Source organism: Calypte anna, chromosome 10 (genome assembly GCF_003957555.1).
Source record: "Calypte anna isolate BGI_N300 chromosome 10, bCalAnn1_v1.p, whole genome shotgun sequence".
Lineage (NCBI taxonomy): Eukaryota > Metazoa > Chordata > Aves > Apodiformes > Trochilidae > Calypte > Calypte anna.
In genome coordinates this window covers 11,458,403-11,746,760 of record NC_044256.1, presented here as the reverse complement: position 1 = coordinate 11,746,760, position 288,358 = coordinate 11,458,403, and the positions used below count along the sequence as shown (strand labels likewise).

Sequence of the window (288,358 nt, the reverse complement as noted above, 5' to 3'; positions counted from 1 at the left end):
TGGACACCACTAGCATGTGGTTTTCTGCACAGTCCAAGCAGTGTGCTCTGCCCATCTTCAATAAGCATGAGATGAGCTCTGCCCTGTACCCTGCCTGGGAACCACTGTCAAAGACAGCAAAGATGCAGTCCCTGAGGTATAATTCCATGGGCAATGCCATGTCAGGGGGATAGAGGCCAGTACAGTGAAAGAGAAACATTTAATACTAAGAATTTAAATATTTTTGTTTATTGAATATAGGTTTCCCAGGCTGAGGGTAAATGTCTACTGATACTTGAGAAAACCGAAAAAGAGGTTCTTGGCATTCCCAGCACTTCTAAGTAAAGACCTTTGTCTCCAATAAGTGAAGGAAGACTGAGGACATATTCAAGATGTCTTTAAAAAAAAATACAAGGAAATTTACAGTAGTACATCCTTTTTTTCACCCTAAGGTTTAAGATTAATTTTGCTTCTTCACACCAATGAGCAACCCAGCAGGTTGACTCCAGGTTTCATCATACAGAAGAGACAAATGGCTTTAAGAGTGCTGGGGATCCCTTTTGTCTTTTGACCACTAGGAACTTCACTGGCTGGGGGAATGAGTGACTGATTTCCTCTGATAACAGATGCCTCTTCATTTCTGAGGATCTACAAGGTAGTTTGAAATCTGACACTGGTTTTCAGCTTGCATCTGTGTTCAGTACCACACATTGCTCCTGCCGGCCCACAGGGCTCATTAAGTATTACATGCTCAGTAGATGGGATCACTTGTTTTTTTCCTTAAGTACAGCAGGAGCTTTTTACAGTTATGCAAAGCTGGTTTTTTTTTTTGTTATAATCAGCATCACAATTAAGTAGAATTTGATGCAGCAAAGCAACTTCTCATTCTAGTTCTCTTGTAAAGAGAATTTCACTCTGCCTGGATTTGTGGTAGGCACAGTCCATTTTATTTAATCTAAGTGACAAAAAAATCTTTTTAAAACAATTAACTATGCTATTATTTTTAATATAAAGCAATTTTTCACATTCTGCCTAAAACCAGAATTTCCTTTACAAAAGGACACAACAAAGATGACACTACTGGTATAAAATGATAGTAAAAACAGTAAAACGGCTTCTCAAATATTGGGATCACCAGATACCAAAATCTAAATCTATACCTAAATCCATCTGGCTCATCTAAAAAAGGTCTGATACTGTAGCCAAGGCTTGAACAATTGTCCTGTGATAGAAAACAGTGCTGAAGCTGTGTACATATGAGGACCCTGAGCTGTTCTGTCACATGCCACAGAGCATCATTTAGTCTGGCAGCAACATCCTCGTTTCACTTGGATAACAATGATGAATTAGAAGAAGGACCTCTGAGAGAGAAGTTCCACTTAGTCATTATATAATTAAATGGTGTCAACCTATGCAAAAAAAAGCTCATATTAGCTGCAAGGAAAACTGGCATCTATCCAAAATTCATCTTCTTGTGACAGAAATTTTGGCATCTGAGAAGATGGAAATTAGTTCAATCTATTTTGCAACTATCCAAAATATGTTTCCACCCTGAACATTTTTGCTTTCTTACTCTGCTATTTTTTCTAAGAAAGGATGCAATGGGCATAGGCCTTCTGCTGCAAGCATGAAAGCTTCATGCTAAAGAACAAACAAGAGAAAATAGACATTAAAGTCCTGTCTGGCAACACCATTAATAAGTTCACAGTCACCATTTCCTCCTTCCTCCCCTGCACCAAGTGTTTCTTCCCAGACAGTGATCCAGACTGCTGATAGCTCTGGCAGAGAGCTTTTACCAGAAATTTTAGCAGGAAATGTTAATTTGCAAGCCTCAGTGTCCTCCCTCAAGGAAGACGGATGCTGTATCTGCACAGGCATTCTGTGGGGACTCATTGCTCCTCAGACCTGCCTGCAACATGCAAAAGAGAAACTCCTCTGTACTACTGGCAAAGCTGAGTAAGAAAACAACTGCACTCATTTATTTTCTTTTGCCTTTTCCCCCCGAGCAATGAAAAACTAGAAGAATGTCCAAAACAAACACAAAAATTGTATTAATGAAATACTGATTTTAGTGTAGTTTCATGGCATAACTGAGCTCAGTCTGGTTTCACACAAAAAAATCTAACTGGAAAGTTGTAGGACTAGAATAAAACAAAACAATTGGTTTGTGTAAAAATCCTACTGCATTTCTCTAAACCAGTTTAATGGTACAGATGGCCAGCATGAAACAGTAAATATAACACATGTATTACAAATAAATGAGATACTGGGCATAAATAGTTTTCCAGTATAAAGGCTAGTGTCTCATGTAAGAGACAAAAGAAAAGCCAAACACTTTATAAACAGTTCCAAACAAGGTCCAGTAAAATACAAGTCACTCTAGAATTAAAATATACAAATAAACTCAGACAGATCACTTAATCTCTTTTTCTTCCTCTATGAACCTTGACCACAAAGCTGTGATTGCCTACTATAGATTCAGGAGAGGACACTGTTCTTGATTAGGAAAGCTTTCATTAATCATGGGAAGTTTCATTTGACTTGTTTTATGTGTTTGCATGTTCCTTTACCAGGACAAATGTTCTTACCACATTCATATTTGTGTGGTTTACAGATTTTTCTGCATCTGTTTTGTTCTTATCCTCTGAAGACAAAACAAATGGTGAGCTGCTAAATGTTGAACTTTTCAATTTTAGTACTACCTTGCAACAGGAATATATTTTGACTAAACTGTAAACTGTATCAGCCACTACCCTCTATGGTCTAGGCAACTACCAAAGTTGTACTTCTTTTCTTCACTACTTAATTTGAACCCATATGTCCTACTTTGGATGACTTTAGAATATACTATGAAGTGCATAATTTAATCTAGTTATATTTTGTAATCTGATTTTGCTAAGATCATTTAAATATATTCCAAGACAACAAACCTTCTGTGAAACAGCAGGAAAATATTAGAGGTAGCATCAAACCACTACTCCATGAGACATAAATTACTCACAGCATATTCCCCACAAAACAGAGTAACAAATTTGCAGGCCACAATATGATCTTGTACCCAGAAATAGTTTCCAGATGAAGCAGGCAAGATTTTCAGTGGTTTTGTGACACAATTTCCTGCTATTGGAAGAGGAATTATCCAGTGCATTCAGTGCATGGATTCTGTCTCCTTGCACACCTCCTTTTCTGAGTTCTTTGAGAAATCAGAGCTATAAAGGACATTTGTACAAAGGTAAAGTCCTTCACTGTGTCCTTCCTTCTCCTTCCCCTGAATGCTGAATAGCTGATCACCTGTGAACTATTTTGTCAAACAAATTAATAAACACATTGCCTACCAAACGTGTGTCATATTTCAGCTTCACATCCCTTCTTTATTCTTAATTAATACAGACCCACCATTGCTACCCAGATACTCTTTGGAAAGCAAGGCATGGCTTGTTTGAACCATGAGCTTCAAAGCTTTTATGATTGATTTGGTTTGTCTGTCTGTTTTTTACAAAAGAACCATGCCAATGTTGGGAATAATATTTGCTGGTACGATAAACATGGAACTGTGGGTGTCTTGACTCATATCCCACATCCTACATTTCTGCTTCAGAATGAGTTTTAAGACAGAATTTCACAGTATTTATGACAACTTCATAGCTTCACTGATTATTTTACTTTGCAATTCTACTTTGTATTTTTAGCCTAGTTTAATTTTTTTCAAATCTGCACAGCATATAAAATTACCAGGACTACAATTTGACTGAGTTGCTATTTCTTTCTAGAGTAAGAAGACTCTTCTGGCTTTGCCAGTCAAGAAAAAAACCTTCTTCCCCGAAGTTCAACTTTGAGAATTTAGTTGCAGCACCTATAAGCAGCACTGTGCAAATTCATGTTTTCCACGTAAGAAACTTTTCACAGAGTCTGCAGCAAGAAATTATTTGTGCCAAGTATACACCTTTTTTTTTTTACAGTACATGAAAGCATATTTTATTCCTGAAATGTTTCATTATTTCCAGTATTTCTGTCATACAAGATAATTTTAATTTTCTTTTTAATCTGCTTATTTGTGCACTGTCACTGCAGCACCTATTGGTTACTTCCTTGACACAACTCTCCCAGTGCCATCTGGTTGGAAAAACTGTCCCCTCTGATTGCAAGCCACAGGCAGTGGTTGGGGCATTAATTTCACTCTCTGCTCTGTCATCTAACACAAGACTCAAAAACTGGAGTGTCAAACTGATTATATCAGCTCTCCAGGAGGCAGAAGCAAACATCTGGAATTTATTTGTTAGAAATAAAATGAATGACATCTTTTCAGGAGTTTTAGCTTGCACCTGTATTTATAAATCCCCATGAGGACAAGTTATGAATAAATTTAATCAGGAGCAGAAGGCAGAAGGTTCTGATTTTGAGCCCTTCGGCTCAACCCCTGTCAAGGGCCTCAGGAAGACAGTGGGTACTGAGGTGCCCTGGAGGTACAATTTGTTCAGAGCTCTCCTCTTCCACCCGAGGATAAGGAATACACCACACCAGGCCCACCATGCTCTCAGGACACAGGTCCAGCCTGCAGATCAGTAGCTTGGGTGGCAGTGTGTGCTTGTGGTTATCCAGCACCAATGATAGGTTATCCAGCCTTACACTCCACATGGAGGGCTGGGAGTTTGATCCAGCTTTGCCAATGGGGAAATGTATCCCAAAGGTTGTTTTTGTTGTCTGTAACACTATGAGTGGTTCAAACTTCAGCAGAAAACATGAAGAGGACAAGAGGACTTTAGGAGAACAATACTGCAGAGTAGTGATGGGTACAGAGGTCAAAAGAAGCGACCACCACCAGTTATCTGATGGAATGGCACAAAAGTACAGGATGGACCTCTGAAAATATGTGGAGGAGGGAACAGGGAATACACAGAGAGGAAGAAGGGCAGGAGAGAAACAAAGAAAGAGAAGCCCCTGCCAATTGTTTGGATGAAGTGTTACCTTTGCCTAGGCACTGAACTCATTGTCTGCAGCCGTCTCCTTTCCTGCTTCTTTCCTGAGCCTCCCTCAGCACAGACAGGGATCATTCCAAATCGGAAGGTGACTGATGTGGGTCCTGTGCTATGGGGGGGTCTATGCTAGGACTGGATCAACTTCTTTATTTTCATTTGTGCAAAGTTTTCACTGCAGGGGTTTAACAGACTGAAGTGCAAAGCTGAGCACATCTGATCCAACTCAGCCTGGCAGCCTGTCTCAGATAATGTTTCTATTTAGGGATTGGTATGATCTTATTGAGAAAATCCAATTGCAAATGAAACCAAACTGTTGGAAATGCAAAGCAAATTCACACAGTTACTCATGGCTGGATATTGCATCCAGTTAATTTCTCTATATGCAGACTATGGGTCCCATTAAGGATGCTGGATGCTGGAAGAACAGGAACTCTGGATTGGGTAGGCACACATTATAATCCTTTCTGACCATAAAGAATGATACTCTGAGGGAAACAGCATTTTTTTTCTCTGCACAGACCCAAACAAGAGGAAGTCAGAAAAGACAAAGAGAACTCAGCATTGCAATGAAGTGACACAGCCCACATGCTCCACACTCAGTACCTCAAACACTCAGACTATTTCCAGTTACTAAAACCATTCCTAAGACAGTGCACAAAATTGAATTTAGTAGAGAAAAGTACTAGGCAAAAATGTTCTGGCTGTACCATAATGAAAACCTTGAAAAAATAAAGAAAAACTCAACCCCTGAATGTTGTGCCTGTTCCTATGCACCACTCCAGCACACCCTGTTGGGCTGCCTGTCATCAGATGTACCCTGACATTTCACTGCTGTGGAGGGCAACTCCCAATATTCTCAGTTGTGGGTTGTTTGGGTTTTTGTTTGTGGTTTTGTGTTGTTTTTTTTACTTTTCTGTTTGGTTTGGGTTTTTTGTGGAGTTTGTTGATTTGGCTGGTTTGATTTTTTTGAAGGGGGTTGGTAGCTGCTTTAACAAAGCCATCAACTGCTCTATGCCATATACACAAGTTCTTTGGGTAAAGGGAAAAAAAAAGGCTTTGGAGACAAAATAACACTAAGCTGGGGGAAACCTTTTAGAGCAGGACAGACCCACAGAAGAGATAGGGAAGCACAAAACTCAAGTACCAGAAGACACAGAGCATGCCCTATTTTTACAAACTTCTGAACTAAGGTCTGCTCAGTGCATCACTGGTTCTTGTTCAAGTGGAAGTTAATAACCCTGCAGCACTGCCCAAAAGCCAAGAAACCTAAAATGGCAGAGGATCAGACCCCTAGCAGAGTTTCAGTACTCCTGATCTCAGCAACCAGACACTGCTGCACTGGCCAGTAGAGGATTTACTGATGAATTCATTGTTGGTAGTTCCTCCATCCAGAGAATTACACAGCATGAGCAGCTTCACAGTCAACAGCTTGCAGAATGTTTTGCAATATCTGGATGGAGGTGTTTTCACACATACATCATACAGCACCACACTATAAACCAGTCTGTACTGCTTCAGGAAGCTACTAACACAGTTCTACTAGAATATGCATTCATGGGGGAGGGAGAGGGGGGGAAATCTCACAGCCTGAAAAAAATGTGGGGTTTTATTGCTACTTGATAATTAAACTGTGAGCTTTATCCTCCTGGTAAGTAAGCAGCTCTAGTTCACAACTGAACACCTACTTTATTTATTTAGCTATGCTGCATTTAACCTTACATCCTGTCTGCTGGGTGCATCCGGCTCCACAGATCTCAATGCAGCAAAGCTTTAACATAAGGTGGGGGAGCTACTTTCCACAAGCCAAAAAACAGGAAATTTGATGACATTGTTCAGTGAGCAGACGTCAGCAGAGAGTGATACAAAAGAGTAAACAACTTCCTAGCAGAAGCAGACAAATGGGACAGAACTGGTGGAATCCTGTGATGTCTGATGTGCTTTGCATGAAAATTACTGTCTCAATGAAACAGGGAAAGCCCTTCAGCTGATGCAAATTGGAGCTGCTCCCTGGAAATCTAGGAACTACACCAATTATGTCTGCTTAAGATCTGACTCCAGATATTTACCTTTGTGATCCTGAAAACATCATATTTGAGAATTGATATTGTTGATATTCTAAAATATTTTGTAAATGTTCTCATTATTGTAAAACACACAAAAAATATTTGAATAAAAAGGATAAATGAATGTATGGAAAGCAGAGTCAGAAATGCAGGTACCATTTCATTATGATCATACTGCTATCAGTCCTATATATACCTATGTATAGCATACACATACATATGTAATATAATGTTCTTGTTAAAATACTTTGGTCTGAAGGAAGCTCAGTGCTCTGCCAGTGTAACCAAACAGCAGGGGCAGTATCTCCTCTCTGGATTTCAGTGTTTGCTTTGTGGAATCTGCTTCCATAGTTTCCAGCTACAGGCAAATGTCAAATGTAATCTGAAAACATAAGCTCTCAGCTAGGTGTGTGATGACTCAAAGCCAGGTTGTAGCATGCAAAAGGAAACGTAGGGGAAAACATTTTTTAATTAATTGAATGTCATTCTTCCCGTTTCTGTCCAATTTAAAGATCTTTTAACTGCAGGAAGCAATAATGGACCCATTCACCACAAATTCAGAGCTTCAGTATCACCTGCCAATCAGTTGTACCAAGAAAAAGGGGTTCATCTGAAAAAAACTCTCTTCTCTACTCATCTGCTTATAAAGAGATCCCTAATAATATATAATTTTGCAGGCCCTTAATATTGCCTTTTGAACTATCCCTTTCAAAAGGATGTAGAGAACTAATTCCTACCCTAAATGCATTAGTTCTCAAGAGAAGCTCTTGATGATTTGTCAGACCAGAACCTTGCTGGGTTTTTATGATCTGGGAAAATTCTCCAGAGGGATGCAAACCAGTGGGTACAATCACAGGACTCTCCTCTCACCCAGGCATCCCTCCTAGCCAAAATCTAAGCAGAACAGACTCCTAAGATGAAAATTTGAAGCTAAATTTAGAGCTGTTCACAAGACTGCCTGAGTCTCAGGAACAGAGGGAGCAAACAACAGGAAAGAGCGAGATGCTTCTCAGATCTTCTCACCAGATTCTCCTTTCCTCAGAGACAAAAAATGCAGTATGTAATCCTGGGGAGGAAGACACACCAATAACCATGTCAACACTGCAGTCAAATGACCAGGCAAACACTGAGCTATCTGCAATATAACTCCAGTGACTTGAGCAGAATTTGTTCTTCCTAAATATTGGTAAGCAGCCATAAACTAATAAATGGCTAGACAAAAATAAATAAATAAAAACACACACCCAAAGAGCAACAAATGCCTATACAAAACAGCAGGTCTGTTAAAAACAAAACCAAAACAAAAAACAACAACAAAAACCCACAAAGGCAAACAACAACAAAAGGAAACAAAAAACCAAACACCAACCAAACAAAAAATCAACAACAAAAACCTAACTGCTTCTTACTCCTCACTCTACCTACATCAGAATATTCCTGGTTTCAATTAATTTGTCATTGCAGCAGACATTCAGCAGAATTTGGAACAGTTCTGTCATTCTTCCCTGACTCCTCAGTTTGAATGCAAGAACAAGGACTGAGAAAAACAAACTCTTGCCTGAAGTTAACCATTGTCAGTCTTCCTTTATCTTTGGTTACATGACAAAACTAAAAGCATATACATCACTACCAAAAACTTCCAAGAATAAGCAAATAATTCTTGAGGAACTCCAAAGTATTTATCAGCAAAATATTCACCTGGGTCTGCCAGCAATGTCAAGGAGTTAATCTCAGCAGAAGACAGGTTTTCAGCAAAAGCTCCATGGCTTCAGGATGAAAACTTTATTTTACTATAAATCTCTTTCCAAATCTTGATGCCACTGAGGCTTATGGCTAACAGATGGACAGGGAACTAGTCCATGCTCTGACCTGCAGCAAAAGTGACAATGGTGTTGTGACATGACCTGAGGGGAGATACATGGCTATCCAAGTCTGTCATCTCCACACTGCACTTATTTAGGGCCTTCCATTGTTAAGTTCTGATTTATGTCAATGTGGTGACCAAAGGCAGACAGCTCGTGGTTTTAAATATAAATGAAATTATGGAATCCTATTGTGTGCAAGCACAGAAGTGGGGAGAGCATAGGAAGGGTGGGTGGCTGTGCTGAGCAGTCTGCTGATAGAGGTTACAGTCTCATCTGGATGGGGTCTGGCAGAAAGGAAAGTAACTTCTACAGGATTTCCCTGCCCTTTTTCAATGGCCTGAGGCCCCAGACTAGCAGGTATGACACAGTGCAAAATATTTTCAGTTATCTCTACAATGCCATAACACTGAGTTTGATTTTGCAAGCCAGGCCACCACTTCCTTCTCTTCCCCTTGCAACTAAACAGAGAAATCTTTAACTTTGTGTCTGGAATATCTGTTGTTATCACCTATGTTCAATTAAATTTTTAAGTATGATTTTGCTTCATGGAAGCTTGTTTTGAAATTATACTTGCACATGTGAAAACACATTAAATCAGATTAAATAAATAACAGAAACATAAGCCTGGGATTTCTGGGGAGCTAACTTGGGGGCCATGAACTTCTTCCTATAATTCCTATATTTTAGACTATTTTGGGCCACTTTACATTAGCATATAGAATAAACTGAAATGTTTTCTGATATAAAAAGAGTGCTTGTCAGGAAAAATGAGAGCTCCAAGGGTTAGATGCACCTACCACTCACCCATCCACAAAGGGGAATGTGTTACTTACAGGATCACTGCACAGTGGTAAGCTTTGTTTCTGTAGAGATTTTGACATATGGCTGAAGTTAGACCTTAAATTAGAATATTCCTCTTTGAATTGAGGAATGATCTTTCTCTGCAAATGAATAGTGTATTCAGTGTGAATAAAGCTTCTGCTATTGCACAGTTCATCTTCTCTACTGATGTAATTTCCTCTGAATTGCTTCTGTAATATTAATAATCACCATATAGCCAAAGAGGTCATATACTAGGAATGTATACTTTAAAATTCTTCAACATCACCAAAGAGTTGGAACAAGAAAATCTATGTTTCTGACTAGATGGGCACACTGAATGACTTGCAAGGAGATGACCTTATGTCATTTAAAGGTGGGGTAGAGAAATCTGAAAAATTAGTTGGAAAAGCCTCCAGATTGCAGAAGTGCAGAAGTTAAACATAGAAAAGAAAATCACTAAGCAAATAATAAAAAAATAATAATAAAAAGCATTAATAAGCAAAATAATAACAAATAATCACACTGATATAACCAAAGGATCACAAAAAAACCCATGGAGACTTGATTTATGGGTTCTGGACATTTCTGCTATAATTCCTGACAATTCTTGTTTAAAATGACTTTCAAGCAGCAGCTTCTCTTTTCCTGAACACATCAGAAGCAACTTTGTGAACATGACATTTTCAGCAGTCAGTTCCTAACAGGCAGACACCTCAAGAATCCTCACTTAGCTCCCCAGCTGAAGAGCAGAAGAAAAAAAAGCAGGTACAGAAAATTGAAGTTTCTTAGGAGACTGGTACCTTTTAAGATAAACGTTTGGTACGAATTTCTCAGAAGACCTCAGACTTCTGGAAGCTGCACCTCAGGAAGCTGCAGGTTCATTTTTGTGATGAGTGCTCTGCTTGGTTGGACTGTGCTAGCTCCAGGTGTTGTGAAGTTCAGCTCTTTGCACGTAAGTGGTAGCAAAAGGGTAAAGTTATCATCTACCACATAGGGCAAGGGAAATAAAGGCCCAGGTCCATCCTACCTCATCCTAGTCACATCACCAAGAGGCCAGCTGGAAATCCTTGTCACCTCTGTAACTCATGGAGAAATACAGGGACCAATGTTTCAGACAAGAGCCCAGAGGACTGTCTGACAGATCAGAGCTGCTAGCAGTGGAATGGGATTTGGGAGGGTCTGCCCCTTCTTGAATGATTCAAGACTCACCTCTTGAGCTTTAATAGGATACCCATGCTGACATACCAAGGGAAATAAATAAGTGTATTTGAAAAATTAAGTTAATGTTTAAAAAGGAGAACTAACACATTCTTTAATATTTTTGACTTATAAAAGCCCTTCATATCACCATATAAAAGAATGAATGAAGCATTTTTGTCCTTGAAAAAAAAAACCTACTTTTTAGTAAAAAGCAACATTATATACACAGACAATTTAGAAACCAGATAAAATACTAAGTAAAAAAAAAAAAAAAAAAAGTAAATTTAATGAGACAAGTTCTAGGGCACATCAGAGTAAAGAGAAAGTAGGAGCTGAGAAATTAGCTTTCAAGAAATGGTGTCAGAACAGAGTAGCTGGGAGCTTTCAAGATGGGCTGACATCTAGTAAGTTCTAGCTAAAGATAGCAGTGGTTCCTCAGAATATTACAGAAGCAATATCTCACCAATACATTCTGGTTTTCTGTCCTCAGGGTAAATACAGGTTGATGACAGAGACACTGGTATTTTATGTACTGGAAATCAGTCTTTTAAAAAAACTGTTCTGGAAAAGATCCAAATACTGATTTAAACCAAATAATTTTGGATATAATTTTCTTCCTTGTAGTCATTTGGTTTCAAGTTCACTCCAGCTTTATTCACACTGAATACACTATTCATTTGCAGAGAAAGATCATTTCTCAATTCAAAGAGAAATATTCTAATTTAAGGCCTAACTTAGGGTTTTTTTCATTGCTTGTAAGTACCAATGTTACCAGGTCTAGAATCAATTTAAGGGAGCTCAAAATACTTCATCTTTCCCTCATAGCCAGAGTTCCAGTTCCTGGAGTCACATGAGTGCATGAGATCCTGGGTTTTCCTGGCAAAAAGGTTATTTCTGCCTTTTACAGTTCCAGAAAAAAAGCTTGAATCCTAAATGTTTGAATACTAGACTGTCAGAAGAAAGAACCAAAATGAATAAAACAAAAACAAACCCCACATATTATAAAATTCTCAAGCTTACTGCATTTTTTTAGCTGGAATACTGACTTTTAATCCCCTGGAGCTGGCAGTACTGCATCAGTGCAGCAGAAGTGGGTTGCAGCTGCTGCAGGACTTTGCTCTGAGCAAGAAAGGCATTAAGTGCAAAGCAAAACAGGGTGAAAGGACAAGAATCAGCCTGATAACGACCGGTGCCCAAACTCAAATCCCTGATTAATATTCAAACATCTTTCTTCAGCACCCTATTCTCAAATACAGGACTGCCAGTTCTCAAAGGAGACATGCAATAGGAAAACCAGCGTTTGGATCATCCCAGGTGGACAGATGTAACCTGGGCTACCATATATCACAAAGGCCAAAGGTGGAAAGAGCTGTTTCCACTGCATGCCCTAGCAGAGCAGCACACACAGGAACAGGTAAACCAGAACAAAATGTAGTGAGAGATGAGAGATCACCCTGCAGAGGGCAAAGAAGTCAGTCAATAATTTACACGACAAGAAAAGGTTATAATTTCACAAGGCAGAACATCAGATCACACAGCTAGAAGGCATCTGCAGAGGTCATTTTGACCATTCTCTCTCCCAAGGATTAATCCAAGGATTAATATAGTTATGTAGCCCTTAACACACATTTGCCTGAGCTCCATGATGCTCTCAGCAGCTGACTGAATTGCTTCACTGTCTGCTCTGTTTAGAGGTTTTTCCAACTTATCAGATTTCAATATTCCCTATAGTGAAGGCTTAATATAATATTTCTTGCCCTATTCACCATGGAAATGAAAAATTTATTACTCCCTCCCCCTCTGTGGCAGCCTTTTCTAGATTTGAAGGGTGGTTAGTATTAGGAAGCAATGTCATTTTTCTTTAACTTAAAGCATTTAAAATCAATTTAAAGAACAAACCAAAAACAAACAAACAAAAAGCATTGTAAACATTGTAACGGTAGCTGGATAAGATGCAACTTGTGAGCAACAGCTCAAAATAGTTTGAGCATAAGCTATGGGAGGGATGCAGGCACACACAGCAAGCAGTTGGACACAGAGTGTATCTGACTGTCCCTACCAGCTCAATCTCCATTTCTAGGAAATGCCTAGAGAGAGTACAGGCACTGACTGCCATGGAAACTATTCTGTGAAAACCAAGGCTCTGCATCTCTGCTAAGAAAGGACCCTGCTTAGAGCAACACACAAGCATATTTTATTAAAATGAAGAGAATTTTAAACTAAGCTTGTGCTTAAGTGCCAGCTGAATCATAGCTTGGTGTGGTAGACAAGAAAGTTTATAATACATTTTCACTCTCAATCAGACAACCTAGATATTAAAGGAATTACTTGTTGCTTTCAGGATTGCACTTGGAGTGATTTTGTCAGTCCCTAAAAAGAGAATTTCACTGTTCATGACAACAGCTGGATTTAACTATGTATTCTGGTAAAGACACTAGAAATCCTAGCAGAAGGTAACTCTATAATTACATTTCTCATAGATGTTTCAGAATGAAATGCAAATCTCAGTGCTAACTGACATCTCCAGAGCATATAAACTCATTAAAGAAGTTTTTATAGATTTATAAAAGGAAAGAAAAAAGATTACTGGGAAACAACTGATTGCCACACTTATCTTACTTAATTTGAACGAGGCTCTGACAAACCAGAAAGTCCAAAGAAAATAGTTGTGTAATGCCTAATGACTGCTTAGAATGGAAAAATGTTTTTTCTTCTGTCTTGGCTTGTTTTTAAGGGGATGGGTCATAGCACAACACAGCCTAAATAGGAAATTATGCCTACAATCAATTGAAGTTTGTAAAAGCTTTGCACACATATTGTGCAGTATCAGGTTAGCTTTGAACCATACTGAAAATAGAATATTTGACTTTCTTGCAATTAAACCAAGACTAAGCATTCTCATGAGACTAGGAAAGAAATGCAGCTCTATCTATCTGATACTGATAAATCTCTATCAAATCTTTGTTCTCTGACTCTCCATGCATTAACCAACTATTGCCAATTACCAGGGAAGTGTCATTACTGAATACTTCCAAAGCCTCCCATTTTTATAAACCTCAGCCTCTGACAGGTACTAGCATTGGCACATCCCATGCAGTCTGTATTTCACCAAATAGAATAGTGAAGAATGCCCAGCTCTCTTTACAGTCACTCCAGCAAGTTCATCCAAAATGAACTCGGATCAAGGCACTTGGGGATATTTCTGAGCTTTGCCTGTAGAGGTCTTGGCCCCACTCAGGAGATGTGAGAGCTACACTGTTCCTCAGCACAGCTTGTCCTGTGCTGCACTGGAGGTGTTCCATTCATCCACCCATCTGCTTAAGCCATATCTGAGAAGATTAATTCTGAGTGCAACTGTAGTAAAAATCCCTCACACATAACACTACCCTCCCCCCAGCATTTCTAACAGACAGGATGAGCAGTCAGCAAATAACCCAGATGACAGCCAGATCTTCAGGCAAGTGTAATCAGCTTTCACTGCAGCAGATTCCCAGGAGCTGCATGGATTTCCACCAGCAAGAGGCCACACTTTGAACAAAGCATCCCATAACGTGAGAATGAACTGGTTGGGTTTTTTTTTCTTTTTAAACTCCACACATGACTTAGCAATTACATTTTCTGAAGTGCCCCCTGACCAGCAAGCTGCAGTTTCAGTGGGTTAGCACTGGGTACAACTACAGCAAAGGCTGTGTTGCAAAGTGCTCACTCACCAAGGTGCCTGCGGACCTGGGAGTCCCCCAGTGCCATCTGAACATCCAACCAGGCAGTTGGTGATCCTGCCCTTCCTGCTGGGAGGAAGGGAGCAGCTCAGGAGATGAGTGGGAAGGAGCTGCTGAGAACTTGAATCTCTCAGGGAGGTGAAAAAATGTGAGGAGTTCAGTCCAACTAACATTTTACAGATAGCAATTAATTCTTACAGAAAGAGTGTTGTGGGCCAGAAGAGTTCACACTGCAGGACAAAATAATAGCAGACAAGTCTGGGTCTTCATTCCAACATTTTTTGGACATCTTTTTGGGGGCCGGACCCTTCTTTGTCACTGGTACCAAAGTTCTAAGGCTGCCCTGAGGTTAATGCATCTCTTACCAATTCAGTATATCCTCCACCTGGATAATGTTCCTGTGACAGATTAAATTAATTCTTTTTTGTTGTTGTTGTTGTTTGTCCTCAGACAACAAAGAAATCTCAGAAAGGGTCAAAATGTATCATCTCTCTTGCCAGCTAACAATTCTTTATCGCAATTACTCACTTAGACTGTTTATGTTTTCCTATTGCCATAGTAACATCACAGACAGCTAAAAAAGAGCTTGCATGAAATCAATCAATGGAGTCTGCAGACCTGAATGCTCAATTTAACAAAGGTTCATAGCGAAGGCAGAAGGTGAGGGACAAAGCCTGCAACACATTAATATAGGACAAGCCAGTAACTGGCAAACATTGTATTTAAACAAAACTGACTAGTATAAAACCTAATAGGGAATATAACACAAGAGAACTTGAACAAGATGGTACCTCGTTGTTGTATTGTTAATATCATCTGAAAATGTCGGAAATTTGGCCTCTACTCCAATGTTTATGAGCCACAACCCTCAGTTCTTCTTAACAAAAGTGTCCTTTTTTAATGTGATCACTGCAGGAGATGAAAGACTTGCACAATAAAAACTTTACATGACAGACAACACATATTCAGAAAAAAGTTCTATTAACAATGATCTGAAAAATGCTTTAAGAAGAGCATGGAGGTAGGTTATTGTATAAAGGACACACAGGCAAGTTCTCCTCAATTTGGTTTAGACTTTTTAACCTCCTGCTCTCCCTGGTTTTCCCTTCCCAAAGCAGCACGTGTTACAAGTGCTAAAATTCTCAAAATAGATTTATTCTTAGTCTCTGTACTTTAAGTACATCAGGATTCTGAACAACAAACCAACCAAAACCCCAAAACTTTTAAAATCCACAGATGTTTTACTCTAAATACAAGTTTGTTGTGCCATTTGAATTGCCCTGGTATCTCCTACGTGGCCTTCCCTGCTGGTCCAAAAGGTTGTTTATAGGTGGTGTGATTGCAATAGTGTCTCAAGTGCCTTTTCAGCTTTGCTGTCCCATCAGCTTCACTATTCACATCTCTTTGTACCTCTGGTGTATCCAAGAGCCCTTTTCATAAACTGAGATGCTGTTGGGCTGTATCAACAAAAACACAATGATGGGCACACCTTAGAGATCAAGTATGTGACATGGAGGGAATGACAGAGATGGATGTATGGGGTGTAACACAAGGAAACAACACTGCCATAGTGGAAGGCAACACTTTCAACAGGTAAGAGATACTGCCATAGTTAACCAGGCTTAGCAGGGCTACTTCTGACACTAAATCTGCCAGCATTACAGGCAAGCTTTTCAGGACAGTAAATAAGCAAAAAAAACCCCCATCCACTGACAGAAGAACCTGTTTGTCTAACAGGAAACGTGTCCTTCATGAACAAATTTACAAAATGAAGACTGGAAGGATACAGGACTGCTCTCTATGAAAATGCTGGACCAGGAAAAGTGCAAGCAGAGAAAAGACAGGCTGAAGCTAAGGGAAAACCTTGGCACAAGAAGAAGTCGGTATCAACTGCCCGTAAGTAAGTTTAGGCTTGAAATAAAGAGGATTAGAAACCCCCAGAAGAGGAAGGATATGGAACAACCTTCTAATAGCAACAGGGAAGGCTGAAAAGTAATTTGTTTTGAGACAGTACAGTATGCATTTATGAAAGACATTTAATGCTGTGGCTGCCCATAATAACAGAGGTCTGACCTTCATGACCCAGGTCATCCCTCCTACTCCAGTAACTGCACATGTCCCCAGGATACACAAAAGGCCAACCCCCTCTTTGTTCAAAGCCCCATTGCCTGTGTGCTTGTTTTGTCCTTAAGCCATTGCTACAGTAGCCAATGGAACAGTGAACAAGTGGTATGTAAAAAAACCTGTTGGTCCAATAAAATTCATTAAGCAAAAATACAGTAAGTCAGGATATCAAAAAGCCAAATCTGTTGATTTTGAAATTCAACTTTTTAAATCCTCCACCCTTAACTCCAAAGCAGAAAAATGCAAAAGTGTTTGGGCAATCAAAGCTTCAGGTTTTACATTCAATATTTAACAGGTCATAAAAGTTACTAACTTTAGCTCTTTATGCCTTTAACAAATTAAAACCAATTACAACCATGCACCAACTGAAAAGTAATCTCAGAATTCAGCGTGTGAATTAAGGGTTTTAAAGAAAAGTAACCCATAAGCAGCATGCAGAGCTCTTCCCAGAGAAGAATAGATGTGATTGCCAGTGCATAATATGCCACAGGCTTGTGTAGTCCTCTGGCCAGGGCTAACAGCCTTCATTACTATCATTGTCTACATAGTTACTTAAACCTAAAAACTAAAAGAGAATTGTTTAAATACTAAAGAAAAAGAGAAGAAAGACGTGGTTGTTTTTCAACCAGCTGGGAGGAAAAGCAGTCCTAGAGACATCACATGTAAAGAAAAGCTGAATTCCCTTTAAAAAGTACATTTACAGCATGCTGTAAATGCTTCATAACTGTTTCATATAGAGTTCCCAAATGTACTGAAGGGGTAATGGGAATGAGTCAAGGACCCAGACAAAATTTCAGAAATTACCTCCAGTCCTGGGCCTCCCATTTTGAGAGCCTCAGATGACACTCCTAGAGGTGATATATCAAAGGGCTGGAAATTCACAGTTTATTTTCTTACCTGGCCAGGCAATGTGACTCTCAGTTTTTCTGCTCCTCACACATGGCATTACACATGCAGGGAGCCTGTTAGACCTGCCCTGGCAAAGCAAATCAAGACTCAGAGACCTTGAGTTTTCTACATGCTGATGTAGAAAAGGCTGCCTTGCTTTTCATCTGCTCTCTTTAACCTTAATGAAAGATTCGACAGAAACAAAAATATTTGGCATCAGTCTTCAGCATAAGCTTAACTTCTTTTTCTGTTTACAAGTTCTGTAATGCCCAATTGAAAGTCAGCTTCTGAATTAATGTAAAGGCAACCAAATTCTATTTCAAAGCTAAACAAGACACACAGTCTTTGGTGTAGTCAGCATGCTCAGTGAGTATGGGATTATCCAGCACTTACATAAACCTTAAAGTACTTCCAGGTTAAAAAATAATCGTTAATGTTTAAGTGCCACTTCAAAATCTACCCTGGACCTAGTGCTACATGAAAATCTTACTCTTAATATTTCATTCAAACTGCACAACTGCAGGTTTAGAAGCTTTTCCATCAGCACTCTGTTTTGAAAATTGTAGTAATTATTTTCAACTGAGATTGTACACAGTAATCTGCTTGTTACCTCTTTGTTACAGTGTCCCACTGTGAACATAACAGCTGCATGAGGTATTGCAGCTCTCCCTCCCATTTCAGGCATTTACAATTTTATCAGCTTTTGATAGAGAAGTTGGGCTGGGGCTTGGCAGTGAAGCAAAAGAGAAATTAACTTTCAAGGACTCCCAGTGTGAAAACATTTGCAGCCTGTCAGTAAAAGTGTAGTCAGAGTTCTGGCCATTTGAGGTCTTCAGAAGATGTAGTTACAAAACCTCTCTGTTCACTTTTAGGGTTCTAGTGTTATTTTCCAATAATTACTTGGATGGTTCAGCATCTGGACCATAAAGCAGATAAGGAATAATATATTTGGCAAGAATACCTACCCATCAATGCTGTTACTTTTCTGAAAGTACATTGACCTTATGTAAGTACATCAACCTTATGAGACAGCATTACCAATCAAAAGCACTAAACTGCTTCTACTCATTTTACTATAGAACAAAGATGGCAGCATTACTAAGTATTAGAAACATTCTTCATCATTTGTAAAGCAAGGTTCAAGGGTAATCCTCATGGCATTGCATTGCTTAGACCACAGTCAATGAAGAGAGGACTTTTCTGTTCCTCACCTTTAGTTCTGGCTGCAGGAGCTTTGAAGCCTCTGGGTGCCCAGAAGCAGCATCCATGCCCTGCTGTGGTGTCTCCGGGCCACTTTCAGCCCTGCAGTTCAATAGCCCTGGACTACACTCCACTAGAGCCTCAGCACCTTCTTCTCCCCCATTCTTCTGGACAGATGAAAGTCCTTCTGATGGGCTCACTCAGGCTCCAACTACATAGATGGGAACTTCCCTCAGCTCTTTAAACCTCCTCAGCATCCCCAAGCTACTTGCATTGACTCATTCTTTTGTCCTTCTCTGAAAAATGATTGCCTACAAACCCCTGTGACCAGGTCACAACTTCCCATCTGGCAGAAAAGCACAGCAGCTTTCTGGCACAGGTATAGGCAGAGCTGCTCTTTCTGTCTGCCTCAAGTTTTGAGTGGCTGCCCCAGAGGCTTCGTTCAAAGTAAGTGCCTGATTAGCTTCAGTCTCTCCCATCCCAATTTACAAGAGATTCACCCCAGCCTAAAGCAGTGTGCCATCCAAATGGCAAGTCCCTTCAGAAGAAAAAACAGGTTTTCCAGTGGAAGGCTGAAAACCAATTTAGAGAAAAATATAAAAATTCTTTCTTTTGCAGCAAAAGGATCAAACCACACTCTGTAGGGTTCAAGAAAAGCTTCACAGGGTTCACAGCTCTTCTTTTCTAGCCATGAACATGCATCCTGTTAATGATCTCTGGCAAAACATAGCTTGAACACCGTGATGCAGTTTTACAAAGATCGTTAGATTATTGTTCGGCAAAGCTTTAAATGGACTACTAGAATATTTTTAACAAGTAAGAAGTAAAAGGGATTTTGCTACTGAGTTTTATTTGGAAAGATATTTTTCTTAACACTTTGGCATGTTTAATTGGCACACAGCACTCAGTGCAAATGCATGCACACAGCAAGGTACATCTTTCCCACTTGTGCAGTCATCCCCGTGCCTATGGTCATAAATTTCAAGAAAAAAAAGGACACAAAGAGGACAGGAAGGAGACAGTCATTAGATGTAGCGCCCAGCTCTCAGACTAGGCAGTAAGATCCATAGCCTAGTGAGGTCTGCCAGGAACAGGAAAGCAGTAAGTAATGGATAACAAATTAGTGCAGGAAGGGAAGGAAAATATAAATAAAGCTTTTTACAGGTTCCTTTCTAACCCAGTCATAATCAAAGTGAAGTCCATATTGCTAGGCCAGGGGAGCAATGGGAGGAGTCTGACACTACCGCAAAGCAAGTCAGGAGCTCAAACATCCATGGACTTTGGAACTACTTACAAAATTCTTTAGTGCTATGAACCCCTTTTACCATATTGAGAAGCATGGTCTTTGAACCCATTCACATCTTCTCTAGCCTGGCTGCAATCAGTGCCAGGACTGACTTGCCACCTGAGGTGTGTGCCAGTGTCGGCAGTGTGGATCCATCCATGTGCTCCCCCTGCCTGGGCTTTTTCAACTAAGTTTTGAATTGTCCACACTGGGAAACAACAAAAACACAAACCCAAACTTTCCCTTGAAGGACATGACCATTTCCTCATTCTAAGGAGATGCAAGGGTACAAAATAGAAGGAATCAATGCTGTGAAGGATCAATCCTTTCAGAAAGTTGGCAGAAGCAAGCAGACCTGGAGGGCTCCTGTCCCTGCTCCCAGGCACCTTGAGCTTCACAGGGCAGGTCCACTGAAGAGGGGAGAAGTCAGGCACTGTGTGTGTCCTGGGGTAGGACAGTTCACAGGGAGATAGGGACGAGATACTTTGGAAAAGCTCTGTCAGCAGGGCAGGGGCAGTAGAAGAAGCAAGCACTCCTGCTCACCCCTGCTTTTGTTTCCTCTTTTCCTCCCCATCTGCCTTTCCTCTCCTCACTGCCTCATATTTCAGTGTTTTTCCTGCCTCACATTTCAGTGTTTTTCCTGCCTCACCCTCCACCATCCTATGTCCCCCTGGACTTCCATTCTCCTTCTCAAACACCCATTTGTTCCATGTTTCTATTAAGCAGAGAAGTACAGAGGCCCCAACCCAACCAGGAGGGCAAAGAAGGCTACCAGCCTTTCCCATGCCCTGGAGCCACCCAAGTCCCCATCACAGGGTGCAGCCAGCCATGCCACAGGTAAGCCACTGCTCCCCCTAAACATATTGCATTTCCCTAATTTAACCTTTTGCATTCCTTTTTTTTCCTCAGCTCCATCGCTACAATCCGGGATCACCCTCAGTCCTTCCCTGGGGATTTTTTGGTAAACAGGCCTGGCTGAGCCCAGACAGCAGATCTACCATGGTCACCTTGGGATTTCCCTCCCTTTTTGCTGGAGCCTGCTCCCCTTTCCCTTTCATGGCCAGTGATGCTGGGGAACATGTCAGAGACCTGTAATGCCCTCCAGCACAGCTGCCCTGCAGCTTGTAATCCCTGTCCCTGACAGCAGACACAACCCCCACCCATGGCAGCAGCCCCCAGGACAGTTCACCTGTGGGTACAGACCAGTGCAAAACATCAGTAGCCACAGTGGACAGCAAATCCTTTAACCTACAAAAGAACATGATATTTGCCATCTCTTTAAGCTCAAAATGGAAATCTTCCTCCATGAATGCTTCACAGCTTGTTATCAACATTGTGGAAAAGACAATTTTTTACTTTTTCTCAGATAACATTAAAATCCTGAAAGATTTTACTCTGAAGAAGTCTCTCTCTGGGAAACACAACCTCCGGATATGGCAGAACACAAACTTTTCCAGTTTCCTCTATAGGTACAAGGCATCTGTCCCACTGGACATCAAAGAAAGCCACTGGCATAAGAGGAATCTTTACTTTGGCAGAAAATGGCCCATAGCATGGAACAACATGCAGACTAAGATGGGAGCCGGCTGGCTGGGGCTATCTGCAAATTTCTCTGTGCTACCTGAAAATCCCATAGAGGGCTGTGTGCTATCTTGATTTTGATTTAGTTACCTTTGCCTCATTTCTGTGGATTTACTCAGAAAATTCTATCATGCAATAAATAACTAAATTTAGTTCAGGGGGCCTGAAGAAAACTGCACACAAAATGCCTCATTTACATACATATTTAGGTTCTTTCTTATGTCTACTATATATGATTTGTTGTTAGACCATCAAGATCCTGGAAACTGGAGCTCTGATATTTAATTTGTCTGACAGTGCCTGTTTTGTTGACCTCTGGGGCTCCCTGCAAGCCCTGTTTTCCCAGACTCTTGGAAGGGTGAACTGAGCTGGCTTGAATGAGAAGTGTCACATTTACTGCAGACTGAGAAAAGATGGGGGCTTTGTTTACTGCTGACATCTGTCAACTATAAACCTGTAATAAGTGCATTTTTAGAAACAGAAATGTATGCATGCTTCTGTCTGGAGCTGACTGCATTGTGTCACCTGGATGGAAGAGGCACAAGAGGATTATGAGGTCACATAAAACTGGATTATGACAGTGAATTGATGGTCATTAGGAATGAGCTAATAAGAAAGGAAGAATCTGCATATACACACACATCTTGCTCATTATTGACTATAGGAAAGAAAGGAAAGAGAAAATATATGGCAGCTAAACAGGGGTTTAACAAGATACTAAAGAGACAGAAAGATCCTTCCCAGATACGGTTGATAATGGCAGCCCTGTCCCACTTTCCTGCAGATATCCTTCACATGAAAAGCATGGCTGGGCTCATCTGAAGTTCAAGAGAGATGATGGACCTGAGTCACATCAGACTCCAAGAACAGCCAGTGGCTGAGGGCAAGAGCCCTCCTAAATCTGTGATTTGAGATGCAGTCCCCAAAAGAGGACACTGCCCCATTAAGCTGATGTGACTTCAGCTTCATAAGGGTTAACTCTCGGAGAGAGCTAGGAATATGCCACAAGTTCCACAGAGCCACTGGCACTCTGAATTCATAAACAGACCATGCCAACACACTAAAGACAAAGAGAAGAAGGATTATATCTCTGCAAAAATATCCCAGTCAGGGAGTTCCTCCTAGATTTCCCTGCAAGTTCTCTGACATCCATGGTGTTTATAAAATACCGCCTTTGGCTTTTTCCACAAGGCTACCAAGTACTCCCGTCAGGCAGACAATGTCAAAGTGGTGTACAATAAACTGTGTAAAATTGTCCTTTATTTTCATTTTTTATGAGGGACAATGGCAACTCCTTTAAGCTCAGTAGTAGACCTTTAAAAAATTATTCCATGCTACAAAAGGAGGCTTTTTAGCATGCAGAGCAGCTCTAATAGGATGGTCCTCAACACAACAAAAGCTGCAATTAAGCAAAAGTAAAAATTAGCATTGGTGAAAGCAGTAAAAACTTTTAAACTGACATCTAAGACTGAGTAGCTGGAGTTACCTCCCTAAGCTACAGTTGAATCATACAGCTGCAGGGCTCATGTTGCAATAACAAGAATTGTCCCAAGAGAAGATGCATACTCCTGGCTTTCTACCATCCACAACCCATTTGTGCAGTGTTCTTACAGCTTATAGCATCAGCTGAGACTCTGGAGTATACTCACTCCAGGGGCTCCTATCCTCTGCACAACAACCACTATTAACTCATTGTCACCAGGAAATCATTTACTTAATACTACATTGAGTTAGTTGTTCTTTCTGCAGAAGAAAGTTGTTCCATAAACACAAGGACATTATTTCCAAACTTCAGCATTCAATGCTTGCTTCCCTGCCTATTCCAGATACTTCATTTTTTTAATCTTGCATGTGATTTAGATTTTTACAAAGAAACACTTTCTTCTATGGTTTGCTTGCGGTCTTGAATAGCCCTGATTAATAAAAAGACTAAATTAGTGTTTCCCAAACTACTTGTCACAGTGGGGGAGGAAAATAAAGATGTTCTCATGCTATGCCAGTGACTGAGTAGAACAGCCTTCATTTTAATGGCAGAGATTTACTCCTCACCCCTCTTTCTATGAGGTTATATACTCACAATATGTTTTTTACAGATTAGGACCCTTGATCCTGTAAGCACTTGTGCACTGAGTAGCACATTTTATCTTGATAGGACTCAGTCAGATAGAAGTCTGCAGAAATCAGGGACATAGCTGTATTTCTTCTGAATGTTGTTGGGAGTACAAAGACAGCAAAAACAAAAAGACACAGTGTCAACAAAACCTCAAGGCAAAGCAGCACCCAGCTGTTGACTGAACTGTGTATCTCTAAAGAATTATAAATGATGCAATCATGGCATTTTCATTACTTTGCAGCAGCACATAAATGGAAGGAGATGGTGGCAAAACCAGATTTAACATGAGCCATGTTCCTCAGCATCCCTTTAAAAAACAAAGCAAAGCCAAATAAACAATTTGAGACAACATAATACTCTGAGCTGACTTTGCAGTATTTGACTTGCTTTCAAAACCATTTTGTGTTTTTAGAAAATACTGTGGGTTCTGTACTCTCTGTGGTATTTCCAGAGGACACAGTTCTTCCTGTGGTATTAGACCTGGCACTGCCACAAGAACTTTACCCCTGATTATTTCAATGAAAACACCACAAAAAGGAACACTTTCCATAACTGTCTGAGAACATCTAAAATATACATATGTACAGGGATACATTTTTATAGATATATCCAGGAAGGGGAAAGAGAAAAATCTGGAAAACAGATTAAAATGCAATTAATAATTTTACCAAAAGAAGGAAAAAAGACAACAAGGATTTAGGGAAGGATTTTTGTTTGTTTGTTTGTTTTTTTGGGAGATTCCAGTCAAGCTCAAAAGCCTTGCTCATTTTTAGCTGGTGGATTTGGGCCAGAGCCTTTCCTTGGCTCTGACTCAACTCTGCTCTATAGCTCTGATTCACTAAAATCTCAGCCTCAGCTGGGGGAAGGGAGATGTGTCCGTGCTGCTCCTGCAAGGGTCAGGCAGGAATCAGTGGTGCCAATTCTCCTACCTCCATCCCTCTTTCTCCTGCAGCAGCCTGGGGTCCCTTGGTCCTGGAACCCACTCAACTATCCTTCCTTCCAGTCAGAGCTCCTGGATCATCCAGGCCCATCAAGCATTTTTTGGTGCCTGAAAATGGAGTCAAAGGGAAGGCACCTGATTATATATAGATTATTACATGGGTTTCAAATGGATTCTGGTAACATCACACTCCTCTGGGTGCTGGTGAGGGTGCCCTGCAGCCATGAGACAGATACATTCCATACTCTGGCAAGGAGCAGGGTACTCACACCCACCTCCAGACTAGAGCTTTGCTCTTCCTTGTGAAGTTCAAAATAGTGCTTGGCAGCACCAGGTTCCCAGCACAGCCCTGGCAAAGTGCCCCAGCCCTCCCCAGGAAGGCACAGCACCACAGGGGAGGGAGTGATGTCTTCACCACACGTGTTCACATATTCAGCCATGGCCAGAGGCTCCCAGCACACAACCAGCATGGACATGGTGGGTGGGTGGGTGACCCGACTTCTAGGAACTGCTCTGAGTCCACTGACTTATTACACATTACTTTAATGAGCCAGGAGATGACAGTGACTTTGCAGCACAGTTGGATCTAAGCTGATGATCTAAAGTCTGCAGCTTCATTCAATTGTTTAGTTATCCAAGGCACATAATTTCCTCTGTGAGCTGAAAAAAATACATTATAGAAAAGGAAAACTGTAAAGGGAAGTCAGGCTTAGACATGTAACCTCTGGGGCACATGGCAGGGAGACAAGGACAGACACAGCTAATTGCAAATTGATGCCACTGCCATATTAGTCATGCAACATAAATGCTGTCAAGTAACAACCTTTATGGGAAAAGACTGATTTTTCTAACAATGCCTGAAAGTGGCATTGTCACTAAAGGCTGTAAATTAAGCATTGTCAGGGTTGATAGAAACGTGCCAAAATCTGTCAGCTGTCCCTAGCAGAGGAAAAGAGCTGTCTTTAAGAGGAACAGGTTATATATCCAAGTATGGTAGACCACTGCTTGGAGGAAAGAAAGCAAGAGACAAACAAATACAGCTCGATGGGCAAAGTACATATATGCAGTCTCAGACCAACTCTGCTTGCAGGAGCCATGGAGAGCTCTTTTTTCAGCTCAGAGTAACCAAAATGTAACACTGCTTGGTGTATTTTCCTCATTTTCATGCAAACAGGGTCCACAGCCTTTAACCACATTCAGATTTTTTTCTTCAATAATATTCTTCATTAAGGAAACTTCTTTTCTTCCCTTATGCCCCAGAGCTGCATAAAAAGGGTGAAAGCACAAGCTGTGGGCATTAAGCATGCCTTGCTTACGCCCAACAGAAATAATTTTGAGATGTTTTTCAGACTTGTTACTGACTGCATAAATGGTTGAGCTAGCTTCATTTTGCTGTGCTCTGCTATAATTAGCATCATGACTCCAAAATGCCAATTGAAAGCTTCTCAATAAAAAAGTCTTCAAGAAGATGGGAGTCAGATACCCTGCTTTCTGGTATTCATTCTCATTCAAAATGAATCTATTCTTAACATGGAGCCATGTGGTAACAGCAAAAAGACACAGACTGTCTCACCCCAAGCAAGGGATTTCATCAGAGAAAGTATTATCCCTATACTCATTTTTGCCTTGCTGTAGGGCTCCTGGTGTGAGTCCTTTCCCAGAGCCCCTAGCCAGACTCCTCCCATTTTAAGCAAGCCATATCACTCCAACAGATGAAAAAGTTCCAGAAGTGTCTGTGTAAAACACCAGCCAGTAAAAATAGATACTAACAATCAAAAAATGCAATATTGAGATTAGAGAGCTGCAAAATTGTGAGAGACATTGCTCCAGAGGGGTAGCTAAGCAACAACTGCTTTGTTTTGTTTTGAAATCTATATGAGGAACAAAAATACCACCATGCATAAAGTCAGCCCAGAAAAAATATTCTCTCCTCTGAAGAAGAGCTGAGGCAGTGGCAACTGCCTGCAATGCATGAAAAAATGTCACTTTGTTTAAACCTGCCACCTCAAAGCTCCTTTTGACATCCTTGCAAATGTTTGTTGGGTGTCTCAGATAATGACAGAACAGCTTTACAGAGGTTTTCACTGGTTTTATCTGGAAACAATGTATTTAAGGTAGGCAAGCGATTCTTGATTGACCTGACAGTAAGGCTGAAAGCCTGGAGTTTGCTTGCTCACAGAAATAAGGACTCCCTTGGAAGTGATAGGAGCTTATATGCACTGAGTGGTTTAGCCAAGGCAGAGGGTCAATTAACTGAATAAGCACTACATTAAACTCTGTTGAAACAGGAAGTTCCAAATATTTCTCAAAGGAAACATTGTCTTTTCCAAAGTCAATCTACTCTTAAACTCATGAAAAGCCAAAAGAAAAAAGAGAAATCATTCCCAAGGTAAATACTTCTAGAAAAACTCTAAATCTCAGGCTGAGATAGGATAAGATGCTTAAAAGATAATAAAAGAAAGAAATTAAAAGTGCTGTAAAGCTGTTTAAGACAATACTGAGAACTTAAAACCATTTTAAAGAAAGAGACTCTTCCCTAGCAGTTAGCAAGCCCAAGATAAGGCATTGGGCACCATCAGAGCAACACTCCTTGCTCTGTGAGCCTTCACCTCTTTAAATGCTGGTTAGAATGATAAGAGGCATGGGGAAAGTCCGCAGCTCTAAGCAATAGCATAGTACATTCTCACCAGTCCAAGCAGGACTCATTTCTACCAGTGAAACCAAATAACAACAACGCAAAGGAAGATGAATCCCAAGAGATGATTATTCTTTATGGTTAGGAATTAGAAATGACCAAGCAGCATGCAAAGGCTGCTGGGGTTGTCCTAACCCCATGGGACTCCTCTGTTGTGCACAGGGCAAGCCATAGGGCTCATGGCAGTGACCAAGCTGCCACCTGGGCCATGTGGCAGCAAGATGTCTCACAGAAGAGAAGAACACTCAGCAAAAGGTAGAAGAAAGTATGTTTAGCCCACTTAACCAAAATTTGTGGATCTCTAGAGATGTTGAGTTAGGTAACCAACTGAATTGATTTCAAGGTAGCTTCATAATCAAATAATTACTAAACTCAAGTTTTCTAACTGAACCAATATAGGGATAATATTCATGGGTGTTTAAGCACATAAAGACAGAGAGGTCTTCACTTCCAAAACATCCAAACAAATTGCTCCTGCATAGTATGAGGATCAGTGAAAATCTTAGTTGGTACTCATATGCATTTTGGAAACTTGTCTTTTAACCCCTCAAAGAGCAATATTTGTGTTCAAGGATTACTGAAAGCCTTTTTATCACAGGAACTTTTCGAATATCCTGATGTAGTGTCAGGATATCTGAAATCTGAATGAGCTTACTTTTCCTCCCACTTTCTTTTCTTTTTACATGGATGTAAATTTATCAGTATCAACAGAAGAAAATAACCTGTCCCAGCATTTTCAAATAGTACTCTCCCTTTGTCATATGAGCATAAAAATGTCATAGCATACTTTGTTAACAATGATAAACACATTTTAACCAAATGACAGAATACAGTTCCAGCAGACTGACAAAGAAAACTGCCTTCCACACCAATGCTGCATGTAATGTGATGTCATCCTTATCCCAATGAAGCAACACCATAAGGTTGGAGGTGGGACTTCTCCTGACAGGCAGAGAGGACATGCAGGCACTGCAGAGAGTTGCCTGATTCCTGTTGACTCCTGCAATGTCCCTGGCATGACACCTGGCATGAGAGAGGTGGAGGTAGAGAACTCTTCAGTGAATGAGCTCAGGGCCACGAGGGGAATGTTTCTTGAGGAGGCAAAATCTGAACAAGCAGCTTCTTAACAGAGCTCCCAGGGCAGGTTATGTACCTCTCTATTCCCACTCAAGCCCCTGGTGGAATTGTACAGCATGTAACTTGGTTAAAGTAGGATAGAAATGTTGCCTGTTTCTTACTGAGGTCAGGCAGGGATCCCTCTGATTTTGAAAGCCTTTGGACTGGATCCTAGGTAATCTGTATCACGTGTATTTCTAAGTACTTCAGCCTGTCTTTAAGGAAGCAGAATTTATGGCTGAGCACCTTAAAAAGTCTCACCATAAACTGTTATTTTACACTGAAGACAAACTCTCAGGCCCCTATGGCACAGCGGATTATCAAGTTGCTGCTAATGTTGGCTAGACTGAAAGTAGTGGAAGAAGACAGTTAAAATGAAATTACAATTTCATTGGGGTGAGTCCAAACAAGCAGCCATTGGGGCTATGCCTTCCTCATTCCAACAGATGGAGACAGAGACCTTTGGGTTTAAGCATCATGCCTCAATCTCAAAATCTACAAATTTAGATAATACACAAGCTTATCCATGCACATTCCCAAAAGCTTTAGACTCTCATGTAACTTTCTACCAGAGGAACTACAGGAACAAGGGAAGCAGATCAGTTTGCGAGATTATATAGAAAGAAAATGGAGGAGCAAACCTAACAAAGAAAATCTCTTCCTCTCCTATACTAGGGTTGCATCCAGTCATAGTCCAAAAACAAGTGTTAGTATAAGAAGCAATAGGTTTTCCTAAATTGTATTTAACCAACTTCAGCAGTAATTCTCTCTAGAGTTCTGGGAAACTGATGGTAGGAGGAAAAAACACAGCTCACACAATTTCACTGTTTATCGTACTTTAAAGGTTTGGATGCTCTTTGTGCTTCCTTACTGCTGACTAAGCAACTGAAGCCAGTGAGGGTTCTGAGCTGTTCTGTACTTCTGAAGAGTGTGCCACATCCTCAGAATACGCTGGATTCTCAAAATAACCTTGAAAAGTTGTCTCTTCACATGTCAGCTAACCATAGAAATGTTGCAGTAGGTATTGCTGATGTTGACTTCCTATGGACTCCGAGGAGACTGTCTGTCTCAGCAATGCAGAATTCAGAAGAAACTGTCAGGGCCATGTAAGGTGAATGAACTCAAGATAACCTTCAAAATATATTTAATGATATATTTGTTTAATATAGCCTGCTCTGTTTTTTCTGGGAATATATAGCAAATGTCCTACCATTTGAACCATGACACCTCACCATCCTACCTCCATTCTAAAATCATCTGTCTAAGCATTTTCTGAGGAGCTGCAATTTGCTGTTACTATAACATGCACTTTTTTCCCCCCAGTATGCTCATTACAGTTCCAGCTCATGACATTCACTGCAGCAGTTGGCATTCTCTCCTGCCTCTCCTTAAGTATTTCACCTTCAGGAAACGTCCCATCTCCTCTGGCCAACAGGATAAGAAACTTGAGTTGGTTTCTGTACTTGGTTTTACTGAAACAACAGGCAACACTACCAGGTTTTTAGGTTGACTGAATCTCAAACCTAGTACTTTACATACTACACACTTAGGACCTATACAGCAACCCGTACCATAAAAGAGCAAACAATAAAATCCTTTCTCATTTGAGACAATGTGTTACTTTACTGTCTGAACATTTGCTGGATTTCATCTGAAAATTGCAGTGTTAATTAAAACAACAACAAAAAAAACCACCTTATCATTACGTAAAGGAGAAGGGCCCCACTTAAAAGCTGTTTACCTTGAAATAAAAGCAAAACGTATAGGTGTTTACCATATCAGTTTACAAACAACTTGCAAAACCAGAGAACTAATTCAGGGTCTGTGTATGTCCTGTCTCTCTTCTTTTTTCACTAGCTCCATGCTCTGCACTTCCCTTCCTGCCAAAACTCTTTACTACAGGTTCACCATATCTTGATCATTCCAGCTTTAATTTGTGCAGCTTCCTTACCTTCAGACTTCTCCTCCACTCTGCTCTAAACTGAGCTGCTAAAATCTCCTCTGGATTTCCTGTTATAACCACAAACTCAAAAAGCTTTTTCCTCACTTACAGTACTCCATATGTTTCTCACACCATCTACATTTTTGGTCCCCTCCAGCTCCTCCCATACCATTATCCTCACTTTTTTTTCCTCAGCTTTCTATCTTTGCCTCCCATTCAGAAGAGCTTCCCACCTCTCTTCAGCCACCTTTGCCTTGGAGCCCCATTGGCAGGTCAGTTTATGCAAGACCTCTTTTTTTTCTTTTTGTCCTTTACTCATTAACCACCAATACCCCAGAAGTATTTCTTCATAGCTTGATTTTGCCTCTCTCTACATTGACTTCTAACCTGTATGACACAAGAATCCTATCTTGCTATTTGCTTTCTGAGCATAATTTCCACATTTCTTCACAAGGAAGAAAAGGTTGGAATAAATGACCCAAATGCTGTAGGAGTTTCTTGAAGAGAAATTAATTTAATCCCATGGGCAGTTCAAGTTTTACATTAGAATGTACAAGCAGCTCAAAAGAAAAAACAGAAGCTATTCTGTAAAGGCAATTACTAATGTAGTTATGGGTTAAAAAAAATGTGTGTACAGAAGATTTTATTTAATTGCAAGCAAATCAAAGATGGGCATCTCATATACTTATCAGTCAGCATGACTGATGTGGTTTTTTTTTGCTCAGGTGGAGATGGAATAGCTCTAGATGGGCCCATAAGACAGCTCCACCCAAATGAGTGTTGCCACCCTTGAAGCTGACCATATTACTGGGAAAGAAAAACATACTTTAATAGCATAAAGGCAGTTCCTTTTTTCAATTTCTAACACTAAAATGTTGATTCATTTGGCAAATGTTATCCAGTTTGATGCTTCTTTTTATGGAGTGACCACAGAAAGCCAAAACAATGGAAAATGACCTGAGCACAATTCATCACTGTCATGATGAAGAATACTTAGGGCTGGCAGCTCATGTTACTGTCTTTCTCCAGCAACTGTTTAGTTGTTAACCATACTATGATTTGACCTGCAAGTCTTACTGGCTTCTGAAGGAACAGATGAAAACTGAAGTTGCAGAGGTCAATAAAATCCAAGCTCTGCACTTCACTAGGAACAGCTGCAGCTGCTCTAAACCTGCACGTGTTCTACAGCAGTCGAGGAAGCGATGGCAATTGACCAGGGCTGAGGCTTTGCCTCCAAAGATGTACAGGGGCTATTTTCTGCACTTTATCACCTTCCAGAAGAAGTATTGATTTGGGCAAATCACCCAAAGTGCAGTTTTCCCCTTTTAAAACTAATGTAAGCTGCTGAAGGGACAGATCCAACAGGAAAACAATCAAAGCTGAGACTAAAACCGTAAGACCAACTACCCTGCCCAACAGAACCAGCAAAGATTATGTACAGCAACACTGTAAAATGTGCAAAATAATAAGAGTGATGCAGAATTAACTGAAGAATTGTTGCTGAAGAATTAACAGCAACACATGAATAGGATGTAATGTGCTGACTTCAAAAACCCCTCTAGAAGAACGAATCATAACTGATGTCATGCAATCATTCCTGTACAGAGACTACAGCAATATTTAGCTTTAATAAACCCTTTGAAAATACCTAGAAAACAATTCAATGACTATTTGAGTGAAGCCATGAAGTGCAGAATCAGTGAGTAGTATCAAGCTGTCAAACACACTCAGTAAAGACTCTGACAATATGCTCACTGACAACCTTCAAAAAAGGTAACAACAATAACAACTAACACTTTCTATTTTGTTCTAGTGAAGGATAAATAGAGATCAACTTGTATATGTTAGGAACACAGATGTCCAAATTCACCACTTTTTCCTAGTCATAAAACACCACACAGTTTCTACACAGAGGAAATAGATAGAAACAGCAGGACACATGTTTGGAGGCCAAATGGCTTTATGTTGAGGCAGGAAAGATGAAGGAGCATCCTCCATCCCACCACAACAAACTGTCAGCCCCTGGTTTTGTGACAAACTCCAAAATGACAGCAAAATACAGACACAGACTGTCCCCCAACGGGCTGGAAGATGCTCTGCAGTTTCCCCTCTAACCCCAATGGACTCCAAGGGCACCAGGGAAAGCCTGGGCTCCTGGCACTGTGCCAGCCAGCTCAGTCCTGAGCTCCACTGCACCTTCAGCTGCCAAACCCCCCTGTGATACCCACCTGTCCCACCCAGAGCAGGGTGCAGGACATGCCCTCAGCTCCTCCTGTAACACATGCACCAGGTCAATGACCAAGCAAGCATGCAGTGAAGCACATTTGGTTTTTGCAGTAAGAAAAGTGAGCTTTAAAAAGTAAGACAAAGAGGAGTCGGGGAGCTGAGGAAGCCAGGGTTCAAGTTCTTGGTCTGCCACAGAGCTTTGGTGTGACCTCAGTGGAGCTGCTTACTCCCCACAAGCCTGAGCAGCAGGAATGTGGGTGGCACAGAGGAGGAACAGGGTAAAGGCTGGGAGGTATTTGGATACAGGAATACACAAGAGCTCCAGGACTGGCAGATTTACACACACTCAGAGACAATAACTCAGAAAGCAGTAAGTCACAAAATAATAAAAGTATTACTCTTGACAGCAAATGCTACAGTAAGCATAAACGGAGAAGTATTTTGGGACACAAGAACTGTGATGATTTCCCTCAGCTAATTACATGGTCCTAGAACTGAAGAGATTTTCTTATAAATGTAGCTTTGCTGGGGGTTTTCGTGAGGTATTAGAGCTGCCCATAAACCCAAGGAGCAGACACAGGTCTGTGTGTTGTGTCCTGTCTGACGTGTAACATCTGGAAGCAGCTGAAGAACTCCAGGGTAAATCATGGCCACTTCTGCAGATGCAGCCACCTTCATGCAGACTGTCAAAAGCTGCTGTGAAACTACAGAACATAAGTTTAACTCACTTCCTAATGGAAATACGAGCTGGCTTGTACAACCTCTGCCCAGCAATTAACAAGAAATCATCGTTAATCAGACAGAATACAGCTCTCATCCCAGAGCTGAAAATAAAGACAAAATATTTTACAAATACATACCAAGGGGTTTAACTTTCCACAGCTTTTCTTTTAAATGACAAAAATACTTATATGACAATTACTTTTAAATGTGAGAGAGATTTGGAGTTTAAATACTGTAACTTGCCATAGCACAAACAGATCATAAATAACTTGTTTTAAAAGTAAATTCTAACTGAAAAGGGGAACATTCATTCTTTGAAGTGCATTTCCTTTCACCCATTCAATTAGGCTGATAGGGCAGTTTTAAAAGAAAAATCACAACAGAGAAAAAGAGTGTGTGACTAACTTCTGCACCTTGCAAAACTGTCAGAGGTTTTTCTGTTAAAATGTATACCATGGTGCTAAAGGAAAGGATATTTTCCTTGGTATCTTCATCTTTGCTTGTAAGCCAAAGGAACATAATGTTAATTCTGTGCAAATATAGCACAAACCACAGTCCTTTGTACATGTTCTTGAACTGTTTCAAGAAGCCCAAGAGATATCACACATTATCCCATGATTCAAAGCTTTAACCTTGAGGGAAAATACACAAAACAGCTTCAGATTTTTTCCAACTCAGTACAGCATTGTAAATACTATAACAGCAATTTGATAAACACAATTGAGGGACCTTTAAAGTGAATACGTCTCACTTGCCATGTTTATAGTAAATGTCTCAGTAAATACTGTTTTAAAGTGCAAACTATTAACTACTCCAATATTTTTACTGTTTCTACTTCTCTGTTGTCTGATGTCATTTGCTGGAAGAGAAATCTAGACATGTCTCCATTTTGAGTAACACAGTATCCCTCTTGTTCACTGAAAAGGTGATCAACAGTTTCTAAAACTAAAGTTTAGGTTTGATAATAAAAATTATATTTTAAACAAAATATATGGAAAAAAAAAGTGGAAAGTCTCCTGTAGCACAAAGAAAGTGGGGCACACATAAACACACTCACTCTGTGCTCATGCAACTTGTACACCAGGGTATGGATTTATGTTAGAAGCAAACATTCCCCAGCATAACATCTTACCAATATTTAGTTTGCATTTAGCAAAATATTTAGTAACAAAGCTTCCAGTGTAAAAGTATACCAAGATACCTGCAAATAGAATATTTCTAGTCATGGTGCCTCATTCTTTATAACTAAAAAAGTCTTAAAGAATTTAAAAGACCAAGTTATCCCCCCTTTCATTGTACTGCCTTCCAACTCAGTCTTGTTGGTTAGAAAATATATCTGATTCTTCAGAAGTGTTAAGGAACTCAGAGTTCTCAATTTTCATGTCATCATTCTTCACTCAAAAACAGCAAAATAGCAAATTCCCTTTTCCTGTCTTATTACCTTTCAAAAAAAGACAACATCCCTTGTTCATTAAAAAAAAACAATTCTAACAAATAATCTGACATCATCATTGCCATCATATTTCCATGGAACTGTGAATTCTATGAGACCACTGACACAGTGTAGAATTTTTTTTAGACATCTGTCATTCCTGTAAATGTTGAAAATCAATCTGAAGTTTTAAGCTCCTTTCTGGCAGGAGATATGGAAGCCAAAATAAGGTAGCGTGACAATAAGTGTCAAGAAACTCTTACTTCTGCCTAATTTTTTCACTAGACCAAATAAACCCCTATACTTCACATGAAGAGAAGGTGGTGATCTCAAAGAAAAGACTTTTCCACTAACCCAAAGGCTGTCACAAGCAGTGGGAAATAACAGATTTCTGAGGCCTTGGTGCTGCAGAGCACACCCTCTGGCCATGGTTATCCTTGTTCAGGCTGGGACAAGAGCAAAGCCATTTGTTTTCTTTCAAGTTTTCACCAGATAGGAGATTCTGCTCTATTAGATACAGACCTCCCAGCACTGGCAAGGAAGTATGGTTGCCTACAATTTTTTTTTTGTCCTGCAAGACCAGTCTCCCACACCAGCTACATTCCAGGTAACAAGGAAACTGCCAACCCATTTGTCAGCAGGCTGGTGAGCTCAAGGGAAGAAAAGGTAACTCAGGAGCAAAGATCTGGTACAGTAACTTTGGCTCAACAGGATGAGGGAAGAAGCCTGCATAAATACATTACATTTCAGAGCAAGCCAGAACCACTACCGTATAAATTTCCTCATAGAAGTATTAATAATTTACCATCTTTTGTAAAAGCAGCACTGGAGCTGCATCATTGCATTCTGACCAAATTCTAGGTATTCACACAGTTGTTTGTTTTCCTTTGTCTCTTAGTTCAGATCTGTGTTACAGCTCCACTGGCCTTCTGTAAATCCCCAAAGATAGCAAGATGAAATGAATCCAAAGATTTTATTAAGCTACAAAAGAAAATAAATTACACTGAAGCTTATGTGAATATTTAGAAATTTTTCCAAACAAAAGGATAAATGTGCAGCTCTTGTGATGAGATACAGGAAAAAACAATTCCATTGAAGGGCCACTTTTGCCCAGAACGAACATTCAGAAAACGATGGGAAAAAAAATAAAGGGGATAACTTAATGTCAGGGCCTTAAATACCGCCTTGCCTGCAGAGCAGGGACATGACAGAACTTTCCTGGGAAGCACTGTCACCTTTTGCACAAACTAAAGTATTTCTGTCTCCCTTGGCTCCAGGCTGTCTCCCTCTTCTACAGCTGACACAATCTCCAGTCAGGAACAGTCGCAGATGCAGTGCTGGTTCTAAGCCTGCAGAGAAGCAGCCCTTGTGCAAGCTGCCAGAACCATCCTCACCATGCCCCACAGCTGCCTGGAAAGACTCTTTGGAGCAGGAGAAGCACCTTCCCACAGCCAAGCAAAGGAGGGAGAGAGGTAGGAGGGACCTGCACCATGGGGAAGCAGAGAGACACAGAACAACACAACTTTCTGTCCTGCTGCAGCTCAGGAAACTGGAAGAAAAATGCAGGCAGGAGAGAGAGAAGAGCTTGAAGAATTTTACAGTCCTGAAGTGTTTTTTTAAAAAGGTGCTGCTAGGAGAATGCTCTCATTGCCTTAGTAGTTATCTAAACAACTTTCTCCCATGAAGTAATGACCAAAAAAAGCCAGCCAAGGCTCTTCTTGCACCTCACCAAGCTGCTTCTTCTACCCACCCTAGGAGGCACTAATACACCCCTTGTGATTAAATACCATGAGATCTGGTCTGTAGTTTTATACTCCTGATATTTCCTCTCCACTGCTTTACAAGGAATCCTGATCTTACTGAAGAAATTGGCAAAGATCCCATTAGGTTTTAACAGGGGCAGAACTGGGCTCCTACAGCCCTGTGTACTCAGGGTTGCAGTCCTGCTAACAGCAAGAGGAAATGCAGGCATCTGGGTGCTGCCCTCACTGCTAAATCCTGCAGAGAAAAGCTGGTGCTTGCAAGGCTGGGAAGGTGGTATTAAGTGCAGACACCAGTTAGAAGTCTCAGTTGTGGAGAAGAGATTCATCCAAATGAATTCTTTCCTGTTGCGAGATATTTATTTTTTTTACTTCACAGACATCAGAGCTATCTCATTTGCAAATGCATGTACAAGTCTCTAGAGGAAAGCTTGAACTTATCCTTAAATTACTGAAGGTTTATTATTATTTTCTCATGGAAAAAGTCATGGATGTCTTGTAGTTCCTCATGTTCCCATCTTCTAATGCTGAATGCATCCTGACCTAGAGAAAAGCTTGGGAGCCCACTAAAATAGGAGGTAAAAGACAATTCTGAAACAATTTACAAGATGTTCTTTCCTTCCAGACTCCAATGCTATGACTCACAATTGGGTGCTGAAAGTCCTTGGAGAGTAGTAAGAAATCTATATATTCCCTTGATGAACTTCCCAGAGCAAGAATAGACTGTTTTCTGTGTTTTGTAAAGTGATGCAAAATCTGTTGTGTCAAGAGAGTTAACATGCTCGAGATCCTGGTATGGCAGCCTAGTCTGGGAGATGGACCCTCACAGGATCTTCATATTTTGGAATCAAAATACCCCTGTATTTTTAGATAATAAAAAGGGTAGAGGCTGGAAGGCACAATTTTAGTCTGTTCTGTGAAGCATCTTGAGTGCTTTCTTGGGGCTTTATCCAAAGCCTGTTGAAACCAATGGGAATCCCTCCAGGCCTGGGCTTAGTTTTTACACTAGTGATACATTTTCATCACTAACTACAGTCACCTCCTTGTAACATCTGTGGGCAGAATGGACATGAGATGCTCTGATGCATAAGACATACGCACAATAATTTTGCTCTAGGAGTCTTCTAAGTTTGTTTTCCTGACGTCCATGCAGTTTTCTAACACCTTGGTTAAGAAAGCAATTCTTGCTTTCTGTCTCTTAAAATTATTTGAGAGAGACATTAAAAAGCAGTGGCTGACAGAGTAAGAGTTAATCACTGAACTCAGTCATTCTAACTGTATTCTGTACCTGGATGGCAAATGGTTTTGCCCACCCAACCACAACACAGCTCATTAGTCCCATCAGCTGCACTGGTGTCCTGGAGCTACTGCATTGCTCTAGAATGTAAGGGTCACGTTACATCACCCTGCAGAGGAGGTGTCTCCTGCTTATGTGCTTGTGAGATGGCTAGCAGCAGGTATCACAAAGCAGTTCAAAGACCACATAGATCCTTACAGAAAACAGGCAAGGACACCCAAGAATCCAGGCTGTTGTTCTACTTCTGCATTCAAATAATGCCTTCCTCTTCGGCCAATCCACAGACCAGGGTACAAGCCAGAACTGCATGCTAAGAAAGATTACTTCAGTCTGTGCATTGTTTTTAAGGAAAAGCATGATTTCATTATTTTGGCAATTTACAGCAGACTCAGGTAAGCTGTGTTTGTAGGATCTCAGCTAGGACAGCCTGTAGGAGAGCTGCATATTGGGCTACCACTGGCCAAGTTCCAGTGCAATTCTAGGAGTACAAAGGCAAACATTACTGCATTTGTTTTGGGTTTGCTGTGGTTAAAGAAGCCTGTTTAGAGGCTCAGAATTAGCATCAGAGATTATGGGTACTATGTAGGTGAGATCTTATCTTAGTGATATTACATCTTGTGGAAAATATGTAAATATATCAAGTTACATGTGCATACAAAAGCATTTCACAATTACACTAGATATCTCGACAGTTGATCCCTCATACAACAAATATAAGTGATATAAGCTCTTAAAACTGCTTAAAACAAGGCTCTGCTTTTTTTGCCAAACTAGCTGGTAAACTAACTCAACAAGCTTTATCTTGTTCTTATCAGCCCACCTGTCTTTGCCCTTTAAATGTCAGACTTACAAGAGGAAATGAGCACTTAACTGATAGTGCATCTTCAAAGGAAATATTTGCTTCAGTTACCTTGGGTTTTTAATGAGATTTGTTTAGTCACAGTTTGGCATCAGCTAATAGCATGCACCCTGTCAAAGCTTTCAGGTCTTCAAAGCACAAAAACCCATGAAGTAACTTAAGCCAGCAAAAGTGAAATTGTTCCTAGTTGACATAAAATCACGGAGAAGATGCTTACCTCCATTCCTTGGTCAGAACAGAGACAGTATTAACAAGAGAAAATCATTCCTTTAATTGCAATCTCTTGGTGCCTGTTCACAGAAGATTCTTTGCAATTCAGATTCAGCTACAGGAGGAAGCACCCAAGGAACTGCCATTTGCTGATGTGCAAAATGAGGGTAGAAGCTGCTGAAGTGGCCTCAGCACACTGATGATCCCTAAGTTACTATTATGTCATGATACTGAAAACTTAATAATATGGTACCTCTATGACTGTGTGGCCTCTTTTGTTGAAGGGGAAGATAAAAGACACTATAATATATTTTTATTGGCTCTTTGTTTTCTTATAGGCTCCAGATCAAACATTTTACCTCGTGTGGCTTTGACTCAGCACACAATAGATGCATTTTAGACAAAAAGGGCATCTCTCATGCATGCAGACTGAAGCCCTGAGAGTACTTAAATGAGAAGTATGGCTCCCACCACCACCTCAAACCTTCTTACAGTGCACAAGATAAGCAAGTGACCTGCAACACAAGTGTGATGTCTTGCACTCAAACTCTTTTTTTCTTTAAAAAAAAAAAAAAAAAAAGAAACTACACAATAATATTTTATATCAATACTGAGGTTCAAAATAGATTTCTTCTAAGTTTTGCCCTTCAGTAAACACCAGAATGTGTTTATAAGACAAATGGCAAAAACCACTGGAAGCCACATAGCATGCTAAAATCACATCCCTGCATTTATACCTTGCTGTTCTAAGGACAAAAGCCACACCATCAGCTGAAAGGGGACTCTTGTTAATAACACACATTTTCACATCTTTTTTGTTCGTTTCTCACCTCTACCCTAATCTTTTTTTAAAAGATTGTGCCGTTGGGGACAGCACTTAAATTCTAATTTATAATTGCATTTGATTTAAAAAAAAAAAAAACAACAAAAAACCCCAACCAACCAAAAACAAACACATAAAACTTTCAGTGAACCCCAGCTCTGCAGCACATCCTGCCTTCCACTGCTGCAGCACAAAAGCAGAAATTTTCTCCTAGTCCCTAACCTTCAGCCTCTCAGGGAGCTGGTCTGAGGCTTCTTTTGTTTGCCCCTTCTCAGCAACAGAAAACATTCAAATGCTGGATGGCACCTTTATGTTGTTACTGCTCATCCAAAACATAAGAGTGGGTAAAAAGAGGAGAAATAAAAAGAGAAAACAGACATCTAGGATGAGACATTTCGCTTTGCTTCAATCAGTGTAGCTTCTTTGGTGCTGTGCAGCTGTCTGGAAGGACAGCAAACAGGACAAAAATCACAACTGCTGCAGATGGAACAAGGAAAAGTTCCTGCAATGGGATGCTGGGCACCTCTTTAACCATCTGGAGTCACAGATACACAGCACCCACCGGAAAGTATCCAGCCATATGCAGAATAGGGCACTTGACAAGAAGAGATTTCTCAGACTCAAAATAGATTTGACCTTAGGATTCTCTTCTGAACATCCAGAACAAATGAAGTCACCATATATAAATTCTTCTGTCTTGTGAATGCCTCTTGAACTCTACATTGGTGCAAGGCTTACAAAGTACGTGGAGCAAACACTTTGCCTCCCTCATCCTAAAATGTAGCTTAGAAATCAGACCCAAAGACTTCTATCAAAAGACTGAAGCACTATTCAACTCTGACAGCTGTTGGCCACCCAAGCACCCAGGCACTGCCTGGGGCAGGGGCTCTGTGCCCTGCCTGCTGAGGTCCCAGCCAGGGGCCGGCTGCCCGCCCAGCAGCAGCTGAGCACCCACACTGATCAGAGAGCGTGGGGAACAAGGGCTCCAACCAGAAATCTTAAAGAAGGGGGGAAAGCTGCAACACAATTTGGTACTACCAAGGGTTGTACTAGTGCTGTGAAAGAGTACTGCCACCACACACAATGAAACCAGTGGGGAATTTATCAAGGGGAATTTATCAGGATTCTTCCAGTATAGCGTTGGCCCAAGGTTTTCTGTAACAGCACCTGCTCCCAGGTGGTATCTTCAGCCATGCTTCAAAACAATCTAATTCCACAAATGATCACAAGCAAAAGTAATATTTTTAAATTTCTCAACCTGTTTTAATTATCAAGCCATGATCCAGCTGGCTGGCTGGGTTTTTTTCCAAATACTGATATAAACTAATGAAGAAATAAACTAATAAAGAAAAAAAAGTCTTTAAACCCAACCAAATGTTCCCCTCCTCATATTGTTTGTCTTACGTTTTATCCAGGCATCCCATTTTGGAAATGGTGGAAGTAGATTTTACTCTTAAAGAAAAACAAACTTAACTAACTGTTGTATATAGATGCTTTGGCAAACACTTAGCTTGAAGAACCACCCCCAGCCTCAATTCCTCCTGAGCTATAAATGCTTCACAGTATTCTTCTTCCAGTGACCGAATGTCTCATTCATCCAAATGGGATGTGGATCAAGCAATATTTACGAGGGAACAGCAAAAGGAGGTTTTAAAGACAAAAAAAGGTAGGAAAGCAATCAGGACTCCTTTAAGACAGAGAAAGAAACTGGAGGCTCTACAGTGCCACACCAGCTTACTGCAGCCACTGCAGACCTGAGGAACTTCTGAGAAGCTCCATTTCGCTCACTGCTGCAAGCACTGGGAGGAAATGTATCCTGACTTCCACTTTACTCATAGGGAAGACAATATTCCCAGCAACTGATGTGTTAGAAAGAGTGAAAGAATAAATAATAAATAAACCACTTGCATACAAATAAGCAAGCTGCTGAAAGAACAGTTATGTCTTTAAATTCTACATAGTGACCAAACTGTTAAAAGAAGGCAGAACTGCAAACAAAAATAAGCAGTTTCTCAGGTTAAAAAGCCACAATCTGGGGGGACTACAGCATAATAATTATGGTGAACATACACTTTTTAAAGATCTATGGGCAATCAAGGAAATGTAGACCAATGAGCCATTCAGTTATGCCCAGCAAAGAGGTTGAAATAGTAAAACCAAAATAGCACGAGGCCTGTAAAAAGATGACATAAAAAATATGGAAATGTTCTGTCGTGGATCCATGTCACTACTCTATTCAATTTCTTTGAGCAGATCAGAAACTTAGTCTATTTAAAACAAAACAAAACAAAAAGCCCTGAATACACCCAGTCTAAACTTCCAAAATAGCAATATCTCAAACAGAAAAGATAAACTATAAAGTAACTGTGGGCTAAGTGGAAGTGTTGTGTCTCATTTCATGCCACTATTTTTTTCCAAAATTCCATTTACCAGAGGCATCATCAACACAGCTCTAACAGCAAAGCAGTGTTGCCTACCCCAGCACATGGAGCATCTCCTCTCCCATCCTCTGCCCACGTATCACCAGGACCAGGGGAAGATGGATGCAGGCAGGACACAGGTCAAGGCAATTTCAATAACCTCTCAAAGATTAGCATTAAACTCCTAAATCTCCTTCAATTTGTCTAATGGCATGCAATGCAACCAGGAAAAACAGTCATTAGGGATTCTCATTAAATGAGATACAACTTGGCCTGCAGGTGAGTCAGGCTCAGCCACGTGTTTATATCTAAATTGGTTGAAAAATAATTTCAACCCCCTAACTGTTGTGTAACCTTATTTTTTTTTTTTTTAAGCCTGAACCAAATAAAACTTTATTTTTCATCGTACAAGTTATGCTAAAAAGCAAAGGCAAACAGCCTTGGGGTTTATTTTATCACTTGTTTTTGTAGATGCATGAAATTAAATGTACTAATAAGTGGACAATACTAAAGATCCTGGAGAAAAATCAAAAGCAAACAAAATAAGGTACATAAAATATTTTGGTACTAATTTGTAAATCTAGGCTTAGATTTCTAATCAGTTTAGTGGTAATCTCAACATTGTTAACTTCCAAATCCAACTCCTACAAACAGTCTCTTGCTCGCGTGTAGCCTCTGAAGGATCTCAGCCCTGCAAGGAACTGAAGCAGAACTCCTTCAGGCAAACAGAAGTACTTCATTTTTAGGCTGATGCCAAAGAAATTCCAGCATATATGTCCATAAAAGTGGAGTTAAGATCTTCCAGGGCAGCCGACCAATACAACTGCCACTTACTTATTATTCATTACTTGTACTGAGATAGAGCCCAAGGATTCCAATCATATCCCAGAGCTCATTCTTCCAGATGCTGTACAAACACATAAGAAAGAATCTTTAGTAACCAGAGGAGTTCACAATCTGATCTTTAGTTAGTGAAATCACTCAGCCAGAGACGCTGCTGTATAATCTTCCTTGACCATAAATTCACCTTTTATCTCACTCTAACAGCACTACCCATGTAACAACTAAAACAAGGGACTCCTGGATTGCAATTTGGAAAAAAAAGATCAAGAGAAACTGAAAGCATTGCCAAGTGACCTACAAACACAAATGTATACCTGTAAGCACAGAAGTACCACCTCAAAAAGCACTTTCACAGACTGGTCCCTGCAAATGCCTGTTCCCTGTTCTCTGTCTGTCTTTGGGCTACCCTCATTTTAAAAATTGCAAATAAGTTAGCATCCATCAGCATGATAAGGAGCAGGAGACAGGAGGCTTTACTCAGGCCTCTAACTCTTGGTGACATTCTTAAGGAATGATATATCAGGTGGCTATAATTCTGCTCCCATGAAATCATTCAGCAATCATATTTTTGCAAGGCTATGGCATTTCTAGTAACAGATTCATGAGCACACTATATTCACCTCAGTCCACCCACGTTAGACCTACCCACCACCATCTAAGCACATTTATTTGAAGTTTTCTTTAAAAAGTTTTCTCATCAAATAACTTATCTCTTCAGCTTACAAAAGCGTTTTCATCTCTTATCAAACAGAACCTTTTTTATCCCCACATAGAAGAGTTTATGCCATTGTTTTTCCACACAAACAGATTTATAATTTAAAAAAAAAAAAGCAGCCACATTTCCTGAAGTTTTGATCTCTTTTGAAATGAGTCTCCATAGCTGCCAGTCCACAAAGAGGAAAAAAAAAAGTTACCCATAGCTAATAAAAAAAAAAAAAAAAAAAAAAAAGTGTGTGTGCAATTTTCAAAGGAGACAGAGCTTGAGGTTTCCCCCAACCGAAGTTGAGACAGAATGTTCAGATTTTTTTTTTTCTTTCAGAAACTAGCAAATCCCTAGCTCAGTGCTTTTCATTGTGTATTGCATATACAATATAGTCCAGTTTGCTCCTTCCTCTCTATCCATTTCTATTCATTTTCTGGTGTCCATTTTCTGCAGCCTCGCTTTCCCATTTTCATCTCCTGTTCCCATAGATTCCTTCCCATCCTTCAAAATACTTTGCTTTTGGGTTTCTTGCCTTTTTATAACCACAGAGTTCTTTCTTCACTCTCCCTGTCCACATTACCAAGCTCTTCTCTCCAATTATACCTACATTTTACCTGGTCAACCTGGTCCAGGAACCCTGGGAGATCCAAGCATCTTCCAAAGGGAAGTGATGACAGTGTTTTGGCAGCTGACCTGCTGATGGAACAAGCTTGAGACTGTCACTCTCCAGACAGAAGATGACAACGATAGAAGTGCTGGCTTCTCATTTCCACAGCGGGCCAGTTCCCCCTTACACTGGTCGGCCTCCTGCAAAGCTGAAATCTGCATCTTTTAGGGTTGTATGGACTGAAAAACCTCAAATATTTTCTGTGGGATAGAGCCCTAACTAAGGAGTCTATTCACCTGAAATGTGCTGCCATGGGCTTCTACAACCCAGCATGAAGGCAGACTGCACTTGATAAATGTCTGTTTATCCTAATGGCACAAGTCAGCTCTGCTTTTCCAACCTCTTTCTCCCTAAAGATTAGGAAGGTAAAGCTCACACTTCAAAAAGACAGGCCTTTGAAATTATTTTTTTAAGTGCTAGAAACTAAACTCTGTGTGAAAAAATCCCATCCTGTTCCGTAAAATTAGGCTGCACTAATTAAACGTTTTCTTCTTTAAAGAGCTGGTACACTACTGACTATGGCTTAGGAACTGTTTAGTTACATTAATAACCAGAGGGACAAAAAATCCCTCTGCTTCTGAGAAAGGAAGTCCCAAAATACTGAACTTCAAATTCCAGCATGGGAATGCATTCAGATCATATTCCAACCAAAATTCTTACACTAATTAGAGACTGAATTTTACAAGGCTTCAAATCCTCTGTGAGTCAGGGCAAGGTTACAGAACTACTACTTTTATCACTCTTAAGACACAGTTTCATTTTCTGCTCAAATCAGCAAAAGCCTCCCACTGAAGTAGAATGGTGCTCCAGCCACTACTACACCCTTAAAAGACACAGCCACGCTCTCTTTTAGAGAGATCCAGAAGCCTATAAGCACACCCTTTCTCCTCTCACCAGTGACAGCACTTTGGTGTGGCATAGAGGAAAAGCCATCCTCAGCCTCAGGGGATGGTGCAGAACTTGTTCTTTCCCCAGTCATCTCCTAAAAGGAGGATCTGGTTTATTTTCACCATCTGTCCCGCACCTTTTACCAACCTAGAGTGTGTTTCTTCTTAGCATTTTAGATATGCTCACAGATATCCTTTATTTTCTACTTATTCCAAAATGTTGAAGTCTAACAATGCTGTTGTTCGTCAAGAGGCAATTTTTTAGTTTCTCAAGAGCATCTTTGCACAGTTAAAATACCATCCTAATCTGTTATCACTACTTTCCAGGCAAGGAACACACAGCCAGTAACTCCATCCCCCTGTCTACGCCTTGGGCTCTGGCAAAGAGCAGCTGAGAAGAAAGACATTTTACATATTTATGATTAAAGGATAACCGATAACCAGGATCCAGATGTTGGTCTCTGCTGGCCAGCACACAGTGCAATTATTATTCCATTTATAGAAAGAGATGTTGTCCTCCCTTTTCCATCCAACCAAAAGGTCTTCCATAAAATGCTCAAATACTCTGAAGAGAGGCATTCAAAACAAGGAACAAGAAGGGAATGAATCGTATTAACTCCATAATTATTGCATTATATAAATTTAACATAGGCTTAATCCTACAGCATCATCCATTCCCACAAACTCCTGGGCTTGTTCTGTCAGGGTGAGCTCAGACCTCCCTCTGCAGCCTGGCACTGGCACCCACAGGGTGCCTACAGACAGAGGCAAGAGGAGAGGTGAGATCAGCCTCTTCACACCCTCAGCTCAGGGCTGATTCTAATGGGGTCAGTGAGAACAGGCACAAAGTGTCCAGGCCAAATGAAGCCAAATAGGGTTAATCAAGCTCTTCTCTCTCTTAAATTGATCTCACGAAACCTTCTGAATTTGTTTAAAGAACCAAATAGGATTCTAATTCCCTGTCCTCCTGGCAAAGAGCAATCCAGCTAAAGCACAGGCTTTCTTTTGAGGTTTCTTAGTTGGTGAGACTTTGGGCTGGGGGAAAGGGACAGAATACAAATAATTAGGGCTGAAAAGCAGAAGGTTTGCAAAGCACTGGATGTACAAAAACTATAGGTACCATGCTGAGGAATAGCCCACAGCTTCAACAAATATATTAAGACCATTTTAACTGCTCACCATCTCACCATAATATTTTAATGACTTATCTTAATAAAGTGTCAGCTTAATAAATCCAGTCACCATTCCCATAAGCAATATGTTTTGGCAAAAAGCATCCACAATTCCATAAAGGAAACCCAGGTTAAAAACACTGGAAACATGGGGAGATGATATTACAATCACCAGAGATGAACCTCTGTGAAATGTTTAACTTTACACTCAGAGTTCATTCAGATTCAACGTGCCAATACATTATTGATTTAATTTTTTTAGCTGTGGACAGGAAAATATATAAACTGTTAATCCATTATATACAGCCATTTCCTGTGAGCATTTCTAAACAATGGAAAAACAGAACTTACTGAAGTTTAAAAATAACTATGCGTCTACCAGTTTACTTTTAAAATATGCTTCTTGCAGCCTTAGAATCAGTGTATTTGTTTGCTAATTGTCATAAAAAATAATAAAGCTTAGGTTATGTGTTTCCTATTAACATCACATTTTTATAATTATACCCTGCATGTGATCCTCAAGCATTAGTGGAACTTGACACAAATGTGACTTCTTCCAGTTATTTTGCATTTTCTCCCTTTTCCATGAACAGCTTCCTATTTCCTGAAATGTACAATATGCAGTAATGTCTGCCTTAATTAAATAACCTGATTGTAATTTTCTCTTCCCACTGTAAGCACTGGGTGTTCCCATACAACATCAACATAATTTCTATGACAAAAATATTTACAATCAGATAATTAAAAGGAACAAAGCTAATAAAGAGAGCTACCCTTCAAGATGTTGTTCCTTCTCAAATAATTCATTTCTTCCACAAAGCTTCACATCAGATTTGGCTCTTAAGGGTAGTACAGATCCACCAAACTCCTAATAATCATCAAGTTCATGATCCCAAGCTATTAAAATTTTTAAGAGGAAACACTTCAGTGTTTTAGCGTGCCCCAAAACCATATTTTTAATCGTTCCACACTTAGAAACAATGGCACCATTTCAGTTGAAGATTTCACACACAACCAGACACAAACACACATCACCGCCGAGGCAGACCCCTGAGTGACAAATTAAAGTCAGTGCTAGAAGTCTGATGAAATACCAATAAAACAAAACAACAGAGAGAGCTTGCTAGCACAGTGTCAGGAAACACTTAGAGCAAGTGACTCTACAAACCTCACCACAAAATAAATTCCTACAATATTACGTCTGCTTTGGCCTCAGTTAATTTAATGAAATTTCAGTTGAATCTTACTGGTTTCAGCTTTGTAAGCTCTATCAAGCTTTCACAGAGGGCAGAAACCAGGCGGACTTGTGTGAGCAGTCCTGGGAAAAGCACTGCCTGCTGACCCAGCACTGCCACTGCCTCACTGCACTGCCCACCTGCACCCAGCATGAGATAAATCCTCCTGGTTCAGAGAAAACCCTAAACCGAGAAGAACGTGCTATATAGAAAGGCTATCTGACAAAAAGCAAGGAGGTCACCCTTCTATTGATTTAATTTTAAAAGAATAAAAGAAGTAAAAAGCACAAAAGGACAAACACCATTACCCACATCACAGTTCCATAACAGAGAACCAGAAGCTTCTGGTAAGAAGTAAGCAAGAGTATCTCAGATAATACAGTTTAAGAAAGCAAGCTCACTCATTAACTCATTTCCTAAAGGCAGTATTTTCTGAGTATCTCCCTCTTCCCCTCTTTAACAACACCACATTATATAACTACTTTATTACTGTTTTTATTTAAGACCTAGAAAGGACAGTTCTGGACAGCAATGCAGGCACTATTAGCTCATTTAATGGCAAACTGTTCCAGGAACAGTAATCTCATTTCAGCTCTTTTGGACATTCACAGCTTTGTTATTGTCTGTATTTGAAGAATTACAATTTTAAAAATCATTTTTGACTTTCACAATATTGATATGGCTGAGATTATGTAATATCTGCTATTTCAAAAATCTGGATTTTTTTTTTTTTAAATCAGAAAATTCATCCAGCTATCCAAGCCACTGAGATTATTATTTTAATGGTGTAATGCTGAATAGCTCTGAAGTCTCTACAATAAACAGAATGGTTAAAAACATCAGAAGGGAAAATTTAATAACACCCTAAGTAGCACTACTAGTCTGGATGTCTACATAAGACTTCTAAGGTAACTAAAGAATATCACAAACTACTATAAATCTCATCGTATTGTATATTAAAATGTTACAGTGCCGTTCTCAAAAATGCTCTGTTAATATTAAAAAGAGGGAAATAAGCAGTCTGGGATTTTGTTACAAAGTACCAGTGAATCTACATTTACATACACAACTGGATAGCTGCAACATTTATGGAAAGTCAGTCATTTAAACCTCCTCTGAAAGTTCTTAAATCTTTGTTGTTGACAGTTCAGAAGACGCATAAGAAAAGATCTGTGCCAAAATCCACTGTTTTAAGAAAGCAAGACATTCAACTGGTCCAATTTTTGCTAAAACACTGCCTGAATTTGTGTAGAAATATTTACGATTATACAACATGCACAGGAAGGTGGAGAGTGATTACAGAAACATCCAGAAAATTAATTCAGAAATGGTTTTCTCAGCCAGGTAGCCTTAGCTCCTGTTTCTGATTTCATACTCCTTAAAGAAACACTCCTCTTTCTCTAGGGAAAACAACTCTGGTTTTATGGATATACCTCAGACAAGTTTTTCTAGGCTCCCGCTAAACTGCAGAAAGTTCACCAATTCGTACTCTCCTGAGGACTTAATCTTTTTTAATGTTCTGTGCAATCATTGCGGCACAGATTAAAATTACCTTTAACCTATTGCTCATCTGCAGTGAGCTACTGTTTCTCAGGAGCTGCTTGTCTTTTACTTTAAAAAATGAACAAGTAGCTTTGCTATAACTCCAGCCTGACTTCACCAGTTGCTGGTGGCCGCAGTGTCTGGGAGCAGCTTCAGCCCCTGCACTGCACTGGGCTCCCTCCTCACACCCAGGCCAAGGCACCCACAGAGGCTGCTGGCAGGAGGGAGGTTGGGAGCAGCACCCAAGACACACACAAGGCCATTCCACACTTACCCACCCCGAGTGGGAGCATCTGTGACAGCCAGGGAGGCTCAGGCAGCCGAGGGGGGGGGCAGAGCTGGCCCCCAGCACACCCAGCATCATCACCTCACATGTTGCCCCCCGGCCATGTCCCTCACCCCACAGCCTCTCCCTCCTCCCTCACTTGACCCACTCCTGCTGCTCTTCTCCTGAAGGTTATCAAAACACAAGGATTGCCTAGAGACCTTTTTTACTGTTACATATATTTTATATATATTTTAATATATTTATATAATGAGTAGTTTTCAAATTCAAGTTATCTGCAGTGCATGTTATATACCTGCAGACTGACATACTAGGGTTTGAAATCCTCATTTCGAGATGCATTAGGAAGCAAGTGCAAATTCATACAAGGAAATGAAACCAGTTTCACTTAAACCTTACCAACACTGAAGTGATAATGAAAAAAATTATGGTTTTTTTATGCATGAGAATTATATCCTTACAAAACTATTTTGGTTCAAAACTGTTTTGTTTCAAGCCAGCCCTGAGATATAAATAAATTTCCTCTCTGCTTGGTTAGCTTACCATTTCTTCTTCTGGGTACAATAATTTCAGCACACAGTTTGGTTTATGTTAAGAGCAAGGCCTGAATGACTTTAAGACAAGAAAAGGGACGCTTTTCACAGCCTCATATAATCTTTTTTCCTACTAGTCAAAAAAATTTTTAAAACCATTTCTTATTGAACAACACACTGACATTTTGCATCTCTTCTTTGTGTAGGTAAGAACTTGACCAAAATAACTACCATTGCGAATCACTTTATTTTTATTAGTGACATTTCTTTAACGTGGTATTTTCTCATGGCATGCTCTTAAAAAGCAAGCTTATTATCTAGAAAATATGCCATATTTGCAAACTCTTTTGCTCCACTTGCTTTATGGAAGGGAAAAGAGCCCTATTTTCCACAAACGGCTGTGGTTTTCATGTCACTGAAGGGCACATAGCTTGGCTGTACACCCTGCCCACTGAGTCATCAGAAACTGGACTTGGCTGCAGAATGCCCTTTTTCGTTAGATACACATGTGATTGACACAGCCCAACAATCTTGGGTAGAGGGCTCATGCTAACCAGCCACACACACAAACAAGAGCACTCAACCCACACAAGTTTATCCAGTTTGCATGGGCCACAAAATAGCTTTTCATGTCCAGAATGTTGATTTTAGGACTACTAACTATTCCTTCTTTCTTTTTTTCCAAATTGCCCAAAAGCCATGTTTGTGTCCCTGACAAGAAACACCAAGGAAGCTTTTATTTAACAAACCATCTTCTTTTAATACCTAGACTCTGACACCATTTGAGCAAGGAGAGTTTGTTCTCAGGGATATTTAAGACACCAGCTACTTTCTTCCACCCTGCTGCAGATGATCCGAATTCTGACAGAAAAACACCTGAAGTTACCAAAGACTGCACAGCAAAATTTTCAAATTTTATCTGCTATTCATCTCCTTAACTTCTCCATACTTGAAGAATAGTGAAAGCAGCAAGGTAGTAATATCAGAGGATTTGTACACTGGTAGGGATCATCAGAAGCAGCACTTTCCTGCTGTTTTATCACCTAAAGCAGCACCGAGTATTCATGTTTTAGTTCACTAAGGGAAAAAAAAAATAGGTGACTTTGAATAGCAAAGATACATACCACCATACCCATTAAAAAGAACTTTTTAAGTTCTTTTGACAGAAAGTTATGGGAGCCTGCAAAGCTTCTCCAGAAGGGTTTTATAATGATTTAGAATGTGGGTAAGAGGTACCCACCCTTGCAGATACTTCCAAGTAGTGTTCATTATCCAAGAGAAGGGTATCAGTAAACTGAGCATCATGAAGGGACAGTTTGCACAGAAGCACAAAGCAGTCCGAGCCAGAAAGTTCCACTGAACTCTCAGCTTTAGTTAAACCATGCCAGAAATATAAGGGAATAAACAAATAGATTAGGAAAAGAAGGCAGAAGAAAGTAATAACCTTCACAGTGAGGAATGGGGCAAATGTAAACTGAAAGGGCTTCTGTTAGTAACAAACAGAGACTATAAAAGGAAGATTGTTTAGTGCTAAAACTGTTTTGTATTAAAAAAAAATATATATAGAGAGAGATACCACACTAGCCATTCAAAAATTTCACACCTGGCACATGAACATGTTTGGTGCAAGGAAGAAGAAAAAGAAACAAACCACCTAAATCTCCTCTAGAGCTGGGAAACCAGGGCCTTTTGAGATGGTAACTTTGCAGGAAAACCAAGCAATGCTAGAAGGCTCAGAGCAAAGGCCGTTCCTCTGCCAGCCTCTCAGCAATGGCCATGCAGAGCCTCAGGAACTCAACCTCTGCCATGGGATAAGTGATCCCTGTGGCAGCACAGTTGCCTCCTTTCACAGCTTGAGCCCAGGAGCCACAAGGGCCCCGCAGAGGGGGAAACCTCAAACTGGCAGTGTCTAATTTGGTTTTTGTTTATGTTCCTGTGTTCTGTATTGATCTGCATAAGGCCTAGAATCAACAGCAAAAGCCAGTAACCTCCCCAGCACAAACTTCAGAGGGAAATAATCTCGGAGTGACGCTTCCTGCTCCAAATCAGAGGAGACAGTCGGATCCAGCGCCAGCAGCTGGGACATGGCCTCACTGTCCCCTCAGTACAAGGCTCCTCACACAGATCTCTGTCCCTTTCAGTTTATCTTGGTGCTGCAAGCTGGGATTTCTCCTGGACACGGTAGTCTTTCCAATAAAGCAGAATGAGCAGTGTCCATGGAAGCAGGACACAAACCCCATAATAAGGTGAAACAGATTCTCAGCAGAATAAATATAATGGGGAGGAGAAAGAGCAGAGGAAACACAGTGGGAAATAATCCTTTGGAAATGTTTTAACTCTCGAGTGATTATTATCAGAATCTCTAATGGATACACTGACTCCAAAGAGAGACACAGGAGTCTATCCTCTAACGAGGATAGAGACTGAATAGCTCGGACACATAATAAATACTTGAGAGTCTCCAGAATATGCCCCACTGCAGAAGCTTTCACAAGCATCTCGGGAGACTACAATGTGTGCAGCCAGGAGACATCTCTGTCTGTAGCTGAAAAAATACCACCACACATAACTGCTCTCAAATAAAAGGTAACTATCAAAGAGGGACCACATCACTATACAGCAGCAACAGCCTTTTCCACAATTGAGGTTTCTTCCAGACCTCCAAAAGAGAGTATCTCAAATAAGAAATTTTATTTTTCTATAAAATACTTACCTTGTTTAGATCTAAAAGTTAAGAGAGAAAAGAAAGAGAATAGATTCTTATTAATAGGATGGATGCACATGAGATTTTGGAATTATATTCCTAATTCAAAGGGCCATTTGTTTGTTGATAACAATGTCTGTAGCAGCAAAAAACCTACAAACAGCAGGAAGCTGGGAAGACAGATAATTCTGCCAACAGACTGAATAGCAAACAAATAATAATTAAGCAGATATATTTTGAATACTTTTTAAACCAAAGATTCATCATTTCTTTTTCAAAATGTAATTGTCACTTCTATGAAGGCTTAATCATAACTGAAATTGTATGACAACACTGAAGTAAGGAAATAATAGTAAACAGAGGACATACAAGAGGAATGGAGCCCATCAGAATTTGAACAGAGCTTTAAAAATTCTGAGAAAAAAGTTGTGGTTGATAATATGAGGTAGAACTTCAGAGATTCAAATATTGGTACTAAAACCAAGAATGGAGTAGAAATATGTACTGTAACATGGAATATTTTTATTGGAATAGTCAGTAATCCACAGCAAGTTGCTTAAGCTTCATTAGAGCTTCCAAAGTGAGATCTCTTCTCCCTTACCTAGGCAAGGGAATGCACAATGGCTGCTGATGGTAAAACAAGCACTTAGTTGTTTCAGTAAAGTTTGGTCCAAGCTATGTCACCAATAAAAAAAAGAACACCTTCTTACACATCTGTTGTCTAGGGAACATTTCTTTAAGACCTAATCTGCTAACTTTTTGGACAAAACAACCTTTTACTACTGTTAGCTCTGCAAAACCAATATAACCATGGCTGAGGAAGCTGGAATTTTTATTACTGGCAATGAAGTAAGATTCAGACAGAAAACAGCTTGATCGTCAAACCCAAATGTGAGAGCTTGAAATATTGGCTGTTAGAAAAATCACCTTTTGACTCATAAACTAAGCAAAGTTTTATCTGAAAGTGATTGAGAGAGAACAAGTGCAGAACCTCCTGCTGTCAGTTTTACAGAGTCACTTCTGGAAAAATTCTACTGTTGGGTAACAGTCCCCTACCCTCCTCCTTTCTGCCAGCCCACACCTTCACATGCAACTGGAGGAGCAAGCTAAAGAGTGCTGCAAAGCTCCAAGTGTCATGGAGGTATGTCAGAATCATAGGGAATGATCAAAGAGGTAAGAGATGTGGAAAGAAGGCACACAGCTAAAGTTCTGCCCTGCTATTCTCTGGGCTCTGGCACAGCCCTGCTGTGACACAGTTTTCCCATCTTCTCAAGACCAAAAAGTGCAAGCATATTAAAATCCCTTATTGACTTGCTGACCTCCCTGTAGGGCTCCTGCCCATTAGACTCTGCAAGCCCTGAGATTTAGTCTGCTCGCACCAGGAGCTGTACAGGCAGTCCCTGTGGCACTGCTGAGAAACCTGCTGTCCTGCTTTGGCCAGAGTCCCCTGCTCTGCCTTGTCCAGGCTGCACTGAATGAAAAGGGTGCCTCTGGGCCCTTTCTCATCAAAGGCTTGATCTCCTCAGCTTTCTTTGTGAGGAGGTCTGCGTAACAGGATGCAGGGTGGTACGCACCAAAGCTACCCCCTTAGTTTGCACAGAGACTGGAAACACTATAGCTGTAGCACCACTCTTCACGCATCAGCCCTGATGTTTATACAGCTCTACTGTTGCTGCTCGTGCTGACCTGAGCATCCTTCAGATCACTGAGAGGTTTTTTTTACGGGTTCAGATGTATAAGAATCAAACTGGAAAAAGCAGATCCTCTACACCTGGATATGATATGATATGATATGATATGATATGATGGTCTTTCCTGATTCCCTGCAACCAAATGAATACTGATGCTTGGCCCCCACTAAGACTTCTGTCTGCATCCCAGGAAACAGTTATTTAATCTCTGTGCAGTATCAGATTGAGTCAGGAGCATGAATTACATGGTGGTCTCTTACATATCCTACTTAATCCCAATTTAATAATTTAAAATCTAAATAAATAACTTTTTTTTTCCCAGGGCACTAGACCATTCTAAGGTCAGTGCTCTGTTCCAGAAGGGGCTGCCAGCCACCATACCCATCCTTTGGGGACTGCTTTCTCAGAATACATTTGACCTTACTCATTAAGGCAGAAAAGAAAAAAAATGTTACATGCAGTTGAAGTCCCAACTTAGCCCATATTGCTCAAGACCACACTTTTGGATAACTTACTAATCAAGAACTATTTCAGGTGATTCCAGCAGCTCATTTAGGGGCCAAGAGCTTAACAAAGCAAGCCCAAGTACTTTAATTATTTTCTAACCACTGTTTATTTTCTGAATTCTAGACCATCTCAAGTACCAAATCTGCCCTGGGAAGCAACCATGCCAGGGCTCCTGTCCCACATACCCTGGCCAGCAGGTCCTCAAGGAGAAGGAAGGAAGTACAGAGGACTGCTCCAGCCAACATCAGACAGGAGCACTGTTGTTAACTGCTCCCCTGGTTTTGTTTCTGAAGGATTATTAGCCAGTGGGTTTTATCTAGTTTGGGTTTAGCATACTCCCAAGAGACACCCAGTTCAGGAATCACCAAACACAAATGCTTTGGTTTAAAATGTCAGAACACATTTTACTCTGATAGACCCATTCAAATGCCCCCAGGCTTAATGCAACAGTTTAGGAAAATAACTTTCTATGAAGAGATAAATTAATCTGCCTGGGTAGCTTTCAGTTACCCATAGAACCTCGTGTCCTTCCAGGGGAGGGTTCCACCTCTGTCCTCCCCATCTGCAGCAGCACAGCTGACGTCAGCCGGGGCAACCACAGGCAGAACATCGCCGCTTGCCAGAGGCTGTGGTTGCAAAATCAGACGCAGAATACAGCTCAGCACAGCAAGCTTGGCTCATCTTGATGCTTTTATCTCTCTCTCTTCTTTTTTCTTTTTAAATTTTTTTTTATTTTTTTACTTTAAGACATCGGGGATTAAAACAAATTCCAAATACATTTAATTATAAAAACATAAGCCATGCAAATCTATGGAAATGTGCTGTATTTTCTTTTGATAGAATAAGATTTTTTCCCTCCTGCTGATAACTCGAGTCTGATAGATTTATTATTAATTTTCTTTTTTTACTGTAAATAACTGGGACACTGGATACCAGAGCTATCATTAATTATGCCAGCAGACAAAGAAGTAATCTATTGCTTAGCTAAATTACTTCTAATGGCACATGAAACACTTGCACTCTCCATATGCATAAATAAGAATGAGTTTATGTCTTTTTAAAAAAATATATGTCATTAGAGAGAGTGAATTGACAGGATTCACTTCCTAACATTATAACTGTTTTTATTTTACTTTTTACATTTGTATGATGCAAGAACTTAAGTGTAAACCAGCTCTAAAACCACAGAAACGTAGGATCCCTGTTCCAGTGAATTCACATTCTCAGGTGGGATTTCTTGCTAGCACTAATTCTTTCCACTTTTTCAGACTGATTATCAGAAACAGTTACACAGACCTGTACAAACTAGGTGTGCCTGCATAAGGTGGGACTTAGGCAGCATAACTGCTTTGTTTTATTTCCTAAACCTTTTCTCCTCAATGCAGCATGACCCTCTCCTCTCTGCCCTGCCCAGCAATGCACTCCCAAGAACACAAGTTACCCAACAGAGCCAAATGTATTGAACTCAAAAGTACATCCAGTCATTGCCAATGACACCTGAAATCCTCAAGCTATTGGAATGAAAAGTAGTTTTCAGAAATTTTACGTGTATTTCCACTTTTTTACCTGCCAAATATCACACTTATTAAGCCTTTGATTAACAGGTTGCTTCAGCAAATTGGCAATTGTTTGCATCCAGAAAAACAAAAACAAAAACCACACAGAAAATTAAATAACCGCAGCTCCAGTCACACAAAGAAAAGCTCTAATTTAAGCAAAGCTAAATGAAAATTTCTAAACTAACAACCATGTGTAGTCCTTGCACCACAGTTCTTACCTGTCACAGAGCAGATATGATGCAGAGTGGCCTTGACTGCCACTACACATCACTCAAAATTAACTTTTTTTGTATTTGAGCATCTTCCTACCTGAGTGATGAAAGCTGCGAGTCACTAAGTGAAACAGCATTCTAGATCCCAAAAGTCTTTGTCAAGGCACAAGGTGATCAGCCTCAAGGATTTTTAAAAGAGGATTCTAGTGGTTTTAAAATGACTGCTGAAAATACTGGGAGTCTTTCCCAGGCAACTCTCCCAGTTTATCTGTGTTGCATTTGCTGCTGCTAAGTTTCTTTCAGCAATTGCTAATTCTGTGATGTTAGCCTTCTCTTGGAAAGGAGTTGTAAAGTTTAGAAATAACTACTTATTAGCCCTAAAAAGCTGCTATTGTACTAAGAACAGTTAGAATCAAGCAATTGCTTTCTCTAAAAAGAGAAGTATTTTCGTAAAGCAAGGAAGTGCTGACCCAAAGATGTACTCCAAGTATGAAACAACATCATGTGAGGGACATGAAAACAGGCTGGGGACTCCTGATCCCAGGGCACATGAGGACTGAGCGTACCACAGAGACTGAGCTTGCTCAGTTTCTGGTTGGAGGGTGTTTACCCGGCAGAAGCCAGCGAATGTGTGATCTATGGAATAACATTGTCATGAGCCTCAAAAATTTAGGAGTCTAATGTTTATAGAGGCAAGACATTTTGGAAAGATGCTATTAAAAAATACATTTAAAGAACAAAAAATAAAATATGCACAATAATTAGGTTTTAGTTTTATTTTCCATGGACTGAACTGGAAGATCATAAAATGTAAAAGAAATGACTGCTGAGATTCAATGAAGAGCTGAGAGTCAATAAAGAGCTTTCCCACAACGTGCAAACCTACCTCCAGCCTAGATAAAAACACTACCAATACAAACCAGCCTATTTTTACACTAAGACAAACTTTATAGACTTTGTTATGGTAGCATTACAAATTTACATTAATTATCTCCTTTCATTATATTAATTTTCAGTCATTTTTGCACTTGGCTGTTGGGCATATTAATGCTGACCATTACAATTCCAGCCACTTTACACATAGTTGACATTGAATATCCTGGAAAGTTTTGTTGGGCACAGAGTTCTCCGAGTCAGCAGCATTCACTCACCTGTGCTGTGACGTGGCACAAGAGACCTCACTGGGCTACAGCCAGTATGGACCCTCCTCCAGTTTTGGTAGTGATGTGTTAGATAGGAAAAGAGGAGACAAAACCAACTAATAACATAATGGCTCTAAGAAAACCAGCTTGTTAACCCTATGGGCTTAAAGCCGAAGCTTGGCTCCAGAACATGGGCACACAGACAGAAGTGAGAGGCTTCATCTTAGAGTCCAGCACATGGTTCTGGTTTACTTGCATAATACCACTTGAATGAAATTTCACCCCAGTCCCAATGCAATCAAGATCTGCCTCAGCCTACTCACACTACCCTCAAGAAAACAAAAGGAAGGGTTGGAGGCCCAAACCCAGACTGTGGAGCAGGGATGCAGCCCCGTAAGCAAGGTGGCACTCATGGACCACTTTTCAGTCATCTCTGTAATGGTCACCAACTCTGCAAGTGCAAAAGAGAATGGGAAGCTCTGAAGGTTATTGAAACATGTAAAACAGCATTTAATTACATTAGAGACACAATAAACCTGACTCTTCAAAAAAAATGGAAATTATGTCTGCTGTTGTTAGGGTATCTGGAGGAAAAGTAACAACTTCTTCCACTCAGCCCTTGTCAAAAAGAAAGCTATGACAAAACTAGTTTGAACTTAAATAATTTGGACAGCCATGTCAAGATCCCTAGTAATGGGAAAAAACAAATTTCAGTTTGATCACAACAATTTTTGCAGATATTCTCTTTTCACAGCAAGTATCTGAATTGACATGGTTACAGAAATAGATGAAAAAAAGCTAATGTTTATTATGAAATTGTGACAGCACCAGCTGAATCATACAAGACTAGGAGTCCATGCTTAATGTCATTTATGACAGTCTATTCATAATCAGTAACTAAAATTAATATCCACAAGCTATAATTAATTTACACATCAACTAATTATCGATGTTTCATGCTATGAAAAACTGTTCCTTTACAATGTTACCTCTTTTGGTTCAGCAACACAAGAACATATGTAGAACTTAAAATGTCATTGAAGAAAATATTTTAAACATAGAACAGCTTTGCAATTTTGAAAGCTAATTAAAAAAACCTTATTCTAGTAGGCTAGATTGAAATAATTTTACTGCCTTTTAGCTGAAGTTAGAGAAAAAACATTTGAGTTTATGTTATCTACAAAAATACTCCTCTAATATCAGACTGATTTATAATAATGACATTCTACGGGCTATTGACCTTGGTGCAAATGATTAAGAGTACACTGTGTGTACTAACGGTTTTCAGAAAGATCTGTTTACCAGCTAAGTTTCTTTGTAAACAAAAAGATTCTATCATTCTAGCTTTGAGTTGTATGCCAGTGGGTGGTGGGAAGGAGCCAGACCTTCCTATAACCTTCACAAATACACTGTATTTTAAAATTAAAAAAAAAAACAAAAACCAAAAACCAGTACTGTGCTGATATGAGTTTCATCAATGAGAGGACATATACCCTAAAATGACCCTAAAAAATTATAGATCCATGCATATGAGAATTAGAAACATGAAAATGGCAGTTGAAGGTAGAACATAATGGCAAAATGAAGAAAAGGGGCTGTAAAAAGGAACCTCCACTATGTATAACTGAACAAGTTAAAGAAAAACTACAGACCACCGTGGATGCCAAAGTAACAAAGTCAAGCAGAAATAGGCAGTAAAGTGGCACTTGTGCTGCAGAAGCAGCTGTCGGGTGCCAGCATTTGGATCACACATTTCCTTTTTGCATTACTATCACATTGTCACCAAACCACACCTGGTAATTCTGTATCTATCAGAAATTAGTTAACTGAGAGTTCAACTTTTCCTAAACCCGTAAGCTGCAGAATGCAGAGCCACATACTTGCAGCTCATTCTGAAGAGCAATGTCCCACAGTGAAAGGCACACAAACAGCAACAGAGGACAAAGGCCATTAACAATCACTTATTTGTCCTAATTCAAGGACTGTTACCCCTCTGTTTGTTCTTCTGGCTGGTCTAGCCTACAAAGCCTTACTGACAAAAAAATGTCTTTTCTTACCAAAGGTTTGCAAATACCCACATTATAATTTTCTACCTTGGCCAAACTATTTCCTCTTAAATCTATCAGTGCAAAAGAGGAAAAATCCCCAAACAGTGCCAGTGTTGTGACAGCATTCAGTGTGGTAGCAGAGTTCCTTAGACCACTCACTGCTACAGTTTCTTACAGCAAAGGCAACATCAGCTGCCAGAAGGTACCACAGTCCAAAGACTTAACAAGAGGAAAAGGGCTCCATGTGCTGACTTCGTACCAGATTCTCACTTCACATCCATTTCACTTCCACAGTCCTTAAATCCTGGCATAGGTATAAAATGAGCATCCTGGGAAGCCTTCTCACTGCAAATGGAGCTAGAATTAGGCAAAACTGGTTTTGCTGGTGTACTTCATACCAGTTCCTCAAATGAAACAAGCTTTTCAAACAAAAGCTTTTTTCCCCACACCTCCATCCTGTATCTCTATATGCACAACAGGGATTTTCCCAGTATAAAATATTATTAAAAATCCAAATCCCTCACTAATATGTCCAAGTTAGGTAGCATTCCTCAGACAGTCTGGCCTTGGCTGTTTTAAGACTTCCTAAATAAGAAATGTGTCCCAAGTATAATTCCACAAGTCAAGAAATACAAGAAAACTTTATATTGTGAAAGAATTTATACCACTGTATTTGTACTCTCAAATGGCATAAACTGTGCTATCATAAGCACAACAGTATCAGTATTGCTGCAATTAGAGCAGGGCTTTACCCTTACGTCAGTAAGAAATCACCAACGTAAAGAGCAGACTATTGCAATATTTACATACGAGGTGAGAGGAGGATACCTCATCACCTAAGACAGTTGTTGCTGTAACATATGATGGGATCTTTCAGGGTCATGGGCAGCAGAGGTTTGCAAACTTCTTTGAAACAGTATTTACTATTTGTTCAGGGCTGAGTTGAAGATACCCAGTCAGGTAAACTGCAGTCAGAAAGCCCAAGTCTCTGTTACTTTCAGCAGGTGTTTTAACAGCTCTCAGAGAGGCTAAATTTTCTACACTATCAGAATAGAAAAGGGGGAAGATCAAGGCAGAAAAATAAACCAGATCCATTAGCTTATGAAGAAACAAATAACAATGAACTATTCTGTATTTTTAAGTGGGCTGAGTGGTGTGAACAAGGAATTGCATTGGTTTGACCATTAAAAAAAAAAAAAAAAAAAAAAAGTGTAAAAAAATCACTGTAGGTCTTCAGCCAGTATCATACAGGAGCTGCAACCCATGCAGCTCAGCCACAGCCACCTCCCCTCACCCCAACACCTCCATCAGCTTGACAGCACATGTCAAGCCAACACTGGCTTTAACATGCAAAGCGCTACGCAGGACCATACTACATATAGAAGTATTTTCATTATCTGTTAAAGAAGGCCTTAATTGGTTTTAAAAGAAGCAGGACTGCAGTAATAAATCTGATCTCTTGAAGCATAAGTTGGAAGTTCTCTCCTCCTGTCAGCAGGTTCACTGTGTGATGTATTGTGGAGGTTTGGCTGCGAAGAAGCTGCAGCCTGCAGTTTAACGAGCTGTTCAGAGTAGCTGTGAAATTGTCAGCTTCATTAAGCCAAGTTTAGTTAATATTCATCCTTTACGAATTTTGTGTGAAGAAGCAGGCTCTGGAAGTGCACAGCTTTCTCACTGTGAGAAAATTCTGTGTACTTTTCTGAACAAAGAAATTAAAAGAGCATGTGATAAAAGATACTGCTATTTCACAAAGTATTTAAAGAAAGCCTCCTACCTGTCCCATGTTGAGAAGATTCATAATTTTTTCCTATTTTTAGATAGTTAAGAAGCATAAGCACTTAAGAACAGTCAGAGATGGTTCCTTAGGAAGCCTGTCCTCTAGAAAGACATGTACATCTTGGAGAGAGGAAGGAAAGCTTCCCTTGGAAACCTTGTGAAGCTCCAAGTTCTCAGCACACAGTATGGAGTTCTGCAGATGGCACTGACAAGGCACCCATGGTGGGGCAGATTTGTCCTACTCAGATGAAGGCAGACAACTTCAGACAGTGTCAGGAAAACCAAGTTCCTCTATACTCCCCAGATGTATTTCCAGCCTTGTTCTTCATGGTCTTGATAAAGCACCTCAACATGGACCACTGTATCATAACCAGGTTAACATGTTACAGACCCTGTGCAGGCTAGATTAAAAAAATAAGGTGTTAGGATATATCGCAATTCAAGGGTTTGTTTTCTATTTAAACTAACCGCAAGCTGCTTGGCAAACACCCTGTCCATACATATTCCTCTGGACAGTCTCCTCATGTATATTCTAGAACAAAAATATCTGTAGTGACCAAACTGACTTCTAATAATCAAGTATTCTGGGTTTAAGAGCTTCTGTTTAAATAAACCATTACTGACGGCCCCAGCTTATTCCTCAGAACAGAGATTGAGGTTTCCCAGACCTAACTCAAACTACTGAAGGTAGGAAGACCCCACAACAGCAGACCCCATTCTTGGCAATCCTGTAATGCTTTTCCTTCTAACATTGATTTGTTTGTTTACCTTAAAAATCATTAAACTATTTTACAGCAGGCTGTGGGGATCCCTCCTCCTTTAGGATCTCCTAGAAATTCTACCTGCTGCAGCGGTACCTCCCAAGGTTGGGAAAGATGATGGAACAAAGTAACAAGCACTTCACCCACATCCAGATCTGTAGAAGGGAGGAGGACTGAAAGCAACAACGAGGTACTACAGGTCCTTGTAACTCTTACAAAGTAACATAAAACTAGTAGTAGCCAAGCATTAAAAGATTCCCTGGTAATATTTCACATGTATTTACTGTTAGTGAGTGTATTGTTACAGAAGTGAGAGGAAATTAGATCCTAAATCAGTCAAAGTGACTGATCTCAGCCAGAGAAGTGCTGCTTTCAGTTGTGCTCACCAGAACACTTCCTTGGTACCTTTATCCTGAAATGGAATAGCACTGGCACAATGAATCCGAACAAGTGGATGCAACTGGTACTTCTCTAATCAGTCAGCTAAGTAAAAAATGTAAAGGGCTATTGACCAAAAGTATCAGGTTCCTGATGGGGGGATGACAGTTCTTTGCAGGTCCTCTGTGGAGAAAGGGCAAGAGACCACATGGCCTCATGGCTAAACACACACTTTAGGAAACAACTGAGGGAGACAGTGTCCTTGCTCCAACAGATTATGGCAAAAATCAGATCTTTCAACCTTTTAGGATTCTACTTATTTATGGAAGAGTGGTAAGATCCCTGTGGAGACAACTGAGACTTGTAAACCTGCAAACAAACCCATCTCCCATAGTGAAGCACTGGACACTACCACTTACATTCTTCACTGGCCTCTAGTCTTGACTTCATGATTAAATTTAGGAAGCCATGACAGTGGGCAACATATAAGGAAGGCACCTTTTAAGCCATATAACTCTTGTCTATAGAATTAAGGGTTGAACAACTACCTTTTAACAATCACAGTCTGTGCAATCACACCTCCTAGCACAGCTCAAAGTATGCCAGAAGCAACAGAAGACAAGGTTTCCATTCCGTGAACCTGCACCAGGTGTGTTTCACCTCCTCAGGCCTTGAAATTCTCTCATTTGCTTAGACTTTGTATACCAACAAAGCAAGGGTACCCCACAAAGAAGAATTCACACCACTGTTTGAGGACTTTGGACAAGATGAATTCTCTTCTGCTGTGCTCTAAGGATGTTCCAGTTCATATTGCCCAAAGAGCACAAGAGAGCCTTGTAAGAGCTCTTAGCAATCAGAACAGCCAGGAGAGACTTTGAAGAAAACTTCAGAGCTATGTAACCTCCAAAAATCAGTTCTTTTTAGTTTAGTTGGCAAAATTGGAGATGTTCGTTTCAGCTCACTTTGACAGTCCAGTTATGAAACTCAGTATAAACAATTCACAAGAGAGCTCAGCTTTTTAGAAAATCTGAACTTCAATTGAGCTCCTCTGAAAATGTGGTTCCTGGCAATTTTCCCATGGTGACACTGTGATTGGGGGCTAAGTCTGGGGATCAGAAAATCTCTCCAATTTCCCATACCTTCTGCCAACCACTAGTAGGGCTTGCTCCCTCTGCCCCACTCCCACTCAAATTTCAAGGCTTAGCATTGACATTAAAAAAAAAAAAAAAAAAAAAAAAAAAAAAGAAAAAAGGTAAGCTTCCAAATGTTGTAACGTACAGACAGTGACAGCAGCTATTTGGTATGACTGCCAGAGGCAGGATGCTGTGAAAAGGCTATGTAAGCTCCTTTTTGGAGAAAACTTGGTTCCCTACAAGCTACTGCTCTAACATATTCTTTTTAAAGAGATGTAACTTGCAGTAATATTTCAGAAAACATAAACTCCTTCTAAAAAGTAAGCAGTGGCTCCAAAGTAAAATATTCCATATTTAGGTAAAGATAAAACATTATACTATTCACCAAGGGAAACAGTACTGTCACTTGGTTTAGGGGCTGTGACTGACAGCACCACCCCTGAACTTGACCTGACTGCTCTTGTGACAGAGCTCAGCTCCATGGCATTAAGCAGCAAAGAACAAGACTCATCATATCCAGAAATGAGGATGTGTGATAGCATAATTTATTGACAGGAGAAGCAGAACAGCCCTTTCATCTGAAATTCTGCAGAAAGCAGATGATTTTCATGGCAAAAGACAAAAAGAAAACAAATCCCAAGTAAATAAAAAGTTAAAGTAGAATCAATGAGGGATGAGGGAGCATCTGAGTTCATAGGACTTACTCTTTCCCTCAGAACAGTTGTTAACAAAACAAAAGATATTTAGGTTTGCAGAACCTTCTTTGCCTGGTTTTGAAATATTTCATTCCTCTACTATATCCATGTTTATTCTCAGCTTCTTTTTACCACCAGGAAACTTTGCCTTATGTATGAAAAAAAGCACTAGCTTTTCTGGTCATGAATGCAAAATGCAAACCCCTATTTCATTACAATTTATTCCTCTCATCTTCTTCTAGACACATGCACCCGCTGTTCTTGGTCCCTGTCACAATATTTGAAGAAATATACACAGAAACATTCACACTGATGTTGTTTCAGTGCTAAGTATGAGCTAACACTGGTTTGGATATTAATGCTTCATTCATAAATACCACTCAAGAGTACAATTTCTTTATTGTATTTATCAACTTAGCAACTAAGTTTTAAGGAACAACAACAACAAAATAATAATTACCATATTCCATGCCAGCATTGTGAAAAACAAAACCACAGAATCATAGAATTTTTAGGGTTGGAAGTGACATTTAAGATCATCTAATTCCAACCCCCCTGCCATGGGCAGGGCCAGAAGAGGAACATGAAAGACTCTTCCCACTTCTGTACCTTTAAATAGATTCCCTGAATCTTTCTCCAAAGCACACTCTGCTGACTGCTGTTGGAGACAAAGCACTGCATTACATGAAGACAGTTTCATCTCAGAGCAGCTCTTATGTTCCTGGGAACATGATGGCCCTGGTACTGCATGACACACAAGGAAGATCAAGGTTGCAAGCAGAGACAAACATGCAGTGAGTTGGCTGAATTGTCACATACTGACCAGTGGCAGTTTGGTTCCTCTGATTTCAGCTCAGTATCTCTGGCCTTGGCCACACCACAGCATCATTACCCACACAATGATCACCTGCAACCACAAAGCACCAGGCAACCTAACACATCCCAACACACTTCAGATGCAAGTGGAGAACTGAACAGGTACAGGTATGTTGAAAAGAAGTCCTTTCGGATGCCTAGAAATTCAAAGTTTTAACTTTGAGGGTCACCACTCTCAAGAACAGTGACAGTCACAGGTCTCAGTTATGACCTGGAGCCACAGCAATTTATAGTTTTATGCAACTACTGCTTTAGAACAGCCCCCACTGCTATATGCTATAAGCTGAGAAAAAGATTTAAAAAAAAAAAAAAAAAAGACAAATCTATTTACTACCCCATTACTGCTGTCAATGGACAGTTAATAATATCAGCTATTGATAACTTTTTGCATTAGTTATGGATTAAGCAGTCACAAACCCAAGCATAAGGGCTGATATCTTAGCTGCACTTCAGAGCAGCCAGGTAAGCTTTGCTTACAGACAAAAATCAAATTCTGTCTGTTCTCAAAATTGTAAGAACTTTGCCAACAGTTTCAGTACAGCCAGGAACTTGCCTACTGGGGCTATACTGATGTTTTTCTGGAATGGCAGAAAATAACTGAGCTCTTAATACAAATATTTTTGCCACTATTTTTATTTCAAATCATATATTCAACAGGGAGCTATTTTCTACTATAGTGAGAGGTAAACAGAGTCGAAGTTCTGCCTCAGATATACCCTCAAGCCCACAGCTTGTAATGGGGCTGAAGGACTGTCATTTTAGTCAGAACTGGGCAATCAATAAACCCGTTCAGCATTTGAAAATAATTCTTAGCTTTGTTTTAAAAATATCAAATGCATGTATCTTGCCAGCTATCCCAGAGCCATCCACAGTGTAAAGCAGAGCTCTGGATTCCAGTGCTTGTAGACTTACATCCCAATACTTGTCCTATAATGAGATACTCATCACTGAGTTCCAGCTCAGAGAAAGGTACAGTTTTACCAAGCAATTAAACTGCAAACAGTGTGCAGAGCAAGTAATTTCTTCTTCAAGATACCAATGTTGTAGGTGTGGTTGTCCTCAACCATTTGTGGAATTTCTCACCAAACTTCTATAGAAAAAAAACAAACCCACACCAAAAAAACTCAGGCATCTTAGCCAAATGCTGATCTTTACTTATTTATCTATTACACAGGTATATTTGTGCACTTAAAAACTTGGAATTAAAACCACTGTTGTAAAATAAAGTTAGAGTTGTACAGTTCAGTGTCAGAAGAGACACAATACTGATAATGCCATATGAATAAAAAACATAATATGATCATGCAAAAGTGAAAATGCTCCTAAACACAGGAAGTCTGAATTCAATGTGGAACCAGGTTCTTTTGCTGTGCTTAAATTAAAATACTAGCACAGTTGTTTTCAAACAAGATCCTTATAAAGAAGGTTTACTTTGCTGTTCGTGAGGTTATTTGTCTGATTAAATTTTATTGGAGATAACAGAACTTCAATCTGAAAGACAGAAAGCAATGGTAAATGTGTAACTTCAAAAATACGTTGTCTTTTAGTGGCAAATAAGATGGGGCCTCATGAAGTTTCCACTGAATCCCAGTAGGGAACTAAAGGTCACATCTAACTTAGAGTTAAAAACAGTGGGAAGTAGACGCTGTCATTCTTTCATATTTGCCTATTGATTCTGTGGGGTTTTTCATATGGATTTACTTAGGAAACCGGGAAATTCATGAACAGTGAAAAGATTTCAAGGTTACCATCGTTCCCTTAACGATATCAGAAATCTGTTCATGTCACTATGTAAAATGTTTGATATATAAAGGAAAACTCCTCTTACTAGAGAGTGTTTGATCTTTCGCATTTTTGAAGTTTCCTGTACAACTTAATTTATTAATGTGTTGCACTAATGTGCAAAAGAATTCTGCTTTTGCAAAAAGGGTGAGCTCTCTGTTCCTGAAACAACTCAATTTTTAAAAAATACATTATTTAACAAACTTATTAAATGAAATTTACAGATTGGTTAAAAAAAATTTTTTTTGCACTTCCTATTTATTTCACTCAGGAATGAAAGACATCTGGCCCACAACGAGACTGTCTTTACACCAACAAACATATATCACTATAGATCAACATATTATTCTAATTCCCAGAGAAATTAGGCTTAAGAGTACTCAAAAATTGTCTATGATTTAATAAAGTATCAAAACCTTTTCCAAGCAAAGAAGGGGAATCCTAATACAACTCCCTTATACTGGAAGTCTTTTTCACTAGAAACAGTATTTTACTCCCAAAAATGCTTTAAAATCCTGAGTATTCTTTTTTATTATTCCAAGTTCTTTTATTTTGCAAGAACATTAACTATTGACATACATATGCTTTTAAAAATTTAAAACAGTATCAAAACCTATATCAAATTACCTTGTCAACCACATTGAAAATGGATTGTCAATGTATTTCCCTGTCAAAAAGTAGATTCTAGCCCTCATCCTTTCTCCTGAAACAAAGCCATGCATGTGGGAGCTGGTTTACAGAATGCCAACCTTTTTACTTTATGCAGACTGACAGCCTTACAGATTTTTACAAGGAAAAGGAGAAAAGGGCCTGGGAGTTCGATGTGAGGCCAACAGGTCAGCCCATAGGAAAGGGATGGTCTGGAAGAATGCACAAATTAGAGACCCTGCTATTTCATTTCACAGTGTGTACCAACACCATTGATCATGTTTTGGCCTTAACAGGGACTTTAAGAACCTAAAAGGGGATGGATGCCAAAATCATTTTGAAAAGCAGAGGGCTTTAACAACTACACTTCCTTGATGCCTTTGAAAACTTCAAAATCTGACTCTGGGCAATAAAACTATTGAGTATGTCATGCACATTAAAACTGCTCCATTTGCATCTTGACATCCTGTGTCAATTTAAATTATGGTTAAATCAAGATACCTCATTATTTAACCCAATGGATGGATAGCAAAGCATAGAATGCCAAGAAAATTCCTAGTAAAGTCCATTGAATGAGTGGGTTTGACATAGGGAAACACTGCAATTCACATGGAAAAATGCACTTTGGTCATAAAATCACACTCTACGTGCAAGCTAAGAAACATTGCTAACAATGTTTTTATTCCATCCATGGCTGGTAAAGCAGTTTACAGTCTGGACATATTATATCCATACACACCACCAAAATAGAACACAATGCTAAATTGTTCTTCTATGTGTGCAGGTGCCCCTGTGTTCCCCTGACAAAATGACAACTTACATAAAACTTGTACTGAAACAATTTCACCTTGGGGCCAGCCTGCTCACTGCCATATTTTCTTTAGGTTTCTTTCACTTTTTGCTTTAGCTGTCCATATCTCTAATTTTTTTTTTTCTATTTGAAGACTTGTTTGAAGATCAGTCAAATCTGGCATTCCAGGTGCTCAAAAAGTGGGATACTTTCAGTGCATCATTACTATTGCTTAAGAAATCGAGTTCTAGAGTCCCTTCTCAAGATGGAAGCCAAGAGAGATTTACAAAAGTTCACATAATAACCAAAGTAGAACAGCAATTTATCACTGTAGGTAATGGCAGCTCTTGGATATCACAATTTCAATGGATGTTAAAAATAATTCTCTTTCAAATATGTCTCAATTTCTTGAACATGAGGAACAGATATTAAAGCATGCATTAAAGTAAGTTTCTAAACAGTATTTTTTCTAAGTCTCATTTGAACTATGAGCAAGTTTCTCAATGAGACATTTTTCATTCTTCATCTTCTTCTACATAAATTGTAACCCTCTTCTAATATAAAATTCACTGAACATGATGCATCTGCAAATGGGTGCAACCATTCCATGATTTCATATTTGTAATTTATATTTAGATTTAGCATTATAGATGTAAAATCTGAATTGCTGGCAACTTAAATAGCAAGGCAATGCTAGTATCTTGCTCTGGAATTCCACACCACATGTGATACTGGGAACAGTAAAAAGGGAGAGATAACTATTGAGTCTATCACCTCCTGTTCTGCCTGGCTTATAAGTACATTCTACAACTAAGCAATTTCTCACTGTGGATGCACTTACACTTCAATCTGAGCCATACAATTAAGAATAAAAAGGGTATAACACGGTTAAGATAAATATCTAGAACAGTAAAAATAAAGGCTTGTTTTTAATATTTCCTCTATTGACACATCCAGGTGGCAGAAAAGGAAAGGCTTAGAAATTAACTACCTAAAATGGCCAGGGAAGAGATACAAAGCAAGTTCAGACCAGGAGCAGTGAAGATTCCAGGGACAGAATTGATTCTATGATTTTATGAGCAATATAAAGAGCAGAGAGAAGTCAGTGCTTTGTGCCTGGCAGATTAATTTGTAGCTGAAAAGTTTTGGTGAAGTTTTTACCAAGAGTCAGTATTCCAAAAATACAGGGTCTAACTTAGCTCATCTCAGGTACACATGGAATTGCCCTCAGATGTAGTGACAAATTTTGCATGAGTTGGTTTGCATGATCAGAAGAGTTACCAATAATAATGCTGTAAAAATTGAAACCACATCTTACACTACCTTAGTGGTCCAGCGATGGATATGCAGTGAGTTACAGATTGTTATTTTCCAGTTTACATTACAAACAACAGTAAATTAAAAGGTAAAGTTAGAAAAAAAACCAACAAACTTTAATATGAACCCAGTTTCATGGTTACTTTATCAGTTTGCTTCATGCCATTAAAAAAATTGTATTCCCATACGTTGGAGAAAAACAGCTCATGCCTTGCAACAACAGCATAAAAAGCATCAGCCTGGAAGTCTGGAGCCACCGGGATTGAGAAAAGTTTGTGTATCTCAGTGTGGGAAGGATCCTCTCAGTAGGAGCAAGAACTGGATAAAGGAGGGCTGATGTTAGGGGGTGGGAGGGAATGGGCAATGGGAGGTTTGTCAGGAAAATGATTGAGGAGAGGTTCAGTGGGAACAGGGAGAATCAAGAGAGGGTGGATGGCCTGAGTGAAGCATGGACAGTACACGTGGGAGTTTCAAAGGGAGAGAGAGCTCGCCTGTTCCAAGGGGAAGGGATTACCAGACAGACAGGAAAAGAGCAGACAGCTTAACTGACTAAATAATGTGCTGTTAAACGCTGAAATGAGACCCATTTCAGTGCTGCAGGTACAAGTTTAGCATACAGCCTCTTGTAGGCAGAATTATGCAACCACTGGTTTGCTGCCACTAAATTCTCAGGCAATTTCAGAGGGTTTGAATTAAGAAAACTTACTGGCTGTGGGGCCATGGATTTAAACTGGCTGTCCCATACCAGCTGACAAATCAAAAGGCTATTTCACATTTAGACCTGCTGGCTTAGGATTACTTTAAATTTACTACAAAGGAGGCTTGGTTTTACTCTCTGATCCCCTTGCAAGCAAACACACATATCCTGGTGTTAAATATACATGACAGAGTTACACAAAAGAAGAGGAAGGAAATCTCAGGTACGTAAAAGAATGACAGGGCAAAATATACTTGCAACGTATGTGCTACAGTGTATGTTTGTGCACTACAAAAGAGTGACACACACACCTGGTGTTGGGACAGTATTCACTTATGAATACCCAAGACAATTTTAACTGAAAGCCCAAGAATTCCTTAAACCATTCCAACATTTACTCCACTGACACTATAGACTAAACAGAGGTATTGCTCTAAAGGTGTTTAGGCAGGTTTTCATAAAGCCAAGTACCTCTACCACAAATCCAACACAAATGTCTGAAAAATAAAAACATAACTAGTACACATGAAAATTATAGACTACCACAATTTCAAGACCACTTTCTTGATATTTTTAGTTGCTAAAAAAAAAAACAAACAATCAGGACAACTCTCCTCTGCAACAGTAACAGATGTCACTTGATATTCCTAATGTAGAACTGGATAATCAACCCCCAATCACTGTTACTGCCTCTAAATCTTGCTCTTCTTTCTCTGTAAAAAGTACAGAGTTTAAGCTGTGGAGCTGACACATTGAAAATTAAGGGAAGAATTTTCATGGCTGGTTCACTTTTTTAGACACTACATTTATTCCAAGTTCAGAAGTTTTCCATTGAAAGCCACTATAAAAATACTAATTAAGGAGGAAGATACAGGTTCCATGGTCAAATATAATACATGAAAAGGGCGCCTCTATTTCTCATGCACTATCACCATACTCATATATAGCAGAAATATATATTATGGCCTGAATCTCTGCGTGCACACACACACACACACACACACACTTTCAGGACTGCAAATTTGTTATGGGTAAACTTAATTTTTTCCATGTTAGGGAATAACAGGTAACTTTTAGCTACAGTTTGTAAATTGATCACAAAATCACAAAATAAACTATGCTCACACCACACACCCAGAAAATGATTCTATGCTATTAGACCAGAAGAAAGATATAATAAGACATACACATAAAGCCAGAATAAGTCTAGGGGTTAATGAGCAATATATATAATGCCATTTTACAGTAGAATGGTCCCTTCTACACCTCCAGAAACGTGTCTGTTCTCCTTGTCCTCCAGGAGGTGGGTCCTTTAATCTCAATCTTAGAATGGTTACTTCTTTTTATGACACTTTCTGACCTGAAAAATGTGCATTATAGCTAAAAAACTGATTGAATAAATGTTATTGCACTACCTACTATACTTACTTCAATAAACTCAATGCCAATGCCAGACAAAGTGAAAATATGAGATACATACATGGGCCAAGTTTTGTACTTAGCTCTCACATAGGAGTTTCTCAGCTTTAGTCTGTGCCTATGCAACAACAGAATGTGAATGAATTTCAATTAAAATACCCTGAAACCAAGTGAAAATACCATTCAGACAAGTTACTGGCTATTCACACAAATTCTGATGACACCCTCCTCAGCCAAAGCACAGAAAGTTTGCAACATCTTTTGTTCATGTGAAAGTATCTCAGGGACCAGAAAGAGTGTACTGCACACTCTCAAGAATAGCAATAGCTGCTGGTATCACACTAATTCTTACTTCTCTTCCATGAATAAAAATCCTTTTAACTCCAAAACAGCACAACGTCCTGCTCAATACTCCTTTTGGCTTCAGGGATTGATTTCAGGCTCCTGTCCCTTATCTTCACTGTTCTCACTTTGTTTCTTCCCAAACAACTCCACTGTACCGTGAAAACTGCTCCCCAGTGATAGTGTGGCCCTCTCTCCAGCACAATCTCTGAGACAACACGGGTTTCTAGCACACTAACAACTGTAAATCTGATCACGCTACACACACAGATTATAAAAGCAGAAAGTGAAATACTGGTTCACAGCTCTATGGAGTACAATGGGATTCTGCACATTAAAATCAAGCAGATGTGATGTGACCAACAGATTTTTGCATTCAGCTGATCACAAACAGAATTCCATTCTCATTTCTCAAAACCCATCATTTTGCAGCAATGTGCTGAGAGTGATGACAAGGGCAGAAATTATGAGCGAGTGATAAAAATCAGAATGACTGCCAATGAGATTACAGTATGCATATGAACCACCAACAACCACATAGCATCTGGCTGAATTATCCAGACCTAGTAACAAGGTTTTTGGAAAGTTCTTGAAATAAAATGACAAAATTTAACAAAACTAAGACTGCTTTCCATGCATGCTTCCAGAAACAGGTTTTGGAGTTGTTTTTTTCCCCATGAGCAAGCACACAGAAGACAAATTCACAGAATAAAAACTTTAGGAATATTTTGTGTTTATATTTTGTAATGGGCAGTTATAATCACCATTTAAAATTGAGCTAGTAAAATAATTCTGATGACAACTTAAGCTTCCTTAATATGGTTACTGTGTTAAATATGCCATAAGCATGTCTGTATGTGTGCACAGGGCCACAAAGTTCAGTTTCCTGCATAGCGTTATTAACACAAAAATTTTGTTTAGAGTAAAACCCTGCAGCTTCATGTTTTGCCTTAGATTTTGTTAATTTCTCCTCCAACTCACAACTTCCAAAGTATCTGCTCATATTATGGACTTTTTATAAACTCCGATGAACTCTGAAACCCAAATCTGGAGGAAAACAATTGAAGAAAATCACCCACAGTACTGAGGAAAATTATTACGAGTCAATACTCAAGAAGCCGTCTTAATGAGCACACTAAAATCTTAAGAGAAATACAAATAATTATATTTATTGTGAGTCTGCAAGATGCTTGACATTTAGCTAGTTCTTGTCTGCATCTCAAGTCTGTATCTTGTATTTACAACACGTCTTATCTCAGTTCTTATCACAGTAACCCAAAGCAGATCAGACGTGTTATATAATATCCTCTGGGCTGCTACAATTTGATTGTTTTTATATTTACAATTCCTTATTTTTTACAGACCAAGAGATAGTTCCTCCAAAAAAAAGCAAAGGTATGAAATAATCAAACCCTACAGCATTAGGAACTAAAGTATAACCCATAAACAAACAGGCCATTAACAGTATGTAAATAGACCAGCAAGCACTCCACACTACTCTCACTTAAAAAAAAAAAAAAAAAAAAATCACACATTACTATCTTTTTCAGTATGTGTCGGTCAACTTAATACAACCTTGTGTTGTATCTCTACACAGAAGTATGCATGCTAACACACATTTAAAAAAAAAAACCTCACAAAAATACCCGATTTGCAGCTAAAGACAAGGTCAACAAGTTTTTGATGTAAATCAGTACCCAGAGCAAAAACCGCTGTCACTCTCCTTTCAACCTTCTGAATGGAAGAGGTATGCAAATCGATCACCCAGCTAGCAGATCGCTTCACCCTGCGTTCTGCTTCCATACCAGACAAGCACAAACAGCAGCACTGGACGACCCGGCACAAACAACCACGTAGATGAGAGGAGTTAGTGCAGTGCAGCTCCCACGCACGGCGCATCCCACCACGGGCGGACGGGCCCTCCACGAGACCCATACCCCTGGCCCTAAGGACTGAGGGGGTCAAGCACACCGCGCTCCTTCCCACCGTTAGGAAAACCCGTTTTGCGGAATGAAGAAAAAGGCTTGGCTACATCTATAAAGTCATTTCATGAGACGGATTAGTTTATAAACAAAAAGTAGCTCAAGCCGGGAAAAGCTCTCCCGCAAGCGAATCGCTTCGGCGGGGAGACTCCCTGGTTAAACTGCTGCAGCCAACTCCTGTTCTGAGAGAAACAGTGTCTATGTTTCGCACCCTTTTTACCTTAACACTGGATCTGCTGGTCTGGGTCTCTGCCTCCATGCTCTGGCTGTTCTCCCTCTTGTCTTTCTTAGAGGAATTAGTCCTCACCTTATAAGTGTTGGAGGATTTAATGAATAATCCTGGGACGGGGTTGCCTTGCTGCTGTTGAGACATGGTTGTGTTGGTCTGGTGAGGGGAATTGCACTCCTCAGACTCTTTGCTACTGTGATAGACCACTCTGCTGTCAGAGATATGGATGCTTGGAGCACAGCCCATGCTTTGTGGCCACCTGGGGAATACTTCTAAATTGTATATATATATATGTGTGTGTATATATATATATATATATTTCCGTTGGTATTTTCCCCCTGTTTAAATTTTTGTTAACAGGTTGAATCTCTTCCCTGCGTCTCCGCTACCATCTGAAGCATTGCCATCCGTCCCTTCTACACCTCCAGAAACGTGTCTGTTCTCCTTGTCCTCCAGGAGGTGGGTCCTTTAATCTCAATCTTAGCAGTGGGCTTGGGAGCTGGAGGGGAGGGAAGGGGGCAAATCAAGAACCGGTCGACTTCATATTTTCACAGATTGTTATTAATTTTTCTAAGCCATCTGAAAATCTTGGTAGGGTTTTCTTTCCTTCGGAAAAAAAATTAAAGAATAAAAAGAAAAGAAATTAAAAAAAAAAAAAGGAAAAAAAAAAAAGGAGGGGATTGGAAAAAGCAAAAATAACAAGAAGCTCCCAAGCCCCAGACCACACGCACACACACCCGAGTGTCCTCTCGGCCGGACGCTCAGAGCGGCCGGGGGCACTGCACCATCGCCTCCCTCCTAGTCCGGAGCACGGAGCATTTTCCACCGGGATTTGCACAGCGTTACCGATTAACCCGGGTACGGGCCGGGGCCGGGGGGGCCGCTCCCCACCTCCTCTTCCGCGCTCCCGCTAAGCAGCGCCCACTCCTCGCGGTCCCGCTCGGAGCCGTGCCGGGGGTGCGCTTGTGGTGTGTTTTGGGGCCGAAATAAATAATTTTAAAAAATATAATAATAATAATCGAAGATTGCCCCTCACGCCGCGCTGGGCATCTCCCGCGCCGCCTCGGTCGCGGGCGGCCACCGCGGGGCTGACATGCAGGTTCCCGTCGTCGGAAGGAAGAGCCCCTCGTCAGGCGGCACCGGGGCTCCCTGCCCGTCGCAGCGGCATCCCGGCCGGCGGGGCGCGGGCTACCGGCTCAGCGCCGCGGGACCGGAGAGGGCCGGGCCGCGGGGAGCCCCCCTCAGCGCCGGGGGCGGCCCTCGGAAAATGGGGGCACGGCCCGGAGGGGCTTCCCAGAGGCGCGGGAGGAGCCGGCATCAAAGGGCCTCCATGTTGGGGGGGATTTTTTTTTTTTTTTTTTTTGTGGTAAGAGAAATGATGCGAAAAGGCGAGCGGGGGGGATAAAAATTTAAAAAAAAATAAAGAGCGAGAAGTAGCAGCAAAATGGTCCTAGCGTCCCATCCCGGCGGAAAGGATTGCAGCGGCGAGAGCTCTAATTCCCAGGGCCGTGGTGTCCGCGTCCCTTGCAGCAGGGGAAATGCCTCTCCTCGCAGCCGCGTTCCCTCGCTCTGCGCCCGCCTTGTTATTACCGATGTTCCTCGGCGGCGGCCACGGCCCCCCCGCCCGCCCTTCCCTTCCCCCCGCCAGCGCTGCCCGGCGCTTGACAGCGGCGGAGCCAATAAGAGCGCCCGCCGGGGCTGACCTCCGGCCCGCGATGGCGTCAATGCAAATCAGACAACGAGGCCCAATGGCGCCCCGCGCCGCGGCTCCGCCCGAGAGAGCCAACTTCAAACCGACGGGACGCGTGCGGACACCGGTGGCGGCTTCACCTGACACGGGAGGAGCGAGCGCCCGCACTCCTGGGCCCCCGCCGCACCCCCTCGGGCCCCCGCCGCACCCCCTCGGGCCCCCGCCGCACCCCCTCGGGTCCCCGCGGCCCGGCAGGGCAGTAGTGAGAAACACGGAGCCAGAGCCGCTTTTCCAGCTTCCGTGTGCTGGCATGACTCCAGCCATTTCGGGCCCAGTCATCTTATTTCTCTTAAGAAATAAATAATAAAAAAACAAGACTACAACGAAATGCACCGGTAGAGTTCTTAACCCAGCATCGTCTGTCAGGACCAGACCCTTGCCTGGATACAAGGGATGGGCAGCCCCAGTCAGCCTGCCGAGGAAAGCTGTCAAGTTGTTCTGTGCAGACACCAGGGGCCGTTCCTCAGGAACAGGCAAACAGCCAGAGCACAAACCCTGTTGCTGCTCCTCTTCCTTTGCAGCTCCAGCTACACCACTTGCTCTGAAAATATTTCTTAAAGCAAAGATGTGAAAAGGGAAGATGATACTATATGGGTAGAGCCAGACCCTAGGGCTGGGAAAGTAAATAGCAGACAGACTACTTCTGGAATATTTATGTAAAAAAAAGGACTTTTCCTGTTTCTACATCATATGGAAATAACCATACTTCTATATCCTTTAGGTGTATTGTGACACTAGATGTCTGTATATACTTTAAGAGAGAAAACAGTATTTAAGGTCCTCTGAAACATCGCACCAGTGCAAGAAACGTTTTTGCTATGGTTAACACATGTTTCAGAAGTACCAGCTGAAGTGCAGTCAGGGTTCAACAACAGATACACAACACCTTACTTGACCACAGACCACACACAACCTGATGGGCTCATAAAACTCTGTTCATGTTCCATACACTCCTTTCTCTTTCCTCACTTTTCCATTTGTAGTTCTGCCAATCCTTAATCTAGATGACTTGCAGAGGTGCCACTCCATGGTACTGCCTGCTTGCACTAGCTGAGGAACTGCTGAGAGGTGACAGGAGTTCAGAGAGGGCCAGAACAAACTTTAGATTTACAATCATGGTGAAAAACCATATATCAGAGGCACGACTTTTGTCAATAAGCTCCAGCATCTGAGGAGGTGAAGTGATGTATCACTGGAGGAAATTATTTAAATTACTCCAAATTTGTATTGTGAACACTTTTGTGTTCCCCTGTCAGAATCACTCCGTTCCAATTCATCAGGAGCACTTCTGTGCATCCAGAATATTCAGCCTTTGAAACACACGTGAACTACAACAGGAACGTCATGAGGTTGTAATTAAATGAAAAATATGCAGATAAGTTGTGACTATGACAGCAAGAATGGCAAAAAGAAGCTCTTCATTCATATATATAACAGCATCACTTGCTGCAGATGAGAGCACCTTATAAGGTTAGGAGATGCAAAGCCAAAAGTTAGTGCTTTTGAGAAATGTGGTTTTTCAGGATAACCACAGTACTTGCACTGTCAAAACGCTTTTATTTACTTCTCGTAATTGCTAGCATTAAAGGCTGGAAAATCAAATCTTTCCTTCCCAGATCTCTCTGCTACTGTGCAGTTTCAAGTATAAGCAATAGTCACATAAACTTCATCCACCTCATTAACTCAGCTGATCTATGCCTCCTGTTACAAGCAGAGACTCCGGCTTCTTGTCCTCTCTCATCATTTTGGATGCCCACTTAAGATAAGCACTTAACAGTAAATGAAAGGAAAGGCTTGCCATACCTGGTTTTAACAGTGGGCACTGTGTGGAGAGGGATCTTGCCCTCATTCTTTCCTTTATGTTAAACATTATTTACTAGACCCCATTGATAAGAACACACTTCATTGCAGCTGGAAGGACACTGAAAGAAAAGAATTCTGCTCTTTCTACTTGTACCCTTAACCACAAGTGTGGGCTTTCTTCCTCAGCCTTAAGGGATCTGTCAGCAAACCTGGTACCACACGTTATTTCTGGTGGCACTGGAGAAGTCAGAGACAGCAAAATTTAATTTTCAGAGCTCCACATTCAGTTTGCAGTGCTGACACCTAGAGTTAAGCTTTCTACTTTGTAAAATAAACAAGTTTGATTTGCAGCTACACAAAGATGAAATGTACATTTCATGATGTAATTTCAAAAAATATCCATACTAAAAACATCTTTGCTTTCCATTTTGGAGCCAAACTCCCATTCAACAAATACTTTTACAGTTTACCCAAATGACAGGCAAACAAATATTGGAAGGAGGGGGGGAAATGCTTCGTTCAACATTACATAATAATAGCATGACAAAACAACAAAGTGTACATGCAGGTATGAAGTGCATGACCTCTTTGCTCTTTTTCAACACTAACCCTTTGCAGTTTATTTCTGATTATATCTATCTGCAGCCAAACTTCAAGCAAAAAGTCATTAGCCTCCTTTTGTGAGTTTTTCTGATGAAAACTCACTGCCTTGAATGGGAGAATGAGGTGAGTGCAAAATGTCTGAACAATCTCCTAGCAGTCAAATAAAAGCCATCAAGAAATCAGAGTTGTTGCTGCACTGATGAAAATCCAACTAAAGACACAAATTTCTATCTGAACAAGACCCTGGCATAGACATTTTTTTGTTTCTCTCCGATTTGAAACCTTTGAGGCAATCTTTTTATTGCCAATAAAAAAATACAGTTAAAATATAAATTTACCCACAGCCTGGATTCAAAGAGAATGGATGAAAAGATCAAAATCTTTGCCAATAGTTGTAATTTGTCACAACACTACACAAACCCTGTTGATAAAGGGGCTTGTTCAAGTTTATTTGCTGAAGTGCAGACCAGGAAATGGTGGGCTCTATTATTCAAAGAAATGAAATAGTGCAAAAGAGCAGAGGAAGAATAGGCGCGTAGACACTGGCTGATGAGAGCTGTGGGGGAAGTGCAAGGTCAGTAGAGAGTCAGTATGTGAGAGGTCAGAAGAGAGCTAGCTCTAGGAGACAGCTGGGGAATGAGAAAGGTTATTTATGGAGAATAAGGTTGAATTTCATTCAGGACTGCAGAATAAGAAAGAAGGCTAAAAAAGCTTGGAATGATTGTTATCAGATTGGTCTCTAGACAAGCGGGTGCTGTGGAAGATCAAAGTGTTTAAAGAACAAATAGATAAGCTTAAAATTTTGAAAAGATTGAAAGTTATGGCATTCAGCTGCTTCTCTATCCATCTCAAATTATATTGAGTCCCGCATTTTCTGACAAAAGACTGAACAGCACATTGAGTCTCAGATTTTCCCCACTGCTCCCCATGCCTGTATTCTCCCTCCAAATTTCCATAAGCAAAAGCATTTCTCCTTGATGTACCAGCAGTTTGCATCTATTTCACACAGCCCTTGACCATTTCCCATTGTGCATGAGCATTGGGACAATTGACTCCTGTCCAGCTACACAGAAATGCAGATGAAGGCCCAAAGAGTTTGGTGCCAAAATCCAATTCTGACAATATTTCACTGCCCAAGACACTGACAGGTAGAACTAAGGAGAAGAAATGATGGACTAACGCCCACACTAACAACAAATACAAATGTGCTTTGGAATAAAGTTTGTTCAGCGATGGCAGAGCAAGGATGCCTGCAATCCTATGAGCACAAAGCAGCAATCTCAACAGATTATTGTATGTTGCTTTAATTGCTTCTCCCCCAAAGTTAGCTGTATGTTCCAACTGTGTCTTCTGGCCTTCTGAAAAGTTAGGCAATTCTGCTGGTCCCAAGGCCAGCAAAGGAAGCAGGGGGGAGGAGGAGGAGGAACTGGAAAATGTGCCAGGATACAAACAGCTGAATGGACTCTCCACTGCTAACTACTGACACACAGGAGCTGTGACAGCTCTTCTCTCCAGCCCCAAGATATTCTAGAAGGGAAAACAAGGACCATATACTGCCCTAGCCACAAGTTAGTATCAGTGTTGCCAGAGTACCTCTGCTTGTTTGTGTATAATCAACAGGTATCCTGGAACGGGGCATTTTCAGGTGTCACAAGAAAAGTATAAATTTTGTCCCAGGACAGGTCATCCCCAGCTCCTAGGATGTACAAAAGTACAATGAGTTTGTTTTCTGCATCACTTTTCCCGATGTCCTGAAAAAACCCAAAGCAATCAACAGCAGCACCAGTCTGAAGGCCTGGCAGGCTGTCTGCCTTGCTGCTGTTGCATAATTCCAATTGCAGAACACAAACAATTGTCTGTACCACTTGGAAATCAGGACCTTCAAGACAGATTAACTCAGCAACTTTTTCAACTCTAGCACCAAAGACATTTGAGTTTAAATTTCAGAATCTAAATAGAGCACAGATGAGCTTCATCGTCATTATTGATATAAAAATTATTTTTGCAGCTGTAACTAACATATCACACTCACTGCTGCTCAGTGATGAACAGAATAGACACACCATTTCTGAGAGAAAACGTACCCCTCTTCACCACTGCACCTCCTTTATGCTTTGATGACCCTCTTTACTGTCCCACAATGTCTACCAGCTCCCACCTCCTGACTTCAACCCCAGTCATCAAAGAAATTGTGGGGAAAGGAGGAGCAAAGCACTGTAGTTCCCACACACTCCCCTGTAACTATCCTGTGCTTCAAAAGTGGATATCTGGATACACAGCACCATGCAACCAGCTGTGACCTTAATGAATTAGTTGTTCTCCTATTGGAGAATCTTCCCTTCTCACTTAAAAATATTTTTAAGTATTTTTAAGCTAACTTACCGTAATTTAATTTGTAAATCTTTCATTCTGTGGTTTACTAACCCAAGGACAAGAACTGGTTCTTCTACTGGAAGAATGATCTCACTTAGGGGGAGTGATACATCCCATTCTTCCAGCCTACAGGACCTTGCTGCCTCTTATCCCATTGCTTCCCAAGGATATTGGATGCCCTCTCTTAGCTAGGCCAGCCTCTGGCCCAGCCCCAGAGTGACTACATCTTCATGATGCTTCAGACTCATAAATTGGTTCTTGATGCAATAAAACGTATCACATTGTAGCCTGCCTGGATCCAGCAAAATAAAGCAAAACGAAATCAGTAATAGAAAGAAACAGCCTGTTTTTTCCACCAGTAGGTCAGTTTTCTTTGGTCAAAGTTAGAATGATGAGCTCTCAGTCTTTGCCAGCCTAACCCAAGCAGCTAAAATATCAGTTTAGGCTAATGAAGGAAGACCATCAGACAGACTATCAAAATCACAGGCCTGAAGACTCTTTTCCCATCTCCTCTCTCCCAGGTTGTCACTGCCTCCTGCCAAGCAGCCACTTTCTCACATGCTCCTGGTTCAACAGCAGTGGTAGTTGCCAGCAGCCTTCCTTCCCAAGCCAGCATCCCTAACCATTTCCAGAGACAGATGGGGTAAGAGTGGAAAGAGAACAACAAAATACAGCTAGAAACTAGCTAGATTCCTGCAGCAAGCAGGAGCTGAAGAACTCTCTAAAATTACTCTTTAAGACAGGCTGTCCACCTGCAAAACAGACGGCTTTCATGATTGCTGAATTTATTATTTAGGGAACAGATCCATCATTCATAGTTATACTGAGCAGTAATTTATTATATATTCACAATAGCAAAAAATCCCATGTACTGATTGTGAGATTTATGTTCCTAGATCACTCAAATATCTGAAAAATTCCTCCTACAAACATGTTTGAATATAAGGCAAGGAACTGGGGTTCATCTGAATACTTTACAACTATCAGATGTTTTCTCCAGCTTTTCTTTGGGCCAAACCAATACCTTTAAATACCCTCAGTCACATCTGACTATCTGCAATTCTTCCCTAATGTTAGGTCTTTCTGTGGAGCAAGGCAGTATCCTTACACATGCAAAAAGCTGAACCCTTAATTAACCAATCTTAGCATATTCCATCAAACAGATAACCCAGAGATGGCTGTGCAATTTCATATCCTCTCCAAATGTACCCCATTTTCTAAAAATGCTTCACATCCAGTTCTTACATTGTAATCAGGCTCTGTGAGTAATGTTTCATTCATGATTCACACTATTTTTCCAACTGTATTCTTGTTTCTGTAAGCTCCCATCAGGGAAGTTGAGTTCCCTGCCACTTGCTTGCATGCAGCTCTGCGTGCAGACAGCTGTAAGGAGGAATGTACAAGAATCCGACCTCTGCTGTGCCATGGCAGAGCACTCATAGATCATGAGTCTTGTAAACTCCATTTTACAGCTGTCTGCACATGCAGCTGAGCAGCAGGAAGAGCAACACCACAAGAATTGCAAGAGGAGATGACAGCTTGGAGAAGAGATAAGGACAAACCACACTGAGGGCAGGTGGTGAAACCAGCCAATGTAAGTTTTCTGGGAATAGCTATTAAGAAAATAAATAAATTTTTTAAAAATTTAAAAAAAATAGAGAGACTCTCTCCGGATGTGTCAGGAAGATAAATCTGAGTTTTTGAAAAGGGGAAGGCAGTGCTTGCAGGCTCTTTCACCACAGCCATAACAAGCATAAATCTTACCCACATGGGCACCATCCTTCCCAACAGGCTCAGCAGGGCTGGCTGCAGCGCAGCTATCACGGAAGGATCTGTCATATTAAGCAGAACAGCACTTGGCAGTTTCTGTGAATTATGGTTACAGCCAGCACAGCTGGGTGCTGCAGGGGTTGACAGACTCTGTAACATGGTCACAATAGCAAGCATTAAAAAAAAATAAAAATAAATAAATAATCACCAAACTGGTTTGGAAACAGAACTGGAAATTAGTTTTAAAACATGTGCTTTTAACTCCCAAGAGGCTTCCAAACAGGAGAAGGGGCAGGGGATGATCTGATGAACTGAGGAAGGCTGATCTCATGGCTTATACCTGCCTTGGCAAGACCTCCTTGGCCTGCACTTACTGTCCCCAAGTGAAGGGGTTCCTCATGCTCAGTCCAGAGGCTTGTCAAGTCCTCCTCACTTGAATTGTGATGCCATCTCTTTGTCTCCCTGATGGACCTTCAGGGCACAATTCTCTACTTCCTATCCATTTGCAGAAAGGCACCTCACACTTGAGTGGCTGTAAGCAACCAGGAGCAGTACTGCTCCTCCCTTTCCCTCCCACATACCCCAGGTGCTAAACACACCATTCCCCCAACCCAAATCTGGTTGAGTCTCCTGGTTTCGAGGAGTTTCAGAGTAAACCAGTGCAGGCATTTTTACAAAGAAGTGGAATAACCAAGTCAGAACAATTACTCTTAAATTCACTACCTCAACAGTTATGTCATCTGGTCAAAAGAACTGAGGATTTCTTTATCTCCTTGCACTCTTGGAAGTTCATTAGACAAACATCAGAGTCATTTGAGAAGGTCAGGATTATCCCATGCACATGACATCTCAGAGCCCCATGCAGATTGCTTTCCTCTTTCTCAGCTGGTATAAACACCTAAAAATCACATCTTTCTTTTGACAGTCTTAGGCATCAAAAGAAATAACTGTTTTTTCCAAAAAAAAAATCTCTCGAGTCTTGAGGACTTCAAAATCTGATCTAAAATGACTATCCCTTTGAAAGGAAATTAAATAACTGTCCATTCCACAGATTCCCATGGCAAAAGCTGTGTGGCCTCTTGAGAGGGGTAAGGTGGGAAGAAAAAAAAATAAGGGATATCTGCTACATAAGTTGCTTGCTGAAACACTTGAAATTACCTCACTACAAAAGCTTTTCCAAACACAACCATTCTTGTTTCCATCAAGTACAGCAAATCCCTGCAAAATCAGTTTTCCACTGGGGAGAAATACAGGTATTCAAGAAATATAAGACACAGCAGTATAAATTCAGCTTACCCACAGCAGGTTGAGCATGCATACAGGTTTGTGCTACCCAGGGGCAGGCAGTGATTGCAGCTATCCCATACTCAGCTGTCACTGGTTATCCATGGACTCATTTATGGTTAGTATTGGGTGCTATTCCTCACTTATTGGACCCAGAGTTGCCATCTTGCTTACTTGCTTTTCACTCAGTACCCTGACCAGCCCATACATCACACACAGGTGGGAAAACCTTGCTGGGGCCTCCTCCACCCTAGCTTGCTCTCCCTCATTTAGGGGGGAATTCCAAGAAGCTTTGGGAGAGGGACATCAAAGAACATTTGCCTTCTCTTTCAGATTTCCCCACAAAACAGCAGCAGCAAACCCTGAACTCATACCTGCCCCTGACTCAGCCAGGCACCATTCAGCTCTCACTCCCCAGAGAGATGGAGAGGGGAGGGACATAACAGGTCTCTTACAGTTACAATTTAGTGTCTGTGTAGAAGCCCAGTCCCAATTCTCCCCCTACCTCGTATCAACAGCAGTGAGAGGATTCGCAGGCCCTGTACCCAAACAGTATTTTGCTTTTGATTTTTAAACTGCTTACCAAAAAAAAAAAAAAAAAAAAAAAAAAAAAAAAAAAAAAAAAAATGGAGGCATCTCACAGCTGAAACTATGCATCCAGCTGCAAGGTATTTCACTGATTATGTAACAGATGATAGAGAAAAAACAAATTAAAAAAGAAAAAGCAATATAGCAAATTCCATCCCTCAACATTTCCATCTTTATTAATATTATAAACTAAGTAACAGAGAAAAGTTCATATACAAGGGCTGTTTGAAAGTGCTGTTCTTGAAGAGAAGACTGTAGATATACATGTTAAGTATAACACATCAACTTCTTTCAGGCAGATGCTGCTTTTCCTAAACAAACAAGAAATGCAAACTTTTCCCTACTGACAGTGCAAATTGTTGCACATTTAAGAATGGAAAAAAGGCACTAAGCCATAGTGATAGTTACAGCTAACCCATCATTGTACAAATTCCCTGTAACATTAGATACTCAGATAGAAATCACTGACACACAGGTTCAGATAAGAGGAAGAAGATCCTTTGAGTACATGTGCTTTGTAAAACACATGGTTGTTTATTCCTTTGCTGGTGAGATCTTTTGGCTGTTCCTTAAAGTGTAGAGGAGGAAAATGAAGTATCACCAAAAGGTGACTCTCTGAGACTCAAATGACCCTGTGAAACATCCAGGGCTGTCAGAGCATCCTGGGCAGGGTGGGTAGCTACACCCAAAGGAGCTCCCAAGACCTCGTGATAGTAGCACAATGGCATCACCTCCTACAGCCCTTATTATCTTGCTGATTCAAGCCTCAGGCTCTCAGTGCTGGTCAAACAGAGGAAGGCATTTTTTCACCACAAGATTGTTTTCCAAGAAAACCCAGACTTTTTCATACCTGCTGATTTCATATCTCCAATGCAGTGAGGCTGGTAACCCAGAATCCTTCTTAAGTGCCTCCCTCATGGTCATGACATGACACATGGACAAACTGAGATAATTTAAAATCAGACTTGCTTTTCTTTGTTTGCCTGTCTGTTGTAGTTTTCATGTGTACCAGGAACTCCATTAGATCAGCCATCTTCCCTTTTGCTCACTGCCTTAGTTTCAGTTTCTTGTACATTAGCACAATGCTGCAACACTCATCTTAACACAGCATTAGCCCCATTTTTAAAACCTTCCTATTTGTCCTAAAACTTCTGGCCATTAGAGGAAAAGATGGATGTGCTAAATGTCCCAGAACTGTTTAGGACAATCTGCTAGGGACACGTTCTTGGAAATTGCACTTCAATATCATTGCAGATAATAGTGTAGTTTAGCTATTACTAAGCAACAAGGCTGCCTTTAGATGTGCTCATTAGGTGTGTGGACATCATTACAACCTCCAGCCTGCAGCAGAAGCATTCTTTGAATTTCCCTTCCTCTCTGTCAAACACTCTTCATTTCTGCTTTACAATGGACTTTTTGTGGCTGCCACTAAATCATAGTTACTGTTGATTACAGCAAGACCTGGTTGGACTGCAGGGCTGTACCACTCTGGTACACACCAACATAGTTTGCACAATGTCACAGCAACTTGGAGGGGATGCTTGAACACACCAAGCCCTCCCCAAGCATGGCAAGTAACTAACTCTCCACCTCATGCCTCAGTAGTGTTATACTATTTATGAAAAATATTTTTAAGCACTTTCCCACATGTACCTAAATATTACCCCTTATAAGGAATATATAAACAATCATAAGGGATGCAGATTTTCTCCCTTTTCAGAATTCCTACTTTTATCTTTTTTAAAAAAAAACTTTTCTTAACAGTTGCCCCATGACATTTTTTTATTATCTAAATGTAGTGAGCTACTGATAACATAAACACATTAAGAATTGTACTTTCCTATCTGAGGCATTTATCTCATGCTGCTATCTGAGCTGCCTTAATTTGGAGAGATTGATTCCACATTTCTCCCAGCACAGCATCTTGTGTTAGATCCTTGTGCTCACACAGGGTTGCTCTGGCAGTGCCTGGGCTAGCCAGAAGCTCTGTGGACAAAGTATATCAACCTTGGTCTCCTTTCCAACTGGATTTTCTGAATTTTCTGTGTCTGCTCCCACCCAATGAACCTCACAAATAACCAAAGTAGAGATGAAGACTCAAAATTTTAGGAGGAAGAGAAAGGAAATTAAGCAGGGGCCTTGCAAGACAGAAACTGAAGTAGGAATAAAAAATCTTTGTAGGAATAAAAAACCTTTGTAGATTTCAGACAAAACCTAAGTACCCAGACCAGCTTCCTGTCAGAGCATAAACTGCATGTACTTTGGCCATTTTCTCATCAGTTTAAAGCCAGCATCATGTTTGTTACAATGACAGCATACTTAATAATGAAAGCACTCTGAAAGACATTTTGGGAAGGGAAACAATTTTATCAGACTGAATTCACACTGCATAAACACTGGTCTTTGAATACAGTTGTGTCCAGTGCATTATGAAAACAAAGCTGAGGTAGCTACAATGTTACAAAAGAAGAAGAAGAAAAAAATGAAACAACACTACAGGAATTACCCAGCTCATCCTCCACTTGAGAAGAATGTGAACTACTGATAAGTTTACTTTTATTCCTCTGCCAAGTGCTAGAACTTGGGAGGATTAATAACAGGAATGGGCTGGAGCCACGTGATTTAGTTAGCCCTGTTTGCAGTTCATCTCCTCAGCAAGGTACAGCCTGACCTTAGGTGACTGTGGCTAGGAGGAACAATTATGGAGCTGAGCAGTGGAAAAAAAAAGTAAAACAAAAACAGACAGACGGAGCCATATAACTAAAAGAATTTAAAGTGTTTGGCTAAATTATGCACATTAGAATACACTTCATCCAAGCTTCTTTAACCACTTCAGTGAAAAAAGAACTTCAGATGAGTTTACAGGAACCTTGCATTTCTCCTAGAACAGATGCTACACTTCTTTTTTTCCTTTCCTGAGCAGCAAATAGAAGTAAAATAATTTATGTAAAGTTATATGGCCCTATCACAGACATACTGGAACACATCATAAATATTAGTTGATTTATAATTCTAATTCCTTACAGACAGGAAAATATAAATCAAGTGATTTGCCATAAATCACCTAGGAAGTGTTTGTCATTGCCTGGAAATAAGGCTGTAATCTGACCCCTTTGCCACAGAATCCACCTTTTGAAACTTCAGTGGTTTCTGGGAAATCATGTGTTTAAGATAGTAAATATAGCCAAGTAAAATTCTATATTTTTAAAGTACTTCTAACACAGCCTACAGTGCTGCAGTAAAGCCCTGGCTCTCCTAGAGTTAGCACATTTTGGTCAGCAGCAGTGAAAAACTGCTTGGTGTTAGCCATGGGCTTGAATTGTCTAATGATCACCTAAAAGGTGTTAAACACAACAACTTTCTGATACTTACTTAAGAGTGCACTTCTCTGAAGGTCAGTTTACCATGAAAGTGTTAGCAAATGTTGAGTGAGATGATATTTAGTCTAGCAGCTTTGCCCCTACAAAGGACTGTCTCCTAGCTTTGTTACAAATGGGAACCACTGCAGAAAAAGGAGCTGGTGCCTTGGGAAGACATATAGTAGGTTTACTCAGTATCTAACTTGTATATGGGAATAACCCTCCCCACAGATGTACTTGGAAACAGTTCTCCATATATTTTCTTAGCTTGGCCCATTTAAAAGACTTCCTAGTTCTTTTTTGAGCATGGAACTGCTGGTATCTTCTGCATAACAGTTGGATTCCTGTTCAAGAAGGACTCTGAGAGCAGCACCTCTGCCAAGATGAGCAGCAGGCACAGAGGTGTGCTGGGGAGCTGGGGTGCTCCTCCAGCCTGCTCATGGCTCTCTGCAGCCAAATTGCCTGGAGTGCTTGGGTGCTGGTAATCAGACAAGGAGCTCTAGGATTAGAAACAGCTTCACTGAAGACATTGGAGATGATTTTGGTCTTCTGTATGATGCCTTTCAAGTGTTGTTTGTGGGCACAGAAAAACACCAGAGGCGTGTCTTTGGGATAGAGTCATCAAAATGCAGGCATCTTGGCACACTCACAAATGCCCGCTGCAAGCCACAGAACATAGGCCTGCTGCCTGCTGATCTGCTTTGGAGAAAATTGCTGGGGTTGAGGGAATTTATTTTTTTCTATACTTCAAGGGCCTCCTGTGGCCAGAGAGAGGGGCCCGGATGCAGCTGGAGCACTCCCTCCCCTTCCTGGTGCAAAGTGGAGCCAGAAGAGCCGAGCACAGTTCCTTCTCTCCAGCGCCCTGGACTGCCTCACTGCACTGCTCTGGGCAAAGCCTTCAGGGGTAGAATCCCCAACCCATCCACATCTTGCCCAGTCAGCCAGGCAACTGGTGACTGGCATCCACAGCCATCAAGCCCCCGACTAATCCCTCCTATTGAAAGCATCTGTTTAGTCCTCTTCATGACTATTGGGATGTAGGAATTTAAAATTGGGCTTATCTAGCCAAGGTGGACGGACCCTGACACAAAGATGTGTAAACATCTGGTGTTTTGGGGGAAATATGTTAGAACATAACAGTAGCTTCTTGCACTGGTACAGAGTTACTGACTGAAATTCTCAACAAAGACAATAGTTTTGTGTAACCACAAGATTTGACACATTTATAAGAAGATTCAGTGTTACCTAAAAAAGATGAGACAATGCTGTGCATTAGCTCAGGCTGGGAACCTGATTTCACTGGCTCGTGGCTCCCTCCTCACATAACTGGCTGTGGTGGAGATCACCTCATCCTCTCAGATATCACTGCTGTCTCAGACAAGTGAATACTGCGACCTGGTCCATCCCATCAAGCACTGATGCCAAAAAGGAGATAAAAAGCAAAGGACTTCCTTATAAGGGGAGAAGGAGTCAGGAGAATTTAGAAGAAAAAGAAGGATCAAAAAGAAAAAATTTGTAGTGCAATTCAACCTCTCATCAACACAGCATGCACAGTGTCGCCTTTGGCTCAGTATTCCACACTATTAAGAGCACAGCTAGATCCAAAAAGACAATTAAAAGGAAACCATACTATCTGGACAGAACATCTCTTCTGCAGAGCACTTATGATTAACCTTTCGAAACCACAATAATTTATCATCAAAGTAAAAAGCACAGTGAAATCCCAAAGAGCATTCACATGGACCAGGAGTAGTCTCTTCTCTGACAGATGTATTTGCTACAGGAAAGCATTTGAGCTACAGGGAGTATATTATCAGTGTCTGGACATATTATTGTTTTTTGAAAGAAAAAGGAAAACCATATGAGGTGATGTGTGAATGCCCCTTGGAGTATGCATTGAGAAAGTTCTGTGAACCATACAATGAAGGAATCACCACAGTACAATTTTAGGGAGTCCATTAGTAAACAGAACAAGCTAGAAGCTTGGGATATCTTTTCAGAAAACATGAGGATTTTTTAAAAGTAAACAGCCTACTGCTTGTTTGAGCAGTGGCTTACTGCAGAGCACTGTCTCATTAGCTCACATAACAGGTAGTTGTTGCTTGCATGAAAATGAAAACAGAACCTAATGAATTAATTAAATCACTCAGTGTTTAAAAAAAATCCCTCCTTCCTATCCATCCCTGACCATGACTTCTGCCCCTGAATCTACATAGTGCTCCCTCTTCACACAGCTATCACTGATGTAAAACAACTGTGTGCCAGCTATTGACTCTACCCAAAATCCATCATAGGTACCCCTTGTAAAATATGCACCTTGCTGTAGTGTGCAAGACATTCAGTTCACAAAAACACAATAGGATGGCTTAGAGTAACCACTAACCAGACATGCTGGAATGCCTAAAAGTGTCCAAGATTAGTCATTTGGCAGCAATCCTGAGGAAATGTAGCTTTACATATCCCACTCAGGACAGAAAATTTTAGTGCCTGGGGCCTTCTGGCAGGCCTGAACCCAAATCCTGCCCCAGCATAGCTTAGATCAGCCATGGCTACAAGAGCTAGAGCTAGGATGCAATTGCCACGAAATCCTAGATCTTTCACTTTGTCAAATCTGTCTCTTGCATATTCATTTATTCACCAAAAAGAAAGAAAACCAAACAAAACCAAACCCTTTCCTATGCTGATTTTTTTTCCCCTCGATAACTTCAGCTTACGTGTCTGTCAACTGAAAGCAAAATGCATGTGTTGCATACACATCGATCAAAAAACCAGTGGGTGTTTGTATGTTGTACAAGAGATCAAAGGTTGGAGAAATTTCATTCTAATTTGAGGGCAACAAAAGAAGGTTACTGAAGAGCAGTATTCATGCTTGTCAGCTATGCAAACCAAGGCAAATGCAAGATTTAGGTGCTGCCTGAGAAGCAGCAACACTTCTTTGGTCACTGGAGCTCAATAGGACTTGCATTACAAGCAGGGCTGGTACCTGCACCTCACTGCACTTTTAAAATGGATCCAGTCACGTCCATGTAAAATAATGCAACCTATTTCTTATGCCACATCCACACCATGCAAGAGAGCACAATGCAGAGCCCGTGCCATCGTTGTGAGGAAGCCAGCACATCCAAACTGCCAGCTGGGGGCTGCACAGAGACAGCCCAAGAGTAACTTACAAGCAGCACAGCTGGAGCAGCACGGCCTGGCCCTTGGGCTTGGCCTGACTGACTCTCAAAAGGAACAGTCTGCTTGAGCTTAGTGCTGGGCTGACACAGAATCAGTGCCACAGGTTCAGGACCTGGTGTGCTTACCATGAGGCCATGGACCTGGGCATCACCCTGTTGTGCTGAGCTGCCACAGCCTCAGCCTTTCTGCTCAGAGCTGCAGAAAATAAACCAGTTAAAACATGCAGAAACTGTCCTCATGTTTTTCACTTATTAAACCACAGAACTGGTGCCAAGTACTCCTGCACTCAGGACTGCACACATGATATTGCCCCTTCAATGTATGACATTCATGTAGCATTCCAAAGGGGAAGGAACCCAGCACAACCAAATGGATGAATGGAAAAACAAATTGCTTTAAGTTGATTTAAAGAAGATATTTAGTCACGCACAGGAAAGAAATAAAGAAAGCAGGTGACCAAAATAGAATGCAGCAATTGGAAAGAGCTGATGTTTGATTAAAAGAGAGATATTTTCTGGGATGAGAAATTTAAAAGCCTTGAGTCAAAAGTCAAATTATGTATGATTTTTTTTTAATCCCTTCTGTGGTGTCAGGCTATCCAGAATCCACTCTAGAAAGGTTTCTGAAACACTTTATTCTAGAACTAAGTCAAAACCTTCATCCAACTCAGAAAATCTTATTTAGAGTCAAGCTAACATTTTGTGAGCTCATGTCAATGTTGGAAAATTGCTTCAGCTGAAAACATGAGGTAACAGTTTTGAAAAGGAACCCCTGAGTTCTAGCTTGTTTTTATGATTTTCAATACGAAAAGGCAAATAGAAAACTAAAATCCTTGATAGAAGGGAAAAAAAAAAAAAAAAAGAAAAAAAAACCCAGAAGGGCTGGATTGCATTTTCTGGCAGAGCCATAATTTTCTTTTCATTTCACAAAGAATGGATGAGTTTCATACTGTACTGGAAGCGAGAGTAGTTTCTTTTACATGGAATTTACACTAGCACACAACATGCAGCTAGAGAAGCTGGTTCCTCAGTCCTGCCCACAGTTCATTATTACAAATGTAACAGAAGTAATTTTATTGCACCAGTCAGTGTCCAAATCACACCAATTACCATTCAAAATCTCTGCCAAAATGGCATCCCAGACAGCTCATCCACCCCAAATTCAGGTGTCACACGATACAGGGTAAATGGAAGACAATGTGTGTTGTGGGCACACATTACTTTTCCAAATCAACATTTTTGTAGGCTTTGTGTAAACTTTTGCAGAATCACAGGATTACTGAGACTGGAAAAGACTTCTCAGATTATCAAGTGCAGGATATGACCTAACACTACCACACTGGCTAGACCATGGCACTAAGTGCCACATCAGCCTTTCCTTAAACACCTCCAGGGATGGTCACTCCGCCACTTCCCTGGGCAGTCCCTTCCAATGCCTGATCAGCTTCTCCATGAGGAAGTGCTTCCTGATATCCAACCTTAACTTCTCCTGGTGCTGCTTCAGGCCAGGCCCTCTTGTCCTGTCACTGGTGGTTTTGGGAGAAGAACCTGACCCTTTCCTGACTACAACCTCCCTTCAGGTAGTTGTAGGGATAAGGTTCCCTCTGAATCCCCTCTAGCCCCAGCTCCCTTTGCCTCTCTATACAACTTTTCCCCTAGTCCCTTCACCACCTTTGTTGGGCACACATAAGTCTGAGACACCCTGGTCATTCATGTTTCTGGGTCATCAGCTGCTCTTTATGTGATAACAGTCCCTCTTTCTTTTTTCTTTTTTTTTTTTTTAACTTTATCTTTTTTTCTAATTCTGTCCAAAACTTTTAGTGGCTAAAAGACAGGTATTACTTTGCCCCTTTAGTGAATCATTGACAGACATGGATTAACATTTTGAGATTTATGGACATAGGTAGGAAGCCAACTAGACAGTGAACTACTACTTTTTATAACAACCACTGATGTTTTACTTCCACAACTGCCCATATCATTTTAAGTCATAAGAAAGAAGTGTGCTGCAATAAGCAAATATAAAGCCATATAGAAGCAGAAAAGAGGAGCCATGTGTAATTTGCCTGTCAGAAAAGATATAGATGTCCCAAGAAAAGCCTCAGAAAATAGAAAATTTTAGAAAATAGTATTAAGTTAACCCACAAAATACCTTTTCTGGGGGACTAGATCTGTTTGGAAATTCAAGCCAAATTTGGGAATGAATTGTGAACGTGGACAAAAATTCAAAATAGAAATGTATAGCATATTCAAATATGCTTTGAGCAGAGGGGTTGGACTAGATGATCTCCAGAGAACTTCCAACCACAACTATTCTATGATTCTGTGAAATGTTTTGCTTTGGTATTTTCTAAATGAAATGGTTTGAGTTTCATTTTTTTTTTCTTTTCCAAAATGAAAGGGGACAAAAATAAACAGCTTATAAAGCAACACCAGGCATTCTGTTTGGGACTGAACAAAAATATTTTGAAAAATTTAAGAATTTTCCTCCTAAGGCCCTCGTTTTTCTCCAAAGGAACCCCTGCTTTTAGTTTCATTTGACCTATGCTTAGTTTTCATATTTGGGTGGAGAGGTCAGAGGGCAAACCAAAAAACTCTGCTCACCATTCATTCATCTCTGCTCCCGACCCGTATTTTCTCATTAACAGGTGAAAACAGCAAAGATGATAAACCTCTTCAGATGTACCCCTGTTTCTTCAGGATTGAAAGTGCACAGCAGGCATCTCTGCAGCCAACAACAGCCACTGGCACAAACCTTGTGCATTTCCATGGTGCCCCTGAGGCCTGCTCTTTCATCTAAATGCTCCTCCTCTCCAAAGCCACCTTGTCACCCTCTCTCAGGGGTTGGGGAAGCAGGTACAATTCAGTACATTTTGCAATTAAAAAAAAAATAAATTCTGCTCTTTTCCTGAGTTTATTTACGTATCCAGTGTGGTTACTGGTGGAGGAGAAACTGTTTGCTTCAAAAGCAAAGAACCATTACACAACTACTAGCATGCCATCAGGATCAAGCTAGTGTTTGCAGGGCTGTATGGGCAAAGCAGAGCACTATTTTCCTATGAACACTAAACCCACTTGCTGTTCACCCTTGTGCTTGGGCAGGCACAGGAGTACATGACACTGGGAGATCACCTACACCACAGACTGACTCGAGTCCATTTTGTGTTGATGACAGCTTTGTCAGACTGCATGTGCACAGCCAGTACTGCAAAAGGTGCTACAGAGGTTGGTGGGACTGACAGAGGGTTGTAGGGGCATCCCAGGAACACACCTGGGGGACAGGGAAGCAGGGTCTGATCCTCTCCATGCCATGTGCCCACCTAAGGAAAAGCAAGTGTGTAGAGGGGCAAATGGATCCCAGAGTCACCTTCTGTACTCAAAACAGGCTGTTCTTGGCATTGCAACACTTTACTGTGCCACTAGAGAGAAATTGTTTTGCTTTGCATTCTGCAAAAGATCCTTATTATAGTCTTGTAAGAATTAGCCCATTCAGCTCTGAGGCTATCATCACAAGTTTTCTTCAGGCCCATCTAGGCTACAAAGAAAATAAAGTGAAGGCCTGGCTGTATGTTTTGAGAAGAGGTATCTGGAGAACTTCTTTCATCTGACTATGTGGTCAGCTCAAATTCTCTGTCTGTCTAATTTATTTTAAGGAATCAATGGCTTGTCTGTAATCAGTACCTGCTACAAGCTATGGGAGTTGGTTTGCAGCTTGATTCTCAGGACAAGGCTTGTACATGCATCTGGGGGAAATGTCAAAACCCCATCACACTTAGATACCTGCTGTGCATTTGCACAATACCACTGTTTTACCTCTTTTATCAAAAAATCTCAGACCTCCACTGTAAACACAAAGGAGCTTCACCATAACTAGCAGGGAGGTCAGGATTGGTAAAAATAAGGTAGGAGTAAGAAAAATACCAGCTTTAAGTAGGGGAGGCAGTGGAGCTCAGCTCATCATATTAAGACTTGTTTTCTCACACAGCAACACTTCAGTACAAAGAAAACCAAATCTCCATTATAATTTCACATTTTTGGACTAAGCTCCTGTGTATTAATTCCTATTGATTGACACGTGGAACAGCACACTTTGATCATCTTGTTAATCAGGTATTCTTGCAGCAATATGTGACGCAGTTTAAATAAGCCAGGTTAAGTCCTTGTGTACACAAGGAAGCTATTAATAAGAAAAGGCAATGATGAAACTACTTTTTGCAAGAAGTAACCAGAGACTAAGTGCCTTATATGCTTTGGAAAACTTCACGTCATTTACATCATTTTCCATGACTTTCTGCTTTGCATGACACGGTGGTGTCCCCGAAGCCATGACCGGTTTGGCTCGAAAATCAGGATTTTGCAAACCGGACACGTGAGGCTCAAAGTTTGCAGGGAACATGGTACCTCAGTTTCAAAGGGGCATCTGCTTTATATAGCGTGTCCTTTGGTCATTCAAAATACTGACCATTCTTGATAGTATTGCTTAGATGCACATCAGTTCTTGGCAGACAGGACTGCTGAGTTAGTGTGGTCTTGTAGCAGGCTTCAGAGAAAAAGGTCCTTCCTCCCCTGGGCACCAAAGGAGAAGACCCCAGCACTGCCATGAGGAAGAAGCACTGGTACCAAAGAGGCTGCCCAACCCCAGACAGGCACCTCACTGCATGGCTGACCCTGTGGCCTCCACCTCCCAACAGAAATGCATTTGCAAAAGCATCTGATTTGCAGAAATATTGATCATTTCCAGCTCCTACTGGTATCAGCAGGGACTACAAGCACTGTGATGCTGAAAATCAGAGCAGTATCACCAGCCCATGCCTCTCTCCTCCCCATTTACAAGTGTGGCTCAGCCTCTTAGGGACCATAAGAGAGTCTTTATGAAGCCCTTGGATGGGTTTTACTGCAAAACAAAGCTAAGAATGAACATGCACAATTACACCAGGACAATAGCCTAAACTTAACAATCACTTCCTGTAATTGTCTGAGGCAGTCAGTAGAACCAGGAATTATCTCGTGATAAATTTTTGTTGGTCATTTACCATCATTAATCTATACTGTCAGAATGAATTAGGTGCAGGGGAGCATGTTAATTACAATGCAGATGACACTCTAGCTTTAATTATCATGACATCAAAGTAAACAGTGTCAGTTAATTGACCTCAATCATCATAAATGTTGGTTGGAGGAAAGCACTGTTCAGTTGACAGTAGTAACATCCAGCTAGCAGGGTCTGCAGTTACAAGGCTGGCATTATATCATTACTTTTCCAAATTGCTCTCTATTTCTGTCCACATTAGTCCCATCTATGGGACACTTTTTCCACTGCCTGTGACATGCCTTAAATTAGGGGTGACCAATCTTGTGAATATGTAGCAACCTAGCTTTATTTATAGAACACTTCAGATTAAACAGCAAAAGCTCCCACTGTCCTTTTATGCCTTTTCGTTTTGCATTTAACAGCTACTTATTCATTTTACTTACCAACTAGGACTATGTTTTTATGGTTTGTGGTTCCCATTTCAATATTATTTTATGCCATTTTCTGGAGGGCTAGGATTATGGAATAGACCTAAATACCTGGTCAGTTTGTAAGGCACTGGGAGAGCAGCAAGCAATGTCAGAAAGGCCCCCAATCCCATCTGACAACTGTAGCTGTTTTGTTACTGTAGGACCTAAGATAAAAAACTCTCAAACCCCAACAGATGGCTCAAACGCCAACAGAATCCCTGCAGGCAGGTTGACTGCTTGCTCTGGCTGGTACCATCATTAGACTCCTGCAGAGAAGAACAGATAAAACTGTCCTCTGTATCTCCTGCAGACAGGGCAAGAGTAGGTGGGCTCACATAGCATAGTGGGAAGAAACACTTGAATATTAAAGCTATCAAAGCTTTGGAGCAGGCTGTCCCATGAGGATACAGGTTCTGCAGTAGCAGAGACTTTATGAATGCCAGGGTATCCACTGCAGAACCCAGGGCTCACAGAGCCTCTGCAGTGCCAGGCATCACACTCCAGTGTGTTTTCTGCTATTTGATACACCTTGTGAAAAAACACCTTCAACTTTCCCCAAAACTGGCGTGCAAAATGCAAAATCTCAAGGAGATACAAGTAGCCTATGGAATGTCCTGCTTTGCTTTCTCATGACAAGCAAACCAAGGCAATAAGGAGTTACAGAAATAAACCAATAAAGTTAAATTAAGGTGGGAAATTTAATCACTCAGGAGATGGGAAATTCAAGGCTATGGTACCCATGGCAACTTCTATTTGTCCACAGTGTATGGAACATTAACCCCAACTCCACATGTGGAAACAGAAAAAAATTATGGGGCGTGTCACATATGAATGCATATTTCATGCAGCGGGTACTCTGTGAGGGCTACTGTGGAGGCAATAATTAAATTTCCTGACTGCAAAGCAGGTAGGTTCATGCACAAGCAGCTCTTCTGAGACACAAGCTAACATCAGCAGGCAGAGCTCCCAGCTCTCCCCTGCAGTTTAAGCAAGGAAGATTCAAGGTCTTGGTTTGGCCATAGTATCATATCCTGCCTTATAAGCTTCTGGCTGCTGTTCAGATTTTGTTTTGAAAATTGCCATCTGTTGATTTAGGGAATGTTGTGATGTGTCCTTCAGTTGTTTGGGTCAACAAGATTTCTGCATGTCTTGTATGTTTTCCTTTTAAGCAATTGAAACAACATTCATTGTTCAACAAGGCAAAAATCTAGTTCCTGCTGGGTGATCAGTTTGTTTGAATGTGAGAACCACATTATTGCTGAGTTAGACAGCAAAAAAGTTACCAAAACCTGAGAGAGTTTTGCGCTTGTCTTGAGCTGAATTTTAACTGATTTCTGGGTGCTGAGGAGTCAGATTACTTATAGAAAGAGCCAAACCCAAAGCCAGCCACATAGAGGGTAAGCCTGTGGATGGAACTGCTGTTCATAAAGTTTCAATTTTTACATGATCTTGGACAATTGCTGACTGGTATATCTATTTTTGCTGAAATTCATACAAGAATTTATCAATAGAGACACCACCCGCAAGAAATTTAGCACCTGAGAAGACTAATCACAATTTAAAGAAGAATTGGTTTAATAAAAATTGAATCTATCTTTTGTCACCACCATAGGACATGGAAAGCAGGCAGTCTGCTTTGTTAGGAATTCCTCCCTCAGCCTGACTGTGGAGGTGCCAAATGCTATCTCCTCCCATGGTAAGAGGCAGAGACCCCTCGTGCCCATAGGGAAAAGAGGTTTCTCTTTGCTGGTGCTTCTCTGCTTCCCAGCACAGCCTCACTACACACCTTCCCTGGGTGAAAAAACTTGCTTTGAGGCAGATATGGGCAGATATCTGCCAGATATGGGCAGATATGAGTAGGGATCTCAGGCCCTGGTGCCTTTCAAAAAACCCATGTGAGAGGCAGTATTCTGAGTACCAGTTCTTGCAGGCAGCCAGTGCACAGCATCCCTCACATGGAATTTTTCAGCAGGAGCAGGGCCAGATTCTAACCCAGCCCATCACTCTTAATAAAGAGATTTAACACATCCATCACACCAGTGTAGCTCAGGCCCGACCTCTGTCATCACTTCATAGGCTGACAGGGTGAGGCCAAAATTCAGCCATGCTCAGGGAAGGGCCGATGAACTCCACAGAGCAGCAGCAGGCTGCTGGCCAGGCTCAGACACTGGGTGCCATGGGGTGGTGGGTGCCTTCACAGGTCCCCCCATCCCTGCTCAGTGCCTCACTGCATGGTAGGTTTGGGCAGCTCTGCAACTACAGCTGGAGGGATGTTTGCTCAGATGGAGCTCTCTGCAGATGCAAGGAGGGCAGCAGTATGAAACACAATAAAACACTCTCCCTGAGCAGCAGCATCCTCATGCAGTACGTGCCAGAGGGCTTCCATCCAGTAGTTTTGGACATATTTTAGCAAGTCAAGGCCATATTTATCTAGCAATGATTCAAAGCGAGCAGATCTCCCACTGCAGAGAAGATTGGTGTTTCTTTCTCCTGCACTTCAAAATAAGAGTGCTCACATCCACTCCCTCTGCCAGAAAACCATCTCACAGCCATCCCAGACCACAGGCAATGAGCAAAGGCAAGCTGAAGGCACGGCTGAGAGGCAGCCCAAGGACACACCATACCGCCTGCTTCACATCTGTAACCTGGAGATGCAGTGAGCAAAAAGCAGTGCTGCCTCCCCAAGGCTGAATTTAGAGGTCAGTCTTGCCCACTGGGCTTGCACTGTGCTCTGTGGACCACCTAACATTCAGACATGCACTAGTTCACATTCTGCCCGCCCTGCTTCTTCTTAGTGAAGTCTCTGAAAATCTCAAAGTCAGCTCTAAAACAGTGGCAGTCACCAGCAAGAGTGCTTGAAACACCCACCACAGGAGCAGAAAAGCCAGAAAGAAATACTTCTACATGAAAGAAAAAAGTATAAGGAAGGCTCCTTCCAAATATCCCTTGAGGACAGTACAAGAGGGGTGCCAGGGTCAGATCAGCTGATTAAGAGCCATGTCATAATGCCAGCATCCTTCACATGACATCCTTCTCCAGGGAAGGGGAGGGCTCCAAACAGCAGTGTTGCCCTTTGCTCCTAGAGACACAAGCACTCTCCTCCAGCCCAGTTTGCCATCACTACTGCAAACCCCAGACAAGGCTCACAAAGGCTGGGCTGAAATTACCAACCTCATTTCTAGAGAGCTTTTAGTAATCTTGGATTCTTGTCACTGTAAGAGTCTTTAAGTATGGGCTAGTTCTTACGAGGGAGAAATAAGGATTTGCTACTGCAAAGCAATGAAGAGCTGAACAAGCCAAATCTTGAAAAATTGCTTTTGCATATGTTTTCACATAAGTCATGGCAGGTTCAGGAATGAATGTGGCCAGATAGCACCTCAATATCTATATATTAACCTGAGTTAGGGTACTTTTGAACACTGCTGAAAAATCCCATCCTTCAAGTGATTTCCATTTCTGAATCTCTGACCTGCTGTTTACGGAAAGAAGCACAGTGATGAGGTAAATGTGTTTACAAATGCATTACTGTTACCTTTCTACTCTAACAGCTTACAGTAATGACTTTACCACCCATATTTATTGCTAATCAAGATCAGCACTGGGGGAGGAGGAGGAATAATTTCTTCCACAAAGTTTGTGCTAAGTCAAGACATTGGTTTTTTTTCTCATCACATGACAGACATAACCCAGGCAGACTTGCTTGTAGCCTATTTGAGGCTGGAAGTATCCCTTTTCTAGGAGTTTGATCTTATTTCTTACAAGTGGTCAGATTTTACATCTTCTGCAGAGCAGCAAGAGCAGCCTGAGGTGAAACAAAGCAGCAAAGTCGAAGCATTCAGACAAGCTCTGCTGAACTCATGTTTGAAGACTTTCCTCAAAAGCAGCACAAACTACTTTGCCAGCTAAGCCTTCCAGCCTGCAGCTACGGAGCAAAGCGGAGCTGTGGACCTATGTCAAAGGTACTTTGTTAACACATTTCCCCCGGAGTGCTAATTAACATTTACATCAAGTACTATGAGAGTGAAAAATCTTCAACACAAACACACTGCAGGGAAATAAAAGGAGCAAATTCTTTCTCGCCCCAGATGCAGTGCACTGTTTGCCCTTCAGGAGCTGGTGAAAATCCAATTTGTTTTGTAATCTGTTCTCTAAAATCAGATATTTCTGCAAGTTAATAGCTAACCAGCTTAGTTTCATTTAAAAACCTACAAAGTGCATTTAAAATCCCTGCTGACACTGGTGTGAGCCAGCCCAGGTCCGCATCTCCACACTAAGTCCCAGGACAGGCACTCCCCCGCCTCATTACAGAAAATGGCAATATTTTATATTTCATAAAAAAACAGATAAAAGAACATCAGCACACTTTCCATCACATCTTGAAACAAGATTGCACCCTCTTAAACTAAACACTCAGGGGGGGAACACAAACACAAATATTTGCAGCTGGGTCTTAAACTGATACATTGGGGGATGCTAAAAAGAGACTCTGAAGAGTAACATTTGTACCCACCAGAAGTTGCCCAAAGTTATTTGCAAACACAAAGCTGCGCTTGAAAAAATGTGAAGGCAGTCACTGAACATCTGGTTAATGAACTATTCTCAATGTTATTTCTCAATACTCAGTGACAAAAATGTGCTATCACAATGAAGTAAATTTTTTCAAGATTGAAATAAATATAACTAAAGTATGGTTGAAAACATCCTCTAGGTTTTTCCTGGGGAGAGATTTGTGTGTGTGTGTGTGTGTGTGTGTGTGTTTTTAAAAGAAAAAAACTGGAAAATTCCAGGTTTACAGAAGGACAATAATGTTCTCTGAGACATGAAACAGTAGTATGGGAAACTTCACCTACCCTTTGAACTTTCAAGCCATGAGAGAGTGCATATTATTCAATATAAACTCTCCTTCCACAATCATACATCCTGCCCAGGCTTCCAAGAACTCAAAACTCAGTGTCTACAAAAGTGGAAAGACTCTTGAAACAAGGCACACTTGCAGACATAGAAAAATTTGATGAGCAAGGGGTACAGCTGCATGATGCTTCCAGAAATCACTTTCTAACTCTCCTCCTCCACAGAAATCAGGATCTGAGACGAATGATACATACTATGAAAACAGAGACATTTTAATTGCAAACTGGTCTAGAATTCTGTGAACATATTTTACTATTGTTGCCCACTTGCCAAATACTTGAGGTGAATAAATTTCAGCCTCAATGTTTATAAACTGCTTCCATTGTTTTGCCCCTGACCCCCATGTCGTCCCGTCCCCCCCCCCTTTTTTTTTTAGGTGGGGGGGTTGATTCTGTCTTTTAACTGAATATCCAACTTCGTCAACAAGAAAATGAAAATAGCAAACAGCAAATGAAAGAGTGGTGCATATTTTTGTTGGAGACACTCAAGTGAAGGACTCCATGCACTAACAAGACAATTGTCTAGGCAGTACCACAGGAGATGCTCCAAGCAATCAATGCTGAGCAGCTGTTCCAACAGGACAAGGTGATTGTTTTTCTTTCGCTTGACCAGCTCTTGAAACCAAGTACATTTTCATTATACACACATATTTCTGTATTCACTAGGAATACTTTTTAATAAGTATCAGACACTCAGATAGTTTGTAGATTGCCATTTTCCTATTACTGTCCTCATTTTCAGTATCTCCTATCAAAAAACAGCAATTTGGAGCTAAAATCTAAATTGGCACATTACTGTCATGATCTCCCAGACAGTCTTTCTCCAGTGCACGAATGTCTGGACTGAAATCCTGACCTCAACACAGACAAAAGCAAAACTTCCACCAATCCCCTCCAAATTTGTAAAGACAAAAAACTCCCAGTATTTTGGGGAAAAGCAAAATGGAGCCCAGCTCTCAAAATACATGAGTTTGATCTCATGTAGCAGGATGAGATTAATATAAACATTCTAACCTGTCCAAATTGGAAATCTTTCAAATTTCAAGCACAGGAAACAACAATGTTGGGGTTTTTTTCAGACAGGATGTCAGAGTTACCCCTGTGGTTATACGTGAGCTGAGGACAATGTTGTTACATGAGATCAAATTACAAACACAAGCAAACAGAAAACAATCTCCTAATGTCAATGTTCAAGATTTGACAAGAAGCACAGCTGACCCATCAGGAAGGTTAAATGCTCTCAAGTGAGCTCGGGGAGAATATGAAGAGTTTGCTGCTGGACATCGAGTTCCGCACAGTTAAACTGTCAATTTGTTTGCCCAGGTTAATGCTTATCTTACCCCATGACTGCTGCAGTTTTACTAAACACATCTGACCTGCAAATCTTAAAGCAGTGGCTTTGCTAAAATTGTAAGAAGCTTCTGGATTTTCCAAGCACCTAAGAGAACTATTTTGGTAGTTTCCACAGCACAGAGACCTGTAGTTACTTGGATATTTGAAACTTCCAGTGAGGTGGATGACAGTCACTTAACCACACACATTACCATTTCATTTCTATTTCAAATGTTTAGCACAACCTTCCTCTAAGGAATTTCTGAAGTTGTTTACAAAGGCTGATGCAGAGGCTGTGTGCAGTCTGGCCCAAGGGCAATGGTTTACTGAAGTCATTTGTAAACAGCAGAAAGTGATGTTTTCTGTAACTGGGGGGAAAAAAAAACCAAAACAAAAACACACACACTCACAAAAAAAAAAAAAAACCAAAACCAAAACCCACACCAAAAAACCCCCACCAAAACAAAAATACACCACAAAAAAACCCAAAACCAAAATAAACCCTCCCCCCAACAAAACAAAAATGAACAAAAAAAACCCCAACACAAACAAACAAACAAAAACCCAAAAAGTCCTCACCTTGCACCAAGGACCATTTGAGACAGAGCTCATTTCCAAAGTATCTGCTCCTTCATTTTCTTCCATGTCTGATTCGTTGAAAAACTTTGTTTTCCAATGAAAAACATTAAATCACCCTCTGGACAAAACCAAACCAAACCATGCAGGCTCTAATATCCCAGTTTGAAAAATCCCTTTAGTAACCCACACACCAGTTTTATGGCTATTGGTCTAATCCGAGGTTGCAGATCCTAGCTTCTCACTGGATTTTCACAGAACCTGGCTTTTCTTTTAAAACTTGATAGCTCCTCTTGTGTAGGAAGTTGCCTCACTCAGACCCTCCTTGTGGAACCAGGTTTTCACATAACAAATAGTAAAGGTTTCAGCTTCCCAGGCACTACAGAAGAACTGACACTGAACCTCTGATCATCTCAGGAGAAGCCCGACAATGGAGTGCAATACCTGGCCACACCTCTCTGCTGCCAGAGCTGGCCTAGACCATAAAATTCAGAAGCAAGGTCACCCAGCAACCAATCATTCCACGTCACTAATAGCAATAAAGCCAACTTACATTCAACTTATTGCCTGGGGAGATAAATATTTTTATTAAATGAAAGAAATCCAGAGAAGATTGTGGGGAGCTGATGGTTTTGAGACAAGATACAGTCATTTTGATCAATGCAAAACTCTCAGCATATGTTTGTGGGCAACAAACAACCACAAAACTGTTTGAACCCCTGTCAAACCCCTAAGCACATCTCTCTAAGGATAAGCAGACCCTGCAGGCTGTGTGGGTAACACGAGCAGGGTCCCCTGCTCCAGACACCATGAGCTCCCACCCAGGTGCCAGCAAGACTTCCATCTGCAACATGCTCACCTTTAAAAAGTCTCATTCTTGAAAGTCTATATTAAACAGGGACAAATTTACAGAACAGCCCTCGGTTCCCTGCCAGAGCCTGTAAAAATCAGGCTCTCAGGAAAGGTATCTCTAAGAATCCCCAGACAGAAGACTCCAGGGCCACTGTCTGCACTGGAAAAGTACAGCCACTTTTTCCTGTCTTCTAACATGGGACACCTTTCTTGATAAAAAATTCTTCATAAATATCTATGTGTCAGGAGACAACTTTCTGTGTGTGTGGCAACTGTGTGGTGAATTCTGGCAAAATATAAAATAATCAGAGATTATATATATTATTATTATTATTATTATTATATATATATAATATATATATATTATTATATATATTATTATTATATACTGGCAGCGTCATTAAAAGCTAGTGGTAAAGGGATCTGATTTTCAGACCTCTTTCTACCACTGAAGCATGAAATGCATAAGTGATTTGATCAAGATCACATGCTTGATTATATATTCATCTTTTCATTAATCAAATTGGGTTTCACAAGGTATTTCTCAGTAGTTTAATTAAAATTGGTTTTTAAGGAGATGGAGATTACATTTTACAAAATTTCCAGTAACTAAAAGTATCTATCTCAGCTATGACATGCATAGTTACAGGTCCTCAAACACTGTAATTTATATCTAACTGTGAGCCAGGTGTACACACTGTTGATTACATATTTATTTCAAAGGGAAATTAAATGTGACAAACAAAATAGGCAAGTATTAGGGCACAGATGTTTCTTTAGAGAGACACAGCAAAGCAGAGGATAAGAGTATGGATTTGGAAACTAGCAACCTAGTCTGTCTTTGCCACCAATTCTGTGATTTTTAGAGACAAATCAAAAGCTCTGTGCCTCAGTTTCCCCACCTGTGCTGCAAGAGTAACAATACTCATTGCTGCTATCTCACAAGAGCAGCTGGCTGTGCACTGAAGATGCTCAATGTCTTTATCAAATTGGCATCTCTGCCTACTGACATGCAGACTCTTTCTCCTATCATTTGCCCACACAAGGCCAAGGAAAAGCAAAGCCAAGTTGTCCACACAGGGTGTTCACACAAGTCTAGCACCATCCCAGCCATCTCCCAGCATCCAACACAAGCCTAAAGTCCTTGAGGTCCCAAGCACATGCTCATGCCACTGCCACAGTCTAGTTGAGTAAGTTTTGCCAAGATTGAAATAAATGAAGGCTCACATGAAGTCATTATCCAAACCATACCTCCCATCCCAGCTGGAGGATCCTACTGCACACAGGCTACAAATATTCACCAGGTTTAAATCTCATTTTCTGTGATTTCATATGCTGTGGCTTATTTTCTGAGAGCCAAAGAGCTTTCACAGCACAGAACTCAACAGTCTCTCATGAGCTGACCCTGGTTCACTGTTGCAGTGGTGAGGCTGCATGGGGCACTTTTAGCCAGCCCTCGTTGCCCAGCAGGGAGACAGCTCAGCCTCAAGCAGGATATAGAACAAGGAAGGGAGTGGAAATGAATTGTATCAATCTTTGCCCAATTATTCACAAAGGCTTTTTGATACAGCAACTTCAAGGACTCTGTTTCCCTCCATTCCTTTAATTCTCTTGGGCAAAAAACTCTGATCAGTAACTGGCTGGTGAATTTTAAAAGAGCAGGCAAGGGGCCTGCCTGAAATATCAAATTGCTTTGCATTTTTTTTTTCTGGTTTCTCTTTACAGGTAACCCATTTAGTCACACATTAGCTATGTTCTAGAGTAGGCGAAACTAACTTTCTGAAGTTGGCTTGAATTAAACAGCAAGCAAAATGCTGTATCTCATTATCCACGTAGGTGTCCCTGTTACATCTTCTGCTTTGATCACATTGTGTGGTAGTCATTTTCACAGTTTTTCTGGTTTTGAATTGGCCATTTCCTAATTTAAAACAGAGCAATCAAAGGAAACACTTTCCCTGTACACAGCATAACGTAAGATAAACTTTCCTATGGTTGCTGTGGAGAAGCAAAGTCACAAGGTTTTCAGCTTCAACTTTTAGTGTAAACCAGACATCTGTTCTGAGTTGTGTCTGATCACAGGAAGGATAGCCCACAGCTTGGTTTACTCGAGACTAATTTAGGAAATCAGGACTCTCCCCATGGATTAGTCACTCACTTCTTGGGCAATGACCGGCCAGACACATTTGTCTCTGCAGCTCAGTGGTTTTCCCCTGTAAAACAAGGGCAACAGCTCTTCCCCACGTCAGGAGGTGACTTGTGGCTGGAGGATCCAGCCCCAACACCAAACCAGAAACAAAATTTTTCAGTCAATTTCTGCATCTTCAGTCCTGATATCAAAGTCCACCAGGAACAGAAAGAAGAGGGAAAAGGGAAAGTGCGGATGGGTCTAAAGATGGCTTTGAAGTACTGCCCAGGAGTGGAGATCAGGAAGTGAGAGCTGTAATTGCAGCTGGGTATCAGTTTCCCTTTTTATTTCAGGAGAGCCCACAGCCACGGCGCACTTTTTCTGTCTCCTTCAGAAAACAGTCAGGAACAACACTTACCTCTGCAGGAGAACAGAGGGAGCTGTTAAATGGAAAGGGCCATAGAGACACAACTAGTTTCTCATGCAGAGACAAGTAGAAAGCATAATGAACATGTCTGAAATTCTTGTAATGTCTTCTGGACCAGCAGGGAAAGCTAAAAACTATTTCTCTTTTTGTTTCCTAAGGAAGTTACACTGTATTACTTGTGGGCTTGCAATAGGGTCAGCTTCAAACAAATACAATTGAGAGGCAACGTCAGGGTTCACAAAAATAGGTGGTCCAGCAGACTGAAGTTTTGCCAGTGCCACGGTGAGCAAAAGGCTCCTAGATGAGTCCACACCGTCAAAATGACCCACACAAGAAGGTACACCAAAGGGAAGATGACAGTGCTATTTATATGGTACATTTGATTTCAAGGCCAGGAGCAGGTTTATTCCAAGCTGCCCCAAACCTGGCAATGCTGGGCTGTTTTTACACTGACACTGTTCATACCTCACCCAGCTGGATGTTCAACCAGATATAAGGTGGGTGCATGCATAAAACTCAGATCTCAGGTCTTTCAGGCCTTTGATTTAAAAAGGCTGCCTGTGGCAGTCTGCCCTGGCCTGCCTAACAAGCTGCTGCCACATGCAAATGTGTCAGAACAGGTTAATTGACATCCTGCTGTAACTTTAATGCCTTTATTCAACACTCAAACAAACAACATTCAACATTCAAACAACGGCTTGCATTTTTTGCCTTCTTGAGACATGATGCAAGGCAGGGATTGGGGCTGCTGTGAGAAAACACAGATTCCCAGAATAGTGAAATAAACCTGTTTGCTCCAGTTAGAAAAGGCCAATGAGCTGAACTCAGGGGCCAAATTATCACAGAAATGACTGCATCTTGAAGACCACTGCAAAAGGTTCAGGTCCTTGTATCTGCTAGGCATACCTTCAGTGTTTGGCCGTTAGAAAACTCTTCTTGTTCAGGGAAGAAATCTCTTTTTGCATCATACTGTCCTTATCTTTTAGCAAAAGTGGGGGCAGTATCTGAATATGCTGGTTTGCAGACACCAGTAGTGAAGTACAGTCTGTCTCTTAGCTTCATAATGAAGAAAATGAGCTACAATTGTGAAATCATTGCCTAACAATTGATAAGGACAACCATTGCAATACTATTCCCTGCCTCTTCTTGGTCAGTGTCCCACTTACCACACATTACAGGATATGTAGAAAAGAGAATGACAATGTGGTTAAAGTACAAGCCATACATGAGACAGATTCTGTATCTCCACATCTTGTCTGATTTCCTCTTTCACCATGGCAAAGTACGTCAGTCTTTGCAATTCATTTGTTTCTCCTTTTTGTGACCATATTTACCATCCTTCTGACAGCACTTGAGCTCTCCTAAGGAATAGGGCTTTGCAAGTAGAGTTTCAAAAAACGAAATCATGGCAGGTACATTAAACAAGGTGTTGCAGGGGAATCTTTTAACAATCTTTTGCTTTGCTGAAGTAAGAGGTTTCTCCTTGCCTTGTTTCAAATCAAGGCAGCCACTCCATTTCACCCTTCTTTTCAGGGACAGCTTATGGCACCACAAACATCTTGCAATGTGAGATGTCAGCTTGTAGTGTCAGACACCCCAAGAAAAGTCCAGCCAGCCACAAGCCCAAAAGAAATTTGTTTCAGACTATCTTGTAAAGAAAGGAAGGGCAAATCTATACAATTCTTCAGGCTTCAAAATTCATGACTCTTGAGAACAAGCCCACGCAGCCACAAGTCACTGTTGCCACTACCATAACGAAGGGCACAATGACCATTTTTTCCATATGAGATGAAAAGCCTGTGGTAAACCTAATACCTTCACATTTTAAGTATTCATCTAAAATACTGATATCATAATCTGTTAAGAAATTGTACTTCTATAGATATTTTTTTAAGTGTTATTACTTCCTATTCTACATGACTGTCATGCACTCAGTGGCACTCATACTGCTCCCCAGTCAGCAGCAGAAACAACTAATAGTTCAGGTATGATTTTTTTCATGAGCTCTGCAATAGAGCCCAGTTGCTGTACTGTAGCTACCTTGAACACAGTTCAGAATTACAGGTAGCTAGGGCCAAACTCTACACAACTTCCCTATAAACATCAATCAAGTCACCTAACAGTTATTTCAGTGCCTTGCTGACTCAGAATTAATACAGAGAAAAGAGTAAAGAGGATGGGTTGTGCTTGAATTTGAATTTGCTGTTCAAAATTGCATCATTGGTATTACAAGGGATATTTCAATTTGCAGAAGAAATACTGTGCAATTCACAAGCAATTGCTGCTTCTGTAGAAACTTAAATTGTATCTTGTCCAAATGACTTGTAATATCTTATTGTTAATGTGAACAGCTTCCAGTTCCTCTTAACTCCTGGTTCTTCCAAATGCATTTTATATTTCTAAGACCAAGCAATACATTTTCATTAACGGAAAGAAATATTCTGAACACTAATCTGGGGGAACAGGAGCTGCAGAGATAAACCACATCACCCACAGAAATCTCACCTATATGACAGATCAATAAAATACCAACATTTGCTCTTAATTTCCTGTAGAGACGGAGGCATAACTGAATCTCAACAAGAATGGACGATGACCCCATAAATGTTTAGGTTTGGGGACATAGTTTTAAAATTAATGGCTATTTCAGTATCTCTTTTGTGGTGCTCAGCCCACATGAGGGAGGTTTCAAAAGGCAAAGATCCATCCTCACTTAATCCTAATGTAATTTCTGACATTCTGTGCAAGCCTAAACAATACAGCTGCCCTTAAGGAAACGTCTGATTTTGTCCTTGAACTCCACAGCAATTGCTTTTACATACATAGATATGTACTTTTTGATGTTGAAAAGTAGTACTTTATGTATGATCCAACAAATGATACCTCCAGGTGAAAAACATTCTGAGGTGCTTTCACTTTCATCAAAACGTCAACAGGAACAAAAATGAATAAACAAAAAATTGTTCTAAAACATCCTTTAGGATAGACTGTAGGAAAGCTACTAGCACCACAGCAGCACCCTCTAGTGCTCTGCTCATTCATTATTTGGTGTCAGGATGCAGCTTCATTTGTCCTGCAGTGCATTGTCCCCTGAGGCCTTCACGCCGGCCAAAATATAGCATACAGGGCTCTGGCTGTGGTGACCACCACATCCCATCTGCTGAAGGGTGCCAGACCCTGGCACGGGTGGAAGTCACCATGAACCCATGAGTGGGAATTAGTCCCCATTAGTCAGTTCAAACCACAAAACAGGCATTTAAGCTCATTGCAGGACTGTGGTTTTGGGAAAGGGTTTCCACAAGGGTTTCCTTTCCTACACCTCTGTTACTTCATGGGGATAAGGTTTATTCAGTAAATTCTTGATGGGTCTTTGAGGGTCTCACACAGGGGGTGCTAAAGGTTATCTAATGGTGAACTCTTTCGTAGGTGCATCCCTCAATGCAAGTTTCATTGACACAAAAGCTCACAGTAAGGGTAGACTACCAACACCATCTTGTGGACAAAATGAGGCATAAATGACTAAGGAAATGGGTGTCCATACTAACAAAAGTGTGAACGCAGAGCTGCAATTACTTGTTCTTGTGCTGTTTAACAGCAAGTACAGCACAGTATCTCCCAGATGATGGGGATAAATAGTAGTGCATTGTCCAGTTCAGCAATAGTACTGATTGTTCAGAAAAGAAACTGAACTACTCCCACAGATTTCAAATAATGTGGGGATGCAACCTCAAAAGTAACTACTGTCAGTAACAATAGGTTGTCCAGGTTCATAAATTCACACTCAGTCACACTGAGTTTATCTCTTTAGTATCTGACACCCCAAAAACTTAAGACAAAGATCAAAAATTTCATAAAATCAAGCACTGGAACTTAAACAAACAAGCAAATAAATAAATCTTACTTAGCCCTGCCCTAAGGAAATAGGACAGTTATATTACACATCAGGCAACCACACCAATGCAGATGCCAACACAGAAACATAAAATAGTATTTCTACACCTTCTTCTGCATGGGAACCCACAGAAGCACACTCTATGATGTCCCTAAACTATAATGCACATAGATAGCAAATAGATCACCATACCTGAGGGAGTAACCTTAGTGCCTGCCAGTTTCTCCTCCTGAATACCCCCTGCCAGCTGGAATCACATTCATGTTATGCTGCCTGGGTCCTAGCCAAATAGTTTCCCCCTCATTCTTGTCCTACAAGACACAGGGGGAGAGCATGGAGATGGTGCAGACTGTTACAGAGCAAGCATTAGATTTGCTAGTCTATTTTTTGTGGGGCTTCCCAATTCATCATAGTGCCAACTTTATGAAAATAACATAGCAGTAAGAACCTGTTTGGAAGGGTCTGTTTCTCATTCACAAAGCTGACTTAATTAACTCAAAAATCATGACAATTTGCCATCAATTAATGGATGAACCATGAACTTAGGACATCATTCATTATCATAAAACTATTTCCTGCCTGCTTAATTAAACTCTGAGAATGCCCTAGCAGAAGAAAAGCAGAAGCAGACCCTCTTGGGAAAAAAATGCCAGAGGCTGTGGCACCCTGATAGTTTCAGCATGGCTCAACACACAGGGTTCTCTCCCTAGCAGGAAAAAAGAGTCTCAGCCTGTCTGGGAGCCTGGAACCGGGAATTCAGCTCTAGCTACATCTTTGATTTGTAGAAGTGTTTGTAGAAGCTAATTTCCACAAGCACTGCTATTTCCCAGCAGGCCTAATTTTACATGAGGCCATGTAGACATCAGTGTACCCTTCTTAAGCATTTAACATAGTAGTTGCAGAACTGTCTGCTTTGCTTTGCAGTTTGTGTTGTTATTTATTATATTTGCAAAAAAGAAAATAAAGCCAAAAGAGAGTATTTTAAGGTAGACAACTGAAACATGCAGGAGGTACCAAAACAAGAAACAACCATTTTCTGCTAGCACAGGCACAGACCAAAGCAACCTACTGGAGAAAACCATTCTTTCCCTTCTGCCCACTAAGTAGGGGAAAAAACCCACCACCTTTCCCAGTTTTGTATCATATCAGCACTTCATGTTCCCAATTACAAACTACAAACACACAGCAGGAGGCTAACTCTGCTCTGTTACTTTACCTTCTTTCCACATCTTCTTTGGTTTGGTGCTTCTACTTTAAGAATTTTATCTTATCTGAAAAAAAACAGACATGAAGAATCTGTATTACAGGCATCTATGCAAATACACATGGATTCTCATAGCCACTGAGGTCCCTACAGCCAAGACTCAGCAGCAAAATGGATGGAAAATCCTAGATGCCAAAGGCCCCAGCCCAGGGAATGCTTAGCTAATTCCCTGCAGCTGAGTTGAGCCCACCCTGAACAACACTCCATAGATTAGGCAGCTGGTTTATCTTGGGGCTCTAACTGATCCAGAGTTTTAGGCCTCCCAGTCAGGTTTGTTTCTGCCTCTTCTTTTGATGGTGCTGTGCATTTTGAAAACTGAAGGTGACCTTCTGCCAAGCAATAACAAGTATGTAAGGTTCTTCTCAGCCAGTGAAAAACAAATTAGGGAGAATCGAAGTTCAGCCCATGTTTAATTTGGTTTGACCAAATCTGGAACAGAGATGGTCAAACACCATCAGGTCTGCATCCTCCAGCCAATAATATTCTGTTGCCCATATGCGATTCAGCCTCCAAATACTGCCTGGAACTAGATATCAAAGTAGAAACCAAACCCTTCTCTTTCTCACTGTAGATCCCTATTTCCAGGGTCTTGTCTAACCAAAACCAACTGTGACACAGGCTGACCTCCCTTTCTGCAAAAGTGAAAATAACTCAGATATAATTATATGTATCAGTATTGTGTGGCGGCACACACCATAACAATATTACATATCATGTTCTCTTGATTGCTCCTTAGGTTTTGCTGTCTCTGTATCACTCCCTCTTGAATGGAATACATTTTCCCCAATGTTTCTCAAGTTCTTCCACTATGAAGAAAGCTTTAGAACTTTAAAATTTACCTTTGAACTTCTTTATCATTGCATCGTCCACGTCCCAAATTCTCTCCTATAGTGGCACAATTGTATATCCAACTAACACTGATAGGACAGAAGAAATTGTGAGAGACAACAATTTTATATTTGGTAATACAGACTTGTGTATCCACCCAGGGACATTTGTATATGTACTTAAGAAAAAATTCTCATACTGCCCCACTGATGGGAAAAATGCAGTTCCAGAAAACAACCAAACTTTATTCCCCAGAGTCTTGTGCTGTAAGAAGCTTAGACAGGATCCCACAGGGTTCAGCACTGTTGGAGGCTGGAGCAGTTTCCAAGTATTTATTGTTTAACCATCACTGCACCTCATGGAGTACCCAAGTAAGGTTCCCTTTTAACTTATGTGGAAACAGACTGGCTAACTGGCCAATTTTAGGTCAGTGAAGGAATCAGGTCTGAAGTCTCAAAAATATTTACAGCACCAGATCTTCTGTCCCAAGATGATGGTAACGATGCTTCCTCATGTCATTGCATTTCTGCCAGTGTGCCTCTCCCAGCTGTATTCTGACACTACTGCTGAAATTGAACAGAAATCACCTGCTAATATGGAACAGCTCCTCGGCCTTCCTTGTTGAAGGAAAGATGATTTCAGAGACAAGTTTATTCCCAAGCCAACCAAAACCTCTGCGGACTAGGTAAAGAGCTTGTATTCTGGCAGAAAGAAAAACAATTTCAGAAGTATACGGGTATTTTCCAGGCTGAAAGACTCCATACTATACTGTGTGCCTAGTTTAAGATTTAAAAAATAAAAATAAATAATTCTTTGATAAGAGATAAGCAAAAAAGATGGAAAAGGATGGGATGTTTACAATGTCAAAGTGTAAGCACCTAACGTGAGTTCTGAATATCTTTTTCTAACTTGAATTTCCTTTTGAAGGGCAAAAGAAAAAGTCTGATGATTGAGACTGTACTGGGATTTTTTTTAAAATGCAATTCAGTTTGCTCAAAAGGGTGCAGAAAAAGAAGCAGTACAGCTAATCTGTGTATTAACTTCACTTATGTAAAACAACAAAATTCCAAGTTACAAAAGTGGTGTTAATTCTTGAAGCTGCTTTTCAAATCATTATAAAAAAGGTTAAAGCTATACTTTGGCATTAGAAACTCTGAAATCTATTTTTTTCAGGGTCTATATAGGAAAGCATAGAAACAATATTGCTTTCCTGGTAGAGGCCCAAACTTTCTAGTCAGCACTTTGGATGAGATGGTTATAAAATATTTTGTTATAAAAGAATTACTATATTTTCTTTAAAACCCTTGGAAAATACATGTGTCAAGTACATTGAAAAACCACATGGTTCCATGGAAATTCATCACATGCCTAAAAATAAAAACAGCCCACAAGCAACAGAGTCTGAGGATCAGAGGTGAGATTCCATGAGAGACAGAAAAGGCTAAAAAAAGAATTCTAGTATTTTTCCACTCAAAGTGAAAAAAAAAACTACAAAGTTTAAATTATAGTACTCATTGGATTTTTTGCCATCTGCACTCTGCATTTCTCACATAAATTTTTAATTTTTAAAGTCATGTTAATGACTCTTTAATTTTTAAGTCATGTTAATCATTGAACACCTATGCCTTAATTCAACATTACAGATCAGAATAGCCCATTAATGGTGGTAACTGACATACCTTAGAGTTCAAGCTTTTTTGGGGAACTAAACTTAAACTATCAGTCCAATGCTGAAGATAAACATGCCTTGAGTGTTTTCCTGCGACATCAAGAACTTCGGTCTACAATACTTTTGAAGAAGCAACAGCTTAATTATCAGAACAGGAAGACATCCCCAACAGCTCTTCCTCTTTGACTGAAGAACAAGAATGAATTGATCATATCAGAGCAGACAGTGCTGAGTTTGGTGTGAAAGGGAACATTAAGATCATTGCACACATAGTACTTTCGTCACCAGGTGTCAGTCGTGTTCATTTATGAGGAGAAAAACTTCTGAAGGTCTTCTATCACAATTGCCCCAGAAGAGTACACCAAGATGAAGTCAAAGAATTTGTAACGTTGATAAAAAGCACAACTGCCTTGTCAAGTAGGGATCATGTGTATCATGATATTAAAATACAGCCTCTTTAATCCTGGAGGTGTGTCCTGTTACTCACCCACATTTCACCTGAGTTTTTTAATGGTTTCAGCCATACCTTACAGCATTTTACACAACGCACAGACACACAGGCATCACAGCAACACTTCAGCATGTAGAACAATGGGAAGGATGCCCTGCTGTGCATGCCCCTCCGTGCAGCTGTCCAGTTCCCTTGCCAGCGTTGGAAAGCAAGGTTTGGTTAAAGGAAGACTCATGAATTTTCATTGTTGAAAAGACCTTGATGTTAAAAGGAAAAGAAGTACCATCTCCACGTGGTCAGCAGCTGTCTCATTGACTCTTCCAGTCTGGCATAACTTAATGCATTTTATACTGTTGATAGAGCCTGTTTAGTCCTACCCAACTCTCGGTAAAATATTGCCATATGGCTTATATGTGAGCATCTTGAGCCTGACATCCTTTCTGATAAAGTGCACTGCATTAGTTAATTCCTTCATGCTCTGGTAAGAAACACTAAGTGTTACTTTCCCCCACCAGTCTTACTTCTGTGGAAAACAGAAACGTAGCACATAAACACACGTTGTTGCACATTTTTGTTGCAGAAAGAAAAGGGTTTTCTCCATTATACAAGTGCCAAAGATGGTACATGTTTTATAACAGCAAGAAAAAAAAATCCAGGTATATTTCAACTTCCTGCAAATATGCACCCATCCAGACATTGCATGTTTATTCCTTTTCAGAAGGGCAACAAATTGAGAACAAAAAAAAAACTTTATTAAGCATAAAAAGTACATATTCTGTCATCAATACTCAAACTCTTTCTCAGCATCTGGGACATTTGATGCATCTTCCTGTATCTGCTATAGCTCGAGGAAGAAGGGGTTGTAAAATGTCAGATGTCTAGAGTTAGAGCAGGGCTCTTGGTGGGTTATTTTCCTTTAAGCTTTTTTTTTTTTTTTAAAGTTATGTAAACAATTCAGAGTGAAACCTGTACAAGCAGAGTATTATCTATCATTTGTACACCTAAAGTTAAATAAAAACCAATTTCAGCAATACAAAAAGCTATATAAAAAAAGTATTCAGATGCATGATACATCAGAAAAAATGCAGGACACCATAAGTCAGTATGTCTTAAAAATTAGATCATACTGGAAATTCTCTGTAAATATCTTTAGGGCTCAACATGAACAACATTTAAAATTACTTGGTTCCACTAAAGAACTGTACAGTTGCATCTATTTTAACTTCATTAAAAATGAATATATTAGAGCAATAGATGGATAAAAAGGAATAAGAAAAAGTTTACTCAAGTTTAACATTTCAAGCTGCCTATTTGATAGAGTAACTAGATAGAGGTAGATGTCCAAGCTATTCTAGCAAGACCATTTAGCTATCTTGACAAGCTTTTACATTCAATGCCAATGCAAAAAGGCTTCACAGATGAAAGATGTCATTCAAAAAGCCATGTCTTTCAGCAAACCTATGTTACTGATGGATCTAGTTTCAATTATACTGCTATAGACTATGCTATAGAAGACTATGTAAGAAGAAATCATTTACCAAGCCACTGTAAGGACACTACTGACCAAGCACTAGAGCTCATGAAGTTATTTTAACAAAAGTGAAATTAATGTATTAATTTCTTATGCCTATTTCAGAAGCTGAACCATTGCTACCTATCTAGCCCATAACTAGTCAAAATAAGATTGCAGGGTACCACGACGGCGGATATCACATGTCCAGCAATGGAAACCACCTCCCAGGGAGTTGGCATGACGAATATTCACTTTAATTGTAGAAATGCCTGCAAGAAACATAGGTTGCATACTTTAAAAATCTCAAATTCATGTGGTAAAGCTTAGATCAGTACATTAGATAATCCTTTATCTGATCACATGACTACATGCAAGTACAGAAAGCATCCTATTCATTTAAGAATTTACTTTCCCAGCTCTAGGCAAAGAACAAGTTAGGAGCATAGATGGCTTATTTATTCCAGCAAAACCCTCAGGAATATACAGATCCTGGACCACAACTGGTGTTTGATGTGTTAAGATGTGCTAGTAATAAAATAAAAATTAAAAAAAAAAAAATAGTTATCAGTTGTTAGGGGTATATGAAGAATTAGCTGAAATTCTGCTACAGAATTTCAGGGCACATTTACATAAACCTGTGTAAGCATTTACGGTTCAGAAGACACAATGTGCTCTTTCAAGTGCATTTCAAGAAAAGAAGCATTCAAAGTACAGAGCTCTGAGTCCCTCTTTTTCTGAAGGGGAAAGAGGCTGTTATACTTACTACCTAGGTTAAGCTGCCTCCCACTTCTTTTCAGCTCTGATGTTTCAGCTGTGGCTCAAACTTATACTTAGTCCTGACACATGGACTAGGATCAGAAGACTTTTATGTTATGAAGTTTGCCTTTTAGCTTGCTTCTGGGTACTTTCAGGAGCTCAGAAACAGCTCAGTAGAACTGATCATCTAGGTCAATAATAGGTTTGTTCCCAGTGGATCCATATCAGTCCTAGGAACTTACAGACTACAGTTTATTTAGTTTATTTAAACTGTGAATATGTCAAGATTAGCATCAATAGCCTTATTTTTAAGAGTTTTCAAGCATTTATAAATTCTCAGCTCCTTGCTCATGCAAAGAATTAAAAAAACCTAAAAATGAAAAGTTAAGTGATTCACCAGAGGCTGTACAGCCACTCTTTAGAAGTGGATCAAGCATGAGATTGCATGGTTCTCACCTGCAATCACCTCAGATTTGATGGAAGTTTCACTAAGTGCACTCACATCCATGGCACCAACCCTTCTAAGTTCACAGTTGCTATCTTCCACCTTTGGATCATTCTCCATAATCTTTCCTTCCTTTAAAGGAGGTTTGTTTTTTTTTTTTATCCTGGTTAGCATTATCTTTCACTCTGCAATAGAATGATCCCTTCACTTCCCTTGACTTCTCATCTATCCACCCATTTTCTTTCTACTCTGTCAACGTTTGCATCATCAGTCAGCTGGCTGTAGCACAAAGCAATCTGGCCACTACAGATTAATCAGCTACAAGACAAGTAGATCTACCTACATCTTCCCCACTCAGCATGATGGAAGCAGTTAGACTAATTGCATGAGTTCAGATTTTTAATTTTTCTTTTTTTTTTTTTCAGTGAGCTGTGCATAGTATGACTTTCAGATTTTATTTTAAATTACAGTTCTCCAGCCACTGCATATCTAAAGGAATTCAACCCAATAATGATGTCACATCTAACAGGACTAAAACTCTCCATAAATGAGCAGAAATACTGGATTAAGTGGTCTTAATTTGATCGCTTAGAGTACAATTAGTTTGGAACTAAAAATCTGAAAGCATTTTGACAATGAAAGATAGCCAGCCTTACATCACTCAGCCATATGCACACTCAACCTCCTCAAGACAGATTTTGACCTCCAAAATGAACAGAGAGTTTGGCAGTTAAAAAGGTCATTCAAAAGCATGCTAGCAGTAACTTCAATTGCTGCTCACACATTTAATTGCTGCAGGTTGAACATGGCGTAAGCTATAAGAAGCCCATATTCGTATGACTGAAGTAGTCAAGAGAGGAACCACTGAATGATTCTTACTTGCTAATCCAATTGTTTGAGTACCTTCTCCAGTGCTGCCTTTGTTGACTAATCTAAGTGAAACCTCCCTTCATCCTGATGTGTATGGCTGGTATTACAATCATTTCATTTTAAATGTATGTTGAAAATACATTAAGACATACCCAGATTTTCAAACATCTTCTGAGTCGAAGTCTCATTGGCATCCACCATCACACGTTTCTCATCCAGCATTAAGACATTCATGGAGAGCCATTTAGAAGACATCCAGAGGGGGTGATCTAAACACAGGAGAATGAACTGTACCAGTGTTGCCCCATATTAACTCTCTTAAGTGTACTCTTGGAATTCTTAGAAAAGAAAGTGGATATACCATCTGGAATGAGTGGCACTGGGGGACGAACCACAGTCCAGCCTGCTTTCTTGAAGAGCTCAATCTGAAAGAGCAATTTGATTAAATTCTAAACAGGGTTCTTAAAACAGCACATTATGTCCCTCAATGTATGCCACATTTTCTCAGATTACTTCAATATACATGACATCCCCTTCCTTCTGTTCAGTATTCTTCCCCTCATTCAAGTTCCATTTGCAAGCCCAGTTTTCATACAAGCATCTTCTGAAAGCCTTTCTAAACTTTGTGTACAACTAATTTTTTTCTACTGATTTGATATAAGCTAGGTGTCCTAAGTTATGTTAAAGAGAAAAGGCAACACATGCAGTTTGGGGTCTGCTAAGTAAAGGTATTAGTAGCAGTACATATTAAATTCTGTATTTTTTAAAATTATATTTTCCCCTGTGACTGTAAAAGCCATTGACATTAACTACACAGCCATTTACAGAAACAAACCACCAACAGTAGCACATAAAATTACATTTTCATCATGCTTCATAAGAAACTTAATATGTAGTTTATTTAACAAAGGGAACAAATAAAAGTATCTTTGGCAATATTTTATGTCCCCAACAATAACACAAGTTAAAAATAAAAGGAAGATAATTTGGCTAAGGAGAATCAACTTTTCAACCTCATTGTCCAAATACCTGGAAGAGCTCTTTATTCAAGTTTCACCATGAGATAGAGCTCCAGTTCTAGAAACTCAGTAACGAGCCTGGCCTGCCAGGATATTAGAGAAAAGACTTCTTTCACTTGTGCCTCCTCCTCCTCCATTTCCTAGTCATACAGGACTGCCAAATAAGTCTTCTATGAAAGCAAGCAGCATCTGCATCTATCTTTCCATCTACACAGGCAGCAGTTTTCCATGAAAAAGTACCAGAATGTGGGTTTAACACAAGGAGACCGAGAGCCTCTTTTTTTCAGGTAAACTAAAGAAAAACAGGTGAAGGGAAAAGGAGGGGAAAATTAATTTCTGAAATTATTCTCATAATAGATATTACAAGAGGCAGTAATTCAATGGCACCAATTTGCATTGAAGCCAGTTCCTGCAAAGAGAGTAATGTTGCCTCTAAGAGCTATGTGGTGCCATGGTTCCATAATTTCTGCTGCACACAGCTCACTTTGTATTGGCTCAGCTACTCCCACGTAGCTGTAGCTTCTGAAATCATGGGAATCCTCACACCTAATCCAGCTGAGTGCTTTTTAAACACAAAACACTTCCACCCCTTCTACATTCTTACCTGATGGCAGGGACGGTCTGGGTTAGAGAGCACAAGACCAGGTCCAATGATATTAAAAGTGGCATCAATGTGCATAGGGTTAGGATCCTTAAAGGATATTGTATGCACTCTATAGTCTGGTGCAAGATGTCGCCTCATCCATTCAATGCCCATGTAATTTGTAACCTGAAAATAGGACAAAGTTTCACCAGAATAGACTATAAACTGCATCCAGGCTTAGTTTGTTTAAGGTTTTACTTAAATAAATAGTTAAAGTAAAAATACTAGAAGTTTGTGGCTTAGCTGTAAGACTGTCTCAGCCTGTATGTAGCATCCTGTGAATAGCAACTTCTCTTGTCACCATTCTTATTCCAATGCTATTCAGGAATTTAAAAATACAAGGATTAATGATTAAGGTAAATACCAAAACTGTTGGAAGAAACCTCCATTTACCTGGCTCCTTTGTACAAAGATATCTCTTCCAGCTCTAATGAAGTCAGCAGCATCAAAGCATGGCTCAAATTCAGTAGTTACAAATTTTCCCTGAGCAGCCAGCTTATGCCTATCTTCAACAGAGCGAATTGGATAATCCTAGTTATTAAAATTTAAAAATAAAATTAAAAAATATTAATAACTTCATATTGGAGATGGTAAGGAAAACTTTTCAAACTATTTGCTACTGATGTGTATTTTGAAATAAAAATGTTTAGATTGATAGCTAATATGTTCCTTGGAACTGGTTTGGTTTACTTGTTACTAGAACATAAAAAGCATAAATGTGTAAGCTTAAGTAAAGGTTTTAAGTACATTCAAGAACAAGCAACAAGGTAAGAAACAACAGCTATACCAAGAAGTTAATCACTCTTTAGAGCCACTGTCTCTAATATTTCAGCTTCTGAATCAAAATTTTTCATTATCAGTGCTGTTTAACTAGCAGCACAACAGATCACTCAGCAACAGAAATACTGGCATGCAAGCAATTTGCAAGTATGCAAGTCCACAAAAGTGGACTCCCTACTTCTTCCACCTTTAAAAATAGAACAATACTTCAAACTAGAAAGTACATCTTCAGGAATTTAAATAGATTTTAGAATGAAACAATGTAAATAATAACAAGTGTGATATCAAAAAAATAGTGCAAACAAAAACTACTGCAGTAAGGAGATTCTATGGTTCAAAACAGGCTCTGGAAGTTTTCTAGTCCTGACAGATTACTCTAAGGTGACTGCTTAAGGAAGTCTTCTTTGCATCATTAATAAGATGTCACTGTTCCCAGAAAAATACAATCATTCCGCAACCAGTTTTACTGCACTTTCAGAGATGATTTTACCAAGGTCCTAATGCATTTGAGAGCCCATAGGAAACCACAAATATTGTCTGAGTCAAAATTATTACAGAAAACAAAAAAAAAAGGAAGTGTTCATCTAAATATTTGGAAAGTAAATACTAAAGACTTAAGATCCTCCACTGTTTATACAACTTTCCAAACATTAATCATAATGCAAAACAAAGCTTACAAGTTTTTTTTCTGTGAAAAAATATACATTTCTTTCCCACCTTCTTGATACACTCAGGACATATGGACATTCTCAGGGAATCTTACTTCTTGAAAGTCATCTTCATAATGTCTTTCTAGCATTCCTTCCTCTTTAGTAATGCTGAGTTACAGCCAGTAATCAAAACAAGTCAAAGCAGACTTGAATTCAATAGACACCACTTCCTGTTTCTTATTCCCTAATTGCATACACTTAGATTTATCTGGAAAGACTACAGCATAACTAGAAAGCCCACAAGTTTCCAGAGCTGTTCTGTTGTTTTTCACCCAGTTTTGTGAAACCTAGATATCAGGTTTGTCCTGGTTTGGGCCAGGATAAAGGTGATTTTCTGTCTTGTACTTTTGCTTTTAGCTAAGTCTCTTGTAAGTAGTGGCACTTGCTGAAATTTACAGCAAGTTTCTCAGACAGTGTGTGCTTCTAGGACTGATAACACTTGATGTTTATAGTTACTGCTAGAGACTGGTGTGCAGAACCAAGGACACTGCTCAGCTCTGAGGAAAACTTTTACCCTCCAGAAGGAAGAAAGAGGTCCCACCTGCAGCCCTCCTTTGAAGAGGAACGGACAAGATAGATGCCAGAATTGACCAAACAGAGTGTTCCATCCCATATACGTCATACTCAGTATAAATTTGAGGCATCACGAGGGCCAAGCCATGATTTCCTGCTTCCAGTTTCTGGCTGCCTGTCCTTCCTGCCTTTCCTGCTTCCCTTCCTTCACCCGGCATCCTGGAAGGATTCTGTCCGTTCTTCTGCCTGTGGTCCTGATCTGTGCAAGCCCATATCTGTGTGTTCCTCCCTCCAGTTCCCGACTGCTGCCGACTCCAGGAGTCCAGCCTGGACTTTCCCAGGGCTGCCCTGCAGCCGCGGTGGTGACGTGACAGTTATTGGGGGGAGAGGGGGGAGGAATGTGGTATCCATTTTCCTGTATATTTGTATATATTTAGTAATTTTTCCTATTTATCATTACTGTTTCATTAAAGTTGTGTAGTTTAGTTTCCAACCCATAAGTCTCTCTCCCTTATTCTCTCTCCTTTCTTTATCAGGGAGGAGAGAGAGATTAGTAGAGAGTGTCTGTTACTTGGTTTAATTGCCAGGCCAGTGTTAAACCGTGACGAGGTTGAAGCTATCAACAAAATTCTGTATAATCCAAACTTGAAGTTCTGAAGCAAAATGAAAGCAATACCTGATCATAGAGGTCATCTGCCATTGTGGGTTTGGGGGCAGTTGTCCATTTAGCACCAGAGTTGAAATAATCTTTGATTAGTCGTCTGTATGCTCTGTACTCAAAGAACCGAGCACGCCAGGCCATAGGCGCTTCAATAATCTCATTGCCCACCACCAGCAGGATGTCTCTAGGCATGGCAGCATACATACCTGAAAGGAAAAACACCCCTCATCTGTGAGAAAAATCTGCTTTTCTCAGCTCTTTAGCTTATTAATTGTTTCACGCTCCTTTTTACCATTTCTTCTATCCAAAAGAATGACAAAAAGCGTCTTTAGTGAAGTTGGGAAACTAGTGCATAATTTGAGGTCATTACATTCTTCAGTAATGTTTTTAAACTGACATTTTTTTGAAATATTTTCAGCTTTTGCTACAAAGTCTCATCATAACAAGTTAATGCCTAAAAAAAAACCATCCACAAACCAAGTGTTCACTTTGTAATCTGGTTAAAGCTAATTAACTAGACAAATGCTTAGGAATTACTCTGACCACTTTAAAAGGTTATGATGGACAGAAAGTTTTCCAAGGGGATCTAATTTCTTTATTTGCCAGTCTTTTAAAAAATAACAGCACTGAAGAGAAATTTGATGGAACACAGAACTAGTAGAGAAAGTTGTCCCATTAGACTTTACATTAATATTATCTGCACCTTAATGAATCTGAATTCCACTAGAACAGCTTAGGAACACATTTGACATGAAATGAGCCTGGAAACTATACTTGATGCAAAGCTTAGTGTGAGTCTGTGCTCTCACTGCAAATAACCAAAGCCACAAGATGATGTACAAAGAGGAATATAGTCAGTAGGTAAAAAGACATTCACACTTCCATGACACTAGTGAGGATCCTTCAGGCAAACTGCTTCCAGTTTTTGCCTCCACAATTTAAGACAGATCCAGCTATAGGACCCCACAAAGGGCTATCAAGACAGGCAGGGCAGCCTTGCAGTACATGACCTGGGAAAAGAAGTGGAGGGCTCTCAGCTTATTTCAAGTGACAGTAGAAGACAAAGCAGCAACAGCTTACAGCTACTTTCAGGGCCATTAAACATAACAGATGAACACTTTCTGGTAGTGGCAGTGATAACAGCAAGGAAATCTGGCAATCCATGCTGGTGTGGAAAGTTCAAGTTAGGTATTAGGAACTAAAGATCTCTCTTTAAAGAATCCATGCAGCACTGAAAGAGGTCAGCAAACCAGGTAGTAGAATCTCCATCCCTGGGGATTTTTCAAGTCATACCTACACAAAGCCATCACTGAATTCATATAGCACTGGCAATAGTCCTGCTCCAAGCAAGAGGGTTGACTAGATGACATCCAGAATGCTTCAGAAAAGACATGAACAGACAAAGCTTTCAGCAATGGAAGATCATTTACCTGTAGATTCAAAATCAGGTGTTTTATACTTCACAGACCAGTCAATTGGATCAGGTCTCTTGACAGTCACACCTTCTCTTTTCAAAATATTGCACATCTCTTCAATTTCAGCAATAGCTTTTTTCAAGTGGTCTTTAGGGAAACTCTGGCCTCCAAATTTCTGATAAAAACTCCAATACTTTTCATATGTGTTGGCCTAAAAGGAAAGAACACATGACAAGAAATAAGCATTGGTTATTTTTTAAGAGTGAAATAGATGCACAAGACAGTTCTCAATGTTCAAAGTTTCTTGTTTTTCTTTCACTGACTTCCCATGGTTTTGTGTTAATGACCCTAACGTTGTAGTGTGTCTTATATTTGATTCCTGCGATATTTTGAAGAGTTACTAAGAATTGTTATTGTCCTGCTGATTCTTCTCAAATAAAGGGGCGGGAGGTGCAAAGGAGGGGGGAGAAAAGAGAAGAAAAAGCAGAAATGCTTCAGATAAATCATTTATATCTGGCTGAGAATCCCTATCCTGGTAGCACTCTGCGATCTTAATTTTTTATCTTTACTACTTTTCTTTATCCACTTCATTGGCAAAGTTTCACTCAAATGTTTTATGATGTGCATGGGTTCAATCATTAAACTTATCTAAGTGTAGGTGTTAGACTAGTTGTGAATGGTTGATATCTTCACAAACACATTCAGTAACAAAGTGAAGTTTCAGGTGTATGTGCTAAGCAGATTCATTGAGCTAGCATGTAGCTTCAGCACTGATAGTAGAATATACATGTGGCACGATGCCCATGCAAAAAGTTTCCTGAGGAAGAGAGAAAAAAAAGGGAAAAACATTCTGGAACATGGAGAACTATGTACATATTTCATTCCCAATTCTAAGTTTAGCTTAACTTTTAGATGGGATTTTCAGGATTTTTCATTTCCTCCTATTTTTGGTTACAGATGGATTAGTATTTTATATTATTTGTTTCTACTGACGGAGGTATTATAAATAACAGTAATTATTTCTAGAAATCTTTTCCTCTCTTTAGCCATAACCCCACAGAAAGACTGATTTATCAAATCACAGATGAAAACTAAGAGACTGCATTACACTTCAGTATTTAGTAGTTTGTATTGCCAATTAGCAATGAAAGGTTTGGTCCTTATTACACTAGACCAGTGCAAACACACCAAACACAATAGACTCTGGTAATTCATAAGGCTAAGAGACATCTTTAAATGAAAACAACCTTGAGCTCATCTCCAAAACACATACATCTGTAGTCACCTTGTTAAAACTTCATTTTATACTGTCACAGAGGTGACATCAGGAATTCTAAAGCCATCTGAAGTACAGGTAACATCCTTTGCTGGTGAGAAGGTACAGCAGCACAGCAGCAGTGCAGAAATGCAACAGATACTCAATACACCTGTCAGGCTTGGACTAAAGCAGGTACATTTACAGGCCTAAATCCTCTGCTCCTGAAATCCTGTGATCATCTGCTAAAGAATTAATTCAAAATTATATCCTAGTTCTCACGGGTAAGAAAATCCAGACATACAATCATACAAAACAAATTACACATCTTCTGTTCAGTGTATCTCTGAAAGTACTCCATTCAAATGTGTAAGCTGTGAAACCCGCAGTTTTGATGGCCCTCTGCTAATACTAACGTGACAGAGCAACAAGGTCACATGCAGCTCTTCTGACACAACAGCAGGAGGGGTCAGGAGCTGGTGAGCAAGTGGTCAGGTCTTCCTGCTATCAGAGTCCTGCTCATTAAGGCATCACGAGTAACAGCCATGGGTTGCAGGAGAACCCGCCCTAACACACTTGAGGTTAACTCCGGGCACTGCAGTCCTGACCACCTCCTGAAAAAGCCATGTTCTGGACAAAACTAATGCAGTTATATTCTTTTTGTGCTAGAACTGTCAGTGAGCCCTAAGCATGCAAGGCTATTCATCTCTAGGTATGTGTGTTCTCCTTTAAGAATCTCCATGCTATCTACCCTGTGCTCTACTATTTCTGGACACTTGGCCTCATGCTAGAAAAGCAAGACAGAAAGAAGAGAAAATTTAACTTTTTTTACATGCTTAACATTTAGAGAGAGAGAAGAGGCAAAGGTGTTAGCATGCTGCTCCTCTAGTACTCAAGCTTCTTCCCACCCTTCCTGAAGGGAAGATCATCTGGTAAAGTTACTGTTGCAGTGTCTACAGCAAAATTTGAGACAAAGGCAGAGAAAACTAGAGGAAACCACATCTCAGCTGGCATGCTCTACTACTATTACCTGTCATGGCCTAGTACCCTTTAGACTTCTCAGTTTACATAAAGCTACAGCTTGCTTTAACCCCAAGTTGTAGATTTTTGAATTGCAGAGGTGATGCTTGGACATTCCTGATTGAGCTTCTGGTATCACATATAACAAAGTGAACCTCCGACCCATTTGACTGGTTATGGCTTAATAGGCAGAAGAACCAGGCTAGATGTATAGCCAAAATGTCAAAATTCAGCAAGTTAGAGATTTGAAAGAACAATTTTTCTAACCTTAAAGCAAGCCCTTGGTAATTAGAGAGCAGAATCTTGCCTCATTTAATGTTGCAATGTAAAAAAGTTAAACATTTTTTCCCCTTACTCTTCCTGTACATTTATTATGGCAGTACATAAATGCACATATATAGACCTGTATAGTAGACATGCCAGTCATCATTCAGTTCTTATTCTGCAGTTGCTAGAATACCTTTGGAGTGTCTGAAACAGCATTCTGGAGGCTGGCAACTGAGCTTCAGCTTTCAAGGAGTAACTACAAATCACAATTAAGCCAGTGGAAAAGTTTTCATTGGAGTCACTGGAGCCAAGATACCATGTCAAATGTCAAATGACTACTCTTCTACCTGGGGATTAGAACTACCAAGCTGCAATAATTTATTCACAATCCTCCAACAATTTTACCCAAAATTATAACCCAGATTCCGAAGAAAAATACACAAACGTACAAGGGCCTAGGGAAAGAGAAGTCTTCTTTACAAGTACATCCTATATGGCCTCTAAACTACAGATTTCAGTATTTCAAACATGGTTTTGTTTGCCATTTGTTTCCCATTCCTTCAAAATCAGATCAGAATAATTCCCTTTTCCTTTTTAACAGAGGTCTTCTAAACATTTTTGTCAAAATATCCTTTAAAATTTTCCTAAGGTCTCTTCAGCAGAAGTAGTGTCCAGATCACTTTGCTGTGATAGCCACATATTAAGTGCTGCCTTGGAGGTAGTACTGTACTGTGACACTGGAAGAGAACAACTGAAGCTCATCCCCAGCAACATGGGTAACAACAGATACTGAGTAACTATAAAGTCCAGGTGAATTATGCAATAAAAATTTGGAGCAAATCCACTGTTTGACTGTTCCTGTTCTAAAATACAACATTTCAGAGAACCAAGAAATGTGAATTCGTTTATATTCTTGCCATTTTAGGCAAAAAAAAACGCTGAATAACAGGAGTATATTTCTGGATAATACTCCCTGTGGTACATATACATTCCAATAAACTATTTAAAAGCTATTTAAACAAAATGGTCCTGATAGTCTACAGCTACAGTACTCGTCTTTCTCAGACTCCTAAGTAGAAAACTACACTTTTTTTTTCAGGTAGTAACCCTACTTAGTTCTGAGTTCAATTAAACTTTTATCTGCTAAAGCTGCTAATTCAGTTTAAAACATAAAAAAAAACATATTAAAATGTGTATATATGAAGGGCATAGATATATAGCAGTGTATATATAAAACATGCACTATTTCCTATTTAAGGTTGGGGTTTTATTGTTTACCTTAACCTCCACAGAAAAAGGTGGGACACAAGCATTTTCAGCTCTTCCCACAATGACCTCTTCCAGTGGGTCCCATTCATTGTATGAGCAAACAGGACAGTCCTTCGGCACAGGGCTAGTGGCCTTGTCATCAGCAGCACAGGTGTTCTGGGAAGCTGTAGCTGCCTGGGTGCTCTGGAAAGATCGCTGCACCCACCCGGTAAAGACTCTTCCAAGCTTAAAATAAAAATAAGAACGAAAATTAGGCTTCCCTTACAAAATGCAAAAAGCAATGGTTCAGACCACAAGTGCCTTATCTGTAGTCCCAAAGCAAAGCATGTCGGAGCATTAATAGAAACACAGTTTGTTACAGCCATTCTAATGTATTCACTGCCTACGAGATGCTTAAAGAACAATCTGCCTTGCAAAATACATAGAAGGGTAACGACATAGGGGCTCAGCACTGACAGTGGCGGAGTCACTGAACTTCGTGCTGCTGAACTGGGAGCATGCCTGGGTGAGCCTCAGCCTAGGCAGCCTGTAGCCGCCCCTCACCCGCTCGTCACCTCTCGGAGAGCCCCCCCAACGCCTGCGCCCGTTCAGTGGCCGCAGACCGGACCTTCTCTTGCCGGCGCAGTCTCAGCCCCAGCCCCCCGAGCCCGGCGGCGGTTCTGCGCGGCACCAACCCGGGAGCCGATGTAATGTGCCGCTTCGGCTCCCCGACTTCCCCCACGCAAGCATCGAACTCGCAGCATCTCCGCTGACAGAACCTCGTACAACAGCTCAACTCAGCTCCGCACCACTCCGCGCATACCCCCCGGCAGCGCCACTACGCCCTTCCCCCGGCCCCCGCGTTTATAGCGTCCCGCCACGCCCATTGACGGAGGGCGTGGAGCGGCACGGAGCCCAGGCTGGGGGCTGCTGCACGTCTGCGTCTCGCCTTTATTATTTTTGGTTCTGCCTTTATCAGCCGTACAGTGCCCGTACATTCCTTCAGGCTATGCTTCACTAGCCAGCGCTAAGAGAGGGGGACGTGGCTGTGCACAGGAGTTATACTTAACACCACCTCTGTTAGATGGCAGGAAGACAGACCTAGCTAGAGGAGGAAAAAGGTAAACATCACGAGTATTAACATGTATTAAAACACAAGCTAGAATGTAACAGCTACAGCTTAAAAATGCCTTAGATCCAGAAGTAAGCAAGGTTGATTCTACCAGGTATTTAAACATGCTTTATCCTCTTTCACATGACTGCAGAACTTTCTTTTAATTCACTCATGGTAGTTTTTTAGGACTTATTTCTAACACAATTGCCCCAAACACTATTCTTGCACCTAAAAGGATACAAGCATATTTTTTTTTAGTTTCAAAAAGGGCTTTCTTGATGTTATTTAATTCCCCTTATTCCTCTTAATTCCACCATTTTTTTCATTTATTTAATTAAAAAAACAAACAAAACAAACACACACCCCCATAAACCTAAACTTATTCTAGTTCTGCTCAAATGCTTGTTATTTGATTCAGTTTATTTTGCTAAGGTCACTCTACTCACACTGGCCTTCCAAAAAAATTAATGATTGGCTCATAGCTAAATCCAAAGGTCTTGCTTTTTTCTGTCCTTCTCAACTTATCAACTAGTTTTGGACCTTTGGATTATTCTTTATCAACTCAGTTTACATACTTCTGACTGCACAGTATTTCTCTCCCTACTTACTGCATATGTTTGATGCTTTATAGGGTCCCTAAAATTGTCCTCAACATCATTATAATGAGCTTTGTGCTGAGTGCTCTACCAATTTTATTTTTCCAATGGACTATATTTTTGGGGGGGAAAACATTCTTTCCCATATCTTACAGGTCTGTTTCTTCCTTTCTTAGAGGTAGTTCCTCCTGGACATAAGCCAATTTTGGCAATTACAATCAAAGCAGAAATTCTTCCCAGTCTTAACAGGCACATTTATGGTCTGGCCTTGAAACCTTTACTCATTGTAAATAGCATTTTTATTCCAGCCTTCCTTAAGTACCAGTCATCTGAACCCCAGATTTCCTTCATGCAATGCTATCAACGCACTAAGGATCTAAAATGCACTCTAGTGGTACCCCTGTGCTTCTTTTTTCACTTGACCATCTTCTGGGTCATTTGAAAAAAAATCTCATTTGTCTTCCTAAAGCAGTCACTTACTCACATTTCTCTGCTTACATCACTTCATTCCTTAACACCCAATACATACTTCATATGCTTCACGTTCATGGGGTATGGAAGTATCTCTCTGGCATCAAAATGAGTCTCTTGCTCTTTGTATACTGGGTAGCTTTTCATATCTTCTTCTACAGGAAGGGTTTAATCCACCAATGTAACACTGATATAAATCATGGAGTACAACACCAGTAAGGATTATTCAAATGTTACAAAAAGCTAAGTTCACTCATTCAACTGCAAGAACGTTACTTAAATAGCTGTTAACTGTGCAGGTGCTGAGCTCTTTGAATCAGAAAGTCTTATAATAAAGATCACAGCACTAACATTACACACAATTGCTAGAAATATTTTAACACCTTGAAATTCAAGTTCACTTCCCAAAAACTTGCCAATTGTTTTCAAAAATATGTACTTCACTTTTCTTTGGCTGCAAGCCTCACCTCAGTATGGAATTTTAACTTGAAACAGGGACACACTGGAATGTTGCTATTGCTGAGATAGCAAGTTGCTTGTTGTTGCTTTTTTAATGGAGCTCTATGGATTTTTTGTAATATTGTATCCGTCATTTTTTTAATGACATAATATGCCTTGCAGTCTTATATAAAACCATCTCGTTCTAATAACTAGGTAATTTAAAGCAATGTTTTGGTTAACAAAGAACAACATTCTGGATCAATAGTCAGAAATTAGGCAGTAAAATTCTAGTTTAAAACCACAGAAGTAGAAAAAGCAAGAGGAGACATGCAGCAGAGAAAAGTTATTCTTGGCAACAAGACCAGTGTTTGTGAAGATCAAAGTATGAGCTCAGCTATGTCTTAGGCCAGTAGCCAGTCTCAGTCTCTGTTCTCTTTCTATCACAAATACATGAGAGAAACAGAAGCCTCAAAGGATTATACTGCTGTTTATTTGTGAATTTCTATCTCTCCAGGACTCCAGGGCTTGCCTGTCAGAGCAGAAGTTGTTCAGATTTGTAATGCAATACAGCAACACGAGGGACGTGATGCTTAAGGTTACAGAAGAGCTCACCCTTTCCTACCAGTATTTCTTCTGTATTATCAATTAAAGTAATTTAGTATAAGGTAGCTGCTATCAGCTGGTATGAACATTTACATACATTCAACAGTTTTTACCTATTACTTCCCTTACAGAAACTGTTCAGCTCTGTTCAACAATACAGTTATGAGAGACTTCAGTTCCTTCTAAGTGTCAAGGATACTGCTTGCTAAATTCCAACAGTCTACACCCACAAGAAGAGAATTTGGCACAGCAAATCTTATCTGTTAGCTATCAGGAACAACACAGAACAATCCAGTTTCCTTCTTAGAAAGCAAGTTTCAAACTCCCTGAAGTTCAGAAGCCTGGCTGTTCCAGCTGGGAGGCATAAATGCATTTCAGATTATTAAAATTACTTGTTTTAAACTCTGAACTGTAAAAACAGTCACAATTTGTTACACATAATTAAAACAATTTTTAAAATATCATATATTTTACTTTAACTTGCTACATAATAATGTATTATTTTCAAAGTCCTTTGAAATATATTTCCAGATTAATATTAGATCTTGCTTTATCATTCTTCACACTCAAAACAAAAATAGAATTAGATTTAACTCTCCATCCAACCAAACAAGCTACATATGTAAAATGGCAAGAAATTCTCACTAATCCCATCTTCACCAGACCAAATTTAATCTTCAAACGTGTTAGCAAATGATACATGGCTTCTTCCTATTTTATCTTTAATAGTTATTGAAGGACAGATTCTGTAGTTGTCCCAAAATGCCAATTATAGTTACTTTTTGGATGATTTTGTTCTCTCATGTTAGGACATCTTCACTGCATGATATGCTGCAGTGCCAAATTCTCCATCAGACTGAATGCAATCTGCTCCAATGGAGAATTAGACTAGAGAATGAAATATGAGAAGAACTTAGGAAGACTTATTTCCTCTCTCTCTTTTTTTTTTTTTTTGTAATTCATATCATAAATGACAAATGGATGGTATTTACCATAATCAGAGATCAGAATGTATAAGGAATCTTCATTATGTGGATACACTGGTATCAATAGCTCTGCAACCTTTCCGATAGTTGGGTCACTTAAGGGCCCTTTTTATTTCTATCCAGCTTGCTATTACCATGAAACTTGGAGGAACTTAAAACCATTGAGACCTATGACCCTTTCTCAAATTTGAAAGTAGCCATCTGGTTCATGTTACAGGGAGGGGAAGGAGAGAACAGATACAAACATTATATACATACACAACCCACAGACATATAACCTCATAGTCTTAAAAGCATGACTTGTCTTTAAGAAATTAAAAGACATTTTAAAAAATCTCCTGTTTGAAGTTAGATGACTTTTTTTTCTATATGAGCTTAGGTAGCAATAGATCAAAATTTTGTAAGTTTGTTAGCACCCTGTTGTGATTCAATTCTCAAAACACTATGAAATCACATATGCAATCAAAATGCATTTCAATATATGTAATTCAAAGGAATGTGAACATCAATATTCACATGTATTGCACTAAATCTCAAGCATGTCTGATAATTTACTCTTTTTTGGGGGAACCAGGTAGGTGGGATACTAAACAGATGTAGCAAAACAGTTATGTATCCCCACGCAAAACAAGGCTCACTAGCTGAGGAAAAGAAGCAGTACAGGTAGTAGAGGGGTATGAATGTGAGGGGCAGGACACTGACCAGGCAAGGAGATACAAGTTCTAATTGAAATAACAAACACAATGGCAGAGTTCTGCTAAGGTAATTTTTAAACAAAACTTTTGGCTTACAAGTAGTAAAAAAAAAAAAAAAAAAAAAAAAAAAAAAAAGTTTGGAATTTTGAGCCTACAAAATAGTCCTTATTGACTGAATTCAACATCGTTTCAGGAAGACAGGACTTTCCATTGTCCTTCTGGCTGGCTACTCACTAGTCACATTACATCATACAAATGACTGATATAATAATTGATTTCTTTTCCTGGGAGAGTTTGCAGAAATCCACAAGCTGACTAGCTGCAGTGTATGGGCACATAAACATCAATACCAACATACACATAAATATCTGTTTTAATTTTAGATGTCACATTTCTATTACAGAAAGGTGACAGAGCTGAAGTAAAATTCTATGAAGGCAAAGGATTTAGTGGATCATAATCCATGACATTTTACACTCTGTCATTTCCAGAGGCAGTGCAGTGCTGACTACTGAAAAATGCTGGAGGTTCATGCAGCAAAAAGCACATCCCTTGGTAGGATAGATTTCATTCAGACCACTATTTCCATGTATACAGTAACGTGATCTGCCAACATATTCTAGGGTCAGTACTGTGACAATACTTTCTGTCAAGGCTGCCAAGTGAAATTCATGGCTCTAAGGACATTTGAAAACTCCTGCATCTTGTGACATAGCTTGTTGTATATGAGCACTTAAAATTTGGAAACTGCTTCACCTCTTTCTTGAAGAATATTTATAGAAATTATTAATAAAAGTCTGCTCTGGCCCTGAAACAATAAATGCATCCAGTTTTCTTCTCACTCTCACTGGAGTTGCAGCCAAATCACATTACACATCCTGAAAAACTGTTTCAAAAACACTAGTTTCTTTAATCATTGTGTTAGTGGCAACTACAGGTGCATCCTAATGTGAAGGGGGATACCATGATCTTTGTGGCAGTACTTAGTATTGGTTCCACCTATTTTCTTTCTCGGAAGAGACAGGAAGCCTTGACTCTCCAGTAACCTTTTATGCATCCCAAGCTTCCTGAAGAGGAGAGCCCAATGCACCAAAGTTATTAGATTCCTGTTTACTTTAGGGAGAATGTTACCAAAAAACCCTTTCTTCTCCTCCTTTCTTCACTAAACTACAGAATCCTTGAAGACACTCCTTGACAAGAGGAATAAGCCACAAAACCTCAGTCACTCTGTGTAGTTTCTTGAGCTTTTGGATATTCCCTTTGACAGATAAGCAATGACTCAGTTATTATTTCCTAGTATATGCATGCAGTTTATTGCTGTGTGAGAGGCTGGAGTATCCTTAGACTAAGTTAGATGGCAGATCTCTGTTAAGTTTGCTACGATTGTCTCCTTCAAAGGATTTTATAAATTCATTGTGAGTTTTATGCTGAATCCTATTCAAGCCTAAAGTTAACGGTTAAAAAAAAAACAAAAACAAAAAACAAAACACTGAACACTGGATTTGGACACAAAGAATTATCTCTTCCACCGCAAATAACAATAATAATTAAAAAAAAAAAAAAAAAAAAAAAAAAAAGGAAAAAAGAAAAAAATTACAAAGTCAAAACTTGGTGGAAAGGAATAATTTTAAATTCTCCTGAGGTCATGGCTCTGCTAAGGTTTCTGCTTAACCCTACCCTTTCATCTCCCCTTGGCCACTTAAGTTCTCGACAGATAAGAGGCCCTCAGCAGAGAGGACAGAGCAAGTAGCTTGCTTACAGTGACTGACCTTTACTAACCTACCTGTCCAAACCAACTTCTGCTGGCATAGCTTTGGAATGAGTATGGCTGTTTAACTGTAATCAACTAACAGAATCCAAAATCTAGTTATGAGATGGAAACTTTTTCTCAGCTCCGTGAATGTAAATTATGCAAGGCTCCCTTTGGAGTTTCTGTATTAGGAAATTAAGTAATTCCTGAGCTTTGACACCTCCCTTCCCTGATCTCGAAGAGCACATCTGTTCTGATGAATCCCAACCATGCCCATCCAAGGAAGATGAGGATGGGCTCAATGCCAGGAATCTAGTTACCATCCAACACCAGGAATCTCTCACATGTCACTGTAGAATATTAAAATTTTGTTCCTAGAATTTCAAAGCAGTTGCTTCTAACACTTCTGCAACAGAAAGATGAGGCTCACTATGATCCAGTCAGCTTCACCTAGAATTTCTTCAGCCATTTCAAAAATGAGCAGAGAGCTAAGTCTAAGGTCACCACTCAATAGAAAGTAGTTTAAGATTTTTATCTTCAATAGCCTAGAACAAATGTGGTATTATAAGGAGATCTGGTAGGCAACTTCCTAGCAGATCAAGTTCTTAACTGCAAAATGCCAATTTGTTGAAATAGAAGGGAATCATCAAGAGGTTTTAGATCAAATAAACTTAGGCAGAACAGAAGAAAGGTTCCCTTTCCTTCTTCCACTTTCTGTTCCAGTTCTCCATGCAGGCTGCTGGGAAGACAGACACTCACAGGACAAGCTTTCCTCTCAAGATACCACATGTGCTTCCAGTCACAGGCTAAACTACTAAATCATGATGTGCAGGATAGAGTGGCTAAGATCTATAGTTATTAATTGCATACAGAGTAAATAGTACTGGCATTTCATGATGCCCTACTAATATACCCCATCTTCTCCAGTGTAGCAGATCTCCTGTATGCCTACACAATTAGGTATCTGTATGTGCAGCATAGAAACAGGACTATCTGTGCAGTTCTGTCTAGCAAGTCATGTCTTGTTTATTCACAGCCAGATTGCACATTTTTTTTTAAATTGTTATTAAGATAAAGGTACACAAAAGAGCTTGTGACAAAGTACTGCAAAGTAAAGGCTCCCTGTAACATCTGCATTTCTTGCTTTTTGGAGAGAAAATCCATTAGACAAAACTCTGTTGAAAATTCTAGGGTCTCAGGAATTGTTCACTCACTTTGAGACAGACTTCTGGAAGTTGATGATTTCAAAGTATTTCAGTGAACAGAGTTGTCAAATCAGCTGCAGATTGGACCAGCAAGTCCTAGCTGGTCCTCACCTAACTGACCTATGAAGAATCCTGATATATGACAAATTTGTAGGCATCATCCCTCAGAACTGAGGATAGATACGGAAAAATACCAATAAAATGCTGATGTTAGCACAGCTTAAGTGGTGCCAGAGCATGTATTTCACTGACCTTCATCTCCTGAACCTCTGCCAGATAGGGAGGACAAACATGGCATGGCTTGAACTCTGCCATGAGTAGGTTAAGTGATTTCTCTTTCCATAGACTATAAGATTGGTTCTTCTATTTACAAAAATTATTTTGCCTGGTTAATAGGCACCTTGCACCCTTTCCCAAGTGGGAAGGGAACAGAAGGAGAATATAAGACATGTAGAGAAGGGAAATAAAACCATTGCTTATTATCTGCTCATTCCTTCCTTTGCATTAGTCTTAATACTAATACTAAAATGACTCCTTGATAAGCCAGGACTACTTAGCCAGTTAGAAGATAACACCCAGCAAAACAGTTTTCTGCTGGGTTAGTGAACTGAATCTGTCACTGAAGTGTCAGAAGAGCACTAGAATTGGAGCAAGAGAGGCAGTGTAACTAGGAGACCACATGAGGAGAGGGAATCAGAATCACCCCTTTTGGCAACACCAATGAATCAGATCAAGTCAACCTGTCTCATCTGATTACAGCTTTATGGAAACCCTGTGGCAATACTGCAAATAAACTCTTAATAGCGATGGTAATGGCTGTGAATTAGAAAATGTGGCAGAAAAGCATTTGAAACAGAAAACTGAAGACTGAAGGCTTTAGCTTAGGAATCCTGAAAATTCCCAGCTGGGCCTTTCAGTGGGAAGGGTTGGGTGAAACAGGTAAAAAAAGAACAAACACAGATTATCTGTTACACAGGTTCACTGAAGCCGTAAGTCACCTGCTCTGAATCCCATCCCTCTGCCATTTGTCAGTAATTAGGTAAATAGTACCTTTTGGTAGGATTATTGTCACTTAAGCTCACTAGAATGAAGCATACCACCTTGTACCATCACAGTGAGATCTCCCACCAAATCATAAAAAAACAAAAAACAAAGAAACAAAAAACCACTACCAAACACTAGAAAATGGAGGAGAAAAGACAGGAGGCTGTCGGCACAGAAAATGATGCAGCCTGAAGAATCCTATGGTTAGCCAGCATAAGGATGCTGGGTTTTTCCACACTCCCTTCCCATGTACCTTCCCCTTAGCTAACACTACAGGGAGCTTTAATCCCAATTTAATAGAAACGTCCGGTTACTTATTACCCTCTAGTGACATCTCGTGGATCAAAGCAAGGTATCTTTGCCTGCAGCAAACCCTGCAGAGCCTCGAAAGTCTGAACCTGCAAAGAAGTATCCCTAGCCTAAGCAGCTTGATAACAACCTACAAAGTTTAGCTTCTCTTTTCGCATCCTTTCCTGCTCTGTGGATAGTGCAAATGAGCACTGTAGCAACAAGCCCCCTACAAAGAACTGAAAACAGAGGTAAGAAGGAAAAAGGTGAATGAGAATAGAGCACAGAAAGTGAAAAGAGAAAATTGAAAACATTTCATGAAGTATATTTTCTATCAGTGAAACAGATTCTAATGTTTAAAGCAAGTATAAGTGAGTGTTGAGCAATTAGGATTTCACAGCTGAAGTCAAGGGGAACTGATGCAGTGCTTGCCACAGTGGCAGCAGTAAGTAAACAGTGAGCACCACATAATCATAGCTCATTGTACCCTGACAGTGTTAAGTAACCAACCCCTCCCAGGATGCCTTTGCATCATTTACAGGAGCTGGAACTAAAGACTCAAGTTGTCACAGAAAGTAATGGAAAAGTTGGGAGTACTTTGGTAAAAATACTAATTTTGCATGGATGATTTTGGAGCCTCCAATTCAAAATACTTTGCATTCATTATGTAAGTTAAACTTTTATAAGTTTATTATATAAACTTATTATATAAATTAATTCTATAACTTTAAATTATAGCTTCATAATGTGGTAAAGAAGCTACTTGCACATAACAAGAAATACAGTCCCCTGTGACTCTGCAGGCACCTTGCATTCAATCCACTCCTTATGGAGGATACTTATGCAGAGAACAGAAAGAATTCCATGAGTGTCCATGAGTGTCAGCTACCATGGAGCTATAGCAGAAAGTGCTTTTCAAGTGCTTTCACAAAGCAATAGGAGAATAAAAAATGGGCACGAAGAGAGTATGGAAATGGACCACATGCGGGAAGTCAAACTCTTTCATTAAGCACCCACTGAACCTGCAGTGAGCAGCTGTAAGCAACACCTCTTTGCCACAAAGCCTGTGCAGGCTCTGTGCAGTGCCAAACCTGCATTTAGAGTAGTTGATTTGGGGGGGGCCGGGGGGGGGGGAAAAAAAAAAAAAAAAAAAGGAAAAAAAAAAAAAAAAAAAGGAAAAAGAAAAAAGGAAGATAGGGTATTAAGTAGTGTTTACTGAACTATGAAACCTAACAAACAAGTAAGTAAATAAAAAAGCACTCCTAATCACTTGGCTAACAGTATTTAAATAGATACTTTGTTCAGAAAAATACAGAAACATAATACGAATTAAAAGCCAAAGTGACAGTTGTTGAGCAACAATATCAATATACACTATGGCAGTCCATAACATTAGTCAAGCACAAAACAGCCTGCCTGGATTAGTGATTTCCTCACAAAAAAATAACTTAAAAAGCAGAAAAGCACCTGTGACTTCAGAGTCACGCCACATCATATGTGACACATTTCATAATATATTCACCTCAAAAAAACAGTAGCGGTTAATTGCCTATTAAAACTGCTACAGTAATGAGAAATACTTGAATAAACAAAACTGTATCTAGCCTCAGATCAGCACACCTTCACCCCTAGGGGTTACTGAAGAAAAACAGATTGTCTCACTTATACAGCACTGACTAATTCCTAACAGGGTTTTGCTTTGTATTGTTTAAGGTAACAAAACAAAAAAATTGATAAATCAAAAGTATAAGAAAGACATTATATAGATCTAGGGCTTACTAAATGTTAAGTAACAGGAACTGAGGGAGTGGTGTTTGTTTCAATTTTGGAGGCTAGCCAAATGCCTAGTACTGGTGACACAATTACTCTTTACAATGTTTCGTTTTGGTTGCCATTGCTAAGTTGAGAATCAGTAAATACTGCCTCTAAAAATTTGTGTGAGCAACCTAGCCAGCTCATGACTGAAATCTTTGAAAAGCTTAAAACTTATACAGGGAATGTGAATTGAAGGACAGTGGAAAACATTTATCTCAAGGAATAGCTTAGAAGAACATTGTATTGTGAAAAAGCTGGCCAGCCAACCAAGTATTTGTTGTGTGAAAATTTATGATTTTTTTTCACAATTAATTCTGAATAGCAAGGCAGCCAAAGGTCTTTCAAAATTTCACTGGGGCATATTCATGATCAATTGATCTGAGGACTTTAGATCTCTAGGATGCTAATTACAATTTCCTGCCATAGTTACAGAACTAGTGCCACTGCCCTCATAACGCAAGAAGGAAAGGAAAACTCTTCTTCAGAAAGCCCATTGTAGGACCACAGCACAATATTGCTTCACACTTGTCTGAGCAAGAAGCTGGAATTAGTTAAGGTAGCTCAGCAATGTTTTGGAAAGACTGGCCATGAACTTCACCAATAGGATGTAATGATTTCTCATACTTCTCACAGGCAGAAAAGCAGAAGCTTTCAAAAAAATTCTGTAGCTCTTACCATGAGGCACCAGTTTGAAACAGTAGCTCTGCCTCAGAACTGTAAAAAACCTCTAGCTTATCCCAATGCTTAAGCCTAATTATAGTCAAAATGTACTGTAAACATAAACTAGTTAATTTTCACCTGCACTAGCCCCCTGAACTACCTCCTCACTCAGGCCCATGAGTTCTAAACACTGCTTCATGGGGCAGAGTATGGGAGGGGGAAAGTTAACACTGGCTGTAGGCCACTTGCAATCCACTGGGTCCAGTTTCAACTGCAGAAGCTGCCTGGGAGGTCTGACCACATCTAAACTAAGTGGGAGGCTCTGGTCCTTCCCACCCTGCTTGAACATCCAGTACTTGTGTTGCAGGAGAGCTAGCCACAGCTCACCTAGCAGCAAAGCATATTTCTCTGCCAGGGGAAACAAAGTCTGCAGTGAGGACAAAAAGTTTCCTGGCAGAATCAACTCACCTTGTGGTAAAAAGTATCAGAAACCTCTCCCTTTACTGGCACTTAGCAAAATACAAGATATTAAAAAAAAAAAAAAAATTTAAAAAGCAAAAGCAGTCCTTATTTGCAGTAAAGGCTGCTTAAACTTTACCAAGAAAAGCACTGGGTCTCTGGGTCCAGTCAGAAGGGTGAAATGCCTTGAGTTTGCTTCAAGGTTGTCTGAGCAACTAATTTGTCTCAGCTTTAGACAAGAGCAAGACGGACAGACTGAGGCTGTAAATTCCTTTTGTGCATCTAGAATACTAATAAACATGCTAGTTTTTTAATTAAGAAAAATTAAGTCACACCCCAAATCTTCAGTTGGCTGAGCTACTATTTACCTATTAGACTAGTGACCACCCAGTGAGGAACAGCACCAGGGCTGGTATAAAGGAAGGGTAGGAACGTGTTTCCTCGGGCAGCTCATCACTTAATCTGCCAGGAAGATTTCATCCTGAATTTGTCCCGAAGTGAACTTTGCCTAGGCTTGCCTGTCTTTGACATTGGTGACTGCAGCTTCAAAAAACACCCCGTATCCTATGCATTATTCATCCTCCAAGAGCGCCACCGGTCCTGATCACAATGAAAGCCTCAAACTTTCCTGAATCTGCGTGTCTCTTCTTCTGTACCCATGGGTGCAGCTTCTGAGACGGGAGGGAGGGAGGGAGGGAGGGAGGGAGGGGGGGAGGGAGGAGGGAGGGAGGGAGGGAGGGAGGGAGGGAGGGAGGGAGGGAGGGAGGGAGGGAGGACCCGCGAGGCTGCGCCCTTGGCACACACCACCTGCTGCGCTCAAGCGGACCCTCTAATTAAGGCGGGGAGCGGCAGCCACCGAACCGAGACAGCTCTTCTAGGGGCCGGACCGAACCGACGGCGGGGCTCGGTCGGTCGGCCGTTCCGCCGGCACTGGATGCCCTCTCGGTGTTCGCTGCCCCGGGGGCTGTGAGGAGACGGTCGCGAGGCGCGGCCGTTGGTCGTTCCGCCTCCCCGACGCGGCGCGAGGCGCAGCGGTGCGGTGCCCAAGCGCGCGGCTCGGCGGGAAGGAAAAGGGGAAAGAAGGGGAGGGGGCGGCATGGTGCCCGCACTCTGCTCCGGGCTGGCCGGGCTCCTGCTCCTGCCCCTGTTGCTATGCCGCGCCTGGCCCTACTTCTTCCAGGACCTCCGCTTCGCCCTGACGATGGCGCGGGTGGCGTGGAGGGTCCGCAGAGCCGGTGCCCGGCACCCCGCCAGCACGTTCCTGGACGCCTTCGAGCGGCGGGCGCGGCACACGCCGCACAAGCCGCTGCTGCTCTTCGGCGACCAGGTGTCCACCTACGAGCAGGTGGAGCGGAGGAGCAGACAGGCGGCGCGGGCGCTGCGCGACGCCGCGGGGCTGCGGGCGGGCGGCTGCCTGGCTCTCTTCATGGGCAACCAGCCCGCCTACGTCTGGGTCTGGCTGGGATGCGCCAAGCTGGGCTGCGCCATGGCCTGCCTCAACTCCAACATCAGGGCCGGGTCCTTGCTGCGCTGCTTCCAGAGCAGCGCGGCCACCGTGCTGCTGGCGGCTCCAGGTGAGGAAAGCACCAGCCCCGGCTGGCAGGGAGCGCAGCGGGGTCGTGGGGGGCTCCTGCGAGCCCTGAGGGGGCGGACGGGCAGCGCCCACCTGGCCCCCCCTCGGGCCTCTCCGGTGCCGGGGATCCGGGGCATAAGGACACTGCAGCTTTGCGACCCGTCCTCAAACGGGGATTTGAGAAGTTGCTTCGAAACAGCTGAATTGATTAGGTTTCCAAATAATTCACACCGTGTTTTCATTTCCAGCTCATGTACAAGGTGCTCTTGAGCTGTTTAGCTTTTTGAGAAGGTAAGGAAGACTTAGAAATAAAATAGCCCTCAATCGTAAACATCATTCGTTCATAGTTAGATTCATACAAATGTCCAAATTAGAAACGGACTAAGTAACGCAGAAGAATGCTTTTGCTGCAGACGTACAGCGACTTTCACACATGAAGGAGGTTGCTGTTGATATAAAAGCTGCCAGGTTTCAGTTCAAAGAAGAATTGTTGCACCCAGAGAGACAAACCATATTCCTTTTCTACAGAAGAGACTTTGAAATATTGGTATGTTTCTAATATAGAGCTGCACTCCGTTCCATATAGACCAGAGGCTTTCATGTCCAGTCTTTTCTGTATATTTGTATATTTATCCATTCATATAGTATGACTGACTTGCCTTACGAGACATCAAAGGTACTCTTTATCTGCCAAGAATTAACAACTTCTGCACAAATATATACCCTGTCTTGGCCTACGCAGTTGAACTCATCAATCTATTGTATGTAACTCAAGTATTTTATATGCCCTAAAACTTCAGAAGTTCAAAATAAATTTTCTCTCTTTTATTGTAAGTTTATGCCTCACTGAGAACATGTTCTGTGCAATCTCTGAATTTTCAATGCAATGGCAGTATAGTTCACAGAGTAATACAGAATTTTCTTTAATTTTTTCTTTTTTTCTCCTCTTTAAGAATTGAAGGAAGCTGTTGAAGAAATTCTGCCATCCCTAAAGAAAGAAAATGTTAAAGTTTATTACTTAAGCAAGACATCTACTACAGAAGGAGTTGATAGCTTTCTTGATAAAGTAGACACTGCTTCAGATGAACCTACTCCATTGTCTTGGAGAGCAGATATAACCTTTAAAACCCCTGCCATGTACATTTATACTTCTGGTACTACAGGTAACAAATTCACAAAAACTATGTGGATGGAGAGACACAAATTCTCCCTGACGTGTTTGGTTTTTTTTTAGTAGGGAAAGGTAATCTGTTGGTTTATATTAATTCATGCTGAATTTAAATACTGAATCTGTGGGAGAGGGACTGAATTAAAAGCCAATTAAACATACAGGTTTTATGCCTCTAAGATCACTAGGCATCTGCTCTCTCTCACTCCTGGAGAAACTGCTGGCCTCAGTATGTGTTTTGGGACCCACCTTATACACAGTGGCTTTGGATCATGAACTCTAAATGCTGGCCATTAGCACTATTTTGGGTGTCACAGTACCAAAAATAGTGAGGGCAGTAGAAAATAGAGCTAGTCATGGCCACTGTGCAAGACTGCAGCATGTATAGGAACTGCAGCTTGTCTTATATAAAGGCACATCTAGCATTAAGAGCACTTAACCACAGCAGGAAGTGGGTGACAAAGATGAAGACAGTGCCTGAAGGCCATCGGACCTATTAGAAGACCAGGATACACCTCCACACTAGCTCATTTGTGGAGCCTTTTAGGGCAGGAACTCCCCTGGAAGTGAGGAATTACAAATCTGAATCCTATTTGGTCTATAGAAGGCAAATACATGTTCAGCAAGTACCCATTTCAGCCATATCTAATAAGAAACCAAAAAGAGGTTTTGTACTATGAACCCAATTTCATCTAGGATGATTCAGAGCTGTAAGGAGATCCCTGACTCCAGGAGAGATGCAAGATTTGAGATAACTTCTGTTTTATGTTACCATTCCCTTTGCTTAACATGCTAGATTGTTCAAATCCCATTTCCTCTTTCTCTAGGTGCTTCTTACTTCTCAGTAGCACAGCACTGGGACTGTAGGCCCTTACCAGGGCATGGGGAGAGGGGTGGTAATCACCTCATTAAGGCTAAACTCCATAGCAGCTGCTTTCCTCTCTGAACTCTGGAACTATCACTTGCATCAGTGAATGAGAGAAAATCTTGTCTTAAGCCAATGTGAAACTGAGCAGTTGTACTGTTTATTGTCCAAGTGAAGGTTCACACTTTTGTGCTTGACTTTAAACAGGTCTTCCCAAGGCTGCAGTGATTAACCATGAGCGCATAATGCTGGCCTGCGGGTTGTTTGATGCTGGCAAGGTTACCTCAGAAGATATTGTGTATACTGCACTACCACTGTATCATAGCTCTGCCCTTCTCATTGGAGTCCATGGATGTATCATGAAAGGTACAGTGCACCTAACTAGCATGAATGAACATGTCACTGTGCAGGACCCATACACAGGTTTGATCACAGGTACAGTAAGCTTTTCCTTACCTACCCAACTCTGAACTGAAACATTTGGCTGTACAGGTTTTATTTACTAGAAACTAAGTTGAGACAGTCACTGCAGTCTTTATGCCACTTGCACAGATATTCACCCTGCACACACCTCATCACCTGGACAAACACGATATATCCTGTGCTACAGAACAGCTTTTTGCACAGTTTTAGGATAAACTAATACACAGTTTATTCCACAATAATAGCCTTTAACTTCTCAAATAGAAATAAAGGTTAAACCAATTATTCAACATGGATTATATTTCAGTATGATTTAGGAAAAGAACTTACAAAAGTTGTATAACCCTAATATTACAAGTTTTTTACAATGTTGTGCTAAGAAATTCTACACAGCCTTACAATATAATAAGAATTGTTCTTTCCATTATTTTTGTTTATTTTCTTTTTTCTTCTTTCTGCACAGGTGCAACTATTGTTTTGCGTGCCAGATTTTCAGCAAGCCAGTTCTGGGATGATTGCAGGAAATACAATGTAACAGTGATACAGTATATTGGGGAAGTGCTTCGGTATCTATGCAGTGTGCCACAGGTAAGGTTAGCTGCCTTTTTTTTTCTTTTCCTAATTAAACTACTGGGAATATTGGTAGTAATATGCTTAAAATCTAATGGTAAGGGAAGAATGGGGCAAAAAACAAGCAAACAACAAAAACCTTCCCTAACAAGGACTGTAATCTCATTGCATAGTAGCACAAACACTTTCAAGGACAAAAAAAAGAGGAGCTTTTGGCTTGAATTTATCCTTCTTTTCAATAGTGGAACAATTAACTGTCCATTAATTGAGTTTCTGGTAAAATGGGTAGAGAAAACACTTACCTTACAGAAGCACACCAGCTGCAAACTAAGGAATTCTCTAGGAACCAGTGGAGCTGAGCCATTTCATTATTTGGGCAATGTGAGTTTTGAGGCTTTTGTAGCTTAAGTTGTCCTAACCCAAAAGAGTCAGGTGATCCCCAGGTGAAAGTGTTAATGTGAGTGCCCCCTCTGAAGGTGCACTTAATGTACTGTCTTCCCACGCTACCTATTAATTGGCACTTTCCTGCTGAGATCCCTGCAATCACATTACTTAAACCTTATTTCAAACATGTGTTTGCATAAAGTGCCTTTCACAGAGGTAGCCCTAGCTAACAGCAGTTGTAAATCAGTAAGAACAAAGGTGGTATCATTTGATAACCACAAGCCACAGGAGAGAATCAGGTCCACAATTTCTTTGTAATTTATGTATGTATGCAAAATATCAAATATTCAGAGGTTTACATTTTGATGTCAGTTGCAGAGGCATGAAATAACTTCACTGAGAATCAGTAGAATTCCTCAGAAATCAGGTATCTAAGCAAGACACTGCTACACTTTGTATTATTTCTTCATGAGCTGTTGGCTCAAAATGAGCGATTAATCAAATAGTTTTATAATAATCAGAAGAGCTGACCTCCAGATTGGGTCATTAAAAATGTTGGTGGGGAAGATTCAAACTGAGTTAAAGAAACTGTGGACTTGAAACATAATTATGGGCAGTGGTAAATTCTCTCTCAGTCCTGCAGTTCATGGAAAATCCCAATTAGCAAAGCAGTCATAATTAGCCAATACTCAACTGGTATAAATAAAACAGGAGAACATGAAAAAAATTTATTCTTTACTTTCATATAGAATGTTTTTTTAGAAAAATAAGCATAAAGAATGAGCTAAGATACTAATTACTTAACAGAGTTGTTTTTCTTGATAACATGCAGGCACCTGCAAGTATAACTTAGTCACAGGGCATACTCTCTAAATGCCTAAATTCAACCAGTATTTCAGAGATGTGTACAGTTGCCAGACAAGTATAAACTATTTTCCAAACTGTGTGAATTTGCTAATGTTAGTCACACAGAGACATTTAGCTTAACCATTTAAGTGACTTTGTAATAAAAAATAGGAGATTTATGACAAAAATGAGGAACATGTATGGCTGAACCTGAAGCCCACTGAATGGAATAGTTGAGTGGTGTGTGAGGCAGTCTTACAGATTCACTCATCATTGGTGGCTGCTTACCTACAAAGGTCAGATTTTAAGGTAGTTCATGGATAGTTTAGCTTTCATTATTTAACAGAAGGATTTTTGTTTACTCAATAGATTGAATTTAACACCAGTAGAGAAAACACTTTTACATAAGCAAGTTTTATAAGGTTAATATCTGATCTGAGGTACCCATATGCATGCTACTTCGAGTGCACAAGTCTCCCAGAAAGATAGGATTAACATTTTAAGAATGTAAGAATTTGACTAAATGGGTATTGTTACTTAAAGTGCTTTGGTGCCAAGAGTGTTTGGCTTGTTCCTGCCAATATAACAGACACACTCTTTTCCATGAGAGACCTACAGTATTCAGGGTGAATTATATTCTTCTGCAGACAGTCACCACAAGGCTTACAAAAATATTTAGTGCTTGAGTTTCATTCTGTCTTTGTGTAGAATTACTAGACCCTGTCTTCATCCAAATCAAGTTAACTGCTATTTACAGCTAGACATATGCCCTAATTTGGCAAGCAATTCCTTTTCCTTTTCTACACTCAATACTTTTAGATTGAAGTTTTCTTCAGAGTTTTGCAGCAGTAAAAGTTTTCACACAGCAGAAATATGAATTTATGACTATTTCTCATTTCTAGAGGAACAATGATCAGGATCACAAAGTCAGACTTGCCATAGGAAATGGAATAAGGGCTGATGTTTGGAGGGAATTTATCCGAAGATTTGGAAACATTAATATTTTGGAGTTTTATGCATCAACTGAAGGAAACATTTCTTTTGTTAATTACACTGGAAAAATTGGTGCAGTAGGAAGAGTAAACTGCCTGCACAAGGTAAAAATAATAACAAAACCTGGCATTTTGTCCTTGATGAACTTTGATCTAGTGCCAAGGGTATATTCCAGACCACTTGAATGACAAGTTGGGAAGAACCCAGGGCCCAGGTATGAATATGTTCAGGGAGAAAATTCTCCCCAAGTACAGTATAAAGCTGCCCATGCTGGATCTCACGGGGATCTTGTGCTAGTTCTGGCAAAAGGACATTTAGACTCAGCACATCTGTTGAAAATGTGATTAATTTGGCTCCTTTTCAATAGAAAGCTGACTCTGTAATATAATTCTGAAAATATTTTTCAAGGGTTGAATATTCACATGTCTATACATTTTGCAAATTTTCACTAGAGAATCGTACGCTATGAACTGATTAAATATGACACTGAGAAAGGTGAACCAGCCCGAGATGAAAACGGATACTGCATAAGAGTTGCTAAAGGTAAAAACTTAACTCCTTTAAAAAGTTTCAGAAAGGTATTTACTTCCTAAATTACATCTATTTTCATTACTTCTTTCTGTAAAGATGCTAAGAACTGCCATGGAGTAAGCCAGGTTTTAAAATGCAAGTCAGCAAATATCTAACAAATCACATGCTACTGTAACACAGCTTAACAGAAAAGTGAAGTACAGAGGGGAGTGCAGCATCTGTATACTCAGGTTTTTAATAACTATTCTAGTTTTACTCATGGATACACTGACATTTTTTAGTACAAATCCTGACTTTCAGCAGGAGCTATTTCATTCTTCTCAGACTTCTTCCTTAACATGCCACAAAGAAACATTTGCAAAATAGAAAGCAGTTCTCTTTTTCCAGCTGTAGCTGAAACATTTTGTCATTGGCAATAGAGAAAGCACTCATGAAAATACTTTTTTAATAACATAACTTAGTAACAGTTTTCATAGGAAGGGTTGATAAATTGGCACAGGCAAGCTTGTGTTTAAATCAGATACTTGTGGTAGTTTGTTACTGTGTTGCTTTCTGTTACATGTGTAGCCATTACTGTGGCTGAGGACAGAAATCTTGGCCTTTTCTGTAATAAGGAAACAGGTGGACAGGTTACCAGCTGTGTTAATTTGCTGAGGAATATACCATTTATGCTGACAGTCTGCCTCACAGGCTACACTCCTATGCCAGCTCTCCTTACACAATCTCTTGAGTTGGGATGAGGAGGGATACATACATATATAATCCATGTTTATGTAAACACACAATTTTTAAGTTGCTAAACTGCAGAAACACGGAAATATTTGCAATGTAAGACCAATGAAAAAATTCAGAGTCCCAGGCTGGATGGGGACAGGCTGTACTTTATTTGTAGAGTGATAAAATTCCCTCCAGTGGGTAACATCCATGGCAGAACTCTGTACAATGTAGGGTTGAGTTTCAACTTAAAAAAACATAAAGGTGTTCCTCCTCCCTTCATAAATTACTCCAGCTCTAGCACATAAAAGACTAAAGAACAGATGATCAGCCTTTTGCTATATTTTGTGTTCAAAGTAAGCAAGCTGAACCCCAATATTTGGTTCCTAAATCCAACCACACCCTTTGGTAAGACTGCCCCACACCAACTGAGTTACATGGAAGTAGCCTGTGCCAATGGTCACCTGATGCTAGGTATAGGTTTGCTTTGTGGACACAGCTCCTTTTGAGTCAGGTGTTGTAAGCTGAGGTTTATGAAGCTATCTAGGAAACTGAGCAACTGTTTTCCATTTACCAGACAAGACCTTAGAGATTCTATTTTGCTGCACTAGAACAAGTAGGTGATACATTGTAATAATCTGATGGCATTTTTGAGGTCTAGGGAACTGGCAGGTCAAAGAGAAACTCTTATCTGTACCTTGGAACTGATTTTAAAAGATCATCTTGACAGAATTCACAAATAACGCTAATAAATGCAAACTGCACTGTTGTAACAAAAAAACAAAAAAACAAAAAAACAAAAAAACCCCACAAAACCAAACCAAACAAAAAAAAAACCAACAACAAACAAAAAACAACAACAACAACAAAACCCAACCAACCAACCCTCACAATTTGCACCGTGTTTGTTAAACACATTTTTCCTCTTCCTAGGTAAACCTGGACTACTGATCTGCAAAATAAGCCAATATGCACCATTTAGTGGCTACGCAGGAGCAAAACAACAAACTGAGAGGAAGAAATTAAGAGATGTTTTCCAAAAAGGGGATTTATATTTTAATACTGGTGATCTTTTAGTGATTGACAATGATAACTTCATTTATTTCCATGATCGAACTGGAGACACATTCCGGTCAGTTTATTTTGTTAAGTGCCAGTCACAAGAAAAAATTCTGACTTATTCTCAAGTTTGAATTCATACCCAGTATTTCCTAGTAACTGACATAGAGAAATTTATCTGACTTCAGAGAGAGAGAGAGGATTCCAAGTCCCTTCCACTGTTATATTTTATCAGTAGTTTTCCTAGTTACATGCAGAACAAGAGGTTCAGTTTAGGATGACAAATGAATGCTATTTTGAACACTAAGAAACTAGTCACAATCACTGAACAAAACCATAGTGGTTTCACATGCACAATAGGTAAAAAACTGAGAAAACAGAGCTTGGGACAGAATCTAAGGTTAGGAATATTTTGGGGGTTTCTTTGTTTAGAGGCATTTTAAACTTCAGTAATTCTAGTATGTTAAAGTCTTGTGAAAAGATGTGAAAATCTGGAAAACACTGCTTAATTCTGCAGCATACTTATCTCTACTTTTCATATTAAGTTCTTTGTGCTTTCTGATCTCAAGCTAAGCTTACTGTGAAATCAGACATTAAAACACTGGAGATCACAATATGAAATACACATAGAAATCATTACTTCTACTGAGTGCTTATTTTCCAGATGGAAAGGGGAAAATGTTTCTACAATGGAAGTTGCAGATGTTTTAGGACTGATTGACTGCATTGAAGAAGTTATTGTATATGGAGTATCTGTTCCAGGTATGAGTGAAATACTTTCAGCAAAACGATCTTTAAATATATTAACAAAATATCAGCTGCAGAGTATACATAGAAGTTAAGCTTATTTTTTGTATGCTACATTTGATCCTATTATTCAAATGTATGCAATATTAATTAGCTAAAAAAACCATAGCCAAAGCTTATAATAATGTAGTATGACATAAATACTAACAGCAGAATGGAAGAACATATCTTGGAAAAGTGTTGTATCTTTTACAGGAATACAGCTCTGCAATTACTGCAGAGTGAGACAAAACAGATCTGAATTTCTAGAACAGAAACATAATTTTAAAATTTTCTCCCTTTTTCAACTTTCTTTAACAATCTGCAGTAGTTCTTAACATCATAAAGATGTCAAGTAATGTAAATGCCTTTTTTCTACTCCTCAAAGATCTGTGAAATCTGCACTTTTATAAACTCTAGGTTCTTATGGCAACTTTTGTTTCTTCTTTGTTTGATTTTTATTTGTATTTTTTGTTGTTGTTGGGTTTTTGTTTGGTTTTATTTTTAGGTTACCTATCCCTGTATCTCACTTACCCAGATCCATAGGACTCCCATCTAGCTACCTGCTGCGTTTGGGTTGTGATGGACAGTTAAAATGGAACCCATGCTTACAGTGTAGGGACCTGAAATCAAACAAACCAGGTTAGATTTGATTGGAATCCTGAGTATTGCATTGTGCAAGTCGTCTGGCTTAGGTGGTGTAATATGTTGCACTCCCTTAGGGGAGGGGTTTTTATTAACTGTATAACAGATTAATTATTAAACCATCAGCAACATTATTAAGCTAACAGGTATCACACTTTTCCAGAAGGGCTTCCAGGCTATATGTCATAACATAGGTTACACCAGTGACAATTAAGCATTTTCAAATTGAAATGTCTTTCAGGGACACCACTCTTTCCACACCCACCAATTCCTTTCACTGTTTATTCATGTGAAAGACTCTGTTATAAACCACTGGCTATTTCCTCTCCTATAAAGTGGAAGACATAAGAATAGAAATACCCAGTGTTTCTGAGGCTGGAATAACAAGGCTGTTTATAAACTAAGATGACCTGTTAGATTAGAGAATTCACTTCCAATAAAGACACTTTTAAGTAATCATAAATGTTTCAGCTATAACTATTGATCTAAATTAAAATGTCTCTTAAATTATTTTTGTTCTCAACTACCTTGTGGTAGGAATAAATACACAGCTGCTCTAGGAGGCATTTCTAAAGGAAGATAAATGGTTTAGAGTTCTTCACACATTTCTCAGATTACACTCTGTGTTGAGGAAGATATTATTCTCAATGCTCGCCTCACAGAAGAGGTGTTAATAAACAACTATGGAACAACCTTATGGGAAAAAAATATTGTTGAAACTGGTTCTTACTTTACTGTAAGAACCGAATGGATTATGGCAGCGGTTTCCTTTTCTGGATTTACATGCCACAGAAACCTTTGTACTGTAGCAATGTAGCTGTGGGTGACAGTATACATAACCTGAGAACTCTTAAATTCAATGCTCTCCATTTTGGATAAGCAAAAAGATATGCCAGGTGTTATCAGTACATGGTGTTAAAGGCAAACAAAAACAGGACTCAAAAGAAACTGAAGAACAATTAATCGTACGTTAGCACATGCTTTTGTCCTATTTTTCTTTAAGCAGTAGATGCTACTTTCCATTTTCACATCCTCCTTTCACAAGCATTCATATGGTTCTAATGTAAAACTTCATATAAAAAGTTACCTATTTCTTCTTGCATTATCTGTATTCCAGAAAACTGAAGGAATACCAAAAAGTTTGTGTTTAAATATGTCCCATCCCTCAGCCACAGAAAGGGAAGAGAAGCAGCTCTCTCAGTATGTAAACCAAGTAAAAAATCTGAAGCACTTGGATTTTTGTGGTGCCTAATTAACCATTTGTATGGTAATAAACAATGGTTCACTGGGCCTTATTCCTTTCTGTCCTCTTTCTGCATGGATGAGCTTGTCAGCACAAGTACAAGCAAATTGACCGTGATTTATTGTAAATTAACCCAGCTAAATGCTGCTGCAAACAGACTTGTCCTCAGAGTACTCACTCCTGGTTTTCCAAAGACTTTCAAAAGAAGGCTGATTTTCAAAGTATCTGCCATCCATAATTCTGATATTAGGCTTTCAAAAGAGTTTGGCATCTTGCATGCTGAAGTCTTTAAAAAAATCTAATTACTTAGATGTCTAAAGGAAAATACATTAGTATGTTTTGTAAAGAGGCTTAGAAGGAGGGAAAGAAAAAAACAGATTAGCCTGAAGATCATATTTAGATAAAAAATAGTTATTTGCTGTCATTATTCCTTCAGGTTATGAAGGCAGAACAGGAATGGCATGTATTCGACTAAAGGAAAACTGTGAATTTAATGGAAAAAGTACTTACAGACATGTTAACACTCACCTTCCGTACTACGCAAGACCTCGTTTTATAAGGATTAAGGTAAACAAGTGTTCCTAAGTAGCTTTTGTGTGATTGTGTTTTCTCTATTTTCTGTGAGGACTACAGACTTTGTAGTTATACTACCAATTCTCATAAAGGCTTCTTTTGTCTCTCACTTGCTCTAGTCATTTACTGGTATGAAAGTAAAACTGTGCCCAGATGTTTCAGATCAGCCTGAAAAAAAAAAAAAAGCTGCACGAGCAGGTGTAGGTTACCTGGCACATTTTGAAATACAAAATCAGGAAGATCTCTTGGTCAAAAATGCATTTCCTGTTGGACTTGGCACAGTAACACGGCTGTTTTCTCAGTTTAGTGCAGCTCCAGATTGTTCTGTGCAAAATAAAAGATCCACACACAAATAAAAACTTGCAAGAGAGCTCTCTTTTGGCCTTAGATTTTTATCCAACCAGTGAATAAGCAGACAAATTCTAAACTGGAATTTACCTTAAACTGGAAAATGCTGCAAGAAAGATACTTCCTTCATAATTCAAGTTATTTCAAATAAATACTGCTCCTTTGAGAAATGTCGTTTATTCACTGAGATGATTCAAGAGGACTAACAGAAAGGTACCAGCACATCTAATTATTTAATCACTCTTTTAACTTTTGGGTTATACAAACAAAACAGCTGGCCAGTCAAGGCAGTTTTTCTTGACATCCTAAGTAAAGTACAGAGTCTTCCCCAGTCTCCAACAGCCATTTCCTTTGCTTTTCTGATCCAAGAACATAATGAAATTGATTTCTGGATAAAACCCTTGAATGTCTTGGACTACAAGAATAAAACTAGTGTTTTCCTGCCTCATTTAAATAGAATAGTAAGCTAAGCCTTTCAGTTATGTTTCTGTAGACCCATTACACTTCTTACAGTAGTAAGAATTCATTCTTACAGTTGTAAGAATATGTTAGTTTTATCTTCAGAGTAATTACTGGCCCACATATTGCACAGAGCAGTTATTATCTGATGAATGCAGGTAGTTTAGATTACTGTTGGCAAGGCTTCAGCTATGCTGTATGGATTTTCTGTAAATATAGTTCCCTTTGAATTTAGGAAATCTAATCTAATTCCCACAATTATATACTGACTTTGGTAAGTAGAGATGTAATTTTGTTTTGTAGAGTGGCATTGAACTAACATCAACTTTCAAGTACCGTAAAGTACAACTTGTGGAAGAGGGTTTCAATCCAGCAGTTGTCAAAGATCGCCTGTATTTCCTGAATGACAAAGAAAACTTGTATGTACAAATGACCCAGGACATTTATAACTCACTAAAAACACATTACTTCAAATTGTAAGCATGTAAAAAAAACAAAAAAAAAAAGCATTTGTTACTCTAACCTGGCTGGGAAATCCTACTTATTAATATTAGCAAATATCAGCATCTGAAATAAACTGTGAATGTGAGATTGGTTTAATAAAGCAGAACTTCTCCAACTGTACCTCTATGTCAGCCTAGCTTTGCTTCTCCTAAATACTTTGTCTTATCTACCATCCTTCTATATGTGGTATTATTGTTAATGCTGTGCTAGTACTGTGCACCCAAGCATGCAGAAGTGTGCACAGTGTAAGACCTCTTTATAAAAACACCTGCATATTCATATTAAATGGTGATCCACTGCATTAGTAAAATTTACATCCCTAAGTCAAAACACAAACTCATTACAAAAGACCACAAATGAAGCTTACAGTTGTCTAAATTACCTAATCAAAAAAGTCTGTATTAGATGTTTACATTAACTTTTATCCATTGCAGCAAAGATGCCCTCTTATTCTCTGCCCACCAAACAGTACATACACATAATGAGAATAATTTTTAAGAACTAAGCTGTATTTTCCTTTGGCTGCCAACAGAGTAATGCCAGGCCAGATGATTCATAATAAAGTGGGGCTTAGATTTACCTAGGATTTAGAAAAGACTAATAGTAAAATAGAATGGAGTAAAATAAATCTGTTCTTACTGGAAAGGCCTAGCAAGCCAAATTTTACTGCTTTTTGTACCACATGCTTCACTATACCCCAATGTGAGTTTAACTGATACTGTATAAAGGCATGGGAATTTTCTTGATTAATCAGACCCATTCTTGATAACAGTTGATCTGGGTCAGAGTGAAGATCCATCTGGCCAAGTGTGATGCCTTTAAGATGGGATGATTGCAGGTGTCTGGAAACACCTTGTGAAGGCAGCAAGCAGCTAGCAATGCCTTCCCAGCTTAATCTCCTGGTAATTATAATGCTTGCTGACTCAACAGTAGTACCTCTTAATTAAAAACTTCTCTCAATAGATTTTTTTCTCCTACAATTTTTTTTTTAAACCTTGAAAAAAAAGTAAATCATTGGCTCTTGTAGCATTGTTTGCTGTATTGAGACCCTTTCGTCTGTAATGCCCATTTTTTTTTCTGTAATGAGGAAGGGTGATATACTACCCTAATCTCTTTCCTCCTTCACTTGTGATTTACAGACCTTAGGTAATGCTGAGATAGACCACAGGTGCTTAGCAAGGACAACTGATCTTGCATCATGGTTAAATAAAGTCTCCCGTGCACTGTAACTGGTCAGCACAGATGGAATGACAGGACTGCTGTGTGTTTAAATTAAGGGAGTTTTAAAATTGCCCTAATGCAGCAAAATGTCTTAGAGAAGTTACATCCTTCCCTTTTGCATTGTTCAGAGCTGATGCTCGTATTGTCCACACAGACAGATCCTGAGAACAGTTTAGTGCATTCAAGTCAAGGTATAAAAAAACAATGGTGCAAACAGAGAGCAGAACTGTTTACACAGTACTGAGGTTGGCATATTTTGTCAAAATGATCCTAGCCCATCATATATAACCCCTCCACTACCAGGATACAGCAGAAATTGGCATTTTCTTTACTACAGTCTGAAAACCAGAGAGTTTCATGTTATTTGCCTATAAGGTTTATTTGACATTTTAATGTGTAAATACATGTAAAAGCACAGGACTTTTCTCAGTGGTCATTCCCACTGCTTACATATTGATCAAAATAACATGTAGTATTGTGTATGAATAAGCAAACTTTGGTTCTCTTTCTACCTGAAGAGGTCTTAGGGCCTAATAATCTCTTACTCATTAAACAATGGCTTGCAGAGGACAACAAGGCAGCTGAAGGCCACACTGAATACTACATTCTGGAAAGCTTGGGACACTATAGAACTTAATTAGTTTTTTGAAGGCACTTTTTTTGAGCATCATCACCTCTTCAGGCAGCCTGGAAAGAATTCTGGCATTTGCATGAGGCTCCTTCTTGTCAGTAGCTGCTGCTTTGGGTTTATATTGCTCAAGACTACCAGTCATTGGCACACTGTTGCAGCTAAGGGAGCGTGCTGTCTTTTTCTTGCCTTGAACAGATAAATAACTGAATAAAAAAGAGGTTAACTTATGTTTGGTAACATCCTGAACATCTTCTGGAAAACAGTCATCTAGAGGATCCCCTTGACCTTTCACTTGTTGACTAATCACACATGTACTGGGACTCACTAACTTCTTAGGCTGAGCTACTATTTTTCCAGAAGGTGTTTTGTATTTTCCTCCATCCAGATAAAGCTGAGAAGCATTACTAATGGCATCAGAACTAGACTTAACTGTCATACTAGGGATTCTTGCACCATCAGCAGAACTGATGCAGTGCAACCCATAATTCTGGCTAACGATTTGGGCTGCAGTGTGTTGAATGATGTTCCAGTCTTGCAGAATATCTTCCCTGGTTGTGAACTGAGATGTTACAGTAAAGCGAATTATGAACTTGTCCTGAATGGTTGCTGGGATAAGGAAGAGCCTGCCAGAACTGCTAAGTTCTTTCAGAAGTTTTTCTGTCAGCCAGTTGGGACCCTGTTTTAAATATGAATAAGAAAAAAACCCTTGTTAGAATTTCCAGTGACATCCAAACATTTCTCTAAGAATTCCAGCATTACATATTCTTACATGAAAGTTTATTCACAGTTCTTAATGTCTGGGGAGAGATGAACTATTGTAAATTCATTCCAAAGGGGCATGCAAAAGGCCAAGTCTTTACCTTTAAACGAAATACAACCAATCCAAGATGTCTCTTGGCAGGAATTTCAAAGAGTGGATCACTTCTAACCAATGATTCAAAGTATTTTGCTGTTTCAGTACCCTTGAAATAAGGGAAAAAAGTGCAAAGTATTTGTGACACACCACTCGAAGACACTAAATTAAGTACTTAAAAAGAATTCTTTTCCTTCTTAAAACACATCATTCCAATGCATCAGTGGTAGCAAACAAAAGAATGACAAAGCAGTTAGTGATTCTAAAGTCTGCCTCAATTTGCCTGAGCCCTTGAGAAGGAACAAGAGTAACTGGACTACACATAGGAATTTTCCAGAAGGTAGTTTGAAAACAGAACGTGCTTTCTTGGATTAGAGTCCTTTTGCAGCAACCACTGATCCACAACATGACCTGGGGTATTTACACCATCAAAACCAGCCTGTGAATTCTGATAGCAATGGGCTCAGCCATCCCTCACAGCCTGCCTCCCAAAAAGCTGCCACTTTGCCTCAAAGAAAGATTCTACAGATTAGTGCTCAGTAATGTGCAGAGTGCATTGACTTACTGAGTGGCTTTCTATTGACTATTGCTTCCAAGAAGAGGACAGGAAGCATTTTGTCTACACAGTCAATCTTGACAGATTACCTCGGAGTAAAATCAGCACGCACTTAGCGTTCACATGCAAGCTCTCAGTGTGAGAGGATTTCTGGTTTTCATCTTTGCATTACTAAACTCAGATATCAATAAATGAGCATAAAAAACTTCTGATTCAAAATACAATTCTGAATCTGATGAATTCACATACATGTCGGACATGGGCTTGTAGCTTTTTCACCCCAAATGAACGAATCACAAACCACAACTTCAAAGAACGAAATCGACGACTGAGAGGAATTTGCCAGTGCTGTGAAAACACAAGTGTTTCAGTGAGTGCAAAAACAACAGGCAGGAGCAGCCCCTTATACTGCTATCTCTGTTGATTCAGACTCAGCTCAGAAATCTCTGTTGGCTCAAGTCAGTTCATATTACTAAAAATCTGCTAAGCCTAGGAAATAGCCATAAAAGAAACTCTGTGTCTACGTATTTTTCAGCTATTTGCAAAGATAAGATTTTGGCAATTACCCTTAAGCCATGGACAGCTGATAACAAAACCTTTTTGTATTTAAAGAGCATTATCAATTTAAGATGGGTCCATTTACACTTGAAGACTGAGTGCTCACTTCAGATCCTGTAATTTGCATAAAGTGCCATCCTGAGCTTTTTCCCAAATCACCTATAAACAGAGTTGAAACAGAGGTAGACCCTTCCAGAAAAGTAACACCTACTGCATGAAAGAGAGAGACAAAACATGCAAAATAATACTTCTAGGGAGCCACACAATTCCATGCAGGGTCCTATTTACCACAAGAGGGACCCATTGATACATTTTTCCCCTCCTTTCTACACTCACATTCTGTAGTGAAAAGCACTATTGATTTCAAGAAACAATTATCTTTTCAGGACTAAGGGTGAGATCATAGCAGAAACAATTGGCAGTGAATATTCTTTTGTTTTACTGGACTGAAATCTTCTGTAAGATGAATCTAAAGTGAAATGCCTCTCAGCTCTCCTATGAATACCTTCATCTGGGGACAAATGTAATTCTATTGCTGTTTCAAAGCATGGTGTTCCCATTGCTTACTCATTTCTTTTTAATTACATATCAGAGATACAAGAAAACTACCCAAAATGCCATAAGTATGAATTATTTCAGCATTACAATACACAGAAATGACCCTTCTAACTAAAAAGGCAAGGCTGGATCCCCATCTGTGTAAAAATCTTAAGTACTTTCATCTCTACACCTGAATGCAATTTTAAAATTAATTCTCATAACTAGGGTTCACTTTAAAGTTTTACTATTTAACCTGCATTAGGATCTCAGTATAATTTGTTTTATGCTTTTACACAAGACCTGCCATAAAATGAGTACAGTCTAGAGTATGAGGGATTTCCCATTCTAATTATTTCATGCACAATTGAAAATATCAAATAACAACTTACCATGAAATCAACAGCAGCTCCTGAATTGGGATGCCTGAGGTAGACAGGGTTAACACTGAAGGTCTGATGTAACTTGTATTTATCTTTAACCCTATCAATTGCAGAATGAACTGTATTTAGCAAAGAACTGTGCAGAGAAACTTCGCAGTTTGCATGTCTTTCAGTGTTGTGTTTTCCCTTTACTCACCAAAATCCAGTGCAGTCAAAATGAACCATCATCCATTTAGAAGGGTTAAAAGTAAAGGAATCTGCATATTCAATCCCATCCAAGAACAACCGAAATTCAGGGCATACAAATGCTGTTCCTGCATATGCAGCATCAATATGAAGCCAGAGTCCCTCAGCATCACCTGATGGAATTTAAATTGTGGTTACATGAGGAAGCAAAGCACATGCATTTAACTTCTCCTCACTGAAAACTAGGTGCATGTTTTTGCAGGAGGTAGACAGGTGAACAACGAATTTGCAAGCAAGACAAACAACTGACAACATAGTTTTATTCTAAAGCTGTGGATCCAGAACCGTAAAACACAGGATAATACTTAAATCAGATGGACTTTGTAAGAAAATTCACTATTCTGAACTTAATAGGTGTGAGACTTTTTAACATTTGATTTCACCAAGTGAAATTCCCTAGTTGCACTAAGTCAGAATAAAGACATTGTGGCAAGCGAAAAGGACACAGAGATACAAGCCACATGGACCCATAAGAGAAAGTGCCACTGGTCTTCAGCAGCTACTTGTCAGAATTTATGCTGGAACAGAATCTGCAACCATCTCAATCTATTGAACTGGTGGCTACAAAGGATATCCTACAAAAAACTTCCTTGCAAACTCCTTTGCCAGGTTAAATATTTTATGTATCTATCCTACAACAGTACTGCACTCTGTCCTTTACAGTCTGTGTGCTCCCTGAATAACCACATGAAAGATTTAACAGTCGAAAAATTTAATCCATCTTGAATAGAATGTATTTTTGCATCCTAATCTAAGAGAAATCACTGCAAAGAACTGCTCTGTCTTCACTGATCTTCGAGCCACTCAAAAAATGTGGAAAAACTCAGCTGAGCAGTGTTTCTATTCTCCTCGGTTTTGGCATTAAAAGCTCTCATACTGTCTTTTCTGACATACCATAGTTTGAAATCAGGAAGAAAGGACACTTACAAATTGGACCCAGTTCTGAGAGATTGTCAAAAGCACAGACACCAGTTGTACCCAAAGTTGCACAAACCTGGAAAAAACGAAACCAGTAAAGATGGCATTTTTCACTTTAAAAGTGAAAATTATAATAAAATTTTTTTGTTGTTTGATAAGCTAACATATTTTAACATAGTAAGAAACATTTCAGGTATAACTTTACATTGACATTAAGAATACAACACAATGCCAATACTCCCAGCCAGAAAGCTGAACATACAAAGACTGGCACTAGGCCTTTCTTTCTGTCTTCTGCAATGGCTTTCTTCAAAGTTTCACCTCTGAGGGAAAAGTTCTCATCCACAGGCAGAAATTTCATCTTCACAAGAGAAATCAAGCCAGCCTTTTCTACAGAAGAATGTGCCTTTAAAAAAAATAAAAAAGAGACAGAAAGAAAGCAAGACCTGAGGCTGAACAGTTGTAATAAATTAAATAAATTATGGCCTTACAAATAAACTGTGGTTGCAAGAAAAGCAGTGATAAGGTCCTTATGATAATTCATATTAATACAAGTCTGAAAGTTTCTCCTTCACAAATAACTAAAAGAAATAATACACTGTAATTCTAAGGAATGCATCTGTTCCATTTATTTGCATACAGGTCTCTAAAATATACTAATAGGCAACCTCACCTTGTGTTTGGAAGGCCATTTATCAAAATTCAGATTCAGGGCCCTCTAAAAGTAGACCAACTTCAGTTTATTCCATTCTCCCTGCCATAAGAAGATTAAAACCCCTGAAGTGTGCCTACTTCTGGGCTGGGGTAGACCAAAAACCCCCTTAAGGAAAAGCCCTTTTTAGTTCTACTAAGAGAGAAGCAGCATCAATGTCTCTCCCATTGCAGCTTCCATAGGGAAATAAGATTACTCAGTTCAGGAGCCAAAGGACAGAACAGATTTTAAGGCAGAGTCACAGTACTTTGTAGATGCTTCCTCCACCAATAAGCACAGTAGCCTGGAGATGACAAGCAGAAGCATCACTGAGGTAATGCCCTGTGTGCCTGTCTCTGAGGGGAATGGGAGGCCGTGAGAAAGCAAGAGCTTAAGCAGCATGAGATCAGCACCTAGTTAAGACCTTGTAAAAAAGTGAAAGGAAGTAGAGAAATGAGTGGTGTGAAACAGTCTCTTGACAACTGCCAGCACACTACAAAACCTCATCTCACACTGACTTCATTTACCCATCTGCAGAAAGCAACATCAGAGGGATTTGTGCATGCTTGTGAGGCAGTCATGTTTGTGTTTTTCCCTGGGTACAGAAATGCAAGTTCACATTGTAGGGTCTGGGTGACACAGAAGTGAATTTGTTTTCTTTGTAACCACAAGAACCTACTTGATCAGACGCATAAGCGATGAGGCGAGAATTAAGTGAGGACTCATCAGTGTCTGGTTCAGAAAGCTTCATCTCCAGGATTTTGTTTTTTCTTGCTGCCAGCAGTGCAACCAAGGTTGATTCACTTACAGTGCTCTGCAATGACATCACTCATTTAATGGAACATATTATTACTTTACTGCTATTTTGTCAGGTATTTACTGAAGTTACTGAAGTATTCAGCTGCCCACCCTCTCTTTCATTTCTATTCCCACTATCCTGGGGTGCAATGGAAAATCACTGATCAGCTCTCTGGGCCAGCAACACAAACCAAAGCCTTTTAACACGCAGGCTTTGAATGGAGTAAATAAAATACTGGGTTTTTTCTTCTACAGCTAAAATGCAGTATTTCCCATGAAAACTACAAAACTGAGCAATGTTCCCTACAACATCACAGAGCCTCAGCACTGATTCCAGGGGTACTTGCTCAGGCCTTTCGAAAGGGGGTAAAGCTCCAGGCCTTGGTCTTGCAACTCTCAGAGACACAAAACACACATGAGAAAAAGGAAAAACATTATCTTGTGTGGACTGCTAGCAGAAGGATAGTGATGAGGATTCCTTCTTTAATTATGCAAGAATCACTTCAGTGGATAATTTGGTCATACAAAACAGACTAAAGAAACCAAATCTGACTCATATATCCTCAGAAAAGCTGCAAGTGTACCTGTTTCTCTTCCATAACACAATCAGGACTAAAAGCAATAGCAATTCCTATTCTATAATCTGCTATCCTTAATACTAGAATTTGGGAAAGTAATGTTAAATTGGGATTTGTCTCAATTCAAACCCATAAAGCAAATTTTGTTGGTTTTGCCTCCAAGAAAACTACCACCCAGAGTTAGATTACTAGTAGCAGATTATTAGTAGTTGTGTTAGATTCATGTGAGTGAAAACAAAATATTGATGAGGCAACGTTTGATGTCCTCTACCTGTAATACTCCTCCACCCACACTGTTGGGATGGTGGTGCAGGAATTTGTCTGGAAGACCCAGCATTTTAGCCAACCAATCCATCACATTCATCTCCAGTTCTGTACAGGCTGGACTAGAGGCCTAGAAAAATTTTTAAAATGAGAATAAAAAAAAGATAATTCACCTAGAAAACAAAGAAGCAATATAACCCTTAGAGTAAACCACATTTTAATGAATAGCTTTTACCACTTTTTAATTGCCTTGGGAGAAATCTCACCTACGTGCAACAAAGGCAAATGAGTAACTTTTTAGCACTGGATATAAAAGCAGCTAAATATAATACTATAGCCTGTACCTAGCAGAACATAATGCTAGTGAAATAAAAATTATGTTGTTTGGTGAGTTCTGTAATACAGTCCTCTGTGTTAAGGCTGCAGTTGAAGGTGAGCTCCAGATACATTGCTCATTGCCAGCTGCTCTCTTGGAATATCAATAACAGAGACTCCCATCAGACTCCCTAAAAAGCTGTCTCTAGATTACCTGCATCAGTGTTGATACCTGCTCAGTGTTGAGCTTCTACACTATAAATAATTTTAGAGTCATTAAAAGAGAAATCACAATGAGCCAAAACCATGGAACTGCAATCCACCACACAAAGATAGGCTCTTGGACCCTAAAGAAAGGGCACTGAGTCATCTTCCAGCTGAGGAGAGTTTAAGGAAAGTTTTTGGAAGAGACACAAAGAAAAGAGAAAAGCTGTTTTGCAGTGTCCAGCTTTCTTCTTGGGACAGAATTACCACAGAAATCTATCAAAACTAGATTGAGGGCATGGAAATTGATATTTCTGTTTAAGCACTCAGCTTATCTAACATAACCACATGGAGACCATAACCATCAGGTCTATGAGATCCTACTGCTTTCTCACATGGAGACATATACCTAAATATCTGGGCTTTTTCATCACTCAGGGAAATCACTGGCTTCAGAATGCTACTGAGATATGTAGAATCATAGCCAAGTAGCACTGCCCAGCTGCTACAAAATACTCAGATTATTTAGGGACAGGCCACTGAGCAATTATTTTCAGAACAGGAAAAATAGGAAACATGTTCTCTTCAAAGGAGTAGGAAAACTTGGAACATAGCCCAAGCTAGCCTGCAGTCATGGATGGTGGCAGCTCTATTGCCTTCAATGCTTGTGTAACTGCCTTGGCACTGAGGCTACAACAAGGAACAATGCTCACCGTGGGATATGCAAAGAATCAGGAAGACTTTCCTAGTAGTATGTTTTCTTCATTCACCTCTTACAGCTACATAATGATTGAATTGATATATTCTAACTTTTTTTTCAGGTGACATTTTTCATTTATGCAAACAACATGCAATTGGTTAAAATAAATAATTATCATGACTCACAGAACACGAAAGAATGGCTATGACCTGCTCCTCTGTAATACACACAGAAGAATAATATCTCAAATAACAACAACATAGAAAAAAAATTTACCCAAGTGAATCCCAAGCAGTTAATTGCATCAGCCAACATATCTCCAAGAAGCGAAGGCCAGGAAGTAAGAGCTGGAAAGTAGGCATGCATGTGTGGGCTTTGCCAATGGACTACCTAGAAAAAAATTATCTAGATGTTAAGTCTGAAAAGGTCACAAAATTCTGTATGAGACATAGTGATTAACATCTGTTTGAGATGATGGAAAAGGATCACAGTAACACGTACACTTACACATCTGCTAACAGAAAGCTACAGAGATAGTATCAACAAGAGCGCAGCATTAGCAAATGATAATGCTGTGTCTTTATTAGATAAATTCCATTTTATAGCAGAAGCATTTATCTGAATTCAACAGCCTTTCAAAGATCCTGAACAGGAAAGAATGGTCTTTTGAGCATTGCACAACAGAGTCAGAAATATTTATCATAATACTTATCTTTATAGGGCGAATCCTTGCAAACAAAGCCACTCTTGTTCATTGGCAAACAGCAGCTTGCCTTTAGCTACACACAGCAACTTACAATTATATAGCTTTATACTCTTGAAAGAGCTTGTGTGTGGGACACCAGAGTAAGAATGTTTAATGTTAATAGCTCTCCTACATCATTCAGACCAAGTTTCTGAAAAAATCTTTACAAAAATTTTAAAATAGACTTTGAACAACTACTTACATAAAATACTTCATTAGATAATATGAACACCTTCAGCAGCATCTGCAGTATTTATGTATAAGAGGTAGGAGACCTATATATTCAAGACCTGAAGAGCAGGAGACAAGTCTTATAGGTACATGACCTGAGGCAAGAGATGTTTCCACATCTCTGAAATCGAGATGATGCAATTCAGCAGGTAGGGGTCTTGTGAATTTACAGTGTCAGAAAATAACTGTTTCCCTCTAAGGAAACATATTCTCAGTATATAAAATACTTCAAAAATACATTGTCTACTCCCCAAAATTGTAATTATAAACAGCACAGTAATATCCATAATCCTTCTGCAGACTTAATGTCTACAAGACTTATTCTACATTTTGGTTGCTTAATCATTTAGATAAATGTTCTCCAGAACCTGTGCATTCCAATGATTTGGTTCTCACTCCAGACAGTAATCACTTTCTCCTGTCATTATTATACTTTAATTCTTACCCCAGGCATAATAATCTTCTCTATATCTCCAAAGATGCTGTCCCAGCTGTCTGGGTCCATTGGGGCAGAATCTGGCAACTGGGATCTCATGTAACCTGGCTGGACATCAGGAGTCACCCGTCTCTCTCTCACATTGCTCAGGTACTGGAAAATGTAATCCACCATCTCTTTCCCTGAAAGAGGCAAACCAGTGCTTTGAGTTTCAGTTGTGGGAAAACCAGCAGCACATCATACAGTCTGACATTTGCAATGGACAGGGCTTGAAATACTGCTCCTAGAAGAAACACGGGAACCAATCCTGCTCCTGCATCCTACTTGTCCCACCTGATTATATAGGGATACAGCTTCTAAAAGAGGCTTCATGGGGACAGAATGGATTCACAGGGTTATTTTGGTGTTGGCACTGAAAAGTTCAAATGTACTTTAAAATACAACCATGGAACAAGTACAGTTAGTTTGATTACTGATAAAGAGATTTTCTTGCCTACAAATTAACTGAAATTGCATTTCATAGAAATTAGGTTGTCATAATGCCCCATGCGTCCCTTTCATGGCACATCTTTTTTTTTTTTTGCATTCTCTGAAAATTTCTCCACATTTCAGGCAATCTCCTCCAGCTTCAGGACCAAAGTTTTCTTCCAACTCCATAATTGTGCCAAAATCACAGGTTTCATGGTGTCAGCTGGGGATGAGTCACTGTGCATAACCCCTCATCACAAGTTTATTCAGAATTACAGTTTGGCATCTTTCCCATAGTATTTTAAATAAGACCAAAAAGCTTAAGTCATCCACTGACTCCAAATTCATTAATTTATACTCAACCCTGGGACACATTTTTGTCTCAGCCCCAGATCTAGGTCTCAAGGACAGGTGTGAAACTAAAAAGTATACATCCCATCCTCATACAAAGAGTATACATCCTCATCCCAGCACTACAGCAGTTGATACCCATGAACAAATGCTACCCATTTCCAAGAGCAGAGGATCACTCACCTCTCTGTCTGTACTCCTCAGGCTCCATTTTAGATGGCTTCTAAAAGCACCTCTTCCAACTTGGGCCTCGACCTTTCAAGAGCTGTGGGCTGTGTGGTCTGATGCCCTGCAAGCTGCTTCACCCTTTATAGCCCCCTTTATCTCCCAGACTCACACACTCTGGAAAAGGTTGAACGTAGGCAGGTTACTGGTGTTTATCTAACTCCTCCCAACTGAGGGCTTTTACAATCTCTCATATGTTCTCATCTCTGCTCTTTTGATCTGTAAGACTGCATATTTCCAAGAGGAGCTGCTGCTGCACTCACCCTTTCCCATTTTCAAACAATCTTTCAGAAGTCTCATAGTAATCCAGGTCATTGATTTAAGAGACATTAATATCAGACTTGTGGGAGACAAAAAGCTCAAGAGCTTCCAAAACATAATAAAAGCAGCCATTTCAACCACAGCACACCAAACTACTGTGCTAGCAGCAGTCATTAAAACAAGGCACCAACACATAAAAGATTTGACACTGTGGGTAGGAATTTTTTTCCCAGAAAACTGAAAATTGCAGGACTCGGTTTTCCCAAGCAGAGAGTATCTCTGCACCCCCATAAAGCTTCAGCCCCTATGCTTACAGTCCCTTGCAGCTAGAAGGAAAAGCATTACAATTATTGCCAGTTCCAGAACTGCAACACAAAGCAGCAATAATCCTCTTCTTTGTGGATTTCCTGCTCTTTCAGATCAAACCATGTTACACTGAAGGGTAATGTTCCTCCACTCACATCACTCTGGATTGCTGAGCTGGGAAAATGTGTATTTTTCCCCACACTGTGGTTGGTTTTCCATGTATGATATGCATAAGCACTGGGATTTGGCCTTGTATCTCCAGAATCCCTCCAAGTCCTCCACCTGGATTGCTCTGTGTGGAAGAACAGCCTCCCCCTCATTCCAGCTTTAGGATCTGAAAACACATCCTGACCTGTCTGTGGCAGCACAACCTTTGAGAGTGTACTCAATGTTCAGTGCTTTTCATCTTCATCAGAAGGAACTCACTTGCTCTACACTGATACCAGGCAGCCCTGGGAAAAAGAGAGAGGTAGGACTTAGGAACTAAGCACCAGAAGGAGAAATCATTACATAGCTCAATATATGCTTGCCTTTTTTTTGCTATACTCCAGGCTGCTGCTGAGGGCTGTTCCTGTTGGAGACAGGACACCAGGCTGGGCAGACCCTATGCCCAATCCATGACAGCAGTTTCTCTGATCACATCACTAAGGAGGGAACTGAGGAGGGAAGCTTTAATTTTCTGCCTCATAGACTACACTGCAGCCTAATGCAAGCAGTTGCTAAGTCTGCCTCCACAGCATGCTTTCTACAGAACAGAGTGCAAATCTTTCCTAGCTTCTGCTGAGATTAGATACTTGAGAAAAAAAACTGTTTCATAGATATGACAAAGATGCTCTGATACACACACATAAGATTAATATACAGATTTTTTAAAAAAAAAGCGATAAAGGAATTAAAAGAAGTGCAAGAAGTGCACAAAAGCCCCATACCATATACATACTCATCTGCTTTATCTCAGTTCTCCAGAAACATTAGAAAAAACCAAGCTGCCCACACACTTAGTATCAATTTAGGAACTTCTCCTGGCTTTACTGTAAATGCTACTGAAAAGGGGAACAAAAAAGGTGAGAAGGGGCCAACATTAAGCCCAGAACCAACTCAGAAAGAGCTCAGACTTCCCCACAAAACTGTGATTGTATCTTATTACAAATAACTAATACATTATTTTAATATCTGGATGCCTGCTCAAAGAAAGCTGGCACCTAATCACATATGATTTCAATTTGGAACAGCAAATAAGGAGCAATATTTCTGACAATGTTTTCAGAGCTGATACTACACAATAAATATTCCACATGACATACACCCCAAGCCTTTTGCTCACAGCTAATAGTTTGATCAAGCTGCTTTCTCGTTCTGCACAGATAAGAACAAACAGCAGGTCCTATTCAGAACTACAGTAAGATAGGTGATAATGAGCTACGGGCAGTGTAAATATAGCTGGTGATAAATAATTTTTTTCTATAGCTACCCTGCACTTGGAAGGATTTTGTCACAGACAATGAGGAACACAATATTTGCTCACAGGAAGCAGAATTAATAGAAAACGTTCTTTTCATTGCTTGCAACAAAGGTCTGTTCCATCAAAACCATGGGAAATTCTCCACTTGGACACGAACATGACTGCTGTCATAACTCAGACTGACGCTGCAGTTCTTATCATTATTAGGAGTTCACAGAGATTAAACTGAAGTTTGTGGGATGCAAGGACACAAACATTATTTTCATCACAGAATAATTAAGTTGGAGCAATTCCTAATTTAAACACATTTAGCTTGCATTCACTAGTAACATCATGGGGAGTTTCTGAGAAAAAAAACCAAAAAAACCCTAAAATATAGTAATTCCCAGTTAGTTACTGCACAAAGCTTGCTGCATGCCCTAGTACCAGAATGAGCATGATTATATCCTTGAAAATCATTCTTCTAAAATCCACCATGATAGCTTTCCCATTTTTTATTATATTTTTATTTCTTTGGGGGGGTCGAATTAGCTGGCTGGAATCCTATTCTATACCAATACCAGGATAGTTAGAATATTTTCTTAACTGCCAATTCTATAAATTCCAGTCAAAGTTGGAAGAAGGAAGATTTCTGCTTCTCATTGTGTAATGTATTTCTTCTCCCATGCCACCCTCCTACCTTTGAAGGCCATTCTAAGACAAGAACTGTTTTTTTCTTTTTCCATATTTTTCTAAATGCCTAACACAGCACAGCTTTGACCTTCTAATGCACAAACAAAATTATTGAAATGGAATTGATTCTACACTATATGTGGAAAAGATATTTAATTGTAAAATAGAAAAAGTAGGCCAAAGTACAGTTTTAAGGGTAATTCTTCAGTGTACAGTATAGGTAAACTAGACTTTTTGCTTAAGTTTATATAAACAATTCCATAAAAGCAGTGAAACATGAAACATCAAAGCAAAGCACAAAGAGCTTTTATCTTACAAAAAAGGAATCCGCACAGTAGTTCAAAATTTAATGTAACATAGCACTGAACAATCTTAAGGCAGCTCAGTCTAAGCACAGGACTAGAAGCCAGGAACTCCTGAGATCTCTTCCCAGGTCTACCACAGATTCACGTGGTCTTGGGCCACTCATTTAACACTCCTTGTGTTGCATTTATACCAGTTATAAAAACGAGACAGTAACACTCACTTACCTGCCTCAGGCAGTACAGTAAGGGTTCTCTGAAAGGTTTTATAATGCTCTGAAGATGTAACGTGCTATATAAATCCTAAGCATAATAGATCACTGCACAGACACACACAGATACAGTATCACAGTGAAGAACAATGATGCTAGGAAAGGAAAGCATCACTACAACTTAAAAATAATTACTTGTCCAATTGCATAATTAAAATGCAAAAGTCTGTTTAGAAAAAATGTATCACTGAAATAATTTCAAGGCTATTGGGGAAAAGAGATCAACAGGAATAGTCTAAAAAAACTACTATTTGTGTTTCAGTGGAGACATTCTTTTCTGTTCCTTACTGAACTTCAAAATATTTGTACAGGAAAACTGTAAGACAGAAAGTGAACTTTCAGTGTCTCCACTACCACATTTTAAATTGTCTCTAATATGTTAATTGAGATTTTTTCTTCTTTTTAGTTACAAATTACATTCTTCCAGCAAATATACCATCTACAGTAAAACTGGCTGCTAGCTTACTTTAAGTGACCTATAAGCTAAACATTTTTCTCATCTTTGCTGAAAAATACCTATGCAAGATGTATGAGTAGAAATTATAAAAACATGCAGCATATGTACAAACTGAAAGTTTAAAAAATATTAGCTTCATATACATGTAAATCTACTTGGGTATATCTGAAATTAAATATAAAAATTTCACCGCCTAAAATAAAAAAAAACCAAAAATGGTTTTCAGAGAATCTGAGACAACTACTTAAAGCTGTACAAAGATTTCCACCAGGAAATGTCTTATTCAGAGAATTTTAAGTTGTTATCATGTAGAAATAGCTGTTAATTAATTTTGTCACATAATTAATTTTCAAGTTGTCAGCTTAAATCAACAACATCACCCTTAAAACTGTTCTGTTTTTCAGAAGTTAGATTCATACTAAAATCAAAAATTTCACAAAAACATTGGCTTCTCATGTTTCTGGATCCCTTCAAAAAGATTTATCAACTCATTTTGAAACTGTAAAAAAAACAACTATTTACAGTATTTCATTTTAAATACTTTGCACAATTTCTAAATTCAGAGTTTTTTATGTTACAAGAAATCCACCAGAGCTCACGGCTTAAAGTCCAGTTATCAACTTGTAGCATCTTCTATACCATGTAATCCTGGGTCTGTACCTATACAGTGTACAGTTCAAGATTGTACTGCAGGTTTTTGAAATTAACAGGCTTTGCAGTATGTTCATGCTTTATTAAACAGCTTCTTTATTAGTCTGGAGGCGGTTCATTGCCTCTAACTTCTGCCGATAGGCTTCTGCTTCTTGTTCCTTCTTTAGAAGCTGCTGACGATACTTTTGTGCTTCTCTGTTTGCCTCATCCAGCTGTTTCTGAAGAGTTTCTCTTTCCTATTAGAAACAGAACCAGCAATATTTTGTCAAACATGCATTAAGTACAAATTAAAATGGCAAATACTTTTTCTTAACGAGTATCACGTAGAAACTTGAGTTCTTACTCTGGCAAATCTATAAGAATGCTGCTGTGCAAATTAAACATCAACTATCACAGCAGATAACTCCCCACAATAAGGCTTCAAGGGTAAATATAGCAAACCCAAGTTTCTTTAGCTGCAAAGATACCAAGCACATCTTCATGGAAAAAGAGGGAAATAAAAAAGTAAAAACATGGTAATTAAACACTAGCTTAGTACATGAACATTTATCCAATGATTCAATTCCATTTGTCACCTTTTTATTTTTTTGTTCAATTCAGCTTCTAATAGGACTGGAATCCAATCTATCAGCATTGCCCCTTTCTGTTGTATTTTTAAATCTGACAGTATAACCCAAACCTGTTACCTAACAGCTGCCTATTAACTGAAAATACACAGAACTTGTTTCTAAGGAAAGTGAACTGAAATGTTGACATCACACAAACCAGACACATTTGTATTAATTAACATCCATTTAGCTAGATAAGCTTTTTCAGTTCAAAACGAGTAACTTATGGCTGCATCCTGCACACAGGTTTATACAAAATGGTTTCCAAGCAAAATAGTATGGGAAATGCCACTTTGTATGAAGCTGCCACAGGAACTAAGGAGAATGTATTCTGCCTCCAGTGACGCAGGTACTCTAATTTTATTTGATGCTGCACTGAGCCCAATTGAAAAAGCAATTTGCTTGGAAAATATTTTTGGTTTGATCTTCAATCAAATACTATTTCATTAGAGTGCATCATAAGTAAGGTAGTACTTCATTTCAATTCATTCTGCCTTAGTTCTTAAGCAGCCACAGGAAGGAGGTTCTCAGAGAAGCAAGCTAACTCCTGGAAAACCAAAAATCTTTATGTAAAAATTGAAGCCCAGTGAAAATAAGTTGCCTTTTCATCTTACTCCCACCCCAGCAGTTCAGTATCAAATTGTTGTTTAACACCTCAAACAGTTGTTAAAACTTTCTCCCTCCACACCCTCCATAACAGCATCCCTATTCTTCACCTCCTTGATGCACTCACATATTTTCATGGTCAGAGCCTGAAAATACAAAATACTCTGCCTCCCTGCTACTTGGTACTGTTTTCAATACTTTTCACAGTCACATTAGCAGTCACATGCTGTGCTGAATGTGCTGGAATATAATGACATAGGTGATCAGATCATTGCTAACAGCAGCATCTGCACAGCAAAAACAACAGGTGAGAGAGAGATGTTATTAACAAGTTACAAGGATGAGCTGTAATACAGAACAGAACAAACTCCAGTGAGTGCAACCTGATTTTACATAAGGCTTTTAGGGCTGAAGGAAGCCAGCTAGGCTGGGGTTTTGCTTCCTTTGGAGCATATGCTAATAACATGATCTGGTATTACTTACTTATTTGAAAAGGAAATTCAGATTTCACCTCTGAAAATCTGGATTCTGCTTTTTTAGTAACATCATGAATGTCACACAGTTCTAGGTTATATGGAGCTGGACATTATCCATCTCATGAATTTGTCACATTAAAAACTTAGGAAATATACTGCTGGCACAAAGCTGCTCTATCTACTGGGCTGCAGAAGAGTAAGAACCACCAGCAGCTCACTGGCCAGTGGTTCTGCAGTGTGCTACAAAAAGTAAGAAACTGCCACCATTACAGAGAGCGTGGAGACTACAAACACTTGGAGGTGCAGAGGTTCTAACATCACATCTTGTGAGTATTTCCCACAAAAGACAGAAATGGAGCCACATATCCATAAGGAGTATTACACACGAGGGAAGGAATAGGAAAAAAATAAAAGTCTTGGTGCAGAGACAAGAAAACAAAACCAGTATTTAGCTGACAGCAATTCAAAGCATGTAGATTAGTCCAGCAACTAATAGGTGTGGTTGTTAGATAGTCACAGTCCTAATGTAAACAGAATGAGTTAAGAAACAGAGGTTAAGTAAACTAAATTAGAGAGTGGAAAGAAACCAAGGCTTTGGGAGGAGCAACACAGATCTACAGTGGACTGAACAGTGAAAACTGGCTCCTTAACTTTGATATCTAGGATAGGGAGGTCTATTCATTTCATCAAGTCCAGAAGGTTTTAGAGCACAACTGAAAGTTGCTCTACTTATCTGAAGTCCTTTTGTATCAGTATAAAAACTTACCCAAACAAAAAATAGAAAAAATTTAAGAATCAAAGTGGGCAATCATAAGTTCTCTTGAGAAATCTCCTATTTTATCAGGGAATTTTCACCATTACATGTAACTTTTCTTAACAGTCTATGTACTTACAATAAGAACAGCCAAGCATTCTTATTCAACAACAGAAAAAGCACATTAAGTTAATAATAATTAATTTACAATTTTAAATTTTTTTTTAGTTTAATGGAATCAATGTCCTGGTTATAACAAAAAAAAGCAACATGGGAAAGACAGTCGAATTCAAGAATGAAAATAAAAATCATGGTATGTTAATGAATTATGCATGAAAGTGAAAACAGTACATGTGTGACAGGGGTTTTCTGCTGCCATCCTATGTTTAAAATATCAGAGTGTTTAGGAAAACTGCTACCACTCTTCAAAATGAGCTAAAGCATCTGAACCTAACAGACTCAAGAGAAATTTAAAGCAACACCACTGCAGTTTTAGTCATTTACAATACTATCACAGGAAAGTTTGTCACTTCACATGAATGAGATGATGTCCAACTCAGATTTGTTCATACACAATATGAATTTAAAAGAGCTGAGGAAAGCACTCAGCCTTGAATCAAGTTGTTATAATGACACAGATGCATGAAACACCAGTGAGGCAAAGAAGCCAAACAATCAAGCTTTTCTACCTTAAAAAGTAATTTAATGAGGAGGGGTCCCACTCCCTCCAAGTTCAAGCATTGACACGACTTCCTATGATGACAAAGTTTGAAGTGAATTGACTTGAATGCAACTTCTTTAATGTCCCTCTTTACCAAATTGTGGGAGCAGCATTTCCAGCTGCACAGGCAGGGACAAAGTCGATCATCCAAACTTACACTGAACAGTAATAAAAAATTACTCATTTTTACCATCTAATTTCAATATTTGATAAGTGTCTTTAAAATACATTGAAACTGGTAACCCCCTTCAAATAATTATTTGTACTGCTATACCAGCTATCTCCAATTACAAACAGGTTGATTTACTCCTTAACTAACCTAGATCTTTTTTTCCTGCATCTAGCAGAATTATTAAAATACTTAAGGAAATGTAATTTCCTTTAGGAATAATTCAGGCAGATGTTCAGAAGTGTGAACAAAAGAAATGCTTTTATTGCAACAGTCATACATTCTTTAAAAAAATGCAGCAAGAAAATTTCAACTGTCATGCTAAGCTTTAATGACCACAAAGCTGCCAAGGCCAAAGTATTTGAAGTGACAACTTAGGGACAGGGAAAACAAGTGATGGTGGTAATTATTGTTATTAGACATGGATCACATGTAACACAATGTACAATAAAAAGAACTCAGGCACATTTCAATAATATGAACAGAAGTTGGAAAATACAATATTTGATAAAAGAAATACCATGGCGTTGACAAAATGAGAACTAGTCAAGGCAGACAGTAATTTTCATAAACTTTTGATCAAAATTGGTCAGCAAAGAAGGATGTAAATAATATTTAAAAAGCTACAAGTTTAAGTTGAACACCTACACCTATTTGTCATATACAAAAAAAAAAAAACAAAACAACTGTCTCAATGTTGTTAGGTCTTTTGTACTACAACTTAAAAAGCAAACAGGATGATGTGAAGATGTCTAACAGTAAACTGCTCCAGAATTTAAAAAAAATAGTAAAAAAAGGGGATGGGGCAGATAAAAATTGACAAACACAGAATCTTACTGTTTCACATTTCCAGCTCACAGTTATCTAGGTATCATGAATGGAAAGGAAACTGCTAAAAATATGATCTTACAATCAGTACAAGCATATGGTCATAGCAGAAAGATGAGGGTACAGTCCTCTCATTCACTGCTAATGGAAGACTCGAGTTACTCGATAATGTATCAGCACCTAGTATTAAAATCTAGCTAGAGATCTTAAAGGAAAAAAAAAATTAAGTTACCATATAGTTAAACAAGTGTTACTGTTACATGCATGACCAGAAGATAAAGGAAACAGCCCTCCTACATTATTTTTACAACAACGTTGTAAAAGATAAATTCCAGTAACAGGGGAGATGGAACAAGTTATTATTTCACACACTTCATCCTGTAGTAACACAGAAATTAAACTATAGGAACACTATAAAAACACACAACCAGATATTCAGTGCTGAACACTCTGATTAGCACATATGACGTAATATACTCCTTACTTCTATTTCTGCAGACTCCACACGATTTTCAACAATCTCAATGCACTGTCTCTTCACTGGTGGTTCTTCACTTATCACAGTTTCTTCAGCAATGTCTGTTGCTGGGACTGTTAATACTGAAAACATATTTGTACATATAAATACATTCACTTCAAACAGTTTTTTACCATGTAATATTAATATAATGATGTTACTTTGTTAGCAGCAATAAATCAAGTAATTATCCCTTATTAAAACACAATCTAATAAAATGCACTATAAAGCCAGCACAGTGAAAATTAACTGAAAACTCTAGATGCTTGTATATTACCAGAGAATCTTAAAATTCTTTGTTGTCAAGGTCTACAATAGATAGCATACATAGATATGCTTTCTGAACTGCCAGTCTGGAGTATAGTTGCAGTTTTTTCACAGAATAAACAGATAAAGAAGTAAACAGAAACAGATAAAGAATTGCACCCCTTACCTGTTGATCAATTTTGTAACTTATGTAGCAGACCTCATTGTTTATAAGACTGCTTAAGCAAATACTAAATAAAAAATACTAAAATACTAAAAAAAAAATTAGGTTTCATTTTGATTAATTAAAACTTCTTAGGTAATCTAAATATCCAGTAATTATTAACACTGGAGGGGAAAAAATAAGGGTCTAAAGAAATTTCCTAATTTACTAATGCAACCATTTGGCAAATAAATTCTGTAAATGGCTCTTCATTTATTACCTACACCCATTCATGGTTTCTGATAACTAGCTGCACTTCTTCAAACAAACAGTGAATCAAATTATTTGTCTCCAATGTACAAGTATTTAAGCTCCACACTGGGAATCTTCCAGGAATCTCTTCTGTGGCAGAGCATCTTTAAAAGAAACTGCTGGGAATACGTGTCACAAAGTAGCAGGACACACGCAGCTTCCACAAAGTACATAAGGCCCGACAGGACAATTTGTGTCACCCTGGCCTCACTGGTTCTGCCACTGCTACTCTAAAACCTCAAGCATGTAAGACTGGGATTTTGTTCTGATAAAAACACACTCCATGGGGCTTGCACCTGATTTCTAAGCCCAAGCTTCACCTCCCCACAGTATTTCCAGTAAGAGCAACAGCATAAGCATTGGAAGAAGGCTTTTGTTTTACTCTGCCTTCTAAGTTTTCATAACAAGTGTGCAAGATTTGAGCTTACTGAAGGCAAATCAAGTAGTTACCACTTTTCCCTTATACATCCCATTTCTTCTCCATATAGTTCAGTAGCTCTTTCATTCTTCCTCCCAATGTAGTCAGCTGACTTGTGGGCAATCCAGTGAACTGCAGTAGCTCATGCGTCTGAGCCTTTTGCAGTATAAGCATTCAAAGAAGTATTTAAACTGATAATTACACATAATTGTCCAAGCTATTTGCACCTAACAATTTCTTATTATTAATATAACTGAAATAGTTCCTCAAACTTGAACTGTACAAGTTTTCACTCACCTTGCTGTCCATCTGGCATGGTCACAATGATTGGTTGCCCTATTCCACTGGTTGGAATTGAATGCAGATTACCAAGCTGAATGCCATCTGTAACTATAGTAATCACTTGCTGGCCTCCAGAACTCACTACTTGCTGAATAGCACCATCCACAGATTCTGCAGTCACAACCTCTTCTGTGGCCACAACTATCAACAGATTAGGTAAAGGAATTAAATCAATTTATAAATAAAGGTTTATTATCTCAAATGCATCTTGGTAGAGCTGAGAAAAAAGTTTCTTTCACATCTTTCAAATTCCACATATATAGTTCTATATTCTATCTATAAATAAAGGTAAGTCAATGGAAAACTACATTCAGAACTACAACACATACCACAGCTTGCACTATGCACTGTAACTGGGGCCTCACACTCCCAATCTTATTTTTAAAACAAGAGCAAAGAGCAAGATCAATAGTAGCACAATCAAAGAATTTCAAGTAGACTAACTCTATTTTATTTTCAATTTGTCAGAGTAAAAGCAAAGCCTTTGATTTAAATAGCAGTAGAGTGCAATCTATCTACAGAGAAGAAATTAAACCCCTATAGACTGTGTTGTGATGCTCGAGATGAGAGAAGATAGATAAAACCCTGAAGCTTTCATCTTTTAAGTTAATTACAATATAACACACAAATAATGACTAGACTCATTGCTTTATGAAGATCTTTATGTTCAGAGATCAATATACTATAGCACTGCTTAAATATTCAGAGAGTGTTTATTCAGTAAGCCAAAACAGTAAGTCCTACATGAGTAAGTGCTGCTGAATTGAACTTGATTTGGCTTCCAATTACAGGCTCAGCAGTAAGAGAGATCACTTTCACACACATACAAAAAAATCAAAGTTAAAAGTGCCAATACTAGCTGCTGTGGCAAAGAGCTCCAACCTTTGACTTTCAAACTTATTGTTGGGCTTCTGGAAAGAAACATTAGGACTTGTGCAGACCTCGAAAGAAAAACAGAATTTTTTTCTAAAAAGAAGTTATTCTACAGAAAAGAAAAATAGCCCCATAAATATAGTGCTTATTCCTTCCTTGCTCTCCTTCCATATCTAAATCCATATAATCACTAGTTACCACACTACTTCTTATGCTGAAGGGAAACTGAATTTAAAACAGCAGTACTACTATTGTCAAGAATCTCTGTATTAATGTGCTTCCCCTTCTTCTGCAGTGTGTGTAGGGGGAGAACACATGCAGTAAGACACATGCCTAATTCCAACACAAATACTGCATTCCAAATGCACATCTCAAGTAAGATTTTTCTCTAATCCAGCTCCGAGTTCCATACATTCATTATGCACCACATTTTTATCTAACATCCATGGCTTCATATATACTTCATTTGAGTAGCAATTTTAATATGTCTGACTCCATTCAGTGCCACTAAGAAGCACTTTCTTTCTTTAGAAAAATTGTGGTTTTAACTGTAAAAATTTACTAACTTTACCTTGATCTCTTCTGCCTAGTTAACTTGGAAAAAGAAAAAACAAAACCAAACAAGACAGAAACAACATAAAAGGCAGAACCTAAGTGCTTTGTCCAACTTTATACAGTCTTAAAATACAAGAGCCTTATAAGGTAAGAGACAAAACCAGAATTCTCTGTCCTACAGTTTTTGAGACTATTTATGAATGGATCTTTTCTACAAGCTGGGTACAAAGTGAATGAGGGAGCTTTGGTGGTGATATTTTGGTTTGTTGTTTTTTCTTTTCTTGAAGACACTACTGATTAGGAGGTGACAGAAAGCTGATTTTGTATTCATTACACTTTACAAACTACTTAAGGAACATGAACCTAGGAATTAAATTGCAGATAGTAACATGCTGAAAGGCTGCCTACACATCTACATAGTAACCAAAGCAGAACAACTAAACTGAACAGGAGGTTTAGATATGATGCAAACTGCATTATTGAAGGTTGGAAGCTATTGCATCAAGACTTCAAGCTCATTCCTTTCTGTCTGTCATCTCCTGCCTCCTCTCTAATAGTTTTTATCTTCCCACCATGCAATGTAGGTTACACTGCAAAGGTAGTGCTATGAATCATGAGAACAGTGAGTTATCAAAGTCTACTACTAAGTCCTGGATACACATTTAATGCTGCTTAATCCCATGTAACCCCTTCTTAAATCTCTTTCTCCTGCAATTAAGATCTGAGCTTCACTGAAATACATTAATTGACTGAATAGATCAGCAGGTTATTCTGTAACAAAAGGCACTGCATTCTGGTTTTGAATCATACACTTCCACTTGCAATATTTAAATGTCAAAATTGTATAGCAATACTTAGATGCTACTTTGAGAAGTAGCAGAAGGTAAGAGCCATATTAAGAAATCCTGCAGGACACCAAAATAGTTAGGATAAAAACTCAGTTATATGCTGGGATGCAGCTGTCATGCCAGAAAGTCAGAGAACATATTTCTTCTACATTTTCAGTGAAAATTGTGTCCTTAAGAATTGTGTTATCTGTAAAGCACAATTCTGTGTGAATTTTTTAAGTACCAAACACTTCGGTCACACAAAGTGTCTCAGCTACATAAAATTTATCATCCATTACCAAAAAGAAAAAGCAAGAAAGGCATTTCTTAAGAAACATGTTCATAAAAATGCAGGTTACAATAAGTATCATAAATTCTTGATGGACAGAAAGTTGCTATCTCCATCTTGCTACGTATCACATCACCAACCAGTGAAATAGGGCTACAGCACTACATAGCACTGTAGAAAATTATTATAAATCCTAAATGGACAAACTGCACAGTAAGACCAAATCTTTTTGTGCCTTTTGGGTAAAAGGTTTAAGAAAACTACTGATAAAGTATATGCAAAGAATATGGGAGGACCATTTTCCAATGTTTAACAGAAAAAAGCATTTGAAGAAAATATTCTACCACCAAACACAACTAGACTGTATGAAGTCCAAGATGTAAATTCAACACCCTGACTTATGCTTGCTTTCAACAAGATAAATATGCTACTCACATTCAGCCCAGAAATACCAGAAATCTTATTAAGAAATAATTGTACATATGAATCTGGCAACCTTCCAGGTGAAAGAAAAAAATGTTGTTCATGCTGAAAAAAGGAAGGAAGATTGTAATATTGTTTCTGTATAAACTGTTATCTACAAAGCACCAGTTATGTACTTTTAGTTTATTAGATGAGGTTAAATGACTTAGCTTTCTCACCTGGTGTCTCTGAAGAATTAGACAGTGGAGCTGATGCTTCTGCTAAAGCTGCCAACGTGGCTAATACTGATGTTGATGAATTCCCAAACTGTACAGCTGACACTCCTGATTCATCTAGTAGGATGAATAAAAAAAATAAGTTAGCTAACAAATTTAAAACCAGGGAAGTCCATTTTTTTATTATTCTTATATGAAAGCTTCTAACACTCACTGATCTCAGCAACTTTCTGCTAAACCGAAGTGCTATTCCGGAGGCAAGTTTTTTAAGCAAATACAACTTCTGATAATTTGTCTCTGTGAAGACTGTTAGTTTATGTACCTAGATCCTTACAACACAAAAACCACTGAAAAAGAACATGGTAACTACTCTGTCCTTACCACTGCTTTTCCTTAAGCCTCTTCAGTAAGTGGTGAAAAATCAATTAAAGTAGAAAATCCCAGTAGGTTTCCTTTAGGCATCTAAATACCTGTTCCATTTGATGTATTTGCAGAAGATACCAGACCTGTTAGGTTCACCACCCCTCCAGGTCCAATGATGAACTGCGGTGTTGCTGCGTGTATCGTCACAGTGTCCGGGCTCTCCGGATTCGTATTGATTTGGTTCTGCATTGCAATCTAGAAGACACAGATGATGACATAATACCAATTACAGGTCTAAGTTAGTTATTTACCTTGTAAGAACCTGAATTATTGCACATTTCATTGAAACAGGGAGGATCTCCTTCATACCCATGCAACATACACATACCATGTCACATCTTACGTTCCATGTAAGCACACGAGTAACATTTTTTTATGTTTGAAATCTAAAGGTAAGAAGTCTCTTCAAGTTAAAGAGAATAATGACATACTGCTACTTCTCCACAACATTCACCATAAACAAAGAAGATCAAATGAAGACAAAGCCCTTTTTCAGTAGTACTAGCTGAGGTACATCTAAATGTACTCCAAAATGGAGGTCTGAAGAACCAAGGCTACTGTGGGCCATGCCATGAAAATTGGCTCCAACATCTTAGTGATTGCCATGAATTGTAGGTGGCATCCTTCATTTTTTTGCCTTCAAATTATTACTGGCTTTTATTTACTATATTCTTTCTGCAATGAAGACAGGGCTAGATGAACAGACCAGAAGTTTATACAGTTCAAGATGCAGGGCAAAAAAGACTTTTACAGTGGCAGAATGTTTTGTTTGCTTTCTATTATTTTCTAAATAATGCTTAGGATTTAATGTGCCTTTAAGAACACTACTGAACAGTGAGCAAACAGGTAAAAATACCTATTATAATCCAAATCCCAGTCACTCCTTCAACAATTCAATCCTAGTTTTTCTATTCAGGAAAAATTGCCATCTCTTATCTCATATCATTAGGAAACTCAATATCCATCTATAAAGCTAACTGAACAGCACAGTATACACAAAATGTTGTCAAGAGTAGGAAGTTTTACACCTTTCTTAAGAAGGCTCTGTGCACTGCAACATTCAAATTTACGAAAATAAAGGATAATTAACCTTGACTTTGTAGGTGGTGAAAATGCTCTTCAGCCACCTAATATTTACTAACATTCATCTCATTTTCATGCCATGAACTAGGCTGAAGTTTGGCATTATCAGTCAACATACAGGCTCAGAGATGATACATTAATATATAAACATATATATATTATACGTAAACAAGTACTTTGCAGCACATTCCCTTAACATAATGAATTAAAGGTTACCTGTAGTATTTCTGCGAGGTCTTCATTTCCATTGTCTACTGCAATATCTAATGCTGTTTTGCAAAATTTACTCTGAGCATGGACATCTGCTCCATACTTTATTAAGAGTTCAACAACTTCTTGGTGGTTATGTTCAGTAGCCCAGTGAAGTGCAGTCATTTTGAGCATGTCCTTCGCATTGACATCAGCACCATGCTAGAGACAAGATCATTGCATGAACTATGACACTAGAAATATCTCAAATAATGCTGGTTATAGAATTAAGCCCCAAAATGTCATTCTCTAGCAGTTAGTACTATTTTGAAACAACAATTTACCTGAAATCACAATGATTTAATGATAAAATAAGTTGCAGTTTAATAGGAAAAAAAAGCACCCAACATACACAGCATAAATACTCTTATCATTTCAATGTTGGTTTCATTACTAAAAGGAAATTGCAAATATTTGATGATTCACTATTGCAATATGCCCGCTTCCAACAGCAGTCTGTACCTTAAGTAAGACTTCTACTATGCTGGCATGACCTTCTGATGCTGCCATATGTAATGGAGTTCTGTCCACTTTGGTTCTGGCATCACGACTTACACCTGCTCGCAGCAACACTTCTGTTGTTGAGTAGTGTCCATACTGTGCTGCTAGATGAAGTGGAGATGTTCCCAACTGTTATATAAGAGAAAAAAAAAGCAACATTTTAGCAGATGTCAGTATGAATATTTCTTATTCTGGAGCTATCAAACTCAAGTGGCTGGCTACCACTTCAAAATAATTTTCCCTTGCAGTCTCAAGGGAAGAAGCTGTCAGGGCTTTTACAGAGTATAAAGAGGAGAAAAAGTTGTGGTTTCAGTTTTTTGTTTCAATAATGACAACACACTAAAACCAGCCCACTGGAAGCAATTTTTTGAGGTCTCTGCTATGTTTTTCAGGCATGGTATTTCAAACTCCATTTCAGCATTGGTCAACAAATTGTACCAACACTGGAAGGGACCTCTGAAAGTTGTTTAAGTCCAATCTCCTGCTCAAAACAGTTATGTTGCTAAACAGATTAAGGCTCTTAAGGGCTTGTAAATATGCTGGAATTTTAGGTACCTGACCTCCTTATAAACAGATTAAAAAATACACTCCTCCAAAAGACAATTCAGAACTCCTGCACCAGGGAGCTCTCAGCTGTATGTATTAGGCAGTTGAGACTTTCTTAATTCAAACTTCTGACTATACTCAAAGCATAAATGCAACAACTAGAGGGATGATTGCTGCTTTCTGCCATCAGCTGTTCCATAGTTCATCTTAAAAGGCACCAGAACAAGCTCATTCACAGTCTGTTACTAAAATCAGTAGGAAGTCATATGAAGAAATACAACACAATTTTTAATTAGATCCTAGATTATGCAAATACAAAGTTCCACAATGAAGCTCCCAAAGCTGCCAATATAAATGCTTTATTTTAATAATCCTTTTTTTCCTTCTTCAGATGAGGAAAGCTAAGAGGATTTAGCAAACACTGCATAAGTTTTCATTACCCAATCTGTGGTAAAAGGTGCTCCATTTGCCATCAAAATGCGAACTTCATCATCTTGACCTGCCCGTGCAGCTTCTAAAAGTTTCTTTCCCAAATCTACTAGTGACATCTAGTGAAGGACATAAAGAATATAAAGAATAAGAACATTAGTATTATTTTAAGTACACAAATGTCACTGTAATTTTTTAATAGTTATTTCTGAACCACGCTGAATACTTAAAAAACTGGAGTTGGTATTTTATCCAGGAGAACCTTTATTGATTGCAATATGCATCTTGAAGATAGAATTAGTTCTGTCAGCCAAACAGAACTGACACTGAAGATTTCAGTATTACAATGCTGTAACCACAGCAGCTGCTAAGTTGTATCAAACTAAATTTAAACTGAACTGAATGCATACTTCTTACAGCAGAAAGAGGTTTAGAAGCTCTCACCTGATTTTAAAACCTCCTGCAGCTTTGTCCAGCTTTCTAACAGTACTGCATTGTGGCTATGTCACCTGCCCAAAGGTACTACCCCTTCACTTACCCAGAATATCTATATGTATTTAAGAGGTACCACTATGTAAATGTATTTAAACAGAGATGAAACACAACACCTTTCTGACATCTTGTCCACCCCTATCACTTCATTTTGTTCACTCTAAAATATAATTTCTATATTCCCAACTAAAACCCAATGCAATAAGCCTATTGTTGTACTATTTAAATCATATATTTGAGCTGTCTTCCTGAAAATAAACATTACTACCTGCTTCAACTGTCTACAGTTACCAGGAACACATTAAGTACACAAAAATTGAGACATGACCAGGATAATAGCCAAAAAACTTTCACATCTCTATATAACCTATAAACAGAAGTTCTGTATCGCACAGAACACGCAAAACTATATGTAGACAAATGACACCTATTTTTCTGTTGCAACCAAAATTTCTTACTATGGCATCTTTTCAAACCCACTCTATTTCATACTTGCTTTTAAATTTGCTCAGGATAAAGAAAGTTTAAAACTAAACTATAATTCACACTACTAATCAAAACACATCTTTAATGTTTTAGTCCTATACCAGTTTTCTACCACCAGGATGCTAAGAAAACACCAGTTTGGTTTCCAGCCACAAGTAAAGTAAAGGCTGTATTACTAATATAGCAGTTACAAGGCCAGGCAGCCTGTTTCCTACAAAAAATTTAAGTGTGTCAGTTCAATGAGAAACCCCAATAGGGTAATTTTTACTCTCTTTTCTGAAACATACACTTCTATCACAAACCAAACACACTTAGAAAGTTCCCTGCATTCGACTCCACTGGAAAAATCAGTGTGGTCTATGGCTCAATAAGCTGAAAGCTACTGACTTTGGAAGTAATTAGAAAGGAAGAGAGAAATACTGCAAATGCAGAACTCCAACATGTATCAGTACAGCCATGAACTGGGACAGATTACCTCTGTCTACAGAACTGACTGCAGGCAGCAATATCTCCTTCACCAAAATAACACTCCATGTATGTCTATCCTTCTAGAACACATGGACATGTTGATTTGTCTCCAGCCAGAAAATGGAAGAGGAGAAGGAAGGTGGCAGGAAAAGGACAAATATTGACAATAAGAAAAGGAAGGAAAAAAGGAGCACAGGAAGAGACAACAGCTGACTCTTTTTCTGTAAAGAGAAACAGCAGAAGACAAACAGGAGTAAGAGAAAATCTAGTATCCCTGTTAAAGGGAGACTTCTAGGAGTAATGATATAAAACAATAAAAAGGAGAAAGAGGGCATTTGGCAAGTGCAGCAGTGAAATGAAGGAATATAGGAATACAGCACTCCCTTTTATGACACTTTTTTTTTTCCTTTTGTTAGGGAGGCAGTGGGGTGCTATATAAGGAGGAAAAAAGCACACTTGGACACACACAGTTTTTCTGGTGGTCTAATACCACCACAGCAAGGTCCTCAGAAGCAAAAGAAAAGCTAGAACTTAATGCAAAACACTGAAGTTAGGAGGAATTTCAGAAACAACAGCTCATTTTCCTTTTATTTATTTTTGTTTAAACGACAGTAGGAAAAATGAACTAATAAAGCCTCCTTTTGGAATTACAGAATAATTAAGGCTGGAGGGGACCTCTCAAGATCACCTAGTTCAATCTCCAGTCACATGTGGCCCAACAGGCTCAAGCTGTGCAACGCTTGGTCCTGTTGAGTTCTGAATGTCTCTGTGAATAAACATCCCACAACTTCAGCCTTGCTTCACTGTCCAACCACCTTGATGGTAAGAGCTGCTTTCTGTGCACAGCTGTCTCTCTCCACTAACCAAAAAGACAGCCTTGATAGCAAGCATATACTTGATGTCTGTTAGACAACAAAAATAGGTAATTAAATTACAATGTGTATATTTAACAACTACACCTATTCAGAACCACATCCACCTGGGTGAAATAAAATGCAAAACTAAGCAGAAAAAAAAAATCAGTTATGGTGGCCTGCAAAACACAAGTCTCATCCTCAGGAAATGTTAGGGACAAACTTAAGCCTGAGTTCAACACCCTTTTAGAGTCTTTCTGAACCACTACTGCTGAAGACACTGTCAGAGTAACAGTCCATCAGTTCTCATTCCAATGCAGCACTAAGCAGCACTTTACCACACTCAGTAAAGAAAGTTTCAATCAAGGCAGATCATTCACATTTATTTTAGAAGTGAAGTTTCAATTCATGTAGGGAAACTGAAAGCCTGCAAGGGCCATCTAGTGGGAGAAAGGTGAAAACCAAGCAAAACTACACTGAACTCAAAAATAATATTGCATGTCAATAGCGCATGAACAACAGCAGCTGAAGAGGCATTTCCAACAAGAATTGTGCACATTTAGTCACTTTTAAACAATGAATACCAGCATTCACAGAATTTCTCAGGAGCAGCCAACCCAAAGCTGACTTCTACTTGTCAGACCATTCCAAGGACAAGTACTGTAAGGTCAGGTAAACCTTGAGTAGTAAGATGTCCCACACTTTCCCCTCATACCATTCCTCTGCCAATACTGGGATATTCTGAGAAGGGTCTGCAGTGCCATCGAGTCATAGAATGCCAAGTGGAAGGGACCTCAAGGATCACCTAGTCCAAGCTTTCTAGGTAGAAATATCATTTAAATGAGGTGGCCAAGCACCCTGTCAAGTTGAGTCTTAAAACTGTCCAGTGTAGCAGAATCAACCACTTTCCTTGGGAGATTATTCCAATTTCTAATTGTTCTCACGGTGAAAAATTTTCTTCTGGAGTCCAATCTGAATCTCCCCACAATTTTTACCTGTTACTCCTTGCCCTTTACATATTACTTCTTGTAAAAAGGGAGTGTCCATCTTTTTGGTAGCCACCCTTTCTGTGATGGTACATGCTAGTAACGTCTCCCTTAAGCCTTCTCTTCTCAAGGCTGAACAAACCTAGTTCTCTCAGCCCTTCCCTATATGTCAGAATTTCCCTTTCTTCCCTTTCCAGAAAAAAACTCTACAGCTGGTCCCTTGAGATCATTTAAGTCACACTACAACAGCACAGTGATATTATCACAAGCAAAGTTCTATATATAGTACAATAAAAGACATTCAAAATGGAAATAATATTCCCATTTCAAAGCAGTACTCAAGTTCTATGTACTACTACTATCCCACGGAGTCCTAGAAATCAACCTGGCTGAAGAGTGTTAGAAGATAAACTTCAGTGTTACTTCAGTGTTACTCTTGGCTAGCACAAGAGCTGGGTAATGCTTTAGAAGAGGATTCTTTCACACAATAAAAACATCACTGGTTCCAAAATGAAGTCTTGAGACTATTATACATATTCTTATGGCAATCTGAGTGTTTTCAGAGTTTGAACAGCTCCTACACAACTGTGTGAACAAAGAGTTTTGTCTACACTTGAGTAAATAGGGAAAAGCTTCAGCTGGGTTTGGGCTTTTTAGCACTGAACACTCTCTAACTTCCACATTTTATTATTGCTATGTACTTTGTACAGCATCATTAGCCAGATGCTGCAATGAACAGCAAATTAAAAATTACATCAAATTATTATTGCTGGTTTACTTCTGTTCAATAGGAAATCATACTGCTTTTTTGTACTCATCTTCTATTTAAGGTTTTATACATACTGTGAAACTCATTACACCATGCTGTTACTGAGGGGTATGTAACAGCACTTGACCAGAGTCTGGGGGAAACTGTGTGCAAAATGGGCTATGGGCAGAGGCAGGGGAGCTGAAAATTATGCAGTTTGGCAATGCTGAAGTCCCACGCCACAGCCTACAGACAATAGAACAGCAGTCTGCAGACCAAAGAAAGATTAAATTTGGATTAAAATACTGCAGCACCTGTCAGAATTGAGTCCTGACCCAGGGATCCTGGGTCTAGCCTTCATTCCCCTTCTAACACTGCAGTGGTGAACATCAGCCAGTTAAAATCAACAGGCACAGAGCAATTGTTACACACCTGGTAACATGAGAGCAAGCAGCTGCCAGTGTACTTCTACAAAAGCACGCTCCTACAGGACACACTTACTTGAGAAGTCCATGGACTGCACCACTACAATTCACTGAAAGGTAACCTTAATCAATATACACCATATCTACAGTAACGACTTGCAATCAGTTCTAAAACCCCAGAACAAAGTTCCATAAAAATCTAATTGAACAGGTTTCTCTACTGAAGTGACATGCAGCAGAATAATGCTTGGAAGGCAGATCGAGACCCATCACCTCTCACACCTATTATGTCTGGAAAAAGAATGCCCTTTTCAAAAGGTCTTTTTCTTTCCCCCATTTCAAAAACATCAACCTGATTCCCCAGAACTGATCTTCTGAAATGTTATCCTACTGATTTCAACATTGCACAGTATTGCTGGAAATGCAGAATAGCAATTTCTGATTTTATATGCCTAGCCATACTAAGGTCAGGAGTATTAAGTACACAAATAGTAGCAGTAACTATTTAACTCTTTCATCAGTCACTCAGCTTATATCATTATTACAACTGAAATAACAGGATCACCTTATTTTTTTTAACATCCTGATGTAGCAGTGCAATACTTAAACTCAGAACAATTCCTCAAAAAATCTTTCAATTACAGTTTTGACCTGTAATTACAGTGACTTATAAGAAAAAAACTCAAAAAATTCCTGTACTGTTTTCTAAGGGAATCACATCCTTCTAAGCATATGTTGACAATGATTTCACATCATTCTTCAAATCTTTATACAAATATCATAGAGTATCCACACTCCTATTATGACAATGAAAATTACACTCATGCATTCATAGCAGTTGGCTTTATTTCCAGCGTTTTCAGTTTTCCTCTGTGTTGTGTTTGTAACTAAAGTCTCTCTAGTTTGTTTAAACAGCAATTTGACCTTCATGCTGGACTATGCATACATGAGATGAGAAAAACCTGGTCTGAGAAGAGAGCAGAAAAGCAAACACTTTGTTGATTAAGTCAAGCCTGTATTTATGCAGGTCTGACAATCGGGTTCATACTTTAATTTAAATAGCACCAATCATCTATGTAACTCCATTAAATAATGCAGATGGTAGAAAGATCTCATCCTTAAAAAAACCACAGATTTGGCCATTATTTCAACAAAATGCAACATGTGAAAAGTATTATGCAAGAACGGTGAACAACTGGCACCAACCAAGATTCAGGTGGGCACTGCCAACAAGCTACAAAGTTTTCACAGATAAGTTGGACACTAAATACCAAAACACTTACATTATGGCAGCTACGGCTGACATGAAGAATCTAAGAGCTTGTGAAGTAGTCTTTGAACTGCACTACAACCTGAAGAGCATGTCTCAGATTAGATGGAATTAGGAAAATATCCTCAAACAAAAATTATGAGCATTTCTAACTAAAGAATCTCTTTTGTTATCAGGAATCTGCCTCAACTGTCTGCTAGACAGTGTTTCTGTCTAGCACACACTTCCCAAAAAAAACCTTAGAAGTTTTCAGCAGAGGAAGTGGGTCACAAACAAAAGCCTACACCTACTCTATGCTGATGTATACTCTTACCCTTACACGGCAGATTTATGTAGCCTTACAAATATTTCTGTGTGCCTTCACACTTGAGCTGAACTGCTTGGTCTTACTATAACTTCCGCAGTCATGAATAATTTCTTTGAAAACTAAAGTCCTCCAAGGTGTGCATTCACAACTTTTTGCACATTTAACTCTAATATGCAGTACTTGCCGTTAAAGAAAAGCTATTTAAATAAGCAGGTTAAATGACAACATACAACTGCTTTAAGTTAGAAACTCAAGCACGCAAGACTTCCCACAGGGGAATTCACCAACGTGCTACCAGACAGCTTCTCACCAACAGAAACTACTTTCGACTACTAGGAAAGAAAACAGAAGTAACACATCTTGTCCCACGTTTATGCTCCCATCAATAGTCCTTTTTATTAAGAACCCAAATCAAGAGTCACAGCCTCCGGGTGAGGGACACGGCAGAGTGGGGGAAGCGCTCTCCTCCCACCGAAGCTGCCTCTCCTCAGGGCACCTTTGGCGCCAAGCTCGGGCACACACCTCCGCCACCCGGGGAGCGCCGGGCCGTGACAGGAACCGGCCATCCCGCTCCACGCGAGGTCCGTGACCGTCCCCACACGGACCACACCGGGCTGCTCGGCAGGAAAGAAAAGACGCGGGACCAACCGAGCCCCGCTCTGCCCCTCAGCGCCTGGGCCCCTCGCCTGCCGCGCCGCGCTAGTCCGGGCCTGCGGAACAGCGGCGGTAAAGGAGCCGCCCCGGGCGGGCACGGGCACCCGGGCCCCCAGGCGACCCATCCCCTCGCTCCGCCGGCCGCACGGCGGCCCCCAGCCCCGACAAAGCCCCCGACCCCGGCGCAGCCCCTGCCCCACAGGCCGCGCCCTGCGCCCCGCGGGCCGCCCAGGCCGCCGCCGCGGCCCAGGCCGCCACCGGCGCTGCCCGCGCCCCCCGCGCGGCGGGGTCCCCGGAAGGCCGGCCAGTGCGCCCGCTCTCCCCAACAGGAAATCCTGGCTGGGCTGGGCGCTGCGGAGGGAGCCGCGGCGCCGGGTTCCGGGGGAAGTGGAATTATTTTTTACCAGCGAAGAGATCAACTTCCACATCCGGTAACAGGGCCCTATACAAAGGCGCAGACTGACCTGGAAAAGCTTGGCCGGCCCAGGGGGGTGAGGGAGAGACGGGGCGCGGGGATGGGGCCTTACCGTGCTGCCGGCCTGACCGCCGCCGCCGCGACAACAACCAGGGGCGCCGGAGGCCGCCGCTCATCGGCGCCCAAAAGCCCCACACAAAAGTCCCCGTTGCGCCTGGCGGAGGGACACGGCGGGCGGAGGGGAGGGGCGCCGTTCCGCGCAGCGCTGGCCCCCCGCCAGCCCGCGCCCGGGGCCAGGCGGTGGGGGCCGCCGGCGGGCAGGCGGTCGAGGGGCGCTGGGAACTTACCATGGGGTGCAGGTATTATCTTATTACACAAATATCCCCGACAAAAGGGGCTCGGCGGAGGGATACGGCCTGCGTGCCACTTATCGCGCATGCGCGGCGGCTCCGGGAAAGGCGGGGGAAGCGAGGACTGGAGGGGCCCGCCATGTTCCGTCCTGCTTCCCGCCCGGCGGGGGGGGCAGGGCTCTGCCTGCTCTCACGGTCGCCGCCCTCGGCTGGGGGAGGCGAGCTGTGCTGGGCTTGGAGAGCCGCCCTAAAAGCTGTTCAAGGAATAAGGGGATCGCGATTCAGCACGCTGGGCTTCTTCGGGCGTTTTTCGCCACAGGATGGCGAGGGTTGCTCTCTCCCCCTCGTGGCTGATTGGATTCCCGGTTGTGCTCCCAGGAGAGGGTGCTCTTACTAAGCAAGGATTTTCCTGCCTTGCCTCCCCCCTGGTTGGGGCTTTAGCTACGCTTTGGGATCATAGATCAAGGATTTGATAAAAATGGCAACTTCAAAATGGTCCTAGGGTCTTGCTGCTCTGTCGGACAGCTCTGGACCTGACATCCCAGCCTCTCAAAGGTTTTCCCAGTTTTGTTTCAATAGTGCAAAATGATCACATTTACCACAAAGCTATCCCAAGTCACAGATCTGGTACTACTGTAAACCATAGATCCCATAATCTACATCCTTCAGGAAAATGTATAGGTCACAACATTCTGCTCTTATTTTGGAGATCATGATGCCTATCAGGTATCCTTAATCAGATGAATACTTGTAACAGCATTGTTTACAAATCCATTGGATTTTTGCCCTTGCTTTGGAGCAAATACAAGTCACCAGATTCCTAAGAGTGAACATCACCTCACCGATAGCACGCAACTGCAGTTTTGAGTCTCTGCTGAAACAGACCCACTGGGTCCAGGGCACAGAACTGCGGTTCCCATGTGGTGCAGCAGCGCAGCGCTCCTGGCTGAGGGGGACACGGGGCTCACGCCACCCCATCTGACAGAACTCTGCTTCTTGCAGTATTTTTAATTTGAGTTAGGGAGGAATTATCCATGCACTTTTTGGAATGCCATTTCATCTTCCTGGATACGTTATCTCCAGGCTCAGGTCCTGTTGACTTATTTTTTTCTTGAGTGATCAGCCAGAAGGCGGCACCACAGAACAAGTCCAGGCACCCACTTTCAGGGTTGTCATTTGTCACCAGGGCACGAGAACCTTAAATCCAGCCTTGATCACATTTCTTTTCCACTCTTTGAGCGTGTCTCTCAACAAGCATTTGTGCGTATTTCGGGTTTTCATTTACACAGTAGCAGTAGATGCAGAAAACACGATGTCCTCACAGGCATGCACTGACAAGCAGGACTGCTTGGTGGTGGTAGCTGCAGTGCTACAAAAAGCCAAACATCCTGTATCATTGAAAATCTCCAGAGGTAAACAATGCAGTCTGTATTAGTTCACTAGCACTGTACACGAGATTTTATTGTTAGAATCACAACTTCTGTCTTTAATAAAAATTATCATCTACTGTGTGGGGTTTTTTTTAAAGATTCACAACAGAAAGCTATTTGATGTCAAATGTAGGCAAGTAACACATTTCACATCTACAAAGAACATGGTTTCTTTCCCTTTTTTTTTTTTTTACCCTGCCTTTTAAGATAGTAATTTATAGGTTTTGTTTAATAAATAATCCAGTACATTCTTTTAAAAAGCACCCTGATTTCTACTGTTTAAAACTCTTTTTTCTATTTATGCAGTACTGCTACACAGTAGCATACGTGCTGATAGGAGAATGTGTTTTAGCCTAAGGCAACACTACAGCATGTTCTAACCAGTTCTTGAATATGGTAAATCTAACTGTACAGGCAGGTCCTCCCCAACACCTTTCTGCATATGGTTGGGGTTTTCCCATACAAGTAAGATTTTATGATAATGTCTTCATATAAGAGTTAGACTAAAAGGGACACCGAGTCCAGTTTGGACAGCAACTGGTATGATGCTCAACATTAATTTGCTCACTTAGGGCCTATACCTTGATATGATTGGACTTCTTTCATCTTGTAATTTATTTTATTTTCGCATGATGTATCTTGGCTACAAATAATGGAGCAGTTCCAAACAAGGCACTTAAAAGAGCCTTGTGTTCTTAATATTATCCAGTTTAAAGTTCTTACAGTGTATCTACTCACTTAGGTATTAACCTCTCTGATTGCACAGTATAGAAGATAGAGTTGTACTAATTTCTCCCACAATACTTTACGTCTGACCACTTACATGCGCTGTAAATTAGAGGATATTGTTTGAGCCTTTCATGAACCAAATACCAACCAATATTACACTACCACTAAGTACTGATACAATTACACCTGGGCAATGAATCAGTATTTTGAATCCCTCACCTTGACACAGTTCGGGGACAGACTATGACTGTGGCAGGATAGAGCATCTTTTTGTTTGTGTAAGACCATGATGATGTGACATGCCTGACAGACTGACTAGAAACAGTCTCAGCATCACCCTTTCCCCTCTTTCTACCAGGGTTTTAAATCCCAGCATGTCTACACATACCTGCCATCCCTGAGGTATGCTTTGTAGTAAACCACAAGCTGCACAGAAAACACTGCCATCAACAAAACGAGATCTGAACTCAGTGTGCCCAGCAGACAATGCAGTTTAGGGAAAAAAAGAAGAAAAAAATTGTTTTCCTAAGGGAAGGAGTCTCGCCTTCCCACACCAGAGTTCACAGTGCAGCAGAAGGGGCAGTTTAACATCCCCTGCGAACACTGCATGGCCCTCAAAACCTGACACAGCTCTGAGCACAGAACGCCCAGAAACCAAACGAGGAGGAGGGGCGCCAGGCCCACAAGCAGGGCCGGGCCGAGCACAGCGGGGCGGCTGTCACGGGTGGATGGGTCCGTGGGTAACCCCACGTTCTCCGTGAGCCTTCTGCAGGGTTAACCCTGAGGAGCCAGCGCGGGTGGTGCTCACCTGAGCCTTTCCCTTCTCCTCCTTACACCACGCCTAGAACCTCCCCTGGCTCCGAGGTGGCTCCACGGAGAGCACGGGTCTCCGCCTGACCCTGCCCAGCCGCGCCCCAGAGGCTCCGCAGGATCGCGGCTTGGCGCCAGGCTCCCACCGCTGCCCGAGCCCTGCCCCGCAGCCCGGATAGGGCCGCGGAGAGTCCCCGCCCCCGCGGGGGAGCGGAGGCCTGGGAGGGAGGAACACCGTCGAGTTCCGCCTCAGTAGCAATGGCCGCGTAGCGTCTTCTCAGCAGCAGCAGCGCTCGGACATGGGCCTGCCCGGGGCCGGCAGGCTGAAGCAGCGAGACCCCGCGGCGGTGAGTACGGCGCCGATCCCACCGAGCTGGCCGGAGGCGCTGGCCGGGCCGCCGGGGGAGCGAGGCCTGCAGGGCAGACGGTCTCGCCCCACACCCTCCCCGGGCCGCGGTGGGAGGGGGCGCCCTTGGAGGGAGCCACAGGCCCGGCCTTGCCGTGCAAGGGGGAAGGCGGCCCTGCGAGGGCCTGCGGAGGGCGGGGGAAGTCGGACTGGACGGTGCTGGAGTAGATCGGGCCTGGCCCGGCGGGCAGCCCCGTGCCCCGGGACTGGCGGTGTGACCTTGGGCAGCCCGCAGTTCCCCCAGTCGCAGCCCGGCCGGGTTGAGGTGTGAACCCCCCCGGGGTTGAGCGAAGCTGCCCCGGAACCTGAGAAAGGCGGCAGGAAGGTGTTAGGGGATCCTCGCTTCCCAGAGTGCATCCCTCCGGCCGGAGCGGGCGAGGCGGAGAGCTGCGGTGTCATGGAGACTCCTACGGCACCGGCCCTGCCCGCCGCGGCGGGGTCTGGGGCCCGCACCCGGGCTCCCCAGGGTCTTTAACCGCCCAAGTATAAACTTGGAGGAGTTTTCAGCCTCTCTGTCACGTCCCGAGCTTCTTATGACCTACAGTGTTTGTGTACACTGCAGATTTTAGTTGATCTAAATAAGTGAAGCTATTTGTGTTCTTACTTACACGGAATAACTTTAAAACTTCCTGTATGAAATCCAGCTTTATAAATATAAGCAATTTAACTTGGTAGTGTCTTCCTCCCCCCCATCAGTATCCGTTAAACTGTTTGGGGATCGAGCTGTCAAGAAGGGATTTTCTCCCAGTGCTAAAGGAGTGGCTCCCCAGCCTGGCAGTGCAGGCAGCTTCAGCGGAGTGCCTGGACAGAGAGAGACAGACCCACAGTGTGTTGCTGCTCTGGTAACTGGTGGTACTAAGCAAAACTATAAAATTTGGAGTTCTCAGAGTGAGTATAATTGCTGTAAGAAGCCCCAGTGGTTATAATCAACCTATGCACATTAAGACCATGGCCTGTAGTGACAACAGTAACCAGAGCCTGACAGAAAACTAGAGGGCTCAGAGAGGTAAATATGCCAATTGTATAGTTCAGTCATGTTATAATACTGTATCTCTTGATTACTACTGATAATCTTGACAAAACCTACTCTTGTTCACAGAGTACCAATAGTAAAACTTAATTCCAAGAGAACATGAGGAACATAATGCTTGTGAGAAGCCCATTTCTTATTTGTTCAAATCACAGAGAAAGAAAAAAAAGTAGGTAAATTATTATTACATACCTGAATTGGTGATGCACAGTACTTAGCATGCCAATTTATTTCAGACTGTCAGTTCATGGTGCTTGCAATATAACTGCTTCAGTGTGTTGTCCTTGCTGTGGTCATGCCATTTAAAGCTTACTCACATCCTTAGTAAAACAGGCACTGTAATTAGATGTTGAAATACCTGTTACCAACAGGTATGTTTCCCTGTGAGTGTAAAACTATCCATTCTAAGTAATGCCTATTAACATGCAAGCATAACTCCCACTATATTTTTTGGGATATTGGCTTGGTATTATAGTTCCATAGTTAAAGTTCTGTATAGAAGAATGCATTAGAAACTGCAACTGAAACCTCATACTAATTTATGATTTATGCTATATCTAATTCTGTTAAACAGTTTGTTGGGAATTTTATTTTATTTTTTAGAAAATGTTATTCTTAATACAATCCATTCTTACTCATTTTACTGCACAATATTGTATGAACTATGGTGCTATGAGAGGTTAAAGAGTAATAGCTCACTCATTGGATACCATGGTTAGTAGTTCACGTTTTGAAGAAAGATATACACATTTCTTCAGATCAGGAAATAAAAGTTCAGTATTGAACTTGTCTGGCCATTTGAAGAACTGCTGTCATAAGTTACTAATCATGAAAATCCAATTTTTGTTCTGGACCAAAATTCAGGTTTGGCTTTTATCAACTAGTTTCTATAGATGAGGTTGATGAGGTTCCACAAGATCTGCTCATATCAAGGTGTGTCAGCAACAACTGAGAATTCAGTAGCATCTTTTCCCTTCTATTGAATGGTTCATCTTCCACATAATTTTGGTTTTGTTTTCTCACATGCACACAGATGCAGTAATATTATGTTCATGTCTTTTTTCAGACCACATAGTCAGTTACATTATTATGTCAGAACACAGCCAATTGCTGCCACTTAAGATTAAGAAAATGCAGGTTACATAACAGAGCAAACACTGAAGATATATTTGGAAAGGACTTAGCTTCAAAGAAAAAGTCTATTTACAGTTCCAAGGGGGAGGAAAAAAAGCCAGGTAAAGACATGCTCTAAAGGTAGTAAGATCTTAGGATTGCTTGTCTAATCCTAAGAGTGAAGGCTTTCTTTGTAATTCTGTGAGGCTGTAAAAAGTATGTCTTTGTTTCAGGAAAAAAAAAAGATTTTAGACTGTAAAGGTCCTTTACAGGGCAGTGATGTGTGTGGCAGTTCATCAACCCCTTATTTTCAGCACATAAATGCCTCCCTGAAAATTTAAGTAATTAAATTTTGATAAAGGTAAAATAATGTATTAAGATGAGTGGGTTATGGGATATATTATTGCTTTTTGTACATTAAGATGAGTATTTGATGACTTTATTATTTACCTCCTAGAACTATCTGTAAATCAGTCTCCTAAGAAAGAATTTTTGACAAGTTTATCAACTTCTGAAAGTTCTATGTAATTGGAAAATTAGCAAGTGCAGCATCTGTGTTTAAGCAGTGAGTTATCTGGCTGAATACTGTTTAGTCTGACCTTGGCATGCCAGAGCTTAAACCAAAGAATCATAATTAGACGCTTGTTTTACCATATTATTGCAGTTATTTCCAACATGAACTTACCAAGGGTTTGGGTTAACTCAGTATCTTTATTTGATAACTAGTTCCTACACCAAAACCAGTCAACCTAGTGATAGATGAAATGATACTTCAAAGAATAACAGCTATGAGCCACGTTCCCATTGTTCTTGGCTGCACACCCTGACTGCTCTCCTTGCACAGGCTCCGTAGCCTCTCCGCCTGTTCAGCAAGCTGAACTGGCTCAGTAAGAAGTTGGACAAGTACCAGACCAACATGAGAAAGAGGGAGGAAAATCGGGACCACATCATTTGGTGGCAGTTACAGGTAGATTAATTTGGGTGAATCTTCTTTCTGAGGGCAATAGCTGATGGGTTTTTTTGATCACACTTGTGGTGCTGATTGTCACATTGAGGGTGGAAAGGAAATGCCCTGCCTTCATCATGTCAAAGGCCATGTGGGTTTTCACTAGGAAATAATTTACTAGTTGGGATCATTTGAGCATCTTTCTTCTAACTGGTTCCCTTAATTTCTTCAGTATCACTGGAACCTTAATGTCTCACCACTTGAAAGGAGCCCAGTTCCTCAGTTCCCTGCCACCCCCAAGGGCTAAAACAGCTTACTGTGTATGAAGAATCAAAGATCTTTAGTTAGACTGTATCACACTTAATGGACTGCTCTATGCAGAATGTTAGATGAGATGATGTAATAATCCCTTCTGGCCAAACTCTGCTTAACTATTTCATGGCTAACTGGAGAGAAATCCAAATGAAAGCAGAAACACAAAGACATCTTGGAGTTTTAAAACCTATAGTATGTGCAAGAAATTTCAAGTCAACTTGAACAGTAGCAACCTTCCTTTTCTCAGCTTGTCTCTTACCAAGATACTAGAAGTTGTATTGCCATGGGTGTAGTGTGAATTTGCAGAGCTTTGTGCTAAGGTAGTGACAAAATAATTATCCATTACTAATATGAGAGTACTGAGAAGTCATCTAACTTTTAATAATACACTTACTGGTGTGAAGAGTTGAATGTGTTTGCTGGTTACGATGATTTTGAACACTCTTAACTCAGAAATTTTCTTATTTTCCTAATCTTCTATTAGCAACATATTACTAACATTCTTGATGAACTACCTGGAGTGGTTTCAAGTAATTCTATCACTTTGGGATAATTTCTATTGTGAACTTTTCAGCCACTCTGTTTGCTCAGTAATACTTAAAACTGATAAGAGGAACTTTATGGATGACAAACATTTAAATAGTTTAAGTGTCTACATTGTTATTCTTCCTTGCAGCAAAGAAGTTCTTTGGCTTCTGGAAAAACTTTTTTCCTTTTATGCTTGTGTTACAAATAATGGCCCAGAAAAACCAACAGATTTTTTCTTTTTGTCTTAAATATGTATCCTTCTATGTTAATAATTCTGTTTTAACGCTAGTAATATAGATTAATATCAAACACATAGATGTATTGATAAGTACTGATGCTTTAGTATTATAACAACATTTCCCCAGTCTGTAGCAGACCAGATCAGATACTAGGGCTCAAATTCATTACCTACAATTAAATTACAGTAGAATCTTTCATAATATGATCTTTTAACTGTTTAAGTTCCAGACTGTCTTATATTGGTGAGGTGAGATAACCTCATACCAGTAACTATAGCTGTATTAAAAGTCAATGGGATGTAACTGGACTCTCCTTACCTTTCCCTCCCCCAGAAAAATATTGATAGAGACTTATAAGAAGCTGCACCACCCTAGGAGGGACATAAGTAACAACATTAACATGCCTGCTGTGGCGTCTGTACCAAAGGAGCTGTATCTCTCTACTTCATTGCAAGATCTCAACACAATGGTAGAAATAAAACCTGATAAGTCAAGTACAAAGAGGTAAATGTATTTTAATTGATTTTGGATTAATATTTAAAGTATTAGTGCTACTCTTCAGAGCAGCTTCCACGACAACTGTGTTGTGGATTTAATTTTATCTTACTATGGATTAAATTTTCCTCAAAAAATGTTATTTTTAGGAGTGAGAAATTTCTTGCTAAGTACTTCTTTCCATATCTCATTATGTTATTTAATTATGAAAGATTTCAAAAAAGGCTAGTAGACAAACTAACAAAGTGAAACATTATTTGGCAATTTATTACCAATTATGGTAATTCATATTTCACAAAAGCCTTATATTAAGATGGTAAAATCAAACATAATATACGGGCAGAGGCTTTGAGCACTTATAATGTCATCTTGTAATGAAAAAGTGTTTTGGGAAAAGTCAACAATCACGTGTTTCATTCCTCTTCTTTGATTTCAGTTATGTGCATACTGCTCTTAAGCTTTTCAAGGCAGCAGAGGAAAGCAGACTGGACCAAGATGAAGAAAAAGCTTATATCCTATATATGAAATATGTGGCTGTTTATAAATTTATTAAAAAGAGGCCTGATTTTAAGCAGCAACAGGTATAAAAGCTTTCTGACTGTCTTCTGCATTTGTAGAAGTATTGGAAGTGCAGAGAATTACACTAATGCACATTCAAGAGTATTAAGTAAACTGTATCAACTTGTGATGGTATTTTTCCTTCCTATTTTTGATAAATCTATTGTTAATTGCTTTTATTATTTGCTTTTAATACATAAGGTATAAGAATTGTTAGATCTGTGAATACTTCTTTGGAGAAAGGTGTTGCTGTCATCTTTCCTATTCAAACTTTGTAGAAACTTGCCTAGCCCTCGTTTATTAGTGCTATAGAACGTATTTACTTACAAACTTATGTTTGAGGGGAAAATATTTTGATTCATAAGAGTTTCCTGTTTTGGCATATCATTATGATACCAACTCTCCATACATTAGTGGTTCTTGATGTGCATGGCAGAAGGCATTATTAAGCTGTACTATTAATACCTGGGGTGATGCTTGTAATTTTAGGATTATTTTCATTCAATTCTTGGACCTACAAATTTAAAAAAAGCTGTTGAAGAAGCTGAAAGACTCTCAGACAGCCTTAAACTGAGGTATGTGAATACAGTTAATAGATGAGAGATACCTGAAGCCTGTGCATGTGCAATTGCAGGTTTTCTTGCTATTTAAAAGTAAGGGATTCCACTTGAGTCAACCTTAGATAACCAAACTCCTGTGAGCTTAAACTGTTTATCCACAGAAGTCTGTTAGTGGAGATAATTTTCATCATCACATATACCACTAACTTAACCACTGTATGCATTGTCTTTTAGTTCTTGGTAACTATGATTTCTTGATATTGTCTCCTGTTTTTGTTTAATGAGTACTAAAAAACAACATAAGATATTAACTGTGCATATATACTAGAGATGATCAAGAGCTATTTCCTCCTTACTCTTTATATCATGAAGTAATCTGAATCCAAATATACTAATTAATGTTCTTGACATCCATTAAGGAGTTCTCCTACTGTGAATTTTGTTTACACTAACAAAGCACACTTCTGATTCTCTAGGTAGCTGCTACATCTTTTCTCTACTGCTGTTGCATGCAGACATGTATATGGAAATAGAGTTTTGCCAGTGTGTAACTGTGCTAATGCTAACAGGCTGTTGGGTAGCTCATTTACAACTGTTTTGTGTCTCTGTGCCATAAGCCACAAAATGGAGTTGTTAAAAAGTTGTCAGGTAGAACATACCTGTAGGTGATTCTTAAGGCAGTATGTCTTGCATCCAGCCTTATCTGCTTCTCTCATCCTCAGCAACTACATTTCTCTCCCTGCCTTTTTACTCTCTCCCTTCAGCTCAGCACATTTCCCTTCCCACACAGCCCACCTCAGGAATTATTGTGGAAGCATATTCTGTGCCCTCTGAAGTGCTTAATCCAGAAAGTTAGTTTAGGTCAATAAGGAAATAGGAGTGTACTTCCACATATATGGAAGAAAGACTTTAATGATACTATGAACAAAATAATCTTTAGGTTTTCCTTGCTTTTTAATTAAGAGTCTTAAAATCCAGCAAAGCTAGAAATTCACTGTAAGAGTAAGTACTAACAGAAATAAAGAAACCCAAAATTATTTAAGAGATTTATTGTTTAATAACTTGTGATAGGAACTGAGTTTTGAAAGTTGACACATTAACTTTCAGCTACTCTGGGCAAAATGTATATGTATTTGAAGTTAATACACATGAAACTTGACTCCTGCGTAACCACAGAAGTGGTTTCAGGAAAATTATTTGTATAATTTCTTCTCCAGGCAGTAGGCCAGCAAATAGTTCAAATGTTAATTGTTAACTAAAAGTGGAGCTGCTGAAATATCATTTGTATTGGTGAGTATCTGCATGAATGACCTAATATGTGCTTCAGAAGCCTATCAATGGGTAAATGGGAAATTGGTAGGTAAATATTCTGTATTGATCAAATTAAATTAAAATCTGAAGCATGCCTTAGTGCTGTTAACTCCAAATGAAAACAAAATGCTCTATTCTAATTTATTTATTATCTAATTTATGATGCTCTTTCCAAATCAAGAAGCCAGTATAAAAGCCAGTTTATAAGGAGCCTCCTGCCTATTAGTAGAGTAGACTTTGAGGAAGAATTTTATTTAATGATCTAGTTTATTAATACAGTGCTCTTGATATGAAATATAGCTGGATTGTTGTCATTGTAATCATGATTAGGCAACACCTGATTAAAATGAGCAATTATTAATACAGTTCAGTGTTCATGTTTCACTGGTCAGTTCAGTCAAAGTTGCTAATTCAAAACTATCTTTCTTGGTCTATGGATCCCTAGTAACCCTTAAGCATCTCTTATATTTAATATAATGCTGTTTAACAGTGGTGTGACTAAACAAACCTACAGCTGTAGTTTGGCAGTCACCTGTTTACAATACTGTGATCATCCTTAAAATGGCAAAAGGCTGTGAGATTTAATATTAAAGTCTAAGGCTTTATGGAATGGGCAGCTGTGCACAAGAGCTGGGTACACCAAAACTCTGGCAGTTTGTGTGGTTATTGCATTGACTTCGCTGTAGCCCCAGTGTTTGCAGCAAACAGCAGGGACACATGTGAGGACATAACAGTATTATTAAATTTGTGTACATCCTGAAGGTGATGCCTACCATATAGGTAGTTCTGATCCAGCTTCTCAGAAAAAGGAAATTTAGATAGCTGAACTAACTTCTAACATTGTTAGCTCTGTTGCAAAACTAAATATTATACATGGAATGATTTGTTACAATACACTGATGTTTACCTAAGTCACCAACGCTTAGCTCCTTTCTCTACAAAATGAAAAACCTATTACACTTAGTTACACCATAGCTAAATGTGACCTCAGGTTCAGAACAAAACTGGTTACCCTTAAGAGCAGTGGCTATGAAATAAGACCCAAAACAGGATTTCAGAGGACCAGCTCAAGAGTGGTAGAAACAGTATCATGCCATCATGGAGGAAAATGGGATTTTTAGAAATACAAACATTGACAACACTTTAACTTTCTTTTTAAACTTTAAATACTCCCCACTTCCATCCCAAGACTTGATGCTTCTGATGTTAATTATCCAGGGCTAGCCAATACCAGAATACTAAAAAAAGGAACTTTTGTTTTCTTTGTAATAGATATGAGGAAGCTGAAGTTCGGAAACAGCTTGAAGAGAGAGACAGACAAGAACTGCAGAAAAAGCAAGAACCAAAAGATGATGGAAAGAGTGCAGCCAAAAACTCAGAAATCTCTGTGGATTCCAAAGGAAAAAGCCAAAGGGTAAGTGAAGATGTTTACATACATTCTAATTCATTCTAAATGTATAGTTTTAATTTAGCACTAGGTCTCTACTAGTAGGTATTTCCAGTTCAGAATCCTAGGTTATTAAGATTAGCTTACACTCTCTCTGATCTTTCTTTGACATTTCTTTGAAAGATACTGAGTCCTACCAACATCCAAGACTTAGATGACATAAGAGTAGTTTTTTATGGATAACATCTTATCTGTAGGAAAGAGCTGACTTTTCAGCAATAATGGGGAAAGAAACAAATTTCTCAGCAAACACTTCATTAATTTTGTCTATAGTGGCTCTGTCCCAGGTTGTTTTGCCTTTTTAATTGGTGTCTGCCTAGGTAGGGCAGCAACCTTGGTATCTTCTACATTTCTCAACACATCTTTAAAAGAAAACATCTTCGTTGTTCTAGGTTTATTCCTCTGGCTTCCAGTCTGAGCAGTTTCCTTCAAGCTCTGTGAGAGTCACTGTCCATCAGCCATCTTGGTTTTGAGCATTAGATCTTAAACTAACATTTTTTCTTTTCCTTACAACACAGATTAATGGTGAAAGGAAGCAATCGCTGGAAAAAAAGGATCAGTCTGACAGTCTGAGTGGTAAGAGATGCAAAATTCACAGATGTGAAAAATATCTCCATATACCCATGCACCTATCACTTAAGTAGTTGCCATTTTAAAGGAGTTACTTCACATTGAGAGTATTTTGATAGAATTCCAGTATCCTTCATTTCAGTAGTAATTTCATTAATTCCATTTTAGTAATGAATTAAGCTCTGTATGGTACCCTTCATTGCTTCTCCTCATCTTAGAAAGCTGCATTTATTTTTTTTTAATAGCTGAACTAGCCCTAGAGTGGTAAAGGTATAAAGAAAATTTTCTTCTCAACTGATAAGCAGATATCTAGACAGGACTGAAATGTGCCAGCTTTCTCAGTTAAATAAGAATTTCTTCCTTTCCCCTCCCAACCTTCTTGGTTTTGTTCCTGTAATAAATATATGAGAATGTTCTCTACAGTTTTTTATTGAAGAGAAACATCTTCAGCATATAGTTTAAAAATGCTTGCCTGTATAGCTTGATTTAAATGAGATCACAAAAAGTTAAAGTAGTTTATCACTGCAGTGTTCAGTGGTGTCTAATTGAGCAGATCAGGTGCTAATTACTATAGCAGGGGGAGCAAAAGGGCCAATATGCTTATCCTACAGTGTCTCACCTCCATGACTTTGTGAGACTTCTCTGTTGTATTTCCTGTTTGCAGTCTTGTGACAGTCAGATATGATTATACCTATCATCATTTATAATGTAGCATTTTGGGATCTAATATTTTCTGTATTTAAGGAGCAGTCACACCTGAGAAACTGCTTGCAATGATGTCAGATAAAAATATTGAACTGATTATAATGGATGCTCGAAAACTGAAGGATTATCAGGAATCCTGTATTCCAAGAAGATCCATCAGTGTCCCAGAAGAAGCTATTAGTCCTGGGTATGAAAAAATGTTAGATGATAGTGAAATGTTTAATTTTAGAAATTTATAAATTGACTGAAAAAATATATGCTTTTTAAGTTGCACACTTTGTTACGTATCAGTGGGTTAGAGGGACCTGTTCTGTTCTTGCATGTACTGACTTCAAGCCAGAGCATGTTTGTTTTATCCAAGCACATAAACATATATGGATTATATGAACAAAATGTTACCTGTAGTCTTTAAACGCATGTCAATACATTTCAGAGTTACTGCTAATTGGATTGAAGCCAGACTCCCAGAGGATTCTAAAGATCCATGGAAGAGGAGAGGACACTTCGATTACGTTATACTGCTAGATTGGTTTAGTTCTGCTGAAGATTTAAGGCTAGGAACAACTCTTCAGAGCCTGAAAGATGCACTTTTTAAGGTTGGGAAGTTTAACATTTTATATTCATCCCAATAAATAAAAAAAACCTTAAAGCACCTAAAATACAAAGTGTATGGAAGACTTGATGTCACTTTAGGGAAACATTTTGGTTCACAGACTGCTTATATTGATAGCAGAAGTGTAGTCTGAAGTTTCACATTCCAGTAGTGCTCTACTACAGTAATTTTTTAAATAGATGCAGTGTAATTTTTTGAATAGATAAATAGCAGAATTATTCAACTCACCTCCTCAACAACTATCTCATAAACTTAGAGTTGTTAGCTGACACTGTTATTTGGGAAACTACTTAGTACTGTTTGCCAGAAACAGTTACCCTCTTTCCCTGTATTCCCTTATTTATGGGAAGTGGCTGGCCACAGGCAGGCTAAAGAAGGCCACTTTCTTTGCAGTCCTATCAGCCAGGCACTTTATAGAACCAGGGAGTTGTTGAAGGACAGTCAAGAAGTATCTTGAGCATAATTAGCTTTTGTTCATTATTGAAAATAACTTTTTAAGAAACATGATTTTACATTTGAGCCTCATCAGTGCAAGGAGTTATATTAAGCAGATGCTCAGTATTTTCAGGCCAGGACCCTACTCTTTATATAGGTGGCTTTTGTGAGAGACTGCACATCTTTCTGTCACAGAATAATCTGTGAATCTGTGCCCTGTTCATATTCCAATACTGAGGACCTCAGGAGAGGCCATTCTGGAGCCTGAATTCTCAAGGTTTTTTCAGAAAGTTAACATTATGCTTTCTAAAGCTGATGCCCCAAATCACACAGCAAACTTATCTGATAAGAAAATGAAGCAAACATCTATCATTCTTTTCTTCATGGGGGATTGTTACCTGAAGTAGTATAAGTGGTTCTTTCTGTACTGGAAGTACTCATATCCTGTTGTACGTAGAACCAGAAACTGTGTTCTCCAAACAGAAAGAGGGTCTCTGTCCCACAAAGGGTTTTTGTATCCTCTTTAGTTCTTATTTTAAAACCTCAAAAATAACCTGTCTCTTAATGCAGTATTTAGAAACAGAGATTTCAACATTGTTAAAATGTAAAAATTTTCTATTTTTTAATATTTTAATTTCAACCTTTTTTTCTCAGTGGGAAAGCAAAACAATACTGCGGAACGAACCTTTAATTCTAGAAGGAGGATATGAAAACTGGCTCCTCTGTTTTCCCCAGTACACAACAAATGCTAAAGTAACTCCACCCAGGCATAGGAGTGAAGCAGTGACTGTTTCTTGTAAGTATAAAGGATGACCTCCCTTTCCCTTCCAAGTGCTTAATGTTACTGGATAGATTTTTAAGTTATGCAAGTATGTTTGGGATAGCCTTGTTCTGCCTAAATCCAAAATTTAGGGTGGAATATGGGGTTATTTTGCTTTTGTGGGCTTTCATATTAAGAGCTCTCTCATGCTTCCTCCTCTTCCCCCTTCTAAAGTGGATTTTACATATCCATCCCTGGAAGAGCCAGCTCCTGTTCCACCCGTTGTTGCTGTGAAGCCATCTCCATTAGAAGTGACTGAAAATGAAGAAATGGGAGATAAATTGGAAGAGAGACTAAAATCACTTAACAGACCAAATGTACAGGGGGCTGCTGTTCCAAAATCTGACACTTCATTTCTAGTTAACCCAGCACCAACTAAAAGAAGTATACCTGAGGTAAGCTGTGTTTCTCTTTTCCAGAGCTAATATATAGTTAATCTGCTAGAAACCCATCACGTGCAGAAGCCTAAATACACAAAGAAACAAACTCAATATCCATATGTAAGTGCAGTGATAGAGACTGTCGTTGGTCTGTGAGACCATGGTAACTAATCTACAGAACTTTATGAAACTGAAGATAATTAATATAAATATTTTTATATAAGCACCAGAGAAATTGAAGGTCAGTGATGATTAATTCAGAAAGTTGGGAAGCCAAGTTTTCTACTCAAAAGATACAAATGATGAAGTACAGGTAGGTTAGGCCATGGCTTACCTTGTGTGTTCTAGAGGTGTGCTTTCCAGAGATCATCTTTTCCTTCAAATAACGTGGGGGGTTTTTTGCCACTGCTGGCTCTTCAACGAAAGTATAGGGATTTGTTTCTTTCTTTTATGGATAAAACTTTCTAAAGACACCTTTGTAGTGTCCTTGCACTAAAATAATGTTTTCCTTAGGAAACAAAGCTAAAGTCACTCTTCACTTTCACCCTTCTAGATACTGCCTTTAGCACAGATTTCATCTACAAAACCCTAGATCTTATTACTGCTCCTCCATGAACTAGACTGGCTTTTATTTCTTCTGAAGTTCTACTTCAGTATTAAAAGCTACTTGCTCCCCTGGGCCTGAGCATAAGACATTCTTAAATGCCTGTTCCCATCAACCAGATCTGCCTTAATCACATGCACTGTCACATGATTGAAAGAGCCAAGCCCAGATTTGTCTGCCTGATTGCCCTAAAATACTCACCTTTGAAAGCTTGAAAATAAAGAGCTGTAGTAATCAGTACTTAATGCTGCCCTCATGGCTCTGTTGGTTCTTATCTCACATCTCTAAGTGAACACCTGATTTTACTAACAAGCAATTTGAATTACCAGACTTAATGAATTTGAAAGTTCACTGTCTCTCTGGCAGAAGGCAGCTTCACATCACCCTTACTCTCTTTTAAATCTCACTTAGAAGAAGGGGAGCTAACAGAGCAGTAATAGCTGTAGTGAATTGTTGTTCTTTCCTTTGTGTTGCAGGTTGATCGTTCTAAAAAACCTTCACTAAAAATCTCTGATGATCACAGACCAAAATCTGAAGGTACAGTCAGTGACAGTCAGCCTGTAGAAAATGGACGCATAATTCCAGACAGGTCCACAAAGCCATTACGTGACACAAAGAGCTTTCTAACAGAAGAAGAAAAAAGTCAGATACATGCAGAAACTGCTGCTCTGTTAGAGAAAAACAGACGTGAAAAAGAACTTCGGGAGAGGCAACAAGAAGAAGAGAAAGAGAGACTCAAACGAGAAAAAGAAGAACAGGAACAAAAAGCAAAAGAACAGAAAGAAAAGGAACAGAAAGAAAAGCTACAGCAAACCAAAGAGGACAGAGAGCAGAAGGAAAGGGATGAGCAAATAAAAAGAGAACAAGAGGAAAAGGAACAAGAAAGAGCACGTAAAGAAGCAATAGAAGCAAAAAAGCAAAAGAAAAATGAACTAGAAAGCGTTGGTGCAAAAAGGATTGAGATTGACAAAGTATCTGTGGAAGACAGAGAAAAGGGAATCCAAACACCAGAAACGCAGAGATGTGGACTGACTGATGCATCACAGACCTTTATGACTGTTTCAAGCAAGGTTAGTGAAAATCATCACCACAGATGGAGTAATTACTCAGGATGATTTGTGAGTTCACACTCTAGTATCAATCTGGAAATTTTAAATGTATAATTGGATTTTTATTTTTAACACAAATAGATTTACTTTTTTTTTTTTATAAGACAACCTCAGTTCTTGCTTGTAGGTGAGTAGCATGGATTTCACATGGTAAAACTTCCCACTGACATGGAGCTAGAAGGGATGGTTCATAGGCTCTAATCCTGTTTTAAAAATTGAGGCATGGTAGCATTCTATCTCTTGCAGCAGCCCAGTACTCTATATTATACTGCTCAGGATAGAATTATATTACCATAACAAACTCTGTAGTGCCCCCACCTGCATAAATGCTAATATTACAGGATTTTTTTAAAGTGGAATAGGAAACAAAGCAATACTCCAATCTGGTATTTTTGCTGAGAACACTTCCAACTCTTTTTGTGGCATCACAGTTCCTTCTTTCTTCAGATTCTTAAAAAAAAAATCATGAAAAAGGAGTCATTTGTCAAGCTGGGTTAATAACAGAACAGATATCCTTAAAACTACTTCTCAAGAACATGCATTCAGATATTTTTCCCTCCCTTTACAACTGCAGTTGTTACTTGACCAGACTTTGATGCCTGTATAATGCAGATGCACAGGGAAGCCAGAGTAAATCTTCCTGGACAACCTTAGCAGAGTCATTCTTGAACTTTTGACTATCAGCAACTTCATTTAGTCCCAGAATGACTGCACAAAATAAATTGTTGACTTCACAGTATGCCTTTAATCATGGATAGGCTTTGTCACAGTGAGAAGAGGGAAAATGTCTTCCATTACCAACCCACAGCTTTACTGGGGTAGAGTAGTGTAGGTGGAATTTCTGCACTTTATTTCTTGAGCTTTTGAAACTACACAGCAGACTGACTTACATATTACAATACTCAGCTGCAAAGGCTGTTCCAGTGAATTGTCTGTACTGTAGCCTGTGATGAATAAATACAATGTTTAGATAAATGCTCCAACCACTTATTTGTGGCATGTGCATTAACCACCCAGAAAAGAAAATCCAACTCTGATTTTTTCCTTTTTTGCTTTATCAGCTTTCTTTACTAACACTGCAGATGAAAATTGAAAGCCTTCTCTCAAAATGTTTTACAGCACACTGGGGTTAAAGGACAACCAGACAGTGGAGCTCAAATGCCAGGACCCCTTAGAGAGGATTCTGAACAAGATACTGAAAGACTTAAAGTAAATACCATGTGTTGTATGTAGCTAAAAACCAATTAAGTGCAGATGCTTTATAATTATATTAAATTCCACCCATTTCAGTTTTTGAAGTCATCATCTTAAGGAAATATGCCATGTGTACAGCTGTTTATTTGCTTTTTTCATTTGTCATAGTCAACTGGAAAAATATTTTAATCTTTCAGTAGAAATCTCCATGTGTCTCTGATGGCATTAACCAGCATTCCACACTTGTTCTTCATCTCACAAATACTCTTTCACATACTGCTTTGAAAGGGCAAAAAGGTCATTTTATGTGTTTTAAAAGAAGCAGATAATTAAGTAGCTTCTTCAGGAGAGAAATTGAGAAATCCAGACTTTTGTAAAACACTGCATTGTTCTTTTTTTTCTGGAGCATGTCAACAATTGGGTTTTGTTTAGATTGAGTGATACAAAATAGTAATACTATATTACTGTAACAACAAATTAAATTATATTTCCAGCTATAATTTAGCTCTTCTTACTGAACTGTTTTGAATTAAATCATGTTAACTGTCACAGGCACCTTGCTGCTCTGCATAAGTAACTCTACATGCCTTACCTTTCCATTTATTTATTAGTCTCAGCGAGAGCCATTAATAAGAGCACGAAGTGAAGAAATGGGAAGGATAATACCAGGATTGCCTGCAGGCTGGGCAAAGGTAACTTTCTATTCTGATGTTATAATCAAGTTGCCTTCTGCAGTTTTGTGATGCATTTCAACTGTGTCTTACTTCTAAGTTAGATAAGTCTGTAATTTTTTTTTCTTTTAATATTTCCCCTCCAACTTCCACACAGTTATTTTCTGAATTTTAACATTATTTGCAATGAAATTAGTAGAGCTCATCTCATGTTTCTGGTACTAGGCAGTTGCTATTTAATATGCATTTTGGTGAAGATGGTACCTTCTAGTAAATTTAATCCATTAAATATTGAGGCCAGTCATGACTGTTAAATGTCTCAGTGTTTGAAAAAACACATGCACTGTTCTTACAGTAGTTTAAAAATAGGTAAATAAGTTAACAGTGGATTGTTCTTGTTTTTTTAAACAATTTGTGTTTTTTTTCCCCAAGTTTCTGGATCCAGTCACTGGAACCTTTCGTTACTATCACTCTCCAACAAATACTGTTCAGATGTATCCACCAGAAATAGCTCCTTCCTCCACTCCTCCATCAACCCCTCCAACTCACAAACCCAAGCCACAGGTGACCATTGAACGAGAAAGAGAATACTCCAAACTGAAGCGTTCCTACTCTTCCCCAGATATAACCCAAGCCATTCAGGAGGAAGAGAAGAAAAGAATTCCTGTAACTCCTGCAGTCAATCGTGACAATAAGTATGTGCAGTGAGATACTACAACTCATGCAATTGGATATGACTTTGTGTTTAACCAACTGAAATTCATTAATATTTTCTAAGTAGGCTTGAAAGGAGGCAGGAGTGATAGACATATTTCCTTGCTGAAAGTTCAATATGCAGTTATCTTTTGAGAATTAACCTAATTAACATTAATGTGAATGTCAGAGGTCACAGTGCAATTGAACAATGATTGCTTTTCAAGTGGTGGTACTTGTGTTAACATATTAAATGCCAGTCTTCTGACAGCTTGTGAAATGCAGAGTTCTCTGTTTTTAAAGTGGGTTAAATCAAGAACTAATTCTTAAAAAATACCCACCAGCCAGTGATGGAGCCTGTATTCAGCCTCATTACAGGCCAGGGTATACAGATTTCTCACTGTTGCATTGTCTGATTCTGCATACCTGAAATTATGGCATTTGGTGACATCCTGTGTTTGAGTGAGGGTGGTTCTGTTGGTTTATGTGCATGACCTTCTCAAGTCAAACTCCTAAAAAAAATTAAATTTCTTCCTTCCAGGCCAGTTTGTTACACTAAAGCAGAAATTTCAAGACTCTCTGCATCACAAATTCGTAATCTTAATCCTGTGTTTGGGGGATCAGGACCAGCTCTGACAGGACTTCGGAATCTAGGGAACACTTGCTATATGAATTCCATATTACAGTGTCTCTGCAATGCACCTCACCTGGCTGATTATTTTAACAGAAACTTATATCAGGATGATATTAACAGGTAACCATCTGTTCTTATTCTCATCCTTAAACTTTTGGTTGAAAGAAAAAAAATCATGACTGTTAAAATAAAATTATAACTTGGCATTTAGGGTGGGTTGGTTTTCTTCTGTAGAAGACCTGATAACTTCTACATGTCTTGAGAGTTTCAGAATCAATGTGTGAAAAAATATGTGACAAATCTGTGACAGTAAATTTTAAACTTAAATTGTTCTGAACTCATTCATACACACAGGTGTACTGGTGTGTCCTAAAACCTAACAGAATATTTAAATAGCAGTTTACAAACAAGCTGGCAGCAGCTATACCTTCCATCAGCCCAATCTTGAATATGGAATCAACTTACAGTGATAAAGTAGACAAAAATTTTAACACAGTCTCAAAGCCAGATTTTCTTGGTCTAAAGAAGCTATTTAGAAATTAGGGTAATGTCATTAATTTTTTTTTTAACTAAAAAAAATTATTTGGGTGGCTGATTTTTAATATTTTTTTTCTCTGTTTAATTGTATAGGTCAAATTTCCTGGGGCATAAAGGTGAAGTTGCTGAAGAGTTTGGTGTAATAATGAAAGCTTTATGGACAGGACAGTATAAATATATTAGTCCAAAAGACTTCAAAATTACAATTGGAAAGATTAATGACCAATTTGCAGGATATAGCCAACAGGACTCCCAAGAACTGCTTCTCTTTCTAATGGATGGCTTGCATGAAGATCTAAATAAAGTAAGCAAAACATTTGTAATGAATTATATACCTGTCAGATGATGAAGAGAAGTAAATTTTTAAAAGACCCTCTTATTTCATAAGAAAATTGTGTTACTGGAACCTTGTATAGAAGGAAATTCCTAGTATTCAGATTTAAAGTAGGAACTTATTTTGAAACAGTGTAAGATAGGGAAGGAAGTAATGGAAGAAGCCTAACTAGAGAAGAAAAAGATGGCTACACTGACACGTTTAAATATTGCAAATATTCAGTAGTATGCTTGCCTATAGATGAGATTTTCTGTTTTTATATATGTTAATATACAGCTGTGGTATTAAAACTTATGTTTTCCAGGCTGACAACAGGAAAAGATACAAGGAAGAAAACAATGATCATCTTGATGACTTCAGAGCAGCAGAACTAGCCTGGCACAAACACAAACAGCTCAATGAATCCATAATTGTGGCACTCTTCCAAGGCCAGTTCAAATCCACAGTGCAGTGTCTGACATGTCACAAGAAGTCCCGGACCTTTGAGGCTTTCATGTATTTGTCATTACCACTTGCATCCAACAGTAAATGCACACTGCAGGTATGCTGCCAAGAGAGGGAATCAGTTCTTGAAGTCAACACATCTGTGTCTTCTGTGCAGCTCTTGTTGAAGTCAATATCAATTGTAGTGAATAGTCAATATTCCATCATAATTTACACTAACCTGAAACATGAGCAGATCTTAAGTCTTCATTATTTAAAATCTTTTAAGATTTCGAAAGAAAAAGATCATTCCTTAAAACATTCCAAATACAGTCAGGTGGGAAATACTGAAGCTGCAGTGGCAGAAAAGACACTGTATTCATTTTGTAGGTCATAGTATAAATTTTATGGTTTTAAACAAAATATTGTAGTTAAAATTTTCAGACTTGCAGCTAATGAATATATCCAGTCAAATTTACTTTCACACGTGAATTTGACTCACTTTTCCTCATTTCTGTGATACAGAGCATGCAGATAACTGACGCAGGTTAACAACCAAAATAGGACCCAAACATTTTTGCTATACTTCTATAAACACCTGCCCTTCACAATCTGTGTTTGGTTTTTGTTTTAGGAATGCCTTAGATTGTTCTCCAAAGAGGAAAAGCTCACTGATAATAATAGATTTTACTGTAGTCATTGCAAAACTCGAAGGGATTCCTTGAAAAAAATTGAAATTTGGAAATTACCACCTGTTCTTCTTGTGCACTTGAAACGGTAAGAGAAACAGTGACCAGTAAAAATTACTTAGGCTGAAGTGACCAGGCTTTGATGGAGGTTGATGGTTGCACTACAATAGCTAACCAGTTTTAATTAAAGTTTTTGATGTATTTCCACTTGTAATGTTGCAAGAATTTTATGTTCATCTGATGGCTGTTCTTTTAGACTGTAGTTCACAGAACATTTTTACAAGTAATCTCTTTTCATTTGGGCTAAGAAACACATAAAGAGATGGGGGCCTAATGCCTTAGTTGGGATCATGTCCTGGTTAAAAAAAAAAAAACGACCATGCTTCATTATTGAACAGCTTGTGAACAACCTGTAAATCTTAATTATGCTTTTTAATTCTCTAGATTTTCCTATGATGGAAGATGGAAGCAAAAGCTTCAAACTTCTGTAGATTTCCCATTGGAAACTCTTGACCTTTCACAATATGTTATTGGTCCAAAGAATAACTTGAAGAGATACAATCTGTTTTCAGTATCAGTAAGTAACTGTGCCACCTTTCAAAGTTCTCCTGTCTTTATGCCAAGATTTAGGCTAACTTGTGTGATTCATCTAGGTTTCCAGGCTGCCTATCTGAATGCAGTCTACAAAGAGTGATCCATATATTTAGTAAAAATCTCATGTTCTAACTTATTAGAACCAGGGAGAAACTGGCAGATTTTGATGCCATTAATTCTTTTCTTCTTGTGTTTACAGAATCATTATGGTGGGTTGGATGGAGGGCACTATACAGCCTACTGCAAAAATGCTTCAAAACAACGCTGGTTCAAGTTTGACGACCACGAAGTATCTGAGATCTCAGCATCATCTGTGAAATCCTCAGCTGCATACATTCTCTTTTACACTTCTTATGAACAGCGAGCAGTGGACATGGCCACATAAAGCACTGTGCATTAAGAAAATTGGTTTTCCTTGTATAAGAGCAAAGTAGGTATGAGGAGGCACAGAAATATGCAAACTGGTGCCAGTCCCAGGTATGGGGATGGGTGCAGCAGCTTTTCTGCAAAGCAGGCTCTTTCTGGTCAGTGCTAGTGCTCGAAAATCAGAAGACTGATTAATAATGCTTGTGGTACTACTGCCATCTGTGAAACCATTTAAAAAGCATACTTGCATTACTATTTATTTAAAAAACAACTATATTTTTAGTCTGCTCCAAAATTAAATTCTAGCTTAGTCATCTGAAGTCTATTAACAAGTAGTTTAAAATGTCTTAAAATCCCGAGGCATATCTTGACTTTTATTTTGTTCTTTCACTGTTATGGCCTTTTCACATTTCTAACCTTAAGCTTGATTCTACTGTGAATACTCTAGAATGATGTAAACAGTTAGGAATGTAAGTGTACATATTGATTGCATACTTGCACATCAGAACTATGTATATAATAAAATGTTGTCCTTTTTGTGAAAATCTCAAACTCAGAGGATTGCGTTTATTTGCCAGCTCTAAGTAATTGCAACACTACTTAATAAAAAGCAGAGCTGTAATTTTTTTTTGTTAGCTTTTGTCAATATTTGTGCATTTCAGAGTTATTCTAAACAAACAAGATTTTCCTTTTTAATTTTTTAATATAAATTTCCATGTACACATGCATTAAAAACCTTAATGAGGAAATGATTTAAAATATATCCTGGTAAATGTAAGTTTGGGTTTGGTGTTTTTATTCTCAACTAGTTGTGTAATTGCTCCAAGTCTAGTTACAGTCTGAAACATATTCATAAAGTTTAAAGGTTTTTCAGATGAAAAAATACTACTTATTGCAGAACTAATTAGCTTAGAAACTACTTTAGTTGCATGTTATTTATTTCCCTGCTCTGGAGTTGGGTTTTTCCCTCTCTGATTAGGCTGGCATTCAGAAATCTTAAAACCTACATTCTGAGCTTTTGTGTCTATATGTGTGTGTCTTTGTGATGGCATTAGGACCACAACTGTGCTTCCAGAAGCTGACAAGCTGCAATCAAATTTGCAGTGCTAGAGGTACAAAAATGACATTACTAAAATAATGCCTTTTTCTTTCTATTACATTAGTGGTCACTTCATCCTCTGCTCTCTTCTGAAACCTCTCATAGTTTGGTCTTAGTTTCACCTTAGTACCCTATGGCCAGTTTCTGAAAAGCATCTTAAAACAACAACATATACCTAATGAACAGAGAAAAGCAGGAATTTTCAGGTAAGTGCATATACACACTCAGTATTTATGTTCTTTTGAGGAATGCATGAGGTTTGTCACAGAAAACTATTAGACTTTGTACAAATGAAGTGGATACACATTCCTTACCAGGCTCAGAAGCTGTAAAAGTCTTCTCACTAGAAATTACCTCCTGAAAGACCAGGACAGATGATCATGTATTGCATATGCTGCAGTTTATTAATGAAACAGAACTTGGCTAACTCTGCCAACGAATCCTGCTTGCTGGCCTACTCACTGTTTTCCATGGCTATCAAATATTTAGTGGGTGCAGAGAAGGCCTGCAGGTGTAGAACAGGAGATAAGCTGTGTCACTCTGCACTGAGGAATTTGGAATCTTGGTGATCTGGTCATCATCAAAGCTGTACCAGGTCTGGGTGATCGAGTGCTTGCAGAATGCTGTGTAGTGGCCATCATCCAGAAAACCAGAGTGGTTCTGTAACAACACAGTCTGTTAAAACAGAAGGCTTCTTCTTACAGGCAAAGCTAGGAACTGGCAATCTTTTTTTTGTTTGTTTTTTTGCACTTGAAAAAGAGGGGAGAGAAGATTCTAGCTTTCTCTGGCTTACAGTGAGGAATATTATTTTAAATAAACTATTTAAAACCAAGCAAATAGATAATGGTTATGTTTCTCTTTTTTGCAAGATTAAATTTGCAACCCAACTGATTAGCCCTAGCAGGGGTCACTATAAGTGTCTCCACCAGTTAGTGAGGGAAAAAGAGACCATTTAGTCCTTATTTATAGACAGGATTCATGCAGGATCAGCTTGTGAGTTTATGCTGAAAAGTCTGAGGAGGCTCCAGCCAGGCATTATGTGGCAGGAGTACACCCTGTTTAGAACTGGGATGTGGAGGAAAGAAGGAGAGAAAGTAACCTGTCTAGTTACTGGATTATGTCCACAGTAAGTAAAAAAAACATACAGTATGTGTGTGCATATACATATATAAAAACCTGTTACTGGTCCATTTTTAGTGAAACAAAGAGGAACGAAGCTCTTTTGCATGCTCTAGCTACAATTTTTAAGCACAAATGAACACAGGCTTCATCTGCTCCCTGAGGCAGGGCATTACAGACACAAGCAGGGAAGGCAGAGCTCACCACTACAGCTGACAGACTGTAGTCTGCATCCTTGCAGAGAAGTGGGGAACTGTAGGGGGAGAGATCCAGGTTGCCGAGTGGGTAACTGATGGTGGTTGAGAGTTTCCTTTTCTGCTTGCCTTGCCATGCAAACCTGAAACAAAATTTTGAACTATTTAAAATAACACTCAGCTGCTTTCTTCTGTTGTGGTTGCTTAGCTGACTTCTAGGGGAAGGGAAAAACAATGAATGTCTACCCAGAATGTTGAAAGATCTGCATCAATGTTGAGTACTACTGTAAATTGACAGAAAATGCACAAAACCCACAAGAGATATCCAGCAAGAAGAGCAAAAATCTTATTTCCTGATCTTTACATTTATCAGAAAGAGCAGAAGTCAGATCTCTGCATCACTATCACTGTGTCTTAAATGTTTTTGACTGCACTTTTGTCAGCTCTTCTTTCATTCCATGTTCCCCCCCCTCTTTCCCTTGTACTACCACACTGTACTTTTAAACTTGTATAAAATGTCCAAGGGCTGCAGCTCATCTGAACCTGTCAAGAAAAGCAGATGCTGAACAGGAAGTTAAATAATAACTCTACATAAATGTAGTTTACGTTGAAACCTAATATCCCAGAATGATTCTCTGTGGATGGAAATTGTTAAGAATAAATTATTAAGCATAAATTTAGCATCTGGCCATGCCTAGTAGAGTGTGCTAGTCAGGGGCTCTTAGACTGATGCACTGCTCTGTTCAGTAGACTCAGGTGCTTAGATCTGATTGAATTAAGGGATAAAAAAAATTCAGTGTCAGCTGCTATGCTGACCAGCAAAATGCCCTATTTCACAACTCCAGTCACAGGCTCTCCCACTTGCCACCCGATCTGATGATATGAACTGCTGTACTAATCTATACTCAGACACTCCTTACTGGAGTTTTTTTTTCCTTTTGGAGAAGAAATCCCAAACTGAGCAACATTCATTGGACTGCAGTGTAGAGTACAGCAGAACATGTCTGAGGTTGCAGGAATGTAGCTTGTATGTTTTGATAGATCTGTTTCTGTAACTTCTCATTTAGCTCCCAGGTACCAAAAGCACTACAAACACCCATTTGCAGTGATTTTTTTTTTTTCCCTTTTATACAAATGCAAGTGACTCTTGTTCATGTCTCATAAATCCCAGGAAACAGCCACATCCTGGCCTATATAGACTGTACCTCTTTAGGTGAAAGATAATGATCTGCGGTGCCTTAGTGATGGTGCCCTTTACTGCAGCATCTTGTTTGCTTCCACAGCAGGAACAGTGGATTTGGTTGTTGTGAGTCAGTGTGTCTTGCTGAAAGAAGCACTTGAGACAATCCTGTCAAAGAAAATAAAAAATCATTTGATCAAACAGATCTCCCCCCTGCAGATCCTAAAGCAAGGTAAGAGATGGGTTCACTGTATTTTCAGATGTAGCAAGGCTGACATTACAAACAGACTTGGAACAGACAGCAGCCAACACTGGTTTCCTTTTTTCCCCAAAAATAGGGAAGTACTTTGATGAGTGAAAGAAACCCTCATGGTTGTTACTGAACAATCTTAATATCTTTCATCCCAGCGCTCCTTAGAGCATTGTTCCCATCACCTTACCAGCCTCTGCAGTCCAGAGACCAGTACAGAAACCCCACCTTCTCTTAGGACCAGCTCAAAGACTGTCCATCAGTGCCCCTGAAACCAACATAACTAACAAACTGCATCTTTTTAATAACACATTAATCTGAGCCACCTACTCCCACATAAAGCAGAAAGCAGTGGGAATGTATCGGAAGCTGTACCTGCAGAGAGCATGATGTCTTAGAAGCAATGGGCAGGGAGAGAACAGTAAAGCTCTCAGGCCTGTTGGTGGTGGCCCTGCATTCCAGACATGTGATGTTGTAACTGAGCTGTCCCTCAAACAGCTGTGTGATAATAGATGTCTCACTGGCACCCTCTCTGCTTGCTTTTGCATCTTTTATGCATCTCTTGCTTGACTGTACAGAAGGAAAAAAAAAATCAATGAAATATAGGTAATCAACTATTTGTTTTGGAAGTGGTTCACTAGGTTTTAATGGTTGCTGCCCACTGCCTGGGTAGGCTGGTAGTCAGTATTGTCACAGGGCTTGGCTCTCAAATGCCACTACTTTGCTTCATGTTTCATACATACATACATTCATCCATACATACATTCCTCATCTGAGAGAAATAAAGCAAAAATTAATATACTGGACATTAGATGGGATTGATATACTTGCTAGACAAGCTCCTTATCAGTAGATCCAAAGAAGAGAAGGGCAGACCCAGAGGCATAGCAGACATTAAGATTTCAGGGAGATGAAAAAGTGGAAAATATAAAGCACAGAAGGAGCAAGGAGAGGGAGAAGGGAGGATAACTGAGCTACAGAGAATCATAGAATCATAGAATTGGCTGGGTTGGAAGGGACCTCAGAAATCATCAAGTCCAACCCTTGATCCACTACTGCTGCAGTTACCAGACCATGGCACTGAGTGCCACATCCAGTCTCTTTTTAAATATCTCCAGGGATGGAGAATCCACTACTTCCCGGGTATTATCATTTGGATGAGGGCTGCAATTTGATGTAGCATTACACAAGAAACAAACAAATTACTGCGTGCATGTGGATATAAAACAAAGGAAGAAAATGACAATTCTTTGCATCTACATCATGTGGCTTCAAAGAGGAGGACGGGCCTCAGATTACACTGAATGCTAAATCATGACATGCAAAGCAGAAATTATTTTGATCCCCAGTACGCCTCAGATGGGCTCTTACCTTCTTGAGAGCCTCGTGAAGCCCATTCAACACACAGATCAGAAACTCCTGTGCATCCTGCTGAATTCCTATGCTAAAAAATGGGTACTGCTTCCTCAGGGCTGAATGAAAATCCACTGGGGAAACCGAGTCAAATTCTCCCAGCCACATATCACACATCAAACAGCCAAAGGCAGTTGCAGACTCAGCATTCTCCCTTGTGAAAAATAAACAAGTTTCAGTACAAAAAGGTGATGGCTCTGCCTTCAAATCGGAGCATAACACATGAACTTAGAAAATACCCACAGGTACAGTATGGCTCTGGCATTCTGCCATTTGGTGTGAGGGACTCTGCAGATACTAGAAAGTAGCAGGAATCATCATGGAGGCAACATTGACAGCAACTGGTATTACCATCAAAATAACAGAAAATAATAGAATGTTTAAGTTATCCAGCAAGAAAATAATTCAGGTTCTCAGAGGAAAGGGAAGAAAATCAACTTGTGGCCAGTTTGCCCAGAACTGCCTGGGGAGCTGGCAGGCAGCTGCTCAGACCCTCTCACAGCAACATGGATTTTTTTGAAGAAAAACAGCAGCACCAGGCAGAAATATATCAGTAGTGCAAATAAACTGACTTACATGTGTAGGGCTGTTTTGTACTTTCCTGAGAGGAAATACTCCACAAGAGGTGGCACACTGCAGAGGCACTGCAAAATTGCATTCATGTAGCAGGTGTTGCCGAGATTCCTCAGGCCAGAGAGCCCTCGGCACCGCCTGTGCGTCGCCTCCATCAGTTCCTTCCAGGAATACTGCACACTGTTCAAGCAACTAGAATCATACTTCCACCTACCAGGAAAAAAACCCCACAACAGCTTGAACCTAAAATGCTACAGTACTTTTCATATTGTTTTTCAGCAAGGGCCATTGTCTTGAGAGGAAATTTCATGCTGTTTCAGGATCTTCTTTGTCTGTCACATTCACATTTACTTCCATCAAGCTAATAAAGACCATCTCCCAGGCTAAGCTCTTCCCAGTACAGAGAGACACAACATTGAAAGGTATTTTCTAAATACCTTTAGATGTTGTTTAGAGTTATTGCTGAAATCCCACTCAGTCTTTGATTCCATACACCATTACTCAAAAACTATAACCAACTGCTAATAGCTCTCAAGCATTTCTCCCTACAGAATGCATACTATGTTCCATTTTCTCAGTGTTCTGGTACTTATCTATTCTCTAAAACCAAAGTTTGCAGTCCAGATGCTGCTATAAACAAGTTGCTATTTACTTTTTCCATGAACCACTGAGTAATACTTAGTTAATTCTAAATTCACATGAAGTAAATTTGAGTAGGTTTGTTTTCTTGCTGCATAGACCTGCCCTAGACCCCACTGTCACCACCCCCAATTAGGCAGAAGAGGTCTGAACACAGACCCAGCACAACCCATCACTGACAATGCCTTGAACTTTTAAAAGCCTCTGGTTAAGTCTGATGCAAAAGGAGAGAAGATTCTAAAAACCTCAACTATCTTTGTAGAACAAGAAAAGCCATTTCTTTCCCTTTATCACAACAACAGATGTCCAGATTCCCATTTCTGGAGATCTCCCAGGCCAACAGCCATTTTCTATCATCTAATAGCTACAAAACAACTACAAAGCTGTTTCCTTCCAAATTTCCCTAACAGCAGACCCAAAATTTCTCAACAGCTCTACCTATAGACCAGCTTCCTCTGGAAATACTTAATTCGATCTTTTATAGCCATCTCCAAGGAATACCAGCTCGGAGGACAAAACATGTTGAGACCATTTGGCATGAAGTCACCTCTTCCATCCAGTTTCATGGCATGACTGGTCCCAGTTCTGGGCTCCCCTGCCACGAGGCTTTGTGATGCCATTCTGTTCTATGGTTCTCCCTGGGGGAACATACCTGGCCTGACCTGCCTCTCTCCTTCCTAGATGCCACCCAAAACCTTGGGAAGAGACAGGCACCCACCAATTGCACTGGGCAGAGCAATTAATCATGTTTGCTTAAGCCTGATCCAGTATTTATTATTGCCTTGCTCTGATGGAAGGGCAGCACTGCCTGAGGTGTTGACCCTTAAAAAGCAGAACTACCTCAAAACCAGGCTGAATTAGTTTGGTGGCGCTTAGGAAGTTTTCCTGGGCAAAAATGGGTAGTGGCAGAGAATGTGTCTTTTTATTTAGCTAAAGAGACAGTGTAGTTGAGCCCTGAATTTCATACACCAGTGAAGAACAGTAGGTTTTCCCTACTTAATATCCACTTTGGGAAGTAACAAGTACCCACAGAAAAGGCTCCAGAAGCCATTAAAAAATCCCTAGTTATCTCACCTATTAAGCTTCCTACAGAGGATGTCTCCTAGAGCTCTTTGGATGGTTATCTGCTGCCACTGCTATTAATCTCCCAAATGTCTATCTGCAAGCCAAGATATAAAACCAACACAAACATACTATTCAAAATCCAATCTGCAACATTTTTTTAAGTGGAACTGTGATCTTGTACTGTACTTTACCAAGAGTTCCAAATGCTTTAATTATAATCCTGTGGGTTAAACTTTAACAAATGTGTACAAATGCCTGTAGAATATGTAACTATATTCATATATTTGTCACAAGGCTGCTGAGCAGCATCTAGAAAAGCAGCTCCCCTGCACACCTACCTTTGCCTATTTTGCCACCATGTGTTCATGTTTAGGATTGGTTTTCTCTGTTTCAGCACCCAAATACTGGAAGAAAGCAGTCAGCAATGCTAAATTTGCTGGATGAATCAAAAGGTTAAACATCCGTGCATTTGACTTTTTTGCAAAAAGAAATACTGATGCAGGTGGAAACTAAAGGGCATTTTGAAGCAGAATTTACATAAGCAATCAACACTACTCTGTAAGTACATAATACTCTGTTTAATCTGTTGTTCAATAATTTTTCTTCTAGTGAAAATATCCTGAGGATGGTGATAGGGAACAAAAACTATCTGTCAAGGAAAATAATGTAGCTTACCTATTTTCCCTTTGTGAGAGACATTCTTTAAATAACCTTTTAGAAGGAAAGTCAATGAAGCATTTCAGCTTTTTACTAGAAATAATTAGAGAAGGTTTAAATTAGTATTCCTGTACTTTAAAGTTAGGCTTCAACAAGCTATGCTCATATTTTGGTTTTGGAAAGTTAACAGAACTTCCAGCACTGCTTCTATTTCCCTCATCTTCAGTAAGCTAAAGGAAGTTTAAAAGCTAAATAATCACAACTACTCTATTCAAGTCTATTCATAGAGCACTTCAAGAGTGATGAGGCTTCAGGAGGGGAGTGACACTTCATTGCTTCATGTTCTCAACCACATTAAATTCTATGGGGTAAATGTTCCTACAGCCTGACATCAATAGGATAAGACATTATTCTTACAAGGTCTCACTACTTCTTCAAACAAATTGTGTTTTTTTTTTTTTGCCACCTCACTTTTCAAATGCCTTATCTGAAAGATATTTGTTCTTATGGTGGGGTTTTTTTGGTTGAATGGGTTTTTGGGGGTTTTTCCTGCTAGTGTGAAGAAGATAATTTGTGAAAGTTGTAATTTCAGCCCCTCTTAATTTGGACAATTTTGGCTTCTCATGTAACTCTAACTCTCACAGAGTAAGCCAGCACTCAGGCCAGGAAGATGTACAGACATAGGTACAGTGTCAACCACTCCAGGTCTTACAAACATTCCCCACAGCAATTTGTCCTTTTGGGTCTTGAAAAGGGTACAGGCCCTAATCATTGCCACTCTGAGCAGAGGGAACTCTCCCTACCACCACAGCCATCACACAAAAGCCACATCTGTTAATTTTGTTAAGAAATGAGTCACAGGTAAAACTACTGAAGATGGGTATCATGGTTGTAAAAAAAATTAACTGTGCGTTGCTAAGTGATTTTCAGGAAATATAAAGGTTCCCAACTTTTATTTACAACTTTCCCCAAATAATTTTCTCATTTAACATACTGAATTTGGTGACATTTTTTACAGCACTTCTCTAGGAGTCCTTCTGGATTTGAAGAGCTACCCTCACTCACAGACTCCTGCCCTTAGTTGGCTAAAGGTACACAAAGCATTAAAAACTTTTAAGTACATCTTGAATAACTGCCCATTACCCCACAGCAACAGAAGGAGATGCAGTCAGGCAGCTCTCATGAAGCAGCTCCCAGTTCAAAACAAAACATTGTAGAGCTTTAAGATATTTTTGTCTTAATTATTAACCCCATTACATATATTTTGTTTACTAAGAGATTTCACTCACCCCCTGCCCCCAGTTCCTGGTGTTACTCAAACCTCAGATACCTCAAAGGTGGCAACTGCTCTGATCCAGCATGGCAAATTCTACTTTTCTGCACAGCTACATAAATCCACTCAAATAACCTTTCAGACAAAGAACAACAGCAGAAGTCTGTAAACAAGAATAAATTTATTTTAGATTCTTTAAAGATTTAATGATATACAAAATGTATACAGTATTATATCCTTATAACATTTTACCTTTCCCCATCAAACATAAACCACCATTTAAACAGCTATTGTGTTCGTGCCTTAGGTCTGTATCTATAAGATACACTACTGAATAAAAAATTTATAGAGCTATATGTTGCCCTTTTAATTAAAAATTACAAATTAGTACCTATGTAACAAAAAAAAAAAAAAAACAAAACCCAACATTTCAGCATGAAACTTCAGTTGGACAACAGTTTTTTTTCTTGCTGAGTTTTCAACAATATTTGGGACAGTTAAATTACATTTTATTGGCATGAAGGTGCATTGCAATCTCCCGTACTTTACATAATGCTAATCCAACCCGAGTCTCTCTTAAATAAGTACCACAAACAACATAACATTAAAGATGTTTTCTACACAATTTTAAATACATTTTAAAAAGTTATGTGTACATTCAGTTTGATATACTGGTTTTACAAGATCTTTGGAAGGCATAGGTTCTGAAGCAGTCACTACATACGAGGAAAAGCACTTCCAACTTGTGTTCTTACAAGGCATTGGTGGGACCAGCACATACTATTTCTTCTATTAAATATGATTATACCAGTCTATCATGGCTTTGTTACTATATGATGGTGACTTGATAAAATTGAAATGTATAAAACAAAAAATTTCATTATGCACAATTAGGGCTCTATTCCACAAACAAAACAAAGGAAAAAAACAAAACAAACAAACAAACAAAAAAGGAAAAACGAAAACAAAAAACAAACCTACTTCACAGCCATGAAGCTGAATCCTGATTTGAGACATTCTCTCTCCATGGGAACAGATCAAGTTATTAAGTTCCTACCTTCAGCCTCAGCCTACTGACATCATTATACACACCTCACTTGGCTCTGTCCTCTTCAAAAGGCCAGACTAAAAGATATCTGGTGAAAAAACAAGAGTGTAATACTTCCAAATCACTCAAAGAATGCTCTGGCATTACAGAGGTAGGTGCTTTCTTGCCTTTTGCTGACAGTAAGACAGCTGCCAAGAGACAAATGCTTTACCTTAAGACATCAACTACCAGAATCCTTTTGGTTGAAGGCATATTGCACACCACAGAACTACAGAGAGAAAATCCTCCACCAATCAACCAACCAAGCAAAAATCCACAACAAACAAAACAAACCACCAACAAAAATCAACCAACAAAAACCACAACACAAACCAAAATCCATAATACCTTCTGCTAAAAAGCCCCTTTAAAAACATATCTTAAATATATGTCGTTATTCAACCTTTAAAATGATGAGCTGCCAAGCTGTTCTCTGCAGGTGGTTATCACAAGTTGTTAGGTCCTTAGATTATGGACCAGCCAAAATTCCACTTGTAAGACAGTGATGCTTGTTTTGACAAATCTTTCTTTTAATCAGTGAAGGAAAGGTAAATGACAACTCTGTGATGTTTCATTAGGTTTGGATGAAGCCACTGATTTGGTCACATCATTAGAGCATCAGACGAATAGAATGAGCTGAATCTGATTCTTTGGTGCAGCTTCCAGGCTGAATTGTCAATTCAGGGGAATCATCCTGAGGAAATATGATCTTGTCAGGTGTGTAATCATTCCTCTTCAGATCTGCACAAACAAAATGAAGTCACATTGATTACTACTTACTGAGCTAACAGAATCAATAAGGCATGAAGTCTTTCAAAGACTCAGGCATGCATAGGTGCCTAAAGAATCCCTCAATATGCACTGTTGCATATTGAGGTTTTATCACACGTCTTTAGAAGTCTAAAGCTGGTTTAAAAAGCAATGGAAACTTGAAAATTCTTTTATTTATAAACATTATAGTAAATATTGAGATAACTTTTCCATGGAAATCAGATCTCTCCATGATGTATTTTGATAATGCAAGAGTTTACAACTCAAATTTAAAACAAATTATCTCTCTTCATGCGAGAAAAAAACCTGGAAGAGAAATGTGAAACAGTCAGGAATCATGCAAGTTCCTATGGTTCTCCTCGAGTCTAAAAGCATAGAGGTTTGAGATGAGTGTAGTGCAGGTACCTACCAGGAAGTTTCAGCTTCCTGCAGCAGGAATTACAGTGATGCTTTGCTCTGAAGTTTTTTATTGCATCCTCTCCCAGATTGGCTGGGCCAAACACCATATCATATGACCTTAGATATAAAGTACACATAAACATTAGTCACATGTTGCCATATGCATACATAGTTCTCTGGTGAAAATTTTGTAATAGTTGTCCTTAAACCCCTCTTTAGGCTTACCTTTTTTCTCCAGCTTTTATCACAGAGGGATCTGTCAAATTTTCTCCAACACCTTCAGACAGCACATGAAGAAAAAGTTACATCTGATACATTACATAAATGCATTATATTGAAAATCCTTGCCATCCTAAGCTATGACTTCTCAGCTTCCCCAAGAATAAAAGCAGAAAAAATAAAGAAGAAAAATCAAACTATATGTGATACTCTTACAAAAATTGCACCTGAACAAGCACCTCTACTTCTAGGATCTCTCCCACCTTTTTTGACATCTGCCTGCAATTCCTAACTTTACTTTTCGCCTGAAAGAGAGAAGTTTTGATATAGTTCTCACAGGCAGAATATCTGGCCCATAATTCAGGATAAATCCAGTTTACCATACTGGCACTACACAATTGTGGCAAAAAATAGGATTTTTTTAATGGTGCACATTATTAGGAAAAAATATGTATTTATACTCCCTGTATAGTTGTAAGACTTACTGCCATATTAAACAAGACCACCATTGATTCAAGGTGCACTAAATAATCCTTTTTACTTATTACAGGCATTCAAATTCTTAATAAAACACTTTCACCACAAAAAAAAAAAAAAAAAAAATCCCATGTATGCTGCAAAATAAAGACATTACCTTGCAGATCTAGTACCAGCAGTTCTCCTCTGGTATATTCATATGTCCAATGGCTGAAAGCCAGCATAACCTCCTCTAGCATGTTAGTTGGAATTATTTCATCACCATTATTGTTGTTGTATTTTCTAAACTCTCCAGTCATGCACTCCTCAACTGCAAACCACTGGCCAGCAGAGTGGCAATATAACAGGAAAACTTCCAGGAACCTAATAAAGAGCATCCTCAATGAACATCTTTCCAATTATATGGCAAATATTTCATTACTACCAGATTTTTATTTGGCTTTCTAAGAATTTAATCAAAAAATATTACACACATTTACATTACCACACTAGGCCAGAATCTGTGCAAAAAGTAACAATAGAAAATCTTGCCAAGGATAATTCTGTCTAACACATTCAGACCAATTGCTCTGAGAGATGGGTGTGCACATATCACTATCTTAATATATTTGATCCATCTGTTAACAACTCTATAGGCATTATCTTTGTCAAGAGCATGCAACATAACAGAAGTTCAGAAACACCCACCGTGGAGAGTATGGAATGGATTTGGGCTTCATTTGATTGAAAGCAAAGGTGAGCTTCTGAGCAGCCCTCTGCTGTTGAATTTCCTACAATTCAAAGCCACATTTCGTTAGCTGCATTTTATGATAAGGAACATTAAGGAGCAAGAAAAGCAGCAAGAACAGCGTCTACTCCCCCAGGACATTGTAACAAATTACTTGCTTCTTAAATGATGTCTATCTTTTAAGAGCTTGAGCTCTTTGTTAAACCACATTGAAGCAGAGTTTTTAACTCTTAAGCTCATCTAAAGCGATATATTAGTTCTTAGGGGGAGTGTGACCTATTTAAGATACTATGCCTGTCTATGTTTCGAAATTGACAAGGGTAAAACTTACTCTCAAACACAAGTGTAACACTGTATCTTCTTTATATATGCTTGACCAAGTATTCACAACTTCAGGAAGAAAAGACTTGATGATATAAAGATGTCCTGATTTCAGGATATCGTATTCTGACCATGTGCATACTACTTTAAGAGCTCGACGTAAACCTCCTCCCATCTCCTCTTTACTTAAAAATTCAATTTTAGCACAGAGTCCTAGCTGTGACCAGGAAGACATGCTGTTGTTCAGGATGCTTGGAGAACTTTCTTCAAGGCGATACACAGTGACTGGTTCACCTAAGTTACAACAAAAAAAGTAAACAAGTATTTAATATTCCAAGTTGAAGACCAGAAGCACTGAAAACCTCCAGTTTCTTAGATTTCCACATGCTGCAATATCCAGTTGTTAATAACATCCCTAATTAACAAAAAAATTTGATCCATCCAGTGGGAAAATGCCTCTCCAACCTCTTTCGTATAGCAGCAAAGTAGTAGAGCAGCTGTTTTCCTAATTAGAAGTATTAATGAAACTACTAAACCAGTATTAAGAGCACTAAATAAATGTTTATACTTTACATGAGTCAAGACAACCTCAAGAGCTCCTTCCAGAATAATCTGTTATAAAAAGTTTTAGTATAACACTGTCAGCACTCTATTACGATTTGTGAGGACGACTGTATTTACACCTGGATTTCATAATCAAGTGAACTGCCCTAGGAAAGGTGTCTGCCACACTCACTTATATTTCAGGGTGTTGTAAGACAGATACTGGACTTCTTTTAGTTTGCCAAACCTTCAGTTTCATTCTTGCTGTAAGTGTGAAATTTGGCTTGATCATTTCATATTAGAAGGAATCTGTACAGGGTTTACTTCTATTTTCTTCCCCAAAACACCATAGTGAACCAGCAATAGGAAGTAAAATTCTTACCTCTTGGAGGCACAGGAGTGAATGGAATGCTCTGTGACAATCTCATCAAGTTATTTCTTTCTACAGCTAGAGGAAAATTACAGCATTTGTTAAAAGTTTCAGGATGTAATAAGTGTCATTAAGAGTACAAACATTACCTCCTAAGAGAGACTGACCTGAGTAATAGTAATTGATATCCATGATAGGCTTGAAGGGAGAAGCAATACCTGAGATTTTTAAAATAAAATAACATTAAATAATGAGAAAAGAGATATTGCCTAATACCTATATTGTTCTGTAAACTATCAAATGCTAAAACTTGCCAAGCAACTATAGTTTGAAAAAGATTTAATGTGCAGAAAACTGAGTATCACACTTAACTCTTCAATACCTGGGGGGGAGAATGAGAAAAATTTTTAAAACTTACCATTCAATGCATCTTCTTCAGATGGCCTGTGAAATGCCACAAAAACAACAATCATTGCTTCTTAAAAACTTATTTTCTATTTACTGATTCTGACACATCCTCCTAGGTCACCTTGTTAACTTCACAGTACTGCTTTTATCCTACCTTTCAAGGGCAGTACAGGCTTCTTAATTACCAAACAGCAATGGAAGGCTGTTAAGTAATCTCATGCTTTTAGAGCTACACTTTAAATACCACCAAGTCACGCACAAAATTATGCAAAGTTCGCATCACAAGAGCTCATTCCCACAGAGGTGTTGTAATTAAAACTTGTTCACAGCAGCTTACCCTTCCGTTATCAGATGAATAAGGTAATGGCTTTAACAGTTAACTCAGGGGATAATTGTTAACAAGAGCAATGACTGCACAATTTCAGACAAGGTTTACAGTTTGAAAGGTTGAGTAAAGACCTTTACCAGGAAGCTGGCTCCTTAACAAGTGTCAACACAGTACTTTTCATTTAAGGGCATGTTTGGCCCTCTGACATGTGACCCCATTCATCTAAATGGAACCTGTCAAAGAATTCCAGTGAACACATTCAGTTATTTATTAGAAAAACCCTTAAACCTTGTTTTTCACTGAGTGCAACAGAATACCACTATAGCCAAAGACAACAGTAAAGAAAAACAAAAAAAACATCCAAATATAATATATAGTAATAAAGCTGCTCTCTTTATAGAAATCTTACTTACATTTGACTGCTACTTGAAGGTCTACCTTGTAACCAATCCTTTAAATCAAAGCAAAGAGAAAAATAAAGATTTCAGTTTTGAAAGAAAAACATATTTAATTGGAGGTGGAGATGAACTGCAATTGAATGGACAGACTCAAATACAACTGATGAATGGTAACTGCAGTTACATGAATGCATAAGACTGTACATTCACTACTGGTTTATGTATTATATAAATAATTGTTTTAAGAAAATTGTTTTAAGAAAAAGGAGTTGTTTTTTCCATTAACAGGAAGCAGCATATGTTCTAATAGTGAGAATAGGCACAATATGCAGTAAAGGACATGCACAATTTGTCTCAGTTAAAACAGATCTGTTGCCTCCTTGAACATATGACCCACAAATCAGTGTTATTCTTTACACAATCTGTTTCTTCTCCCTTATTTGTTTAGTTTCTAGTTCTGCTGAACAACAAGGGAAAAAAGAGGACACAAACCGTCAGTAATGCTGCTTTAGAGTCCACCTGCTGAGAGTCCTCACATGATGCTCTTCTGCTCTTGCTGTATACTATGAATGAAAGAGATTCATAAGCAGACATAGAACAGCACTGTGTCATTCTTACCTATTTCCTAATAAGAGTGGGCAACTTGACAGCTTAGTGTGGCTCCCAGTAAAAAAACCTGATCCATGACTATCTGATCTTTACAATTTTCCAGCAGAGTCCTAACTAGATCACTCAGCTTTTTATGACTCTACCTGTTTGTGACAAATACAAAGTAACAGAACTAAGCTGGTATGACTACAAGACACGAGGAGGCATGGGAGCAGATTCTAACAGCATCAATCATGAAAATATTTCAAGATGCTTTAATGTTCTGTGTTTCCTTTGCATCTTCTAAAAATATGCATTGTCAACACAATTTAGAGACAAAATTAGGTCACTTGAAAGACCACAATGCACTTACATTGTTCTGAATGGACAACTGCCAGAGGATCAGTAAACCCACCACAAGACCTAGATTGTCTTAGACCAGAGTCAGTGTGAAGACCCTACAGAAAAAAAGAAATAAATCACTAGTCAGCATATTCATTATCTTAAAAAAAAGTAAAACCAACCCCTTCATGATGCACCTCAAATACCTTGCTGGATAAAAATACAAAAGTGAGTACATAAAATGTTCTTTACCATAACCATCAGGTCTAACATTTTCATGTGCACATTAAGACCACTGACCCATACTGAAAGAGCTCTTTAAAAGGCAGTGTTACAACAGGATGCAATTACAGAAATGTATGTTACACCAATCTCACAAGCACCAAGTTCAGCTATTCCATCACATGCCTTTGTTAACTATCAATTCTCATTCATGAATGTGGCTCTGGCAGGAACTAAAGTTCTATTTCAACCCACTGAAAATAGGAACAAAATCTCAAGTTATCTTGCCACATGAAAACCTACAGTTAATTAATGGATTTTCCTCATGGATGTATTCCTTAGCAATAATTACATGCTTCTTTAATACTTACAGAGGTGGTCAGCTTTTGACAACAAAATAATTCTTTTGCAAAAAAGGAGAAAGGCAATTCCATCACAAACTTTAACTACATGTGGAGTGACATAGGGCTAGAACACTTCTCACTCACTCACTAAAGTGTAAAAATTGAACACTTATGAAAGAAAAAAAACCTACAACTTGGATTACTAAGCATTGCTTTCAATTCCAAGATTTATAACATTTCATAACGATTTACCATCGTTTTGCACCCTTCCTTCTTAAGGAAAACACACACCTGAAGACACACACACGAGCCTACGTGTACATTTGTGTGTCCAGTGGATACATTTACCTACACATGCACACATCTGTGTGTGTAAAACTGCATATATATACACATAAAGAACAACATTTTAATTGTTTTTTAAGTCATGACCAAAGTTTACTTATAGAATCAGAAAACAGTTTCTAGACTTCGCTGTACATCATACATTTGGTATCTGGTGAATGTAGTTTCTCTAATAAATGAAAATCATCTTTACTTACTTGAAGTCTGGTTGTCTCTATGCCCTCCAATATAGCTTTTTTGAAGTCTTCCTGCTGTTCCTATGAAAAGAAAAAAAACCAAACAACATAAATGGAATACATTACTACCAAAAAACCCATTGCAAAAATACACACAAACAAAAAGCTTTCTGGTCACAAATTATACTTATCAGAAGGTCCTGAAAGAACAGCTCAGCAAAACATTGATATTGCAAGTGGTCATAATACAATTCTCAAACCAGATTCTTCCCTGAATGAAGGGTCACTACAAATGCTAGCTTGTATTTACTGATTTATCAGCCAGTGATGAAACTAAATATTTTTGTATCCTATAGCACTCAAAGGACTATTGATTAGCACTTTGATAAATCACTTTCCACTTACTTCTTTTTATTATTGCTGAGAAAGACAGAAATAATACATAATTTATTATAAGTTTATTAGAAAAGCCTTTTCTTCTTGGGAGCATAATAAACAACTTTTGTCACTTTTAAAATCATATACACTGACATCCTGCTGTACAGAATATCACGTAAATCCAGGAAATCTTCCTAAATGTGGATCTTGAAATTTATGAGTGTCAGACACTTGGTTAGACAATAATTATAGGATACATAATTTTATCTGAATTCATAGTTGTGGTCATCTCAGCTTTCGTAACCTCAGATCTTGTTTAATATTTAATTAGTATCACATTATGAAGCAACAGTACTTGCTGTATCATAAAGCATGTACGCATTCCTTCCAGGCTGCATTTTGCAAGTACTTTGATTATATTTGCTCTTACACTTTTTCAAAACATACTGTGAAGCATAAAAAATTATCTCTACTAACACATTTCACAAAGCATTCCATGCTTACCTCAAGATCAGCACTTTTTTCTTTTATTTTGCTTGCTGCCTCTTTAAAGCGCTGCAACTCCATGCTGTCTCTATGACCTTTGACACAGTGAATTGAAAAAGAGTGTTCAAAAATCAAAGGCATCCTCCAACCTTCTGACCATGCCAATAATCTGCATCACCATAGCAAAGGGTTACAAATCATCTAAGCTCTGTAAGCCTGTTTGCACTGGAGAAGACTTTCCAAACAAACTAATGTGGAGATCAATATAATTAAATATTAATAGGAAACTATTGCTTTTCCTCCATTAAGGCATGGATTACCACAGTTCAAAAAGTGAAATTAACATTCTGAAGTTTTACTCAAGCATATGTTCCTGATGTGAAAGGAACAGAGCAGACCAAATTAAAGTATTTTTATGTCACTATGACAAGCGAGGAAAAGCAATACAGTTTTTTAAAGTAGCTTTTACAATATACCCTCCATCCTCACAGTTGCAAGAAATGGTTTTCAGAATTTTACCAAGTGTGTAGCTTTATATCAAATGAAAAATAGTTGGATTCACAATAGAAAGCTGCACTGTATCAGAAGTTTTATAAACAGACAGTAAGAATGAAGAGCATGTTCTAAAAGCTAGAGGTGTCAGAGGACCATACACTGAAAAATTGGCTCCAGTAAAATAAGTATAGTTAGTACTCAAAGTTATTAGTTGTGAAGTGCATTTAAAGATTAGGTGAAAGTTACACAATCACTGTCCACTTCTTCTGTTCATTCTTGTTTTCTGAATTGTAACATTTTTCCTTTTTTTAAACCATGAGGAAGTTGTAGACTAACTAGCTATTTGTTCACAGATGTGTAACACACACAGATCTAAAGCCACTAAGTGCATGTAGGCAGCTTCTTAGAACTTTAAGTCTCACAGCAGTGGAAAGATCTCTTGTCTAAAGATTTCAACTTTTACATCCTCAGCAAACCTTTGGAAAACACCAAGACATTTGTGACAAAAGCTCTGCAGGTGACCTGACAATTCCAGATTGTGATCTTCTGCTATATGCTAAGCATACTTAAAGCATCATCTACTTTACAGAAATCAGTTAGTAAACCCACACCTGTGTTTTGTAATGAATCTGCCACTGTTTTACCATTCAAATATGTAGGTAACTAACCCAAACCATGCACCTTTTTACTCTTGAGCAAAACTTGAGGGGAAGGCACAATGCTGTATATAATAACAGGACTTTGGAAGCTTCCAAAATGACTGCCAAAATATACATTAACCTAGGCAACAGTGGAAGATTCCAGTCTTAACAGTGTTTAGAAATATAGTATAGGAGGATCCCTCAAGCTTGACATAGATACCACAGAGATATTTGTCCAGGATTCCATCAGTCTAGTAGGTCTTCTGTGATTACGTCAAGAAATAGACAATATTTTTAATTTATGCAATGAGAAGGTAGGAGCTTTATAATGAGTTGCAAAACGTTGTCTACAATGCCCGTACCAAGTTGTAGAGCTGCTAATTGTGCCAAACTGCTGTACTCAACAACTAGCTATGTTTTTCAGAAAAATATTGTCTATGTGACAGAATTATAAAGAAATGGTAATTTAAGTAAAAAAATACAAGCAACGTAGGGAAATTAGAGATGTTAAAAGCAAACAAAAGCAGAGCAAAATGGTAGATAAAGTCACCTGCAACCGGAATACACCCAAAATACTATACAATTCTTGATAAGTCAAACCTTGTGGCTTAGATTTGGTCCACAGTTTATGAAGTAGTCCCATAAGGATGTTAGAACATAAATCTTGGTTTTGTAGTTCCATTGCATAGACATGCTGACTTTTTGAAAGTTCATCTTTAATATTCAATTTTCCATGTGAGCCACCACGGTTGACTGTTGATGTCAAGTCGCCAGCTGACAAACAGAACTTCCTTTGGGGGTTGTTCTTCGATAAGTTGACAGAGGACTGCTGATCACATTTGTCAACTCTGCAGCTGTAGTTATCATTAGTGTCACTCTCATCATGAATAAAACCACAATTAATGTATCCTCCATTTTCAACACAAGGTTGGGTGAAAGCAAGGCAAGCAGAGCCAGAAGCAAGAGGATAAGAGCAGCTAATTATGACTTCAGGACATTCAGAATCTACTTTGTTATACTTACCCACAAATGCACCAAATTCTACATTATTATCTCCTTCTGTGGCCTTAGAGAAAACAGTCTCTTCATGCTTTGCTGAAGAATCCAGCTGACTTTTGCAACTGGGCCGAGATGGAGTGCTAACAAAAAATTTAGCTGTTGGGGATGTTACATGTGGCATGCTGTTGGATGAGTTGCCTAATTTTTTACTTTTACCAACTGATTTTGAGATCTCTGCAGCCTGTATTCGTTGGCGGAGTTCTGGAGGGGAAACAGCATTTGAAAATAAGGCACTGCCTGAGGAACCTGCCTCTTGAAAGTTTATTTCTTCTCTTCGGGGAACTGGAGCTAACTCCTGACCAATTGTCTTATGTTGGGCTTCTTTTTCATCTCGTATAGCAATGTTACAGAGTAAAGCATTGTTACTTTCAAGGCCTCCTTGTGGAAAAGAACCGAAGACATTTCCAATGCTGTGCTTTTTCCACACAGATGATCTTAGAGAGCCATCCTCAATGAGGTTTTGTGCCAAATGTTTGGAAATGCTCAATTCCCGTGTGATTTCATTATGAACCTTACTAGCTTCTGAAGCCTTCTGTGCAGTCAGCGTTTTCAAAGTATCCACAGTCAGAGCAGAGAGATCCTGTAGGTGGCCAATCTGTGAATCTAAAGACTGTAATGACCGTTTTATGTAGTTGACACGATCACCAACTTCCTTTATTTGAATGCACATTTGTTCCACCCTAAGAAAAATCAAATTATGAAGTAGCTATGAAAGTCGTTTTCCTCAACATGCAAAAGAAACATCTCTGCAACCCTTACTGCCCATTTAATAAGGGAAAAAAACCTCTGCATTTGCAAGTTGGTATACACTGCAGCATTGGACTGTTTTGTAATAAAGCATTTGTACATATTTCTGAATCACAGAATTAACATACACATCAATACAGGGCCTACAGCACTTTTTCAAAGTTATCAGCTTATTGAAACATCATGCAAAACTAAGTGATACGAATGCCTCAGCTTACTGAGGGCTGCTGCAGATCAGGAAGCATCAATCACAGTATCAGTTTCTTCATTTCACTGGAAAGACTTAAAGACAAATTCCTGAACTATATTTTGCCCTCCCTAAAGAACATCTAAAAAACCTGCAAAAATTCTAAGCTTCTCTATTCAAAAATTTTACTTGTAAATACTCTACCGTTCAAATGTGACTCGAATCCTCTCCTCACTTCCAGAATGAAATTTATCATCCTTTTCATTGAAATACATCTCAACACACAGCTCTTCAAAATCATGAAGTTTCTTTTGATCTTCTTCTGTTAGGAAGAGTTCTAAAGAGAGATTAAACAGTTAAGAAGGTGAATGTGTAGTGAAGTAGTACAAGTGCTGATAACTCACAGCCACAACACTACAAAGGGTCTTAAAAATAAAAAAGGCACACAAAACCAAAACCAACAAAATACACAGTGCCACCTAAGACCCTTCCTCACTCCTTGCTAGAAAAAAGTTCAAGGTCCCAGATTTTTGCTAAAATAAAAATTCTAATTCTGAGAGGATCTGCACAACAACTCTCTCATTCTTGGGAACCTTGTATTTGCCTTCCAATACCTGAAGGCAATCTACAGCAAGGCTGGAGAGGGACTTTTTTCACAAGAGTGCTCAGCAAAAGGACAAGGGGAAATGGTTTTAAACTGCAGAAGAATAGATTTAGATTGAATCTTAGGAAGAAGTTCTCCCACTCTCAGGTGGTGAGGCTCTGAAACAGACTGCCCAGAGACAGTTGTGGATGTCCCCTCCCTGGAGGTGTTCAAGGTCCATTTGGATGAGGCCTTGAGCAACTTTGCCTCAATAGGAAGAATCCCTGCCCATGGCAGGAAGGTTGGAGTAGCTGATGTCTAAGGTCCCTGAGCCATTCTATGATTCCCCACATTCCTGCCCCTCCAATTCTTTTTTATTTGAGGCATAAGCTACCTTCATCTTCTGGATTTTATCACCTAGGGAACTTCTTTCTTTTTTCCCCTTTATCAGATTTTTTAAGGGGTTTCCAATAAGAACAGAAGCCTTCCAGAAAGAAAAAAAAACAACCTTCTCTCATTAGCAACAGGACATCTAATCTCCTTTTTTGTCTGTTTTGGTGTAAGTTAGTTTCACTGCACATTTCTTGTGGCTGTGCATTATACCCTTCATACAAACACTGGGACTTTGGACAGAATTAGACTTATTTGATATTAAAAAGATGGAAAACTAAGACATACTTTTACTTTCTTAAGCATATACATAATAACCAAGACCATACCACTTTTCTGACAGATTTTTATCTTATCAAAACGTTACTGTAAATTTTTTTATAGTAACAGTTCATACTTGGCCCATCTGAAGTCTTGTCTGTCTTTCTTCTTTTACATATACAACAGAAGAGGGAAGCCATGTGGCTAAGAATAATAAGTGGTGGAGGCAGAACAGGTTTTTCATGGTAAGCCATAATGAAATGATACCGTTGATACTTCCACACGATGTTTGAAATTGCCTTGACTTGTAAATACACGTTGCTGAAAGGGAACAGAAAATAATTAACACATCAAGGTGGTTTTTGGGGTGCTGGGAGGGTGTAGGGGGTGGTTTTTTTGTTTGTTTGTTTCATTTTTTTCAACACTTTCATTACAATCTTGAGTTCTGAAGGCAGTAAGGGAAAAAAAACATATACTAGTCTTTTACTGTAAAATTATTTTAGTAGAAACTGGAAACAGTCAAGAAAACACTGATTCAAAGCAGTAAGAACAGGGTTGAAAAATTTCTCATCTGCTTACATCTCAGTATCCTTCCTCAGAAATAATTTACACTGAGACCAAATGTGAAGTTTGCTAAACCAAATAATATATTTCTAACAAAACCCAGATTTTTATAACAAACGACATTCATTCTGCTGTCTGCAATTCTTCATTGTTAGTGAGCTCCTTATTCCTATAAATCAAACACTTGCAGAGAACTGTAAAAGACAGCATACCACAGTTCATCTCACCCAACTAGTGCATGTTAAATGAATTTAGGAACAACAGAAAAAGTACAGGTCTTGAAAGAGTTTTATTTTCTGACATAGATAAGTCACAAAATGCTTTCCAATTCTCTTCTGATTCCCTGTCCTCACAGATGTGACATACACCAGTCACACCACAGACTTCCCTACTTAAGTCAGGAGCTTGCAGTCCAGCCTAAGAACCTGAAAATACTTGCAGCAAATGGGATTGCTTTGAACTGGCATCAGTTCTGTGTATCTTCTCATCTTACTGCAGTGTAATAGAAACTTAAAGTATGAGCAAAAATTAACAGTTATTCTTACACTTACTTGAAAAATGCAATAAGGAGATTAACCATAATTATGTACTGTACAAAGAGGTAGACAGCTTGAAGAAACGGGGTCAACCATGTCCCTGGGCCACAGAGATGAGCAACTTTCTCATCAGAATTATTTGCACATACTGCATTGGGGAAAAAAAGACACAGAGCAAATAAAACTTTAAAACTGCCAGCAGGCATAGATAGAGGAAAACAAAGATCATTATCACAGATTGCAACGACCTAATATTTTACAATGGCTCTGCAATTCCAGTGTTTCCATCTATTTACAAATATGGTAGAAAACTACAGGAGACAAAGTTTCTGATTAATACTATGGAATAATCACATTATTGGATTTTTAAAAAGCCTAATACACCCCCACAGACAAAATTTTGGTATGATAGCCTTGGGGGAAATTCCAAAACCTTCCTAGAAACATCCTTGTGCAAAACTGTGAGTAAACTGAGTTTTCATTCTAGCCATTCAAGCTTCGTTAAGGATAATGAAAAGTCAAGTCAAGAAGTTAATAGATGCAACCCACAAAAATGAGATAATCCAATGACTGGAATCAACCTCAACAGCACTAAGCATTACATTTCATAAAACTAGAATTTCATTAAGACCTTTAGAAGACCTTAATCAGAGTTTGTTTTCTCCTTACTTGCTTCCAAATCTAAGCATCTTACCATCAATTTCATAGGCATACACTTCACCAAAAATCATCCAGTATGGATGAAACACAATATCTCTAGCAAGAGTCCAAGAGGGTCCCTCATCAGGATACAATATTGCCTTCCTGGGAACACCAAAACTGAGCAGTACCAGTGCCATAATCACCACAATGTAAAACATGTTGGCCACCTGTTAACACAAAGAAGTCAGTTAACCAACAGGGTCATCATTTCACAACTTTAAACACTTTCACAGTGACAGTATAAGCTTGATGAATTCTATGTATTTATCTAAGGAAAAGCACCTAGGACACACATACATTTCAGTGAAAAAAATTTGTGACTTAACAAACCCTGTAAAAAAATTATTTTGTATTTAGTATCTTTCTCCAAAAGCAACTGAGTAAATCCTTTGTAACTCAAATACCTATTGTGTGGATGAATAGCATTCCTTCCTAAATGCACTTCCTAATAGGTGCACAAAACACAAATCTAGTTTTCCAAAGGCTGACAGAACCCATGCCTCTAGTAAGAAACCAAAGTGAGAAATGAGCAGCTTGATGCCTTCCTCTTTAAGGGCTCAACTTTGTAGGAATCATTTTATAGGGGCAAAAAAACCAAACATCCCTTCATCCCTTTCACCTTTGTATATTCAGTACTCAAGCCTTAAAATCTCTCTTAACATTTAAAATAGCTCACTGACAGTAATTATTTTAAATTTAAACAATTTTGTTATTTTCTATGTGAGACAAGAACAGAACACAATCTATTCCCAGTTTTCCACAGCACTAAACAGGAAGGTGCTTCAGAATAGAAAGTAAATTAAAATCTTGGGACTAGAGAGCACACAGGCAAAAAAATTAAGACTACAAAAAAATCTCATATCCAAAAGGGAAGCAATGCTAGATAACTCATGTAAAAAGTATTTTCACTCTTTTGTCATCTAAGAACAAATCAGACCAAACCCAAAAGATTTCCCAGATTTTTACGGATGTGACATAGAAAGCTCCATAATAGAGACCTTCTGATCATTACTTATTTTGAAACACATTACATTCCAGCTAGCTAATTGTGCACATTGAGTTGCTGACACCAGGATAAGTTAACTAAATAAAACTTCTCAATTATATAATTGGATGCAGCAAAAAAACCTTATTTCAATTGGAAAAACAAACAAACAAACAAAAACCAGTAACAGAAATAGGACTTACCATTTTCCCAATCATCATAACGTAAGGGCCAGCCTGTTGATTTACAGCTAGAAAATCCAGTAATCTCACATACCAAAAAATTATATTGAGACAGTATGTTATTCTTCCAGCAACAAAGACATAATTTTCTCTATAAGTGTTTCCACCAAAATTCCCCTTTGCTCCAAATCTTAACGCAAACCCAATGAAGAAAGTGACAATGGCAACAGTGTCACTGATATTGAAGTAATCACTGAACCACACTTTAATCTTCTGATTAATCTTTCCAGCCTCTGACATAAAAATCTGCAACAAAAAAAAAAGTCGTCTCACATTTATTGCACATGGGTTGAAATACCTGAATCAGCAACAGCTTTATACTTGCAAAACTTGCAAAAATAAAATATCTATTGACAAGGATAACTGTTCTACACTGAGGAATCAAAACCAGTGTTTAACTGTGTCAGCTGCACAAGGACAAGGAGGATGTGTGCTTACTTCTCTCTGAACAATGAAGGAATTTGATTTTTTTGTTTGTTTGTTTGTTTTGTTGGGTTGTTGGGTTTTTTTTCTTTCTTTCCCTGGAACAGGGACACAGGGTGATGTGTCTTCCTCCTGAGGAGGCAAGAGCTGCACAAACATGTGATGAACTGATCTGACTGAAACCCTGTTCCCTGTACCCCTGCCACCAAGGGGTAACAAGACAGAGAAAATTTTGAATAAAGTTAAGCATGGGAAGAAAGGAGCAGGGAGGAAAGTGTTTTAAGATTTAACTCTTATTTCTCCTCATTCTACTACTAATTATTTGTAATAAATTGATTTTCCCTGAGTTTATTTTGTCCATAAGAGTAATGGGTGAGTGATCTCTATTTCTCCCTGTCCTGATCTTGGTTGAGCCTTTGGTTGGATTTTCTCTCCACTGTCCAGCTGAGGAGAGGACTTGATGTCCACCCATGGTCAACTCACCACAGTGTTACATCATGTAGTCTGATGCCTGAAATTTATGTTCTCTTGTTTATAAACACAGTTTAAAGCACACTATTTTAATTGTCAAGGAAAATGATAATCCCAGATTGTTCCAGGCCTACCTCACGAATTTTCTCAATTGCTGATGTGAAAATGTAAGCAATAACAATCCACTCTTGAACGGATGGCAATTCTTCCATTTTTACAAGAACCACAAATGTGTAGAGCATGAGGAATCCCAAGTATGCCAACTAAAAAAAAAAAAAAAAACCAACCTAAAATTATACATATAATTACTGAAGGGTTCTTTATAGATGTGCATAGAATCTTTTGATGTGGTATACAACAAAAACTTCAAGTAGGATTACAGTACTATATTTACCCCTTTAAGCAGACACAGTTATACTTATATAAGGGATAAAAAATTCTCTGAGAGGAGGAAAATAGCTGTAATAAGCTATTTCTTGTTAGCAAAGCTTTGTTCTTATTACAGCTATTTTTCCTCTAATACAAATTCTTAGAGTTTCTATTACAGTAATTTAAACAAAACCTGGGCATGAACACTTCAGCCTAATAAATTACAGAATTCTTCCTAACAACTGATGAAATTTAATTACTCCGGCCACAATAAAATGGCCATGTAATTACTCTCTTAGTTTTAAAAAAATATTCTCAAAGCAAACATAATGAACTCCAAAAAAAGCAGAAACATGGAGCAATGCATATGCAGTTTCAAGTATTTCTCATTTCCAGTTTAGCAAGCTAAGGGGTTTTTCTGTTGTTTTTAAAAAAGCTCCTAAGCTGCGATTCAGGTCACACAGCTACATGTCAAGAAAAGAACCCCAAAAACTTCAGTAGATTTCCAAATAAAATGCACAGTTACACAGAAGAAAACTCACCGTATTAAACCAAAACTTCACAATTGGTGCATGATAAAATGCATAAATTTCTGTGTAATTGGAAGTCTTTTAGGTTTTGCTGGAGTCTCCATATCATTCTTTTCTAAAGTACTGTCCAAGATCCTTACTTCTTTAAACACCTCCTAAAATGAAAGGCCAGTTAACTTCACAAACATAGATAAACATGCTTCTGGAAACTCATTTTAACTCTTGGATTTAAAAATGTAATTATTTACGTTAGAAATAATTGCTTTTTGTCCCTCTGCCCTACATTACCATAGGTATTTCATCTGCTGCATTCTGGAAGTTGTTTTCACTGTCATCCATTGCCATTTGATGAGCATCTTGAGACTGAGGAATATGTGACATTTCAGCCTTGGTCTTATATTCCAACAGCAGTATAGCAGGAGGGAGTAAAATACTCAGTATCACCTGGAAAAGATGAAGACTCAGTGCAAATAGTTCACAGCTACACTGAAGCATCAGAATATCCCAACACACAGAATGTTCTCTGAAAACATATTATCAAAATTTCAATCACTTGATATTGAGGGAAAAATAGAAAATAATTAGATTTTATTACTTATATGTACACTGAAGAGACTAGGATCACATATAGAGTAACTCTTAAATTGAAGATACAGAAAAGTGTAAGAATCAAGAAATTCTAGCACCAAAAGCCATTAGAAAGAATGTATTCCACACCTGAAGATCCAGAGACATTCTATTTACATTCTATTCTTTAATCCATTCCCAAAAACTCAAACTGTCAAACTGTCAAGATATACTTATGACACACATCCACGTGGAAGCTGGGGGTTTGGTAGCATTTGGATGGAGTGGGGAAGGGGGAACATTTTGTTTGCTTATGAGGGGTTGGTTTTTCTTAATTTATGGTAGAAAAATGAGCTAATGTAATGATGAAGAGAATACATGAAAGATATTTATTGCCATTAGCCTGTTACAAAAGCAAGCAAGAAAGTAGTTAATCAGTTATGAAAGAGGATTTTAGTAGGTCACAAGTTAAATTATGCTTGTAGATATTTTGTAGGAAAGTTGTTTTTCATTATATTCCTAATAACAATTAGGCTTTGGTACACCATCTCAAAGACATATGCAACTCCCATTTTGACTCAACTGGTCTATATCACAAAGGTCACCATTGGAAAACCTATCCCTGATTTGTCTACCCTCCTTTCATTCTGTGCCATGCTTTTGCTCAGTTTCTTCCTCCAAAATAGCATATACAGGAAGCTTTTCTACATACATCAAGTCTCATGTGCTGCTGCCTCTAAACAGCCAAAATGCATTAAACTGTATTCTTACAGTGGGTTTTTTTTTTGTCTGTTAATATTTTTTACCACTGTTTTAGTAGTGGATTAGTATTCTCACGATCTCTTTAAACCTCTGATTAAAGACTACTTGCCTGATTTATGCCTTCTATATTCCTGTACCTTATTCAAAAAGATAAGAGTATCAGAAGAGTTATCAACACATACTTCCAATTTTATTTATGTTACAGGAGACTGTTTCACAGGATATCTTAACATAAGCTATGGTTGTGAAAGCTTTGTACTAATAGTAATTAGAAACATGCTTTCCTTTCACTTAAAAATAAATTGTTGATCCTTTTTAAGCCAAACTGCAATAGTGCTTACTTTGTACCATGAATTCTTCCTCATGTTCAGCCTTCCCATCCACATATCTGATAACAACATCTGGGTACAAGTATGTGCTACAAATGGACGAAGCCTTGATGACACTGCCAGCTTCAGACAAGTCGAGTTGCTCCAGTTTTTAAGCTCATAGGTCAGTAATTTCATTGCCATGGTTTCATCTTGTCGGAAGGACTGTTCTAACAGTTCAACTGCCAGTTGACCAAACTCACTAGAATAAGAAAAGCCAACACTGGAGTTTAGGTTTAATTTTCTTAAACAAACAAATTTCCAGTAGCACAGCTTGAGTAGACTATATCCTGGCCCTTCTGTATAGATACACTGTACAGCAATTTGTAGCTGCAACATGTGAATCTGTGACTGTTGAAATATGCAAAGGAATCACATGGAAGCAAGTGGCATATTCAGTGTCATTTTAATTTAGCTATAAATCACCACTTGCAACAGGTACCAAAAGAGAGCAATATCTAATACAAAACTTCTACTAGAGTGCTACTTAATCCTTTTTGCAAAGAAGAATTGTCTTCAGGTGTCCTAATAGAATAATTTGGGGTTTGTTCATGTATAGACAACTATCTTTATTATGGATTTCAAGAAAAAAACCTTTAAATGATAAAAATGTAAATTACTTGGAATACTGTTTCAGTTCCTCTGATGTGTCATCAACAAGGTCACTTTGTTTTGCTTCATATGCCATTGAACGATACACTTTGCAAGCAACTAATGCTTTTGCCATGGACTCCTCCCCATGCTGCCAGAAGAAGAGGGCCATCTTCTGCCTCTTCATTAACACTGCCCAGAGTAAAAGCTCGTTGAGAGGATACGCAAAGCGTCTCGTTTCAGGATCATCTATGTCTACTATTTCGTCTTTGGTTCTCTTCTTTTTTCCCTCTTCTGCACCAGTGTCAATCTGAAAAATAAAGTTAAATTTCAGGTATCTGAACTTGGTCCTTACATAACATGAAATAAAATGCTGAGTGATCCGATAGCAAAGTATATATGATTCTAGAAAAGAAAAATCAATTTCGGAAGACTTGAAAAGCAGTGACACTTTTAGAAAAAAATTCAGTTGAGTCCAATTCATTTTAATAACTGGGAGACTGAATTACTTTGATTTACAGATCAAAAGAAAAGCAGTAACTAATGTACATACAAATGAGGAAACTCAAGGAGTCTGCTTATAGCAAACACACAGCCAAATCTTGCTCCATCTACAAAGCCATGTGAATCCCCCTCATTGCTAGAACTGTGCCAAAGATAAGCTTTTTGCTCCCTAACATAGAAAAGTTAATTCAGAAGACTATTTTCATAAACATTCTGCAGAATCCTGTAAGCATGTGAGACAGTTTATAAACAAATACAAAAGCAAGGCTGAAATTCCAGCTTTAATGAAGTCAGTAAACCTGCTGCTACTCACACTTCAGCGCCTCTTGGATTTCAACCAGGTTGTCCACTCTTACTACTTAAACCCCACATATTCCCCTCACACATCTGTACCTTTGGTTTGTATGGCTGTGCTGTTTTGATGAAGTGATTGTGGCGCATTTTTTCTTTCTTGTCTGCTCTGTTACCAAAAGACTCATGGCTTTTACACATCTGAGGAGTAGTGTTTGAAGGATTTCGCCCAGATCGCTGTAACAAGAGAAAGGAATTTGGTTTGGTTTCTTTACTCTTACCCGCTAGGCATTATAAAATCATCTGTTTAGAGTTAGATACTTAGTTGAGCACTTAAAACAACTACTTTGCTACTGAAACAGTGATGAACTTAAATAACAGCAACAACCAGAATTTTCAGTGAATATTTAACAGGCTTTTTCTTTGTTTCAGATTTTTAATAAGTCACAAAGTAGGTAGTCACATCAGGTTGCTTTACAAGAAGCTAAGATTTCTACAGCCCAAGCTGTGGTGAATCTGCACGTTTAGAGCCCATTTTTCCCCTATGAGTAGGAAAAGGGGGAGTAACAGAGAAGGAATTTAGACATGCTAGAATAAGGAACAAGAGAACAAAAACGTTTTTTTGCCCTCAGTCCCAAGAATTACCAATTGCCCTCCTTGGCCCTAACTGCCTTTAAAATAACCAGACAATTGACAAGAAGAACAATACATCTCCAGTTTTCTCCAAACTTTTTTTTGTTAAATTGAGAAGATATGAATCAGCATGTCCTGCTCTCCAACTGCCACATACCCTATTGTTTCCACTGAGACTGTTGTATATAGCTCTAAAGCGTTTCCTTGTATAGGTGCATCTATAGGTTCCTCCCATCAGATATTCAATAACCAGCCCCACATCAATCAGGTTGATTTTATATCCGGGAGGAAGATTTCCCTAGAAATACAAGAGGTAGTTTTAGTTAAAAAACAACAAACCCAAATCATCTACCTGGCTCAATATTTATCAGTCTCAAAAAATAAAAGGTTATATAGCTTCTGTATGACATTCCCTAGCAGGGTAGATATTCACTCTGTTGGGAGGGTTGCTAAATGCTTTTTGTCTATTGCTTTAACAAAGAAAATTACACCCAGTCTGCAGTATCAACTTTCAATCCCTCCAAAAAGCAAAACATTCATGAGCAAGATGAAAAAGACAAATGCTTATCAGGTTTAACACCTTTCTGGCAGCAGGGCACTAAGCATACAGCAAGTATTGCAAACAACAGAATGACTGCAGTTGCATTGACAGTCATACATAAGGAATCATAAAAAACCCCTAGCATTGCTAGGTTGACAGATTTTTACATTTGCAGCATACCTGTTTGACATCCCGAACAAGATGAAAGAGTGTTGGGTTAGTTGGGCCCTGTTTCTTTATAAAAAAGAGGGGAAAAACATTGGAATGAGAAATTAAAAGTGCAGCGACAACATGAGAAGATTACAGTAGAAGCCAAATATTTTTGCATGTTGGGTAAAGAAAAAAAAATTCCCTACTTTCTAAGGGATTTTCAAATTTAGCCATCAAAAAAATGCAAATATTTCAAACTACTGCATTAGCTGTAGACTATTTCCTTTTTTGTCTCATTTTACTTGTGTTTTAATTTGGGACACAATTAATACACCCTCAATACATCCAAAAAGGAGAAAGAAAAAAACACAAACCAACCCAGAATACAAGCAGCAGCATTATGTTGTGGGATTTTTCTTTTTCTTTTAGTATTATTAAAATACAAACCAGTTTTGAAGAATAAACATTTATATTTACAGGAATACACACAGAATTCCTTTCTACTGGCACTTCAGACTGGTGCACACAACCTAGTATACAACACTGAGCAAACAAAAAGCTGTTCTAGAAGTAGCTTATAAAGCAATCATTTACTTACTGTGTTATAAAGTTCTTCAAGCCTGGGAATCGTAAGGAATTTGTGCATGCTTACTCCATTTTCAATCAGCAGTTTCACAAATGCAACTCTATCCATCACAAGGGCATCTAACATTGCCTGTTCCAGGGAGCCAACCTGCAATAAATAAGGAACAAGATAGAGCCTGGAGAAAGACCATAAAATGGAGCAGCACAAAAGTAAGTGTGCTTAGATTACATATCAACCTCATCCACTTACAGGGCTGAGGAAACCTTATACAAAGGTTTATTTAAATAAATAAATATATTTTTATATACATATACAAAGATGTTGCCCTTGGTTCAGAAACTCCATTAACTTCTCACAGTTACAGGATTAGGGAGTACTCTGAAGACTTCATCAGGAAGTCTTATATTCTTCCATAGGTATCTCCTACTGTCCCATTACACAGGACTAAGTGGACGGTTGGTTTAACACAGTTCACTTTTTCTCATAGATTGATACTGGATGAAACACAAGGATATCAAACATCTAAAGCCCAACTTGCTTTAAAGACAAGTGCTCACCACTGCTACCAACGAGCCTTACAGTATGACTGCACACCCACATGAAGTTACATTTTATCTTTACAGTAATACAGGAAAAAGGCAAGCTTGACAATGCAATATAGTTTTCAAACTAATTTGCAGACTGCAAGAAACAGACATTTTGTCCTACCCCCTCAAAGGACAGTGCAGTGCTGCCAACAGTAGCTAATACATAACATTTTACTAGATGCTTCTTAAGGATCCTGTAGCTATGCAACAGTAAGGAAGAAAGAGCATCTGACTAAAATTAATCTTGTGCAATGTCTTTTCTCCTCTTGTTTTTAAGAGCTCCTAGCACATTTCTAAAATTCTTGGAACACTTTCAACTACACAATAATTAAACAGCTACACAGTATGCAAAAATCACCTTACTCAAAATAATTCTGTCAGTATTCTACAGGTTTTATCGACACAAGTCAAAAGATTCATTCTTTACAGTAAGTTGAGTTTCTCAGAAGATATCATTCTGCTTAATACATACCAGCCATTGCTGCCCATAAACAAAAACATGATTTTTGGCTATGTCAACTCTATCCCACGCAAGTGTAAGAACAAGCTGGTCAAATGCAGATGCATTTGTGCCTTAAGAAGCAAAAACAATGACAAAAAAATCAAATTAATTAAAACATAAGATAATCATCATTCTTCCTTCCTAGAAAGGTCAAACCAAGTAATCCACCATGAAGTTATAAAATGTATTTCAACATTTATGATACGGTATTGTACTATCAACACAGAAGTTTATTGTTCTCACTACAGAGAACACAGGAGGTGTTTGCATAAAACGAAAGATTTCCACAGATTATATTATTTTACAAATAATTCACCACAGAAACACAAAACAGAAAAACCCAGACGCTCTTAGAAGTCTCACCTTTCAGCAATGCTGTAAGTATCGCAACATCAATGTCCTGATGTTCATCTGACCCAATATGAAAAACTGTAATCTGTCCAAAATGGTAAAATAAGGAGAAATTTTTTTAAGTTATTTTCAGGCAAAGGTGATTAGCTCCAGGTCCTTTATGTCAAGAATTGAGATATATTAAAAAGTCACTTTATCTTCAATGTAATTTAAGCCTATGCTCAATTTGAACTTACCTTTAGTGCCCACTCCATATAGTTTTTCTAACCATGCACCACACAAGCCAGTCTTTTATGAGAAAAAGCACATCACAAACTCTTTACATTCTTTAATCAATCTGAACTTCTTTTTCCAGTAAGATTACAATTTTCTCTTGTCTACAAACACCACAGAGAATCCTGTTTACCCCTCCTCCTTGGAAACAATGACACTCAGATAACCAGAAATAATCACAAGAATTGTCCCTCTTGGCCATGAGATATAAATGAAAACTGTATTTTACTAATTTTTATAACTGAAAGATCCATTATATCCAGAAATTATTTTGCATGACTTAATCACATACAACACTGAGTTACAATTTAACACATCCACAAATGCATGCACCTTGCATAAATCTTCTCATGGCAAGACCTACTTACAAGTTCTTTTTTTTTCATGCATTCCAGCAGTGTCTGAAACAAATGAACTGCTTCACTTTGACCAAAGTTAAATGTCTTTTTGATGGTTGAAATTATTTCAGGCTCAGCACCCTCAGGAACATTCCTGAGATTCAAACAAACAAACAAACAGGAAGACCCATTGTTATACATGAACAGTAACAACAATGCATTTAATTAGTTTCAACATGTCCATTCACTGTCCTGCTATCTATAAGCTGATTACTGTTGGAGTGGCAAAATCTTGGGTAACCTTCGGAAAGGAGTATAGGTTGCTTAATCTCTTTTTACTGCTGCCTCCTAAAAGCACCGCAGGTTCTCTCCCTTTCTTTCCCATACCCAGTTCTGAGATATTGTCAGCTGAAATACTTTGACACAAAATAACAGAGTACTCACCCCTCTGAATAAGACCTGCTTATGATCTTACTATGGACAAAACTGTTCATTTTACTGCTAAGTTAGATGCCTGCCTCCTGGCTCTGAGACAGTCCCTGCAACGAGGACTCAAGATTTATGCAAGTCTGACAACTAACTATACAGGTAAATACTGCGGAGCTCAAGCACATCCCTTTTATTATTTGAAATTACACTTAAGACACAAGTCTTTTCTACACTGAACAGAAGAGCGGAAAAAGTTCAGTTTAAAGACTACTCAGAAGAAACAATGTAGAAACACTTTTCAGAAAAGGTACTACTATGCAACAGCCAATTGCATGAAAGTATTTCCACTCAATGTAGTCAAGTGGTGCCTTCAAGCAGTTCAGTAACTACTACAGGGCTTTCAAGAGAGTTGTCTCCTCTAGTTACAATGGTGTAACAAAATTACTGCACATAGCAAGTTACACCCAAAATGTTTCCAGTAATTAAGAACATAAGTGTGTACACTCTTCCTTTACTTTCTGCAGGTATTGCTAAAGCAAGCATACACTACAGAATTTGGTGCAACTGGCACAAGGTATGTGGGAGGAACAAGCCTTGGTCTTTAGCTAGAGTTCCTACTGCAGCCAGCCTGGAAAGTTGCATCACAGGCAAGATGACACTCTCTGCTTTTAGCCTGTGTCTTCCCACAGAGAAAGCTCTTGCACAAATTCATTAAGGAAAGGTCTCCAAACCCATCTATGTGTGGCTGATAGTCTGGTGACCAGGGCTAGGACTCACCCTCCCTCCTCTGTTTGCTTGTGAACATATGCCAGGATGTCTGCAGCTCTACCAGTTCCTTCACATACCACCACTGGCACAGGGGGACTTTCTTGCAGGAAGTCCAAAACTGTGAGTATGACGTTGGGACCACCTTCAAATACAAGTGCCACCACAGGCACACCTTGGCCAATTCCTATAAAGTTGTAAATAAATAATAAAAACCAAACAATGCTGTAAGTGATAGAGAAAGCTAAGATTTATTAAATAGGTAACAAAACAAGTTATGTGCCTTCAACTGAACTAAATTGAAAATGCTGCCCACCAAACATTTTAATTGTTGGTGATGCACACTTTCAAGCACTATTTATGTTGTGGGTGAGGGGAAAGCACTGCAGAGAAACTGATAAATACACAAGAATCCACTTTAAAAAACTGCTGTTTAAAAAACAAGAAGAGATTCTTGACTGAAATATTCCTGAATTAACGCAGAAAAGTGTACATTTTTCTTTAGAGCACTCGACTTCTACTTTCCCCCACCTCCCCTCCCCTGAACACTTTCCAAAGATGACAACACGTATACAATTTGAACACGCTTACACTGAAACCCTCTACTGACAGGGAGTATTGCAAAAGCATTCCTAGAAGAGAAAAAACATACATGTGTTGCTCCATAACTGGGAAAACATCAAAAGAAGTAATGGCAGCTTTGCACAAACATGGATGATGTTTTACAAACTCAGTTGCCCTATTGTGAAACTGCAAGTGATCAGTGTCAAAAACATGAATCAATCAGACCCGTAAGGGCTGACAACATACTAATAACTCAAGTGATGTCAAGATTTGCTCTACCAAAGCATAACTGACATCTTTATTCAAAAGACCCTTCCACTCTGGTCCCAGAAAATCCTAAAACTAACAGTAGTATCTGGGGTCCAAAGCAGCAGGTGAAATTTGTGAAATAATCATTCAGACTTGAAAGAAACAAAAGATTAACTTTTCCACTTCCTAGTTCAGATGTCTGGTGGAAGTATGGTTTTCATTAAAGCATAGGAACACTCAGCCCTCAGGCACTGTAATTACTTACTTGCATGGATTCGTTGCAAATTAATAGTTTTTTCCAGTTCCCTCCTCAACTTAACTTCTGCTCCATACTTTCCAACTGTTCCATCATCAACCAGGATGAAATGGGAATGGAGATTATTTAGGACGTTTAGTTTACTTAATGGGTTTAACAAGGTTTGATATGGAGCAACCACCTAAGAAGAAGCACAAAAAAACATTTTTTACTTGATTTACTTCTATAAATTTTTTTTGTCTAGAGACAAGAATTGATTGCCCAACAAGAAGCACTGACACATAAGCATGCCTTGGGTCACTATACCCCAGCAACTGTAGCTCTTTGTGCAGGCAAGCAGATAACTATCACAAAAAGAATTATGTTCTGAAGGATAACAGAAAACATGCTTTGAAAAGGTCTTTGGGGAAAACTGACTGCTCTGGCAAACAATAACATTGAAGACTCCCCTTAAAATTGTTTCACCTTACCATTCTCCCTGAAGGTGAATTCTCTGTAACACTTGAACACTTTTGTTATTCAAACTGGTAGTATAAATGACAGGGGAAAAAGATTAAAGGCTTGAGATCAAGCTCCTCCTGGAGCACATTTGCTTTTTGCAACTTGTTTACACTAATGATCTTGCACAAGTCACAGATGTCAATGTGCCTTCAGAGTAAAGCAAGTATATCAATAATGCAAAGCAAGTAAAAAACAAGCTTGAGCAGATTTGTCAAAAAATAAGTCAAGTAAATCATTATTTCAGTCACATATTTAATCCTTACATCTCTTCCAACAAGGTCATTTCTGTTTTCAATCACTCCCCACGGAGCAATTCCAATAGTGCAAATCTTTCGAGATGATCTGGAAGCATGTTCTCTAAGAGCATCACCAACATGTTTTGCAACACCTGTTTGTGCACAAAAATATTCCAATGTATCGAATGCCACATCTTATTAAGAAACACAACTGCTTTATTAACTAACCAGGTCTTTAAGAATCTGGGAACTCACAACAGAGAAAAAGACCATACTACAGCTACTATAGTGAAAAAAGTACTACATACCAGCAATTCAATGCATTAGCCTAGTAAGAACTGAAGAGTTCCAATACATTATTGTACTTATCTTAATCACATTAAGCTTTTCCTCTTGCAGCTTCAAGAACAAAAAAGAAAAAATAACCACCAAACAAAACCCCAACACCAAACCAAACAAAAAGACCCAAAAATCAAGACCCGCCCCACCTTTGTGCTCTTTTTCTTTGCAAGACAAAACAGCAGCCCACTTCCACCAGGACATGTTCAAAAAGTATTATTTTACTTTCACTTGACCAAACTCACTCAAGTTTACTTTGCTTTGGAATGAAGCTATGCATCCATTAAATCTTTGGTCTCTTCTAAACAATAATCCCATTAACTCCAAGTTCATTGGTACTTCCTTACCTGTGTTCACTCCTCCAGTTATAATCCAGGCTCCTGTTGTTACTGCAGCTTTAATAAGACCTTTGCCAAGTAACTGTTTGATGCGTGGGTGAAGTTCAAATTTCTGCATGCCCCCATGTACAGATATAACAAGCTTCGGCAACTCCATCTGCCATTCTTTAAGCATAAGTTGCAGAATAGCTTCAGGCTTGGTATCATACGACAATCGCACGTACTGCAGGCACAAGGAGAGAGGGAAAAGGTTCTTATGAGAAAACATCACAGAAGGACTGCATGAAAAGAAGAACCAGGATGTATTTCAGGGTACATTATTTTATTCCTGGCTATGGAAAATGTAATGCACTTTCTTAAAATACGACAGATAGAATAAAGGAACATGTTTACTTTGTGTGCTCCAGAATTAAGGACAAGACAGTCAACAGTTTTGAAAGCAAGATTTGGAAAGGGAACAGCCATAGAAGGATCATGTTACTCCCCCCTGCTGGCACAGTGGCAGAGAAGTTGAGTCTTAATGAACACATTGTATGATGCTAAATTATACTAAATTAAATTCAAAAATAGTTATAAAAGTTCTGCCATCTACTGGGGGGAGAAGATTTCATGTCTCTTGTGAAAAGTTTTACAGAAAGACAGTTGCTTGCTTCTCCTTCCTTATTCCTGGTAGGCAGGAAAGCTACATTCTTTAATAGAAAACTTCAAAACTAGGAATTTTTTCACTTGTTATGTTCTAACAGCAGAAGATTAAGTAGATGGTTGATCAGTTAAAAAAAAAATACTGCTGTATCCTTAATGTGAGCTATTCAAACAGGAGACATTATGCAGAAATTAAGCCCTACTTGAACTGAGTTCTAACTTAAAAAAAAGAAATCACTATTCCAGTAAAGTGGTTTTAGTAACCCCACCAGCACTCAGCAGAAACAAGCAAGAAGTGAGTAGAAAAGATTTACAGCAATTTTAAACACCATTATGCATACAAAGTAACACACACACTATTAGGAACATGAAAGAACTCTGTTAAGAGCCCTTCTCTCCACAAAGGTGATCTGACCTAGTGCCCTGACTTCCCCCCTGTGGGCTCAGACAGCTGCATGAAGAACACAGCTCCTTCCTTCAGCACTTCAGTTTGGCCATAAGAGCCATGCTCTAAACTTGCTGCTTATAGCTGCATGACATTAAATAATTTCTACCACAACTAGAAATCCTTTAGAAAATGTTTGCAGAGAATATGCCAGATTTTCAAGTCTTTTAGCCTCTCTAGTACATACACTTGGAAATCAAGAGTTGTTTTCCAAAATTTTTAGTTATTGGTATGCTTGTTTTTAACTAAATCCCCCTCCCAAAAAACTTAGTTATTCTGATCAATACAATTTCACTTTAATCACTTCAAACAAGTGTACTAAAGAACCATATTCCACATCTCTCCCTAACTTAAAATTTTCAGTTTTGAAACGATGAATAAAGGGTGAAGACAGCGTTCTTGACAGGTCCTATAAAAACTTAAGAGGAGTGAGTAAGCACACAACACAGATATGGAAGCTTGTATATATCTATGTATGTATTTTCACAAAGCCTGAAACAGTGACACTGAATTCTTACTGTAATCTGCTGAAGTGATTATGAATTCTTAGGATCATTTGCAATTTTAAGGTAAACTTGTATGTGAATATAACCAATTCTGATAACTTGTGTTACTGAAAATAAAATGAAGAATAGAAATTAGAAATAATTCAAATCACAACTAAAAACCCTAGAATAGTGGAGGGCACTGATTTGTCACAGTATGGGAGACATGGTTTTCAGCCTTCAGTTTTGAAAGGTAATGAAACATCCACCACTCTATCCAGAAAGAAAGAAAACATCATACATGCCTTAGCCCTGTAAGAGTGAGAGCCACCCTGGAAGTTGATGACTCCATAAGCATCAGTAGAGGTCTGTTCTGTGTGTTTTTCCACTGACCATTCTTCTACTTCCTGATTATAGTTTTCACCCAGCTTCACATCGGAGTATTTCATAGCAAGACTTGCAGTGAAACAAGCATGTTGTCTGACTAAGCGGCCACAACAGCACCTGCACCCAACCATATCATTTAGAAAATTTGAGTAAATATTATTATTAGAAGAGATAACAACTTTTTACCTATGGGTTAGATTCAGAAAGCAATTGTTCTCATTATTATATAAACCTCTTTTCCAGAGCAAGTCTTGTTCCTATAAATATTTAGAGCAATAATTACTTACAAAACAGAATTATGATGCAAAATATTGAAGCTCATTTAGATAGCAAGTTGAAGGCCAGAAGAAACTGATTCTTTGAAGCCAAATAATTTATACAGCAATTGTAAATCTGTGATATATGTGTTGCTGACAGGTCATTATTCATTAATTGTATTTGTTTTATATCTAACCTTTCACCGACCTGTCATTTTGCAATATTGATCAAAACTTTTTAATACCCTGTTATGAAACTGCTTAATGGAAAAGAATACTCATAAATATAATTACAAAGAACTCTTACCTGACAAGCTGCTGACAAATCTGACATCCTGGAAGGCATCTATAAGAAACATTTAAATATATGAGTAAACCTCAGCTTGAATTTCAAGGAAGGGAAGGGGTAACAACACACCCCACTCAAACCACCTCATGTGCTTATAGAAAAACTAAAAGAGGCCTCCAGAAAATGGCAAAGCTGCTGCCTAAGTTTTAACATGGTAACTTGTCTGTCTTTGGTTTACATGTCTGAAATACACTTGGCAAGAAAAAACATATAAACATGCAAAATCTTCAGTCCTGAGACTTGAAACAGGTTTTCAGGCACTGAACCATCAATATTTGAAACCAAGGAATATTTGGGACTGGATTATCTGCAGCACTTAAATTGAAACCTTTTGCTAGGTGCTAAGAAGTTACTTACAGACCAGCATTTTTATTGATTTAGTCAACTATACACTGTAGCATCTGTTCTACAAATTCATTCTTCTAATATATAGGCAAGTTGAACTGCCTGTGTGGGAGGGTTATTTGATCATTTCCAAGTTGCACGTACAGAAAAAGATGTATTTGATGAAAACTTACAGAGTTACTTTACATAAACTTCATTATATAAAAATAAGTCCTTGGTTTTTGTCTTTTCCATCCTAATTTTTTTGTTTTCCTGATAAGTTTTCTTAACATTTAAAATTAGCATACATAAATTTATCTGTTTTCCATAATTTCTTTCAAAAGCAGCTGTTAATCAATCATTAAGAGCTAATATGTAAAAGCATAGAAATCCAGATTTTACACAGTAACCTTAAACTGTTTTCACACTTTGAGAATAAACAATTATTTAATTTTGTCCTCTATAGTTACACTCTTAATCATCTACAGTTTTAATACCAAAATAGAATTTTAGATCTTCCTTAGCAGCTACTAAGGTTGAATTATCTTTATTAAAAGGTAAATATCAACAAAACATACCAGATAATCCTGCCTACATTTGGTTCATTTACACAAAATACACAAAAACCAGTAAGCAACTGTTACAAAATGAAGGTCAAAATATGACAGGAAAGTTGTAAAGTCCATTGTAGATTACAAATAGGTTAAACTAGTCACTTAGTTCCTTGTGAACTGCACTGGAAATTTTAACAGCTTCCTAATTACATTGTTTTCATTTGCAAATTTTCCATGTGTTACAATCATGACTATAAATTCTAAGAGCTACACATGTCATGTGGTTTCAAGGAATGTGGTGAATTATTTACAATAACTTAAAATTCTACAGCATTTACTTTGTTCTTTTTCTGCCCAAAAAAAAAGTTCTTAACAAATACTCTGCCCCAACAAAAAATGAGATTAACTTCTTTAATGGAAAAAACACAAAATAGTTCTCTGAAGTTCAGAAGAAAAGGTTTCTCAGCTGTTTTCAAATATACAACACTAAAAAAAAAAAAAAAAGGTGATCTGAAATCCATAATGACAATAGTAAACATTCTGGGGAGATAACACAGCCTTAAAATGCCAGTTTCTAATTTATTTTCAAATTGATTTTATTTAATCTGTGACAGAGATGTCATGAGTATGCACACCAAGTTGAGCATTGTAGAAACTCAAATTATACCTGTAACAGTGAAGGTAAATTCAACAAATTAGATATGTTAGAAGTATCACATCTCTAATTTAGCACAAGGTGAAAGCAGCACATGAAATATGCAAAATAATCTTCATCAGTCTCATCCTCCAGAAGCTTCTTTCCCCATTTTTCAGCTTAATTTTTTCCCAAAAGAACTTCAGGTTGAAAAACTACTAGATACCACATGAAATCTTTTGATGTCCAAACTGTTCTTATTTTCTCTCTCTTGCTTGGAAGCAAATACTTCTTCAGCCTTTATTTTGTAAATTTTTCTCCCACCACAATTCTTATTTTTCTTTACTCTTCTATGAATTCTTCTACCATTTTTCCTGCACTGTCAGGTTTATCTTTTCTACACTTCACCCTACACTCACACAGTTGTTCCAAGAGTATAACTCTCTGAGATTTCCTGGTTTCAGAACTATGCCACCAAAAAGAACATAGGAACATTTCTTAAAGAATTCTGCAATATCAAAGTTTTTTCAGAGAAAGAAAAGATAAAACGCAGAAGCAAAACCAATCCAAGCTACACACAAATGGTGACAATGCACAACCATGGAAAAACTAACGACAGTATTTTATACAGATAGTTTGTCCAAAAATTTATTATACACTCTCTTTACAATACAGGCTTAAGTTTTAATAAGGAGCAATGAGTTCTTGCATAATTTCTTATTTACCTGTGGGGGTCTTTTGAACTTGGTATAATATAGACACACTCCCTCTTGGTGAAAGTGTTTTCTATCCAGGATTTCTGGGACTGAAAAATAGAAAGTGTAACAGTATTATAAAAAACAGATCATGCAACTTGGCAGTGAAAAATACTTTTCAAGGAAACAAGAATTAGAACATGTTGTTTCTTTTAAAGGATGAAGGTGAGTAGTGCCTAACAAAGTTAAAACTATCATTTGGTGTTTTGCTGTCTCCCAAAAACTAACAAAACCGTATATGATCTGATACAAGCATCTCAAACTGACCCAAAGTTGGGATAACCAGAATGTAACCTATTTTATACACAAATCCCTTTAAATCCAAAGTAAAAATTTCCAATGCTAACATCTAAATAGCAAAAGTTTGCAATATGCAAATAAAGATGTACCAAAACTCCCCAAATATTTTGAAAATACACTGTTTACCTAACTTGCTAAGAAATAAAAGCTATGGTTTGTTGGGTTTTTTGCTTTTTGTGTTTTTTTAACTGCACTACACTGAGATTACTTAATTAAAGATGTAAAGAGATGAAATTACTGTTGAGTTTTCATCTTGAAATTATGGGTATAGAAGTCTTCTAACAACACTGGCAATTTTTTCTAGTAGCAAAACCTTTGTTCTTCATTAAGGAACTTTCCATTTCAATTAATTTAAAATCTAAGCTTTGTTTTAAGGTTAAATTTGAATCATGTTCTAAAATATTAAATGAAGCATGTTTACTTCTTCAAATGCTTATGTAACCCAATAGCTGGACATGCTTTCATTTCAGTTGCTTTAAGCAACAATGTACATTATCCTACACAATAATCTGCTAAACAACATCCACGATGTCCAATGTTCACACCATGTTTCAGCAACACATTGGTAAAGGAGCTCAGACCTGATTCTTAACTAAAAAACAAGAAAAAAAATCTTGGCATGCCAATTTGTGGCCTTATTAAATTTTGCTTAAAATGCTTATTAAGATTACATTAAAATTTCTTCACTACTAACAGCACATTCTAAATTTAAATTTTATCTTTAGAAAAAATTGAGAAATTTCATACCTGTTTATTTTATGAGAAGGGGAAAAAGACTTATCTGTTTTATTCACTAGTATCTAAATAAAGTGTGTGTAAAATCTGAAGACATTAAATTATTTTTCTTCCAGATCTATTTTAACAAAAGATTCAGTAAAGATGGATGGCTTTTCACTCATTGCAATTTCAGGATCAGTTTAGGATAATGCAGAGACATCATTACAAAGAAGAAAGTACCAGAGAGCTTTGATTTGGTCCCCTGGAAAAGTGCTCAGCTGCCCACCCTCTTTCAAAACATTTCCCAGACTCATCAGATCTTTCCCACATTATTCATCATGATCTCCTCCCAATATTTTGCTTTAGTGAACTTCAACTATGAACCTGTCAAGACAGCAACAAAACTGCTGCTCCAGTTTCTGTCTTTGAATTTAGAGGGCCACCACACTCTTGAGGAGGAGGATGCAAACTTACAGTGCACAGGCACTTCCCAAATGAGGAAAAAGGGTAGAAGAAAGGTAGATGCACAATCCACAGGGGGAAAAATAATAAAATAAATAAATAAAAAATAATAATAATTCTTAAAAATCATAGCTGGTACGAGGAGCTGTAAACAACAGAATAAGCACTCATACAGTGTATTTCACATGTCAATTAATATTTTAAGCACTGTAATAAATGGCCAAAGCCATTATTTGCTACTGTCCTACCTCCCTTCCCTACACATAGGAAAGAATGCTGTTGTGAAGGGAAAAAAAGGCTGAACTAGGGAAAAGCAGGATACTGACTGCTACATGCAGTGTTATAAAGAATTTTTTTTACATTTACAGTCACTTTTTTTTTTTTTTCCCCCCCCTCCTTCTCCTTTGGACCAGAAGGTCGAAGTGACTGGCTCTTAACAGGTAACAGGCCTATGAGTGAGACAATCTCTTCCTTTGCTGACCTCAAGGTTAATCTCTAATCTTTTGGTAGGTTCCTCCTCATGCCTTGGATAAGGAAAGAAAAGCACATACTTTCCACTAAGGAGCTGGGTAGCTCCTATGACACCTGTGCCTTATGTGAGCTGGGCTCAAAACTGGTTTCTCTCTTCTCTCCCTGTATCAGAAGACTAGCAGTGTTATAAATACATTTTATATATGTGTCTATGTACATTTATATATGTATATTCATACCATACATAAATATATACTTATACTAGGTCATTCAAATTTTTAGCTTCCTCCCCTCAGTATTTTTTTTACACTTACTAAGCCTTAGCCTTTGTGATTATGAATCCCAGTTCTGGAACCTGATTTCTGCTTAGCTGAGTGTCCCCACTGTTTATTTGAGTTTATTGTTTTTATATGGGTTTATTATTTTTGTACTTCATTTTTAAAACCTGAGGTCTTGTACAGATCATTACTTTAACGCTGCAGTACTTTAAGCATACAAGTGAACTCTGCAGACCCTCCAGAATATAAAAAGATAAAGGAGAAATGTAATACTTGTATGTTTTAGTCAGCTGGCTAAAACCACACCTTGAAGCAAGCTATCACAGGCACAACACGCTAGATATTGAAACCTGAATTATATAAACCGCAAGTAATTGCGTCAATTGCTCCATGCAGTGTTGTTTTATTATTAAGTGGTGATCAAAGCTAGGGACAAGGAACACTGGTTCCTAAAGTGCATAATTTCATAATAATTGGTTCTGAAATTTTAAAAATAGTAATTTTTATCTTGAAGAATGTAGTTTCAACCACTCATCAAGGATTTCTTTCTGCTCTTCAGTAATTTTCAGTAGAGCACAGATACAGCTATGCTAATTACATGGAGGAGGCTCTATCCTGTCATTAAAAATACTTGGAAATTTTCATTTGGTAAAATTAGAGTCTCTCCAGACCCCTTTACATTGATCAATATTGCAAGAGATTTTCTACAGAATTTGCTAATTACAGTCTTGTTTTCAGTCGAGGAGAGGGGGCGGGGATAGGAAGCAAACCAGAAATAGAACAGAGCAAGGAGAGATGTTTCCCATAAACGGGTAAAAATCACATTAAAAACACATGAAGAACAGACACATGGTTGCCTTCCCTGTAAGAACTACTATTACATAATGTTCCTTTGAAGACCAGAAAAAGGAAGATGATGTGAGGACACTGTGTAAGTTAAATTAGTTGTGGCAATTATCTCTAAGAAATACTTCCTCATCAGCTAAACACTAAGTTAAAATAGATCAAGCAAGAAGTCAAAAATCAATATGCAAGTTACCAGACTGTTTTTAAAAAATTGTCTGCTCTTATTAAAACTTTCCAGTTATCTCTACAGCATACACAATCACACCTCTTAAACTCTGCTTCCAGTAATGGGGCAATTTCTGCTGATTAGAGGGATGTTTGGCTGCTGTACTTTAGCAGCCATACCTTACACTGCAGGACAGCCCAGGAAGGTCAGCAGCTCACACGGTGAGCTCCGGAGTGCTGCTACCACAGAAAAAGGAAATAAGGGGGGGAGGGAGGAAGGAACTATGAACCTGCCCCAAAAACATACCGTCAGATTTTAGAAACAAGCACAAGTGGTGTCAACATATAATGAGCTATTTTTTAACTACTTACTTTCCTTTCAAATTTGTATCGAGGGGAAAAAATAAACCAAAACCACAGCTTTCTGGATTCTCTCCAATGCATTGCAAATCTCTCATATTAAATAAAATTTGAGACTTACAAGAAAAATGTTAATACAATTAATGTTAGCCAAGAATTACCTTCAATATCTGTCTCCTAAGGGTGAGATATCTATGAAAACTTCACCACATTAAGATCTCTGTCTGTCGTTGCTGGCAGGATCTTGTCTGCAAACCAAAAAACCCCCAATTTTTTTTTTTTAAAACTTGTGTACTACAGTAACTGTGAACTCCTAGTCCTAAAGCAGCCTACAAGGTTTTTGCTCAGTCTGTAAGCTTTAGAGGGTTATGCAAGATACTTCAATTCTGGTTGCACCATTTTCCGAACAGACAATAAAGTTCACTGTGTCTTTCAGGACTTCTGAAAGAAGTTAAAAGAAACAAAAAACAGAGATTTGATTAAATAAGCTAAAAGATATACACTTAGCCTGCAATCATGATTAAAGGAAATAGTTTAAACTATTTCAAATAAATATGTAATTTCATAACAGTTCCACCAAGTGCTGAAATAATTGTAATTGCTATTGGAAACAAAACTTAAACAAGTGCTTGCTGAACTCCAAACCCCAGAGAATACGCCCGGCCACAGTATTTCCGACTTCTGGAAGTATTTAAATGCCAAAATAATCCCACAGTCTTTTACAACAGGTGGAAGTTTTACCATAGCCGTTTTAGTAATTAGCTATTTTTGATTCAGCAACAGCATTAGCTCTCCAAAGCACTAATAATAGGAATTCCTTTTGTTATCTTTACTTAAATTTATAATGGATGTTTCCAACAAATCTCCTTGTAGAATGAAACTCGTAACACAAACCAACTATAAGGTAAGGTTTTGTATATAGCAGGTAGCAAACAAAAAGGTCACCAAAAAAACAAACAATGCAACAACCACCTACTACTCTTCCCCCTTCAACTCACAGAAGTGTTTATGAGAGCCTCTTATTCAACATAACAAAACAGTAAGATGACCACGTTCTAGCAGGGCAGCAATTGATGGACAACAGAGACTCATAAAACCATCATGAAATTCTCTGATTTACCCAAGCTTTGTCTGAATTACTTTGTGTATAGAAAGTAAGCTTTCCTATTTGGCAAGATCTCAAAATGACTTGCACAGCTTTCAGTAAACACCGTAATGACAGGTAGAAATACACTGTATAGTTGATAATAAGGAAAGGATTCCAGTCTATTCTACCTCATTTGTGATACCATATATTGTTGGAGGCTCAAAAGTTAGAGTATTTGTTTCAAAACTAAACTACAATTTACCCTATCTCCCTCAAACTTGTAATGCTGCATACCAACCTAGCTGTTCAGCTGGTAATTTTTCTACAAAGCTGACCAGCTGAATAAGGAAACTGGATCAAAAAATAATATTCCAAACTGTGACTGTTGTGCAAGGTTGATAACACACGTTTCAATTACTGACTGCATAGACCTCAGTTTCAAATTTAAAAGTCACATCACTTTCTACAGCATCTCATGCTTCAGCTTTCAAGCCTTTGTTTACACCACATAACAGTTCAATACATGCAACGGCTTTTAGAGGGAAATATTTTCCAACTTTGTCTTTTTATTTTTAAATAAATAGACTTTATACTCACTCCTTCCCCACTGCCCTCCAAATACTCCAAAAAGCTGAAGCTTCCATTTGGGCAAGAGAAAATACATGGGAAGTTTCATTACACCTGAAAACATGAAGAAACAGCAGAAAGTGTCTGCAGCAGGAACACTCGTGCTAGCACAGCCACGGAGCAGTCCTGTCTGGGTCACTTACAAACAACAAGATTAACTTCAAGACATTCTGGAGAGACATTCTGTACTAAGGTACTTTAGTTTGTCTGCTCAAGGAAATGTCCACTGACCAGTTATTGCTTCTTATATAACTACACATACCAAACACACTCTTTTCATGATTTACAAGAGGATCTCTTAGATAAGAAACCTGCTCCTTTAGCCAAACACGTGCTGTATCATGGGACTGAACTGTGATCCCTGCCCAGCCACCTAACCCCTAACTGAGCACTGGGCTACTGCAGCTACAGCTGAAAGGCAGAAATTCCAAACAAACCTTCATCTTACTGCTTTTAGACTAAGACATCAAATAAAACCAAATAAAGCCAAACAACCAGGATTAATAGGATATCCAATTAAGTTAATGCGTATCAAGTAGTTTACAAGTAGTAAAACTTCTTGTGGGAAGAAGAGGTGCTACAAATAAAATACATGCTAGTTTGCACTGCAAAGATTTCCAGTAGGAACTTCAAACCTTAAAAGCAGTAAGAATGGTGCTCCAGGACTTGTTCTTAGTACAAGTTAACTCAATGATATTGAAAATGTGCATCACAGGATGAGCTAAGTAAGTCAGCTGCTGTGTATGTGGTGGAAAGTTATGAGACAGTTATGCAGTTATTCTCCAAAGAAAATACCTATCATTGTGTAATGAAAGTGCTAGCAGAGCACTACTCTGTTCCTCAAGGAAACATTCATCATTTGAGGATATTCTTCAGAACTTTAGCTAGCGTTAAGTAACTAAGATGACAGGAGGAAAAAAGAAAAAGGTAGACAGTTTGATGCTAAATATCTGCTAACATTTGTTTTAAACTCTTGGCTCCAGCAAACCCCAGACATTTAATTTACTTGCTTTCCTCGCCATTTAAAATTACATACCTCTATAATTGCTGCTTGGGTTGGGGTTGTTTTGGGGTTTTTTTGCTTTTTAAAGGAGGGGAGAAATAAGGGATTTAACCAGATAGTATTACAAACTATATTTAAAAGACTCTGCTGAAGAGTAACACTGCTTTTTGTCCAGAGAATACACAATGCAAAAAAGAGCCTGCAAATTATCTTCCGGAATCAGCAACTGGAATACCAATCAACCTTCACAATTTTTAAAGTAACTTCTCCAGAAAGTATGGATAGGTGCAATGTTAGAAAAAGGCCCAAATATTATCACAATGTCATATTATACAGAGTGCTTTAATCCCTCTAGAGTATGTTACTCTAAAATGAGATGCACTTGGAAACCTTTTCAAGAATATTTTACCTGCTGTCCAAATCAGGATTATTCATTATTATTCTGAAATAATTGCCAGCCCCATTTATAAAAAAAAAAATGTTGTTTTATTTGTCAAACCCATTGGTGTAACTCTTGTCACAGAACCTGACTGTCTCAGACAGACTGACCTATGGTGTCAGGACTCTGCTATGTGGAGGATCCTGTCGTGATCAGAACAGTTCACCTGGCTCCTATGAACCCAAACAGCTCTATTTTTCTGGGTTGAAAGACTTGCCTAGTGAAAACACTGCTAGACTCCTGAAAATACCTTGCTCAACAGCAAAAACAAATAGTTGATTTATTTTAAATAAAAACTGTGGAGGAAGCAAGGAAGGAAAAAGGGCAGTCAGAGAAAGTCTTCTGTCAGTTCTTCTGCACACTGTATTCAGAAGCAGACCTCAAAAGAGCCAAGCAAGCAAAGATATGAATCTTTGAATCAATGGCTCCCTTAGTGCCAAAAACAAACCTTCAACAATCCTATTCTTTATTAAACAGTTCAGGAGATTTGCTCTGAACAGTTTTCACAGCAAACCAGGTCTCTTAACAGAGTAGCTATTGTTTTATTAAGTTCTCCTCTGACGTAACACAGTCACCACCGAACTTGCCAAACCCACGTGCAGTTTGGGATGCAGAGAATACTCAGTATTTGTCAAAAGGATTTTTATAGCTCTCTCAACTTTGATGAAAATTATTCCAGTGTGCATTTTGGAGAATGCACTGCTTCTGTGGGAATTTTTTCAAACAATCACAATGCATAAAATTAATGTTGTTTAGCACCCACGTGAACTTGAATACTGTTCTGCAGTTAGACCAGTCATAAAATTACTCCTTTTAAGAAAGTATTAAATCTTAAAACGCATACATCACCCATACAAGACATTAAAAATGTTAACATACACCTAGCCTAGAAAATATTTCACAACTGATTCTTCAGTATGTAATATCTCGTAAACCATCAGTAGATTTCAGAAGACACGTGCACCCCTGGTATAATTTCAAAATCCAAACAAGCAACTTCAGAGTTAAATGCTCAATTAGCAGATACAGTAATTAAATAACTTGCCAAAACCAGAGACAGCAGATGGCACGCTGTTCCTGAACATGCCTTCAGAAAAACAGAGTATCCCATGGTGCGGATCAGGACAGGGAAATCTAAATTCTTAAGAATGTATAAATTACTTTCTATGAGCTCCCAGGCCAACCAAATTCTGATGCATTCCATAAAGTATTTCAAAACATATACCAAATTATGATCTAGAAAAAATAAACCAGGAATTGGCCCACTGACTCTTCCAAGGATATAAATATAAAAATAATTCTTTACCCTCTAAAACCTACAAGAAAAAAAGGACAGAAAGGGAGCATGTGGTATTAGGTCTTCACCCAACATTTTTAACTCTAATACCCACTTTGCTCAAATGAGAGATTCTAAAATAATACACAGCAAAAGTATATAGGAATGTTTCCAAACCTGCCGTACAGTGCCTTCCTTTTTCAGGGTCTGTCATTCAAAACCCATTTTTTGTATAGGCTGTGCCCTCCTCGCCTCTTCCAACACCAACGACTTGGCTGCAGTCTGCAGTCATTCTAATTTTAACACTGGTGCATATTGCAAGCCCACACACTCTCCAAAATAAGCCCAGCAGGAAGGTAGAGTCAGCATTTCTACTCACCAACACGCAACAGAAACGATGCCAAACCTTTTTAAGTGGGTCAAGCAGTTTCTGTGGGTATCAAGGATGGCCACTCACTCAACCTGGTCCTTTCTGCAGGGATTGCTGGGACACACTGCACGGCTGCTGAAACCTCTGCACTTCCTGGCTCACCAGCTTTATTCCACATTGAAGAATTAGTTTGGTTCCTAACCCATATTTCTGGCAAGCGCTGAGCTTACTTCACATATGTATGAACAGACAATCTTATGAACTCTGGGTTTATTTTTGGAAGGAATGAGGCTACGGGCATGCTATCAGGGGTAAAACAATCCATGTAGCCCGGATCCATTGCCTGTCTCATGACACTTCCAAGTCCCTTCGCCATCACATAGGGAATACAAATCACACACCAGAAAGGAGTTACTGGTGGCCACCTCTGGAAACACAGCAGTAGGAAAGGGCTCTGTCACAAGCCAAATAATTAATCCTACCCTAGATTTGCTTCCGATTTCTTCGCAGATGAAAAAAATAGCTCAGCTCTGGCAGCCGCTATTCATAGAGAGCATACAGGCTGCAAGTTCACCTACTGCAAAGTATCTACTTCAGCTTTATTTGAGCTGCAGGGGTACAGGAACATCTGATTAATGCACTCTATGATGAAGCACATTACAACTATAAAAGCAAACTGGAAGGGTGGATGTTGCTGGTCTTGCTCTACTACTTTCTTAGCCTGCTCCATTTACAGATTTGACTTAAAAATTTCTAACATCATATGAAGGTACTTCTCTATCATCACAGCAAAGGTTTTGATGCCTGCTGACTAAAGTAGGCTATTATTAACTCACTAGAGCAGTGGAAACTTGTTATCACTATGGAATTTTTGACATAGCTAGCCTTAGCCAACCTGCAGAATATTAAAAAAAAAAAAAAAAAAAAAAAAAGGCCAAGAAGCCTTATGCTTGCATTTAAATTATTACAGATTAACGTTTCCCTAATCCCCAAGAAGAATAGAATAGAACGGGTGAAATGCAAGAGAGCATACCAGTGGGCATGCAAAGTAAGTGACAGTACCAGGCCACTGCTGTGGATGATGACATTTCACATAACTTATCTTTATACACAGTATCAGGAAAAAAAATATTCATTTTTCTAATCAAAATGACAAATATTAGGAAAAATGCCTGTCAACACACACAATAAAAGAGCCACCTGAAACAGATTTGGGGCTTTGTTCACTTTAACAGTGAGTAAAAATAAACAAACAAATAGATAAATAAAAATCCAACTTTAAGTTATGTACCTCATCTCAGAGCAGAAAAACGACTGAGAGCTCTCCTAACAGAGCTAACTAGCTTTGCAGTTGCTCAACAATGCACACTGCCTGCAGCCCTCACCTCTGGGCATAAGTAGCCTGACAGCATTCTGGAGACATCCATGTACCCAAATGCTTATCAGAAGATAAAAGTTCCCCACTAAAACTATTTAAGTAGTTTCTGTTTACTCTAGAAAAGCACAAAGAAACGTAACTGGGTTTATTTAGGCAAATGTGAAAGCAGCTAATTACTGTCTGATATAATACATAATGCTTATTCAGGCACTTTTAAAAATTTCCACTCTGCTTTTGAGAGGAACAGTTCTTTGAGATACTGTGCCTTATTTTGCTGCTTTCTCATGAGGCTAGTCTTACAGAAAAACTGAGCTCTCTGGCACAATCTGATGCCAACTGCTGAAATATTCTTTTACACCAATTTTCCCATTAGCAGCCAACCATCTTATTATTAGCAAGTTTTGAAAGTCTCAACTATGTTCTTATATCCCTCTTCATTAATGTTTCTTTTTAATAATAAAGTCAGCTGTAAAATCAACACAATGCAATGCATTGTGAGAAAGCTAAAGGTCATTCATTTATCTCCAAGTCAATATGCAGGCTACAAAAATGTACCATTTACTAAAAGTACCACAGAATTGTCTATCACACCATTCTTCACATACAGGCACACAGCAGTGCTAATTAAGATACAAGTACAGGCATCCCAATTCCTAACTACTGATTTAAACCTAGGTCTGGTTGGCTATAATGCAAAGGGAAACATAAGAATGTCTTCTGGTGTTTAACTTACAGGGCTGCCTCATCAAACTCGAGTCCCCAGTCTGAGTATTCAGATTCCAAATCAAAAGCTCAGAGATCTTATTAAACACTTGCACTGATTTGAAATACTGCTTCACCAAGTTGGACAGTAATTACAAAAAAAGCAGAAAAACTCCCTTTTTGCTCTAGTGGAGATAATGAAACATGAAAGGAAAATCAACTCAAGGAAAAATATTTGAAATGTAAAGAAGAGATCCATTCCAAGTGACTGCTAACTGAAAGCGTAACAACACAGCACAGGTAGCTCCCTAGGATGTACTACTTACTGTCTCAATCTTATCTCTTAATTTGTTTATTGCACAATGATATCAGTGATCAGCAGATCAAAGAAACAACATTTTTTTCAGCTCTTCCACCAAATGCTGATAAAGAATTACAGGTTACAAAAAAACCTGACCTACCTGCAGCACGTTTATGTTACATACCACAAGCCTAAATAATAACTCAAAAATTAAATATATGATTTTTACAAGTCAAGTAATTTTTACTCTTGTTGCAGGACAGAGGAACAACTAATTAAATTATACTGAGAGATCACAACACTCCTTGTACTTCATAAATCTTTTCTGTTTATTATAATTTCTTCCAGCATACTCACTTCCAGTAAAACTCACCAATGCTAAGTGGTATGTGGCACAAAGCCCTGCCTAAGCTGTACTGGACTTATTTATCAGACTCCTCTCTGGCCCACAGGGGGGAAGGAGTGAAGACAGACTATCATTCTAGAGAAACAAAAGACAACAGTAAGGAGGTGGAGGTCCTGGCAACAGCCAAGGCAAGAAACATAAGGGAAATATTTGCTTTAACAGACGCAATTCTTCAAATTATACAGTAAGGGTGCAGTCAGAGAAGACAAGTCAGTTACCTCTCTGCCTTCCCACTCATTCTCCTGCCACCTCCCTCCCACCAGCAGTTGTGCATTAGCCCTTTGTGAGTCGACTGAGCTCCCTAAACCAGGACATTGTTCCCAGGATAAAAAGAGCAGGTAGCTCCGATGTCAGAAGGAACCGATTCAGATGCAAAGTGAAAAGCACAGGAAAGGACCACAGGGCTCTGATCAGGGTGAGAACAAGGGAAGGAGAACATCCCTTAGGCAGCAGTAGGAATGCTGGGTTAGCACAACAGCTAAGTACACTGTCAAGGTGCATCAAAGTAATCCCCCGAAACACACTTACTCTAGCCACCCAGGAAAAGAAAACAGATCTGTCACACAAAAAGGCATTCTTTTTAAGAACCTGTATCCTGATGTTCAAGAAGGCGAGGAAGCGAAGAGAGCTGTACTTTATTTCTTGGAGAGCTGCCAATGAAACAAGAACATTTTACCTAAGGTCAGATTTTAGGTTAGCAGATACCCTGGGTTTAAGAATAGCATTCATTTTCATCTGCCACTGAGGGTGTTTTTTACTAATTCATGGTATAATTAAAACCCAACTTCTAATTCATTAATTACAGAAGATTGTTCTTGCCCTACATGCAAGATCTTTACATTTGCCAGCAATACCCTGACAAATCCAGTAATGGCACCCAAGAGGATAGTCAAGAAGACTAATCTTATCTTCACAGTGCTAATTTCTCTACATCCTCTCCACAGAGAGAAGAATGCTGCTTTGAGTCCCCTTCAGTCTCCTCTGAAAAAGCCTAGGGACTCACTGCCTAGCCACTGGCTTTTGTGAATAATCCTGCCTCTCTCTACAAAGTCTGTATTTTGCAGATTATTTACTGGTCATATGTGTGTAGACATTTTTCTACAACCCAAACCCAAGATTTTTCTGAAGGCAGAAAAGCTTCAGTGTTGCCCATTTTCTATGCTAGGAAGACTGTGCAGCCCAAAGTTCACTGTCAGGCAAAGTGCTATCATTATGCTAGTACCAAGGATTGCTCTGGTGGGCTACAAAACACCAAGCATGACCAGACTGATGCAGACAATGACTTGCTTGTTAGCAGCCTTCATCACTGCAGAACGTTCACCTGTAATGCTAGCTGGCAGCCCGAAACAGGACATACATGATGTTATCTGCCCTGTTTCCCTGTATAAGCAACAAATTCTCCGAAACTGTTTCAAATGTATTAGTGAAACAATATGGTCTTTTGTGATCATGACTCTTTCTTAAGTGATAAGTAAGGTTTCTACATAGAGAGGCAGGACTTATACAGAAAACTGCACGCATGCAAATTTTGTTTTTTGCTACAGTTGAAACCTAGAAAAGGCTTTTTCTGCCAAGGATTTTTATAAATGAAACCAAGAATAAAACAGACCAATTGCTTAACGAGGCAAAGGCATAAATCCTCATCAAGAGCATTTCTGAGGTTGGCACAAATTAAAAGGACAAAAGGTTAGTTAAGGGGATATTTCTGCTTTTCAGTGCCTCTGGCTGAAAATCCAGTTAGTGCCAGTTGAAGAGGTTAATGTCCATCCCAACCTCCACACCTTAGCTTAGTGCCCCTCAGACAGGCCAAGAGCTGTCTGGGCTGCCAGGTGGGGCAGTCTGCAGTGTGATCCCATGAACATTTTCAACAGCACAACTAAGGAGTCAGGAAACCAACAGCTTGTGAAATCACAAGGAATGAGCCTCTTCCAACTAGTTCTGCATCAAGAGAAACAGCATCAGCAGACAATACTAAGTTCCTAGAAAGTGGTTTAGAATATTGGTCAGCTCCAGTAGTGGTGATTCACCCTCTGTCCCTCGTGTGACACTACTGCTATCAACAGGAATTCCTTCAAGATCAATCACTCTCAAATGCTTTCACCAGAAGATCATCCTCAGCTGTGCACTATTCTGATCCCTTTAGTTGAAGTTTTATTAAATTTTATGTTCAACACAATTCTGCAAAGTACAGTTTAGACAACAGTGCAGCCAGGGAACACAGGAGAAACTGGTATGGCTGCAATTTAAAATATCATTATCTGCACCTACTCTGGGAGATTAAGTGACTTTTATAATTTAAAAGAAAGTTGGTTAACAGTTGCATAATTATACAACTGGTATTTTTAGGCTCCAATCATGTGTCACTTAAGCACATGCATAATTTCATCTATTCAGGTGACTGAAGTTATACCTGACTAAATACCTGCATAATGGCAGCAGCCACAGGGACAGGTTTTGAAAGGAAGCTGAGCTTTTCAGACTGGCTCTACCACAAACTAGTACACCACACCGAGCTTACCACACAAAGCCAATATACATGCAATTTTAACTATGTTGTATATCAGCTTGACAGTCTTTGAACCTGGCCACATGGCTGCCCTGCTGAGTTCTATCAGATACATTATCAGAATACAGCTTTGCTCTTTCCTACCTCAAAGAAAGACATTCTGCTTCCTGAGAAAGTTGAACAGTACTAAAAAGCAAATAAGCAACATGTTAAGAACACAGAGGGGGAAAAAAATCTAGAAATACATTGTTACTCCAGACAATTTACCAGCCCTGTGTTGTTTACCAAAAGTAGTAACTTAATGAGAAGGGTCAAACTCATCTTGGGGCAGCTCAGGGACAGCACATCAGGTACAGCACATCTGGTAAGAAAGTTACCTTTCATTCAATAGCACACATTCAGGAAAGAAGGTCAAGAAATACAACTTCTGTAAACCAGAATTTAGATACAAAAGTGTCCAAGCATAGCCACTGCATGCCTGCAGTACAATTAGGAACTCTTCTTGGAAGAGGCTGCAGAACCTGACTTGTGAGGGTGCAGCTCCATCCATGCCTGCACACAAGGCTGTAAGACTTAGAGAACATTCACGTAGTGTGGGATATAACCAAACACTGCTATGTGTTGGTTATATCCAACAGTGTAACCAAACACTGCTATGATAGCACAAGCCAACTCCCAAGCAATCAGAGCAGGCTTCCAAATCAGCCTCACAGCTCATGTCAAGTTTGGGGTGCCACAGTCCCACTTCCCTAAGCCTCTGCATATGATCCCATCCTCCCCACACCAGCACTGGCATTCATGGCAGTCACACGGTGAGACAGTTCAGGGACATGACCAACAAATTAATAATAAATAAATAACTAACTAAATAAAAAAGAGGTGATTTCAATTCAAATTCCCTAAACAGTAATGGAGCACAGAGAGAAGCACAAAGGGATGGGTGGAAGGGTGACAGACAGGGTTTAGGTGAGTTTAGACTGCATTGTAATCACACTTGAGAAAGAGTTTTGGCAGATTTGGGAGCAAATAATAAAGGTGCTCTGGCAACAGCAACCCTGCTCATATCAGAGATTATTATCTTATAGCACAGACATCCACACCGCAAGCACTCCAGGTCAGTCTTGGTAATTATATTGTCAATGAAGACAGTAATAGTAGGAAGACCTGGAGTGCTAATTAATACCAGTTTTCAAAGTGCCCCAAGTCTAGAAATTGTTAGGTAATAAGTGCTTGTGAAATACAGTATTCCTAACACAGCAACTAAAAATTCATTTACAGAAGGCATAACTGTCAAATATTTATTTAATTTAGATTTTAACGGTCAAATTTGTCAAGTCTGCCTTTCAAAAAAAATAATATTATTATCACTTTGCACTACTAGAAAGAGAAAAACTTAGCAGGTATTAAAATAAGAATCAGCCAGGGACATCTTGCAAAATTCCACCCAGAGTCAGAGAACGAGTCAGATGTAAAAACACTGTTTCCCTCAGACTCTTAGCAAAGGTGACAAGAATCGATAAGATAAAGAAAATAAGTGCCTCTTTGGTAGAGGTAACAAAACAAAGGGTGGTATTCAATTGCAACGACCATTGTGTTAAGAGTGACTGAGCTGTAGAAGACACTTTCCCAGGCTTTGAAAATCAGAGCTATGTTATGGTGAAAGAGTGAATATCTTGATTAATTTGAAATTTTAATTGAGAAAGTATTCCCAAGCAGGAATGTGCTAGTGACAACAGCAAAAATCACCCAAAAGCTCGTCAGTTCAAAAACTAGATCAGCAAACCAGGATTTAATAGAAACACATCAATTCTCAGAATCTACAGATTATTCTTATTTTATAAATCTCATTTCATTGGTAGTAAATAACCAAAGGCAGAATCCAGTAACACTGGGAGTCAACCACACCAGGCTTTGGGATCTAGGACTAGGAAGCAAAAAGCCCAGCCAGGGTGACACTCTCCAGCTCAGGGAGGCCTCCCCAGATGATTGCTAGTGCAATTACTAGCAGCAAGTCTAGACATTGATAAGATTCACACATGCATAATTTTCAGACACAAAGTCTAGGTAGATGTGTGCATATACTCTGTGAAACTGTGTATTACCCAGTTGCATGCTCTTTGAAAACCATGATGAGCATTTAAAACAAAATTAGCACTTCATGTTGGACTGTATCTGAATATGAACTAGTGATTTCCATGGACAGGTTGAAGATGAAATGGCAATACAGCTTCACAGGGGTTTACAATAGAGGTTTCTGAAGCTGGAACATCTTCCAAAAGCATCAGTTGTCAAACTACACACAATAGAGTACTAACTGCATTACTGTATTGGCCTGAAAAATTCCAGTTTTGCAGCTGTCAAAAATCAACAGCTCTGTAGCACATAGATCAAATGTCATCCTCCTTCAGCTGAAAACAAGTGCATGTTTGCCATTCACACAGAAATTTCAAACATTTTTAAAAATCTGATTATAGAAATTGTGTGAAACAGCTTGATTAGAATGGCTTTGAAAGAGTTTTTAGGAAAAAATTTATAGCTCTTAATAATATACTAAATAATCCATAACTTTGATGTGACTTTTAGAATTTTTTTTTAAAAGGACAGGAAAATTCCCAGAATTAAGGTTTAATACAAGCCTACCACCTCAGTAACATCAGAACTTTTGCTTTAATTATGGGGAAAAAAATGCCTAACTTATAAATCGAGTCCAAACCACTCTAATGTGCTGACAGCTTTTTAACATACTTTAAACACTTGTTGGCAACCAAATACATTAGCATTTAATTCAGACTTTTTCTGCAATATCCTCATACCACTTGTTCTCAAACCACTTTCCACATTTAAATACTCCAGTCTTTTCAAAAAGCAGCTTTTTGGAACTTGCAGCACCACAATCAGCAACAGTTATTTTTATGCCTGTACTTACCTACACCTTTATAACACTTTCCAGACAATTCTTGGGAAGGGGAAAAAAAAACAAAACAAAAACAAGCAAACAAACAAAAAATAAAAACAAACAAAACACCAACCAAACTAAAAAAAAAAAAAAAAAAACCAACAAAAAAAAACCCCTACAGAGTTAAGGATAACAATGTTACTTATTCCAATTTCTCTATAGCTTTTTCTTTTTTTTTTTTTAATTTCATTATAGTACCAGGTGTTAAGTGGCCTTTCCTGCTCAGAAAGACTAGAGGTAAGAAATTTCCCCTGTTCACCTTACAGTGATCTGACAACCTGCACTGTCCCTACTTCTGTACAAGAACTACAGCTGCCCAAGAAAAAAAACAAACTTGAGCTGCACCGTGGTTCCAGCAGATCTGGCAGGTAGAGTAAGCAGCTCACACCCACTTTACATTCTAAGCAAAATATAAATGTAAAAAATGTAAAAAAATCATCACTGCTCCTCAAAAAATAGCAGTCAGCCATTCAGTGCAACAGCTGTGATGGACACCAGTGATGGTCTCCAAAACACTGCTTCCTGGGTCTATGGTCCCATCCAGTTGGTGCAGGTGGGTGTGCAGACACCACTGAATTACTGACTGGCTGCTGCCAAGCAAACCAGGCACATCCCACACATCTCCCTCCCTCCTTCCTCTCCCACACTGCAGCACGGGTGCCCTGCTATGTGCTAAGGCAAGAAGCAAAGCTTGCCAGTACAATTTACTTTTCCTGTTCTTTTGTTAGATTAGCTTTCTATAACTTGAAATAATATTTAAATAAAATCTACAAATCAGAAAACAGCTAAGCCTAAAGTAATAAAAAAATAGCAGAAATCAAGAAGTAGGTAACTTTTTATGTAGGTTCTGTCATAATACATTAACATGAAACCACTACCTGTACATTCTGATTATGCAAGCAAAAAAAGATGGAATTAATTCAAATAAAGGACAGTAACAAGACAGCAAAGAATGCAATGGAGGAGAAAGGTTTCAGGCCAGGGAACAGGAAGAAAACATGCAAGAAGCTTTGTTCAAGTTTTACAGCAGGCCAAGTCACTACCACGGACTATTTTTTGCACAAATTGCAAAGCATTTAGACTGATTTGTCAGAAGCCACTACTACTTCTCAGTATCAGAGGTAAGAAGTGACATTATCTTTAATAATCATGTATCTTATTCAAATACACAAAGAGTGAATTTATTCAGTTATTTATCTGCTGAAGCCAGCTGCAAGAATTTCAACCAATGAAGGTAAAATGCCCTGAGACAGTATTAGTCATATTGGAAACAAGAAACATGACCTCAAAGACAAACATCAGCTCTTGAAAACACATACTGGTTTTACTGTCAGTTTTCCTTTAAAAAGGAGGGACAAAACCCCAGAATTAGTTATTTGTTTCAGCAAATTAATGTGGCACGCAGATATTGTGGCCAAAGGAGACATGGTTAAAGGAAGAGAAGTATTCCAAAAGAAATAAAAATGTGTTTTATAAAAAAAGATGATACATTTTTTCAGGCTAAGTATATTGGCATGAGAAGTATCATTTCATTGTCTTGATTCTTCAAAGCATAAGTTACAATTTTAAAATCCAACCCTAAGTCTTTAAAAGACTGGAACTTCAAATTTGGGTTTGCTATGCTAACAGTATCAGAAGTTAGGAAGTGTCACTGCCAGTATAACTACACATTAGACTCCTAATTAAGCTAATCAGGGTCTTTCCGGGGAAAAAAATAAAACTTACTATGCCAAATCCTATCAGGAACACAAATTACAGACTACAAAAGCACCTCCCTGCTCTCACACATACTTTTTGACATTCCCTTTGAGATTACTTGCAGCATTACTAGTGTAAAATTGACAAATCAATATGGCAAAACCCTACTGTGTCAGCATCATTATGAGAGTACAAACCAATATTGGTTTCTTTAGAAATACTCATCTGCCATATGACTGTCCACAAGGAGAAAACAGTTAACAGAAACCCACCCCATGAAGGGGCATGAAAGAGAAGCAAGCAGGAAAACTTTGGGTGTTGGTGCAAAGCTTCCAGGAAAGGGAAGCACAGCAAGCAGTAAAGATAACTATGAGAAAGAGGAGTTTGGATCACTGGCCCAGCAGAGAAAGCAGGGCTGATAAGACAAAAAAGGTAAGGCAGCAAGGCTAGAGTTACAGAGCCTTGAGGGACATGAAAAGGAGTGAAAGTTTAAAACACAACGGAATACTTCTCTCCAAGGTAATTCACGGAGGGGGGAGGTCGACAATCTGATAGAACATCTTTAAATACAAGTGAGATAACTGCTAAAGGTAAGGCGATGTTTCAAGGTGCCTTTGTATGATGAGTGAAAATGACCCTTCCACTCCCGAGCTCAAGCAATTAAAATATCAAAGTAAAACATCAGGAAACTAAGATACAAACAGTCCAAAAATCAACCTTAACAGTTCCACATGCACAAAGGCTTTTTTCCCCCCACTTTAAATAGCAAACTCAAGAATGGCCTCATACCAGAAGGTATGAAGGATTATCTAGCAGACACTTATCTCACCCACACAGACACATTAAAAAAGACTGAACTCCCTGAATTGCCACACTTAACAACTCTTTAAAATAATTCCTGATTCAATGTTGGACACTGTCCAGCAACTCTTCAAAACTGCTACATAGCCATGGAGCAGAGGAATTTTTCAGCAAAATGAACTTGCATAAAATACCCTATATTCAGCTCAGGCAAACTACTTGTTAAGCAGGGGTTTCAAAATTTGGTAAGAATAAAGCATTGCAAAGATGTTACATTGCAAAAAAAAATTGCTGAGCAATGATCAGTTTAAAAATCTAGAATGGTTAAAACTAATCTGTACATTTCTAGGTTATGTCAGCACCAACAAAACCCCAGAACTAAAATAAAACAAAAAAAATATATAAAAAAGGAAAAAACAAAACAAAACACACTTAACCAACAACAAAAAAAATTTTAAATTAAAAAAAAATAAAAAAAAACCAAAACCACTAAAACCCACTTCAGTTGAAAAGAGCAAGTACCACACAACTTGGAGATGCCAAGTATTTTTTCAAGTCAGAATGGAAGGTTGTACTTTCAGCTTCTTCCTAGAAGAGTGATGGACTTGCAGATTCTAGAAAAAAGCACATGTTTCTGCACAATCCACAGATATTGTCAGAAATGGAAGCTTCGTGGCTATGAATTCCTGAGGTTTTGAGCAATATACTGTGAAATAAAACATCACCATTTAACATTAAACAGTACATCTGACAAAAGTTTCGAGTAGCCTGTTGAAATCCACACATCTACACTCCACATTTAAATTTTCAAAATCATTTGAAAGCACTTGATGTGACAGCTTACTCTTAACTCCGTAAATATTAACTAAGGAAAAAACTTCTAGGAATAAAGAACCATTTAGCGGCCAGAAGAAGGACCTGGAACTAAAGTCGCGTTTATTTTCTAGAACCTCTTCATAAAGGCTTATACACACCTTTGTATATGAGAACGCGTAGAAACTATGAAAATTAAATAGGTAGAAGGATTAAAAGAGAAGCACTGCGGCATCCCAGAGAACTACATAGTCCCGATTCTGGGATGAAAGAAGACCGTAAAGGATTTCGGCAGCAGGCAAAGAGCACGAAGATTAACGTGAGGTCCCTCACCCCCTCCCTCCCTCCGCCGAAATGCCGGCTCCCCAGAGCGCTGCGCCGGTCAGGGGCCGCCCGGCAGCAGCAGAGATGGCTTTGGGCTGCTCCGCGGGCACGGCGGGAGGAGGCTCCCGAGATGCCGGTCGGCGGCTGGGATCAGCCCCGGCATTTCGGGAGCTCCGGGAGGGCAGGGCCCGCCCGGCGGGGGCTGAGGGGGCTCCGGGGCTTCCCGCCGCCCGTTGGGGACCGAGGCACCGCTCGCGGACGGGCCTGAGGCGCCCCTGCCCGCGCCTCCCCTTCCGGCCCCGAGGTGACAGCCCGGCGGGGTCCCTCCTCCCCGCCGCCCGGAGCACCCCGGACGAGGCGGGCAAGGAGGAACGACTGCGGCGGCGGGAGGCGAGCTCGGGGGCCAGAGGAGGCGAGGCGGATCAGGGTGGCCGCGGCAGCCGGGACCCGGAGCAGCCGGCTGGGACAAGTCTGATCCGGCGGCCGGCGCCCCCGTCCCTGCCTTCTCCCCGCGCCCCGCCGCCGCCCTCACCATTCTCCTCAGGGCCGGGCTGGGTCTCGGCGCCGACTCTGGTTCTCCTCGCGCCGGGCAGCTCCTGCTCGTGGTTCGGCGTCGGTGGTGGCGGGGCCTGTCTCCATCTATCGGGGCTGAGCTCGGCAGCAGCGGAGGGCTGGGTGGGGAGAAGCCGAGCGAGGACAACGCTCCGGAGGCTAAAGAGAGAACGGGGCGAGAAGAACAGCGTTGGCTCGACTCCGCACCGGGACCCAGCGCTGGCGGCGGCCTCGGCCCGGCGGCTCTTTCTCATAATTGTGCGACTCAGCCGGCAGAGAAGCCGCGGCGCTGCCGCGTCAGCGCGCACCGCCCCCGGGAGGAGCGGAGGGGAGTGGGCAGGCGGGAGGGGGAGGGGGCGGTGTGGCTCGGCCCGGTCTTGCGGACCCCTCTGGGCACAGGGCTGGCGAGCTACTGGTAGCTGCGGCCTCTGCATAGGGTAGGGAGGAGAGGTAGTATCCAGAGCAGCGTCCTGAAATACCCCAGAAAAGCTTAAATGGCTGCCGGAAGGCAGGCGGCTGTGCCCCCCGTCTGCTGTTGGTGAGGGAAAGGCCGAAGAAACGTTAAAAAAAGCTCTCGGGGCCAGGGCCCAGCCCGGCTGGGAACGCGTGGTCTCTGCGGCTCCCACAGCCATAGAGCAGGGCCCCACAGCTCCCCAGGGCCGGGCAGTGCCCGGGGCTGAGGCCCGGGGCTGGGTCTGCTCTTACCCGGCGAGGAGAAGTCACCTCAGGCCGGGTCGCTGGTGCCTCGGGACAGTAACCCGGCGTTGTGATTTCAACGGCATAATAGGGAACTGCATTCCTTAGTTTGATCTTTTCTTGCGTGGAAGTGCCGCCACTCACACTGAGTGACACAAGTTTTGTCACTTGGTCTGAGCTGAATTGGAGGAAAGTTCATTTTGGAGAGAAAAGGGAGGATGCGTTTCTGCCACTTCAATCAACTCCGTTCCCTGTTTAGGACAGAACTGCCCAGGGCAGGAACCTGGACTTCTTTTGTCAGCGAAACTTGAGAATCAGTATCATTAGTGATCGTTAATCAGTTTCATTAATCATTGTACAATAATTTCCACTGCACTATTTCAGCATTTTGTAACAATTGTATGCTAAAATGAAAAGAATTTTCTAAGGAGAGAAAAAAATGTAAGATTATCTCAAATTATTTGCCTTCCCTCAATGTGAAAAAAATGAAGATTTCATCGAGAAATCTCTGTCTACTATTTCTGCTATAACATTTTGTTTAAGCAACTAACAGTTTCTTTTGCAGTGAAAAGATGATTCAAAAGTGAATTAATGCTGGCTGTAAAGTAAATCTGATCCTGATACTATTTGTAAAATAACACAGCTATACAAGAGTGGTAAATCCAAACATTCAGATTGATTTTAAACCTTTGATTTTCATTGTCAGGCTTTATCATTTGCCCGCACTTTTGCGACATTCTTGAACCAGGTCCCATCTGGCCCTGCTACAAAAGCCAGCATTAACTCCACTTTAGACTCTGGGCTAAGCTGATAGAGGTGTGAGTGTGTGTTCACACCTGAACCTGAGTTTGTGCATCACAGGATAACAGCTCTCACCTGCTCACAGCTGAGAACTCTTGAGCCTCACTCAGCAGGACAGAAAGGCTCTGAAGAGTGTGAGGCTCAATACACTACTACATTTTCTACACTCCCTCCAATGATTAGAAAGGGGTGATGAAAAATTAAACAAGCATTTTAAAAAGGCAGCAGAGTTGGCAGGTGGTAGTTTAGACTGAACTGGAGAAATCAAAACCTGAAAGGTTTTGAGTTATTTTGAGCATTAACAGCCACTTAGCCCAACAAGTCCAGTAGTTAATACTAGTAGCAAAACCCATTTGCTGCCAACATTAGGTGCAAATTTGAAAAGACTTACACAACTACAGAGTGTTGCTGCAGGGAGTTTCTCAGCTGCAGGGGAGCTCCTAATGCTTGTTTTGAGTTAACTTCAGAAGAATTTGTAGTATCTTACATAGGTTTGCAAATTAGGCTTCTCTGACTTAATTTCTATACAATAGAGAAATAAGTCTTTGCCAGGGAAGTCAAATTAATTCCCAGTACATAATTCCAAGTACAAGATCTCACAACTAGCAGGCTAAATTCACTGTCTTATTGCAGGAAAAATTCCAAGCCTGCTGATCCACAGCTACTTGTTCCTGCCGGATTACCATGTGTCAGTGTAAATTCTTGGCTTACAAAGCAGTAACAGAAGGAGCAGTGGAAACACAGTAGAATTTTCTGGAGACGGTTCAAAAACTTTCCAAAGGAAAGCAGACCAAATGGGGGATTTCTGAATTGTTCAGCTATCACTATGAAGCATTTCTGACAAAGTATCACATTCTTGCTTCCTCCCTTCCTTTTTCCCATTCTAGTTATTAATCTAAACTTTTTCACATCCCATATGAAGTTAATGAGCAAGTTCTTCCATGACTAGGTCCTTCATCTCATCTCACAGCAATATCTGACTCGATTCTCATGGCTGGCCTTTACTATCTGTAAATCCAAGAGCAAGAAGGAGCCAAGGGCATAAGGAAGAAGTAGCTGGATGCTAACCTGATGGTGAGGCTTCCGGTACAAACTGTTGTTAGGAGAACATGCTTAAAGTGAGAAATTTTTCCGTGCCTTTTTTTTCCTGTTGATACTGTAAAGGAATTGACATAAAGTTATTTGAGTGTTAAACTGTTTGTGGTAAGCTTAGATGGAGAGACAGCACATTGTTTCACTGAAACAGCTTGTGAGGAAAATTAAGGGAAAATGAGTCATCAACATCCTCTCTGCCTGCCTCAGCCTTCAGAGCATTTTGAAGGGGGGGCAGGACACAGAACCACAGTGAAATACATCCCTGTGACCTGGGACTGATGGCACATGGCATAAGGAAGTCACCTTGTAGCCTTTTATTATGTTGATCAGCTATACAGAACATGACTGACTTGACTCTTGGCTAGCTGCATTAGTCATCCTAAAAGAGTGAATTCTTGTACATTCAGATGCTACATTTTGTTTTCACTACTGTACCTCAACCTCAGAGGGCTAAGCAGTAGGATAAATATTTAAACTTGTCACCTTAAGTGTTACTTTCCAACCATACCAATACTCAGCTCATGGTTCCTCTGATATCTTTTTCCAAATCAATATTTGTCAGCTGCGAATTAGAAGAAAATAATAAAGCATTGTTTTATATCTTATTGCATTTAAGCACCTTTAACCTGAAGCAAGCTTCTGTTATCTGAAATAGTATATAACTGGTTTAAACAAAACTCCTTTTGCTATGTGTCTGCTGTATCTCAATTTTCTATCTCAAAGCAAACTGTCAGTCTGTCAGTGGCACTTTATGTTAAGTAATTATTTGTTATGTAATCATCACCTGAACTAGTAAAATCTGTGATGTCAAACTTAATAGGTTTCACATTGCATTAAACCAGCTGTAACTTGATCTCACTGCAGGAAGTGCAAAAGGGCTTTAAGAAACCTCTCTAAGGAAGCCCTTGTCTCGATATTGCAATATCCAGTAGCCAGGATGAGGCTGTTTGATTGCTCACTCATCCTCATGTAGATGAAATACTGACTCATGCACAGAAAGATGCAAATGCCAGCTGATTAATGAGATCTAGTTAAGCTCCAATTCAAGGTCAAACAGACTCTGTGTAGAAACCATTTTTGCACCTTACTAAAGCCACCTTTCCCAGAAAAGATGCATTATTGATTCACTCTTCTTATTCTTCTAACAAGGGTGGATTTCCCCAAACCCTTTAATTTTTACTTTTTTTACCACAGGTTTATCCATTTCCTGATAAGTTTAGGCAAATCAACTGTCCAGCTGTAGCTACAGTGGCAGTCACCAGTTGACATTCTAGCTCCTACTCCTGAGCATACGAACAGTTTAAAAACTGTCCAGTAAGAAAAAAAAAAGGTGTAAGATGGCACAGGTCAGTGGGATCTGTAAGTCCTCTACATTATTTGCAAAGGGTTTTTGTAGTGCTCTAGTCGCAGAGTTTCTATGAAACTATTTTGCCCAATACCTCTCAGTTAATACACCAAATAAAATTACATACAACTTCTCAGTAATTCAAAATAGGCTGTTTCAAAATGAGCTGAAGGAGAAACAGCTTATGGCTGTTAATAAAAAAATTCAACCAAAATGGATGTTTGTTTCCATTTAGGCCAGGGTAACAAAGTGTAACTTCAGTTTTTAAACTGATTAGAAGTGTTGGTTGGTTTGTTCATATATGGTACACCTTCTGAAGAGGCTTCGAAGTTTACTAACCTTTTTTTCACTAATATAAAGGACCTTCAAAACCAAAAAGCTAGTCAGAGTGATGTGTTATCCTAATCACCTGACAAAGTTTGTATCTCCTCAAAACAAACAAATGCCTTCAAGATGTATTCAAGAAACACATCATAAAATCTAGGGCAAACCCAAGGTATACCTGGAGAAAATGTCAAAAAATGTTAATTTTTCATATTTAATAGTCATAAAACAGATTATCCTCTGAAACTGATTTTGTCTTACAAGCAACTTGTGTTTAAAGTAACAGAACTGATCATGTATTAAAATTGGCAAAATAGCACTGACATGTTACTGTAAGAAGTAATTATAAAACAGCTATACAGAGGTTGCATGCCTTTAGAGATAAGAGAGCTGATTTGCTATCACCCAGAGGCCACCAGTGCAATTTAGATCCTTTCAAACCGTGAGACCCATCACGGAAGCATGAGGGTGTGCTCACTGCATTTAGGTGTTAACTTGGGCCTAGAGCATTATACAAAGTCAGCCATTTACTTTGCAATGCAGGCACAGGGAAAACTATGTGAAGATCTTCAGATTTTCAGTGCTTCCCCATTTTTCAGGGACTGGCAAATTACTACCAACACAGAGATGGTTGCTTCCTGATGGCAGTGCAAAGGGCCTGATGACACAAAGCTCAGAGTGCAAAACCAGTAACTCATGTTTAGCTTTGCTGGGTGGCTTGTTGCATCCAAGTTAGGCAAATGACAGAATCACAGAATGTTTTAGGTTGGGAGAGACCTCCAAGATCATCCAGCCCAACCTTTGACCAACACCATAAGCTAACTACTAAACCATGTCCCTAAGGACCAGGTCCAAATGCCTTTTTAATACCTCCAGGGATGGTGACCCCACCACTGCCCTGGGGAGGCCATTCCAATGCCTGACAACCCTTTCAGTGAAAAAATGTTTCCTAACATCCAGCCTAAACCTCCTGTGGCACAGCTTCCATCCATTTCCTCTGCTCCTATGACAGTTCACTAAGAAGAGGCTGTTTCCCTCCTCACTCCAACCTCCCTTGAGGTGGTTGAAGAGACCAATAAGGTCTCCTCTCAGCCTCCTCTTCTCCAGACTAAAGAACCCCAGTGTCGGGTTTCCAGTTTTAAAAACTGCATTACAGACATTCTATATTAAGATAGATATTCAAGTTACTGAGGTAATCGAGCACACACAGCAGTTCTAAATGCACGATTTTTCATTCAACATGCTCCATAAATGTACAAAAAAAGATAGGTTACCCCACTCATCATCTAAAGTATAATGTAAGCATATCTTCTCTTTGGTAACATGATACATTACTTACTGCTCAGAAAACAGTTTTGTGTTTGAGAGCCTGATCACCACAGGCCAAAGCCTTACACAAACTTACCATGGGTGTGCCCCCTCATGCCACCATTTACAAGAGCAAAACCATTAGCTGCCAGGAACATTATGGGGACATTTACACCATAATGGTGATCCTTCCCAAAATTTGATTAGGGTCTGCCTTTCAAAAATAACTGAAGTGACTAAGTCAGTTTTGTTCCTTTTGAACTTTCTCCCCCTGTAATTTATAGGATTTTTTAAGTGTCTCTGTAAAAATTTTTCCCATTGTAACCTTTGGGCTTGCAAATTCTTTAGTTTTGGCTGAAGACTGCTGAGCTGGTGCACGGTGGAGAGGCAGTGGGGTGGGCCGGGGAGAGCCAGGCTGAGCCGAGCTGGGGAGAACCGGGCAGGGCCAGGGAGGGCGGGCAGGGCAGGGCGGAAAAGGGAAGGGCAGGGAAAGGCGGGAAGAGAAGAGAGCTGGGCCAAGCCAAACCGGGAAGAACCGGGCAGAGCAAGGGAGGGCACGGCAGGGCAGGGCCAGGCCGAGCCGAGGCGGGAAGAAACGGGATTACATGAGGAGAGACAGTCTCGGCCTGGCTCTCCCCGGCTCGGCTCCCCCCTGCCCATTCCGGTCCCGCTCACCCCGGCCCGGGTCGGTACTCCCCTGCCCTCCCCTCCCCCGCCCGTCTCGGTACAGTAAAGAAACAGTCTTTTAGATCTAGAATCAAAATATGCCTGTCTCGGGGTAACATAGCAGGATTTGGTAGTCCCTGCTGTAACGCCCTCATGTCCATCGTTTGTGAATTGATTTTCCTTAGATCATGCAGCAAACGCCATTTACCAGATTTCTTTTGAACGGTGAGAACAGGCGTGTTCCACGGGCTTGTGGATGGTGAATATGTCCAGCCTCCAATTGTTCGTCTCCTGGTTCTTCTACACTTTGCAGCTTTTCCTTTGTTAACGCCACTGCTCTACCCACACAGGTTCATCAGAGCCAGGTTAAGGAAACAATGGGCGGCTGCTCAGCGGTGACCGTAACTAAAAAGGTTGCTTATCAGTAGTGATGATCGCTCCTAATTGATTGAGCACATCACGGCCCATTAGCACCTGCAGATTACCGGGCAGGTCCATCACATACACCATCAGAGTTACTGGGGTCTCTAAACGTACACTGACTCTTATTGGTTTAGCGCTCACCTGTGTCGTGGACCCTGCCCCGACGACAACGATATTAGAATGGGGTAATTTTAAGGGCCACTCCGGTGGCCAGCATGAATGGCTTATAATGGTTACATCCGCTCCTGTGTCAGTCATGGCCACCAAATTAACGACCTTGGCATCCTGCTCAATTTTAACCGTAATAGTTGGTCTATCATTCAGTGAGCGGGTAAAACAAACCACCGGACCCGTGGATCCAAAGTCTCCTTGTCTTTGAACATCAACCAACCTTTGGTTGAATTCTTTGCAAGGGCACAATTTGCGCAATGCGACTCCCCGCAGGGATCATTAAAGGGGGATTTAAAGTGTAAGTCATGATTTGAATAGTCCCGACGTAATCAGCGTCTATCACTCCAGGAATCACAATGAACCTCCTAAGCCCCGCGGATGATCTACCAATTATTAGCCCTCCTATCCGCTGATTTTGTGATAGGGGACAGTCAGCTTGACTAGGGATTTTAGTAACTGAGGAGTTTGTTAAAGTCACGGCTACTGTAGTTTCCAAGTCCACGACGAGGCTTCCTCGGGTGGCTGGCGAGTTGCAATCTAAGAATCCTGGTTTGCAGCTATTGTTGTCTTGGCGCGGCTGATCGCGCTCTGTTGATCGTTTCCCGGCTGCCGACAAATTTTCGTAGAATGAGAATCAACCTGATAATTATCGCACCAGACAATGTTGCCAGGACCTGGGTCTGACTTTCTACGGCTCCTTTAGCCGCTTCCGCGACGAAAGCTGCTTGGGTGGAATGCATTGCTCTGTTAGCGCGCTCTAACATCTGCTCAATAGAAGCCCCTTTTGGAGGGTCGCCAGCAGCCTTTCCGTAGGTGGGCTGGCATTCTCAAAAGCCAGAAGCTTAAGCATTTGGTCCCGACCTGTATCATCCAAATCAGACTGAGCGCGCAACTCCTCAATCAGGCGATCAATAAAACGTTAAGTTTCAGTCAGTCCTTGCCGGACACCTGCAAAACACGGCCCCTTTTTCTCAGTCGGCAAAGAATAAAAGGCATCCCGAGCTAGACAAGCAGACAAATTGTGTACACTGAAGACCTCATGCAGCCAGAGAGAGGAAGAAGCAGAGAGGCCTCCTCTCACTGTGTCCCTCTGCCCTTCCCACAGCACTTGCTCCTCCGACTCCTATCCCCCTCCTGGATCCTCAGCCTCCCAAACCCACACCCCTCTCCCATCCTCCTCATCGCACCGCTGGCTCACCCTGGTTAACCCCAGCCCATACCCACTGCCCCCTTCCAAATCCTGACCCCCTGTCATCCCTCTGCATTCACCCACCCGTGACACCACGCTCCCATCCTCACCTCCTTTCTTTCCCCTCAACCTCACACCGACCCCAGAACATCCCTGAACCCCATGACTTCTCCCCATCTCCCACCCATCGATGCTCAGCGCTCCCTCACCATGCTCAGCCCTCTCTCACCATCCTCAGCTCCCCTCTCAACAGCGTCTGTTGGCCCCTCAACCCCGCCTCTCGCTCCTTCAGCCCTTCCCGTCTACGGCCCTCCCTGGCCCGGCCCTCTCCGGCCCTGCCCTGGCCCTCTCACCCCCTCAGCTCTTCCCTGTCTCCCTCAGCTCTTCCTTGGTCCTCTCAGCCCTTTTCTGACGGCACGGCACGGATTCCCTGCCCTTCCCTGCCCTGCCCCACCCCGCCCTTTCCTTCCCTGCCCCACCCCACCCTTCCCTGCTCCGCCTTTCCCTTCCCCGCCCTTCCCTGCCCTTCCCTGCCCTGCCCCTCCCTTCCCTTCCCTTCCCTGCAGGAGGGCAGGGCAGGGCAGGGCAGGGCAGGGCAGGGCAGGGCAGGGCAGGGCAGGGCAGGGCAGGGCAGGGCAGGGCAGGGCAGGGCAGGGCAGGGCAGGGCAGGGCAGGGCATTGCCAAGCCAAACCACACCAAGCGGAGGCAGGCCGGGCTGGGCCGTGCCAAACCGCTCCAAGGCGAGCTGGGCTGGGGAGAGCTGGGCCGAGCATCGAGAAGCTCCATGTGCAAGAGGCAGAGCTGCACCAAGTCCTTGCCTGACTGCCCTGCCTGACCCAGCTGCGGCAGCTCTGGTTCTCAGAGCAGCCGGGCAGAAGCACCAGGTACTGCAACAGTCTAAACAAATGGCTTTGCAGGAACAGAGCAGCAGGTCAAACCAACTGCTTTCCAAATTTTAGAAATCAATGACGAGTTCATAGGTATCCTTACAGAGCTCTGTATCTTGAATTGTTTTTGAAATACAGGGACAGGTACCTCATAATCAAAAGGTAAAATTTTAGGTGGGCCTATGCAGGACTAGCTTTAATTATTGATTATTTCAATTCGTATTTGACAATAACCCTGACAAAAGTATCACTTTGTCCTCCAGAAACTTGCTGTTCCTGTTCTATTTCTTAGAGATAAAGGTACCAATGAGCAGACATATGCACTTTTTCCCTTTGTTACTCACAAGCATATACAGGTCAGAAGTTGATAACATTCTGGTAGCTCTTCTCCAAAAGACCAGAGAGACAGTACAACTGCATTTCAGCCTCTGACAAAATTGTAAAAAAACTTCCTTAATTTTTTTTGGTTTTCAGGTCTAGAGCCAGGCTGCTGCACCAAGATTAATAGAACCCAGAAAGTAAGAAAGACTGAAATACAAATAAGGATGTGCAGAAAATAAGCTATTGTTTTAAATTACTGTTACTGGTGGATTGAGCTGGTAGCTATGACTGCTTGCATTTTCCAAAAGATTAAACCTTCTCATAAACACTGGTGACCATACTGAAACAGAGACCCATGATGCTGTCCAAGACAAAGTAATGTGCAAAAACACTTCAAAAAATATTGGTATTGTCCCAAACACAGAAGAGGATGAGGATGAAAGGAAGTATGCATGCAAGCAAGTAGAGGGAGCAGAAAAACAGACAGCAGAATGCCCGTGAGCACACTTATGAAAAAGCTGAAAGGGAGCTCTGATCTAAACACTTCCTTAGTTAAAAGGTCTTTGAGCTGCAAACAAAAAAAAACTATTCTCAGCTATTTGATGCCCTCTCTGTTCAGGGAAACAGGATCTTGCACATTCTTCATAAATAAGAGGGATTCCAGAGATAACTGAGCCTCCATCATCATCCTCTTTTAAAAACACAAAACCTTGAACTTTGATCACTCATTCTTGAGAAAAGGGCTAACAGTCTGAATTGCTCTCCTCCTCCTTTCCTCAAAAATTATAAATCATTAACACAGTAAAATCTGCTATATAGGTTACTTGAAAATAAAACAGTGCTTTAGCTTCTCAAAGCATTACAAATGGAAAGACAACTTTTAAATATGCTTTAACAGTTTTGTAGACATAATTATTCCATGTGAAAATTAAACCCACACTGCAGTGATAGAATTTGAGTTTTTCTATGAAAAACCAAAATATTGCAGATTAGTCAAGCTGAAAAACAAGCAGAAAACTGCCTTGATCAGAGCTGTACAGTTGGAATGTTCCTCTATAGGTTGTCTAGTCCAAACCCCTACTCAGAGCAGGCTGCCAAGTACGTATCCACTTGTATTTTGTCTGTCTCCAAGGATGGAGATTCTACACCACCTCTGGACAACCCACTCGAGTCTTTGATCACATTCACAGTGAAAATCTGTTTCTGATGTCTAAATGGAATTGTATCGTAAAGAATGGAGAGATCTAAACAGGCAGACACTGCTTCTCCTGTTTGCACT

General features: G+C 39.5%; 8 protein-coding genes across 20 annotated transcripts in view; 2 read left to right on the top strand and 6 right to left on the bottom strand.

Moving 5' to 3' along the window:
* Positions 1 to 104,252, bottom strand: part of PDE8A (phosphodiesterase 8A) — a 151,022-nt gene extending 46,770 nt beyond the window's left edge. For 2 of the 5 annotated variants that reach the window (XM_030457439.1, XM_030457438.1), the window contains exons 1-2: positions 75,552 to 76,415; positions 74,806 to 75,420 (exon numbers count right to left, since the gene is read on the bottom strand). In XM_030457439.1, the coding sequence (XP_030313299.1) occupies positions 74,806 to 75,060 (255 nt within the window). In that variant the 5' untranslated portion in view covers positions 75,061 to 75,420; positions 75,552 to 76,415. Of the gene's footprint in view, positions 1 to 74,805; positions 75,421 to 75,551; positions 76,416 to 103,846 lie in introns of those variants that run through there. The other 3 variants (XM_030457441.1, XM_030457442.1, XM_030457443.1) reach the window with 3 other exon arrangements.
* An 11,829-nt stretch (positions 104,253 to 116,081) lies between these two features.
* GATM (glycine amidinotransferase) lies at positions 116,082 to 129,320 on the bottom strand. The gene is made up of 9 exons (XM_008491999.2): positions 129,162 to 129,320; positions 128,497 to 128,712; positions 124,692 to 124,887; positions 123,277 to 123,467; positions 120,991 to 121,128; positions 120,559 to 120,723; positions 119,297 to 119,360; positions 119,088 to 119,204; positions 116,082 to 117,133 (listed from the first exon to the last, which is right to left on the bottom strand). The coding sequence occupies exons 1-9, from the start codon at positions 129,228 to 129,230 to the stop codon at positions 117,021 to 117,023; spliced, it is 1,269 nt and encodes a 422-aa protein (XP_008490221.2). The 5' UTR covers positions 129,231 to 129,320; the 3' UTR covers positions 116,082 to 117,020.
* Positions 129,321 to 141,689: 12,369 nt separating this feature from the next.
* SLC27A2 (solute carrier family 27 member 2) lies at positions 141,690 to 154,253 on the top strand. Its single transcript, XM_030457315.1, has 10 exons — positions 141,690 to 142,167; positions 143,120 to 143,329; positions 144,407 to 144,565; positions 145,086 to 145,210; positions 147,325 to 147,519; positions 147,868 to 147,958; positions 149,594 to 149,792; positions 150,384 to 150,481; positions 152,830 to 152,960; positions 154,077 to 154,253. Exons 1-10 carry the CDS (start codon positions 141,690 to 141,692, stop codon positions 154,251 to 154,253), a joined length of 1,863 nt encoding a protein of 620 aa, XP_030313175.1.
* Positions 154,254 to 155,855: 1,602 nt separating this feature from the next.
* HDC (histidine decarboxylase) lies at positions 155,856 to 166,230 on the bottom strand. Its single transcript, XM_008492000.2, has 12 exons — positions 166,145 to 166,230; positions 165,152 to 165,324; positions 164,007 to 164,120; positions 162,519 to 162,641; positions 161,551 to 161,685; positions 160,443 to 160,586; positions 160,190 to 160,256; positions 159,213 to 159,375; positions 159,026 to 159,116; positions 157,788 to 157,886; positions 156,990 to 157,091; positions 155,856 to 156,805 (listed from the first exon to the last, which is right to left on the bottom strand). The coding sequence occupies exons 1-12, from the start codon at positions 166,170 to 166,172 to the stop codon at positions 156,047 to 156,049; spliced, it is 1,998 nt and encodes a 665-aa protein (XP_008490222.2). The 5' UTR covers positions 166,173 to 166,230; the 3' UTR covers positions 155,856 to 156,046.
* A 2,795-nt stretch (positions 166,231 to 169,025) lies between these two features.
* Positions 169,026 to 190,770, bottom strand: GABPB1 (GA binding protein transcription factor subunit beta 1). 5 transcript variants are annotated; one of them, XM_030456926.1, is made up of 9 exons: positions 190,595 to 190,770; positions 183,154 to 183,261; positions 182,129 to 182,296; positions 181,634 to 181,828; positions 180,418 to 180,529; positions 179,915 to 180,028; positions 176,685 to 176,870; positions 175,216 to 175,331; positions 169,026 to 170,805 (listed from the first exon to the last, which is right to left on the bottom strand). In XM_030456926.1, the coding sequence occupies exons 1-9, from the start codon at positions 190,595 to 190,597 to the stop codon at positions 170,653 to 170,655; spliced, it is 1,155 nt and encodes a 384-aa protein (XP_030312786.1). In that variant the 5' UTR covers positions 190,598 to 190,770; the 3' UTR covers positions 169,026 to 170,652. The 5 variants fall into 5 exon arrangements, with proteins under 5 accessions (XP_030312786.1, XP_030312787.1, XP_030312788.1 ...); XM_030456927.1 differs by lacking the exon at positions 190,595 to 190,770 and adding an exon at positions 190,360 to 190,477; XM_030456928.1 differs by lacking the exon at positions 190,595 to 190,770 and adding an exon at positions 190,297 to 190,349.
* A 2,992-nt stretch (positions 190,771 to 193,762) lies between these two features.
* Positions 193,763 to 214,663, top strand: USP8 (ubiquitin specific peptidase 8). Of its 5 annotated transcripts, none has more exons than XM_030456803.1 (21): positions 193,763 to 193,913; positions 195,072 to 195,171; positions 198,477 to 198,647; positions 199,075 to 199,219; positions 199,686 to 199,771; positions 202,340 to 202,481; positions 203,033 to 203,090; positions 203,829 to 203,976; positions 204,223 to 204,385; positions 205,492 to 205,633; positions 205,832 to 206,052; positions 207,118 to 207,711; positions 208,870 to 208,959; positions 209,556 to 209,636; positions 210,048 to 210,310; positions 210,850 to 211,062; positions 211,573 to 211,783; positions 212,118 to 212,354; positions 212,871 to 213,013; positions 213,370 to 213,502; positions 213,719 to 214,663. In XM_030456803.1, exons 3-21 carry the CDS (start codon positions 198,544 to 198,546, stop codon positions 213,902 to 213,904), a joined length of 3,360 nt encoding a protein of 1,119 aa, XP_030312663.1. In that variant the 5' UTR covers positions 193,763 to 193,913; positions 195,072 to 195,171; positions 198,477 to 198,543; the 3' UTR covers positions 213,905 to 214,663. The 5 variants fall into 5 exon arrangements, with proteins under 5 accessions (XP_030312663.1, XP_030312666.1, XP_030312662.1 ...); XM_030456804.1 differs by lacking the exon at positions 193,763 to 193,913 and adding an exon at positions 194,500 to 194,978; XM_030456806.1 differs by lacking the exon at positions 208,870 to 208,959 and having other exon boundaries at positions 213,719 to 214,657.
* A 649-nt stretch (positions 214,664 to 215,312) lies between these two features.
* Positions 215,313 to 220,972, bottom strand: USP50 (ubiquitin specific peptidase 50). Its single transcript, XM_030457314.1, has 8 exons — positions 220,791 to 220,972; positions 219,717 to 219,923; positions 219,099 to 219,294; positions 218,103 to 218,288; positions 217,503 to 217,645; positions 216,308 to 216,440; positions 215,447 to 215,644; positions 215,313 to 215,341 (listed from the first exon to the last, which is right to left on the bottom strand). The coding sequence occupies exons 1-7, from the start codon at positions 220,970 to 220,972 to the stop codon at positions 215,462 to 215,464; spliced, it is 1,230 nt and encodes a 409-aa protein (XP_030313174.1). The 3' UTR covers positions 215,313 to 215,341; positions 215,447 to 215,461.
* A 2,537-nt stretch (positions 220,973 to 223,509) lies between these two features.
* TRPM7 (transient receptor potential cation channel subfamily M member 7) lies at positions 223,510 to 278,093 on the bottom strand. Its single transcript, XM_030456735.1, is given in 41 exon segments — positions 223,510 to 225,175; positions 225,615 to 225,721; positions 225,830 to 225,881; positions 226,458 to 226,663; positions 226,988 to 227,070; positions 227,359 to 227,642; positions 228,274 to 228,339; positions 228,429 to 228,479; positions 228,680 to 228,705; positions 229,411 to 229,448; positions 229,888 to 229,958; positions 230,357 to 230,441; positions 231,434 to 231,493; positions 232,295 to 232,371; positions 234,013 to 235,151; positions 235,610 to 235,742; positions 236,776 to 236,960; positions 237,755 to 237,887; positions 238,434 to 238,608; positions 239,630 to 239,914; positions 240,697 to 240,825; positions 241,474 to 241,529; positions 241,532 to 241,616; positions 241,750 to 241,905; positions 243,132 to 243,360; positions 243,779 to 244,059; positions 244,647 to 244,781; positions 245,335 to 245,475; positions 245,899 to 245,952; positions 246,467 to 246,601; positions 247,514 to 247,614; positions 247,907 to 247,979; positions 248,536 to 248,659; positions 249,712 to 249,886; positions 250,778 to 250,949; positions 251,533 to 251,657; positions 252,192 to 252,405; positions 254,060 to 254,258; positions 254,706 to 254,744; positions 256,985 to 257,064; positions 277,833 to 278,093. Coding segments are annotated over 41 exon segments (6,093 nt in total). The 5' UTR covers positions 277,836 to 278,093; the 3' UTR covers positions 223,510 to 225,044.
* Positions 278,094 to 288,358: the final 10,265 nt, after the last annotated feature.

Coding starts and splice junctions, on each gene's coding strand:
- GATM (XM_008491999.2), bottom strand. CDS start 129,230: ATGCTGCGAGTTCGATGCTTGCGTGGGGGAAGTCGGGGAGCCGAAGCG. Junction 123,468..124,691: donor ACCTGATTTTGAATCTACAG/GTAAATGATCTT, acceptor TTTTCCTTTCAG/GTATGTATGCTGCCATGCCT. Junction 117,134..119,087: donor GAAGATGTTTGAAAATCTGG/GTATGTCTTAAT, acceptor TGTTTCTTGCAG/GCATTTCTACAATTAAAGTG.
- HDC (XM_008492000.2), bottom strand. CDS start 166,172: ATGGAGCCTGAGGAGTACAGACAGAGAG. Junction 161,686..162,518: donor TGGGTGGAGGAGTATTACAG/GTAGAGGACATC, acceptor ATGTCATTGCAG/AGCACTGTAAGTGAATCAAC. Junction 160,257..160,442: donor AAGGCCTAGTGCCAGTCTTT/GTATGTTCAGCT, acceptor CGTTTTTTCCAG/GTTTGTGCAACTTTGGGTAC.
- USP8 (XM_030456803.1), top strand. CDS start 198,544: ATGCCTGCTGTGGCGTCTGTACCAAAGGAGCTGTATCTCTCTACTTCA. Junction 203,091..203,828: donor TCAGTCTGACAGTCTGAGTG/GTAAGAGATGCA, acceptor TCTGTATTTAAG/GAGCAGTCACACCTGAGAAA. Junction 204,386..205,491: donor TGAAAGATGCACTTTTTAAG/GTTGGGAAGTTT, acceptor TTTTTTTCTCAG/TGGGAAAGCAAAACAATACT.
- USP50 (XM_030457314.1), bottom strand. CDS start 220,972: ATGGCATCACAAAGCCTCGTGGCAGGGGAGCCCAGAACTGGGACCAGT. Junction 219,924..220,790: donor CAGAGGAAGCTGGTCTATAG/GTAGAGCTGTTG, acceptor TTTTCCTGGTAG/GTGGAAGTATGATTCTAGTT. Junction 219,295..219,716: donor TACAAAACAGCCCTACACAT/GTAAGTCAGTTT, acceptor ATTTTTCACAAG/GGAGAATGCTGAGTCTGCAA.
- GABPB1 (XM_030456926.1), bottom strand. Junction 181,829..182,128: donor TAGTAGAAGTCTTACTTAAG/GTACAGACTGCT, acceptor TCTTGTCTCTAG/CATGGTGCTGATGTCAATGC. Junction 180,530..181,633: donor ACCTCGCAGAAATACTACAG/GTAACCTTTAAT, acceptor TGTGTCTTCTAG/ATTGCAATGCAGAACCAAAT.
- SLC27A2 (XM_030457315.1), top strand. CDS start 141,690: ATGGTGCCCGCACTCTGCTCCGGGCTGGCCGGGCTCCTGCTCCTGCCC. Junction 144,566..145,085: donor CCATGGATGTATCATGAAAG/GTACAGTGCACC, acceptor CTTTCTGCACAG/GTGCAACTATTGTTTTGCGT. Junction 150,482..152,829: donor ATATGGAGTATCTGTTCCAG/GTATGAGTGAAA, acceptor TTATTCCTTCAG/GTTATGAAGGCAGAACAGGA.